At 42.5% G+C, this 288,358-nt stretch overlaps 3 protein-coding genes across 4 annotated transcripts in view; all 3 read left to right on the top strand.

The window, feature by feature from the left end:
- Nucleotides 1-23,134, top strand: part of LOC135234856 (kinesin-like protein KIF21B) — a 99,883-nt gene extending 76,749 nt beyond the window's left edge. The window contains 5 exon segments of the mRNA XM_064299850.1: nucleotides 761-925; nucleotides 1,790-1,907; nucleotides 2,135-2,305; nucleotides 13,728-13,927; nucleotides 16,941-23,134. Coding sequence (XP_064155920.1) covers nucleotides 761-925; nucleotides 1,790-1,907; nucleotides 2,135-2,305; nucleotides 13,728-13,927; nucleotides 16,941-16,989 — 703 coding nt within the window. The 3' untranslated portion in view covers nucleotides 16,990-23,134.
- Nucleotides 23,135-46,619: 23,485 nt separating this feature from the next.
- Nucleotides 46,620-271,687, top strand: LOC135235089 (copine-5-like). The gene is made up of 22 exons (XM_064300284.1): nucleotides 46,620-46,768; nucleotides 46,922-47,095; nucleotides 112,284-112,324; nucleotides 113,480-113,526; nucleotides 128,471-128,574; nucleotides 130,273-130,312; nucleotides 131,258-131,272; nucleotides 131,496-131,572; nucleotides 178,609-178,672; nucleotides 199,731-199,834; nucleotides 205,591-205,659; nucleotides 212,516-212,557; nucleotides 213,000-213,075; nucleotides 229,231-229,284; nucleotides 230,426-230,487; nucleotides 246,612-246,658; nucleotides 247,342-247,523; nucleotides 248,637-248,764; nucleotides 250,116-250,218; nucleotides 260,925-260,982; nucleotides 264,194-264,267; nucleotides 266,551-271,687. Exons 2-22 carry the CDS (start codon nucleotides 46,986-46,988, stop codon nucleotides 266,737-266,739), a joined length of 1,686 nt encoding a protein of 561 aa, XP_064156354.1. The 5' UTR covers nucleotides 46,620-46,768; nucleotides 46,922-46,985; the 3' UTR covers nucleotides 266,740-271,687.
- Nucleotides 271,688-275,260: 3,573 nt separating this feature from the next.
- On the top strand, nucleotides 275,261-287,482 carry LOC135234855 (transmembrane protein 263-like). 2 transcript variants are annotated; one of them, XM_064299848.1, is made up of 3 exons: nucleotides 275,261-275,401; nucleotides 283,631-283,706; nucleotides 285,564-287,482. In XM_064299848.1, exons 1-3 carry the CDS (start codon nucleotides 275,378-275,380, stop codon nucleotides 285,848-285,850), a joined length of 387 nt encoding a protein of 128 aa, XP_064155918.1. In that variant the 5' UTR covers nucleotides 275,261-275,377; the 3' UTR covers nucleotides 285,851-287,482. The 2 variants fall into 2 exon arrangements, with proteins under 2 accessions (XP_064155918.1, XP_064155919.1); XM_064299849.1 differs by lacking the exon at nucleotides 275,261-275,401 and adding an exon at nucleotides 280,167-280,442.
- Nucleotides 287,483-288,358: the final 876 nt, after the last annotated feature.

Raw genomic sequence — 288,358 nt, 5'->3', positions numbered from 1 at the left:
AACCTTTATTTGACCAGGTTAGTCTCATTGAGATTAGAAATCTCTTTTTCAAGAGAGACCTGGCCAAGAAAGCAGCAGTCGATTACAGACACAACAAAATTTCATCATTTAACATACTGTAAAACCAGACAAACAGCAATGTTCAAAGTTTCACAATCTGGTTACACATGAGTAGTCTGTAGTGCAACTAAGGGTCAAAGCAATTACAAATTTCACTTTCCTCCATAACATTAAGCCTTTTTTAAAAATAATTTAATGGTACAAGCTCTTGTAAATTAATATCTTTCTGGAGCTCATTCCACGCTGAAGGAACGCTTTTTTTGCCAGCCTCAGTACGAGCCTTGGCACAGATGGTAAATGGTAAATGGACTGCATTTATATAGCGCTTTTATCCAAAGCGCTTTACAATTGATGCCTCGCATTCACCAGAGCAATTAGGGGTTAGGTGTCTTGCTCAGGGACACTTCGACATGCCCAGGGCGGGGGATCGAACCGGCAACCCTCCGACTGCCAGACAACCGCTCTTACCTCCTGAGCTATGTCGCCCCTTATTTTTAAATGTGTCCAAAATTTGATGGCTCTTTTCTGAATTTTAATTAGTTGTGGATATTGACCCAATTGACCCAGATTGGATGTTTGTCCCATTTTGCACATTTGCGTTGTGCTAGTGGAGCCCACACCTCACTGCCATTAGGTGCAGTTGGTTCAAGTACTGATTTAAAGATTTGATTTCTTTTACCTTTTCCCCTCGCCTCTGCAGTTCCTCCGGTCAGGTGATATCTGGCGATGCCTGCGCCGGCACGGCCTCCCGCAGCGTCACCGCCACGCAGGGCGAGCTCCAGATCAACCAGATCGCCCTCAATCCAGCCGGCTCTGCCATGTACGCTGCGGCAGGAAACACTGTGAGGACCTGGGACCTCTGCAGGTGAGCAGGAGAGACCTGCCCTAAACACACACTGCGCTCAGTGTCAGCCCCATAGTCAGATGGGTTGAGTCAGTGGTGTCAATGATGCAGTCTGATGGGTTGAGTCAGTGTTCCAGTCTGATGGGTTGAGTCAGTGGTGTCAGTGTTGTAATCAGATGGGTTGAGTATCTTGTGCTAGCGCTGTACTCAGCTGTTGAGTCTCAGGTATTAGTGCTCTACTCAGAGAGGGTTTAGTCTCTGGTGTTAGTGCTGTACTCAGATGGGTTGAGTCTGGTGTTAGCGCTCTACTCAGAGAGGGTTGAGTCTCTGGTGTTAGCTCTGTACTCAGATGGGTTGAGTCTCGGTGTAGTCTGTATCAGTGGTTGAGTCTCTGGTGTTAGCGCTGTACTCGATGGGTTGAGTCTGGTGTTAGTGCTGTACTCAGATGGGTTGAGTATCTTGTGCTAGCGCTGTACTCAGATGGGTTGAGTCTGGTGTTAGTGCTCTACTCAGAGAGGGTTGAGTCTCTGGTGTTAGCTCTGTACTCAGATGGGTTGAGTCTCTGGTGTTAGCTCTGTACTCAGCTGGGTTGAGTCTCTGGTGTTAGCGCTGTACTCAGATGGGTTGAGTCTGGTGTTAGTGCTGTACTCAGATGGGTTGAGTATCTTGTGCTAGCGCTGTACTCAGCTGTGTTGAGTCTCAGGTATTAGTGCTCTACTCAGAGAGGGTTGAGTCTCTGGTGTTAGGGCTGTACTCAGATGGGTTGAGTCTCTGGTGTTAGCGCTGTACTCAGCTGGGTTGAGTCTCTGGTATTAGCGCTGTACTCAGATTGTAGGCTCATGTCCTCTCTGTGTGCGATGTTGAATCTGCTGGTGTGTGGTACAGGATGCAGGCCATCGGGAAGCTTACTGGGCACATTGGACCGGTGATGTGCCTGACAGTGGGCCGCTCCACGGACAGAAGAGACCAGGTTATCACTGGGTCTAAGGACCACTACATCAAGGTAGGGGGACATAACAGATGGAATATCTTTGTGTTTATGGTCCGTGTTATTGTTTATGTTTGAATGTGTGTGAATGTGCATGTGCGAGCGAGTGTTTGTGTGCGTGTGCAAGTGCAAGTGTCTGTCTGTGTGTGTGTGTGCATGCAGAAATGCTTGGTGTTGGGGGTTTTTTTCCCTTCTAAAGCTTTAGTGCTGACTGTGCTTCTCTGGCTTTTGCTCTGCTCAAGGTCTTTGATGCGGCAGAAGGCATGCTGGGAAATGTAGTCCCCGCTCATAACTTTGAGCCTCCACACTACGACGGAATCGAGTGCCTGGCTATCCAGGGGGATGTGCTCTTCAGTGGCTCCCGGGACAATGGGATTAAGAAATGGGATCTGGAGCAACAGGAACTGATCCAGGTACAGTGACTGTCGCCACCTTAGGTCTAACCTCTGTCATGAACTGATCCTGAGGCATTGACTTAGCACTTTAGACCTCTGCTCAGGCAAGACAGTACTTCACTGTACGGTAACATCAGGGACCATGGCTATGGGGGGAAACCACAGTGTGTTCTGCCTCAGGTCTCATGTTTGGTGTTATAATCATCCTGTGTCTCACTTACTGTGAGCTCTTCCCCTGGACTCTTAAACTTGAACCTGTATGCTGAGAGGCAGTAATGGATAAGAGACGCTGAGTGTGAGTGTGTGAATGTATGATAATGTGAGTGTGTATGTGCATGTTTGTGTGTGTGTGTGTTCACCTGTGCCTGTGAGTATGAGTGAGTGAGAGATTGAGAGAGAGAGAGTGTGTGTGAGTGAGTGAGTGAGTTCACCTGTGCGTGTGTGTGTGAATTTGAGAGAGTGAGAGAGTGTGTAAGGTATAGAGCCCGACCGATATATCGGCCAGGCCGTGTTATGGTGTTAATATATATATTTAATTTAATATCATCTTTTACTTATTTTTATTTTTATTTGTTTGCTTGTAAGTTAAATGTTCTTAAATATAGAAACTTTAATAAAATATGTTTTTCAAATTGATTTGAAAATGTTGCACTTTTTGACAAAATATCGGTCAAAACATTGGTAATTGGTGGGCTAGGACTCTCCAAAATCGGGATCGGACCCAAAAATCTGGCATTGGTCGGGCTCTAGTACAGTATGTGCATGTTTGCATGTGTATGTGTGTGAGTGTGCGTGCACGCACATGTGCCTGTGTGTGTACTTGAGCCTGTGTGGTTATTTACAGCGTATCATAGAAACAATGATCCATGATGCACTAAAGTGCAGTGGACCTGATGCCTGCAGACACTGGCTTTTAGCAGAGACTCTTATCCAGTTGTATTCATTCATATAGCTGGATATGTACTGAAGTACCTGGCTCAAGGGTACAGTCATGGTGCCCTGCCTGGGAATCAAACATGCGATGTCAGAGCTCCATCCCAGGTTCTCTAACATTACACTGCTCAGCCACCACTGAACCGTGAGAGTAAAACAGAGTAGCACACACCGCCTTACACCAGACCTGCTGACTTCAGATGTTCTACCATCAATTACACTCCCTGTTCTCCCTCTATCTTCACCACTGACAATAAGAAAGAGCAATACATTACGTGTGGCACTCCCCGGTAGATATTGGAGAGTACATCGAAAGAAGTGACAGTTTAGTGCACAATTATTGTTTCTTTGGCATTTTACAGCCCTGTATGTCAAGACCCCATAAGCAATTTTCATTTGTGCTCAGTGACAGAGGCCTGTATTTGGGCAGGCAGGAAACTGCATCCATCTTCTGAAATGAGGTTTGGGGGTTTATCGATGGTGGCCAACAGGGTAAGAAAAACACTTAGGTCATTGCTGTTCTGTATTTTTTGCACTGAAGCTGCAATGGCACTACAAAATATTTCCCCCTTAAGGTTATTCTGTAATTCTGTATTCTGGGTAAATAAGATCAGGAGTAATGAGTTTTTAATCATGTAAAAGATATAAAACCCAGTGCGATTTATAGACATTTATAAGTTGTAATAAATTTATATTCTTAAGTTCTGAATATCACTGGCAGAACGTTTCTCTACAGTTGTGAAATTACTGTGTCCTCAGTAGATTGAAATATGATTAATTGTAATTAGTTGTAATATATTTCCATATGTATACATATGTGAGAAAAAATGTACTGTAATTGCTGGCTGGGGATTTAAAGAATTAAAATGTTCATTTTGAATGGAAATTACTGTTCTATATACCATAAATAGTGCAATAACCTCTCTCTGAAATCTGTGATTGTGTGTTTGTGAAGCAGTTTCATAGAACCCAATATTTACGACTGAATTATTTGCTGAATGCATTTAATAAAATCTTTCATAGAAATACCATTATGGTAAATTAAAAAAGCAATTTCACATTCGCATGAACGAGCTGTCGAGTTCCCTGGTGTTTTCTGTTGATAGAATACCTTGCTTTCTAACTTTGCAGTAAAAGAGGTTGTGAAACTGTTGTATGTTCCAGGTTAACAGTTTTTCTGAGGAAGTTCGTTCTAAGAGACCTACATCATTTATGCTTTGGAATTGTAGTGAGAGCCCCCTGATTTTCTGTATGGCTGCCGTGGAGCAGTGTTGCATTGCTAGTATAGTCAACACTCTTTCCTCTTTTCTAGGCTTCTCTTAATTTGATTTTTGTACTGGTGGACCTTTTTTAAGTATTCAGATTGCCTGCCTTGCTACCTTGTGGGAAATGGTGACGTAGTTACTAATCAGCACATGAGTTTGTTAAATATTTTACAACGAAAGTAAAGTTAGACAGGAGAGAGCAACTTCACTTAATAGAGGCACATAAAGGCACAGAGCTTCTCTTCAACACTCGAAACTACCTTTTCTACAGAAGACTGGTACACCTGTACTCGAGGCATTCCTGAGGCATTGTGGGTAATATGAGAATGAAAACGCCCTCTGGCCAGCAGGCACAACTAACTAAAAACAAATCCAATTGTGGGACGCCTTGCCGAAATCCAAGAATGCCTACATCGTTTGAGCGCATGTTTGAAAATATGTAAGCAGTTGAAATATTATACAGGGATTATAGAGAATAACAAAGTGCTCAAGCTAAGAATGCATGATTAAAATATTTCCCTTCTGATGTGTAATGGTACAGTATTGTGCAGTATTGTACATAAGATCAAGAAGCTAACATATAAGCTTTAGAGTATCAGGGGGAAAGAAGACCAAAATACAGGCTGCCTTAGGGATGTCATTACAGAAAGCAGAGTAAACCCAGGTCCTCATTAAGACCTACCAGATCCCTGGTGCCCAATCCAAGTGTTGATGTGGCAGGCCACTGAAGCGATGCTTGATCATAATTATCTGCCTCCACGGTGCTTTTAGCTGCTTTCCGGTTGGCACAGAAGCATGTAGCATCGGCCGCTGTGTGTGGAACCAGCAGCTTGGGGGCCTTTTGTTCTGATGGTTGTTTCTTTAAAGTGGGAGGGAGCCATACAGCATGAGAGAGTGCATGGAGAAGGAATGCCAGGAACCCCTGCCTCGCCTGTTATGTTTTCTGATGTTTGTGAGGTTTTAATTGTGTACCTTCAGAAAGCTTTCACCCCGCTTTTGTTGCACTGTGAAGTCTGTAATGTCAAAATGAAATTCAGTGTTTAGATGTATTCAGAATTATTAAAAAGTACATCATTTTGGCCAACACCCCAAATAGTTTTGGCCAAATAGTTCAATTTTTGTTTCATCTGACCAGAGAACACTCCTCCAAATGGCTAGGTCTTCACCCTGGTGATCACCTGCAAACTTCATTCTGGCTTTTTAATTCCGAGTAGAGGCTTCTTCCTTGCGCGACAGCCTTTCAGGCCATGGCGATGTAGGATTCTCTTAATGGTGGATATAGATACTTTAGTACCTGATGCCTCCAACTAGTTCACCAGTTCTTTTGATGTTGTCTTGGGGTTCATTTTAACCTTTCGGACCAAAGTTCGTTCAGCTGTGGGAGTTAATTTGTGCCTCCTTCCTGAACGATGCTGTGTTTGTGTGGTCCCAAGATTTTTATATTTGCATACAGTTGTTTGTAAAGATGCTCGTGGTATGTTCAGTTGTTTGGAAATTGCTCCTAAGGAGGAACCGGACTTGTGGAGGTCCACAGTTTTCTTTCCGAGGTCTTGGCTGAGTTGCTTGGATTTTCCCATGGTATCAAGGGCAAAAAGGTAGGCTCTTAAACACAGTCACAGGTGCCAATTAACTCCTAATTACGATAATTGGCCAATAAGAAGCTTCTAAAAAGTCTTTACATAAATTTCTGGAATCTTCCAGACTGTTTAAAGAGACAGTCAACTTGGTGTATGTAAACTTTTGACCCACTGGAATTCTGATATAGTGAATTAAAGCTGAAATAAATTTGTCTCTAATCGATTGTTTTAAAATGACCTCTGATGTGAACAAAGTACATGCCCTTATTGACTTGCCAAAAGAAATGTAGGGTTACATGAAATGTCCGGGGTTGTGAATAACTGAGTTTGAATATCTTTAGCCTAGGTGTATGTAAAATTTTGGCCTCAACTGTATTCAACCCTATGTATTAGCAACCTAAATGTGTATTCCATTTTTATTGAGAGATCACATTAAATAGGTTACTGAGGTCTACCTATGTTAAATGTAGTATCTTGTGTTCAATTGTGTGATTAAATTTCACCAACTTTGTGAGGTTTCACTCACAATTTGATCTGATCAATCACGCTGTCATAAAGAATAAAGAAATGCCTGTGGACCCTTGAGATGGAGTTTTTTAGGAGGCAAAATGCAGGAAAATGATATTAAAACACTAGAAAAGCCCTGAACCTACCTAAGAGCACTGGTAAGTCTGAGAAATTAAGAAAAGACCGAATGCAGCACTGACAGAGTTCATAGGATCAAATGGGAGAAAGTGTAAAGAGATCAACAGTCTGTTCAGCACTTCAGAAAGTCAGGCCTTGAGTTCACCAGAAGCTGTGTGACAGTCCCTCTGAAAGATGGCTCTGTGGTCTGATGAGGCTGAAGTTGAGCTCTTTAGCCTCAAAGCAAAATGCTTCGGTTGTACGTTGTTAAGAAAAGAGGTGCAAGAGGGCATTTAATGGCAGATGTGTTCCCATCCAAAGTGCTGCAGGGGAGTCTGAGGGTTGTGATATGACAGGTTTTCTTTGGTTTTAGACCTTGCGGGGGAAGAAATGGATTTAATTAGCCTGACTCAGCAAAATGTTCAGTTTAACAAAATCTATTTTGAGAGAGTATTTTAATGTAATGGAGTATATAACATTTTAACTAGGATTATATACACTTTGTTAAAGTTTATTTAGCACAGAAATCTGCTGAGTAATTTAAAAACATTTCATCTTTGCTTAAGAAAATACTGTAGCCTCTAAATAGATCTAAATAATGATTTTAAAAAATGCAGTTAACGATGTTGCACCAATGAATGAGACCATTTTAGAGGAATCTGGAGATGGTTGGGGTACTGGGTGACATCATAGCCCATAAAATGTAATTTGCTATATCTAAAAAGCCATAGCAGCACAAACAATGTATGGCGCAAGCGTAGTGCAAACAAACAGGGATATCGGTTTGATCTTTTTAAACACTTGGGATGCCAGCTTCGCATACATGTCTGCCCCTGTTACCTTTGGTGAGAATTTGCTTAATCAAGCATCGTCTCCGGTAGTGTGCTAATCGAGCTTATTTAGAGTGTGCTAGTGGTACGTTCTTCAGAACAGTGCCTTCTCCAGTGCCGCGAAACTTTGCCCCAGTGGGATATTAATATAAACTGACCATGTCCAGCGAGACCAGAACTGTATCTCATAAGCTAGGAAGATATTAATAGAGTTTTAGGATAAGATCTGACAAATCCCTTCTGGCACGGTGTAGAAATCCACCAGTGAATTATTACAAGTGGCAGCAGGGTGAATAGTACATGGATTTCTGTTCTTGAGAACCTTGGGCAATGGCAGAACTCATGTTACTGTCCTTTCCCTGATCTTCTCTCCTCTGTTTTTGATTAAGGCCTTTACACAGGTGATGGCTGGCTTCTGATTTCATTCAGACTTTAATCCACTTTCCAGAATTGATGGCAAATTAAATAAAAAAAATTGTGTATGTGGGAAGAACCTTTCCATTGTGAATTCAGTTTTTCTCTTTTGTAGGAAACATAGATCTGGTCTGTGACAGGATCTCTGGGGATTTTGGGGGTTTGACAGGAATAGATGTGCCATGCTGTAATTAATTTTGAGCCTTTTTCTCTGTTTTTTTCCAATGAGAGAGATATTGCCTTCAGGTTCACTTATATGTCGATATGCAAATTTGATATACAGTAGGCATCAATATCTCTGTAGAGGTTGTATGTATTATGTCCAAGCTTTGGCTGCTTTAAAAATATATTTTAAGCTGTGTACTGTTGTGGAAAAACATTCCATCTAATTTTGGTTGGCACTTCAAAAAGCGATGTGTTGTTTATTCATGCAGCTTGGAGAGAGTACACAGGAACAGAGTCTGCGATTCTCTGACTAACAAAGGTTTTCTGCCTCCCTTCATAGCTCTAGATTAGGTCACACTACAGGCTAGAATTTCCTACAGCTGTTATGTAAAGCACAACGTGCTTATGAAAGACCTTTATTTTTTGCCCTGGAACACAGGTACATTCATAATTTCATCATCTGAGCAACCTACTTCTGCATATTTAGCTATCTGTCCCTCACCTGGCCTCCACACTCCCCCCTTTTGTGCTTTTAAGCACACCTTCGTCGTTCTCTCTTCTTTCTGAGCACACCACTTCCTCCATCTCACCATTGCCATGTTTGAGCAGTATAGGGGAAGCCACCTGTATTTTGCTGTATAATGACCACGATGTTCAACATTCACAACTACCCTAGAGATCTTAGAGGTGGGTGCTAGTTTAGAAACAATAACAAAAAACAGCACATGATTTGAAGGGTGGTCATATTTCATCTCCTTTTGAAAATGAACCTCTACTTTGGATCAGCGGTGGTTCTGGTTCTCGTCCTTGAATGTACGCTTGTCAGTGTAAGTGTCAGAGAGAAAAGGTTACTCACTCTCTGAGTGTGGGGGTTCTATGTATGCTTTGTGCGCGTCATCATCTACTCCCTCTCGTCCTGGTCTTTATTCCCTGGCCCTGGCACCTTCTCTCAGTGTGAGGTGTGGTCCCTGGTGTCACATCCTTCACATTCTACTGCAGTGTGAGGTAGACCCAGGTGTCACGTCCTTTACCTTCCACTGCAGTGTGAGGTATGCCCAGGTGTCACATCCTTCACATTCTACTGCAGTATGAGGTAGACCCAGGTGTCACATCCTTCACATTCCACTGCAGTGTGAGGTGGATCCAGGTGTCACATCCTTCACCTTCCACTGCAGTGTGAGGTGTGGTCCCTGGTGTCACGTCCTTTACCTACGCTTCAAAGTTTACAATTCAGGTCACAGTAATCCAGTCCAGAAATATCTATCCACTGAAAAAGAAAATAAGAAAGTATGACAGTGAAATGTGTATAAATGCATTAGCGAGAGGCTGCATGGGCATGTCTTGGCCAGGTAGAAGATACTATAGCTGTTGGCTACCAGTTGACAGTAGGTTGGGAGATCCCAGATGTCTGGTTTACAACCGGAATGTATGGTTTTTAAATAATCCGTACAGGTCCTGTATGTTCCTGACTGGACAATGCAATGTTCGTGTTGTAGAAAATTAGAAACAAATTGTTATTGATAGGCTTCTTGTCTCGCAATATTGTGCAAGGGTATGTGTTCATATGCCCCATACTGTAGCTGCTGGGATTCCGATGATTCCTGTGCCATTTAGGGAGATGTCCAGTCTGAGTAATTGATGTGAGAGATTCTGTGGTAGTGTGTAATGAATATGCGTGTCAGTGACTCCCCGGTCCGAAAGAATGGCTCCCCTGTGAGCCGCTGGTTCGTTCGATGCCGGAGCTGGCCTTGTTCCCGATTACACCCCCAGCTGTGTATATTGTCTGGTTTTGACTATTTTTAGATCTGGCAACCCTAGTTTGTGAGGAGGCTGGCCGTAGGGAGTCCTGGAGAAGGGGAGGGGGCATGCTGCTTTTGAAAGAGGATCACAGGAGGATCCTGAGCATCACAGGGACGGGGAGCCTGTGTACAGGAGCAGCAGTGGCACTGCCCTCCCTGGCCCCAGGGCTCGCAGCAGCGTGTGAGCCACACTTCCTGTGGAGATGGCCCCCGCCGGGGCTCTGCAGATGCACATTAACCGCCAGAGCAGCACTATGCAGAGGCAGGGGGGGCAGTCACACCCCCACGCACACTGGGCCTGATCTGCCCTCCAGACAGCAGCACCTCAAACACTGTAACCCTTTAACTGGCAGGACAATTCCTGACAGTGTTTAAAGAGGAAGCTTCTCCATCAATTCATTCAAAACAAAATGCATTTCTTTTTATTGTGGCGTTTCAGTTAATGACTCACGTTGAAAAATCTCAGGGGTCTGCGGAAATGTTTTTTTCCACGTTTGTGGGGTGGTGAAAGAGTTAAAGCGTTTCACACACGTGTTTAATGTGCTTTATGGGCATGCATGCAAGTGCCGCCTCGCTGAGTACCAGAGACTGGAGGCAAGTTTATGCGACTGCCTCCTCTGGAGCCGGAATGGCGTGCTACAAGCCCATTAGCTCTGCATAATGTAAGTAAATGCTTTGACTTGACACCCCTGAGGCCTGTGAGGGGGGGTGGGGGGGTATGGAACATGGATGCAGAGCTCCATTTTTGGACTGTATGCTGGGTCTTGGTGTGTGTCAGCACTACAGACTTAATTTATGTTAATTAATTCGCTAGAGTCTGCACACATGGAAATAGGTCTGTGCAGTTTTTGACATTCACAACATTGAAATTATCGTTGTTCCTTCTTAAATAGATCATTTTTAAGTATTTTATTTTACTCAATTCTGCATGGAGAAATATAAATGTAAAATGTAATTTACAGCACTCTACAGACCTTAAAATAGTATTCCTGTAACTTGGATATTTTAGAGGCAGTTACTTGCTCTTTAATTTGTTAGGGTTCTTTGAACTGACCGAGTAATAGCCCGAAAATTATCCCTGCAATTTTGCATCATTTTTTGAAATGAGGAGAACATTGTCATCCGTAAAACACAATCCATTGAAGTCGGCAACAGGCGAGGCAGCAGGTTAGTCACATCCATTAAAATGTGCTGTCACTTGCATTACTACAAGCAAACAGGGGTGTGATATTATAAATCAAACGGGAAAAGTGCATTCATTCTAAAATAAAGATAATACTTTGCTTGTGTGATTTAAAAATTTTTATTTTTAAAGTCCCTGTGCAGCCTCCCTTTTATTACATTTAAATTGTTCATTTAGTTACTAAATTACAATATACATGTATTTTTTCTACTTATTAGACTTTGAAAAGATAAAAAACCTGCTTTGATGTAAAACCTGAATTTCTTAATACAGCAGATTCAAGACTGACTGGGCGTGTCAGTTCTGTCCTAATTATTTATGCATTCACTTTTGATTGACAGCCCGGGTGTCACGGTTTCTGTGCAGGGTAGATCATTTTTCTGTGCCTGCACCGGCTCAGTGGTTAGCATTCCGATTAGCCACTCGGCTAATCGTTATTTTGGTGTGTGGGGACGATTAGTTCGAGCTTGCAGATTAGCCACTCGGCTAATCGTTATTTTTGGTTCCTGTGGGAGGATTGTTCCTGCTTGAACATTCCGTGCATTCCTGCAGGGTTACCTCTGATCTGTTTCACCTGTGGGTTGCTCACATCTTCCGCTGATTACCAGCCACACCTGTGGCTGGGTATTTAAAGCGTCAGTAGGCAGTGGAACGGTGCTTGAGTGTAACGTGTTTTGCTCTAGCCAGTTCCCTGTCGTATTTCTGAGCAAGGTGTAAGGAATTTAAGAACAAAGAAATTTACAAAGAATTCTGACTTCAGTTTGTTTGTTTTTTGGGAAAAAGGTATTAGGACGGTATATGTCCAGATTCTGAGGCTGGCGGTTTTAAGGGGTTATTGTGTCACCGTTGGGGCACAAACATTTCTACCCCTTACTAACCAGTTTCCCCCCTGGTTTTAGTTGGCCTCAGTACGTCTTCTGTTTGTTTTTGAAAAGACATTTTCTTTTTCTCTGCTTCGGGTCAAAGTCGTTTTTTCATCTTTTCTTTTCCCTGTTCCTTTATTTTCCTTATATACTCCTTCTTCCTCAGTTACCCGTTTAGGGGTTTATTCATTTTTTGGGATATGTCCCTTAGGAGTATAGCACCCCCTTCTCATTTCGTCTCTCACGAGACTCAGTGGTTACTGGAGTGCCCCTTTGGTAACTTATAGATCCCCTGTCTGATCGCGTCTGGTCTTCACACTTCCCCTCCCTCACACCGGGCCGCTCACTCCCACTGACCTGGATCAGCACTCACTCCACGTAACGTCAGTTTTTAAAGCTAGTTATCATACGACCGTAATAATGGATAACGAGTACAGCAATAACAGCATTAGATATATTGAGCTGTATATGTATGAGCCCATCGCTTACAGCCTACAATATAGGACCCTAACGTTATAGGATAACCTACGTTAGCACATAACATTATTTTTTGCTGCAGTAACGTTATAACAGTCTGGCGAATATAGTAACGTTACACTCGCTAGCTAACGTTAGCTATATTTAAACAAGATAAGTAAGCTCATTGCTACATTAGCAAAATTATCGACAGCCAGACAGCAAGTAAATTGGGGAGATGAGGTTAACGGTAACGTTATAGTTTGCAGGCTTGATTAGATTAATAGCAGAACGTCATCTAGCCCGAATGGATGCTTACCGGAACCGGTCCGTTCAACCAGTAAGCGTCCGTTCGGGCTAGACATTATCGACAGCGAAGTAAAGTGAGGTTAGGACGGCTAACATTATGATTTGTAATATAATCTATGTCAACGTTAAGTAACTTTAACATTAACTGATCGTATTAAGCAAAGGCTTAATTAGATTATCGATAGCATCAAAGCTATCTAGGATTCCCTGGTTGGGTTAGTTAGCTGCGTTGGGTTTCATGCACATTGAGCTAGGTAGCATATGCGTAAAACACCTAAAGTAAAAAGACAAACAGACCTTATCTTGATTGATAGTTGGCACAGCATCTGGCTTTAGAAACGTTGTCTTGGCAAAACCCATCCTCTTCTGTTCATAATTGTAAAATGTGTACTGCACAATCTTGTCACCTTTGATATTTCTAATTGTGCACCGTTTTGTTTTTCTATATAATCGCTCCAAACCTTTCGGAGACTTGGATCTTTTTGGCAAGGCGTGAAAAGATGCATTCCTATCTCTGCAATCTTTAATCACACAATAAGGCATTATTGAACTGGATAGTTAATGTTAGCAGCAGACCCGCACAACATGTATTTGAGAATTTGATCATGGCTTTGAGCGCACACTACTTAAATATTCATACTGGGTGAGTGTTTTGGCCACCCCACATTGGTCAATGCGAATTAGAAACATTCGTAACGTCACAAATTTGGTCTGAAAACCACCAATACCAAATACTCCACCAGGCAGCAATGTCGAGCATTGTATAGTTTTCAGGAAAAAATATCTAATACATTACATACATGTATGAAATACTTTTAACATCAATGTGTAAGTAACCTTATAGTCTTTGGTCATAAGCATTTCAAAATCATAATTTTGACTGCACAGGGTCTTTAAGATCTGAAAGATTCGAAGAGGTTCGTTCAGCAGAGAGGAAAAGAGAATTGGGATTCTGGGTTTTGGGGGAAGTGATCCCCGACCCTGTTTGACAGAGCTCTTCCTTCTTCCCTCTCTTCTTCCAGCAAATCCCCAACGCGCACAAGGACTGGGTGTGTGCCCTGGCCCACGTGCCGAACCGTCCCATGCTGCTCAGCGGCTGCCGGGGGGGCACGCTGAAGGTCTGGAACGTGGACAACTTCACCCCTATTGGAGAGGTCAAAGGTCACGACAGCCCAATCAATGCCATCTGCACCAACTCCAGACAGATCTTCACTGCCTCAAGGTAAGGGGGGGGGGGGGGGCAGAGGGTCACTTAGGCTGGGATTGAGGGTTTTCCTGGAATGCCGTGGCAACCTGCAGTAAGCAGAGTTCGTCTCTTTAGACCCTGGAGGTTAAACAAAAACGCTTTAGACCCCTGTGAGTGCTGTACAGTACAGGAGTGGGGTTAAAGCCATTACATAACAATCACCGGCCTCTCAGTGATGTCATAATGGGGGTCAACTGAAAAGTGAGGGTTGCCGAGTTTTAGCAGGATTCCTCTGAAATGATTCACTTAGGAGGTGTGAAGCGTCATCTGAGCTGGCAGGCCAGTCATGGAGGTCCTATGACACGTCAATGTGAAACACTGCGGTTTTGGCCTGATTAGATTTCAGATAAAGCGGATGTGCAGTTGCTACTGGGGACTAGAAGAATCCGCATGATTGGCTGAAGAGGAGCAGGGTTTTTCATGACAGAAATAAAATTGAATTAATGTTTGTGTTAATATGGCAGCGATTGATGGGGAAAAAAATTAAAACATCATCCATGCAAGGAAGACCTGTCGTGTAAGGTGTTAGATGATCTTAGCGTAAATATTAGAATGTTTCATTTGAGATAATTCTGCCGTGAGTAGGTGCCGCCTACTGTAAGGTCCTCAGAGTCATGTCACCTTGGTTACTAGTCTGTATCTCAGACTAGTGACAAATTAAAGGAAAATCTGAATAAACGAATGGAGAAATGTAACAAATGCAGATGCTTCCATACAGGTTTACTGCATGATACAATTAAACAATTAACATCCTATCACGCTCTGTGGCTTGTATAAAAATGCTGAGCCGGCCCAGTTGACCTCAATTTTGCATAAAAATGGCAAGAGGAAAAGATCTAATTGACTTTGAAAGAGGGTTAATTATTGGGGCAGGGATGGCAGGAGCTTCAGTCTCAAAGGCTGTTCAACTGGCTAGTGTTTCAATAGGAACACAATAACTAAAGTGACAATGACTGCGTTTAGATATATGGGATAAACATCAGTAAATAGGGTCGGAAAATTTGGTTGAAAGTACACATTCGATAGCCATGATGCTCGTGCATTAGTGAGATGCAAGGAAAAACAGAAGAGCAACTCTGCCTCAGATGACTGAGAATGTCAAGGAGTGATATCAGACTTTGTCAGAAAGACCAGTCCGTCGACAACGACATAGGGATATCATAGTAAAGTCCTAAGGCTCTCGGACTCTCAGACCATGAGAAACAAGATTCTCTGGTCTGATGGAACCAAGATTGAGTGTGGAGAAAACCAGGCACTGCTCACCACCTGGCCAATACCATCCCTACGGTGAAGCATGGTGGTGGCAGCATCATGCTGTGGGGATGTTTTTCAGCGGCAGGAACTGGGAGACTAGTTAGGATTGAGGGAAAGATGAACGGAGCAAAGCACAGAGAGATCCTTGATGAAAACCTGCGCCAAAGCGCTCAGGACCTCAGACTGGGGCAAAGGTTCACCTTCCAACAGGACAACGACCCTAAGCACACAGCCAAGACAACACAGGAGTGGCTTCAGGACAAGTCTGTGAATGTCCTTGAGTGGCCCAGCCAGAGCCCGGACTTGAACCCGATCAAACATCTCTGGAGAGACATGAAAATAGCTATGCAGCAACGCTCCCCATCCAACCTGACAGAGCTTGAGAGGATCTGAAGAAAAGAATGGGAGAAATACCCCAAATACAGGTGTGCCAAGCTTGTAGCATCATACCCAAGACTTGAGACTGTAATCGCTGCCAAAGGTGCTTCAACAAAGTACTGAGTAAAGGGTCTGAATACTTATGTAAATGAGATTTCAGTCATTTATTTTTAATAAATTTGCTAAAATTAAAAAAAACTTTGTCATTATGGAGTATTGTATGTGGATTGATGAGTCTAAAAACGTAAGGCTGTAACGTAACAAAATGTGTGTGTGTGTATGTCTGTGTATGTGTGTGTGTGTATGTCTGTGTATGTGTGTGTGTGTCTGTGTTTGTGTGTGTGTGTGTATATCTGTGTATGTGTGTGTGTGTATGTCTGTGTATGTGTGTGTGTGTGTGTCTGTGTTTGTGTGTGTGTGTGTGTGTATATCTGTGTATGTGTGTGTGTGTATGTCTGTGTATGTGTGTATGTATGTTTGTATATGTATGTGTGTGTGTGTGTGCGTGTGTGTGTGTGTGTGTGTGTGTGTGTGTGTGTGTGTGTGTGTGTGCTGGGCCCTGTTTCTGCAGTGACTGCAGTCAATTGCCCCTTCCCTTCTCTTCTCCTGTCTTCTTCTTTTCCTCTTACCTTCCTGCCCACCCTCAACACCCCTCCCCATCCTGGTTGAGTATGTGTAGAATCTTCTGTTGCACAAACACGGTCTGTTTCTAATTGGTTTGTATGCCCCAGCGACATAAATCCTCGTATTTGAAGTTGAGTGAGCAGCAGCCGTTGTCTGCGGCACTCGCTGCGTCGCGCTGTCAGTCAGTTTATCCAAAAGGTAACGGGATTAGTGCCTGCTGCTCCCATTGCACAAACTCACTGTGCTGCAAAGGAAGATTAACCTGACAGCTGCAATTCTTTGGAGGAACAGTGAATGAAGTTTCTGGGAAGTTGAAATGTTTGCCAGTGTTATAATCTCCTTAATTTTGTCATTTTGCTCTGTGTGCGGAGTGGGACTTTTGTCCTGTTTTGATGGGAAAAGAGAAATATGGCTCCGTGATGTAGTTTCACACTTGGGCTGCATTATTCTGGTGTTGGTTTTGGATCCAGGCCCAGATTGCTAATTGGGGAGGGAAATGTCACAGTTCCTTGTATTGACGGTGTTTGTGTTTGGTGTCTGACTCCCAAGGTTCTTTATTGCTGTGTGGAAACGACAGTGATGCTTTACAACTGCTGGCAATTGTGTAATCTGCTTTCCTTTCTCTCTCTCTCTGTCTCTCTCTCTCTCTGTCTTTTTGTTTTTCTTTCTCTGTCTGTTTCTGTCACTCTGCCTCCCTCTTTCTTTCAATCTCTTTCTCTCCCTCCCTCTACAGTGACATGTCTGTGAAGATCTGGCTAGCCAAAGTGGGGAGGAAAAGGTGATGCTCTGGCTGAACAGCATCGTCCCAGCGACCCCCAGGGGGCGCTCTTCGCTACAGGAGAGCCTTTGGAACTGGCTCCAGATGAGAGATGGCCTGATTTAATTCCCATGGGGAGCAGGGAGGCCTGCATGTGCTGGGGAGAGCCTGCACGGATTCGATGGGCTTTCCAGATACTCTCCAGTCCTAACGGGAGGAGGTTCTTCTTGGAAACGAGAGCTTGCAGCATAGGACTGTTATATCACAAGATATAAAACTGCTATATTAAAGTACACAGCATCCCTTTCCACTGTACTGCACTTAGCCAAGCCCCTTCAGGAATACTCCTAAGATTAACAATATTTCTACATCAATGGCAGAGAGACAGAATTTACAATGTTAACAGTACTGAGATTAGTATCTTGTCCAACTGTATAATCTTTCACTGAAACCTTTTCTCCAGCCATTTGTTTTTCTATGAACAGTTGTTTTTTTATCGCTGCCTATGCTATGACTCACCAAGGTTGTGGCAACCTGTGGCAAGCAATTGTCTCCAAAGACAATGCGAGTGAGAGAGTGCAGATGTAGGATGTCTTTGCTCCCCGTTGCCTTCAAACGATTTTAAAGCATCTCTCGGTGTGACTCTGCTCAGACCTGAAAATCCACCCACTCGTTCTGTGTTTGTGCTTGTGGCAGTGTCACAGGTGGTGTTTTTCCTCCTTTAAGACATCTCTGGACTAGACGGCGCAATTGATCCCAACTCCCTCACCTTTTAACCGCCTTTGGGGATTTGAGGGTCATTTGTAGGTTCCACAGGTTGGGATTAACTTCAGGGAACAAGCGGTGTGGCAACCAGTAACTGCTATAACTATCTATTCACTATCTAAGTGCTATTAACGGTCTCTCTGCCGATATATAAATTATAACTGTGAGAGCAGGCAGGGTTTCTCCGATGTGGTGTGTGATACCTGCTGTCCAGGTGTACTCCTGGCATGCCAATGCTGGAATGCACATAATGCACTTTAAATGCTCTTCGTGTCACACGCAGACCTGCTGTAGAGCTCACGCTCCTCATGTAATTACCCGCCTCTCTCTGGGAGGACTGACTGTGGACTCTTTCCGTAAGTCCGCAGTCAGCATCCAAATCCACCCTCTTCCTGCCAGTTTTATGTTCGCTACCTCAGCTGAGAACAGGTCGTTGAAACTAACGCTCTTTGGGATTGGATGGGGGTGTCAGTCATCATGCTCCAGCGGGGGCAGAGATCAGAGCCAGTTTCCTGTGTTAGTGACTCCATTACCCCTCCCCCACATCCCTAGTATGCTTAGTGACAGGACTCCCCAACCCCCCCACATCCCCAGTTTGCTTAGTGACAGGACTCCCTCTCCCCCCACATCCCCAGTTTGCTTGGTGACAGGACTCCCTCCCCCCACATCCCCAGTTTGCTAAGTGACAGGACTCCCCCGCCCCCCACATCCCCAGTTTGCTAGTGACAGGACTCCTCTCCCCCACATCCCCAGTTTGCTAAGTGACAGGACTCCCTCTCCCCCACATCCCCAGTTTGCTTGGTGACAGGACTCCCTCCCCCCACATCCCCAGTTTGCTTAGTGACAGGACTCCCTCTCCCCCACATCCCCAGTTTGCTAAGTGACAGGACTCCCTCTCCCCCCACATCCCCAGTTTGCTTAGTGACAGGACTCCCTCTCCCCTCACATCCCCAGTTTGCTAAGTGACAGGACTCCCTCTCCCCCACATCCCCAGTTTGCTTAGTGACAGGACTCCCTCTCCCCCACATCCCCAGTTTGCTAAGTGACAGGACTCCCTCTCCCCCCACATCCCCAGTTTGCTTAGTGACAGGACTCCCTCTCCCCCCACATCCCCAGTTTGCTAAGTGACAGGACTCCTTGCTGATGCATCTGAGTCCTCTCCTTCCTTTGGCAGCCAGTGAAATGTGCTGGGTGTGTTGCACATTAGTGGCGGTGGCTGGACACAGTGCTGGGTAACAGCTAGTCTGTGTCTGGGGAAAAGTGGGGTCCAGTAGTAGGTTGTTATGGCTCATTGCTGCCTGGTGATTAAGGACTGGTGAATATATATATTTGCAGTGGCGATGGTGGTTGGAATTGGCTCAGGTGGGCGTTGGATGCTAAGCTCCTTGTTAACTGAAGCAGAGCTCTGTCAGAACACAGATTGGAGTGAAGATAACCCAGCCCACCATACCCGGGCCTGCCTGGGCTTCCCATGGCATCGTGGGACAGCACATCCGTGGATTTATGGCTGCCTGCTCACCTGGCTAATGTGAGCAGCTTCCTCTCAGTGCCCAGATTTACAGCCCTTTATGGCATGAGAGGGAGGCTGCACTGCTGCAGGAAAACCCAATCTAACTTCCACATAAAGACTGGGTCTGAATGCAGTAAAGCATGCTGGGATAGGCCGGCTGGTCTCTGACCAGTTTTGCCTTTCGCTAATGATAGATGAGGTTAGGATACGGGAAATCTGTCCTAGATCAGCAGTCCTACTCTTACAGATGCTTTTATTTTATTTCATTTAAAAATATGTTTTAAACACATATTCATCTCTACATCTGGCTCTATGTGCTTTCAGAGTTTCCTAACTCAAGGACTAGTAAAGTTCTATGAAACACTATGCTCATGGTAGATGGAAAGTATGAGTATGAGTTTGGTCTTGCTGAGAATTGCATTTTTCTGGACGTAAGAGATTTATTATATTTATTATTATTATAGTCAAACATAAAACTGGTGCCATGGAAAAACCTTATCACTAAATATATCAAAAAAATGCTTCTGTTCCATTGACCAACATAGCAGTATACTTCAGTCATGTGGTGTTTAAAACCAACTTTATTAGTTATTGAGTTATGAAACACTGAGGGCACATAGAGCTCGATAAGGTCTTTCCATATGTGTTATTTTAAAAATGACAAAAAGGGATATGGAAGGCTGTTTAATGATATTGACTGTATTCTGTATTTGTACTATATGTCTTCTGCTGGGTGGGCCTGCTGTGAGATGTGTGAATGACTGTGTGCCCTTCCCATAATATTTCTGTCTTAAATCGGGAGGCTTGGCATGACTAACGAACAGGTGAGATGTGTGCATCTCATTGAAATGTACAGCACAGAAAGCAGCTCCTGCATGCTGTACTCTTCTGAAATTTACAACACAGAAAGCAGCTCCTGCATGCTGTACTCTTCTTAAATGACTCTCTTGGCCCTTTCCTTAGAGCATATGGTTAATGAGGCGATGTCTCTGTGATCGAACACTCCGGCACATTTTAATTCCAGTTTATACCTGGACTCTTTTCCTTTCACCTTGGAGTTGTCAGAGGCATCTCTGGGCTTTTACAGTTCCGAGGAACGGGAGGGTATTGTAAACATGGGTTGAGGAGTTATTGCAACCAGGAGAGGCCACATTAATCACAGCTCTATTGATATGTCAGGTGTAACTGGTGGATTTTATATTGTGCTAGTTCCTTTGAGTGAAATTGCAAGACTTATGAAATCTGTCAGTTCCTTTTGTGCTTGCTGATATCCGAGATTATGTTACTAGGAGTGCACACAAACACACACACACACACACACACACACACACACAAACACACAAACACACACACACACCAGACCTGGGTCAAATGCCTTATGTGACATACTAGAACCTTGGTCAAGCTTCTGTTGATCACTGACCCTTTTAAAACATCTATTTTTACCAATACTGAGAAACAAAATTCTTCTTTCGTGATTTGTTTTTGATCTGTGTTGTGTTTTGTTCAAAATATTTGGGGATCCTTAGGAGTGTTTTCAGATTTTACCAATACCAAGTATTTAAAATGTAGGGGGCACAAACATGCTTGGGGTGGGGGGGTGCCATGGAACCCACTCTTGACAGCTTCGCTCAAACAACTCATTTATCTCGAAGGTGGCACTGTGGATAGAGGCAGTTTGATCCATGCTAACAGACAAGTCTCATAACAGGGGGTTTGGATTGAGCTTTCTGTAACCCCAGTGACTGTTATCATGGCCTTGCCAATAAATCTTATCTTTAGATGCTTTAGAAAGGCAGTCTTTGGCTACATTTAAGCCCTCTATTTGCCTGCTCGGTGTGTTCTTTTCCAGTTACTCAGAGCTGTTGGGAAGGTTGGCCATAGTTTTAACTCCTCTCAGTATTAGCTAGTGGCATAATGGTAACTGTATATATAGGGAACATTTCTGACTGTGTCAAGTATATGTGTATATATAGCCATGTGTGGGCATGTGTATACATGCATTGAGTTTCTACCAGACCTGGGTCACAGAAGTATTTGAAATTATTTAACACTTTAGATGCCAGTAAAACTTGAAAATGCTCCTGCAAATCCCTTCAAATTTCTAGGTTCAATAAAACATGAAAGTAATATTGTACTGAATATTACTGCAAATAGATGTTTCTTTTTTAATTGTCAGTAATCTGCAGTTACCTTCCTGGTATCTGAAGTGTTAACATATTTGAAGTAATGCTTTTTCCAGGCCTGGCCTCTCCTTTGGTCAGACAGGAGGGTGTGTGGGGCTGTGTGTGAAGGGGAGACAATACTCAGGGAATAAACAGTCAGTGGTTGACTGACGGTACTATAATCTGTCTCCCCTCTCCTACAGGGCCCCAGTAATGATATTATAATCATTGTTATTTTATGATGCATTGCTTGTGCTAAGTCTCTGTAAGCACAGTGGGATAAGAGGCTGTGTAACTGTGTCTGAAAAGCAGCCCCTCCTCTCACCTTAGCAAAGCTCTCTCTCTCCGAGGCTCATCCTTGTCTTTGTGTTGGTGACCCCTGACCTCTTGGGAGCACTCCTGTGCCTTACCTGGCCTCTCCTGGGCATGAGTGGGAACAGGAGAGGCCTGGTTTTCTGCATGGAGGGATGAGGTAATACCTTTTCTCCACATCCTGAGAATGTGCGCACTGTGAACACTGATCTGCAGAGAGAAAAGGGGAAGTAATGAAAAATCTGGCGCAGGAACTTCTGGGCTTCCAAAATGTGCAACCGTCCACTGGTTATGAAAGCTTTTACTTGAGGTCTGAGGATAAATATTCTCGAGAATCGACTGCTTCATAATCGTTTTACTAAATTAAAAAAAAAGACTATTTAAAGTTGCATTTTATGTGTACGTTCAGGTATATTCTTAACAATGGGTTTAGTTTTGAAATGGGCACAAACCCTTTAAAAAAAAAAAAAAAAACTTTCTTGAAAACAAAGCTTCTCACTTCATACTGTATGATGTAAGTCTTATGTTAGCATGCACTTTAGTGACACATCTGTAAAAAATGCAGCCCTCGAATTTCGTTGCCCAAACTGACCAGATTTTAAGGTATTACAGCTTTGCAGAGGATTTACTTTCAAAAATATCATTATTTTCTTTACCTCAAAGAAACATTTTTTCATCAGACAATTCCTTGGTGATGCTCAGCAGAAGTGTCATCCAACTAAGGAACTGGAAGTCCCTCTAGATGTGTGTACAGAACTGTACTGGACTTTATGACTTTTGCTGCCTAAGTGCCTTTCTGGAGCATCTCAGGTGCGCTGGCCACACACTGGCGTCTCTTCTTCACAGAAGAGCTGAGCAGAACAGCCGTAGTGCTGTGCACTGGGGGGCCCCACTGCTGGGTTCCGCTGGTGGGCCCCACTGCTGTAGCCCCACTGCTGCAGCCCTACTGGTGGCCCCACTACTACAGCCCCACTGCCGGCCCTCGCTGCTGCAGCCCCACTGGTGGGCAGCACTGCTGCAGCCCCAATGGTGGGCCCCACTGCTGCAGCCCCGCTGCTGTGGCCCCACTGGTGGGCCCCACTGCCGGCCCTCGCTGCTGCAGCCCCACTGGTGGGAAGCACTGCTGCAGCCCCACTGCTGGCCTTCACTGGTAAGCCCCACTGGTGGGCCCCACTGCTGCAGCCCCACTGGTGGGCCCCACTGCTACAGCCCCACTGGTGAGCCCCACTGCTGGAGTTCACTGGGTCAGATGTGCCTTTTCACACACAGGTGTATTTCAGTAGTAGAGTGTAAATATCAGTTATTTTTTTAAATGTACATGTGACCAAACCTGTGTAAAATACTTCATTGTAAAAAGCTGCTTTATTTAAGGAGGGATTCACTGTCTCCTGCAAATTAAAATCATAAATCAAAAAGAATGTGAGACTCTTTGTGTGATTTCCCCCTCTCCGTCTTCAGATATAGTTTTTCATTGTTTGTGTGTGCTTGCGCACGGTTGTGTGGGTGTGCGCTTATCTTGTGTGTGTGGGGCAGGTAGGTGGGGGGGGGGGTGTAAATGTTCGGTAGATTTAGAGAGAGTGATATACATGCCCTGGAGCCTTTCATGTCTTGGCAGCGATGGTAATATGAGAAGTAATTTGCAGTAAAATATGCGATTACAGTGAAGAGGCGTGCCTGTCAAAAGTCCTTTCAGACCTGTAGAACACTTTTTTTGTTTCCTGATGACATTACCAATGGCTAAATCAACACTCATTCATGTAACCTTTACAAAAGCGATTTAGCTAAAGCACTTCCGGATTTGTGCCTGCGGCCTTGCTCTGTTATTAAGGAATATTTTACGTGTGTATCTGCAAATAACTCAATTAAAGGAGCAGGAGAGTAATTATTGAAAATGCTTGTGCTGGCTGTACCAGGCAGAGCAAAGAGGGTGTCTGTATTCGGGCTGGTGATGGACATGGGCTGACGCGCAGAGAAAACGCCTGCAGTTACAGACCTTAATCATCCGTCATCACTGCCGGTCTGGAGCACAGCTGAGTCCCTCGGTTCTGTCGTGTGCTGGTAACCACAGTATCTATCAAAGAAAATGAGGAATGCCACCCAGCTCTGTTTCCCTTCATGAACCACGTCCTGCCGTATGTGAACCCGACGTTGTTCAACTTTTTGGAATTAGAAAATAAGTTCCAGCGTTTGGCTCAGCCCTGAGCGGTTGAGTCTGCCGTGACAGGGTTCGACTTCAGCTGCGGTGGTTGTAAATGAACGCGGAACTTCAGGGTAGGGTCTGTCGGCTTTATTTCTCCCTCTGATCACTAGAGTGCCTTCGAGCAAACAAGGGAGCGCTTATCTGCTCTCATGCAGTAGTGTCCATGTTTTAGAGAAACACGCTGGTCTTTTGGACAGGGTTGCACTTTAAATATGATTGAAACCGACATCTCGATCCAGATCTACATTGTGTTCGCTCAAAAAAAAACCCATCGTTACAAAGATAAGGTCAATTTCCGCTATTTGCAAGATCACCGGGACACACAATAAATTGTACATTAGCTTAGAGAAAACAAATGAGGTTGTAAATGTAGCTCTTCCTGCCTGCACAATGTGCAACGATAGATCTCGCCGTCTTCGTTTGCCCTAGCTCAACCGCAAACTCGCTTTCCGGCTGTAATAGATTCACATAAATGTGTGGCATCCAATTCAATTCTGCTGCTTCTCTTGAGGATTTGCTTGGCAGCATTCTTTGCACCTAGAAAGCATATTATACTGTATATGCTGAATATAATTTGTCTTCTGTTTTCTTTGCTGTTACCCTCACCTCCATTATAATAATAAACTTTATTTATATAGCACTTATCAAAGCATAGTTACAAAGTGACTCACAAAAGTTTAAAACAAGGAGTTAAAACATATAGATTAAAAAACAGACAATAATAAAATCATAAAACTGAAGCGAGATAAGAACACGGAAATTGAAAGTGAAAAAAAAACTTGGATACAATACAGCAAAAAAAAAAAAACAGAACAAAATCTAAAAAACAAATTGAGAAAGTAATAATGAAGGAAAGGCTAGCCTATAAAAATGAGTGAAAATGAGTTTTTAAAAGTGATTTAAAGGAAGACAGACTAGGCAGGTTGTTCCAGAGCCTCGGGCCTCTGAAGAGGCTCGATTCCCCTCGGCTTTCAGTGTAGCCTGAGGAGCAGCCTGAGAGCCCGAGAGCCAGAGGAACAGCCAGAGAGCCCGAGAGCCCAAGGACCAGCCAGAGAGCCTGAGGAGCAGCCAGAGAGCCTGAGAGCCCAAGGAACAGCCAGAGAGCCTGAGGAGCAGCCAGAGAGCCTGAGAGCCCAAGGAACAGCCAGAGAGCCTGAGGAGCAGCCAGAGAGCCTGAGAGCCCAAGGAACAGCCAGAGAGCCTGAGGAGCAGCCAGAGAGCCTGAGAGCCCGAGGAACAGCCAGAGAGCCTGAGGAGCAGCCTGAGAGCCCGAGGAACAGCCAGAGAGCCTGAGGAGCAGCCTGAGAGCCTGAGGAGCAGCCAGAGAGCCTGAGAGCCCGAGGAACAGCCAGAGAGCCCGAGGAGCAGCCAGAGAGCCTTGAGAGCCCGAGGAGCAGCCAGAGAGCATGAGATCCCGAGGAACAACCAGAGAGCCTGAGGAGCAGCCAGAGAGCCTGAGAGCCCGAGGGACAGCCAGAGAGCCTGAGGAGCAGCCAGAGAGCCTGAGAGCCCAAGGAGCAGCAAGAGAGCCTGAGGAGCAGCCAGAGAGACAGTGGAGCAGCCAGAGAGACTGAGCAGCAGCCAGAGAGACAGTGGAACAGCCAGAGAGCCTGAGGAGCAGCCAGAGAGACTGAGGAGCAGCAGGAGAGACAGAGGAGCAGCCAGAGAGCCTTGAGAGCCCGAGGAGCAGCCAGAGAGCATGAGATCCCGAGGAGCAGCCAGAGAGCCTGAGAGCCCGAGGAGCAGCCAGAGAGCCTGAGGAGCAGCTTGAGAGCCTGAGGAGCAGCCAGAGAGCCTGAAGAGCAGCCAAAGAGCCTGAGGAGCAGCCAGAAAGCTTGAAGAACTGCCAGAGAGCCTGAGGAACAGCCTGAGAGCCTGAGAGCCAGAGGAGCAGCCAGAGAGCCTGAGGAAGAGCCAGAGAGTCTGAGGAACAGCCAGAGAGCCCGAGGAGAAGCAACAGAGCTTGAGGAACAGCCAGAGAGCCTGAGGAACAGCCAGAGAGCCTGAGGAGCAGCCAGAGAGCCTGAGGACCAGTCAGAGAGACAGAGGAACAGCCAGAGAGTCTGAGGAGCAGCCAGAGACAGAGGAACAGCCAGAGAGCCCGATGAGCAACCAGAGAGCCCGATGAGCAGCCAGAGAGCCTGAGGAGCAGCCAGAGAACCTGAGAGCCCAGGGAGCAGCAAGAGAGCCTGATGAGCAGCCAGAGAGACAGTGGAACAGCCAGAGAGACTGAGGAGCAGTCAGAGAGCCTGAGGAGGCTCCAGAGAGCCTGAGGAACAGCCAGAGAGCCTGAGAGCCAGAGGAGCAGCCAGAGAGCCTAAGGAACAGCCAGGGAGCCTGAGGAGAAGCAAGAGAGCCCGAGGAACAGCCAGAGAGCCCAAAGAGTAGCCAGAGATCCTGAGGAGCAGCCAGAGAGACAGAGGAGCAGCCAGAGAGACAGAGGAACAGCCAGAGAGCCTGAGGACCAGTCAGAGAGACAGAGGAACAGCCAGAGAGTCCGAGGAGCAGCCAGAGACAGAGGAACAGCCAGAGAGCCTGAGGAGCAGCCAGAGAGACAGAGCAACAGCCAGAGAGCCTGATGAGCAGCCAGAGAGCCTGAGGAGCAGCCAGAGAGCCTGAGAGCCCAAGGAGCAGCAAGAGAGCCTGAGGAGCAGCCAGAGAGCCCGAGAGCCAGAGGAACAGCCAGAGAGACTGAGGAGCAGTCAGAGAGCCTGAGGAACAGCCAGAGAGCCTGAGGAGGCTCCAGAGAGCCTGAGGAACAGCCAGAGAGCTTGAGAGCCAGAGGAGCAGCCAGAGAGCCTGAGGAACAGCCAGAGACCCTGAGGAGAAGCAAGAAAGCCTGAGGAACAGCCAGAGTGCCCGAAGAGTAGCCAGAGAGCCTGGGGAACAGCCAGAGAACTTGAGGAGCAGCCAGAGAGACAGAGGAACAGCCAGAGAGGCTATGGACCAGTCAGAGAGACAGAGGAACAGCCATAGAGTCTGAGGAGCAACCAGAGACTGAGGAGCAGCCAGAGAGACAGAGGAACAGCCAGAGAGCCTGAGGAGCAGCCAGAGAGATTGAGGAGCAGCAGGAGAGACAGAGGATCAGCCAGAGAGCCTGAGCAACAACCAGAGAGCCTGAGGAGCAGCCAGAGAGCCTGAGGAACAACCAGAGAGCATGAAGAGCAGGCAGAGAGCTTGAGGAGCTGCCAGAGACCCTGAGGAGCAGCCAGAGAGGCATAACTCGAGGATCTCTGGCTCTATGAAGGCTCGTAGAGGTTTAAAAGCTCAGAGATACAGATGGGAGCTGGACATGAGAACGCTTCAAAGATAATCAATAAAACTTTTAAATCAATCCTGGATTTTACAGGCCGCCAAAGGAGAAAAGCTAAAATGGGTGCAGTATGTTCTGCCCTTATCAAGAGTCTGTCTGCAGCGTTTTGAACTGTCTGTAATCTATCCATACTTTTTTGGCTTAGATTGTAAAGCGAATTGTGATACTCAAGACATGATATCATGAACTCAAATACAGTTTCCAGTTGATAAAAACGATTACATTTCGGAAAGCCTCCTGAGTTGGAGGAAACATCAATGTGCTACTGACTTGAAATGTTTGTTCAAGTTTAGATTACAGTCAAATATGATTCCCAGATTTCTGCAGCTGGGCATCATATTTTGAATAACAGTTCAAGAGGTGAGGGGCCAATTAGAATTACTTCAGATTTACTCGTGCTGTAGGTAATTTGAAGACATCCAGTTTTGAATATCGAAAATGCAGTTTTAAAGAATGGATAGTCAAATTGAGACTGGTTCATCAGCATTACAGTGGAAGTTAACATTATGTTTTCTGATCATATGACCCAGCCAGCTCATCTATGCTTTGGCTTTCTGAACACTGGGATCATATCATTTACTTTCACTGCCACATAATTAATCGACTCAACCAACTCATGAGAAGGTGGCTGTACAATATGTATAGAAAGTGTATTTGAGGCTTCTGTAACACATCTACAGGTTACGCCTATAGGCTATGAAACTCTAACGTATGAGCATGCATGCCTAGCCCATCTTCTTTCACTGTACTTCAGTCGTCCCTTAATTGTTTGCACAATTTGGTGTTCAGAGCTTTACTGAAATTGTCAAATTCACCGAATCTAATGCACTTTGAATTACCAGTGTAGGTCAAATGGAAAGCTGTGATAAGCTGCTCTGAAGCTAGCTTGGTGCAGCTGCAGTACAATAGCGGAGAGCTCCAGCCCTCATGATGCGTGAGAATCGTGCCTGAAGCACCAATCTCACGCTCACACGCACAGCTCCGGGAATCATACGTTTCGTTCCAGTCAACTGTGCTGGCTTTTCCATGGCTCTGATGGATAATTCCACTCATTCTTAAATGTGGGTGCCTTGAAAATATGGACGCCCCCACCCACCCGTCCACACTTTGTGCGTTGGATTTTTGAGTCGTGGGATCAATGCATGGTCTCGACAGTAATATTTTCCACTGCTTCTTCAAAGGCTGCCAGATCACTGAATCCCAACTTCCTAAACTTACCTGCTCCCCAACACACAGCATATGGTGTTTTCATGAACATATATCTCAAAATGGCATTTCCACCAGTATCTGTAAAAAATATGCAAACTGCTTTATGATGTAAGTATACAGGAGTACTCGAGTCTCAGTTTTAATTTAGGTGAAGAGGGAATTAAACAATAATTATTACTACCTACTGTAAAAATCCACCCATTTTGTTTTCCCATTCTTAGACTCAGGACATAAAATAGACTTGAAATTGCATTTGCTTTCTCCAAACACATTTAAATTAGCATCTTATATTTTTTCATGAGGGAAATATTGATTTATTGCTTGTAATAAGCAGAGCATTTGCTGTTTGGATAACGGTGAAGGATATTCCTTGCAGGTTTGGCCCTAATGAATAAAACAAGATGTGAAATTAGCATATGGTTCTAAGCAGTAAAATTAAACATGGGTGCAGCTCCCAAGTGGTGTGTTCCTTCATGGTAGTGAAGGGAGAGTGAGGCTTCATGACCTTGTAATGGGTTTGGCCTTAATGAGCTGTGAGTCAGTGACTTGCTTGAACCAATAGAAACACTATGAATCAAATTAGTGAGTGACCGAGCATAGCTTGTCTTATTTGTAGTTTCTTGAAACCTTTTTATCCCATATGGTGTTAAGCAGGTGCCGGTTAGCTGGCCACTTTCTCTGTGCCGGTGAAATGACTCAAATTCTGGGCCTAACCGCCTGTTCTCCCTTCACTGCCTCAAGCCACTACTGGCCCTGCAGCTGACCTTGGCCAGACGTCCTGTGAGAGGAAAGGCTCACTTTTGCACTAACCTGGGATGGAGGGCTTTCTGCTGAGAGGGGAGCAGTGATTCCTCTGGTCCACAGGCCTGATCTTGGAAAGCCACTGGATCTGCTGCTTTTTCTTGGTTCTCAGCCTGTTTTTGATCAGCTGGAGCAGCTGAGTCCATATTTCACTCACCTCACTTCGGTTTTATGAGACTGAATTGGTTGCTGATCTAAAGCTTGGCAGATCTCTGGCTCTCCAGGTCTGGATTTCAGGCCCCCCGCCTTGGTCAGTGCCGATGCTGTGAAGTCCTCCAGCTGAACCTGTGCAGCTCAGGGCTTTCGGCTGATACAGGTGCGCAGATGTCATGTACCCACTTCAGAGTCCCATCATCACTTCTCCCCATGCCTGCGGACCAGCCTGCGTCAGCTGCGCAGTAGCTGCAGCTGCAGCTGCCCTGCTACCTGACTGCAGGGCGGAAAAAGGCGGTTTGCCAGCCGCGTGTATTTCAGAAGATGGAGGTGGATGTGAGTGAACCCTCCTGGGCGGGCAGAAAATACGGCAATGGGGAGGGCCGCAGTTGTGATCGGGTTGCTCTAACCTGAGGGTAAACTGTGGAAAAGCCATCAGGCATTCTGAATTGGGGTGAAAAAATGGAACGTAAAAGCAATTATGCTTTCAAAATTGGGGTGAAAAATGGGAAATAAAGGGGTGAACAATGTGTCTGGTTAAAAGTAGTGTGCATGAGAGCGAAAACCTAAAAATAAGAATGGAACAAGCTGTGGAACAGCCAGGAGCTCAGGTGCATAATTGACTGATGGGAATGGCCAACATTCGTTTACAGCTGGCAGTAGGCGGACCTCTCTGCACCCCACGAACTCTACACCCCCGAGTCTGACTGCCTGGGTGCCCTGGGAGCCGTAGAGCCAGGCCTCTGTGCTGATTGGCCTGTACATGGGAGCTGGGGCTATTTCCTGCCAGTCGGAAATCCCCAAGGGTCATCAGGAAAACACTGGCAGTCCTGGCGGCCTTTGTGATTGGTTTGATCTCTGTGGTCTGCAGTGAAATTGGGAGGGAAAGCAGTGGAGAGTTCAGTGGTGGGAGGGACCTCTCCCTGTCAAACCCGCTGAATCCACCGCTATCTTCATTTTGGCTCTGAAACTCCAAACGTGCACTTGCTGCGCTCGTGTTCCATGCCATTTTTGGTATTTCATGTAATGCATGTGTATCAAAGAGCGATGATACTGTACACAAATGTAGCTACTATGAGTCTTTGTTTCTGTGTTTCTTACCCCAGTTTGGAATCCCTTCTGGCAGGGGTCTATAACCTGGCTTCATGGAGGTCTATAAATTTTGTTATTACTCAGCACTTAAGTGATCAATAAAGCAGCTGATTGCACAATTAACTTACTTTAACTACTTTCTTAGGTCTGATTTGGTTGTTGAGTAAAAACAAAAACCTGCAGACCCTGTGTATCTCAAGGACCAGTGTTACAGACCCCTGTCATAGGGCATTTAAAATGTACTTATTTATTTATTATAACCTTTATTTATACAGGGTAGGTTGACTGAGCACACATGTGCTTTTACAGCGACACCCTGGTAATGTCCCCTCAAGCTGTACCGAGAGGAAACCCATGCAAAATGATAACAACAAAGCCGGAAAAACCATTTTCCAGTTGATTCGTTGAATTTCAATACCTTCCCTGAATTGTCTGAACTGAAATGGAATGGACCTTACTTGCCAGTTTGGCCAAGGGAGAGTATCTGTACCTCCTCTCAGTCAATATATAATGTTGTCCTTTTGTACTGACTTCACTCTACACGGGGAACAAAATTTCTCACTTCCTGTCGCTATACATCACCAGAAGGTATTAAAACATTATGCTTCAATTATCTACATATGTAGTGTACTGTTGTGTGCCATTGTTGTCAATCATTGTTAACAGTTAGTCTAAGTGTTGCTGTGCAACTATTTGTACACTTCCTGTTTGGCAGTGCTTGGGACATACCCAATCTGACCCAATGTTACTGAGCTAATAGGCTCATTGCCCAATAAAGTCACAGCGTGCCTTCACGCCCCATAGGGTTCTGATCTAGATGCAGATCTTCAGCCCCAAAGGTCATAATTACACAAAGTCTGAATCGGCTCCATAAAAGCGTGCACATACAGCTCTGTAGTGTTTGTAATCACTGACCCGACTTTGGTGGTCACAGATGCAGTGGACTCTAATTAAATTATTGATTGCCAGAGGCACAATCACATCGGAGTCCTGTGCAAGTGCAATGAGCCAGGCCTGCTCTCTCTATAAATCAAAATCATGAAATAAATGTTATTTTATTATAATTTTTTTTTTTTTTTTTAATCGGGGTACATTAATCACTTTTGTAGCCTTCCCCAAAAAATGAGGTCTGAAAGTAAGGCAGAATGGCTTCTGATCATTTATGAACATTCAGGTGAGTACAGTCACAGCACAGCTTCAAATACTTCAGGGACCACGCTTGGAAATTGTATCATATGAGGATGCAGAATAAATCAGAGTGAATGTAACCGCCATCAAACAAATTTAACTGGGATACTCGGGTTCCTGGGATACTAATCATCTTCCCATCAACAAAATGAGATATCTGCAAATTCGAATAGACCCTGGAGAGGTAGTTCTGATTAAATTATGTCCCCTTATTTTTGAGGACCTGGAGAATAGAAATCAATATTTCCCCTCAAAGGAAAGACTAGAACAGTTCAGATATTGACGCTTCCCAAACTGTCATATTTTACCTCCACACGACTCCCCAGATAAATGACTCTGTGTTCTTAACCAGGCTGTCGCTATATGTCACCAGAAGGTATTAAAACATTATGCTTCAATTATCTACATATGCAAAGTTTGAATGCAGCTGATTCCTGCTGATGCCAAGAACAACCATTCAGGTCAACTCAAATGAGAAAATAGGTGGCAGAAGTAAAATTTTTTTAAAAAAAAGCATCTTATCCTTGTCTTGTTGAAAGCCTGGTCAAATGCTCATAAAGTAACTCAGAGTGACCTTTTAGAATGCCCTGTGTTCAGCTGAAATTCCTACCTGTCTCCTGTCTAGTTTCTCCTCGTACTTCATAAGGGAACTTGTAGGTTGATGAGGAAATGATAGGGAACTGAAGTGGTTCTATTTATAAACTGTCCAATACGTATTGGCAATAGTTTAACGCTTCAGATTCAGGTTAAAATCTGAATACACTTGAATGCCTTGTGGAAGTATCTGACACCCTAGACCTGGGCTTTATTGTAGACAGGGGGGTTGAGGTGTACACAGCTGGGTGAGTTATGGAGGCACCAGGCCAGCGTCAAACAAACATTCTTTACATGATTGAGCATTTTTAGCTCCCATGGATCCACAGGAGTGTTTTCAAATGTTACTGGTATATGAAGAGTAAAACCAAAGTACCATATTTCAAAGGAATATTTCACCAAAGTCAGGTAAGTACTGTCAGGAACCAATAGCTACACCCACTCATTTTCATGCAATGGTTGCATCACTGGACACCGGGTCCTCACCTCCTTTTAGTTACTTCCAAACTAAACATCATTCAGACCCTGATCATTTTCAAGGTTTTTTTTTCATGGACTTTCCCAAACCTTACAGTAGTCAAAAAAACTATTTTAATAAGTAAATAAATACAAACATTTCATTCTCTCTATCAGTTATGTTTAGATCTGATCAAATACATGTGTTAAGACTCTGACAGCACTGATGTAGACGGTAGTATAGGAAATGTAATAAAACATTGGAGTCACTCCTCTTGCCTCAAGAGGTTTGAAATCAATCTACTTTTTTCTTGTCGACATTCTCCCTCTGTGTGTTCTATCAAATCCTTCATTTTTATCACTGCTGTCACTATCTGCCGATAGCCAGGTAAACCTGTCCTTCCTCCAAAACGAGAACCAGCACACTGCTCATTTGGGGGCAGTTATTTAAAAGACAAACAAACGCAAGCACTTCCACAGAGCCACTGAATGATCCTGCATGTATTAAGTATCTATGTATTTGTATATGAAATGGAGAGAGAGAGAGAGAGAGACATATCTTATTGTTTATTTATTTTTTATTTATGTGTAGGTTAAGTGTAACTATTAAGGGATATTGAATTAAATGAAGAAAATCCCTGAAGAAGGCCTTTTTCAGCCATATATGTTCTCTTTGGTGAGATACAATTTGTATTTTATTATCTGTTTCTTTTGCCTCCACTGCCCAAAAACAACACTTACACCCACAGAGCAAAAAGAAACAAGAAGAAAAACAACAAGTACAAACAAATTCATCATCCGTACACCCCTATATATGCAGCAAGAATACAGAATTACGACCATAACTGCACAAATATCATATGTCGATTCATGTACATATTGCACCTTATTTGTCCAATACACATATTGCACATTATCGCATATACTGTACATATTACCAAAAATACATCAAGTACTGTATAATTGCATTAAGTGAGTTCCATTTTCCAATTCATACAGTTCTCAATTTACCTTGGAAATCCCCACCCCAGAACTGGGGGTGCGTATATGTATGTATGTACGTACGCACGTACGTACAGACTGATGGATGGGTGTATGCATGGACGTATGTACGTACGGATTGATGGATGGGTGCATGTATGTGTGTACCAATGGATGGATGGGTGTATGCATGTATATATGTATGTACATACGTGTATGGATGGATGGATGGAAGGATGGATGGGTGTATGCATGTGTGTATGGGTCATCGGTCTGAACCCCAGTGCTGGTTAAGCGTTCTCAGACAGAGTGGGACAGAAGAGTTTTTTCTCTTCTCTTTTCTCTTATTTGTCTCTCTTTATTTTCTCTTATTACAGTTCAGAACCCTAAAACACCTTCCTGTAGACGAGAGTTCACATCTCCTGTGAAGGACATGAGTGGGGTCAGGGGCAATACTTCCTGCCAGTCTAATAATTATTTTATTGCAGGTATTAGAGAAAGCCATAGCCAACTATAAGCCATCTATAAACCACACTGTATACCCACACAGGAAATTAAACCACACTGTACACCCACACAGAGAGTTAAACCACACTGTACACCCACACAGAGAGTTAAACCACACTGTACACCCACACAGAGAGTTAAACCACACTGTACACCCACACAGAGAGTTAAACCACACTGTACACCCACACAGAGAGTTAAATCACACTGTACACCCACATAGAGAGTTAAACCACACTGTACACCCACACAAGAAGTTAAACCACACTCTACACCCACTCATAGAGTTAAACAACACTGTACACCCACTCAGAGAGTTAAACCACACTGTACACCCACTCAGAGAGTTAAACAACACTGTACACCCACATAGAGAGTTAAACCACACTGTACACCCACACAAGAAGTTAAACCACACTGTACACCCACTCATAGAGTTAAACAACACTGTACACCCACACAGAGAGTTAAACCACACTGTACACCCACACAGGAAGTTAAACCACACTGTACACCCACACAGAGAGTTAAACCACACTGTACACCCACACAGAGAGTTAAACCACACTGTACACCCACACAGAGAGTTAAACCACACTGTACACCCACACAGAGAGTTAAACCACACTGTACACCCACACAGAGAGTTAAACCACACTGTACACCCACACAGAGAGTTAAACCACACTGTACACCCACATAGAGAGTTAAACCACACTGTACACCCACACAGGAAGTTAAACCACACTGTACACCCACACAGAGAGTTAAACCACACTGTACACCCACACAGAGAGTTAAACCACACTGTACACCCACACAGAGAGTTAAACCACACTGTACACCCACACAGCGAGTTAAAACCACACTGTACACCCACACAAAGAGTTAAACCACACTGTACACCCACACAGAAAGTTAAACCACACTGTACACCCACACAGAGAGTTAAACCACACTGTACACCCTAAACGCCTCAACTTGCATCAGGCTCGCTGGGCCCTGTTTTTTGCCTGTTTTAATTTCACATTGTCTTACAGACCAGGCTCCAAGAACACCAAACCCGATGCCCTCTCCCGCCAGTTCTGCACCTCTGAGGAGAGCCCCAAACATGAGACCATCTTACCAGCTAAATGTTTAGCGGCCGCAGTGGTGTGGGACGTTGAAAGCGCAGTGTGTAATGCCCAGCAGAAAGAACCCTCTCCTAATAACTGTCGGGCTAACTTGTTGTTTGTCTCCAGATCTGTACATTCTCAGGTTCTCCAGTGGGGGCACTCTTCCCAGTTTACCTGCAACCCAGGAGCTAGAACAACACTGGCCTTCATTCGACAGCGGTTCTGGTGGCCCGCAATAGCTGAGCAAATGAACAGCTTCGTAGCTGCCTGCTCTGTGCCCGTAACAAGTCCTCCAACCAGCCCCCTGCTGGTCTGCTTCAACCCCTGCCGGTGCCTAGACGCCCATGGTCCCACCTAGCCCTGGACTTTGTGACTGGTCTTCCCCCATCCGAAGGTAACACCACCATCCTTACAGTAATTGATCGTTTTTCTAAGTCAGTTCACTTTATTCCACTGGTCAAACTCCCATCTGCTAAAGAGACTGCTGAACTTCTGGTCATTCACGTCTTTAAAATTCACGGCTTACCTATAGACATCGTTTCTGACAGAGGCCCTCAGTTTGTTTATAACTTTTGGAGAGAGTTTTGCAGACTCATTGGAGCTTCCGTCAGCCTGTCCTCTGGTTTTCACCCCCAAACCAATGGCCAGACGGAGCGGGCCAATCAAGACCTGGAGCGCATGCTGCGCTGCCTAGCCTCCCTGAACCCATCCTCCTGGAGTCAGCACTTGGCCTGGGCAGAATATGCTCACAACTCCCTTATTGTGGCTTCCACTGGTTTGTCCCCGTTCCAATGTTGTCTTGGTTATCAGCCCCCTCTGTTCCCCTCTCAGGAGGAGGAGGCCAGTGTTCCTTCTGTCCAGGCGTTTATCCGGCGGTGTCGGCGTACCTGGAGGCAAGCTCGGGAGGTCTTGCTTCGGTCCGGTGAACGGGTGAGAGGGCAAGACGTTATGGACAAGGTTCCGTTACCGTCTGGGCAGAGGTATGGTTGCCACAGGGACCTTCCTGAGGAGGCTCCGTAAACTAGCATCCCGGTTCATCGGCCCTTACCTCATTTCCAAAGTCACCAGCCCATCAGTAGCCCGCCCTCAAGCTGCCAAGTTCCCTCTGCCGAGTACACCCTTCCTTCCACGTCTCCCGGATGAAGCCCATACGTCAAGATCCTCATTCGCCCCCTACCCCAGCTCCACCCCCCCCCCCCCACGACTCATCGATGGCACGCCCGCCTATACAGGTACGTTTCCAGTACCTCGTTGATTGGGAGGGTTATGGTCCGGAGGAGAGAAGCTGGGTCCCTGCCCGTGACATCCAGGACCAGTCACTCATCTGGGATTTCTACCCGCGCCTCATTCTGAACACAGAGGTGTCCATGGTGGGCTGTACTCTGGTTTCAATTTGCCTGCTTAGACTACAAATTAGCCTGCCTGCTCGTATTATTGCTTCTGGTTTTGGATTATTGCCTGTTTAACTGACCTGGTCTCAGATCCCATTTTTGTACCTTTACCTGTTTGGATTTTGGGATTGTTTCGGATTATCGACCTTCACCTGGATTGTGATTTACAAGACTTTTGTTTTGCTGGTTCTGTTACTCTGTTTTGTGATAATAAATCGCCAAGTATTTCTCATATTTTTTGGGTCTGCTTCTGAGTCCTACCCCGGGAACCTGACACTACGATCTGGCCAATATGGACTCAGCAGACCTACGTCAGCTGCAATCAGCCCTGGGACGGCAGGGAGCCCTGCTGGGCGAACACCAGCACCAGCTGGAGTCGGTAAAGCAAGCACTGGAGTCCTTCACCGGTACTATGACGGAGGTCACCGCTCAGCTACAGCGGCTCCAGCGGTATTTCTCGGATTTTTCAGGTCTGTTTCTGAGTCCTACCCCGGAACCTGACAGGAACACAGGAAAACCAAAAAGCGACAGGCGTAGCTTTGATTCAGTATGGAACACAGGAAATATTTTAACTGCATATGGTGGAATGCCTGGCACACACCGACCGGTTTCTGTTTTCGGCTAAACATTACAACAAAGGAAAAAAGAATAATAATTTGGTAAAATGCTGCTAACTTGCAATTAGTGTTGAGTTGCAATTGCCTTGCAGCGTAATTGTGTGTGAACCGTTGTGCAGAAGCAAAGGCACAGGTTTATCCAGCATTTAATGCTAGTGCTGGTTTTTGTCACCAAGACTGTCTGACGAGTTTAGACATTACAAAAATGAATCTGGCAGGAAAGCTGAATGGCCTCTTCATCATTTATTATGCTTATGCTCTTGTTGTTAAGTTAAAATTAAGTTAGTGAAGTCAGTCTTTTAACAGATTTAGTTTTATACCAAATTCCAACACCATTTTTGAGAGATTGTGGTTTGTTAGAAGAAATAACTGCTCACTTACAGTACTTAGAAGCAAGTAACTTTTCTGGGAGTTTGGGCAGATAACCCAGGAAAACCGAGCCAGACTTGTTCCTGCTGTGGTTGCAGTGGGAAAGCAGGGGGTTCTGTTCCAGAAGGCGCTCTTGGGGAGGGATCTCCCCAGCACCCAGCTACCATCCTGCATTGAGATGATTCACCAGCCAAAGCCTGCTGATGGAGAAAGAGTGACAAGCACAGTGGGGGCTCACAGGGTGGTGCTGAGAGATTGTGTGTGTGTGTGTGTGTGTGTGTGCGTGTGCGTACGTGTGTGTGTGTATTTGTGTTCACTGTGTGTGTGTGTGTGTGTGTGTGTGTGTGCGCGTACGTACGTGTGTGTGTGTGTGTTTAGCGTGTGTGTGTGTGTCTGCATGCTACGGGCAAAGCAGCTGGCAAGATGCTGTTCCATGTCAGTAATAATAGGTATTACTGCTATCTGATTTGACTATATTGTATTTTCTTGGCCCTGTACCTTTAAGTATCTGGTGATTGGTAACCCTGCCCCTTATAAATAGGACTCAGGTGTGTGCCCTGCCTTCTTTATGGCAGACTGAAGAAGGTATCATACCAAAATTTTTCTTTCTTTCTTTTCTCACCCTACACCTTCTTGATGGCACATTTGTTTTGTACAGTACTATGGACCATTAAATATTTGAGAAAAATTTTGCATCCTTGAACCTCAGTGTGGACATTCCTTTTGTTTAATATCAGTGTGCGAGCATTTTTTATATCTCATCAGTAATAATAGGTAGCCACCATATTTGGTGGTGATGCTGCTACAAATGCTGTCCCTAATTAACCTGCAAGTTCCCGTGTCATTGTAATGTACTGTGTCTCTATTGTTTATGTTCTGTGATGTTACTTTGGTATGTGGACATGAATCAAAGTGTGTGTGCGTGTCAGTGCATGTGCGCATGTGTGTGAATGTGTGTGTATACTGTGTGTGTGTGCACGTGAATGTGTATGTGTGTGTGAGGTGTGTGTGTGCGTGCGTGCGTGCGTGTACGTGTGGACTTGTATGTATGTGTGTGGTGTGTGTGTGCATGTGTGTACGTGTATGTGTGGTGTGTGTGTGTGCGTGCGTGTGGTGTGTGTGTGCGTGTGTGCGTGGGGCGTGTGTGTGTGATGTGTGTGTGGTACGTGTACGTGTATGTGTACGTCTGTGTGGTGTGCGTGCGTGTACGTGTGTGTGTGTGTAGTGCGTGTACGTGTATGTGTGTGTGGTGCGCGTGCGTGTATGTGTGTGTGTGTGTGGTGTGTGTGTGCATGCGTGTATGTGTGTGTGTGGAGTGCATGCGTGTGCATGCGTGTATGTGTGTGTGTGGAGTGCATGCGTGTACGTGTATGTGTGTGGTCTGTGTGTGTGCATGCGTGTGCGTGTGTGTACAGCTACAGCTACTAGTCTTAAACTCGTTCCAGATCCGGACCCTGAACCAAGGAATCAGGATGTCCAGTTCCTTCTCGAATTAGGTCTTCAACGACAGGTCCAGTTCCTTCCTGGATTTTGTCCTCAACGTTTTAAGTTCAGGAACCAAACTGCAGTTGTTTCGGTCAGCAAAGCACGCCCTGCTCAAGCGGATCAGTGCTGTCATTGGCTAATGGCTACTAGAAACAACTGAAAACAATGGTGGAAATGGTTAAATAGGAGGAGTAGCTGCAGCTCCAGCGAATGGCAAGTTCCCAATTTAACTTACTGAGAGCTGAACGAAAGGAACAAATCCTTACATGGAGTTGAGTCAGTTCTTTTCATTCACCAAAAAGATTTGTTCAAAAGGAACACAGTTTTTGCTCATGTGTTGTTTTTTCCCCCTTCAATGGCAATTCTCACTGCCTTTGAAGTGTGGCTTTTTTCCAGAAGCCCCTTATGTATACTGAACAAAAATACAAATGCAACACTTAACAATTTCAAATATTTTATTGAGTTCAAAGGTAATAAACGTAAATCAGTCAACTGAAATAGATTCATTAAGCACTTATCTATAGATTTCATGTGATTGGGGATACAGATATGCATTTGTTAGTCACAGATTTCCCAAAAAAGAAGATACCATGAAATTAACAGAATACCAATCAGTATCTTGTGTGACCACCATTTGCCTCATGCAAAGCAACACATCTCCTTCACATTGAATTGATCAAGCTGCTGATTGTAGCCTGTGGAATATTGTCCCACTGATCTACAAACTTGTTGGATATTGGTGGGAACTGGAACACGCTGTCATATGCACCGATCCAGAGCATCCCAAACATGCTGAATGGGCTACAATGTCTGGTGAGTATGCAGGCCATGGAAGAACTGGGAGAACATGGAAGAGGTGGCCATCGAAGGTGAGCTCTTGCCCACTCACGTCGATTGTGACACCGAACTGCAGACAAATCATGACCCCGGTAAGGACGTCGAGCATGCAGATGAGCTTCCCTGAATCGATTTCTTACAGTTTGTGCTGAAATGTGTGGCTGGCTTCAGACTATCCCGCAGGGGAAGAAGCTGGATGTGGCGGTCCTGGGCTGGCGTGGTTACACGTGGTCTGCGGTTGTGAGGCCTGTTGGACGAACTTCCAAAATCTCTGAAACAACGCTGGAGGCGGCTTATGGTGGATAAATGAACACCCATTAATCTGGCAACAGCTCTACAGGACATTCCTTCAGTCAGCATGCCAATTGCATGATCTCTTAACTCTTGAGGCATCAGTGACATGGTGTTAAACAACAAAAAACTCAGGGTGGTCTTTTATTGACCCCATCATAAGGAACACCTGTGTGGTGATCATGGCTTTTAATCAGCATCTTGATATTCCACACCTGTGCAGGAGATGGATTATCTTGACAAAGGAGAAATGCTAGCTAACAGTGATATAAACACATCTGCGGGCAAAATTTGAGGTAAATAAAATCTTTGTGCACATAGAACAAATATTTGAGGTATTATTTAAATGCATTAAAAATGGCTGCAAAAATAAAAGTGTTGCATTTATATTTTTGTTCAGTGTACATCAGTATGTATGGTTGTACACCACAAAAAATAAAACTCAGAAACAATACAGTTAACAAGTTATATGAAATGTTTCCATTTAGGGCACTGTATAAACAATTAAACAATGCAATTGCAATTAATACATTCACCTTCCTCCCCTCCTAAATATCTTCACTCGGCTTAACCGTTGTGAAGCCCCTCTTTTTATGTCGTTTGGCTTCGCCCGCGCTTCTTTTAAAAACAAAAAACAAAACAAACAGATCAGGTGAGTACAACTTTTCTCTTTCTATCCCCACATTTATCGAACAATAAAATAATATACGTGGCAGTGATTAAATAACGATCCACTTCCAACACACCACAGTTCAAATTCGTAGCGATTAAGATGCATTTTCAAGATATTATAGGCAATTTCGCAAGTTTAGATAAGCCGGTAGGCCTTGCGTCTCTCACCCTGTGTGAATTTAATGCCCCGTTGCGCAATATTAATTTCGGTCTCTTTCCAACTTCATCTCCCCGAAAATCGATGCTCTTGAACAACAACAACAAGAACAACAACTACTACAACACACGCACACACACACACACACACACACACACACACACACACACACACACACACACACACACACACACACACACACACACACACACACACTTCATGATGAAACCCAAGTATGGAGATGCTGCCTAGCACGTTATAGCCTACAGCCGGTGACTGCAATGTATATTCTATCCTGTATCCTACACAGCCAGGTCATCCTCTGAAAATCCAGAACATGGAAATAAAATGTAAAAACGGTTTAAAAACTGAAACAAAAACTAAAAAAGTTTTTGCTAATATTGATAATAAATTAAAATTCAATTTAATTTTAACAGAATGTATGAGTCCAGTAGGGATTACATGTACTGTATTGGAAGGAAATGTGCTCTGTGAGAGTTGATTTGACACCGAACATTTTACTGTGTATTATAGGTTTGGGATTTCAATATACAATGGATTAGAATAGCTTTGTGGCAAATATTCTTTATGTTATTAATTTATACTGAACCATGAGTGTTTTTATTACTGTATTTCCTTCTCTGCATTTTTGTCAGGTTTTCTTTATGTGAGAATCAAGCTGCTATTCAACTAAAGTCTGGACTAATAGGCTTTTTAAAATGCTGATCTTCTGGGAAAAAAATAAAATAAATAACATATCACCTGACTGGGCGGCTATCATGCAGAATGTAGCGCAAGCAGGTGCATAACAGTGTTCAGAGTTGACACCTGCTACCAGGGCCGTGCAGTCATTGTAACCAGGGGGTGGTGTTGCTCCCCCACGAATATCTAGCTGTATAAATTTTATGTAACTGCTAAGTAAAAAGTTGCTAAGTCGCTCTGGATAAGCTCTGCTAAATGCCTACAATGTAATGTAGGCTAATGAATCGCAATCTCCCTATGTTATTTAGTTATGTATTCGTTTTACCCTGAAATAATTAATTAGATTCTTTTAAAAAGATGCTTTATGCTTCTATGACTTTTCTCTACAAAACAGACGTTTTTATTTCATTTTGGCGGAATTTCACGCATTGTAATGTCAGCAGAGCGTGTCAGGGGTTAGCCTACTTTCCTTTCTACAAGTGGGGGCACTAGTGATTGAAGGGATTGTCTTGTGAACGTCGTTCACTGTAATTCTCGGCTGATATTTCCGACATCTAGTGAAATCGCCATCGAAGCAGTAGCTGTCGCTGCTAGCCTGAAGTAAACAGGCTGGCCCGGCTCGCTAATAGACCTACTTCATGTTTGTAAACAGAAGAGCATGCTCCCGCAACATCGGGGCAAACAGTAGGCTATATTACCGTGGTTGGCTATCACAATGCGGCGGACTTGATCATCAACAATAACTTAGGAAGTGCATTTTGCATTTGTTTTTTTTCTTTATATCACTTTCATCTTTGCTGAGTTATAGGCAATATAGCATACAGCGTTAGACGTCGTTGTGACTTTTGATAACTTAAAATTGGGCAAATATGATAGCCTACAACACATTAACAAAGATGGAGCTGCTGACGATGAGAATTTCGATCGTCTGTTTGAAATTGTTTGAGCTAACTTTTGTTAACGGATTTGGCCAGAGTCCACATTCGTAGTTCGCCTGCTTATAGGCTACTTAACACACAAACAAAGGTTCAGCAGCTGAAAACAGTCGTTTCAGATGTCTGTTTAAAATGAAGCGTTGATAATATAATGCTTACGTTAATCATGCAGCGTACTTTTCACTTTAGCCAGAGTAGAAAAGGCATCAGCAACGGCTTTCGTTGAAAGTGGATAGCGGTTTGAGCCTCTGAATTCATTCAGATGGATGTAATTTATTTCACTTAAACCACTGTTCCCCTTGTCTAGATTCCCAGACAGGTGTTCTGGTGAATTTATCCCAACATTAACCGTATGGTCCGTATCTGTCGAGAAGTAATCGTATTAACGATACATAAACAGCAAGAGTTGGCTACTTAAATTTCGGCAAAGTTTAGAGATAATTCCAATTGCATTGCCACACGAAGTCTTCAGAATGAGAGGCATCGTTCTTATTCATTGTGCTCATCCTTGCGTCATTATTTACCGATTTACATTCTCTGCTGTACCATAGCTGGTTGATCATTAAAATTCTTTATTAGAAATACCGACCGTATTTTAAAACCATACAACTATAAAAAGCAGTAAGACATGCAAACGTTCGTTTGATATCGGCAGTCTACATGCGAAGTACCGGGGGAACGTGCAGGGGAAATTGAATTCAGCAGCACACCAGGACCTGGGTAAGTCAAGAATAATTTTTTTTATTGCTATGTCCGATCATAAATTCCCCCCTCCCCGCGCCCCGACGGTCGCTAATCTCTTTTCTTCGGCAGCCCCATGACAGGCAGATTTTAAAATCCTGCGCACGCCCATGTCTGCTACCGACTGCGATGTCACCCACAGAGACGTAATAAGGGTGTGATTAGTTCCCTTTGCTCGAGGACCTCGCTGTTCACCACAGCGGGCTAATCATGCTTCTTGCTTTAAGGAAAGGCATGCAAGGGCCCTGGTTCCATACTCCAGTAAATCTAGTAGATCCAAAACCCCTCTCTTATCGATGAAAAACGTTAGAAAAATAATGAGACTATTACTGATGCAGAATTGTGCGGAGCCAATATCAGTCATAGCAGCTTTGCAAGGCAGACGTACTGTCCTTTCTCGAGTGATATTCAAGTTTACAGTTTAACAATAGTTAATAAGTTTTAGCCAAAACAACTGGGCATATTTTAAATATCAATTCTGCTTTTAACCTGTCGATGCCAGGGTTTGTATGGTGTGATTCAAATGGAAGTATTCTGGGTTTCTTTAACAACATAAAATAAATAAATATAAAATGAAAATGGCAGAGAAGAGATGTACATCCAAAGGCATGCCACATCTACATAATTTATCCTCGTAACAGTATTTCATAGAGGTTAGGACTTTATTTAAATTTTTATTTAAATAATTTGTCTTGCATCATTATCATGATGCTCAACTGTCCCCCGATGCATGCATGAAAACAATCACATTTTTCACACTGCAACTCAGTTGTAGCTTATGTTTCATGTTCATCTTTATTATAGAAGTTTAAGAAGTTCCCGGCAGATACATAGATAATGTGAGCAATGATTCACAGCATATTTCAGCAGTTGCACTGTCTGAAAACCTCAAGAAATAATTCGGCAGTCATACAAGGTTATGCACGCGCATCTTGGAGAACTGAAAGAATGAATGGCAATCAAGGAATCATCTGTGGTCCTCACGGTGTTCTTGATAAGTAAACCTGTGCATGCATCAACCCGTTTGCGGGTGTGACATCAATAAATATGTCATCATCCTACCCTCCCCGCACACACATACAATAACAACAAATGTATACAATACATTTTCATAGTCGTTAGCTTGGAGAGAAAACACAAATGTATGTATGTATGTATGCATGTATATATCTATATACATGGCTGCACTGGCCATCAAGAACAGCAGCTATGACGCTTTGTGTAATTGACCAGGCATCCGCATTTTTAAATGAGACTGCTCTCTTTTTTGTATATTGGCGTGCCTTTTATAGATTAGAAATAAAAGAAATAAAAGCGTCTGTTGCAGCCCCGAAAGACTTCTACATAGAAAAGTAATACGTTTCCATTCCTGAAGAATGACGGTCACGGCCATAAACATGTCGCTGAAACACGACGGTTGCTTACTCTCGAGCCGGCCGAGGTTGGAAGGAATGCAAGAGGCAAACGGGAGAGACGTCAATAACGCGGCATCAAGGGGAATAAATGATCTTGTTGCCTCGCACCAGCGCGAACACCGCCTGGGGTACAGCAGGGAGGAATATTGCCTGCTGTATAAATTCAGGACCACAGCATGGTTTATCATCTACTACCTCCTCCTACCGCCCTCTGTCCGCCGCAAGATCAGTTCCAGCATATGGCTAGGAAAACGAGGGCGACGCACACAAGAATTTAAGTATAGGATTAATTAGTACAATTACAGCGGTTTGATCAGATTAAAATAATAAAAAATACACACATTAGCTTTGCCAGCTTCATAAATCACGAACGCCCTGACGAGTTAAATTCGGGTTATGTCTTCCTGACCGGGGAAGAATGGGTGGGGTATAATTATCACGAATCTTTGGGCGCGTGAGATAAATTTAAATTTCACAGGTCAGACAAGGAGCTGTTCATTAAAATCACTGAACCGAAGACATGGAGTAAATAGTCCAGATCGATGTCTTTTAATAAAATAGATGCATACGAAGGCTGTAGCCGAATGTACATTATTGGACAACACGTCTAGCGACCTATCTTTAGTTCACCCTTGTGTCTTCTGCTACTTCTACCTTTTTATACAGGCCATAAAACGTGTCGTGGAAGTACTATAAATTGTTTGGAAGCGTGTGAATTAACTTCCACAAATTAAAATATAATTTATATAACAGACACCATACATTCCCATCGGAAAAATGAAGACGCTTCACTCAAATATTGGAGTTAAACCTACGTTTTTGAAAAGGTTGTAGTAGCCTACTGCAGTATGTCATAATAAACGTTAAAATACGTAGCCTATCTCATTTTCAGTAAAGCTGAAAGCATTATGTTGCCCGGAATGTAAAGGGCACCCATATATTCCTCCGTTTCTTCCCTTGAACCACATGAAAGTAGAGCATAACAGCTGTGAATTCATGAAACCGATTCGGGGGAGCTGTCCAGCAAGTAGGTTCTGAAAAGTCCTTCATCATTTTCGATCTGGAGAACTAAGCGCTCGGTCGCGCGCCGCTGCACTGCGCGTGCTGCTGCTCTTTACATCGCTTACGGGGAAGAGGCTCCACACATCATTAAGACATTAGCTAAGTCTTTATGTTCATGAAGACTGTCCCGACCATGCTTGACAGGAACCTATTGTAATCAAATATGGAATTTCTTAAATGTTTCTCTTTTTATGCAATTTATTCACCTTTTTGTGAATTATTATAGTTACAGTTATCATTTTCTTCCACAACACTGTAGAAACATATGGAAACATAAGGAAAACAAAGACCAGACCTGACCTGTTTGATGGAAATCATTTGAAAATATAGGTCTACCCTTTCCCCAATTTTGGATTAAAAAAGACAAAACCTACGAAGTTGGCAACTAAATCAAATTCACGTAGGCCATATTTCATTGGCAGTAATTACGCTTTGTCTGTGAAACGATTGCAGGGGGAATTAATGTGTCCTGTAAAATAAATAAAAAACACGTACAATTGTTTGAAGAATTATTGCTCCGGTTATCACTCGAAAATCACATGGAAATGGAGCGGAAACGAGCTGCGATCATTCTTGAATAACCAACGGAGACACAAGCGGCAAGCGGAAGCAGCCAGCATGTAAAAGAATGCAAAGGGGGCGGAGTTCGCAGCTCCCTCACGGCTCATTGCGAGAGGAGATCGCTTTCTGTGCAGAAGACGCTCAAGTACTTGGCGCGAGAGCAGGCTACGACCTCGCCCCCATGTCTTGAATTACTGTCCTTTTGCAGGTTCCTATCAAAAGAGCCCTGAGTTTCTGATTGACAGTTCTAAATGATCTCTGCTTCCTGTGAGCACTTTTTGTGAGGTCCAGTCGTACAACTTAACACTTTGCCTTTGCCGGTTTTTTCTTCGCACGCTCGTCTTGGGGCTCTTTGGATCAGCTTGGGAGACACACGCGGAGCCAGGCTGTGCGAATCAGGGGGTTGCCCCGACTCTCGGGCGCTCATGGAGGGAGACGTTATGGACAAACTGGAGGACATGGCTTCAGTCTGCGAGTTCGACCCAGTTTCGGGCAGCATCCCTGCCACGAAAGTGGAGATCACCGTGTCTTGCAGGCAAGTCTGATGTGGTCATTCCGGTAGTCAAACAACGATGTCTTCTCCAAATCTTTTGATATAGGAACAGTGGTTACTTCAGATCATGGCCACAACTGCAACACAGTTTCGCGAAGGAAGTTTATCTCCACTGCGTTTTTCTGTGATTTGTACGTTAATAGTTGTGTATTGTACGTATTCGCGTCAACTGTAGCATACTGCAAGTGCAAGAATGGGGTTTTCCGTGTAAACACAACCTGTATACCCAATGCGCGGTTGTGTGTTGGCAACATTGCTGTAAAATTTCTGAAAACCACTTTTTATTGACTTTTGTTTGAAATTGAAATTATGAGTTAAAAGTTACCCTCACATTAAATAGAGTGCACGTGTAATGCTTTGATTGAGAAACAGATTGTGAAGTTCAACACAAACCGAACATGCGTGGAGACACAACGCGTGCAGTCTGATCTTCATTTATTTATTTATTATTTTTTTACTGTGCTACATTTGTTTAAGTACACAAATAAGCAGTTATATTATGTTTCGTTTTAAGTGCAGTGGTATGGCTTTGGGAGGGACAATATCTCCGACAGTTTCACTTGCCTCCTCAATGTATATTCGAAAAACCGTCGGTTTTAATAGTCCTCTCATTAGTTTACAAGCGACATTAGGCGACGTTTTATGGAATGCACGTGGAGCAAGTTGAAACCGTCATTATTCAGTAAAATGCTGTTGATTATAATGGTTCTTGCGTTCTTAGGTATTCTTGTGCTGTATTAATGAAGTCGATCAGTGGGTAGTATTCTACACGCGAGTCAGACGCTGTGTGCACACCTAAGCGAGTAGTGAGCTGGCCTCGCCTATCCCTTGCCACTTTTAACAGTTCGGAAAACGTGTGTGTCGGTGTGGTTTGTGTGCATTAATGTAATTCCGACTATTGCTGCTCAAGATCGAAGTGTCTAATAGTCAGAACGTATTTCCTTTCTGCTATTGCGCAGGTGTAGTCTCCACCATAATGACACGTTTGATAGACGCACGGACCATTTTCGTCACTGGATATCTTAAAGCAAGTCTACAGAGCAGGGAGCCGGGCAATACTCGACGTACGAGTGCGCTCCTTAGTACCCCGCACGGGCGAACTTTCGTGTTGGTTTTCTTTCCAAAGGACCCCACATGGATTTTGCTGGGCTGGATGTGTGACGTTTTTATTCATCAGTTATTCAGTTATAATTGATTTATCAGACACACATATTATTAGAAGTGCTCTATGCAACGTAAAATATCCGACGTAACGGACTTGTTTATTCAGTCGTTGCGTTTATTCCTCCCCTTTTTAAATTAATAGAATAGATTGATAATCCGTATTTTTTCCAGCAGCTGTCAATATGATCTCGAACCAATTGAGCTTAACCAACCAAACTCCGCCTGCCCTTTTTTCACGAAAGACGAAAGCCGAGCCAGTTCCTTTTTGTGTTTATTTTCTCATCATTAGTGTGGCTTTGGTCGTCTTGAAATTGATGAATGAACAAAGAGGTAAGACAGATTCAAAACGCCATTATCGGTGTGCCACGTGCACATTGGTCTGACATTTTTAGTTATTGAAATGACCACAGAGGAATTGCACTGTGAGGACTTTTGTTTCTCTGGTATTTTGGAATTAATCCACCTAGGTGCAAAGGCTAGCATACACTGCAATGACTTCCCCTCACCCTCAAACATAAATTGGCAGGCATGGTATTGATCTTCAACACAACAGTCTTAAAGGAATCCATTAATTTTGCCTTCTTTAAAAGACCTTATTTCAGGGAGAGACCAGATATCTCACCCCCCCCCCCCCCTTTTTTTTTAAAAATGTATTTTTATTTTTATGTTCAAGCAAAGGAAATGCATTTGGTCATGAAGAAAATAATATAAATTAGATGCCAGATTACATTTCTTCAGTGAAAGAAAAACATGAAATGATAATTAATCTGTGACATTATTCCAAAAGTGGAAGAGATAGATCCCGAGTATAGACTGAATGACCCTCTGGATGGTTCTCTTGGATAAGTGCTTCTGAATGAGAAAAAGGGGTGATTAGCTCAGAATGGGCAGCATTGTCCCCACCCTTTAGAAAACAGAACTTATAATGTTCTTTAAGGACGGTTAGAAATGGCTGCAGATTGCCCTTGTTTGTGGTCTTATCCCTGTGTGCTGTCTGAAGCAACTTGTGCTGTAGGGCTGCCCCCTGCTGTGTAAGGCTGCTTCATGCTGCATGGCTGCTTCATTCTGTATGGCTGATTGCTGCTGTAGGGTTGCTTCCTACTGTATGGCTGCTTCATTCTGTATGGCTGATTCCTGCTGTAGGGCTGCTTCATTCTGCATGGCTGATTCATGCTCTATGGCTGCTTCGTTCTGTACAGCTGATTCGTTCCGTACGGCTGATTCCTGCTGTAGGGCTGCTTCCTGCTGTGTAAGGCTGCTTCCTGCTGTGTACAGCTGCTTCATTCTATAAGGCTGATTCTGCTGTACGGCTGCTTCATTCTGTAAGGCTGATTCTGCTGTTGGGCTGCTTCTGCTGTATGGCTGATTCTCGCTGTACAGCTGCTTCCTACTGTGTAAGGCTGCTTCATTCTGTAGGGCTTATTCTGCTGTACAGCTGCTTCCTGCTGTATGGCTAATTCCTGCTGTAGGGCTGCTTCCTGCTGTATGCCTGCTTCCTGCTATTGGGCTTATTCCTGCTGTAAGGCTGCTTCCTGTTGTAGGGCTGCTTCCCGCTGTGTAAACCTGATTTGTTCTGTATGGCTGATTCTTGCTGTATAGCTGCTTCCTGCAGGTGGGCTGCTTCTGTTGTACAGCTGATTCTTCTGTACAGCTGCTTCCTGCTGTAGGGCTGCTTTCTGCTGTGTAAGGCTGATTTGTTCTGTATGGCTGCTTCCTGCTGTAAGGTTGCTTCTGCTGTACAGTTGCTTCCTGCTGTGTAAGGCTGATTTGTTCTGTATGGCTGCTTCCTGCTGTACGGCTGCTTCTGCTGTACAGTTGCTTCCTGCTGTACGGCTGCTTCCTGCTGTAGAGCTGATTCCTGCTATAGGGCTGATTCCTGCTGTACAGCTGCTTTTGCTGTAGGGCTGATTCCTGCTTTGTGCTGTATAGCTGCTTCCTCCTTTGTGCTGTATAGCTGCTTCCTGCTGTAGGGCTGATTCCTGCTTTGTGCTGTATAGCTGCTTCCTCCTTTGTGCTGTATAGCTGCTTCCTGCTGTAGGGCTGATTCCTGCTTTGTGCTGTATAGCTGCTTCCTGCTGTATGGCTGCTTTCTGCTGTAGGGCTGATTCCTGCTTTGTGCTGTACAGCTGCTTCCTGCTGTATGGCTGCTTCCTGCTGTAGGGCTGCTGCTGCTGAGATTCATTAGAGGCTGTGTGAGGGGCATTCTTCCTTCGGTATCAGTGACATGGTTACCAGCACTGTTACTGAAGGGGGTCATGTGTTACGTTTCAGTTTTGTGTATGTGTGTGTGGTTGTGCCAGTGTGTGTGTCTGCGGTTGCAGTTGTGCCTGTGTGTGTGTGTGTGTGTGTGTGTGAGAGAGAGAGCTTCAAAACAGCCTTGTTTGATGAGCCATGTCATTTACTGCAGGAGGTTGGGTCTTTCATCATGTTGTTTGTAGATCATAATTTTCCTGGCGCTGCTGTCAATAGACCTCTCCTTTCAGGGCTGGCTGGCTGAATACTGTGTGTGATATCATGCCTTTCTTTGTGTCTGTAGCTTTTATTTTCCTACTCTCCCCACACTACTAGCTGTGGCCTACCAGTCATAAAAACAGGCAAAAAAAATCTGTTCTTCCTGCGCTATGTGATTATATTGGACTTCAGACATATTCACCAGGCTGTTTTGCATCTTCAGATAGCCAATGTGTTCCTTCTGTCTTCTAAGCTTACTAACTGCAGGAGATTTTGGTTGATATAGACAGTTTATGGTGCTCTATTATAATACAGGACATCCATTTCCAGAGTGTTGTTCTTGGTCACAGTACTGTCAAATATTTGGCTTCAGACAGTCAGACAGCATGCAGCATTAAGACTTACAGAGCTGAGTGACCGAAGAATCCGTGTGCATATAATACACATACCCATTGAGAGAACCTTCTCCGTTCCTTTCTCTGTCAGTAGTAGGATGTATCCGAATCCGAATACTGTTTTCGGGAAAGCAAGAATAATGCGATGGAAACGGATATTTCTTCTACCTGAAGTTGCTCGTTATTATTCGGATTCAGGGAAAAAAAAAGAGGTCAGTTCCATGTCGAGTTCTCATAGCCTCTATCAAACGTTACACGCGCAGAGAGAGAGAGAGAGAGAGAGATTACACAAAAAGGACCATGATGAATTGTCAATTCAAAATGGAGACATTTGGCAAAACCACTTTGAAAATTTATACCAGAAAAAGACACTAAGCCCAGACCAAAAGCGAATATGTAAAGAATTGGAAAAGCTTGAACAGACTATAAAAGATTACCAAAACCCTTTAGAGTCCCCAATAACTGAAAAAGAGCTATTCGAAAAACTGAAGGACCTACAACCCTGAAAAGCCCACGGTGCAGATGGCATCCTAAACGAGATGCTAAAACACACCGACCATAAATTGAAATTGGAGAAGATAATCCTAACACCACTAATAATAGTCAGTCCCAGGACATCCTCCTAGCTCAGATAATTCGACCAAACACATTTATAATGAAACAAAAAGAAAAATATTTGATCTATTGGAAAGAAATGACAAAAACTCAAAATAAACTTAATTGCTATTTGGCCCTAAACAGGCTGTACACCATGGCTGACTATCTAACCACGGTGACAGATAGCAAACAGAGAAAAACCTTGACAATGTACAGACTCAGTGAGCACAGCCTGGCCATCCAAAAAGCCCGACACAGGCAGACCTGGCTGTCCAGAGTGGACAGACTGTGCTCACACTGCAGTCAAGGAGTGGTGGAGACAGAGCTACACTTTCTCACAACATGTGGAAAATACCTGGACATAAGGGAAAATTTCTACCAGAATTTCACAAAAAAATGCCCTGAATTTGAACACACACACACACCAACAAACTTTGAGCCACTGCGCTGCAAAACGTTTAATAAATTAGTTCTGTGTGTCAGCCATTATGTTTCTTCAAATTGATTCATATCATTGTGGATGGCCATAAGATAAAAATGCACATTCTGTTTGCAACGTAGGACTTTGATTTCACTAACTAGTTGTTTCGTTTACTACACATTATTGAAAAGTGATCGCTATATTCTGTAGTCGCCCCCACCGAGGCAGCGCACAGCGGGCTGAGAGCTGACCGTTCCACGGCTATCAGTCAGGGAAACTCCCGCATCGAGGAGGAGGAGGCGTCAGGTGCGGGAGCTAGCGAGACAAAAGCCTGGTGTGGCAGCTGGATTTCTTTCAAACCCCCACAACCAAGTGGGCGTGGTATAAACCACGTACAATCGTGTGAAAGTTAAATTTTGCTCTGATCATGATGAAAATAGGTTTCTTTTAAAATGGCCAGTCTTCTGAAATAATTGTATTGCTGTCTTTAGGTATTTGAGTGGATTAAAAGATTGTAAGTTAAACTAAATGATCCATTGAGTAGTGATTCACAGCAAAGAATACTGTATTACTAAGCACTTTTAGATCGGGTCAAGGCTGCCACATGGAAAAAAATATGTAATGTCATAGTATGCTCACAAATGCTTACCACAATTGTAGCTTGTACTGTCTTCACTCACGGTGAGTCTCTCTCCCCTCTTCACCTCTCTCACCACCTAAATATCTTATTTTAAGAAAAAGCAGAGGATCAATGCATTTTCCTTTACTTTCAACCGTCCCCTGTAGGGTTAAGCTCTTTCTGCAGTTCCTTTCCACAGGCAGATTTTAAAATAATACATTATTTATATTAACCCCTATGTGCAATCCCCCTATTGGTCGGCACGCCGGCGTGCCTAGATTGCTAAACTCAGACATTCATTGCTCCTGTGACCAAACTATGTGTTGAAAACACAAACTCTGTGTTCTCTCTTTATTAGTAGACGATACATGACAACTATGCTGAATACGGAGCTTCGAAGCATAAACGTTGTTGCACAGGTCGTCCATTTAACAAGCACCCCCTCCCTGCAGTCCCATCTGCAACTACACCCCCACCAATGACACTGGACAGTAGTGTCTGTCTGGGCATTCATAAAAATATTCTTTCATGAGCAAAAATTTGTATTTTGTCATAGAAACAAAATAAACCCAACAACAGCCCTAAGATATGCCAATACAGTAGTGAAAACACTGCTCGAAATAACGAAATAAACAAGACAAATTTTTCAAAAATGATACCATGTCATTTTACTGTCAGTATCTGCAACTAAATATGGACTAAATATAGAACCGTACCATTGGTTTTACACGTAAAAATATTCCTTTCAAGACTAAGTGGTCATATATTGTCTTGGACAATCCATTTGTGAAATATGCACTCATTTGTGATGCCTGGGTACCTTCCAAAATAGCTGTGCGTAATACCACACGTTCTGTTTACAGCATTGTCGCCAGGGGTTAAATTGGGATTTTGGAGGTGGGTGGACCCTGAGATCCGGTGGGAGGTGGGTGAAAAAAGGTACAAACCAATGAATGTCTCAGCTCAAAATAGTTGTATGTTTAATGTATTGTGCACATAATTGTAATGAATGAAAACAATGTTTTAAAAAGAATGTATACTATTGATGCAAGCTTTTACATAATATATTTCAAGTTTATTGAGTGTCATTAATGCTGAGAATTTCTTTTCCCTCGAAAATGATCAGTCATCCTCCTCTTTTGTCCTCCCTTTCTTCCTCCTTTATCCATCTTTCTTAGCGGCGACTGGTGGGGCTCAAAACTTCCTTTAAACTAATCATTGATCTCAAACTGTTTTAATTAATTTTCTGTGATTAACAAGCATGCAAACGATGTGACTAAGCAATTGGAAAGGGACGCACAGCTTCTTTGCATTGTGTTAGGGAGATTAAATGACAAATGTGATTTAGAAAAATCAGTTTTAATCACTAAGCAGTGGCGGAATCTTCCCCTGATTTTCCTTGAGTATCAATACAATTAATCCACAAAATAGGCTACTCAATACTATCATATATAGCCAGCTCTCCCCAAATAGGCAGTTTTAGCGAGTAGCCTAGGCCTTATAGCCTACATTTATTTTCATTTGCAGTACGAAATTGTGCACATTTAAAATCAACATTATTTGCGGATACATGCACTTCTTTCTCCGCACTCGTATTCATGGCAAATATCTGCAATGCGTAGATTGTAAACAAAATTGAAGTGCAGGTTTTTTGTTTTTGCTGGTTATTCTGAAAGCTAACACGGTAGATAACAGACTGGTGTATCTTGTTTGTTAAGTGTAGACTACTTGGTGATTAAAACGGATTTTTAAGGGATAAATTGAATTTAATCCCCCTAACACGGTATGAAGACGCTGTGTGTTAGGCTACTTGCCATAATAGCCGGCGTTCGTGGGGGCTGTTTATTCATCTCTCTTTAAAATGTTGCATAGATGAAATTACATATTAATGAAATTACCTACCGCGTCCGCTTCCAAACAATCAAGACAATCAACGATATTTTTCTCCCTGTGCCTGTCTATATAAACGACTGTTCTTCCTGAGTTTTTTTCCTTCGGATATTTGATTGGTTGAGCGAGTTCTGGCTAGAGGGAACACATGGACTGGAACACACGAAAAATGGACTGGATTGTCATAGTTATTTGTAAAACTGCCGGTCAAAATTATTTATTTATTTACGAAAGGTGGGTGGACGCTGTCCACCCATGTTCACCCCCAATTTAACCCCTGATTGTCGCCCCTTTCTAGTACATTCTGGCTTTACTGACAATTATTCTATCCAGTAGGTGACAGTATAAGCTCTCTAACGATGTATAACATGTCTAATTTTACTTTTGGAATAGGTTTTGTCTCGTGATTGTTGCCTTACATATTCACCCTGTGATCGCAGTAAAAGACACTGCACCTGGTGAAATGTAATCATTAAGTTCTATCATTCTTTGGAAAATATTATTATTATTGAGAATTCTGAGCATAGCTAAGCCATATGTTTGCTGATAGACCTAGCTTATATTGTTTTCAGGAGTAATTCAGAACACAGATAAGATTTCATCCTCAATATGCAAGTATTTCTGCTCAAAATAATTTGGTTATGTATGTTGGACAGTGGAATATTGTTTTAATGTCATCCCATCCCCATGCAAAAAAATGTTACATACTGTAGAGTACAGAAAAACGTACGACAGTTAATGATTACACATTTAGGTATGTGTACCTCATTGTGTCACAATGTTTTATCTTTAATATGATACCAACCATTCATCTTAAACCATCATAAGGGGCACATGTGATGTGATTTATAATGGACAAAAAGCATATTGTTCATTTTTGGAGAGATTTTGGATATGTTTCTGGACCCCTAGATATTTTAGACTGTTGTGCTGATGGGAAGCTTGTAATTCCCACATTCAGGAAATGTGCAATAAATTTCACCCCAGAGAAATGGTCTATTCATCTTTTCAAATATATAAAACTATTTTCAAAATGAAAGGTACATGAAATTCTCAATTCTGTTGTTCATTTAGAAGTCCTCCACAGCCTCAGAAAGAATTTGTTCTACATGCACGCATGGATGCACACACAGTATACATATATATGTCTGTGTTTTTTTTACATACTGTATATACATTATTTGCCTGGGCGGGTAAGGTATCACCACCCCGTCCCCTCACCACCGGAGTTCCCCAGGGCTCAGTCCTTGGTCCCCTTCTCTTCTCCATGTACACCAGATCCCTTGGCCCTGTAATATCTGCCCATGGCTTGTCCTATCATTCCTATGCCGACGACACGCAACTCTTTCTCTCCTTCTCCCCATCGGACACACAGGTCCCCGCCCGCATCTCCGCTTGCCTGAGGGACATACAGAGCTGGATGGACAATCACCACCTGAAGCTCAACCCGGGAAAGACGGAGCTAATCTTTATTCCTGCTCTATCCTCTCCCCTCCTCGACTTTTCCATTTCCTTAGGGGACACCGTAGTGACATCATCACCCTGCGCCAAGAATCTCGGAGTGATGATGGACAACAGGCTGTCCCTCTCCAACAACATTGCAGCAGTAACCCGGGCATGCAGATTTTTCCTATACAACATCCGCAGAATCCGCCCCTTTCTCACCACCTACTCAACCCAGCTCCTGGTCCAAGCAATGGTTCTATCCCGCCTGGACTACTGCAACTCTCTTCTGGCTGGACTACCGGCATCTGCCACCAGACCCCTGCAGCTCATTCAGAATGCTGCGGCTCGTCTGGTCTTCAACCTACCCAGACACTCCCACGTAACTCCCCTGCTCACTACCCTCCACTGGCTGCCTGTTATAGCTCGCATCAAATTCAAAACATTGGTTCTAGCATACCAGGCAGTCAAGGGATCAGCCCCAGCATACCTTCAAAAGATATTCAAACCCTACATGCCAGCCAGATCCCTCCGTTCTGCTACCTCAGGACGCCTAGCACCTCCCCTCTTCGCACCTGCACTTCCAGAACACGTCTCCTCTCTGTTCTGGCCCCACGATGGTGGAATGACCTCCCTGTGGAGGTCAGAACAGCTGAGACTGTGACCCATTTCAAACGACGACTGAAGACCCACCTCTTCAGGCTGCACCTCTCCCCATCCCTTCCCCCCTGTAAATGACTAAACTTAGGGTTGTAACTAGGCAGCTGTTTAATAGGTGACTTAGTTGATGCGCCAGTCTTAACGACTACTTGTATCTTTATTTATTTTTATTTTTCCATAGATTGCGTTGTTGCCGTTCTCGTTGTTAGTGTTAATCAGTTTAACCACCAGGGTCCAGGTTGAACTATGCGGTTGTTCCCTGTACTTGGACCGGTACTTCTCTCTAGGGGTTTCGTCATACTTGTTCCTGGTTATGGTTATACACTTTGTTGTACGTCGCTCTGGATAAGAGCGTCTGCCAAATGCCTGTAATGTAATGTAATGTAACATTGTTGTACACGGATCTGTATATGTACGGTTCTTTAAGTCTTAGGAACCTGAAACATTTGAGAGAGGGGTTCTTCAGTACCCCTTTGAAAATCACCTTTTTAATAATAGTATGCATCAGGACTATAAGCAATGCCACGGCCATATCCCAAGCAGAAAAGAATGTGTTTTTCCAGGGTTTGCCATGTGAGATTAAAATCACCTTTTGGAGGATTTTATTTTCCTACCAGGTTGTAGAACAGCATCAGTATAAAAACATTGCTTGGACTGAGCAAAATCGTGAGCTTTCCCCAGGCTTTTGGAGGCCTCCGTGAATCTAAAGTTTGCATTCGGTTCTTTATTTGGATCCCCGGTGACACATCACTGTTAGGAGGGCGCATTAAAAATTTCTAACCCCAGATCCTTGCCCCATCAGTCTTGGTAGAATAATACTGTCCTTTTCATACACAATTCATTTTTCAATTGCCGGAGCTTTTGTAAGGAATTTCCCAAATGTGCTAGTGGGATTAAGTCTGAACGCGCATCCTGTCCTGATCCACACCGGCGCATCCGCACTCACACACGGGCAATTCGCACACAGCGCATCGACATCTGTTTGTTGAGGTCACTCACTCTGGGAAATGGGTGAGAGGGGGCACAGCTGCAGTAGAATACCATCTTCTGATCTGTCACCAGAGCACAGAAAACTCACGCCCATGACTAATTTACCTCTTACCACTTTCTGTTCTGTAGATGTTAGAATTATTCATATGGTGAGATCACGTGCCCACACTCCACGCTCGACTCTCGCTGTAGCAGGAGAAACTCTGCTGTTGTGCGATAATGCTGTCCAAAGTAGCACTGCATCGGGAGCATTTATCTTGGGTTGGATTTAATCATTTCTTCTTTCTGTGACCTGTCTTTGAATTGGAAAGGGTAGAAGTGTGACTGCATTGTGCCCGTGTGCGGCCGGTTGGATGGGGTAGAAGTGTGACTGCATTGTACTCGCATGCGGCCGGCTGGCTGGGGTAGAAGTGTGACTGCATTGTGCCCGTGTGCGGCCGGTTGGATGGGGTAGAAGTGTGACTGCATTGTACTCGCGTGCGGCCGGCTGGCTGGGGTAGAAGTGTGACTGCATTGTGCCCGTGTGCGGGTGGTTGGATGGGGTAGAAGTGTGACTGCATTGTACTCGTGTGCGGCCGATTGGCTGGGGTTGAAGTGTGACTGCATTGTGCCCGTGTGCGGGCGGTTGGATGGGGTAGAAGTCTGACTGCATTGTGCCCGTGTGCGGGCGGTTGGCTGGGGTGTGTCTGCATTGTGCCCGTGTGCGGGCGGTTGGCTGGGGTGTGACTGCATTGTGCCCATGTGCGGGTGGTTGGCTGGGGTGTGACTGCATTGTGCCCGTGTGCGGGTGGTTGGCTGGGGTGTGACTGCATTGTGCCCGTGTGCGGGTGGTTGGCTGGGGTGTGACTGCATTGTGCCCGTGTGCGGGTGGTTGGCTGGGGTGTGACTGCATTGTGCCCGTGTGCGGTTGGTTGGCTGGGGTGTGACTGCATTGTGCCCGTGTGCGGGTGGTTGGCTGGGGTGTGACTGCATTGTGCCCGTGTGCGGGCGGTTGGCTGGGGTAGAAGTCTGACTGCATTGTGCCCGTGTGCGGGCAGTTGGATGGGGTAGAAGTCTGACTGCATTGTGCCCGTGTGCGGCCGATTGGCTGGCAGAAATCTGGGTTTGGAAAGGGCACCGGAGGCAGGTCCTGGCCTTAAACAGCCTAATCGAAGCTGCGCAGAGAAGCTGGCTGATATGTTTATCACTGTATTCCGGAGTGGCTGTATTCAGGCGAGGGCGGGGGCGGGGGGGGGGGGGGATAGCGTGTTGTTCTCTGTGGCACTGACCCAGATTCATGGATAACAGAGGATTTCGGCTGGGGCCTCTCGTGCCTGTCAGCTCTCGGCGCTGCGTGTCTGACTGCTTCCCGAAGGCGAACTCTGACACCCTTCCCTCGCCCTGGTCCGCACACCTGTCAGCGTGGAGCGTCAGCCGGTGTGAAGCCGCGTCTCCCCAGGTCTGTGTCGAAGCGCTGCCTTTAAGGAACACAAATAACAGTGAAAGATTCCTGAAATGCTTTCACACCTTGTGTGCAGGACGGGGTTGCCCCTGACATTGCCCGCCTCCCTCGGTCATAGTTGATGCTAATGTGACAAAATGGGCCTTCAAACGGAGCCTCCGGGGGTAGACGATTCAAACAACCGCTGGGCCCTGCTCTGCCGGATCGGTATACATTCACCAGATGCCTTCGAGCCCTTATGTTGGCTGTTTCTGCAGTTATTTTCAACCCTCTTTACACCAATTATTATCCGAGAATAATAACAGTGAAATACTGTAGCTGCATGGGCTGCAGTGCGCCGAGTTCTACTGCAATATTGAGAACGGCTGAAATCGTGAAAAAAAAGAATGTGTGGAACCTATTTGTCCTCGTGGAAAATTCTTAACCATAATGATATTGAAACAACCTGTTCTCCTATTGTGGTTCAAATGGAGAGACAAGGGTGATTGTTCAACATTTATGCCATTATATAGCAGTGGTTCCCAACCTGGGGTTTGGGACCATTTCAATAATGAATGCATTAATATTTCTTTATGATTTCAGCCATTTTCTGTTCGTTTCACGCACAAAGTTAAGGTCCATCTATTGACACGCACTGAACTTGCTGTCATTTGCACATATGCGGTTCAAGATGAGGTTTTTGAAGGTATTTCTAAATGTAGCTTGTGGGAATGCGTGTTAATCAGTTTAGAAGTAACATAATTTGAGGTAAATATAACGTGTTGGCCTAATTTTAATTATTATGTTGCAAGCAAGCTATCTTCCACACAAAACCAAGATGGTGACCACAATGACTATGTTTACATGCACACAATATTCTGGTTTTTGCCCTTATTCCGAAAAAGACAATATTCCTACTAAGCTGTTTACATGGCTAATGAAAATGAATATTCCACTAATATTCCCGTTTACATGCAGCCGTGCATACTCCGATTAGCGTAATGACGTATGTCCTACGGCTGGAGCCGCTTGAGCCATTTTGCTTCTTTGCGTCAAAATAGGATTTTTTCTAAGTTTTCCACCGGAGGCGGACTTGTTCGACCGTGCGAACACAGCCTCCCTCTTTCATTCGTTCAACCACCTTCTTGAAAAGGTTGTCGTTGCGATATTTGCGCATATCCAAAAACCTGTTGATATCCTTTTATAATGTTTAAAAGTAGGTGTTTCTCCTTCCGACCAGAAATGTGTACTTTTATTTTGTGCATGCATCTCTACCCCAGCCTTGCAAACTGTTGGCTAGTTGGTTGTTTACAACGCACAGAGTTGACTGTAAACAGGCGAGAGGCTGTGTGCAAACTGCAGTAAAAACCCCAATAGAGACGCATATTCCGAATGCGCTGTATACATGTCCCAAGAATGCTCCTAAAACCCGAATAATATCGGCATATCCCACGTCTTAATCCGAAAATGCTACATTCGGAATAAGGCCTAATTTGGAATATCCAAACGGAATATGCTGTTTACATGACCTGTATCAAATTCAGAATATTGTCATATTCCGAATAATAGTGTAAAATTAGTGTGCATGTAAACGTAGTCAATGTTTTTATGGCATCCTTTTGCCTGTGTATCGAGTGTAATTGGCTACTTGCCAAAAAAAAATGATTAATGTTGCTTTTACAGCAGTATAAGCTTTTTGGGAAGCTCATGCATATTTCTTTAAATGCATTCTCTATCATTTCACATGCTAACCCCTCATAGTATTGTTTCATGACTCTACATGATTATAAGGTAGGCCTTAAAACCTGCTGTAGCCAGCTATATAGTCGTGTTTGTTTTCATTCATACAGCTGGCTGGCTACTTTGCTACACAGATTTGTGAAACTAGCTGCATGGCTGGCTAGCTTGCTTGCTAAGTTCAGCCCTCTATTGAGTATACAAATTGTGTGCAATCTCGATCACCATCTTGGATCTCATATGTATAAGTAAAAAATAAAAATTAAAAAAAACAACCTGCAGTATCGTGAGATTCTATTTGGCCAATTCTAAACATTTTCCATGTTCATATTACATTCAGAATTACAACTCTTATTCTATAAATGTCCCGTGCATGTACTTGAACTAACCCCCTGCGTGTGATCTGTGCTTCTCTCTCTACCTGTGCTCCACCTTAATGAGCTGCTAATTGCCTGATTGGCTTCACCTGCCTGTGGCTCTACATAAGCCTGCTGCAGCTTAAGAATGGAAGAGGCTTTTGTGGAGCAGTTTTGTGGCTGGACTTTGACGCAGACTTTTTTTTTTTTGGCATTTTGTTTTTGTTTTGTTTTAGGTCAGAATAGGACACCTGCAGAAAAATCACCATTTCTTTTCATAGGGAGAGAGATGACTTTGTTGCAGACTTGGGTTAGTAGTTTTCTGTAGGCCCTGCTTTGGCCTTAGCTGTTTTGTCCAGCACATACAACTGCACATTATAGTTTTTTTTGTGTGTGTGTGTTTTATAATAAACGTGTATGTTTATAGTATGTTGGGGGAAATTTGTTTTGCGTTCAAATTTGTGTTGTCCTTGTTATTGTGCTGTGGGCAGATTTGAGACATAACAGTACTACAATGCATTTACAAACATGAGAGCTTTACCAATGTACACTCCATATTTTTTTACAGTCACACCTCATCTAGCTAAAAGCACAGGCTTGATAAATGTACAAGCATGATGAATGCACAGGCTTTCTGGCTGGCTAGCTTGCTAGCTTGCTAGCTATACCTAGGATTGTAACACCGTAATTCACTTCACTCGTTGATATGGCCGCTATAATAGCAGCAACACTATGCAACATTACCAATCTCAGTTCACAAAGCTCCTATCTCCTAAAAATATGTTTTTAAAATTTTTTTAGATAACATCAGTGAACAAATTTTTTCATTACATGCGAACAGTACACTTTCACAGAGATGCTAGATTGTGAGTTTCCCAAATCTGGCTTCATCCGTATATATGCTAGCTAGCTGTACGGCATGGTGAAAGGAAACTTAACTCACTGAAGTTTTCAAACTCAATAAAACTCATTTTGACGAAGATTTGGTCTCAAAGAAATCTCAGGCTTGCATCAGCTACATATCTGCAATAGTTCAATAGCCGTTTGGCACCGAGAATGATTCAAGAATTATGTTCAAACACTTAATTTGTTCAGAGTGTAATATTTTGTGGATGGTATGCTCAGTCTTTGCAGGGAAAGGGAATGACTATTAGCAGCACAAATGCACCGAGCAAAATATTATTAACCCTCGTCTTGTATGCAATTTTGCAGTGGGTTACACAAAAATGCATAATGGAAACAAAATATTTTAGGCAGAGTTTATGGGTACTTTGGGGAAAAAATGTCCAGTGTAAACCAAGTGGGACAAATTCAGGACAAACAATGGGGAGGCTCTGAGGGGGATCATTTTGTGAACTAAGTAAAGATGCCAGCCTCAAATTGAAATGGCTGCCATTTTATAATTCTTGATGTCGCCAACTTCTAACTTCTTAGGACACCAATTGGTTATAATATGGATGAATATAATAATAATAATAATCATATCATCATCATCATCATCATCAACATTTTACATACACCTAGGCTAAAGATATTCAAACTCAGTTTTGCACAACTCCGCACATTTCATGTTGCCATTCGTATTTTTTGGCAAGTCAATTAGGGCATCTGCTTTGTTCACATCAGAGGTAATTTTAAAACAATCGATTAGAGACAGATTTATTTCAGCTTTAATTCACTATATCAGAATTCTGGTGGGTGAAATGTTTACATACATAAAGGTGACTGTCTCTTTAAACAGTCTGGAAGATTCTAGAAATTGATGTAATGACTTTTTAGAAGCTTCTGATTGGCCAATTGTCACAATTAGGAGTTAACTGGCACCTGTGGCTGTATTTAAGGGCCTACCTTTAGAGCCACTGCCTTTTTGCCCTTGATACCATGGGAAAATCCAAGTAACTCAGCCAAGACCTCAGAAAACATATTGTGGACCTCCACAAGTTCGGTTCCTCCTTAGGAGCAATTTCCAAACAACTGAAGATACCACAAGCATCTGTACAAACAATTGTGTGCAAATATATAAATCTTGGGACCACACTGACACTACATAGTTCAGGAAGGAGGCGCAAATTAACTCCCAGGACTAAATGAACTTTGGTCTGAAAGGTTCAACTGAGCCCCACGACAACAACAAAGGAACTGGTGAAGGAGTTGGAGGCATCAGGTACCAAAGTATCTACATCTACCATACCATTAAAAGAATGCTACATCGTCATGGCCTGGAAGGGTGTCGCGCAAGGAAGAAGCCCCTACTCCAAGACCGGCATAAAAAGGCCAGAATGAAGTTTGCAGGTGATCACCAGGATGAAGACCTAGCCTTTTGGAGTGTTGGTCAGATGAAACAGAAATTGTACTTTTTGGCCATAATGATCAGCGCTATGTATGGAAGAAAAGGGGTGAGGCTTTTAACCCGAAGAACACCATCCCAACTGCGAAGCATCGGGGTGGCAGTATCATGTTGTTTGGCTGTTCTTCTGGAAAGGGACTGGTGCACTTCAGAAAATAGATGGCATCATGAGGAAGGAGGATTATCTAGAAATACTGAAGCAACACCTCAAGACATCAGCTAGAAAGGTAAAACTTGGTCGTAACTGGGCCTTCCAACAGGACCATGATCCTAAGCATATCTCCAAAGTTGTAACAAAATGGCTTAAAGACATTCAAGTTAAGCAATTAAAAGGCAATGCCACCAAATACTAACATAGTGTATGTAAACTCTTGACCCACTGAAAATATGATATAGTAGGTAAAAGCTTAAATTAACTTATCTCTTAGCTATTATTTTGAAATGGCCTCTTATGGAAATAAAGTAGATGCCCTAATTGAGTTAACATAGGAAATGTATGGTAACATGAAATGTGTGGAGTTGTGAAAAATTTAGTTTTTAGCCTAGGCCTCAACTGTGTGTCATAGCCTGGATGGGAGTGTGAGTGTGAGTACTGGATGGGTGCTCTCATTGATGCTGGATGATTGTGGTTTGGTGCTTCTTAACACAGGAAGTCAGGTTCGTTTGGGGCATCTTATTTCACACACTCGCAACTTACCTCACCCTACAAAAACACCTCCCTCACACCTTCCTGCTAAACTTAAACTGTTTTTGTTAAGAAAAAACTGCCATAGGAATTTAACTGCTATTTAAGTAATGTTGATGGGATCTCCTCAGCTTTGGAGGTCATGCCTTCATGGTCACCAGTATTTAATAATAGTATAACATATTGTGGCATGCTTTGTCACTAAAGGATCAATTCACAAACATAGATAAAGCTAAAGCACATCCCCAGTTCCCAAATATGGCGAGGTATAGAAGTACACTCACAATATCAGTAACACACTAGCAACTAGACAAAACGAATCTGTACCTTATAATATGTGCTTAGATCCCTGAGAATCCCTCACCTTTTTACTCTGGATGCTCGTCTGCTTTGAACTGGATGCAAGCAGGTAAAACGGTGAGAGAAAAAATTCACATTTTTCACACGGACACATTCTTGCTGCAGTGCAAAAGATCAGCTGTTTGCAGAGGAGATGAAGGAAAGGGAGTCTACAGCAGTGCTGTGCTCCTCCTCTCGACCTTTGACCCTGCGGTCCAGGCGGAGCTCTCAGGGTGTGCTCTCCCCCTCCATAAGGTTTTTAATTATGGCTTCAGGATGTGGAGGGATGACCTGCACAGAGACACACAATTGTATATGTCAGATGAGGCTAGAGGGCGTGGCCTGGTTCTGGAAGTGCCTGGCCAATTAGGCAGGATGGGAACAGGAATACCAATGAAATGGAGCTCCCTTCTCCGCCCCCCACGGCTTAGAATGTGTGAGTGACAGTTGCCGGGGGTAACCTCTGACTGGCTGCCCATCCCCTGTGGGACATTAAGCGTTATTTTTTCTCTTTGTCCCACGGAGTCAGCCAACGATACGGATAATGCAGAAATATCCAGGGCAGCTATGCAGTTCTGACAGATTTTTAGAATTGCTTTATTAAAATACTGTAACCCAGTTGTATGAGTTTTACAACTAGAGCAGTAGCTAACTCTGGGGTGTTGGGTGCTTGTAGGAGTGTAGTGTGCCAGGTCCCAGCTCCTGTGTGGAAACTCAGAAGAATGTCATTAAGGCAACGCTGTCAGGCGTTATCCATCACTTTAATTGTGTGCCGTCAGCACCTGGGATTGTTTCTCTTCTTACTGCTGAGCTGATTCCGGAACGGCTTGTGGTCCTGTACTTACGCGACTCCAAATCCCATCTCACCCCTGGCCTTCTCCTTCAATTATCTGGATCTAGATAGAACAGAAAATTGAACTGCATTACATTACATTTCCCTTAAGTTTGATTTACAAATTCTCCTACCATTTTGGGCCAGCCCAAATTTTGTCCTGGTACACCTGCTCTGGTGAGTAGGATATTCATGTGTAAAATCTGGAAGGGACGTTGGACAGGTGGGCCGTATGACCTGATGTAATGCCAACACTATGTCATACAGGGAGTGCCATAACTGCACTGAGCTTTAGTGAACCAGTCACTGCACAAACCTCACTAAAAACCTCCGCCTGCTATCGGAGAGCTAGTGCTGACCTGAGGGGAGGGGGAATCTGTCGCCGTGGCAACTGGTAACCTGTAAGCACCTTGTGAGTGCCTGGGGGTCCCATATCAGATCTGAGTAAAATCGACATTTTTAAATAGAATTTTTAACACAATCTAAAGTGTTCTGTGTAAATCCCAGGATTTTGCAGAAAGTAGATTTTGAACCGAAAGGAGAAATCATTAAAGAATAATGTTGGCATGACTATTAATGGAAGTTGTTTTCTTTTTAAAATGGTCAGTAATCTGCAGGAGCCTGACTGGTGTCTAAAGGATTAGTGTGAGGTAGCATCATTTGGCACACAGGAGAGAAGTGTTGAGTGATAATAGAAAAAGAACCAAACACAAGAAATGCAGGTAAAACCAGAAATGGAGCTGGTGTATCATCAATCCAAACAAAACTTTACTTGTATTCAAGGCCAAAATAAACGTCATGGCTTAACTGCAGTATGCTTAGCTGCAGTTTAAACCTCTGGTGACTACAATCATTCTTAAGCTGTAGTTTAAAAACAACACTGATAAAGTAGGTCATAGATTTGATTATAGGAGGAAGTTTTTGAATGAGTCTCTAAAAAGGATACTTCTGAACTTTGATTTAAAGACAAAATGGTTTGCTCCCCATGTGGTCTGGAAAAGGTCATTCCAAATCCTGAGATGTCACTGCATTTCAAATCCTACAGGGGGCTCTTTTTTTCTGCTTTCTCCTCTCCACCAAAAAAGGGCCACTGATACAGGACATAAGTTTGAGAGTTTGACCTCTAATTTGGAAGATTTGGTCAGGGTCAATTCTTTCATCAAGTAATCTGATCGGGATGAGACAAATATTTTGAAGATATTGAATTTGGTTGTTTTAGTCAGGGTGAGATCAAGGCATTTATCCTCTAATTTATATGTTTCATCAAGGTGATGCCAGTGATTTTAATCTGTAATGTGGTAGTTTAGTTCAGGGTGAGACTGAATTCACCTCTAATTTTGTAGCTTTGGCTTGAGCAGGACTAGTGATTTTACTCTGATCTGGTAGTTAAGGTCACAGTCAAACCAATGCTTTTACTTCTAATTTGGTAGTTTTGGTCAGAGTGATGTTTAATCGTTTCATATTTAAATCTGCTACTTTTTTATCTGGATGTGATCAATGCTTTTATTTTGAATCTGGTTATTTTGGGCAGGGAAAGACCAATAATTTTACCCTCTAATTCAGATGTTTTGGTCAGGGTGAGACCAGAGATCTTGCCTCATATTTGGATGTTTTAGACAGGGTGAGACCAGTGATTTAATTCTCTAATCTGGTAGCTTTGCTCATGGCAAAACCAATTTTTTACCTATGATTTTGGTCAGGGTGTGGCCCTTGCTTTTACTTATAATTTGGTAGTTTTGGTCAAAATGAGACCAATACTTTAATTGTCTAATTTAGTTGTCTTATGGGTTTCTTTCCCTTTCCCTGAGTCTTTCTGACTCAGACTCCATTGGCAGGCACTGTACAGCTTGGTTTTAGGAGCCAGCTTATGGCAAAGGATGGACTGACATATTGAATAGAAGGAATGGGTGGAGGCTTGAAGGTGAAACAGTTTGGCAGTCACTGAGGAGTTGCTAATGCAACGTATTTTAATTTGAAGAAGAAAAACTGAAGTTCACATAATTTCAGTTAGGTTCTTTAGCAATGGTGTTAGTTTGGTGCGTTCATCAAGCGCCAGTTGCAAAAGAATGTAAGTGTGAATGGAGGACCACTGCTTAACTGATTCTCCTGCCCCAGGGGGAGTCTAGCCACCTGGGCATAAGGTGGAACATGCTTGCCCCACCTTGTGGTCTTCTTGATGACAAAACCCCAGTTTTCGAGACTCAAAGTCTTGTGGAGCAGAGAGTTCTCAGCTGGCTGTGGAAGTCCTGACAAGTCCACAGCCTAATCTGCAATGTGGATCTGGGCCAGGAGACACGCAAACATCACCACGGTCTCTCAACATCACCATAAATTCAGACTGCCACTCCAGTGCTTCTCCCCTGGTAATTACAGACAGTTATTTAGCTTCTTTTCCCCTTTCCCCAGAGCAAAACACCAAAATTAATTGACAATTATGTATAATTACATTAATGTGGTGGTAATTACCACACCATTAATGCCTTCTTCAGTTCTGAGAGGGAGGGGAAGATTGGTATTCAGTCAATACCCATCCATTAAAAGCATGGCTATCCCACTGAAGAAACGCATCCTTTCTAAGCACATGGCTATCCTACTGAAGAAACACATCCTTTCTAAGCACATGGCTATCATACTGAGGTTGGGGAAATAACAGGGGAATTAAGGATGAGCCACAGAAGGGAGAGGAAGGACAAGGCTGAAAAACAAGACTGACTGCACGCAGTGAATTTCCCTATGGGGTAGCGTCGAACAGGGGGACAGCTGAGCTCACCTTTCAGATGGTGAAACGGCACGAAACGTTGTCTCGCAAAAGCTGGCAAGTTTAGCTTTCAGCTGAGTTTGCTCGCATGACAATGTTGAAACAAAAACATGAAGCGCATGCACAGGGCTGGACTGAGAAATGTGTTGGTTTCTGGACTGGAGCAGATGGACTGTGCCTTCAGACTAATTTGGAACGGTATGTATGTTGTTGGAACATTGAAAATAAACACAGGTGCATGGCAAATGCAGAATGAGCAATGAGGGGAAATGGTACCAGCTCACTGCAGTTGCTCTTGAGTGTGAAAGTCTATTTAACAGCCTTTCAACCACACTGTTCTTTGCTGGATAACTCCTGTGTGAATATGTTGCCCTTATGATTGCATAATTAAAATAGCATAATTGGGAGCAAAGGCAATGTGCCTTTTATCTGATCATGGGACCTCTTTACCCTGAGACACAGTGTTGAACTAAGGCTTTGAAAATTATATATATATATATATGTGTGTGTGTGTGTGTGTGTGTGTGTTTTTACATACACCATAATAATTTGACGAAAAGGGATGAACAAGACTTTGTATGTGGAGTTTCAAAGTGAGAGGTTGAAGTGTCATGGAACATATTTGGATAAATGGTGAACTGTACTTGGGCTGCTTGTGTGATGTAAATAATCTAGTAAGGCTTCAGAATTTAAGGCTGAAGCGAAAAGGTGGACCTCTGTCTAGGCCCAGACCTCCCTCAGTCCAGACTCAAAGCTACATAGACCTCTCTCAGCCCAGACTCAGAGCTATAGTAGAACAGACCTCCCTCAGCCCAGACTCAGAGCTACAGCAGCATAGACCTCCCTCAGGCCAGACTCAGAGCTACAGTAGCATAGACCTCCCTCAGCCCAGACTCAGAGCTACAGTAGCATAGACCTCCCTCAGCCCAGACTCAGAGCTACAGTAGCATAGACCTCCCTCAGCCCAGACTCAGAGCTACAGTAGCATAGACCTCCCTCAGCCCAGACTCAGAGCTACAGTAGCACAGACCTCCCTCAGTCCAGACTCAGAGCTACAGTAGCATAGACCTCCCTCAGCCCAGACTCAGAGCTACAGTAGCATAGACCTCCCTCAGTCCAGACTCAGAGCTACAGTAGCATAGACCTCCCTCAGCCCAGACTCAGAGCTACAGTAGCACAACCTCCCTCAGCCAGACTCAGAGCTACAGTAGCACATCCTCACCAGACTCAGCTATAGTAGAACAGACCTCCCTCAGGCCAGACTCAGAGCTACAGTAGCATAGACCTCCCTCAGCCCAGACTCAGAGCTACAGTAGCATAGACCTCCCTCAGTCCAGACTCAGAGCTACAGTAGCATAGACCTCCCTCAGCCCAGTCTCAGAGCTACAGTAGCACAGACCTCCCTCAGCCAGCATTCTGAGGGAATTGGACCGATAGCAGAACTCCTACATAAACCTGCAACAAAATGCTACACACCACAGTAGGGTTGCCGGATTTAGAATTTGTCAAAACTGGACAATATGTACGGCTGTAAGCTTAATTGCAAAGTGGGGAACGCTGAGATGCCACATAAATGTATTTATTTATTTTTACAGTAAGTGCTTTATGCATAATTGATGGCTACTATGCCACGTTCTGTCATGTCTTTCAGGCGATCTCATAATAGAGTGCTGCCTGTGGCTGAACTATTAAAATCCTTTCGAGTGAAATGTGGAAACATTCAAGATGGCCTTACCAATGATGATTGTATATCTGCATAATAAGTCTAAAAAATATTATTGATGAGTGAGGAATAGCATGTGTGCCCAAACAGGCTGCTTTATTGTGCTTCTGGTGACTGAAGCGATGTGTAATTAGCAGCCTCTTTTCAGGATTCACAGATTGATTTGATCGCCAGTAGCATGAGTCAGTCCAAGAAGCTTGGATCGCATTTGCTGTCCACGACAGTTCTATTTACTACCATTCACTATTGCTGTTTCCAGCAGAATATTTGATAGTGGGTAAACTCTGCTTTTGTCAGCTGCTGTCAGCTCAGGGCCACTGGTGTGCATGCACATTAACCCAAACACATAGCAGTCAGGGTAAGTAATGTCAGTGGTATCAAACATATATTTACATAAATAAATACCTATAAGAGCATACATAATACAAGATGCCTTATATCATTGATGGATGTATGTGCACAAATATGCTCACTGCTTGAAGCACAGATTCCTAAACTAGGATATTAATAAGGCTTGGATATAGCAGGGTTCCTAAGGTATACATTACCTTAATGTATACCTTATGTATATGTATATACATTACATATAATGTATACCTTACCTCCTGAGCTATATCGAGGGCGATATAGCTCAGGAGGTAAGACCGATTGTCTGGCAGTCGGAGGGTTGCCGGTTCAAACCCCGCCCTGGGCATGTCGAAGTGTCCTTGAGCAAGACACCTAACCCCTAACCTCTAACTGCTCTGGCGAATGAGAGGCATCAATTGTAAAGTGCTTTGGATAAAAGCGCTATATAAATGCAGTCCATTTACCATTTACATTACTAGTGGAATGCAGAGGAGCTCGGAACACTACATTACCCACAATGCCCACCGATTGCAAGGAATCCTGGGATTTTCCTGACAATACTGCTCTGCCTTTAGGGAGCAGGGGGCCAGAATGTCTCTCTTAGCATGTACCAGCATGAGTAAGGATTTTTGGCCTTCTTGGCGCAAATAATGCTGTCATAAGCCTGCAGCCTCGAAGGACAGCACTCTAATGTTTGAAGAAAAAGCTCTCTAAAAATCCTGAAACTCTGATAAAGGTTTGGTGTATGGAAAGTGAGAAACGATCATCCACACTAGGTTTAATAGTGAGTAGTTTTCAGAATATGAGGAATAATTTCATACATCAAATGATTTGTGGATCGTGCTAAACTCGATGCTAAACTCAATGCTGTAATCTAATTCTGCAGAACAGCTATACAAGGAGTGCATATTTATCATCACATGCTGGAGACGCCTGCGCAGTCTTGTGTCCACCGCACGAGAGGCCGATCAGGAAGTGATACGATTGGCCGCTCATCTCGCCCATTGAAAATAGCGGCGTCCTGTCGTCTGTGTGTTTACTGTTAATGCTAGGGAGTCTTCACGCGCTTGTCAGCTGCCACAGTCGAGCACAGTGGCAGACTGTAGACAGGAAAGGGTGTTAATGCGAATAGGACTGGGATGAACCATGCAACTGCTTATTTCAGAGAACTGCTGTTTTGGCGATGGGACAGCTTTGCTTTTTTGGAGCTGTTTGAATTTCACAGTTTCTGCTTCGATGAGCCGGTTTTGGAATTTCCCTGGCCCCCAGAACCAGCTCTCAATTGTTCAAAATCATGAAGTCTGTCTGACTCATGCTCTACTTCAGAGATTGAAGCTTTGAAAGCCATTTTTTGTTCATGAAACTGCCCAAAAGCCTTAGAAACCCCCACTGGTGATCGTGTGTGTGTGTGCGACTGAAAAATGTTGCCACTTCTTAACTGAACTTTGGAAATTGAAGGCTGGAGTTGTTTTGCATGAGTTCAATTATTCAGAGTGTGGCTCCGCTCCCATTTGAGTTTGTCACCTTTACACTGAAAGCTGCAGCTTTAGACATCCTGCAAATGCCGAGGATGTCTGGGTCATGAAGCTGCGAGCTCCAGAGCTGAAAATAAAGAATGGCTAATTATGCATACTCTTTCCAATCAGTCATCATTGTGCTGTAAACAACTTTGCGGGCCTGTGGAAATGTCATCAACGTGCAGCTTGTTCTCATCCACAACAGCCAGCAGTAGATATAGAGCAGTCTGCTAATCAGTTAAGTTCAGAGTAATGATGAAAACCACCTGTCTCTGTGGGCTTGTGAATCCCGTTTGAGAGTTTCTGGAAAGGTAAGTTAAAGACTGTGAGATTAATTTCCTGTGAACAGATTGGTTCTTGTACATTTTAGCAAATATAACTCAATTTAACCTGGCCAAAATCATGGTGCCGTAAGGATATGAGCTTGCAGAATGCCTGCCCACTTGTGAGTAGGGTGGGGGTATCCAGATGTGCCCCTGTCTCAGCCAGCTCCCGCACTAGAGTCCCTCCCTCCCAAGCCCCCACCTCTCCACCCTCATTCTTCAAATTTCTGTTGTCCTAATCTGGCCCATTCACACTATTTAAATGGAATTGACACGCTTCCATTGTTCGAACCCAACAATATCTAAATTCCTGGCGCCTGTTTGTTTATTCCACTAAACCCTTGAAAATGGTTATTTCTCTGTTGAAAATAGCATTGGGACTGTGCATGTGCGAATGCATTTTAGAGACAAGTTGTTTTTTTTTGGAGGGGGTGTCTGGCTTTTCCGGATTACATTAAAGTAAGTTCATGGCAAAGATTCCTTCCTGAAGATTTTACCTCTTAAAGCACATAATTAATTTTTTAGTCTGAATCTCCTCTTGGCCTTGTTGTATTTGATGTGTCAGGATGGATGTGGAGTTTTGCCTTGATGTTTTTGTGCTGGTGAAAAGCTGGCTGTGTCGACATCATTAATGGAAAGGATTGTGACTGAGCGAATTGTGGTTTCTAATGGTGCCATACATCATGGGCAACATATGTTCACAGGAAGGAGTAGGATATGCAAACTGTCCTTCTCATTTTTCTGCTCATAGAGACAGATTAGAGCCATTAGATTTGGCATTATGGGAAGGAGTCTCGTCCTCTGTCCTCAGCGTGGTTAATAACTGCTGGACTGCTGTAGATAGGGATGAAAATAGGAATAATGGCTGTGGATACTGTCTATTCCACCCTGGCCTGCTCCCTGCAGAACAGAAACTGTATCCTTCTTACCCTGTTTTCTGCAGTTGGAGGTTTGGGATGTATGCTCACGAGGACTAGGATGTGGGTTATTCAAGGTTTTGATGAATTCAGCAAATTGGAGTTTTCAGCAAAGACCCGGAAATTAAGTTTTTGCAGAAAACCACCCCTGATACTGTTCACTCTACCTAATAAAGTTTGCTGTAGTATAAATATACTACACAGGTTCAGCGTTTCACACCAGCTGTTTCTGGCATAACTCATGTCTGCCTTTTATCGTCTAGCTTTCCCTGGGCTTGTTTGTTATTTCAGGATGTGGTGCTTATGACCAGGTGCCGAACCACCCCGAACTCCAGTGCCGATATCAAATGCTAAATATGTTTTGTCTGTGAAGCTAATTTAAAAGCATTTCTTTTGTATGGAAACTTCTTTAGCGAAACTGTTATTTGCGAAGTGATTGGGTGAGAATTGGGAAGGGTGCTGATTACGAGCACCCTGACCAGGAAGGGAAGGAGAGGAGTGGTTCAGTGGCCAGTTATGGAGACAGACCTCTGAGGTGTGCATATTGCCCTCTCTGGGCCCTTTAACCCCAGAGGGCAGGTGCTGCTCCTGTACCGGTCCATCACTGCCATTATTATGAATCAACCTGCTGCACTTCAAACTGGACCAGCCAAGTCTACCTGCTTCCTTCCACCCTTAATCAGGCCTAGCTCAACCTGTCAAACCTATTTTCTCTCAGCATAGTCAGTGTTTTTTCTGAAGAAAAACACGTGTTTAACATGCAAAACAGTTAAAGTTAGCCACGCATACAAAGCACGGTCTATAAGTCATTAATACAATATCGGCTATTTTAGCTCACACAATTTAAACAAGCATTTATATTCCAAAGCAATGGTGCTACCCAGTGTTTCCTAAATTATTTCAAGTAACTTGGCCATGTGTTTTTTCATCTTACCATCTGAAGAGAATGTGGTCATTCAAAGTTTATGTGTTTCCAATATTGTTTCTTTTTTTATTGTTACCTAATTTTGGTATCAGTACTTTTAATGGCAGGCTTAAATTTTGCAGCACTTTGTATGTGTAACTTGCCATTTTTGTATGTTGAAAATGTGTTTTTCTTCAGGTATCATTTCTTTTTGTACTGTGAGTAACTTTTATGAGTAACTGATAATAGTAATGCTTATAAATGCAGGCTATGAGAGATATGCATACACATACATACATGTAAACACACATTCATTCTAGCTGAAAGAAACACACAGGCATGGATTCAGTCATTTTCCTTCACCATTTATGACAAATAAATGAAAGTGTTTCTCATATTTTTAAATGGAAGTGTTTTAATGGGGTATTGTGTACACAACAGACCTACTAATTGTTTGTATGTCGGTAGAGGTTAGGGCTAGCAAACATTAATTTAGAAATGTGGGGTTTGCAGGTAGTTACAGTGGCCTAGTTAAAAAACAGTAGAGATGCCACCGGGGTCAATTTGGCCATTGTCACTTTCAGAAAATTTATAAATCTGCCGTCATTAAATGCATATGGCTCCCCCTTTGTAGGGAACACTGAAAAGTGGCCGACTCGGTGCTGTATGGGTATGGGGCATGCCACCCCGCCAAGGCGTAACTTGGCGGAATGGCACACCTGCCATCCCAATCATAGACCTGTTTTAAAACCTGACATTTTAATATCCTGTGACTGCAGTAGGCACTGTAATATATGTCCTCTGTATACCTCATTATGCTTAGTAACATTATCCATTTATGTGATTGTATCTTGTTTTTGTTATTTTCTATTATCCTTTTATCTCTTGAAATTTTACTGTGCATTTATGAAGTGAGTGAGAAAAAAATAGTACTGGCATACCATTTTGGACAATATCTCAACCATGAGCTATCCGTGGTCAATTGGAAGACTGATGGGCACACCCCTTTACCTCTATAGGCTAATGTTCATTTAGTATTCAGAGTTTAGACCGATTGGGTTAAAAACTCCTTCCACTGTGCCACTTTGTTAGTCCTTACTACTTGCATGTGTTTCTGTGTATATATGTTGGCGTTTCTTCTTTCACACCTGTTCGCTCTGACGGAGGTCTCTGACTGGCACGTCAGTAATGAAGTTTCTGTGTTGCAGGCAACCAGTGTTACAGCTTTTCTCGCTAGATTCTTGCCTTTCATGCTCCATTTATTAGCACCTGCAAATATGCTTCTCGGGCGTGCGGCTACCGCTTTTAAACCAGGCATTTATTAAAAATTCTCCATTGCAAAAACTCCTGTGTTATAAGTGCTATATGAACAAATGCAAAACATACAGTAAGTGCCATTGCGAATGAGATTTTAACAAATTTTCAGGGTTATTTTTTTCTTATTTCCTAGTCATTGTGCATTTTCTGTTTTGTTAAAAGTGCCCTATTAACATTTAAAAGCATACAGTAAGTGTCAATCCTGCGAAAAGCCCTTTTGCTCAGGAGTTGTAGGGAGTGCCTGATTGTGAGTGCGAGTAATTTTAAAACGAAAGGGTTTGACGGCACACTGGAAAAGGCAAAAAATGAAAGGGGCAGGCAAATATGTCAGTCAGTACTTCTAATTCCAATTATTCAATTAACACATATGACTTAAACAAACTGACCATTGTTTGCACTGGCTCTTTAAAGCTGTTGAATTGAGGAAAGGACAGGTTAAACACAAACAGGGAAAGGAAAGAGAACAGAATGCAGTCTTACTGTGGCCATATGCATTCAGCTCTAGTAGCTCAAAGCTGGGGATATGGGTGTGCGTTTTGTTTGTTTTTATGTGCTTTTCTACAGATGTCTCCTCTGGTTGACATCTTACCCATGCTGCACCCTCAGAGGAGTGAGAGATTGAGGGGTCAGTGTTTTAACCTGAGATGTTTCAGTTCCCATTTCTGCTTTTGTCTTTTACGTGTGCCCTGCTCGGTGCGGTTTGTGAATTCTGACCTATTTAGATCCATTTATACTGCATTGCAGTTTGTGAAACCACATTTTTATGTGTTAGCTCATTTTGCAGTTGTTGGTGTTCCAGCAGTGTGGGGAGAGTGGCCATTTTAATTCCCCCTCAGGGAGGACCCCCTTACCGCATACATTTGAAGTGAACAAATCCACTGGTTTATCTTTTAGATTGCTTTCCAGGCTAAAAAAAAAAATCTCTTTTTGCCCCTTTCTGTCTTTGAATGGAGCGTCACCCTGTAACATGTACCAGTACTTCGGCACAATCGTTTTATAAGTAATTGAAGTCAGCTGACAAAAATAGGGGTTTTGTGGTTTATATGCTCTAGACTTCTTGAGCAGAACTGACTGATAGCCATTTTGCCAGCAATACATTTTTGGTACTAGAATCAAATGTCTGTCTCCGGAAGCGTACCTGCCCACAGGTCCATTCTGCCCTCATAGCTGTTCTGTACCTTTTTGTTGTGAGTAGCTTTGGCTGTAGTTTGAGCTAAAAGAGATCTGCAGACTTTCCACAATAAATTAAGCTGCAGGAAGACTGAAGAATCAACACTGGTCCACAAATAGGATTTTAATGCCTCTAGAGTTCACACAGGTAGGAAGTTAGAGAAACTATTATTACTCGGCTTTGTTCAGGCGTTCTGGAGTCAGATATTCGTGTATAATGACTGCTTGGGTAATGGACCGCTTTAACTTTAAAACTCTTCCCTCGGCAGAAAGGTGCCGCAGCAGCAAATTTGATCGTTGCCATTTTAAGAAAATCACTAAATCTGCCCTCATACACGCTGATGTTGCCTGGTACATTTAAACGTTATTACAGTTATTACTGTATGACATATGCTAGCTACGCAGTATATTCGGTTAGTTAATGTTACCGACAACCCAGTCTATAAAGTTGACAGTCATACAAAGATTTGCAATGACCTGGTGTTAGCGATGTCACAAGAGGCGTGAGGCTGGATGAGACACTGGGGAGGAAGTGAATGTCAATGACACTGACAGTGTGAGGAGAGTGACAGCGAGCCAAAAGTACAAAGGCAGAGCAACAAATCATCATTTTTTGGCTATCGATACCGCTTTTCTCATTTTCTGCATTCGCCTCCTATAATTGGTGCAAACCCAAAAGGTGCCTTCAGGCTTACTAGCCAATAAACACGGAGGAACACCAAGAACTAAAACTTGGCTCAGCAATGTTATATTGTAGCATACAGTATAGGCAACCTCTCTGCAGTAGCGAGCCTTTCTCTGGATGAACCCTATAGGCATGTTGTTTAATTGGCTGAGAATTATCCACATCAGTGGATAGAGGATGGGAGATGGGGGGGGGGGGAAGAGAACAGAACACGGAAGGGCAGGAGAGTGTAACGCCCCCACCCTAAAACAATGAATAAATAAACTTTTAATCATACATTCTCATTTTAAGGTAATGTTTTTGATTCTTACCATTACAAGCGGGTCATGAAAGCAGACTTGGATGAAGAAAACAAATGATTTATTCATTGATATGCCCGTGAGAGGGTATCCGCTATTACACTGTCTTTGCCACGAATGTGTTTAAGAACCAAATTAAAAGCCTGCAAAATCAAACTCCACCGCGTAAGTTTTCGATTGTTATTCCTCATGCGATTTAGAAAACTCAACTGATCTGTGATCTGTATGTGGGTGAGATGACGAGCTTATGTACACTTCAGAATGCTGTAGCGAAAGTATCAGAGCCAGTGGTAGACGCTCTGGTGTCGGTTGAATTTCCGAGCGAGATGAGAAACAGGAGGGTCGACACCAAGAGAGTCTTCTTGGTTTCCTACTCTGACCTAAAACCAAAAACAAAAACAAAAACATTCCCTGTCCAACATAACACAAAAAGTCAAAGAAATAACCGACCAAACCACAAGTCTGCATCATGGTGCAGGGCCCAGCCACAAAACTGCTCAGCAGAAGCACCTCCTCTTCACCTGTAAGCAGGCTTATGTAGAGCCACAGGCAGGGGAAGCTGCAGCAGGCTTATGTAGAGCCACAGGCAGGTGAAGCTGCAGCAGGCTTATGTAGAGCCACATGCAGGTGAAGCTGCAGCAGGCTTATGTAGAGCCACAGGCAGGGGAAGCTGCAGCAGGCTTATGTAGAGCCACATGCAGGTGAAGCTGCAGCAGGCTTATGTAGAGCCACAGGCAGGTGAAGCTGCAGCAGGCTTATGTAGGGCCACATGCAGGTAAAGCTGCAGCAGGCTTATGTAGAGCCACAGACAGGTGAGGCCAATCAGGCGATCAGTAGCAGGTAAAGGAGGAGCACAGAGGCACAGGTAGAGAGAGAGAAGCACAGATCACCTGCAGGGGTTTAGTTAGTCACCAGCACGTAACATCATGTATCTCACTACAATGCCTCCATTAGCCAATACTACCAAGGCCTATAGTATCTATGAGAACACGATTACGTTTATTTGAATGAACAAAATCACTTTAAATCATTTGATTTGTTTAGTAAGGTAATTAGCCGCATAATAGGTGGGATAATCTACTCCGTGGCGGACTGCAATCGGGGAATAATGACCTTCGCCAAGGTTCTCCATTTCTGCGTCAGTCATTATTTCCCGATAACTGAGCACCTCATCGTGGATTATCCCTTACTCACTGTCTGGATGATTGTCATTTATTGTCAAACTGCTGATGCAGTTTAGTTGATTACTGCGGCAATGATAAAGTAATGCCAGGATTGTGGACATCATTACATTTTGGAATTCCAGGGTGTACTTTCTGATTCTTAGGAATTGTGATTGTGGGGGTGCCACAGAATAGTGCTCAAACTACAGCTAAGGACCCAGTAGTGAGAGGGGTTTTTGTATTGTGAGAGATGTGGGGAGAAAATAACCAGATGTATGTTATACACATTCCAGTAAGTTCATATGAGTCTAATTAAACACTACTGCAGTGCAATGTGTTGCTCTAGGTATGGTGCACATGTAGCTGTTTGCTCTGCCATATATTTAAAACCTGTCCATTTGGACTTATCTTTGGCTGCATTTCAAGAGGCTATATTATATCTTGAATATTGGATGGGGATGGGGATGGGGGTGGTGGGGGTGGGCGGGGGTGTTTAGGATGATTCAAAGAGTCCTGACTGGCCTAGGACTATTTTAAAAAAGGAAAATTGAATGGACTATATATTATGTTATAATGCAGTTTACAAACTAGGCTAAGGATCAAAGACATAGAAGACCAGCCTTGTTTCTCTCTTGCAGTGTTGTGACCGTGAATTTTATGACCTTCAGTATTCAGTTTAAGGCTGTGATGTTATTGTCTGGCAAAACAACCAGTTAAAGAATTATTACCATAAGAAAGCTCTTACTGGCAATAACTCTCCCTTAAGAAATATGATTCAGTTTTGGCGGAATGTGCCGTTATTGTTTTAATGAGACAGCTTTCGAAGGCGCAGTGTTTAATAATTAGCCGTTGAGGAAGCGTTTCTCCCCGCCGTAGACAATTACGCTTTCTTGGCGAGAGTAATTAGTGTGAATTTTGTGCATGTTGGAGTATGTCTGTAGTAGAGAGATCACCTGACCATCTGGAAGGCAGAGAGACATCTGCTGCTTTGTTTTGCATGCAGAAATAAAGCACTCAGTATTGCATCTGGCAGGAATCCTAACCGTAACGCGGTTGGTTTGTTTGTGTATCGTTGTGCAGCACTGTGTATTCCCAGTTTAAGTCTTGCCCAAGGCTTGTTTTTCCAGGCTGAATCCTTTGTTTGATTCCCGTATCACTTGCTGCTGTGTTTATTTTTAATGTTCATTTAGATAATGAGATTCATTTAGATAACCGGTTCATTAGATAACTCAAGTCACCACTGGGTGACTTCCGTGAATAAAAATAATAACAAGTTCAGAGAACAGCGCAAGGTGAACTACCACAGTGTACAGCCCCATAAGGCAATAAAAAAAAGGCTCATACAATTACTGTTCATCAAAAGCTTGGTCGTGGTTTGAGTACAGAAGCACCTGACTTGTTTCTTAAGACTGAAGGACTTCGATGTATGTAGCTGAACAAAGATCAAAGGGATCATCAGAGACCAGATGAGTGTGCGTGTGCGTGCGGATTTGCAAGTGACAGGGGATTAGCAGGCCTTGAGCGATGTGTGTGCATGCTGCGTGGTCGTGCTGATGTGGCTGTGGTGCGTTGTCGTGCGATGTGGTGTGTGGTGGTGCGTGTTTGTGCGTGCCTGATTGTGTGTGTGTGTGTGTGTGTGTGTGCGTGTCTGTGCGTGCCTGATTGTGTGTGTGCGTGCGTGCGTGTGTGTGTGTACGCGCCTGATTTTGTGTGTGTCTGTGTGTGTGTGTGTATGTGTGTGTGTGTCCATGCTTAAAAAGCCCTGTACAGTATTTAACTTGGTGTGGAATAGTGATTGCTGAGGGAAGGAGTGAGGGGCTTACAGAGTTTGACAGCAGCTTGTTTTGTGGCTCTCGCTCCTGAAGTACGATTCAGTCCGACAGAGTTCTTTACCCTAGTGGGCCAGGCCATGCACCTGCCTGTGATTCCTGCAGCGCCCCCTGGAGGCTGAATAAAATGTTTGTATGTTCTGGGATGAGCTGTAATGTTGGGTCCAGATTACAGATGGGGTATAATGTGAGGGCGGAGGAAGGGATGGTGGGGTGGAGGAGTGTTTTATTAAGAAGTTAAAAAGGCACTTTGGCACCTGCGTTCTGCTTCTCCCCCCACCCCCTTTGGGATGCCATTGATCGAGCTGCTCGCTTTTGCTTATCGCACTCTCCCAGTGCATGGGAGAGCAGCTCGACACACCCTCGGCTGCTGCTTTGCCAAAACGGCCTGGCACCCCAATCTCCGCCATGATTCAGGTGCGCTTTGAGGATTAGACACTTTGAGGATTTTAACTCACACAAACATTTCCAAAAATTGTGACTCGAGAGATGGAGCAACCAATCAAAATGGGCAAGTGTTGCAGTACGTGATCAATTTCAGTTTAGTTTATGCTGTCCCTTTATCTTGTACTATTGTGTTTTTATTTTCACGTCTTGTTGGCAATTATCTTATTTTTTAAATAATTTTCTGGCACTTTGGCTACAAATGTTGTATGTTCTACAAATAAGGTTCATTATTAGAATGATAATACATTATTTATACAGTCCTACTTGGTACCCACCCACACTACGTCCAAGACGATCAACAGGGTAGTGCCAACTTGAGTTTGCTAATCAATTGTCTATTAAACAGATGATTGGTTTTAATTTGCGAGTAATTCTATCACCACTGTTTCACGTTCCTCTCCATATGGAGGTGGCATATGGTGTCGGGCCTCAATTTAATATGAATTTCATGCATAACAGTATTACAGTTGAACTAAAATGCTTTAAGATATTAGATGTGTTTGTGCGATCATAAATATTAATATGTGCTGGCATGCATTTATTTGTACAGCTGTGGGAGCGCACAGTATGTTTTTTTTTCCTGCTTGGAGGTGGATTGGTCACCCATAGCAACAGTAACAAAATCACTAGGCAGCATATGTTGAGTCTCCTATGTCAAAATGGTCTCATGCCAGGTTAATCATGATGGTTGGGTGCTTTCACAAGTGCAGAGAAGCCTGTTTCAGCTCAAATCATGATGAAAATGACATCTTTTTATCTATGAGTCATCTTTGTTTGAAGAATGTCAATATTACAGTTGTTCAGACCACTACTGCATAGAGAAAGAAACAGAACAGGCTCTTTGAACTCAAGTTTTAGAAATTAAAGAAAGGCTTTCCCAATTCCCAAATATGCACAGGTTTACATGTACGTGTTCAGCCAAATTCCAATTTTTTTTAAACAAAGAAGATTATTGTTGAAGTCATTATAGAGCTAGTTAATGTCAAAACCAATTGTTAAACTGTGATATCCATGGCAGTTTTTCTTTTAAGCCAACCTGATTAATAGTTAAGGCATTACGGATAGCCATGCGCACAAATCTCCTGTTTTGAGTTACACAAATATTTCCTCTGAAAGCATCCTTCTGAAGATGACATTTTTCAGACAATTTTGACAGGAAAATGTAAGGTGTGAATGTAAAGTATAAGTGGTAAGCTGTAAGTGCCATTTATTGTAAATTATGTCAGCTGTGTTTTATTGTGCCATGAGGTGTGACGGCTAGATAGAAAATCCACCTTTTTATCTGATAAATGGCAGTGTTTTTTTACGAGTAATCTGCTGTGATGCACAAATGTCAAGACAGAAATTTCACATTTATATCAGTACTTGCAAAGGAAAATGTCTGACAAATGGAATTTACTTTCCAGAAACATTGGTTTTCTGTTAGTACTTCAGCTAATGCTGCCCTGCTAGTTTGAATGATCGTCACATGACTACTGGAGACTGCCCCTCTGTCTCTACCAGGCAGCCCATTGGCCAGTGTGTTCTGGAGGTTGGCACTTGGCCACCCACTTCCCCCAAGTTAGTTTCCAATTCCCCCAACCTACCTCAAAGCCCCAGATTATTAGTTGCCACTTGTCTGTACTCCCCCGACTCCCCTAACCTTGAATGTTGGTGCCAGTCCAGGTGGTGGGAGACGTACAGGTTAGCATTCCTCAGAACAATTAGAATGTGGTTGTTTCCTGAGCACCCACATGGCCACTGAACTGGGGCTCAGGTGTTGTGCCCTAATATTGCTAATGCTCAGCTAATTGACTCGGTGCAGGAACTTACTTCACTTCTCTTTTAATAGGCTTTACTGCTACCTCAGTGCTTTTCTAATGGGCAGGTAACTGCCCTCCACGGGCCTACTCATTACGGGAAAAATTGAGGAGAATTAGAGCTGGCAGTTTACAATGCATCTCGGGCGCTGTGTGTTCTGCCCCGAGCACGTCAAACTGACATTTGGAAAGTTTGCCTGCGAGGACAGAGGGAGGAGAAGGCCCATCTGGTGGCTTCCCTGCCGGACGCCTTTGGATAATTACATCAAGGGCTAACGAGAAACCGGCAATGCTTGCATCACCTTGTGGAGCTCACCGAGGAGAGCTCGAGCTAAGAGTTAGTGTCTTTAATGGCTGATGAGTGTTGAGTGTAGCCCGTTGATGCTCCGCAGGTGATGAAGATGAAGATAAATTTAATTCTGTTACTGATTAATCTCAACGCATAAGGGGCTCATTTATATGTTTTACAATAGACAAAAGCATTATACTCCATTTTGGTGAGATTTTGGATATGTTTCTGGACCCCTAGTTATTTTATACCACTGTACTGATGGAAAGCCTGTAATTCCCACTTGAAAATGATGCAACAGTGAGTTTCTTGAGTAAAAACAGTTGATTTGTAGTGAAATACATGAATATGTTGTGATTTACAGCAATGCATACTTTACAGCAATGCACATTTTGGGTAGATATGGAGACACTGGGTACACTGCTTAGTTTTTGCTTCATGGATCTTAAGTAGTTCTACATATCCACCCTTAGATTTAATGAACTTGTGGTAAAGAAGTTTTTGATCCAGGACATATACTTTAATCTGCTGTATATATGCAATCTCTCAGTATTTCATTGCAAACTAAAAAAAAAGGGCAAATTCATTTTAGATTTTTTGCCCAGATTTTTTGCATTTGTGGCACTTTATTTCTTCCAACATAATTAATATAAACAAATCTAATATTGTATCTAATGTCTAATATCTAGTATTGTAAATGGGACAAATGTCTTGCTTCATTTAAGCCATTTTTAAAACTTTAAATAGGGTACCCCCTATAAATGGGCAAGGATTGGCCAGATTTGGCCTCATTTATTGACATTTATTTATTTGGAGCTGCTCCTAAATGAACACAAAAAAACCAGAATGCTCTCACTTGTATCAACGGTGTGTATGATTTACATCAAAGTTACACGATAATGTAATGTAATTTAATTTCAGTCAGGTGAATTATTGTGAACTAAGCCTTCATGCTTTCAAAATAAGGAGGAGTAAACGGTGGAAAAACATTCTTACATTGAAATATAAGGATATGGAAATGTTATTTTCTGAACGAACACTTATGGGTAAAATTTTAACCTAAGTTAAGTAAAAAATGTAACCTGCATGTTGGTTGCAAGACTACATTACATTACATTAAAGGCATTTAGCAGATGCTCTTATCCTGAGTGACTTACACAACTTTTACATTGCATCCATTTATACAGCTGGATATATACTAGAGCAATGCAGGTTAAGTACCTTGCTCAAGGGTACAATGGCAGTGGTCCTACCTGGGAACCAAAACAGTGACCTTTAGGTTAAAAGACCAGCTCCTTACTCATTATACTACACTGTTGTCCCTGTACCACGATTTATGTTTGTGGTGCAATTCGTTATATATTGGGATCTGAATGATGAAAATGATTTTATCAGTGCATACAGAACTTCGAATATCTAAAGAATCTCTTCGCTCTTTCCAGCTTTCTAGGATGCAAATAACTTGTTTTCATTGGCAGCTGACGAGACTGTGCCCCACTGTATATTGATTGAATGCACCAAACATTTTAAGCTGTGCTGTTAACGTAAGTCCAGTCCAGGTTGTTATATGGAGGCGGGTGTGACACGCAGGCAGGTAAAGTAAAGGTGAAGAGTTCAGTGAAGAGAGCTGCTCCAGCTCTAGCTTCAGCGTTCAGCGCCAGTCATCCCCCCTTGAAAAGCGTTCCCCGACCCTGTCCCCACAGACTCCGCGTGAAGGAGCAGGGATTCAGCTCTGGCCCGCCTCTGCATCCCTGGGCTCTCGGCCTCACGCGCGAACGCTGGGCGGGCAATGTGGAGGGCAGGGGTTTCCGTTTAATGAGGAGGCCTGGGAATGAGGTATCCCCCTGAGCCACAGCGGCTCGGCGATGGGGGGGGGCACATATCCGCTTTATACACAGAGACCACTCACAAGATCCAACTTAAACCTTCAAGTTCTTTCTCTCTCTCTTGTGTCTCACAAACCTAAAATGAGCAGCCCTTTGGTTTGATGTCCAAGAATGACATGCCTGTAAATCTGATGTTTGTTGCCTAACTTAGCCTTTAGCCTTAGCCTTGTTACTTTGAAGTCGAGATTAGAAATTAATTTACGTTTTATCAACCCCAGAACCCTTCTTTGAGTTGATTATCCCAGAATTACTCTATTTTGACTGCAATGCACTGCCATTATTATTATTTTTGTTGACATTTTTATGTTTTTCCTTTTCCCCCCCTTTTCTTTTGTATGCTTTACATTATGATAATATTTCTTCTTTTGATTGAATGAAAATGATATCAATTTTATGATTAATTATATTAATTTCATTTTTTTTAAAAAGCATTTAGAAGATTAATACCATTATAATATTTAGCCTATATAAATAATACTACAGCTAATAATTACTGTAATTATTAATAATACTTTCCTACCTTCAATAATGGAGTAAGTGAGCTACTGTGAGCACAGGTGCAGTTTCAGGGTTCAATAAGAGAAGTTCAGTAACCAAGGGTGCAGTTTCAGGGTTCAATAAGAGAGGTGCACTAACTAAGGGTGCAGTTTCAGGGTTCAATAAGAGAAGTTCAGTAACTAAGGGTGCAGTTTCAGGGTTTATTAAGAGAGGTTCAGTAACTAAGGGTGCAGTTTCATTTTTGCATTTTTGAAGCGAGAGTTCTTGTCTGGCAGTGCATTTTCTTTGCTGTCACTTGCCGGAGACAGCCTCCTTTGAATAATTAATGACCCTGCTGTTTGAAGCCACATCTGTTGCAGCAGTCTTTTCTGTCTGTTTTAAACCCCTCATTTATGCTGCTGTCTTTTTCCTAACAATGTTCAAATGTTTGCCTTGAAAATGAGTGTAGGTAAAGTTTGTTTAAAACAAAAACTAATTCAAACCATTAAAAAATGTTGGATATAAAAACAAAACAAAGCACAGCTTTTTAAAAACCAGTGAGCTCCATTGTTTTAGCATGGACAGCTGTTGAATTTCATGTTGAAAAATCTGGAAAGGGCAGTACAGCAGTGTGGTGGTATTTAACAGATTTTCTAAATTAATAGAGATGTATTGTGATAAGGAAGAGATAGTCAGCATTAAAAGGTTGGTTGTGGCATGGCCAGTTTGGTGGCATTATGGTGTAGAGCATCGGTTGGGCACAGAGGACTGTAACTATTTAATTAGGTCAGTCATTCGTATAATTGGATATTTTAGCAGCATTTATGGGAAAACTTACGAATGTTAGCTGAGCATTTTACTGTGGTCTAATGTGCGAATTAACTGGAGATGGTACATAGAGATAGTTTCCTAATTGTGTTTGGAAATTTCTGGAAGCAAAACCCTGCATGCACTTGCCCTCTAGGAAGAGAATTGCCCAGCCCAAGGGTTAACGTGTTGGAAACTTGTATCCAGAAGGCTCCGGGTTGGAATCCAGGGAGTGGCATTGATGTTCATATTCTTTTACCCTTTGGCAAGGTGCTTAATCTCAATGGTTTCCAAACATATGTAGACTGTGTTCCAACAGGCTCGGAGCCCAGCTGTGGGAAGAGGAACTGCAGGAGATGGAAGTCATAGTGGCTATGGTGCCGATAGAGACAGTCACATGGTTTGTGTGCATAGTTGCTTTGGGTTTGTGTGTGGTTGCCAGTGGAAATTGCCAATTGCCAACATCTAATTGTATACTGCTAATGTGACTACCTATTGCCCAAAATGCAATAAACTGATAATACAGGTGGCTCAAGAATAAATCAATGATACATGATAAATGCACTAGTGGATAAGATAATGATATTGCAGCAACCCTTGTTGGTTGGGTACAGATGTTGTTCAGTAAGTTCTGAATTCGCTGTTGGGAGTGGGAAGACTATGCCAAGCATAATCAGTGATTCCAGGTTCATGCCGGTTCCTGTATTGGCTAGGAGCTTTTGGAGACCAGAAGCTAAATGTGGATGTTTGTCTGTGTGTCTCAGTGAGTTGGGATGCAATAAACCAAAGTGCAAATTCCAAATGCATGCAGACTAGATCCATAGCATATTCATTGGCAGTTAGTTTGCCAGGTGGATGGGTATTTATAGTGACATTCCATATATTATTACTGCATTGTAGTATTGTGGAGCCATCAATGCCAGGGGAGTACACTAAATAGTTCAAAATGTACTCATATATCATTTCTGTTCATATGTTCAAATGATCCTTCCAATCCTGAATCTGGAGATTTTCCATCCATCTGATAAAATTTTCATGTAAGTCGCCAAGCAGACATTCATGTTGGCTAATTAGCCAATGTTAACAAAAGGAAAATCTGATTGGACTGGGAGTTTCTCCACAAAATACTCATAGCCAAGGTAAAGGTCAAGGGTCATGCATAAGGTGGCTAGGTTCTTGATTAATTCTGTTAAATTTTCTCAAAATTCACTTGTGAACTTGGATGCATGTGACACTTCACCTTTTAAATTTTAGTATATATTATGCATAGTTTTGAAACAGCTCTATAGTTATATGCACAATCATAAGAATCATTCATAGTTTCAATTGAAGTTCAATATTTTGTCTGAAATGGAAAGTGGAGGTGAGTAGTGTTTTTCACACAGAGAGTGGAGGTGAGTAGTGTTTTTCACAGAGAGAGTGGAGGTGGGTAGGGTTTGTCACAGAGGGAGTGGAGGTGAGTAGTGTTTTTCACACAGAGAGTGGAGGTGGGTAGGGTTTGTCACAGAGGGAGTGGAGGCTGCTAAAGTTTTTCACAGAGGGAGTGGAGACTGGTAGTGTTTGTCACAGAGGGAGTGGAGGCTGCTAAAGTTTTTCACAGAGGGAGTGGAGACTGGTAGTGTTTGTCACAGAGGGAGTGGAGGTGGGTAGTGGAGGTGGGTAGAGTTTGTCACAGAGGGAGTGGAGGCTGGTAGTGTTTTTCACACAGAGAGTGGAGGTGGGTAGAGTTTGTCACAGAGAGTGGAGGCTGCTAATGTTTTTCACAGAGAGAGTGGAGGCTGGTAGTGTTTTTCACAGAGAGAGTGGAGGCTGGTAGTGTTTTTCACAGAGAGAGTGGAGGCTGGTAGTGTTTTTCACAGATAGAGTGGACGCTGCTAATGTTTTTCACAGATAGAGTGGAGGCTGCTAATGTTTTTCACAGAGAGAGTGGAGGTGAGTAGTGTTTTTCACAGAGGGAGTGGAGGCTGCTAATTCTTTTCACAGAGCGAGTGGAGGTGGTTAGTGTTTTTCACTAGATTGAGAGGTGTAGTGATCTCAGCCAGTACTACTCCACAATAATGCACAGCCACAGTTCTGAAGAACAGTGTGGTCTCCACCTGAGGTAGTTTTTTCTGCTGTGTCTTCCCTCTGGTCTTAAAGAGTCTCTGAGTTCTGTTTTTTTTTTTTAATTCCAGTGCTTATTATCAGTAGATTAGGTTAAGTAAGGTTTCGTAAACCCAATGGATAGTGCTATCCTGTGTCATTTTTATATCCATTCTAATAATAAAGGGAATACATTTAATTTGTATGCTTTAATTGATAGGCTTTAAAGGCAACACTGAGGGAAAAAAATCCTTCATTGGATAAAGCAAAAATTTTACTTCAGCTTGTTACACCAACATATTTTGGGTTTTCTCAATTAAATTATTTTAGTTTCATTCCAACAAATCTACTAAAAATTCAATTATGAACTCAAAAAATAGGTGTAACAAATTGACATTGCAATTGAAATTATTCAATGAAACATTTTATTTTTTTTGTTTGGTTTTTTTTCAGTGAATGTAGCTAGTGACCATGAGCTGCACATAAATTTAGCTTCTTAAAGTATTGTTCTTCCCTCATTAATGACTATGGCATAATTGTCCATTGACTGGGAAAATTTAATTATGGGTAAATTAAGGGAAAATATATATAAAAACCAGCACTCCGATTAAGAAACACCATTTTAATTCACGCTTACAGTAATCAAGTCATCTTTGATAGTTTGGTAGGAATGCAATAATGTGTTGCAATTAATCAAAGCTAACCTGGCAGTACAGGAAACCAGAATTTCATATATTATTTGATTATCATGTTTTTAGACATAAACTGTTTACATATGCGAAACAATATTATTGTGGTTCAGTTCCCTGTTAGATGGTCTCTCATTAGCTACATGGCAAACAAGGCACAATGCAAAGTGCAAGTTATATACTTATATTAATATACTTAACTGTGTTTGAGCCACTGTCTTTGGTTAATGCAAAGTAAATTCCAGAAAAACAAAACAAATTAATTTGCCTGGCTATTGTAAATATTTTTCACTGGATGGGATGGTGCAGGGTGTTCTACCTGAATCAGTGGTTTTGCCTTCTGCACCCAAAACAAATTTCATACCAAAGGACTGGTCATATATCTCCTTATTAAGAATGCTAAAGTAATTAAATATTCCAATTACGTCCCTCTGCCCCAAGTGGGGGCACTGATTGCCTCCATCTGTATGGACCGGTCTGTTTGTAGGGTACTGCGCTCACCTGCGGGAGACCTATGCACGGAGCTCTGAGGTGATGCTTTCCCTATATAAGGACCTCTTCAGAAGGAGGACGCGGCTCTCTCGCTCTTCGATTGCTTCCTTTGCTTCACCCCCACTGGGGAGCACACAGGCCTTGTAGCTGGGGTATGCTCCTAGTTTTTTTGATGTAACCTTTTTCCTCTTTGTAAATAAAAAATTAGTCTTCGTACAAACAAGGTGTCGGCCTCTCTATGTTTACGGTGGTTGTACTGTATGCAGCCGTAACAGTTCCCTTATGAGACTTCTGTGTTGAGATTCTGTAGTGTCCAAACTGCTTTTCATCATCCACTACAGTCTTATAATATTAAAAAGGTAACCTGTGCATACTTGAAGGTCCCATACGTTAGAAATCAGGGTTTATTTAGTCTTGCCATTGGTGGTACTGTGTGGCATGATGCCTATCTGTTGGTAAAATATGAACTAGTTTTTACTTAACATTTCTTTTTTGTTTTATGAGAAAATAAATCACCAGGCTAAATGGTCCATTCAGAATTGGTTTTCTGCATCACAACTGGGCTCCTGTGAAAACAGCCAATAATTTTTAGTTTTGTCATTCTCATAAACCCGGCCTTGGTCAGCTTGTTCTAAGAATGAGATAACGTCCGCCTTTTTGTGATTTAGCATCTACAACCACAGAGTATAATTACAAACAAATAACAACATCTCTCACTCTCACGCACACACACACAACACACAAATACACACAGGCACACACACACACACATACACACAGACATACACATAGACACATACACAAGAACGCACACATACACACACACACACATACACACAGACAGATACACACACACACACATACACACTGCTTCCCCACCAAAGGAGAAACGGAGGACCGATGTCAGGAGTCCTGCAGTCGTTTGTAATTAAAAACAGCGCGGCAGCTCAGTCATGGGCACACGCCGTCGAAATGCTATTTTTCTCCAGTGCCTTTGCACTGTTTGTGATGGGGTCAGAATACACAGGGAAGCCACCAGATGTTCTGTAATAGCATTTGTCACTGAGCCACATTACCATACTCCAACCCCTTTGTTCATTAGGCACTGAATTATGAGACGTGACTGAAGAGCCTTCGGGATGTAATTGATCAGTGACGTGAGTCACGAGATACACAATTGCGACTGATCCCCTGCTCGCTCCAGATACTGTAGGTCAATCACATTATACGGGAGGGAGAAACGTCTCTATTTAAAGACTCTGGGTCGCCGGGTGCTCTTTCTGTACGACTTCACCAGAAAAGGATCCTCAGCCCACCATGATTTGCTGAATTACTATGAAACTGTGAAACTGAGTTTCAGAGCTGCAGTTAGGCTGTCTGAAGAATCCATCCAGGATTCTCATTCAAAATTGATACTTCAATAATAGAAATATTCTCTGCGACTGGCCATTTTTCTCTGAATGTACTTCCCCCCCCCTTTTAATTTTTGAGGTTTTTTGCTGCTGTCCTGGCTGAAAAAATAAACCCTTGTCGTCAAGGAATATTGGCAGGTGGTTAATCAAAAGTAAAAGTCAGGCTGAAATTGCAGGCTGACACTGTGGTCTCAGATAATTTCTTTAGTTTAAAGCAGAGTTGAAAATGACAGCAGACAAATAAACTAATAGAAAACAACAAGTTATTCAATCTGTTAAATGTTAAGAATTCAGCTGGACAGTAATAGTAGGAAGTGTTCCATTCCAACTGGACAGTAATGTTGGGAAGTTTTCCATTACAGTTGGCCGATAATGTTGGGAAATGTTTCATTACAGCGGACTGATAATGTTGGGAAGTGTTCCATTACAGCTGGACAGTGATGTTGGGAAGTGTTCCATTACACTGAATGGTAGTGTTGGGAAGTGTTCCATTACAGCTGAATGGTAGTGTTGGGACATGTTCTATTACAGCTGAAGGGTAGTGTTCGGAAGTGTTCCATTACAACTGAATGGTAGTGTTGGGAAGTGTTCCATTACAGCTGAATGGTAGTGTTGGGAAGTGTTTCATTACAGCTGAATGGTAGTCTTGGGAAGTTTTCCATTACAGCTGGAAGGCGGTGTTGAGAAGCGTTCCATTACAGCTGAATGGTAATGTTGGGATGTGTGTGTTTCTGAGCTGTGTCCCAGCAGGGAAAAGTTCTCAGCACACAGATCTTTTCTCCTGTCAGTCTGTCAGTGTCAGTCAGTGACAGATTGAATTTTGCATTTGGACGTTCGTTCATCACTCTGCCAAGCCTGCTTCCCCAGATCAGAGCACGGCGCACATCGGCTGACAGTGGGAAGGTTCTCCATGGTGCGGGGCCAGATTGATATGTTAAAATATTTAGATTCAACCTGGAAGATGAGGGGAGCGAGAACAACTTGAATGTTTTGGATGACATGATTTTAGACAACGGCAGTACCCTCCCATTCTGGAAAAGGAGAAATGGCCAGTGTGTGCATCCATCTCATTCCACAGCTGCCTCAGTGTGAACCTGCTTCAGTACGATTACTCCAACTCTCTGGGGATGAGCTGGTAATGCAGGTCTGGAGAGGCGTTCCCAGTCCTAAGAGCAGCCTGTCTGAGCCATTTCTGTCTAGGACTGTAATGAGAACATGAAGGTTGGAGGATTAGACATGGTTGTTACAATAAGACACCCTCCCCCCTCCCCCTGCTGGAACACATTTAAACTGTAATTTCTCATAGCTTTCTTAAGGGGGATAATAAATGCAGATTGTGAGGGAGAATTAGATGCAATAGTGATTGTCCAGGCTGTTCAGCAGCACCGTTTCAATTATTTCTATTTTTACACTGGCGTCGGCCTCTGAATGGATGCAATTAGGCCCCATTCTGATCCCTCCCCTTTCATACTTCTGATCCCAGGGCATGGCTCGGTCTGCTGGGTGCAGACCGAACTACCCATGCCCGTCTGTTTGATTTCCCATTTTATTCCACAGAATCTTTTCATTCACTCTTCAGAAGTAGAGCTCATTAAAATGCAGGGGCGTGTTATTTAATTTGACGTGATGAGCAAACGAATCAAAAGATTCAAGAGAGTAAAAAATGAGCACCCCTTCAATCCACAGGGCCAAACAGAGGTATGGTCATGATACATAAACCCAGGAGACTGATTTTGGTTATGTTGGTGAAGCGCATTGAATAATTGTATTCCGATTCATTAACAAAGAATAAACGACCATAATGTTGTTTGTGCTATTTAAACAAGGTATGTAATTATTTACTTAATCACTTGCTATTCACATTCACCTGGTGTGTATGGAAATTTTCATATGGTAGCCTGCACCTGCACCTATGTGAGACAGTGCACCCTGTTTTTCACACAAGGGAGAATGTTGAATTTATAAATAACTGAATTAGCTGTGTGTGAATATTGCCTAAACTCATTGCTTATTTACTGAGCTCACCATTGGACTAAGTGAATAATAAAACCATTAAGGGGAATCTTTAATTACTGGCGAATCCATCTCCAGGAACAATTTACGCATTTATGGTATCATATGTCAATTATCTTCCCCCTCTGAAGTATAAAACCAGATTTTGCTAACAGTGTATTAAAATTGAAAAAAAGAAGTGGGAAAGGTGGAGATAATCACAATCTGTATCAGGTTCAGCTGTGTTTATAGTACTCAAGCTGCAACCTTTATGAATGGTGTACAGTGCCAGTTAAGCCAATTCTGGACAGTTGAAAGGAGCCCAGAGAAACAGCGCTGTCCTTCGCCAAGATGATAAATGTCATTTTGTGTCTGCCATATTAGAAGAAAAATCTGTATTCACTCAATATTTTTCCTTAACTATTACTTTTTACTTTCTTTTTTTCAGACACAATTTGAGCAGTTTGGTGATCAACACACCATTAAATCACCATTGACCATTACATCACCTGCGCTTGTGACCAAAAGTGGTTTAAAATTTTAATTTAAAGCTTATGGACAAGTGTTGATTGAATCTGGGTTTTCTCAGTTTAGCCATACCCATAACTGCATTTCATGGTGCCCTCTTTGAGAATGCATCATGAAATGCATAGTGCTGTTAATACTTCTGACCAATAACCTTTTCTTAATAGGTGCCGGGTAATATTGTATGAGATGATCGTATCAGGGAATGATCTACATATTCTCTCAGCGAAGAACTGCTTGGATGCATTAATACAGTGTCCTCTTAATCCTCTCCTTTTCTATGGATCGTTGCCAGTTCTTGCACAAAGTTATCATGCTACAAAAATCAGTTCATATTTTATGAAGTAATAGATTCATTTAAGGAGGAAAACAATTTTCTAGAAAATGTCTAAATTGCTTTCAGCAATTTAGACATTTTCAGCAGGCTCATTTGGGGTATTTGTGTTCTTGTTGTTAATTGCAACATTGCTTGCTTAAAGAGTGGATGGTGACCTGGTCGCTGTTAAATCTGAACTCTCCTGGCCTCCACAGCAGTAGAGCTGCAGGATCGCAGACTCAAAGGGTGGTGCTTTACTCAGCAGAGAGGCCTGGTAGGTCAGAGAGGTGCTGTTGCAATTTCACACATGAACAGGCTTTAAGCATGATTATCAACTTCAACAAGGGGCCTTAGCCAATCAGTGGTGAGCGTGGAGTTTCTGTAGGAAAAAAAAAGCTTTTCTTTGTCTGCTTGAAGGTTTCTGTCTTGATTTTTTTATTTTGATGAGTTCACGGCTATTCAGTTTAGTTATGAAGTGATGAACTGTTGTTCTCCTCACATTTGAGGCATCTGTGAAAATTATTCTTAAAGATTTTCATTAAAATAAATGTCTGTTAAGTCACAATATATCACTGAATTAGGTAACACAATGGTGATTGTGCCTATTATTATATTAATTTATATTGTTATTATTATTATAATTTATGATAAAAAAACTGGGTGCCTGTGGCGACATTCCCGGGAAAAAAGCACAAGCGGCGCACAGTTAGTGACACGTTTTCCATCACCCATCAGTGGTTGGTCCGCCAGAGAGGGTAGGCGGTGTTTTTTTCCCGGTGTCTGCTAGCGTTATGGAACCCTAAAATGTTTTTGTGTAACATGAGAGGTCATATTATTTGTTGATGCAGATTTCGTATTACATTTGATGACAATGTAACGTTATTAAATTACATAGTTATTTGCACAGATAACGCTAGCTACTGGACCATGTCAGGAAAGGCAACATTAGTTTAGACAATGTTGTGCACAGTCAGTAGCCATCTCTCATATCAGGTAACGTTGCGTTAGCTAGCTAGCTAATGTAATTAACATAATCTAATGTTAGCTAACAATTAAAAAAACGCTAGCTAACGCTACGCTAACGCTGTAGGTTGGTGGAACAATAACCCTGAGACCCCACAAGATACATCCCTGGTCTTCAGACAGTTCATGTCCCCTCACTAAGTAAGGCTTCAGATTTTCTTCTTCCAGGTGACCAGGCCAACCATTCATCGTGTAGCTCCAGACTTTGCTCAGCACAGGATCCCTGCTTGTGCTTACCTTTATGTCATGGGCTGACACTGGTAAGGTTTCCACATTAGAGAAGCAAAATATGCTGGACTCCTGGGCTGTTTTATCTGTCTCCCCTAGAGGAAGTCTGGACATGACATCTGCACTGAAGTGATCTGCCGACTTCTTATATTCAATCTCAACTGTAGGCCATCAGAATCAACTCCCAGCGCTGCATCCGTAGGGCGGCTAGTGTGGGAACTGCTGCTTTTGGCCCCAGTATTGCCAGCAAGGGATCTGTGATCTGTGATAAGGGTAAACTTGCGTCCATATAAATATTTATGGAATTTTCTCACTCCATAAATGATTTCCAGCGCCTCTTTTTCTATCTGCGCATATTTTTTTTCGGCCTCTGTTAGAGTGCACGATGCAAATGTGCTAGGACGCTCCTCTCCATTGTTCATAACATGGGAAGTAACTGTCCCCACCCCATATGGGGAGGCTTCACAAGCCAACCTCAGCGGTTTCTCAGTATCGTAACACACCAGGACTGTACTGTTCAGCAGCATCTCCTTTCCCTTCCTGAAAGCCTCATCACAGGCTGGTGTCCAACTCCACTTCTCTTCCTTTCTTAACAGTGCATGCAATGGCTGGAGCACGCTGGAAATATTCTTCAGGAACCGGCCGTAATAATTCAACAAGCCTAAATACGACTGCAACTCTGTGACATTTGAGGGCTTTGGGGCATTTGTGATCGCCTCCACCTTTTTCTGTGTGGGGTGCAGGCCATCTTGGTCTATCAGGTGCCCCAAATACTGCACGTTTCTCTGCAAAAATCTGTATCTTGCCAGCTTTGCCCTCACACCATATCATTCTAGACGGCTTAACACTGCATTCAGCCTTTTTAAGTGTTCCTCCTTCGTGCTAGCTGAAATCAAAATATCATCCAGAAAACAGGTGACCCCTTCTTGCCCCTGAGGAACCTGGTCCGTCACAGCTTGAAATATTGATGGTGCACTTGCAACGCCATAGCTGAGGCGATGGTAACGATATAGTCCCTTATGTGTATTTATGGTTAAATACTTTTCAGAGTCTTTGTCTAGTCTGAGTTGCTGGTAAGCATGAAAAAGGTCTAACTTGGTGAACCATTTCGCTCCCGCCAAGGTCGCAAATAAACCTTCCGTATTGGGCAGTGGGTACGTTACCTCTTCCAATTGGTTGTTTATTGTGACTTTGTAACCCCCGCAGATGCGGATGGACTTGTCAGCCTTCGGAACAATCACAGTCGGTGCCGCCCATTCACTTTGTTCCACCTTTGAAACTATCCCCTCTCTATCTAACCTATCCAGTTCTTTTTCCACCGCATACTTCAGGGAGTAAGGCACAGGGCGGGCTTTGGAAAATATTGGTTGTGCACCAAGCCACATTCGTATGGTTGCTTTGAAATGCTCAATTGCACCAACATTCTCAGAAAACACCAGTGAGTGGCGCTTCAGCACTGATTGCAACTCGGGATCACTGTGAGTTGTTTCTTTTTCTACTGCGAACATGCTCTTCCAATCTAGCTTAAATTTTTCCAGCCAGTTCCTCCCCATCTGGGCAGGCCTATTGCCTTGAACTATAACAAGAGGCAAAGTTGCCTTTTGGTCACCATATTGTACTGGTGCCAAGACATAACCGCGCAATGGAATGTTTTCTCCAGAGTAAGATTTCAGTTTAATGTTGGACCCTTTTATGGGTAAATGTGGGAATTTGCTTTGGTGCAAAACTTCAGACGCCAGGGACACTGCAGCACCTGTATCCAATTGCATGCTAATGTCTTTATCATCCACTTTCACATTCACTGTGATGCCTCCTTTACCACTGGACGCTGTATACACCGTGAACACTCCTTAGGTGTCCTCTTCTTTGTTTACTGTCTGATCCCCAGTTTTCACATACTGGGCTCTTGCTGTTTGTTTCTTCTTCTACATGCTCTTGCAATGTGTCCAGTTTTGAAGCAGGCATGACATTTCTCATTTTTAAATTTACACTCCCGTGGTGAATGTCTGATTTTCTCTGTTTGAGTTCTCACCTCCATATCTAAACTGCCTTTTCCCCTTGTTTGCACATTTTTTTAGAGACTTTATTTACAGCCGCATTTTGTGACTTCCCTAAGATTTCCAGAGAATTTTTTGACGCCATTTTCATTGACTGTGCTATCTCACACGCTCGTGTAAACGTAAGGTCTTTCTCCATCAACAGTTTATGCTGTATCGCCTTGGAGGCCAGCCCACTCACTAAGCGATCTCTCAAAGCTTCACTTAAATGTGTCACGGTTTCTGTGCAGGTAGATCATTTTTCTGTGCCTGCACCGGCTCAGTGGTTAGCATTCCGATTAGCCACTCGGCTAATCGTTATTTTGGGGTGTGGGGACGACTAGTTCGAGCTTGCAGATTAGCCACTCGGCTAATCGTTTGGTTCCTGTGGGAGGATTGTTCCTGCTTGAACATTCCATGCATTCCTGCAGGGTTACCTCTGATCGGTTTCACCTGTGGGTTGCTCACATCTTCCGCTGATTACCAGCCACACCTGTGGCTGGGTATTTAAAGCGTCAGTAGGCAGTGGAACGGTGCTTGAGTGTAACGTGTTTTGCTCTAGCCAGTTCCCTGTCGTATTCCTGAGAAAGGTATAAGGAATTTAAGAACAAAGAGATTTAAAAGAATTCTGACTTCAGTTTGTTTGTTTTTGGAAAGAGGTATTAGGACGGTATAGGTCCAGATTCTGAGGCCGGCGGTTTTAAGGGGTTATTGTGTCACCGTTGGGGCACAAACCTTTCTACCCTTTACTAACCAGTTTTTCCCCTGGTTTTAGTTGGCCTCAGAACTTCTTCTGTTTGTTTTTGAAAAGACATTTTCTTTTTCTCAGCTTCGGTTCGAAGTTGTTTATTTTTCATTTCTCTTTTCCCTATTCCTTTATTTTCCTTATATACTCCTTCTTCCTCAGTTACCTGTTTAGGGGTTTATTATTCATTATTTGGGATACGTCCCCTAGGAGTATAGCACCCCCTTATTTCGTCTCTCACGAGACTTAGTGGTTACTGGAGTGCCCTTTGGTAACTTATAGATCCCCTGTTTGGTCGCGTCTGGTCTTCACCCTTCCCCGCCCTCACAGAACACTCAAGCCAAATGGAAGTACCAGCGACCATCGGCCTGGATCAGGCTGTTACGGCTCAACAAGCCATCCTGACGGCCCATACAGAGGGGCTACAAATGTTGCACAGTCAACAAGTGAACACCACTACACAACAGGCAGAGCTGTGCGAGCGTTTGGCCCTACAAGAGGAGGCGTCACGCCGCCAGGAAGCTACACTGACCGGCCTGCTAGAGATTATGGGTCGCCAGCAGGTGGCTTCCGAGGAGTTTAGGCGAGGTTTTGAGGAACACCGGGTCCGGGTAGAGGAGGAGCAACGTCTTGAACGCGAGGAGACAAGGCGTTTCCAAACTGAGTTTTTTCGGAGACTCGATGCTCGCGCTCCCAGTACTCAAGCACAATCCTTTCCTCCCCAGACATACACACTAGCACTCTCGAGTAATCAGGAACCTAAACTTCAGCTCCCTGCTCCGTTCGAAGGTGAATCCGGCAAATGCCGGGGGTTCATAACACAATGTTTTATACAGTTTCGAGCTCACCCTTCACGATATGCTACGGACGAATCAAGAGTGGCGTTTATTGTTAGTCTCCTTAAGGGCCAAGCCCTGGCCTGGGCTGACCCACTTTTTCGTTCAAACTCGCCCATAATGACAAGTTCAGACCGCCTCATTGAGGAGATGGAAAGGGTGTTTGACCACGATGTTACGGGCAGCGAGGCGGCCACTAGGTTAACCCGTCTTCGGCAGGGAAGGAATAGTGTTGCAGAATTCTCTATAGCATTCCGATCGTTAGCCGGCGAATCAGGCTGGCCCGAACTACCGCTTATGACACTATTCACCAACGCCCTGTCGGATCCGGTCAGGGATGCACTGGCTGCGAGTGAGCCACCCGCTACTTTCGAGGCATTGGTTGCGAGAGCGATCCGCATTGATCACCGGGTTAGGGAACGAGAGAGAGAGAAGGATGAAAGGAGAGGTCGAACGACCCCTTACATCGCACCTCTCTTGGGTACGCCCATCTTCTCCACTCGTTCCCAAGACACTGGAATTAGGTCAGAACCTATGCAGGTGGACAGTGTGGACGTTCGCAGGGATTCGGATTTCCGATCAAGAACCAAGAGGTGCCACTATTGCAAACAGATAGGGCACCGCATAAAGAGTTGTCCAGTGCTAGCAAAAAAGATCAGTCTCGTCGGTGAAGCGTAAGCCACCGGCGAGACGTGAGTTATCAGCCTTTCGCACCTGTATCCCCGTCGAACTCTCCTGGAATAAACAGATCATTAACACTAATGCATTTTTAGATTCAGGCGCAGTGGATTGTTTTATTGACATTAAATGGGCAAAGAAACGCGGATTACCTGTGCGTCTCTTGCCACAGCCTCGGGTGATTACTGCGCTTGATGGCCGTCCCTTAGGCACAGGCCTAGTGGAAAGAACCACCGCTTTTATTCAGATGCGCGTTCCTTTTGGTGAACATGTGGAGCGTATCAGATTTTTTTGGTGGAATCGCCGACCTTTCCCCTTGTGTTGGGGCATTCCTGGTTGGTTAGGCATAAACCGTACATCAACTGGGGCGGGACTGGGGAGGCCATCCTTCAGTGGGGTTTGGAATGCGTGTCTCACTGTCAGCAGGAGACTACGCAGGCTCCTGGGGTTGGTTCTAGTTCCCAGCCCAGTTTTGAGTACTGTGATGAGGAGACCGTTACTCCCATCAATCAGTTTGCGACATCGCCTCCTTCAGGTAGGGAGGAGAGCCTAGTCTGGGATCCGTGTTTTGACACATTCTCTCCTTGCGATTATGCCACAGAGGAATTCTCGGGTGAGGGGTGTTCTTTTAAAAGCCATAGCGAACAAGATACGGCAGATGAAATGGAATACCCTTATTCCGCCAGCATGGAGGATCTGGTTACAGTGGGTACGGTCACTATTCCATTACCAGTCAATGTCCCCAACGATTATGCAGATCTTGCGCAGGTATTTAGTAAGCAAGAGGCCACTACTTTACCTCCGCACAGAACATATGATTGCGCTATCGAATTATTTCCTGGTTCGGTCCCACCAAGGGGTTCCTTATATTCGTTATCTATTCCCGAGAGCGAGGCTATGAGGGAATATATTCAAGAGTCCCTGGCCAATGGTTTTATTCGACCCTCCACTTCGCCGGCGGGGGCAGGGTTTTTCTTTGTTAAGAAAAAGGACGGCGGTCTGCGACCCTGTATAGATTACAGAGGTCTTAATAATATCACGGTCAAGAACCGCTACCCCTTACCCCTTATGAATTCGGCTTTTGAACGTCTCCAGGGGGCGACTATATTCACCAAACTTGACCTTCGGAATGCCTATAATTTAGTGCGAATAAGAGAAGGAGACGAGTGGAAAACGGCATTTAACACGCATAACGGGCATTTCGAATATTTAGTCATGCCATTCGGTCTCACGAACGCCCCGGCGGTATTTCAGGCCTTAGTCAATGACGTTCTTAGGGAGATGTTGGAGAGATTTGTGTTCGTCTATTTAGATGACATTTTAATCTTTTCCAACACTCCTGCTGAGCATGTCAGTCATGTCAGGCAGGTTTTGAAATGCCTTTTGGAGGCTAAACTGTTCGTGAAGGCCGAGAAATGCCTATTCCATGCCAAATCTGTCTCTTTTTTGGGGTTTATCATCTCTGAGGGAACTATTAAAATGGACCCTGATAAAGTCTCCGCAGTTAAGAATTGGCCCCCACCCACATCAGTTAAACAGGTGCAGCGGTTTTTGGGATTCGCCAACTTTTACAGGCGTTTCATTCGCAATTTTAGTGCAGTAGCCGCACCGATCACTGTGCTGACCAAAAAGGAGGCCAGTGTTCATTTTGCTTGGACATCCAAAGCCGATGCGGCTTTCCGGGTTTTAAAGTCTATGTTCTGTTCTGAGCCCATTCTCATCACGCCTAACCCGGCACTTCCATTTGTGGTGGAGGTGGATGCCTCTGAGCTTGGCGCGGGAGCCATTTTATCTCAACGGTCCCCTGTAGATAACAAGGTGCACCCGTGTGCATATTTCTCGCGGTCCCTTTCCCCAGCGGAGAGGAATTATGACGTCGGGGATCGTGAACTTTTGGCAGTCAAGCTGGCTCTGGAGGAGTGGCGGCATTGGCTGGAGGGGGCGGAACATCCTTTCACGGTCTGGACAGATCATAAAAACCTGGAGTTCATTCAGAGCGCTAAGAGACGGAATTCGCGGCAGGGTCGCTGGTCTTTGTTTTTTGCCCGATTTAATTTTATCCTTACTTATCGTCCGGGTTCAAAAAATATCAAACCTGACGCCCTGTCTAGAATCTATGACCAATCAGACGACAACCGCTCCCCAGAGCCCATTGTTCCCCCCACTTTGATTGTAGCTCCTGCTATGTGGAGGATTGAGTCAGTGGTCCGGAAGGCTCAAAGGTCTGAGCCGGATCCGGTGGAGGTCCACCTAACTGTCTCTTTGTCCCTGCTAGGGTACGCGCCCAGGTGTTGCGTTGGGGACATTCCACGCATCTGACTTGTCATCCGGGTGTCCACAGATTTAAGGATTTTTTATCCCGGCGATTTTGGTGGCCTGGCATGGAGAGGGATGTGCGGGAGTATGTTTCGGCCTGCTCGGTTTGCGCTCGGAACAAGGGTTCTCGCATTCCACCGTCGGGTCTTTTACGTCCCTTGCCCGTTCCTAGTCGCCCTTGGAGTCACATAGCACTGGACTTTATCACTGGGCTGCCACCCTCTGATGGCAACACGGCCATCTTAGTCGTCGTGGATAGATTCTCGAAGGCGGCTCATTTTATAGCGTTGCCTAAACTTCCGTCGGCTTTGGAGACCGCCCGGTTAGTTATTAACCACGTCTTCCGAATACACGGGTTACCTCAAGACGTAGTATCGGATCGTGGCCCGCAGTTCACCGCGCGTTTTTGGCGAGCATTCTGTTCGCTTCTGGGGGCGTCTGTCAGTCTCTCATCAGGGTTTCACCCAGAGACCAATGGACAGACGGAACGCACAAATCAGACGTTGGAAAACACTCTCCGCTGTCTGGTCTCTTCCAATCCCACCTCCTGGAGCCGTCAACTCGTGTGGGCAGAGTACGCGCACAATACGCTACGTAACGCGTCGACGGGACCTCACCATTTGAGGCCCAATGTGGTTATCAACCTCCACTCTTCCCAGAATTGGAGAAGAACATCGAGGTGCCCTCCGCAGAGACATTTGTCAAGCGGTGTCGGTCCACCTGGAGGAGAGTTCGTACATCACTGCTACGCTCGTCAGCCAGTCAAAAGAGGCTTGCCGACAGACACCGCAGACCTGCGCCCTCCTATCGGGTGGGTCAGCGTGTCTGGCTTTCTACTCGCGACCTCCCTCTACGAGTGGAGTCTCGTAAACTCGCTCCTCGTTTCATTGGTCCATTTAAGATTCTTCGGAGAATTAACCCAGTCACGGTTCGCCTACAGCTGCCCCGGTCCATGAGAATTCATCCTACCTTTCATGTCTCTCGTCTTAAGCCAGTTCTAATAAGCGCGTTGGCCCCTGTGGACAAACCCCCACCTCCGCCTAGACTCGTGGATGGGGAACCAGTTTATACTGTGCGTCGCATTCTGGCCGAGAGGCGTGTGGGCCGTAGGGTACAATTTCTCATTGACTGGGAGGGTTATGGTCCGGAGGAGCGTTGTTGGGTTCCCTCTAGGGACATATTGGATCCTGAACTGATCCGGGATTTCCGCTCTCGTGGGTCCGAGGGCCCGTCTGGGGCCGGTCCTTAGAGGGGGGGTACTGTCACGGTTTCTGTGCAGGTAGATCATTTTTCTGTGCCTGCACCGGCTCAGTGGTTAGCATTCCGATTAGCCACTCGGCTAATCGTTATTTTGGGGTGTGGGGACGACTAGTTCGAGCTTGCAGATTAGCCACTCGGCTAATCGTTTGGTTCCTGTGGGAGGATTGTTCCTGCTTGAACATTCCATGCATTCCTGCAGGGTTACCTCTGATCGGTTTCACCTGTGGGTTGCTCACATCTTCCGCTGATTACCAGCCACACCTGTGGCTGGGTATTTAAAGCGTCAGTAGGCAGTGGAACGGTGCTTGAGTGTAACGTGTTTTGCTCTAGCCAGTTCCCTGTCGTATTCCTGAGAAAGGTATAAGGAATTTAAGAACAAAGAGATTTAAAAAAGAATTCTGACTTCAGTTTGTTTGTTTTTTGGAAAGAGGTATTAGGACGGTATAGGTCCAGATTCTGAGGCCGGCGGTTTTAAGGGGTTATTGTGTCACCGTTGGGGCACAAACCTTTCTACCCTTTACTAACCAGTTTTTCCCCCTGGTTTTAGTTGGCCTCAGAACTTCTTCTGTTTGTTTTTGAAAAGACATTTTCTTTTTCTCAGCTTCGGTTCGAAGTTGTTTATTTTTCATTTCTCTTTTCCCTATTCCTTTATTTTCCTTATATACTCCTTCTTCCTCAGTTACCTGTTTAGGGGTTTATTATTCATTATTTGGGATACGTCCCCTAGGAGTATAGCACCCCCTTATTTCGTCTCTCACGAGACTTAGTGGTTACTGGAGTGCCCTTTGGTAACTTATAGATCCCCTGTTTGGTCGCGTCTGGTCTTCACCCTTCCCCGCCCTCACAAAATGTGCCCCAAACTCACAATGCGTTGACAATTGTCTTAATGCCACTATATAATCTGCCACTGACTCTCCTTCCCTTTGATTGCGCTTCTGAAAACGGAATCTCTCCGCAATTACCAAGGGCTTCGGTTGGTAATGAGATTGCAACGCCGCTGTTAACTGTGCATAAGTCATGGCCACCGGCTTTTGTGGCGTGACTAAATTCTTCAGAAGTCTGTATGCTTCGGGACCAATGACTGCTATAAAAACACTGACCGTTTTTTCCTCCGCCACCAGCCACAGTTCAAACCTTTCCAGGTAGGACACAAAGTCCTCCCGCGACTCTTTGATCTCCTCCCCTCGTCCAATAAGCGCCACGCTCAGCCTGTTCCGCAGCTAGGGAAATTCGGGCCTTTCTTTCACAGCTCTGCTCCGTCGCTTCCTCTCACTGCAGACGGGTCATCGTCGTCGCCAATTTGTGATATCTTGCGGGCTTTTTAAATGAGGCACTCCAGACAGCAGGCGGGTTATAAGTAAACGTACTTTACTGCAAAACTTTTAGCCGGTACAGCACAAGACTCTCTTACGTGCTAGGCTCGTCTTCCACTGAACTTCTCCAAAACAACATGTGACCAGACTAACCAATCACAACGGTCTGTGTTAAGCTAGAACATTAACCCCTTAAGCTCAATCTATTACAATAGTGATCATAAAAATGCATGAAAAATATATTGTGCTTGTACTAAAAAAAGTTCTATTCACATTTAATGAAGACTCATTGGGATTCAATGAAGCGGACAGCTTCAGTGAATTGAATCTCTGGTATAGTTAGGTTATTCAATTAGGGGGTCCACCCTTCTTCAAAAACCACAATTTCCCAGTGGAACTCAAGGAAGAATCTTTGCGTTAAATCACCAGTTCCTCGTCAAGTAATATTGCTGTAACTTTCAAGAAGTCAACTTTCTTCCTTGCTTGTGTTAGGTGAGCGATAATTTAGCTTGAAGGTTCCTGCCTTTCGGAAGCTGCTGGATTCATATGAAAGAAAACAGAATAAACTGCCCTTTGGAACGACAGCGTTTGTAAACATTTGGTTTTAGCACTGACAGGGATTCAATCATCTTTTGACACTGACTGAAAATGATTTGCCATCCACCATTCACATCTGGACTCGGAAAGATGAGAGAACGCTGGCGTAATGTCTCCAGGGGAGAGTGTGGTAAAATATGAGCTAATTGCAAGTGCATACTAAGCAGGAGACATTAATTGGCAGATGAACAGCTGCAAGAGTGCAGCATTTTCAGATCATGCCAAGATGAAGGATTCCAGTTTTCCATGTTAAAAATGAGAAAAATCTTTGAGTAGTGTAACACGCTCAAATGTACTTAGTTTTAATCCCAATGAGGTGCAAATGGTAATTGCTTGCAGTTTTCGTGCTCTACACTGAACCGGAAAACCTTCTTTGTGAATGCTTTAGAAAGTAAGAATGTGAAGCATTAGAATACATTAAGTACAAAAACCAGGACAAATGACTGCAGCCATGCTGCCATAAGTGAACTGCATCTGAGCTCTCCATTTCCCTGAGGTAAAGCAGTCAGTGGTTTGTCTCCACAATTCACACCCAGTGGTCTGTTCACACCTGCAGTCTTCATATCTCCCAACAATTACGTGTGATGCAAATACTGATGGATTTCCAATTTGGCCATTTACTCGCTTTTCACTCGCTTTTTTTAAATGGATCACATGAGTATTTTGGGGGGAATTACAAAAAAAATCACAAGTCTAAGGCACTAGGGAAGAGGTGTTCAGTTGTAGGTGCAGTCACACATTAGCAGAGTATTGGCAGGAAGTTAGTTGAATGGGGTCTGACGCATATCTGAGCAGGGGGAGTGCTATTCCTGCCTCCTCTGAACATTGCTGGTGTTGGCATCTCTGTATGCTCTGCCTCTGGTTTGACTGAGCTGTCACCCTCACAGGCCACTCAGTAAAGGGGAATGAAGGCCAGAGGTTCTGCTTCCAGACCTGCACACACAAGGGCCGTGTCCAAAGTGTATTCTTATCTAAAAGCACAAACCATGGTGAACCGCCTTTTATAAATGCTTAAGTTTAAGTTTAAAATAACAGGTTGTACCCCATCCATATGCTTATAGATCCTTGTTGGCTCTGTTCCATAACAAAATCCAGAGGAATGCATTTTCCTTGTTTCGGGTTTAAGGGTGTGATTTCACATCTGGCTGTCTGCAGCTCTTTCAGAGACAGTGCCAGAGCCATTTTATAGAAAGTAATATGCTGGAGCATGGGCACTGAGGGCTCTTCCCCATTGGCTGTTTTTCCTGAAGCAGAATACCAGCACATTTACTGCGTATGAGGATAACTGGAGGAAATCTAAAAATGAGTAAATTGCTTTCTTGAAATTGAAAAATAAACAAATCAGTGTGAAATTTATGAAGTCATGGCTTGTGATTCTGGTTCCATTTTCTTCTGAACGACCCTTTCCTTTGGGGTCTTAATATGATGAAAAGTGATGAAAAATGGGATTTTGTAAGGAGGATATGATGATATTAAATGGAAGTGTAATTGCAAAGTTAGAATACAAAATTCCCAAATTGACCTTTAATGCACATTGATTTAGCAATTGCCCAGATTAATCCCAAAGCACAAAGGAAGCATTTCTGATGTATAACTATACAGACCAGTAATGTAACCATTGCAACAAACTACTTTTCATTATTAAAAAAAACAAGCTATTAATGAAAAGCATATTCTCTTATTCTTAAAATTCTTATTCCAGTTACAACAAAACTCTCCTAAAAAACTGTTGGGATGAACTCTACTCTGTTTTCATGGGTTATGCCCCATCAACAAGAAACTTGGCTGAAAATATGCCATTCCAATTAATATGCTATTCCACAGAATTTATGTGTCTTATGACATGTAGATGCATGAATTAAACACAAAGGAGTGAAACACAGACAATTGTTTATAGGTGCATAAAACTGAATACCTGGGCTTAATCTTTGATTTGAAGACAAAATTAAATTTATTTTTCCTGATTTGCATGCCATTATAACAGTCGTTCATTGAAGTTGAACATATTGGTCATCTGGTCATGTGTGGTCTTGAGTAGATGAAGATGAAAAATTGGATTTTCAGGGAGATATAAGAATTATTTTAATTTCATTGTCTGAATGTAATCAAGATGACTAATCATGTTATATAGTGCCAGGTGAAAAACAAAAATGGATTAAGATTATGGTTTTGTTGGGACAACATGGTGGATTAATGAGCAGTGCTGCCTCACAGCGAGAAGGGGCCGAAGGTGCCGATCCAGGTCGAGGGCCTTTCTGTGTAGGGTTGCATGGTCTTCCTTTGACCACGTTGATTTCTTCCAGGTGCTGCATGTGAGTAAATTGTGTGTAGGCCCTGTGATGGATTGGTGACCTGTCCAGGGTGCATTCCTGCCTTTCCCCCAATGTCTGCTAAGATTGGCTTCAGCCCCCCCATGACCCTGATGATGGTATTATTGTGTACTCTCAGGATAAGTTGCATTTTTGTAACAGTGAACCAGCTGAGAGGACAACTGAGTCACTGTCTAGCTTGACTTGAGACACAACTGTTTACACTGCATCTTTTCTCAATTAACCCCTTTGCACAAGCCCACTAGTGGCCAGGACACTGGTGTACCGAGATTGCTTGACTCAGACATTCGGTGCCCCTGCAACCGAATTATGAGTGTCAACAACAAACTCTGTGTTCTAGCATTAGTAGATGATACAAAACAATTGTGCCAAATATGGAATTTCTAAGTGTCACCATTGTCACGTAGGTCGTCTTTGTAACAAGCACCACTCCCTGCTGTCTTATCTGCAACTATACCCCCCATGCATGACACACTGAACACTAGCATCCATGTGAGATTTCGTAAAAATATTATTTCAACAAAAATTAGCAACAAGATAAAGCCAACAATAACCTGAAGGTATGCCGACACAATAGTGAAAAACTCACTGAATAGCAAAATAAACTAGAGGAATTCTTGTGTTATTATACCATGTCATTCGACTATCGAAATCTGTGACTTAATATGGAATAAATATACAGTCTTACCATTGGTTTTATATGTAAAGATGTCCCTTTCAATATTCAGTTGTCATTTATTGTTTTGAATATTAGTATCTCCATGGGCTAAACTTAGGGCATGGAAAATACTCATTCAAATTTACTGCGTTCTGATATGTGCTAGATGAATGAAACATTTCACTTCGAGTGATCATAAATAGTAACATTTGTAAAATGTCATCCCATCCCCATGCAAACAAACATTACATAGCGTGCAAAAATACATAAAAGACTGAATGATTACATATTTAGATATGTGTACCACAGTGCGTCGCAATATTTTTGTATTAGGGCAACTTCATATGCTTTATTATGGACAAAAAGCATTTTATTCATTTTTGGAGAGGTTTTGGATATGGTTTTTGCCTCAATGCCCTATATTGTTGGAAGGATAGCACTTGAAAATGATGCAAAGGTGAGTTTAATGAGTCAAAACAGTTTATTTATAGTGAAATATGACTATAGTAAGATTTACAGTGATGCACAATTTTGTCTAACTTTAGTATTTCCACATATCACCCTCTTTGCGCTTGTCATCAAGGAGTTTATGATCCTGGACATGTATACGTTCACCTATTTTATATGTAATCTCTCTGTGTTTAATTTCAAACTAAAGGGCTTCACTTTTGCATTTTTGCTAATTGCATTTGTGGCTTTTTATTTCTACCTAAATTATGAATATAAACTAATATAGTTTTAGTAATTGCATTGCAAATGGTACAAGGGTCTTGCTTCATTTGAGCCATTTTCCAAGTCACTGTGATGCTCAAACCTGGAGTTATAAAGCTTTAAATATTGCACCTCCTAAATGAGTGACTATTGGCCACGTTTGACATCTGTACGCAGGGGTTAACTGAGCGAATATCATTTTACCAGCTCTACCTACAACTACCACAGTGCCCTCAAACCCATTTGCTACTTTAAAGTACTTGCAGGTTTATGTGCTGACTACTGCTATCTATTATAACATCGATTGCTTGGCATTCTCTCTTTTCCTTGTTTAAACCTCTAGGAATGCACTTTTTAAGTGGCTCTAGAAAAGAGCATCTTTTCAATTTAATGCAAAGGTGAGTCAGATTATTTATTTGTGAACAGAACACTCCCCCATGGGGCTATCTGAGCATCATTATTAAAGACCCTGTGCAGTCAAAATCATGATTTAAAAATACTTATATTATGACCAAAGATTATAAGGTTACTAACACATTATGTGCTAATATTTTCCATTTTACTTGTTATATCATTAATATAACCTTGGACTGCATACTGGAGTCTCTGGTGTCTGTGGTGTCAAATAGTGACATTGGGAGAAAAGTAGCCTGCATACATAGGTAAGGGTAGGTTTGATGTTCTGCAGGAGAAATTAGTTGAGCTGTCAGAAAATATTAGGAGCAGAACCTCCACGGTAGTATTTTCTGGTATACTACTGGTACCACGTGCAAGCAACGTTTTATGTGGTGATGAACCAAGTGTAAAAAAGAGGGGTACAGGTTTATGGGGGACTGGGACTCCTTTTGGGAGAGAGGTGACCTGTGCAAGCGTGATGGGCTGCACCTGAACCAGAGGGGTACTGCTGCACTGGGCCAGCATATACTTAAAGTAGCACAGGATTATTTAAACTAGGGACTGGTGGGGCAGGAAGGTCAGAGAGTGAAATGGGTGGGGAGGTGCAGACTGCCCAGATGGAAGCTGTCAAGACTTCTTATTATATTGCGACCGCCAATTAAATCTTTTTAACACAAAATTTTTGTAAGGGTGGCTTTGGATGACTGGGGGTGAGGGAATGGAAGAGGATGTGTAGAAATAATAATCTGAAATGTCTGTGATTAATTGCTAGAAGTATAAAAAAAATTTGGATTGTGCATAAAATTTAGCATTCATCATCTCATATACCTGGGATATATGCACAAAAACAAAGGTCTGCACATGTGTCATGAATCTCATATAGGTTTTTCATAGAAACATTTTTAAGAACAAAAGTAAGAATAATTTAAGAAATGTTTTGTGAACATGGCTGAATGTGTGGAATAGCCTGCCGAGTCATGTAGAAGAGGCAGAAACCCTGGGAGTTTTGAAGACCAGGCTTGATACAGTGTTAGATACTCTCTAGTCTGTAGTTAATCAGTGCACTCTGTACAATTTAGTCAGTAAAATGGTGAGCATTGTTGGGCTGAATGGCCTGTTCTCGTCATTATGTTATGTTATCTTACAGTGAAAAATCCACTCCAAACATTTATTGTGGCGTTGTACACATCCTGGGGTATAATTGGAAAAATAAATTTGGTTTCGTCCAGTATCAGAAGTACATATAATCACTATAGAGGAAAGAAAATACAGAAACTATTTTTGTATTTCTTTTTTGTGTTTCAGAATAAATATTTCCTGTATTTTACAGAGTGAGACTCCTATAGCAGGGGTGTCAAACTCAATTGCACAGGGGGCCAAAACTCAAAGCACACTTTAGGTCGCGGGCCAAACAGGATAAACATTTATTGAACACGCTAAAACTAAATGTTTTTTGAACATAAATATGAATAAAAACAGACAGGAATATTATTCTAGAATAAATTAACTTAAACTTTATGCAACTTAAAATACTTTGCTCTCCATAAAAATATCTCTTGTCAAAATTATACAAATTCAAAATATGAGCATGGTCCAAAAAACTCTGGAAATATAAATAAAATTTGTGCTTTTCAGCAAAAAATAAAAATAACAAATCAAAACATTCAGTTTTCTTTGCTCTTATGCTGTTTTGTCAGAGCTGGATGCTTGGCATCTTTTCTTGGCAACAAGTTCGTTTACGTTTTCAAAAATGTCTTTTCCTGTCGTTGTACCGTGAATCGATTTCTAATATTTCCTCTGTAACGCACAAACTGGAGTCCACTCCACGGATGAAGATGGCTAGCTGTGCAGTGTCCGTCATGTCAGTACTGTCATTCACAGCAAGACAGTATGCAATAAAGTCTTTGCTTCTTTCCATCAACTGTGTTCTTAAATCAGTGGCCATCTCACAAACCCGATCAGCAACCGTATTTCTACTCAGGCTTACATTTGCCAATATCTGCCTGTTGTCTGGACACAAGACATCGCACACCTTCATCATGCAGCTCTTCAGAAACTCTCCCTCGGTAAATGGCCGGCCTGATTTGGCGATCTCTTCTGCCACAATAAAGCTTGCTTTCACAGCAGCTTCACTCTGTGATTTCGCTCTGGTGAAAAACGTCTGCTGAGATTTCAGATTCTTCTTTAACTCTTCTACTTTCTGTAGCTTCTGCTCTGCACTCAGGTTTTTCAGCTTATCCTGGTGTTTTGTCTCGAGGTGCCGTCTTAGATTAAATTCCTTAATTACAGCCACATTTCCTCCACAAATAAGGCACACGGGTTTACCAGCAATGTCAATAAACATATACTCAGCCTCCCATCGGTTTTGAAAGGCTCTGTTTTCAGAATCAACCTTTCTTTTCGCCATTGTTAGGGGCTAGCTTTGACTTTACAGTAGGGTTGTAAACAGCAACAGACGCTTGAGTTGATTGACGCGGGAATGTTCCCGTGTAACCTATCGTTGGGCAAGAGAGCTGTTGCGCTGCATTATGGGATCTGTAGTTTGTGTGTTATCAGCGCTTCATATCGCTGGTCGATTAATAACAATAATAATAGATCTATATAAAATGATCTCGCGGGCCGAATATAATTGTATGCCGGGCCGGATGTGGCCCGCGGGCCTTGAGTTTGACACATATGTCCTATAGGATCAGGGGATTTGCTCTTCATTTCAAGCCTTGAACCATGTCTGTACTGCATATAATTTTGGAGATAATGGGGTTTATTTAAGATGACAAAAAGCCTTGGGTTTTAAGTGGGATTTACAAGGTTAACATTAGCTAGCTTGCTAACGATACCTGCTGTTAGTCGACAGAGTGAGTATAACGTTAGTGAAGAAAAAGACAGCACTGAAATGAAGTACCAAAATCTGTGTTGTGATTCAGTCCAGTAGGTAGGGGAAATAACCAACAGTTTCTGTATTTGGCTCACTTCTAAGTATATTATTAGAGCTAGATTCACTAGCAATTTGACTGAAAGTATGGAGTGAAATGTTACATTTAACCCCGTGGGTGGGGAAAAAACGAACACGATGGGGGTAGGCTATGTAAACATGAACAGTCTTTTAGTGGCTAACAGATTGCATAGTTTTAATGTAGCATGCTAGCTTGCTGGGATTGCTACTGTATGAAGTGCAGATGCACCCCAAGTGGGTTAAACCTAATTTACGCCCCCAGTGATAGAAAGTAGTACTAGTAGTAGCAGTGTGCGATTACTTGTATGCCGCCAATGACAGAATAGAGTAGGCCTAAGCTAGACTGGTGAGTGACCATCCTTGTGGACGGCTAATACTTTGTTAATTCTCGAGTTGAATCCAATCAGTGCCTTGATTTTTTTTTTTTTTCCGAAGGAAAATTTTTTTTTGCTCATGATTAATCTGTATTTATGATGTATGTATTTATAAAAGCCTTATTGGTTTATATCAAAATGTAACTATGCACAATCAATAATAATCGTGTACTTTTTGTACTGATTGACATCTTTTTTTTCCAGGAATCTTTTGGACAAAGACACATTCTCCAAATCAGACCCATGTGAGTACAGACTTTGCAGTGTACTGCTCTTTTGTGCCTTTGTGGTAAAATGTGGCCTCATCCTGATACAGTGGTTGCAGTCATGTTTGATTCTTTTTGAACTTATTGCCTATGAAAACATGAATGTGGATGAATCCCTGTTGATGAAATTCTGCCTATATGGTGGAACACGATGTACAGTTCTTAAGCCTGTATTAAACCTTCCCACAGGCGTTTTCTACATTGCTTCAAAAGTTTTTTGCTCTGCTATATTACTCTCATTTCTTGCACCTTCCTAACTTTTCCCCACTTCTGCCAAACTTGGTTGTGATTTTGATTATGCTGCTATTTCCGAGCGTCCTGCAAAACCGGCATCTCATTTGCAAAATGAAGCAGCGCCTCTTCCCGTGCGTCTGCGGCAGCTCCCACAATGCATGCGCAGCTCCCGTGTGGCCCACCGAATGCTAATGGCCTCGCTGGGGTGTTGGAAGCCTCGCTCGAGAGGAGAGAAACGACTCTGAAGTGCTGAGAGATTGCCAAAGTTGCCAAGCCCAAGCATTATAACTGTGGACTCTGTATCGATAGGCCTGTTCACCCCTTAAGCCCCTCCCCCCCGCTGAGCCCACTGCTTTTAAATTAACTGCTCAAATAGGTCCCCCGCCCCGAGTCAGGAAGAGTGCTGGTTATTTACAGGCATCTCAGGTGTCCCCCGCCCTGTGGCCCCCAGGGCAGGTATCTGGCTCTTACATTGCCCAGGGCCCTCGATTAAATCAGCAGCGCGACCTGCCTGCCAACTCTCCGTCAATGGCTACAGCTTCCCATGATGCACCATTCCGCCGCAGTCAGGAACTCCCATCCATGCCAAGTCTATAATTCACCAGTGCCGGGGTCAGGCCTGGGTCGCTCAGGGTGAGAGACCCCCTGTTCCCACTGTTCCATTTGAGAAATCTGCGCTAATGAAAGAATATTCACGAACAGCATAAGGGGCTTCAAGAAAGAAGTCAAGCCCTGGTTCTTGAGCAAAGTCATAGATTTTATTATCTTGTTTCTGTTTAATACCCCACTGAGAAAAAGTATGCTGTGCTGTGTGTGGCATTTTGGCTGTGTCTTTACTGCCTCTGTGCATATGGCCTGGCTAATGAGTCTGTTCTCCATCTGCTCTCTCTCTTCTTCTAGTGTGTGTCTTGTACACCCAGGGAGTGGAAACCAAACAGTGGAGAGAGGTAAGGCACCCTCAGCTTATTCTATGGTACTCCCTGTCCCAGCTGAAAAATTCCACACGATGCTAAAAAGTTTGGCCGATGACCGTCATTGCTGATTGCTCTGTCATTATACCTATGAATATGTATAGGATGCAAGCTTGGTGTGCATTTTTAGTGTGGGGGACTGGCTGTTTGAGGGATTTTGTCCATATTGATAATGATCCGAAAAAGTCAAGGTCTTGCTGGCAATATATTAATGCTTATCCATATATTATCAGTGGATCCTTTGGGTTTCGGGGACTTCTCCCTGTTGACATATAGTCGATGGATGGGGAAAAATGTTTTGTTCCTTCAACTTCGTTGGTGAGGGTAGTCATATCTGAACTGCAATTGATTGAGGCATTTAATCAGTGAGCTTGCTATGGGAAAATAAATAAAATGGTTCTGTATGCCGACGTCTATGCTGACAGCACCCTACGTGCTCGAGAGCCCACTGATGTTGGACAGTTTTTCAGTGGTTGCACAATCAATGGGGATGTACAAAATAAACATAAATAAGGCATAAACTCTTGTTAACTCACTAACTCTAGCTTGCTCGCTAGCTAGCTAGTTTGGCAGAACAAATGGAATTTGCTGGCATTGTATAGCAACCACCTGGTACTATGTGCATACAGCAGAATAATACTTTCAGGTAATTTATTCTTGTAATGAAATTGTTATTAACCTCTTAGCACAAAGCCCCTAGTGGTCAGCATGCCAGCATGCCTAGATTACTGAACTCAGACATTCAGTGCTACTGCAGCCAAAAAAGAGTTAAAAATAGAAACGCTCTGTTTTAGTTTCATTAGTAGACGATACACGACGACTATGCTGAATACTCAGTTTTGCAGCGCCACCATTGTCGCTCTGGTCCTTCATTTAACACGCACCCCCTCCCTGCAGTCTCATCTGCAACTACACCCCCCACCCATGACATAATGGACAATATTTTCTATGTGGGCATTCATAAAAATATTCTTTCACCACTCAAAAATCGTATTCCGTCATAGCAACAAGATAAACCCAACAATAGCCCTAAAATATGCCAATACAGCAGTGAAAACGCTGCTCACTGAATAACGAAGTAAACGAGACAAAGTTTAAAAAAATGATACCATGTCATTCTACAGTCTGGGACTAAATATTGAATAAATATACAACCTTACCATTGGTTTTACGCATAGAGATGTCCCTTTTGAGACTGAGTAGTCATATAGTGTCTTGGACAATCTGTTTGTGAAATATACGTGCATTTGTGATGCCTGGGTACCTTCCAAAATATCTGTGCGTAATACCACACGTGTTGTTTACGCCATTTTCGCCCTTTTTAGTACAGTCTGGCTTGATTGACAATTCATTTATTCAGTAGGTGAGAGTATAAGATTTCTAACAATGTATAACATGTCTAATTTTGCTTTTGGGATAGCGTTGTATAGGTCAGCGTAACCAAAGGTTTTCTTATCATCGCTTTCACTTACACATTCACTCTGTGGTAGCAGTAAAAGATGCTGCGCATAACGAAACATTGTCAATGTTTTTTCGTAATTTCTTAGAAAATACTATTATTTTTGAGAACTTCTGGGCATAGCTAAGCCATATGTGTTTGCTGATAGACCTAGCTGACATCGTTTTCTGGAGTAAGATAGAAGCGGATAGAACTGTATCATTGATTTACTGTCTCTGTGTCTATCTACGGAAAACATAAGATTTCATCATTGCTATGTATGTATTACTGCTCATAATATTTCAGTTATATACGTTCTTTTTGAAATTGAGTGTCTATTGGTATTTTATAATGAGGATATTTCACAATGTAATGTAAGCGTTTGTTGGTAGTCTAGTAGTTTTTGTGATGCATGCAACAGTGATGAGGAAAGTGTTAGAACATTGCCAAAATGTGGTGGACGGTTGAAAATTGTTTTCATGTCGTCCCATACAAGAAAACATACGAGAGTACAGAGTATAGAAATACATACAAGAGTTCATTATTACACATTTAGGTACTGTACAGCATTGTGTGACAATATTTTTGCTTTATGTTTTAATCTGATATCAATGTTTCATCTTAACCCTCCTGTTCTGTTCATTTTTTAGGTACAGCAAAAATGTTCCCGGGTCAATCCCCATACAGGGGGGGTTTGCAAATACATGAAATGAACCATTTTCATTTTAAATGTTGATTACACTAATTAAGGCCAGTAGAAGAAGTTTCATACTGAAAAAATAATTTTAAGTATTTTTCCTAGATTTTCAAACTTTAAAAAGGGTCAATTTGACCCGCAACATAACAGGAGGGTTAAACCTTCATAAGGGGCTTATTTAAATGCTTTACAATAGACAAACAGCATTATATTCCTTTTTGGAGAGATTTTGAATATGTTTCTGGACCCCTAGTCATTTTATACCACTGTACTGATGGAAAGCTTGTAATTCCCACTTGAAAATGATGCAACTGTGAGTTGTTGTGATTTACAGCAATGCACATTTTGGGTAGATTTGGAGACGCTGGGTACACAGTTTTTGATCCAGGACATGTATACTTTAACCTGCTGTATATATGCAATCTCTCAGTATTTCATTGCGAACTAAAAAAAAGAGCAAATTAATTTTAGATTTTTTGCCCAAAATTATGAATATAAACTAATCTAAGCTAGTATTGTAAATTTTACAAATGTCTTGCTTCATTTATGTCATTTCTCAAGTCTCTGTGGTGTTCACATCTGGAGTTATAAAGCTTTAAATAGGGTACCCCCTAAATGGGCAAGGATTGGCAAGATTTGGCATGTGCGCTAAGGGGTTAAAAGTTGTTTTAAGTGGATTGTGTCTATATTATCATATGTGGTAACTGTTTGATAAAAGCAATTACTCACCCCAGGCTGTGGTATATTGGGATTATATCACAGCTAAGGGGTGTCGGGGGGAGTGAGGATTAAGTCAAATATGTCTCATTTTCAGAATCCAGTAGCTTTAGTCCCTAACATCCTTGTTTGACGTCCGGCACTCTGAATACCAAACACGAATGCATCAACAATAAAAAACCTTCACTTATCCAACATTTTAAATAAATTTAGTCAATTTAATTTGTTCATTATTATCAAAGATATCAATTATTAATTAAATTGCTGATTTGTTGATGACCTGCTTGTCTAAAAAGATGTGTATCTGCAAAAAAGCCCTGCTGTTAACAAGAAGAAAAGATTCCAGTAGGCCAAGTGCCATCAACACTGGACCGAGAAATGGCAGATACACATCCTTTTAGATAAGATAAAATTTCAGTCAAATTAATTGCCCTTCCACCTCCCACCCACCACTCCATCTGCCACTGCAAAATTATCGGATAGACTTTCAATAATTCATTTAATTGTAATTAATGCCAAAGGAGGCTATCTTGAGTAAGGTAATGTCTAAGATTATTTTTAAGTAAAACTCATATTTTTGTGTTATTGTAGGTAGATATTGAACTGGTACTTTGGTTTGTTATTCAATAAATACTCATAGATTAACTGAAATCTTCAATACCTAAAATTTTATTTATTTATTTTTTACCCAGGTGGCCTAATTCTTCTGGCCTGTACTGTATATGTATATATAATCTTATTTGTGGGCCTGAAAATTTGGTTAGATTTTAAGTAGGCAGGGTGCCTACTGTGTTTTCCTATGGGGGTACCTGTGTTAGCGTCCCCTAGGACTGCTGTGCATTAGAATGTAGTTCTGCTTCCTGCAGAAACACAAGGGACATTATTTCTCTTATATTATCCCCAGTGTTCTCCCTTTCAACTGAAACCCCTGCCAGCCCCGTCCTGGTCTCCTGCCACCTCCCTCCCTCTCATGTCCTTGAGAAGTGCACTCATTTCATGCTGGGAGTGCTGCTGGGCCTTGAGCAGTGCACTCATTTCAGGCTGGGAGTGCTTCGGGGCCTTGAGAAGTGCACTCATTTCAGTCTGGGAGTGCTGCTGGGCCTTGAGCAGTGCACTCATTTCAGGCTGGGAGTGCTGCGGGGCCTTGAGAAGTGCACTCATTTCAGGCTGGGAGTGCTGCTGGGCCTTGAGAAGTGCACTCATTTCAGGCTGGGAGTGCTGCGGGGCCTTGAGAAGTGCACTCATTTCAGGCTGGGAGTGCTGCTGGGCCTTGAGAAGTGCACTCATTTCAGGCTGGGAGTGCTGCGGGGCCTTGAGAAGTGCACTCATTTCAGGCTGGGAGTGCTGCGGGGCCTTGAGAAGTGCACTCATTTCAGTCTGGGAGTGCTGCTGGGCCTTGAGCAGTGCACTCATTTCAGGCTGGGAGTGCTGCGGGGCCTTGAGAAGTGCACTCATTTCAGTCTGGGAGTGCTGCAGGGCCTTGAGAAGTGCACTCATTTCAGGCTGGGAGTGCTGCTGGGCCTTGAGAAGTGCACTCATTTCAGGCCGGGAGTGCTGCTGGGCCTTGAGAAGTGCACTCATTTCAGGCTGGGAGTGCTGCGGGGCCTTGAGAAGTGCACTCATTTCATGCTGGGAGTGCTGCTGGGCCTTGAGAAGTGCACTCATTTCAGTCTGGGAGTGCTGCTGGGCCTCTTCTCCTGACACTCGCCTGCTCTCCACTCAACCGTCTCTGGCTTGTAATTCTGATGTAATCTGAGCCAGTGCAGTAATTACATTTAAGCTAATGGAATCTTAGCTGCTTCTTATTGGTGATTAGAGAGTGCCCCGCCACCCCATCAATCCCAAAATGGGTTGAGATGTACTGTGCGTCGACAATGACTTCCTGACTTCTGCTGACATGTGGAAAGAAAAAATATTTAGATTCATTCAGTTTTTGATTGACTAATGGTAGCTCCATCCACTGTTGGGTTCATGCTAATGCATATACAAAATTTGTGCATGTGTAAGAACTATTTCGGTAAAAATGAACAAAAGCAACATTTTACAAATGCAAAAACCACACGTGGGGAATGAGACTTGGGAACATAAAATAATGGATATAATGTTTCTATTGCAATGTAAAGTGATACACATAATTCAATACAAAATTTTGTAATAGAATGCAAATGTTTCAATCTGCATACATTCATATGACTTTCCTGTCTTAATTTCCTAAATGGCAGAATCTGTATTTAAAAAAACGCACGTTTTGCATGATCTGATCTAGGCAGCCTAAAATTGTATCCGGTTATTTTCTGTCATGTGTGGGTTGTGGAAAGAGAGATTGAATGTTATATTTTTCATTTTTGAATGAGGAGCCATAACCTGTTGGATTTTTTACATAGGAAGGACATCACTCACACACATGGATTTTTTTGGTTTCTTGTTAGCTTGAAGGACAAAGTCCTGCAAATTCTGCTGTGGTTGTTTTTGAAGGCATCCCAACAGAGCAGTGGTGATAAAGATACTCAGTGTTGCTGAATGGCACTGGAATTGATGTTGCTGTACAATGCAAATTATGTACAGGTGTAGCATTGTACTGTAAACTTTAATAATATGCAGACCTGGGGCAAATACGTATTTGTTTTGGATTCAAATACTTTTTATGCTTTACTGATCTTGTCTGGTGTATTGGAACCAATGAAATACTCTCAAAAAGTGCAAACCTGCCTGCTGGTCATATTGGCAGGCTCAATTACACCAGGCAAAATCAATAAAGCACAGAAAAGTATTTGAATCCAAAACAAAAACATACTTGACCCAGCTCTGATACTATGTATGAAATACATTTAGTGTCTAAAGGGTTAACCCTTTATGCACCAGGTGCATTTCTGTAGATTACTGACAGTGTGCGTGAAACATGTTTTCACCAATATTCACAACAATATTTTTTTTTCATGTAGTTTGGGTTAGTGACATTACCAAACACATTGTTGATTTGTTTTAATGAAAATTCTAAGGGAGTTGCTGGAGTGTTTTAAATTTTAAAATTATTTTTTACTAGCATCTAAAGAGTTAAATTGTTTCAAATAATTACTTGACCCAGGTCCGTACAAAAACCAAAGGCAAGTAAATGGTAAATGGACTGCTTCCAAGTGCTGGAAGCCATGATGCCATAACCAGAGTCCACATTCAGACTGCTCAAATGGTTGGATTTGGCTGGCAAAGACACTTTTGTGCATGTACAGGGAAGATAGGCACTTTCTTGGCTGTAGGTATTGTTTGTGCACATAACATTGACCAAGGAAATATACTCTGCATTTGCATCCAATGCTCTCCAATGCTACTAGCTTCAGTTCCCATCCAAACTGACTGCCCAGCTGATGACATTAATGCAATGTTCTGCACTGCAGTCCTAGATTCGGCTTTCAGGTTGAATTTTTTTGAGCTGTGTCATGCAAATTCAATACCAAATCTTATATTCATAAAACATCTCAAAGTAAGAGTGATAATCCAGCAATAATACCTTGGTGTAGACAGGGAAGACCTGATCCTAAATCATCATCTTCTGGGACACCAGTAATATGAAGCTTATTTTTCTCCAATGCTAATTCTAAAGTATACAGTGTTGCAAGCTGGGAAAACCCTTTATCATCTTCTGTTTCATTAAATACGCTTCAATATTTTTAAATATGTAAATGAGTAGAATCTGTTTGGGACAGAAGAAATTAGTAAATTGCTAAAGCAGTGTGGTATTGTTGGCATTGTTGTGCACATGCTGTTGTACATTAAAATTCAAACACTTCTGTATGAAATCGATGAACAAGTAATTATAAGCTACGCTACTTGCCCTGGGTAAAAACCAGTAACATGTTTTGTGACTAGTCCAGTGGTTCCCAGCCCTGTAGATCTACCTTCCTGTAGATCTTTGCTCCAACCCTAACAAAACACATCTTGTTCAGCTGCGAGAGATCTTGTTGAGCTGCTGATTAGTAGAATCAGGTGTGCCAAATTAAGGTTGAAAATAAAGCCTATAGGAAGGTAGCTCTCCAAGAACATGGTTTGGAACCACTGGAGTAGTCCTTCATATAAGTCCTACATGAGAAGTACATTAAATACATATAGCCTATACGATTTGTAACCACATATAGGCATGTACTGTGTGATATCACCAGTGCTACAGCACGTGACATTACCATGGCATATAAACCTTCATACCTTCATAAACTCTACAAAGACAGTTATAAAAGCTTATATCAGCAACCTTGATATGTGAAGTGACATTACCCATGCTACAACAAGTGACACTACCATGGCATATAAAGTTATAGACACCATGTGCTTTTTTGGAGCTACTGGCATACAGTGAGCTTTTATAATTGTCTAGGTAATGTTTATGAAGATCCAAGATAGTGCTTATAAGGGAGTTATAAAGCTCTTATGAAAAACCAGTCTCAGAAAGTGCTATTTTATGCCAGCTTCTGCAGTTAATGAATTAGCCCAGTCGTATGTGATCTGACATTTTAGCTGCACTGATAAGTGTGTGAATCACAATGGCAGTCTTTGAACACTGTTCTTGTGTCCCTATATAGACGGTAGTGAACCAGTATTGGTGTATACAGCTAATTAGATAACTGATTCAGAGTAATTAGTAGAAAAACAAGGCTCCATACATGCTAGCCCAACAGGAACAGGATGCACTTCTGTGTTAAGTAAAGAAACAGATACATAACAGGCATACACATGCTAACAGTGGTGGCTAACTATTTCACAGAGAATGTGCTTTTAAAGCCAAAAGAACCTTCAGCTTAATGTACAGTAGGCAATTGATGCCTATATTCTCATATTGCATTTAGATGCAAATCCTGTGCTACAATGAACCCCTTAGCGCACATGCCAAATCTGGCCAATCCTTGGTAGGATTAAATAGGGGTACCCTACTTAAAGCTTTATAACTCCAGATGTGAACACCACAGAGACTTAAGAAATGACTTAACCCTCCTGTTCTGTTCATTTTTTAGGTACAGCAAAAATGTTCCCGGGTCAATCCCCATACAGGGGGGGTTTGCAAATACATGAAATGAACCATTTTCATTTAAAATGTTGATTACACTAATTAAGGCCAGTAGAAGAAGTTTCATACTGAAAAAATAATTTTAAGTATTTTTCCTAGATTTTCAAACTTTAAAAAGGGTCAATTTGACCCGCAACGTAACAGGAGGGTTAAATGATGCAAGACATTTATATAATTTACGATGCTAACTTAGAGTAGTTTAAATTCATAATTTTGGAAGAACAAAGGTGCCACAAATGCAATTGTCTAGGCAAAAAATCAAAAATGAATTTGCTCTTTTTTAGTTTGCAATAAAATACTGAGAGAGATTGCATGTATATAACAGGTTAAACTATACATGTCCTCAATCAAAAACTTCTTGACCACAAGTTCATAAAATCTAAGGGTGGGTATGTAGAACTACAAAAGATCCATGAAGCAAAAACTAAGCTGTGTACCCAGTGTCTCCAAATCTATCCAAAATTTCTAAATTATTCATTGCTGTAAATTACAACATATTTACGTATTTCACTAAAAATCAACTGTTTTGACTCAGTAACCTCACTGTTGCATCATTTTCAAGTAGGAATTATAGACTTTCCGTCAGTACAGTGGTCTAAAATATCTAGGGGTCCAGAAACATATCCAAAATCTCTCCAAAAATGAATAAAATGCTTTTTGCCCATTATAAAGCATATAAATGAGCTCCTTATGAAGGTTTAAGATGAAACATTGATATCAGATTAAAAAATAATGCATATATTCTCCTTATAAAATACCAATAAGCTATTTAAAGACACTCAATTTCAAAAATAACGTATATAACCAAAATATTTTGAGCAATAATACTTACGTAGAAATGTTGAAATGTTACTACTCTATTGAGTAGATGGAGACAGAGACAGTAAATCAGTCCAGTCGTTCTCTCCTGTTCTGTCTTACTCCAGAAAACGATGTCAGCTAGGACTATCAGCAAACATATGGCTTAGCTATGCACAGAAGTCCTCAATAATAATAATATTTTCCAAGAAATTACAAAAATCATTGATAAAGTTTCGTCAGGTGCCGTGTTTTTTACTGCTACCACAGAGTGAATGCAATTATGCGAAAACTTGCGGTTACGTTGAGCTATAAAACGCTATTCCAAAATACATATATACATATACATTGTTAGAAAGCTTATTCTGTCACCTATTCGATCGATTAATTGTCGATCAAGCCAGACTGTACCAGAAAGAGCGACAACACCGTAAACAGCTTGTGCTGTAGCCTATTATGCACAGATTTGGAAGGTACCCAGGCATCACAAATGCACGTATATTACACAAACGGATTATCCAAGACAATATGTGACCACTCAGCCTCAAAAGGGACATCTCTACGGGTAAAACCAATGGTAAGGTTGTATATTTATTCAATATTTAGTCCCAAATATTGACTGTAGAATGGCATGGTATAATTTTTTTTTAAATTGTCTTGTTTATTTTGTTAATCAATGAGCAGCATTTTCATTGCTGTATTGGTATACTGCATCTTAGGGCTATTGTTGGATGATGTTGCTATGACTGAATACAATTTTTGAGTGGTGAAAGAATATTTTTATGAATGCCCAGATAGGCAACATTGTCTATTATGTCATGGGTGAGGGGTGTAGTTGCAGATGGGACTGCAGGGAGGGGGGCGTGTTAAATGAACAGCCTGCGCGACAATGGTGCTGCTGCGAGATTCCGCATTCGGCATAGTTGCCGTGTATCATCTACTAATGAAACCAGAACACAGAGTTTCTGTTTTAAAGTCATACTTTAGTAGCAGGAGCAATGAATGTCTGAGTTGAGCAATCTAGGCACGCCGGCGTGCCAACCACTAGGGGGATTTCTCTAAGAGGTTAATATGAAACAGTTACTCTCAGCTCTCACAAAATAGTCAAGAACAGGTTCTTATTTTCTTATTGGGACACCTGAAATCTGAGCTGAATGCAGGTGAATGTGCATATATACACTTATTACTGTTAATTAGCAATAAAAGGAGATCAAAAATGTTGTTTCCCCAAGGGATGTTATTTAACAAAATCGGTCGTTAAATGAGGTTAAGTTTAGCCTGTCTCAGTCTAGGGATTCACTCATTTAATCTTCTTATTCAGACACTTCCCTCGGAGACTTTAATTGCCGTAATAATATGGTAGATTCCTGATTCTTGGATCTGTGGCCAATAAGCTCCAATGATTTTTCAAGCCTTTTAATCAAGTAGTGCATCCAGTATCTGTTCCCACATACCATTTTATATGCTTTTGTACACACACCTATTTCCATTTTTGTCGAAAACTATAATTAGCTATATTGGGAAAATGAAAAAATCAACCATGGTGATGCATTCGACCAGGGCGCAATCAGAATATGCAATTGTAAGTAGAACAGTGCTAGATGAGGAGAGGGAGAGAAAAAATCCTCCCGTTTGACAGATTCTGACAGCGTCTGCTTGCAAGCAATCAGGTGCAATGGCAATCAAAAAATGAATATGCAAGTAACTGGAGACTTGAGTTTTGATTTACAAAGCTATACTAATGAGAGCTCAGAAAAGGTCCATCAGAAAAGATTAATGACTGTCTGCTGTCCGGGATGAACAGGATTTCAAATGCAAGTATTTGAAATATGCATTTGCATTTACTAGCCTCTTTTTTGTGATCAAATAGCACTTCATATGATCCTCAGTTTATATCGTCATTTTGGTTATAGTTTATATACATATTTTTGAGAGCTATTTCTATTTTGTAACAATATATTTTTGCACAACTTTGCCCATCCCTCTTTGTTGTGTTTTACAGCATGTTCACCTAAAACTCTGGTTCTCTGTGGAGTAAAATGGACTGTACTGTATGTTCGGGCTCCATTAAGGGGTCATTTTCATGGTCAGGTGTGAATGAAACGCTGATAGTCCAACCCTTCACTTGCGGGAGAATACATTTTCCACAACGATAATCAAGTTGGCGATTACAGTTTCTGCCAGGAGACCTGAAAGAGAAACCAGGCCAACTTTCTGATGGCAGTACAGCTGGCAGGCCCATTGCTTAGGATGTGTGGAATGCAAACTGACACGATCTGAGTATAAACACTTCCCAGAATGCACTTGTGAGCTGTAGTTAGCTCAGAGTGTGTGAGGTCACCGTACTCGGGCAGCGTCTGCAGGGCACGCATGGCGGCTGTGGCGGCTGTGGCGGGTGTGGCGGCTGTGGCATCCAAGCTGCTCACAAAGCAGCACAGCTTGTTGCCCCATGGGTACACCTGTGCCGTTTTTTTGGCCTTCCTATGTGTTCTTTCTCCACTGGGTTAACCCAATACGCTGCATTTGTGACACTCAATCATGAGTAAGACACAAGTCGTGTACATAAATTCCGTGGCAATTTATTGATTTTTTTATTATATATACATTTTTTCCTACTATTGGAATGCAACTACCATTTAAAAAGTGTGGATGTTAGGGAATCTTAATCTCCATCATATATCATCCTCCTAGTTAGGTGGTAGTCAGCCTATTTTCACATTAAATTGTGTTGTCCAAAAGCCTTTGTTTCAAACAATGAGAGCGAATACTTCTGAGAAATGAAACGAGCTGTGAACTGAAGTTTAAAGTTTCAGTTCAGCTTTCTACTGTCATGGTTTCGGGTGTTATCATCATTTCTTTTCCATCCTGCGTCATTTCTTCAGTTATTACAGCCTTTTTCCTTGATTGAATTATGGGCGTGCAAATCTGTGTTTACGATTTGCACCTGTTGGCGCTCTATTTAAACCCCAAGCAAACCATTAAGCCTTGCTTTAGTGTCACTTGCTTTACACGAAAGTCGGTAACTTGGTCTGGTTGGTAAGAGATTCTGTGTTTGTTCAGTACTAGATCAGTTCCTCTTTTGCGTCCTTTGTTCACGCAAAGAGTTACTGCGGAACTGAACTTGGTAGTGATTGGATTGTGGGCTACAAAGTTAGCACCACTGTCCTTGCCCCTTTGTACTACTCTCTAGTGAATTCTTTTGACAGTTCTCTGGGCGAGGGCTGTCTTAATTTTCACGTTCTCCTTTATTTCAGAATGTTGTTTTTGTTTTACTCAATACTCCTTAAGCCTTAGTTTTTTTTCACCCTGTTCTCGGGCCCCTACAGCTTTTTCTTTGGGATAGTCTCCCCTAGGAGTATTGTTCTTTTAGTTTATTTTTTTCCACTATTCTTTTGTCTCTTCGAGACTTAGTGGTTATTCCGGTCAGGTGGATAGCTTAGAGAATCCCTGCTCAGTCGCGTTTGGTCTCCGAGATTCCTCACTCCTTCACAAATACATGTCCACTTCACTGACCTCTGCCTGCTTCTGCCCTTCAGTTCTTGTATACATCATTTGATCAGCATTTTTGTTGTGTATTTTCAAATACACTCCACCCCAAAATGTAATGGTCACTCCTCTGCATTTTTTCCTTGGTGCTCGGGCCTCAGCCCCTGTTGCCCCACATGCCCCTTCGATTTCATAAAAACAATAAAAGTTTGTTATTACTAGTGCTTTGGTTAACTTTCATTCATTCATATTTGGTAAAAATGGATTTTGCAGAATAACTGGGTGTGGCCTTTTCCTCACTTTGAACACCTGCCCCTTGAATGGTCACTGCACAAGCCCCGTTCCTGAGAATTTTGTCACGTGTGTATTGTGACAGGACAACACCGAAATATAAAGGCTTCTCCTTCAGTATTTGACCTGCTTATTAAAATACCTGCCATTCTCTACTGCTGCATAGAGGCAAAAGGGACAGACCTGTAGTAATATGATGGTGCACATTAGTTCATATGTATCCAGCATGTGTAGCAAATGTATAAAGCAATGTTTGCTTTATACATGTAAAATATGTAAGCAGTATAAGTTTATAAAGTATAAAATGGATAAAGAAAGTATATGAACACTTAGCTGTGTGGCCTCGCAAGATGACAATATGAAGGTGACGTGTTCTGCAAATGTGCCGTGGCAGGTCTGCACTGGTTTAGATCACCTGGACCATTACTTTGGGTACGCTTCACTGACCCATGTTGTAGGCCTGACTTCCAGAGCTTTCAAAACGCACTGTGATCCTGCAGTTCCTTTTCGTCGTTATAAATGAATGTCACATTTCTTTACTCGCAGTGTCAGTTTAAGGTAACGTTTCCACATGGGACGGGATCACTTATTCATGCGCTTTCCAATCATCTTCTGTCCCTGTATTATTAATTGTAATCTTAATGAGTAAAGTGCACATTCTGTAGAGTTGAAGTAGCTTGGAGTGTCTTCATACTGTGAGCTTCCCATTCAAGATGTACTCTCTGCATAGAAGATCTTCTACCAAGCGGAAATGTGCCTAATGTTCAAAATGGTGTTTACACACATTTTCAGGTGAAATAGCCGCATTAAAAGGGCCTCTCATCTTGCAGAATTTGTTTTGGGCTATGTGGTGCTCCCCTGGTTGCATCCTGTAGAACTACATTAGAATTCCCAAGGTGCAAAAATGGAATCCAAAAATTATTCTTCACTGCTCCCTTCTTATCAGATTAACCCTATAAAATGCACAATCCCAAATATGTGATTAGAATTCTCTTAACTGTACATTCTAATGCTGACGTTAGTCACTGCTACTAATTGAAAGCAATGGAGTTCTGGGACATTGACTTAGAATTTTTAAATTAAAAAAAAAAAACATTCCAAAAAACATACTCTTCGGTTCGGTTGGTTAATGCCAGTATTTGAATGATTTTGGTGTAATGGCAAATGCCTTCTTTCTTCATATGTATGACTTGGGGGATGTCTTTAACCGGTGAATGTGATTACATAACGCTGAATTTGCTCTCATGTACCCTGTGTTTAATAATATGTAATTGTTCTGTATTGCCAGGATGGGTCTTTGTGCATTTATGCTCCTGGATTATTCAAAGATGTGTCAAACCACCAACTTTGGTGACTTCTGTTATGCGATTTCCTCTGTATGACCTATAGTAGTACACTTTAGATACAGATGACTGGACTTGCCATAGAAAATATTCAGTGCTCAGCGTTGTTTTTTTGTGGTGGACCACCCCCATAAAGTTGGTATTTATTCCAAGATAGACCCTCTACCTAGTGAAAATCATGGTAGCATCTTCCTTAACAAACAAAGTGGTGCATACTTGGCATGCCTTAGACTGAGACATGATAAAAGAAAATCCTGTTAATTAACTGAATCTAATTACTAGCGATGGTACTCATCTTTTCTGCACTTGTGCATAACGAGTGGTGCTGCTCACACTAGTGATAAGGAGAGGAGAACTCATTGGTCCCTTCCAGTGCTCTCTGTTCCAGTGCTCTCAGGGATGTGTCTAGCTGTGTGTATCTCTAGTGGGAAGGAGAGGCGGGAGAGAGCAGACTTGGGTTACACACACCCGTACGCACGCACACACGCATGCGCGCACACATGCACGCTCACACACCAGTATGCGCACACACATGCACGTTCACACACACGCACGCATACCAGTTATACAATTCTATATAATTCTATATTTATATACAATTATATATTTTTATATGCTATACTGTGTATTTGTATAAATAGTGTTAAATAATATTTAAATTCACTCCTGGCAGATCCCTGAGAATTTTCTGAGAAACAAGCGAAAATGTACAGTAATGTTTAAATAAGCATTTCTTCTAAAATTTGGGCATGGAGAGGAGTGTTCTTTAGCTGCTTTGGTCATGTGACTCTGTCTCCTCCTTTTCTCCCTGTCTCTTCTCCTTTTCACCCTGCATTTCTTCCTTTTCTCCCCCACATCTCCTTCTTTTCTCCCTGTGTCTCCTCCTTTTCTCCCCGCGTCTCCTCCTTTTCTCCCTACATCTCCTCCTTTTCTCCCTGTCTCTTCTCCTTTTCACCCTGCATTTCTTCATTTTCTCCCCCACATCTCCTCCTTTTCTCCCCATGTCTCCTTCTTTTCTCCCTACGTCTCCTCCTTTTCTCCCTGCGTCTCCTCCTTTTCTCCCTGCGTCTCCTCCTTTTATCCCTCTCCACTTCTAGTTTGGAAGAACTGAGGTGATTGACAACACCCTAAACCCGGACTTTGTCAGAAAGTACATACTGGACTACTTCTTTGAGGAGAAACAGAATCTTCGCTTTGACTTGTGAGTTATTCCCTTTGATGTCTGTCCTGAGGATTCTGTGGGTGTAAGATTTTGGAGTCTGGCACTTCTTCTTCTGCATCCATCCCTCAGCTGTGAAGACTTCCTGGGAGGGGAATTGCTGTTTTAAACATAATAAACAATTCATACGCGTCATCTCAGTTGACAGTTTTATTTTGTACCCATGCAAAGCGAGCATCTGAAGTACAGGCCTGCAGTGTATAAATTAGCCAGGCTGCTGTCTCCATCAATCTGTTCCTGTCTTTGTTTCACACTCGTTCTCACCATGAAAGGGGATCTAGTGAATGGGGGAGGTGTGAGAGTTAATTATGGTCCCTTTAAAGCTGGAGGCCAGCCACCATCTCCACCATCACTCTGCACTTTAATAAGAAGATAAGAAGAGAGAACGAGAGAGAGAGTGTCGCCCTGATTTTCACTTCAATGGACGGCGGAAACAAGACACCTCATCATAAGACGCGTTCTCCGGATTCGGCCGGCCCTTCGCTTAGATCTGTTATTGGCCAACCTTGCCTTGTCGGTTGTGCTGTGAATTACGCCCGTGCCGGGGGATGAAAGGAGAGGAGAAATTGTGTTTTTCAAGATGATTCTTTCCTTCCACCCGGGTTTAATTACTTGTGAGGACACTTGAATAGCTGCAGCCTGGCAGGACCTCAGGTGCCGCTCCATCACGGACCACTTTGTCAGAGCCACTTCGTGTACGGCTGCAGGTTAGCACTGACACACATTGAGCTGCCTCTCCTGTGGCTTCTAACTGCCGCTGGAATCGTTTTTTTTTTGGAACACAGGCAGTTAAATGTGACAAAAGAAGAGAAAACAAGCTGTTTTAATGGGCCTCAGGATCAAGTGATGTAAATTAACTGGAAGAGGAAAGAAATATTGGCAAATTCTTTTGTTTAAACCTCTCTGATAATGGAGCATTATGCATTAATGAAATTTTAAAATTAATTTTCTATTTTTGGTTATTTACTATTTAGTAATTTAGTAAAAGTCTTCTTTTTGAGTTTGCTTTGGGTAGCCAAACGTGCTCATGGTGGTCCCCATGAGCCTGAACTGGGTTCAAAGGGGAAGCTGGAGGTCTCTGGATGGCTTGTCCTGTGAAGGTTCTGTTCCGGGGTGTGGAGGCCCTCCAGGTTCTGTGCCAACTTTGCCTGGCAGCCCTTAATTGGCCTTAGGTTGTCTGCATCTCCGCACTCACCAGCACCTCCCTCTGGCCACAATCAGCCAGTACAAGCTACACATACAGTGTTCTCCTCTAACACAATGTCTGTGCAAGCTTAACTGTTGCTCTGCTACATGGATACTCAAATCTGGATCTCAAATCCAAATCCAGCCCTGGTTTTCTTTTACCCTAGGTAATTAACTGAACAATTAGTGCTACTGATTGGCCAGACTGTATTCACAACTGACTTCCAGGTAAAGGGAGGGTGGAAAACCAGCAGTTATTTGACCTGGAGGGCTGTGATTTCAGTTACAGCAGTCTACAGGGTTAAAGAAATGTGTTTTGGAGGAGAGTGTGTGGTTGTCTGTGCTTTTCCAAATTGACAGAGGAGGTTGTTGTGATGACCAGAGATACATACAGATTGGACTCTCCAAATAGAGAAATATGGGAAAAATAAAAAAGGAAGCTTGGACCCCATTACCTTTTTAACACTTGTGAAATTGTTTTCCCTGTGATTTCAGATATGATGTCGATTCCAAAAGCCCTGATCTGTCAAAGCATGTGAGTGATACTCAGATTGTGGGCCTGGCCCGTTTAACATTGCCTGATTTTTGCCTGTTGCATGCTTTGGAATGGAATCATTCATTTCATGATATGCATGGTACCTTATTTTGGTTCTCTGCAAATCAAATTTAGTCCAAATTTCTCCATCCAAATATATTTTTGAATGTAAATACATACAGTTTTTTAAAAGGATTTTAGTCCCTCCTTTTCAGTTCTATCATTCTGTATTTTGTTTTGAGCCTACAGTATCATTGCACAGTAACTTGTGTTGTGTGTACACATTCAATAAAGAAGTGATACCACCTTTCATGTCATTATCACAGTTTTTCAATCCTTTGTTCAGTATTCCCTATTTTACATTAATACATGTGTAGAATTAAAATAGAAATGTTATAGTATAATTAATGTGTAGTTTGGTATATTGTGGTCATGTGTTTAGCTAAAGAAAACCTTTAAGCCAGTTAATCCGTGTAATCCACCCATAGGTTACTGAAATATATTTGGGTGCGGTCAATGGACTGCATATTTCCAACAAGTGCGTATGTGTATTGAATGATTTCTCATGTTTGAATGATTTCACATTGGTGTTACTAATAGCTGCCACGCAAAGCACATCTAGTTCTTTCTCTTTCTTTCTCTCCCTCTGCCTTACATCTCTCTCCCTCCTTCCCCCGCGTTTCTTTCACTCCCTCTTTCCTTCCTCTTCACCCTCTTTCCACCCCCCCTTCCCTCCCTCCCTCTTGGCCTCTAACCCCTCCCTCTCCCTCCTCTCCGCTTCTATCCCCTCCCTCTCCCTCTCTTTTTGCTTCCCTCTCTTTTTTCTCTCTCCCCATTTCTCCTTGCACTTTGTTTGATGCCCGTCTGGTACCTGTGTCCTGTGATTTCTGTTCCATGATGTGCTCTGTTGCGTTAACGCTGCTGCCTGCTCCGCTCACCTGGAAGCCCTCCGAACTCAGCGTACGTCTCTGCCTCCGTAATCCTTCAATACTGTACCACAGACTGATCACGCCCTGCATCCATCTGAAATGCCTTGTCTTCCCTCCCCCCCACTCCCATCTCCTTCTGAAATCCCTCTCATTCTCCACTCCCACCTCCTTCTGAAATCCCTCTCGTTCCCCACTCCCATCTCCTTCTGAAATCCCTCTCATTCCCCTTCCCTTTCTCCCCACCCTCCCTGTAGGACTTCCTGGGCCAGGTGTTCTGCACCCTGGGGGAGATTGTGGGGTCCCCAGGGAGCCGTTTGGAGAAGCCGCTTGGGTGAGTGCGGAGCGATGCATGTTGTGTAGCGACCCTGGTGGAAGCTCTCCTGGAGTCAAAAAGATGTGCTCATGTTTTAGCAGTAACAGGTGTGTGATATCTGTCACAGTAGTTGCGGGTCAATTTCAGTTCAAATTGTAAATGAAAAATATCATACGGTAATATTGTTTCTGAGGAAAATTCTCAGGGATCTGCAGGAGCATGTTTACATTTTGCCAACATCTGAAGAGGTAAAGTGCTCAAGCTAAACATTTGCAGCAGCCTGGCTCTACTCGTGTGGCATTTTGTTCGAAAGGCCCTCGCTCTCGTGTCTGTCGAGGGGCGGGTGATCTCCCTCCTCCGTCCCCGTTCCAGTCGCGGCCCTCATTGACCTCACAGATGTCCCCATCAGCATGGAGCCCGAGTCAGTGTCTCTCTGCTGAGTGCGCCGTCCCACGTGCCAGACCGCCCAAATGAAAGGGTCTGCCCCTCTCCATCCTCCATGTTGTGTACAGTTCAAAGACAGGAAAACAACTGCGCTTGCTCTGTTTCTAAACGGCATATTCTGACCTGACGGGAACTGAAATCAGGGGAGAATAAACAACTATCTTGTTTAATTAGAGACTTAATGGCCAATGTTAAAGCCTATCTCATAGACACAACACGAATAGCCCCTTGATTATGTTTTTGAATAATTTCATTACATAATAAGGGCAACTACCTTCGCTTGGGACCTTTTTTCTACAGTGGATTTCATTTTAAATGGGTCAGTTCTGCAATATCTCGCACACATACACCACCGGTCAAAAGTTTTAAAACACCTCCATTTTTCCAGTTTTTATTGAAATTTACGCAGTTGTCTCAATGAACTCTGAAATTAAAGCATATAACAAATAAACAATTGAAGATAAAAAAACAAATCATGGAATCGTTCTGTTTAACACAATTTATTCTAATTTTTTGGCTCATCATCATCATGTGAGAACAGATCATAGACCGTATAAAAATATCGACAAAGCTACTGTTATGTCACCCATTGACTCTCCGTGGGTCTGGAAAAACGTTTTGACGCCTGTTTGTGGGCGCCGCCATTGTCGTCTATTTGGAGCCAAAACCATAGAGTTCATGGTCCGAACCATAGACCGGCCCAACACAGTGTGATTGACAGTCCAGAGTGGAAAAGCCATTGACCTTCAGGCTTACTTCACTTCCCCATCTTCTAAATTGATTTCTGAACGAACTCGAGGTAAGCTGGCTGTCTGCCGCTATGTTTTATAATTATTTATCAAATATTTACAGAGCTTAATTTCCATCTGTGACTGTACTGTGTTATTTCATCGCATTATATGTGTGAAATTAATAATATAATTATGTTCAATTATTTTCGATTTATGTTTCTCAGCTAAACATCAGCAAATATGCTAGCTAGCATACCAGCTTGCCAGAGCTAGGTAGGCTAGCCATGGTTAGCTCACGCATTAGCAATAAATGTCCCGTAGAACTGCTGTTAACCTAGCAAGTTTTCACCAAAGGTTTTCGCCACAATCAGTTAGTAATGAACCAATACCTGTTACACCACCGTTTGTGGTGTTCACTCGCTGGGTGATGCTAGCTAACCTTTCGCAAGTCACGTTAAACAAGTAGAAATTAACGCCATGAGCTTGGTTTTGGGTAAGGCCTAGTTATGGCATTTTGATCACTTTAAAACAAGTAAAAGGATTCTTTTTGGCTAGTTTTTTATATCACTGCTCATATAGTTCAGGCAGTCTCTCTGTTTGCTTTGCTGGACTGCTTGAACTATTGGGATTAAGACAGACAAAGGCCCAATGGATTCTGAAGAATTTTTTTTTTTGCTGTCATGGATTACTGGAGTTTATGAACTGAAATGATGGACTTCCATACAACAGAGTGGTGAGATCTATCCTTTTTCTTTTTTTGTTCCTCACATTTTGGATTTTTATCATCATTTTGTTTTTTTTTGTGAACTTTTTCAGCTGTGGAGATCTGTGACTTTATCAGTAGAGCAGACAAAGACTTTTAGCCTTTAACATCTTGTATTGATTCTATCTATCCTGAGTTGCATATATTAATACAACTATCTTTTTGAGCATGACCTACATTCCTCCTTCTTCTTCTTCTTCTTCTTCTTCTTCTAATTAACGGTCTTGGTCACTGTACAAAGCAACCGTTATAGATTGGTGGCCCGTGTGGGGGGACTTGTCATTGTATTACAGATAGTTGCTGTGCATGCTCATGAAATGGCTACTGAGCCCACATCTGAGGCAGTGGATGGTGATGACCTGCTCCTGGGCTTTACCGCTGCTCCTTTTGTGACCCGTAGAGATCCAGTTAGAGAAGTTATAGATAGCCTCGGTTCACTCTATATCAGCGATACTGAACATATACCACCCAATGACCATGATGATGAGGAAACTCCTGATCCTGACCCTGATTTGCCTCCTCCCGCTCCTGACACTGAGTTGCTGCCCCTCATAGCAGCACTTTATGATCTCTATGACAACCTTGATGCACAGGTCCTTTCTGTAGAAAATGGTCTAAAATCATGTGTCAGTGTTACTGAGTTAACTAACCTTGTGGCTACCATAGAAGAGAATCTACAGTCTAATGTTGCCTCTGTGGATCAGAATATGAAGAGATTGGAAGAGATGCCACGTTACCACATAGAAAGAGAATGTTTCAAAGTAAAGCAAACATTGGAGCTCTCTGTACAAGATCTTGGAAAAACCATGGTAGATTGTCTTCAACGAAGGGATGTAAAGCTTGAGTTGATGATAAATGCTTGTAAGCCTCCCATCACCTCCACACCTTTGGCTGCTCTCTCCCAGGAAGCCCATGTCAACTTTCTGCAATTTTCCTCGAGAGAAACTTCCAAAGACGGTCTTAATAGCAGCAGCTGCCCTGTGTATCATTTCAAACCACCAGTAAAGATTGAATTCCCATGTTTTGGTGACAAAAACAGTGAAGCAGACCCAATCTCTTACACAGAAAAATGTGAGGAATTCCTTGCATTGCGCCCCCTGGTGGATGCTGAAATCCTAGCAGCACTGAACTCTGTCTTGAAAGGCACAGCCAAGGATTGGTGGAAAGCTGAGCCGAGCAAGGTGAAAAATTGGACTCAGTTTAAAGCTGCATTCCTGAAGTCTTTCCTCTGAAGATTATGAGGCTGAAGCAGAGAAACGTATTAGAGATCAGAGACAAGCACCTCAAGAAAGCACCAGAGATTTTGCTTTTCAGTTTAGAGCATTATGTCTGAGGTGGCGTTCTGATATCTCTGAAAAGGACATACTTCAACACATTCTGTGAAACTGCAACCCAAGGCTGGCAAGCCTCCTTCGGGGGACAGTGCATACTGTTGATGATTTGGTGAGAATTGAAACACTCATTGAAAAATATTTACAGGAATCAAAGACATACTGGGCTCAAGCCAACAAGGCAGAAGGGAAGCATCCCCTCGCCAGTCCTCAAGGGGGAAAGAAAACCAGATAGCGTCAGCATGTGCCAATCTCCACAGGGACAGAGTCATAACTCCAACCAACTCACACTGCCTCTGTTGCTGCGTTCATATCATTGTCACGCATTACTGGATACAGGCAGCACCTACACCCTAATACAGGAGTCTTTGTGGCATCGGGTGAAAAGGCCAAAAGAAGAACCGAATCCAAGTCAAGACTGTTTGTTATTTCTGGCTAATGGGCAGGCCAATCATGCCGTAGGGTATGCAGAGATGGAGATTTCCCTGCAAAGCCAAAAGTGGAATATTGATGTGTATGTCATGAAAGACAGTCACATGGCCTTTTCTGTGATAATTGGGCTTGATCTTTTGTCTCTGTCAGGTCTCACCATTGACTTCATGCGAGACTGTTATGCCTTACCATGTGAAGATGAGGTGGTTTTTTTCCCTTTCACCCACCAAGGGAATGTCACTAACAGTAAAGTGCATATGCAAATGTATTTGGCAATGCCTACAACACCACCACCCCCTCCTGCTACTGAGGACCTCGTGGCCAATTTGGTTGAAAGGGCTGCCACCTCTGAGCCAGTCCGGAAGCAGGTTAGATGACCTGTTGCATGAGTGGCCTTCGGTGTGCACAGATTCTTTGGGGCACACTACAGTGGTCACTCACCGCATCATCACAACAGATGAGGTCCCCATAAGAAAGAAAGCATATCGGGTGTCAAGGGAGAAGCAAGACTTTCTGGGTGCTGAAATAAAAGACATGCTGAGCAAAGGTGTCATTCAACCTTCCACCTCGCCCTGGGCTTCGCCAGTAGTTCTGGTGAAGAAGAAAGATGGAGGTACACGGTTCTGCCTTGACTATTGCAGCGTTAATGCAAAAACTCATCTGGATGCTTATCCAATGCCACAGGTGCATGATATATTGTAGTCGCTTAATGGTGCTACAGTGTTCAGCACAATCAACCTTAAAAGAGGCTGCTGGCAAGTTGGCATGGACCCTGACAGTATCCAGAAAACAGATTTTGTAACCTGCCATGGGTTTTTTGAATTTGTGTCTCTCCCTTTTGGTCTCAAGAACGCTGCTGCTTCGTTTAAACAGCTCATGGAGACTGTTCTGGAAGACATCAAGGGGAAATTCTGCTTTGTGTATATTGATGACATTGTGGTATACTCTCAATCAGAACAGCAACACCTGGAGCATCTTAGAGCTGTGTTCGCCGGACTACACAAAGCTGGGCTAACTGTGAACCTAAAAAAATGCAACCTCCTCCATCCATCAGTCTCATTTCTGGGGCACATGGTCTCCTCGGAAGGCATAGTGACAGACGCCAAGAAGGTTGAAGCTGTTATATCCTTTCCTACGCCACAAACAGTCAAAGACGTTCAACTATTCTTGGGAATGACAGGGTGGTATCATCATTTCATACCACAATTTGCTGAACACTCTGCTCCACTTAACGCATTGAAGAGAAAGAAAACTCCTTGGGTTTGGACAACAGAGTGCCAGGAGGGTTTTGCTGGTCTTAAGAGTGAACTGGCAAATGCACCTGTGCTGCTAGCCCCCAATTTCCAGCTACCCTTTAAAGTGCAAACCGATGCCAGTGATGTTGGTCTTGGCGCTGTTTTGACTCAAGAGGTGGATGGCAACGAGCGTGTCATTGCTTATGCATCCCGTCTCCTCAACCCAGCAGAAAAAAACTACTCTGAACGAGAGTGTCTTGCCGTTGTTTGGTCTGTAGGGAAGTGGCGTCAGTTCCTTGACTGTAAACATTTTGAAGTGGTCTCTGACCACTCTGCACTTGCCTGGGTGTTTAATCACCCGAAGCCTAACTCCAGGTTGGCGAGATGCACAATCAGACTGCAAGAATTTGACTTCCATGTGACCTATTGAAAAGGTTAATGCAATATGGTGCCAGATGCTTTGTCACGTGCCCCAGTGGAACTTACACCACAACTTATGGTGTATCAAGTGGCCAAGGAACATAAATGTACACTTCCTGTTGATTGGGCAGACATTGCTGTAGCGCAAGAGTATGACCCTAAAACCCAGGCTATCATGAAAGACATGCAAAGTGGAATCCAGAAACAAGGCCACATTGCCTATGTGATGGAGAATGGGTTCCTCTTTCAAGCAGTGCCTCAAAAGCAAGGAGGTCAGAAACTGCAATTGTTCATTCCATTAAAAATGAGGGACCAGTTTCTGCGGTACTTTCATGACAGTCCACTTAGCAGTCATCTAGGGAGACTAAAAACTCTCCTGAAACTCCTAGAGGTAACTTATAGGCCTGAAGTGAGGAAGAATGTGTGGGAGTACACCAAGCACTGTGTTACTTGCCAAAAGTATAAGCCTCAAATGACCAAACTGTCTGGTCATCTACAGTCCACTGCCATCCAGGAGCCAGGGTACATGCTAGGTGTTGACTATATGGGACCATTTACCAAGAGCAAGAGGCAAAACCAATACCTATTAGTTGTGGTGGATTACTGCAGCAAATGGGTCAAGCTATTTCCACTACGACAAGCAAAGACCCCAAAGCTCGCTTCAATTCTCATAGATGAAATCTTCACAAGATGGGGTACACCTGCCTACTTAGTTCCAGATAGAGGCTCCCAGTTCACCAGGTCATTAAAGGGGGTGTAGAACAAAAACTCACCACTGCTTAGCACCCTCAGACAAACCTGACTGAACGCACTAATCGTACCCTAAAAACCATGATTGCTTCCTACGTCAAAGACAAACACAACACCTGGGATCAATGGTTGCCTGAGTTTCGATATGCCATCAATTTGACCTGGCAAGAATCAATCAATTTTTCAATCAATCAATTTTATTTGTATAGCGCTTTTAACAAAGGGGCTTTGTCACAAAGCAGCTTTACAGAGAACCGGCCCCTAAAGACAGTGACAAGGAAAAACTCCCTGACTGATAGCAGAAAGAAACCTTGAGCAGAACCGGACTCAGAGGGGGAACCCATCTGCCGTGTGCAGAATCCACTGGCAGAGATTAAAGGGTCCCTTGGAAAGACTCATCAGCAATTCACCTGACCCTGACCAAAGTGCCTACTCCCTCCTTGAAAGACAACAGAGTAGAGCAAGTTAAACGCAATGTGTTGAAGGCACAGGAAAAGCAAGGGCATTACTATAATCTCAAGCGCCAGCAGGTGTCCTTTCAATGCGATGATCTGGGGTGGGTCGGAGACCATCCACTGTCTAGGGGGGAAGCAGGCTACATGGCCAAACTGGCACCAAAATGGAAAGGTCCTGCACGAGTTTGAAAAAACTTGGTCCAGTTAATTACAAAGTAGCCTTTACTGACCAGCCAGATAACAGTGATGTTTACCATGTACAGAATACGAAACTTTATTTCGGCCCATCTGAGCCTCGCCTTGAAGGGGGCTGGAGGGTAAATGTAACCCCCAAAATGAACAGGGTTCCATCAATTAACAGGGCCTGTAAACTCTCCCCTATCTCTTGATTGCGATACCTTTTGACACCACCAGGAGACAGGAAGTGGGTGTGCTAGAGAGAGGACAAAGGAAAAAATGTTTGGTGGAGTAAGGAAGAAAACTAGGAGCATGGTTTTGGCTAAGGCCTAGTTATGGCATTTTGATCACTTTAAAACAAGTAAAATTATTCTTTTTGGCTTGTTTTCTATATCACTGCTCATATAGTTCAGGCAATCTCTCTGTTTGCTTTGCTGAACTGCTTGAACCATTGGGATTAAGAAAGACAAAGGCCCAATGGATTCCGAAGACCTTTTTTTCTTTTGCTCTCATGGATTACTGGAGTTTATGAACTGAAATGGTGGACTTCCATACAACAGAGTGGTGAGATCTATCCTTTTTCTTTTTTTGTTCCTCATATTTTGGATTTTTTAATCTTTTTGGTTTTTTTTTGTGAACTTTTTCAGCTGTGGAGTGAGATCTGTGACTTTATCAGTAGAGCAGACAAAGACTTTTAGCCTTTAACATCTTGTATTGATTCTATCTATCCTGAGTTGCATATATTAATACAACTATCTTTTTGAGTATGACCCACGTTCCTCCTCCTTCTTCTTATTATTATTCATGTCATTAACATTAATAATAATATTTATAATAATAATAATAATCTCTCTCTCTCTCTACCAATTGTTGTGCATATTGTGTTTTTGTTTTGTTTGAACTTTATTGTATAGTGGATGCAATGCACTTTAATACAATTTTGGATCCGGCTCTGCGCTCTCTTGCTGGTTTTTTTTTTGTTTTGCCCTGAACTGATGTCCCCCTTATGTTACTTTTGTAGCAGTAAGATTACATTAATTCTAGGGTGAGTTTTTCCCTATATCCTCATGCTAAAATCGACTGTAGATCCACATTTTAAAGCTTAAACCCTTCAGTCTTCCTGAGGGGGCATGCCCCGGGACCCCTCTAGGGGGTTCACATCTTTGTCACCTTTTTCACCCCTGATGAGTTTGCATTCCTGAAAAGGGAAGACCTACACTTTAAAGGGTTATAATGGTCTGCCTGTCTTCCTTTGTTAATTGCCCTTTTCTCGCCATTATGACAGCAATATACTACTTCCTGCAGTGCAATATTGCCCAAATAATGCTTCAGAGGGTGTAGTAATACAGTCTGTTCCAACACTGATTTTATACAGACAGAGGGTTTGTAAGAAATCAGCAAAAGTTGGGACACCTGTAGGAATTATTTGCATCAACTTTCAAGACTTAATTTACTTCCATTGCTGCAGAAAAGCTGTAAGTTGTTAACCCATTACATGTTAGCTGAGGAAGACCTTTTTTATAACTTTCTTTATAACAGTGAAATTTTTTTTTTCAGTTTTTGGTAACCTAAACTTTTTTATTTTATTTTTATTTTTTACCTCTGGCAGTTTACCACTTACCTTTGTACCATTTCAGGTCATTCACTGGACTCGAACTGCTTAAATTTCAGTAAAACTGGAAAAATGTGAGTGTTCTAAAACTTTTGACTGGTAGTGTAGTCATCTTGCTTGTTTTACAGAATGTCTAGCCTGTTCTCTTCTAGTTCTTGCTCGTCTTTTTTTTTTTTTGCACATTCAGCTTTTTTTTTTACCTGTGAGTTTAGCAGCATCAGTTCTCTTGTGTCCATAAATACAAACTTTGACCATTCAGTCTATTTGAGAACCTGAAGTGTGTCTGCTGTTTTATGCTAGAACACAAGACCACTTGTGCCAAAAAATTGAAAAATGACTGTGTGTCTACACAGCTTGTGATAATGGTAGGAGCTGGCTTACAATGCCAGTGGCTGTTTTACTGGCAGTATTCTCAGAGATTCTGTGCTTGTTCGTCTGGGAGAAAAAAACACAGATTCTGAAAATGACAAAAAAAAAATGCAGACAAATACAAGAGCGGCTCAATAGTGCAGCAGTTGAAATTTGAACCTGCAGCCTCCTTACAAGTGCAGTTTCCCTCCAGTTAATCACACCCTGCTCAGGAGAGATAAGGTTCAAGTGTACATCTGTCCCAGAGCGATGGACTGGTCTGCCCCTAAAGTGGAGATTCTGTTCTCGCCCCTCCTGTTTGAATGGGATCAGAATTGTGTTGACTGAGAGCATCTGCCAATGATTTATAAACCTGTGTAAATGTGTACCTGGGCCGGGGACGCAGGCACATGCTGAATCAGACGCCCCAGAGTCTCCCACGGGGCCGCCCTGTCAACCACCTGCTTATCATATTTATCCCCATCTCTGTCAGATCCGTGCACATATCCCTGTGGTACTGAAAGCAAGTGCTGTCCTGGCCCTTGTGTTTGTATTGCCCTGATTGTGCCTCTCGGGTGTCAGGCCTGTATAGTCTCTCATGACACCGATGGCAGCGACTCCGGCCCTGAAGTGACTCTGCTCCATGTGCTCAGTCAATGTCAAACCAACCCCCTTCGCCAGATCAGTGGCTCCTGTGGGTCCTGAGATTGGTAAATCAGCTGCAGATTTACAGTGCACGTGCAGTTGTTTTGACACATTAAAAAAAACAAAGCAAAACAAACAAAACATTTTAAAACATGAATTAAAATTATGAATAGCATTCATGAACATCCGGTAGGCTATATTTTAAGACGAGGATGGTCACATTAAAACTTATTCAGTCATGAAGTGAATCTTGAGCTCTATAAGTTTGGGAACCCCAGACCAGCTAAACGGACCCTCCTGCAATGTCTCTAATTACATACACTGCCTGGCCAAAAAAAAGTCGCCGTTTGGATTTTTTTGGACAGTGCCCACTGTACAAGCCTCTGGAGGCAGTGTTATGATCTGGGGTTGCTTCAGTTGGTCAGGTCTAGGCTCAGAAACGTTATGCAGCAATAAAATGAAGTCAGCTGAGTACCTGAATGTACTGAATGACCAGGTTATCCCATCAGTGGATTTTTTCTTCCCTGATGGCACGTGCATGCTCCCAGAACCACTCTTTCACAATTTGAGCCCGATGAATCTTGGCCAGGGGTGGCCAACCCTGGTCCTGGGGAGCCGCAGGGTCTGCTGGCTTTTGTTTTCACTCGGCACTTCATTGATCAATTGAAGCAGTTGATTACACAGTTAACTCACCTCACCTGGTTTCTTTTGTCTAAGCGGTTGTTGTATTTAAGGTGAAAACAAAAACCAGCAGACCCTGCGGCTCCTCAGGACCAGGGTTGGCCACCCCTGGCCAAGATTCATCGGGCTCAAATTGTGAGAGTGGTTCTGGGAGCAATCATTTTCACACATGAATTGGCCACCAGAGTCCTGACCTTAACCCCATTGAAAGTCTTTGGGATGTGCTGGAGAAGACTTTACAGAGTGGTTCGACTCTCCCGTCGTCAACACAAGATCTCGGCCAAAAGTTAATGCTATTCTGGACGGAAATAAATGTTGTGACGTTGCATAAGGTTGTCGAAACAATGCCGCGACGAATGTGCGCCGTAATGAAAGCTAAAGGCGGTCCAATTAAATATTAGAGTGTGCGACTATTTTTTTTGGCCAGGCAGCGTATGGCAGTGTGTGTTCAGTTGTCAGGACGTCTAATAATGACCATGATGGAGCTGGGGCAGAAGTGGAATTAAGGGGGTGGCGTAACCGTATGAGCAGCCAGGGGGACCCCCTGAGTACCCAAACATAGACATCAACTTAGGCTTAATTCATGAAATACCTTGTTCAGTTTTGTGTTTTGTTTGCATTAAAAAAACAAACATGTACATTATGATGTTGAAATGTATTATATTTTTTAAGTGCTCATCATGCCTTGCACCCAAAAGGTTTGGTGCTTTTGGCACAGGCTTTTCCCCTCCATCATACGTATGTACAATACGCCTGGCCTTGGAGAGCACATGCTCACCGGTAATCTGTTTGCTACACTTTAAAAGGCTTTGCCAAGCCAGAGTGCATTGACTGATCCACTTACGTGCAATCACTCAGACACTACACTCTCCCTTATCTCTCTGTGTCTCTCCCTATCTTTCACACTCTCTCTCTTAGACTTGTCCTAACAACACTTTACAGTGCTCTCGCTCTCTTTCTCTGTCAGTCTCTTTCCCCTTCAGGTTCAAGTTCAAATGTGCTTTACCGGCATGGCAAGTATTCACTTTCGTGCCAAAGCAGAAATGTGGCAGAAAAAAGGCACTTAAATAGATTCTTTTCTTCTTTTGTTCCCCTGTTCTCACAGTCACAACTCTCATCTCTGTCCTCTGTTTTACTTCCCTCTGTCTCTCTCCCTTTCACTCACTTTCCCTCAGTTTCTCCCTCTGTCTCTCTCCCTTTCTCTCTCTTTCCCTCAGTTTCTCCCTCTGTCTCTCTCCCTTTCTCTCTCTTTCTGCCCCATCTTCCTCAGTTTCTCCCTGTTTCTTTCCCTTTCTCTCTTTCCCTCAGTTTCTCCCTCTGTCTCTCTCTTTCTATCTCTTTCTGTTCCATCTTCCTCGGTTTCTCCCTTTGTCTCTCTCCCTTTCTCTCTCTTTCCCTCAGTTTCTCCCTCTGTCTCTCTCCCTTTCTCTCTCTTTCTGCCCCATCTTCCTCAGTTTCTCCCTCTGTTTCTTTCCCTTTCTCTCTTTCCCTCAGTTTCTCCCTCTGTCTCTCTCTTTCTATCTCTTTCTGTTCCATCTTCCTCGGTTTCTCCCTTTGTCTCTCTCCCTTTCTCTCTCTTTCCCTCAGTTTCTCCCTCTGTCTCTCTCCCTTTCTCTCTCTTTCTGCCCCATCTTCCTCAGTTTCTCCCTCTGTTTCTTTCCCTTTCTCTCTTTCCCTCAGTTTCTCCCTCTGTCTCTCTCTTTCTATCTCTTTCTGTTCCATCTTCCTCAGTTTCTCCCTTTGTCTCTCTCCCTTTCTCTCTCTTTCCCTCAGTTTCTCCCTCTGTCTCTCTCCCTTTATCTGTTTTCTCTCTTTTTCCTTCCCATTGATCTTCTTTTTTTTCTCTCTCTCCATTTATGTTTTGGTTTTATTCCCCTTTCTCCCCTTTCTTTCCTTCTATCTCTCTCTGTTTCTCCTTCTCTTCTTCCCTCTCAGCTTAATAATTCAGTAGCACCCTGTCCCTCTGCCTTTTCCATTGCATAGATCAGGAAAAGCATTTTTGTTTTGTTTCATTTCCTCCGTTTCAAAGCATCTCATTGCATTTCCCTTTAATCTTGTGGAAATGAGAGTTCTCCATTATTAGCCTGTGGGTTTGATCTTGAAAGAGTGAAGAGAAAAAGAGGGGGAAAGAGGGAGTGAGAGAGAGAAAATTTGTGTTGTGTTCACAGATCCTCTGCGTTATTCACAGATCCTCTGCGTTATTCACATATCCACAGTGTTATTGTCAGATCATCTGTGTATTCAGATCCAATGTGTTATTCACAGATCCACTGTTATTCACAGATCCTCTGTGTTATTCAGATTCGGTGTGTTATTCACAGATCCACTGCCTTATTCACAGATCCACTGCGTTATTCAGATCCACTGCGTTATTCAGATCCACTGCGTTATTCAGATCCACTGTGTTATTCACAGATCCTCTGCATTATTCACAGATCCACTGCGTTATTCAGATCCACTGTGTTATTCACAGATCCTCTGCATTATTCACAGATCCACTGTGTTATTCAGATCCACTACGTTATTCACAGATCCACTGCCTTATTCACAGATCCACTGCGTTATTCAGATCCACTGCGTTATTCAGATCCACTGTGTTATTCACAGATCCTCTGCATTATTCACAGATCCACTGTGTTATTCACAGATCCACTGCGTTATTCAGATCCACTGTGTTATTCACAGATCCTCTGCATTATTCACAGATCCACTGTGTTATTCAGATCCACTACGTTATTCACAGATCCACCGTGAAAGTGCTTTATCCCAGACTAGCTGCTGCAGCCAGTCTTTGCTCTATTGGCCTTGCATTTCCTGTGAGTGTTTATTGAATCCTTTGCTGGGGGTGCCAGGGAATTACTGTGGGTTGGTTTTTTTTCCCTTTCATTATTTCATCATTCGTTTTCTTCCTTTCCCTCCAAAAAACTCTGCTTTGTTCAGCTGCATGGTGATAATTTCTTTGCATGACTACACAATAAAAATACCCCCTGATTGATTGATTTTTGTAAAAAAAAAAAAAAACCTTCTCAATTTCATAGCTGATGCACAACTGGGTGAGCAGCAAGTGTTGGCGGCCATCTCACCCATGTCCAATGAGAGTGCGAGGTTCATAGCTTCTACTGCGCGGTTCATAGCTTCTACTACCACCAGACGCAAACCCACTAATGGTGCTTATTGGAGCAGATTAGCCTTCCCCCACAGGAACCCGACTGTGTGACCTGAAGGCAGTTGAGCGGTGGCCTGCCAGACACCCTCCTTCTCCATACCCTCTGCAATAAGTCATTCCTCTCTACAGATAGAGCCAATGCGACAACTTGACACCATCAATGGAGTGAAAGACAGCTGTATTGATTTCTCTTTCAGCTAAAATGAATAATCGGCCACCACAAGGTCCAGGTTCCACATGGCCAGGATGCTAGTGCACATTTTTAGGAACAGATGGTGTCATAACTTCTGTGATGAACACAAATGCAGTGACAGGACTGGCGCAGGAAGCACAGTTTTGAAATAAGTGAAGGACACAATGCTGTGACAGGTTATTTATGCTTCTTTACATCAGAAGCTCCAAACTCTTTCACGGTCATGGGATTAGGACAATTGGGTTGTCTGACTCAAGGCTATTTGTGACTTTTTTATCATTGAGACATTAATAAGTGGTTTCAGTATTTAAATTATGACTGAGAGATTCAGGAAGTCATTATCTGTCAAGTGTGTGCGATTTGCCAGGAGGAATAGCCAAACGATGGAGTGCCTCCTTGCGAAAAGTTTTCAGAACTCTGAATATGGCGTAGCTTTCCTGGAGACACTCCAGTGTTCATTACCAAGCAGTGGATAATTACGAAGCAAAGCTGTAATTATTCATTTAGTTATTGGGCAGTTTTAATTAAGCCGTATTGTGACGGGAAGGAAGCCTGCCAGCCGCTGCTGCTCGCGTTGGGCGAAGACGGCGGCGTTTTCCATGAAGCGCACCGGTCTGACGATCGTTATCGCTGGCCGCCTGACACAATCTTTAATGGAGTGGAGGCGAAGAAGTAGAGATTCCTTGTTCTGTGCATGTGCTTTGACATGCCACATTAGCAAAGCCTCATTAACGTGTGCATGCGCACTGGTCCTTGTGCTCAATATCCACGCTGTAAATGCGCGTAACGTGGTAACAATGTGATTTCAAAGTCACAAACAGTTCTGTTAGGATAACCTATGGCTTCAAAGATGTAGGTAAACACGTTCGCTGCAATTTAGTCGCTACAGAGTTATTGCAGAAACAGCGTGCACTCTAGTGCAATGCAATAAGTGTAGCAACCATTAGGAGCACGCTATTATAATAACATTACACCAAAGTTATGTTACACTCATTATAGCATGGATAATAATAGTCAATCTAATATAAAATCTGTACCCCCTATCTATCTATATCAAAGACTCAGTTAGTGTGAACTTATTGGAAACTGGTGTTATGTAGCATCCATTTGACTCGGAGTGTACTTGGTGTGTATTGTGGTTTATTTGTATATGAATTATAGAATTGATTTTGTCCATTATTTTGACCCATGTGTATCAGTATCAGTATTATTACTGAAGACTGATTATTATTGAACCAGACACTTGGGTAGTTGCTTCAGAAGTTTTCGACCTTGTGATAACTGCATAATAGCGCTCCTGTAATTGGCAGTGTGTGCTTAATGACAGATGAGTCAATCTGTACTGAGCCTCCAACTCACAGGTCTGTGCCTACTTGGAAAATAAAGATTTTGTATTAAGATCAGAGCAAGAAACATTAAAATGGGTTTGAGAACGTTTCACCTTCTGCTATCCTGCCTTCTGTGAGTGCTCGATGGAATTCTTTTTTAATGCAGAGAATCAGAAGCCTTCGCAAATGGAACACTCTGATTAGTTTACAGCAGAACTCAGCAAGGGAAGTGAACCCATCTTTAATTATGGATATGTCAGAGACTTAAATTACCTGGGAGAATTTGAGAGGTGCTAAGGTAATGCAAGGTCAAAGTTCCTCTGCTTTTCCTGCGATGGGAATACTTAACATTTCCACCTGAATGCATACCTGCTTCAACTGACAGCCATTTTATCACATGCTTTGAGCCACACATTAGCTTATGGCTGTTTAGTTGCCCACCCTGACCATGAGAGCATGGATTACATCACTTACAAAATATTTTGGTATCTCCATAAAATAGGGACCATAGTTTTGCAAATTACCATCTCACTATTGCCACAGATGTGAGAATATAAACATCATTTGGCTCAGCAGAGCATGCGTGCGTGCGGGCTGTGGAATGCGCGTTAGCAGACTTATTTGGCAGAGCATGCGTGCGTGCGGGCTGTGGAATGTGCGTTAGCAGACTTATTTGGCAGAGCGTGCGTGCGTGCGGGCTGTGGAATGCACGTTAGCAGACTTATTTGGCAGAGCGTGCGTGCGTGCGGGCTGTGGAATGCACGTTAGCAGACTTATTTGGCAGAGCATGCGTGCGTGTGGGCTGTAGAATGTGCGTTAGCAGTCTTATTTGGCAGAGCGTGCGTGCGTGTGGGCTGTGGAATGCACGTTAGCAGTCTTATTTGGCAGAGCATGCGTGCGTGCGGGCTGTGGAATGCACGTTAGCAGACTTATTTGGCAGAGCATGCGTGCGTGTGGGCTGTAGAATGTGCGTTAGCAGTCTTATTTGGCAGAGCATGCGTGCGTGTGGGCTGTAGAATGTGCGTTAGCAGACTTATTTGGCAGAGCGTGCGTGCGTGCGTGTGGGCTGTGGAATGTGCGTTAGCAGACTTATTTGGCAGAGCATGCGTGCGTGTGGGCTGTGGAATGTGCGTTAGCAGACTTATTTGGCAGAGCGTGCGTGCGTGCGGGCTGTGGAATGTGCGTTAGCAGTCTTATTTGGCAGAGCGTGCGTGTGTGTGGGCTGTGGAATGCACGTTAGCAGACTTATTTGGCAGAGCATGCGTGCGTGTGGGCTGTGGAATGTGCGTTAGCAGACTTATTTGGCAGAGCATGCGTGCGTGTGGGCTGTGGAATGTGCGTTAGCAGACTTATTTGGCAGAGCATGCGTGCGTGTGGGCTGTGGAATGCACGTTAGCAGACTTATTTGGCAGAGCGTGCGTGCGTGCGGGCTGTGGAATGCACGTTAGCAGACTTATTTGGCAGAGCGTGCGTGCGTGTGGGCTGTGGAATGTGCGTTAGCAGACTTATTTGGCAGAGCATGCGTGCGTGTGGGCTGTGGAATGTGCGTTAGCAGTCTTATTTGGCAGAGCATGCGTGCGTGTGGGCTGTGGAATGCACGTTAGCAGACTTATTTGGCAGAGCATGCGTGCGTGTGGGCTGTGGAATGTGCGTTAGCAGACTTATTTGGCAGAGCATGCGTGCGTGTGGGCTGTGGAATGTGCGTTAGCAGACTTATTTGGCAGAGCATGCGTGCGTGTGGGCTGTGGAATGTGCGTTAGCAGTCTTATTTGGCAGAGCGTGCGTGTGGGCTGTGGCATGGGAATGCATGTTAGCTAAAGATGTTTGACAGCAGACTCAGTTGCTGAACTTATTACTTACAGTTTTTCTAACATCTTTCATTGACAGAAGCAAATCTAAAACTGTTCTCAGCAGAAGATATTTAAATATAATTGCAGGGTAATGAAGTTAATTGACTGTGATAGTGGCATGAAGGCTTGTTTATTGCATTTGCATCTACTGGGTTGAACGACTGAGTGTAAGGTGGGGAGGCAGAGATAAAAACTCCTGGATCATCCCATTTGAACACATTCTCCATGTGGCTCCCTTGCCTTCAAATGTACTCACTGTCGAATCAAAGAAAACAAAGATTCATTATCACCGTCCGTTAGCCCTAGATGTGTCCTTTGGGAAATCTGGCAGTGAGGTTAATCTCCAGTAAAACCCCGAGTACATTGCTATCTCTTAACAAGTTTCTCCCTCAGTCTTGTATTCTACCTTTTTTCTTATTATTTTTAATGCTGAACCACAGCCTATTTAGAGCTGCTAAGTGACAGTGCTTGGGAAAATATATATTGTTTTAAATATGAGACTATTTACAGTTTACTTTGTTTTTTTATTTTTTATTTTTTGCATGTTTTCAGTTGGCCCAGACAGTTTTGTGCTGTGCTTTTGGGCAAGCTGCTTTGGAGTTACTTGAAGTGTATTTTCTTACTTTTGACCACAAATAAATGCTGTACAGTCACTGGTTTCAGATGATGCTTCTGCCGCGAGAGATCTTCCCGGCAGCGGCAAATTTGTATATATTTTATTTTTATTTCTACAGGAACTACTTTTGTTTGCAAAACCACCACCGGGCGGCGAATATGAGCACTCAAAACCATATCTGGCTGTTAAAACTTCAACTGTGGCACTCACAAGCAAAGTAGAACAGTGTTATCGCCACTCTTATTTTAACAGGAAAGGAAAATACATTTTAAAGATAAGCTGAAAATAGGGACATGCTTGTTACCCATAACATTTTTGTGTGTATTTGAGTGACATTTACGTCTATAAACGGTTATTCAACGAACTTCGTGGTCAGACTGTGAAACTTAATAGTCATATCATTTTAAGCACAGTCTAAAGTCATCCATGTTAGTTTCACTTAGGATATAGGGTAGAGTTTGTATAAATGTGATGCATCATAAATGTAACACGATAAATAACTAATTTGTTCACTGCTGCTAGTTGTCATTTGAAAATTGTATATGCACAATTCGGTCCTGTACCAAATGATTAATGGAAAAGAAACAGCGTTTATCACACACATTTATTATAATCACACACCAGATTGGTCTGCTTTAGCTATTTGGTTTTGTGTGAATTGTTTTAAATTGGAATGTATTCAAGGCACATATCCCGTAGTCATTTCTCTCCTGCCAGCGTCTAGTTCCTCGTTTACTGAATAGGGGAATGGACAATTATTGAAATTACTGAATCATTTAAATAAACCATCGTTGTTTAACATTTGAGTATTTGCTCATGATTAAAGGTGGAAATGAAGGAAGCGAGCGTAGATAATGTCGGTTCATCACCGCTGTCTCTACCTCGGCATTCCCGTGATTTGTTTTGTCTGGTGTTTTTATTTTTTTTTTTTGAGGCACTTTTGAGAGAGACCGGCAAAGATGTGCGCAGACCATATTGCGTACATAAGGACTGGAGATGGTAGGAGGGGCCAGGCGTTGAAGCCTAGGGAGTAACGGGGAAACCGTCTCTACTGCGCATACTTCAGGGCAAAAGCGCTTGCTGCTCATTGAAGTTAATGTAGAAATCCAAGGTGATTTAACAACCAAGGAAAACCTCATCTGTCCATTTTTTTGTGATTATAAATTTCATTATGCGCAGCAGTTTCTGAAACAATGGTTGTTGTGGTCCAGAAGTCTTGGGAAAATGTATCGTTGATTTATCCTCAGTAGCACTGTAGCTTACATTGTGAATATAGTTTATTCCACTGATAATGTTTGATGTTGGATCGTTCAGACACACTCGCACATCCGCATTCCGTATCAACACACAGAGCTCTGCAACAGATACATTGATCATCTGAATAAAGTGTTGCGCCGAGTTGTGGAATTGCAAGGTGGACCAACTGGAATGTAGCCTTTGTAATTTCATTGGAGCAAATTTCATCCCACTATCTGTGGTCTGGTGTTGCTGTTTCAATATCATTAAAATCCTTTTTCCTCAGATTATTATTTTCCTTTATTCATACAGGGAAGACCCTCTGAGACCCTTCTGTTTCGCAAATGAGTAATTAGAGGCATAAATCGGACAGTTTGTCATCAAAGTTGACGAAGAGTTTTACATTAGGCCATCTATCGGTCATGGTCATGTAGGCTTAAGATCATGTCTGCAGTGTGGTATAAAGCATTTTAGTTTTACAAATGGGTGTTTTTTATTTTTATTTTTTAATTACAGTGAAAAGGAGATGTGTTTTTTCTATTCCCAGTTCCCAACCTGCTGCCAGTGTGTGATGATGCATACCTCTAGGGCGGTCAAACCGATTTTTCAGAAAACAGTTTTGACAGTTTATTTTTAATCCATTTAAAAATCATATTCCGTCATAGCAACAAGATAAACCCGACAATAGCCCTAAGATATGCCAATCCAGCAGTGAAAATGCTACTCACTGAATAATGAAACTAACAAAAATGATACCATGTCATTCTACAGTCAATATCTGGGAATAAATATTGAATAAATATACAACCTTACCATTGGTTTTATGCGTAGATATGTCCCATTCCAGACAGAGTGGTCATACATTGTCTTGGACGATCCATTTGTGAAATATACGCTCATTTGTGATGCCTGGGTACCTTCCAAAATAACTGTGCGTAATACCACATACGTTGTTTTCGGTGTTGTCGTCCTATGTAGTACAATCTGGCTTGATCGATAGTTAGTCGATCCAATAGGTGACAGAATAAGCTTTCTAACAATGTATAATATGTCTAATTTTACTTTTGTAATAGCGTTTTTTAGATTAGCGTAACCAAAATTGTTGTCATTATAGATGCATTACGCTTTCAGTCTGTGGTAGCAGTCGAAGACACTGCACCTGGCAAAATTTTATCAATGACTTTAGACGTTTCTTGAAAAATGTTATTATTCTTGAGAAATTCTAAGCATGGCTAAAGCATATGTTTGTGATAGACCCTGACATCATTTTCTGGAGTAAGACAGAAGCGGGGAGAACTGTATCATTGATTTACTGTCTCTATCTCTATCTACTGAACACAGATTTCATAATTGCTATGCAATTATTACTTCTCAAAATATTTCGGCTATATACGTTATTTTTTAAATTGAGTGTACCACATTGTGTGACAATGTTTTTGCATTATTTTTCAATCTGATATCAATGTTTCATCTTAAACCTTCATAAGGGGTTCATTTATATGCTTTGTAATGGACAAAAAGCATTTAAATCATTTTTGGAGAGATTTTGTATCTGTTTATGGACCCCTAGATATTTTAAACCACTGTACTGATGGAAAGCTTGTAATTCCCACTTGAAAATGATGCAACAATGAGTTTCTTGAGTCAAAACAGTTGATTTGTAGTGAAATACAGTACGTGAATATGTTGTGATTTACAGCAATGCATAATTCAGACATTTTTGATAGAATTGGAGACGTTGGGTACGCTGCTTAGTTTTTGCTTCAGTAGTTCTACATATCCACCCTTAGATTTTATGAACTTGTGGTCAAGGAGTTTTCGATCCAGGAAATGTATAGTTGCTGTATATATGCAATCTCTCAGTATTACATTGCAAACTAAAAAAGAGCAAATTCATTTTTGATTTTTTGTCTAGACAATTGCATTTGTGGCACTTTATTTCTTCCAAAATTATGAATATAAACTAATCTAACTTAGCATTGTAAATGGTACAAATGTCTTGCTTCATTTAAGCCATTTTTCCAAGTCTCTGTGGTGTTCACATCTGGAGTTATAAAGCTTTAAATAGGGTACCCCCTAAATGGGCACGGTTTGGCCAGATTTGGCATCAGCGCTATGGGGTTAACTGCCACAGGGAGACAGGAACAAGCTTTCGCATCTCACCTCAACAACTGCTCCTCCCACACAGTGTCCCCATAACTCTGCTGGGATGTTCTCTTTGAGGCAGAGAGACCAGTCCAACTGGGTACCTCATCCAACAGCCACGTTAGTTTTTCCAGGATGTCCTTGGTCCTTGACCGAGACCAAGTTTGGCATTAGAAGGATCCAGGATGGTGTGGCTGCAGGCTTTCTTCCTTTGGCCTTCAAAACCTCTCAGTAGATCACAGCTGTAAACACTTTTCAAGCTTCGGCTTTAACCATGGTCAGCTGCCATGTGTCAGGGTTGAGTGCACAAATTTTAGGCATACAAAGAGCCACCTGTTCAGCCTCTGTCATTTTTGGAGAGTTTAAGTGTACTGATACGGCACTATTTGTGACATACTGGCTCTGGAAAGCAGCCTTTCTTCATTCCCAATTTAACAGTGCATTAGAGAAAATCCCTCTGAATACAAGAGTTCCATTCTTCTTACGTGTTCTAAGGGACCATGAAGCATCAATGTATTAGTGTGTGTTTATAGGCTTGTGTACAAGTAGAGAAACTAAACGATGCATGTGGGATTTATGTATGGCAATAAATAACCGTTGTAGCTTTCTTTATGAAGTGTGCCACACATTATTGCATTATTTTGGCTTTATTGAATGTTCCGCTAGTGACTAATGACCTAGTGTACTCTATTGCAAGCTCTCACAATTCAGTATCTATAGATTGCAAAATCTGATCTGAGGTCATATTTTGTCATTCTTCCACCTCCTCTTAAAACACCTGCTGTGCACAGCCCCCCTCATCCCCTTGCGTGGCTGTGGGGAAAAAACCCTCCGAGTTGACTGATCTTTGTGATATTGATCCAAACTCTTAATGATCAAATCCCCACTTCAAGGATAATGAAAGCCATTTCACAACCAGGGCCAGGACTCCTCAGACTGTCCCCTGAGCCTCTGGATGTGCTGCTCCACAGTTTCTCTTTTCCCCTGGCCTTGCTTTACATTTCCTCAGCTGCGTCTTTTGACTGTCGCAGATGAAATGCATACTGATGAAGTCTCTGCTGCAGAACAGGGAGATGGATATACAGATACTTAATTTATTTATGCTATTTTTTCTCAGAGACGGTGCACTGTGCACATAGATTAACATTTGAGTTTCCACATTGGTGTATTCGGGGCGGAGTTGACAAGCTAGTCCCAGTGAAGGTTAAAACCGCAAACAAGACATCACATCATAAGAATAATAGAACAATACATAACATCAATAAAATGTTATTAAGAGCTGTTCATAAAACTATAAACTTGAGAAGTGTATTAAAACTGTGAAAAATGACTCACTTCAAGTAATCTTGATCAAAACCTCTGATTTGTGTTGTTATATAATGAAAAGATAATGCAGGGAGGTCATATGTTGTTTGTTGAGGGCACTTGTAGTAATTGGAATGTGTACTGTTTTGACAATTTGAAGACTTAAGGGGGGTTTCAGGCCTTGAATTTTGATTTGTCCGTGGCACTCACCCAGCTTTGCAAGGTGCAATTAACGATTCTTATTGGCAGCATCACAGAAGGGAGCATAAGGGACACCAGGGTTCACATTGTCTTGCATTTCTGGATAGGAATGCTGGCATCTCTCCACAGTGTTGAAGTTTTGTATAGATGTAGGCTGTTTTTTTTAACCCAGCATTAAATTCCTTAATTTATTGAATCAGATGTTTTTAAGTGCTGGGTTAGAACGAAAACCTGCCCCCTCGCCAGCCCTTCTTGGATAAGACTGGACACCCCTGTGCAAAAAATATACTGTAAAATTGTAACTTCATCCCAGCCAGGACGTCAGTGTTGGGGGAGACGTGATTGTGCAAGAAATTCCAGAAATTGACCAGCTCATGCCTAGTGAGGATATTTGGATTAAACTCATAGGGGAACATGAGAAGGGGCTTAACATAGGAGTGTGTTACCGACTGCCAGCTTCAGACAGTAGTGTGAATACAGTGCTCTTTGAAAATATAAAACAAGCTTGCAGAGGAGGTGAGACTATTATCATGGGCGACTTCAATTACCCCAGTATTAATTGGGAATTGGTGACTGGACAAGGAAAAAGAGAGGAGGAATTTTTATATGTTATAATATAAATGACATTTTTTAGCACAATATGTCAGACAGCCTACAAGAGGGAAATCAATTCTAGATCTGGTGCTATGTAATGACTGACAGAATATGTAGTATAGAGGTAATGGAACCACTTGGGACAAGTGATCATTCCACAATTAGGTTTGATGTATTTTGGCAAACTAAGAGGGCCCCATCTAACTCCACGATTTTGGGCCAACTTTAAAAAGATGTGATCAGAACTAAGTAAGGTAGACTGGGTGCAACTTCTTGATTGCAGGACTGTGACTGAAAAGTGGGGCAGGTTCAAAAGGGTTATACTTGATGCTCAGTGTAAATTCATTCCAAAGGTGCAGAAAAGTAAGTTGAAAAAGCAGTCTCCACAGTGGATGAATATAGCTATATGGAAGAGTTTGAGGGAAAAGAATAAACTGTTTATGATATATAAAAATGACAGTACTGAGAGTAATAAGGCTGAATATTGTAATATATGCGCTAAGGTTAAAAAAGAGCTAAGGGTAGCCAAAAGGCACTATGAAAAGTAATCTTAAGCGTTTCTTTCAATACTGTAGTAGGAAAAGGAAAGTTAAAGAGGAAGTTAAGGGCATTAAAAATAATGACGGAGCACTGCTTTATAATAATAAGGATATTGATGATGCCCTAAATGGCTACTTTGTTGAGAGTTTTACCAGAGAAGACGTTACTAATAGGCCTAATACTCAGAATGTCTTGGCAGATATTGAGATAGGGGATATATAAGTATTAGATAAATTACATAAACTAAAAACAAATAAAGCAGCAGGCCCTGATGGCATATACCCAAGGGTACTAAAGGAGTTAAAGGGGAATTGCACTTTATAACACTTCTGCTTCTCATGACTGATATTGTCCTTCTAATGAATGTGCCGCCCTTCATTTGTCAATTAGTTATTTCATTTTAAATGTCTAATATTAGAAACAAAGACCTATTTAGCGCAAGTCCACATAGTAGTACATAGTTGACACTAAACTGCGTGGGTCTACTTCCTGCATTTGTAAAGGAAAGCAACAAAACAGCGTAAAATATAAACATAATGAAAGAACTAATCGAAAAATGAAGGGTGACATTCATTAGAAGGACAATATCAGTCATGAGAAGCAGAAGTGTTATAAAGTGCAATTCTCCTTTAAGTGCGATCATTTTTAAACCACTGGCAAGTTAGACAGTCTTTAGAAACTGGATAAATACCGAATGACTGGAAACAGGGTATTGTAATACCAATATATAAGAAAGGGGACCGTACTGATCCAGGAAACTACAGGCCTGTCAGTTTAACTTGCATCACATGTAAAATACTTGAATCTATCATTAGAGACAAACTAGAAATATTTCTTGAAAATGATAACATCCTAAGGGATAGCCAACATGGTTTCTGCAAAGGAAGGTCATGCCTGACAAACCTTTTGATAAGGTGCCACATGACAAACTCATTATCACAATGAGGACAGTAGGAATTACAGGAGGCATTTCAGAGTGGGTTCGGAACTGGTTACGGGATAGAACACAAAGGGTAGTAGTAGGAGGGATATTATCTGAGCAGGGTATTGTGGGAAGTGGAGTTCCACAGGGATCGGTGCTGGGTCCACTGCTCTTCCTCATTTACATAAATGACCTTGACACGGACATTGAAAGTACACTAGTTAAATTTTCAGATGATACAAAACTGGGAGGTTTAGCCAACAGTTTGGAATCTACTAAAGTAATCCAATAAGATTTAAACAGAATCCAGAAGTGGGCAGAAACCTGGCAAATGAAATTCAATATAACTAGATGTAAAGTTCTACATGTGGGGAATAAAAACATAGGGCAGGATTACTTTATGGGTGGTACAAAATTAGAATGTGCACATGTAGAAAAAGAGTAATAGTTGATCAAAGCCTATCGGGGTCTGGTCAATGTGCTGTAGCAGTAAAAAAAAAAAAACCAACAGGATACTGGGATACATAGCCAGGAGTATTGAGTATAAATCTAAGGAGATCATACTCACCCTATACAATACCCTTGTCAGACCACACTTAAAGTATTGTGTGCAGTTCTGGGAACCGTACTACAAGAAAGATATAGAGGCGCTGGAAAAGGTCCAAAGACGGGCAATCAGATTGATTCCGGGTATAAAAGATAAGTGTTATGAGGAAAGGCTTGAGATGCTTGGACTTTTCTAGCTTAGTAAAAGGAGACTTAGGGGAGATTTGAGTGAGACTTTGAAATTTATTAAAGGGATTAACAAAGTGAACTACAGGAAATTATTCAAGTTGAGTTCAGTTAGCAGAACGAGGGGGCATAAATGGAAACTGGCAACAGGTAAATTTCACACAGACATTAGGAAATATTTTTTCACACAGAGTGGTCAATGTGTGGAATAGCTTGCCTGGACATGTAGTGGAGGCAGAAACACTAGGGGTATTCAAGACCCGGCTTGATACAGTGTTAGATACTATTTAGCTTTTAGGTAAACTAAGCATTAAGTACAGTTTAGTGGAGGAATAGACAAGCAGTGTTGGGCTGAATGGCCTATTCTCGTCTTATGTTATGTTATCTTATTGGCTGTGCCTCTACGTTGCATAGCCATGCAGTACCGCTGTATGTCCACCGGGAGCTTAGCCCCTCTCACCACCCCCTCTTGTCCCGACTCATCTGCACACTCGGTGTAAGGCAGAATGAGTGTCTGTAAGATATACACCTCCTCAGGCACCAGGGCCCACAGTCTCTGCAGTAGCCAGGGGGTCACTCAGAGGTGGGACATAGCAGAGCAGAGTCACCAAGCCCATTCCTGGCTCTTTGAGCTAATTTTGCAAGTAATTGCTTCCAGAGGGACATACTTCCCCTTTCTCTCTCCTTTTATTTCTCTCCCTCCTTCTCTTTTCTGGGCTTTGTTTCTCTAGTGGGCTGTATGACGGACAATTGATACATGAATCTGTCTAAACAATTATGACTCATTTTGGATTTTGTAGCACAAAATCATCAACATCAAGTAAATTGGCTAGCATTTAAACTTTTGCCTTTGCATCTGTCAAATCTTTGGGTGAAACTAATTTATATTTATAAAATCCAAATAAAATACACCCACACCTTAGACAGTTCTGGTCTAGCCATTTTGACCGAGTTTAACATTAGCTACCTTGCTTATGAGATGACAGACCAAGTGTACAACGTTATTACAGACGGCTCTGAAATTAAGCACTAATATCAGCTTTGCACTTTGGTCCGGTAGGCGACGTTACTGGTCGTAGAGAAACTGGCGCAAGATAATGACTTCCTTACGGCAAGTACATATAGATTCTTTAAGTCAAAACGATCACATTGTACCTGTACTGAAAACTACTTTTTAACTAGGCTACTGTAGCTACCTTGCAACGCCACATTTCTAAATTAAAATTAGCTAGCCCTATATATCCTCTACTGACATACAGACAATTAGTAGGTCTGTCATGTACAATAGCCCATTAAAAGCACTTCCATTTAGAAATATGACATACACTTTCATTTATTCGTCATTCATGGTAAACAAAAAATGACTGAATCCATGCCAGTGTGTTTCTTTCAGCTACAGTGTGCGTTGGCGTGAATTTATGTGTATGCATGTTTCTCATAGCCTACATTTATATGCATTACTATTATCACTTGCTCATAACAAACATAGCACAAAAAGACATGACATCTGATGAAAAACATGTTTTCAATGCACAAAAATGCCAAGTTATCCACACATACAAAACACTGTCTACAATTCATGAATTCAAATCTTGGCCTGCCATTAAAAGTATTGATATTAAAATTATGCCATGTTACTGTACAAGAAACAATATTAAACCCTGGGTAGCATTGCTTTGGAATGCAGCTTGTTTAATTTCTGTGAGAGCCAATATTGTTTCACGTAACCTGGCACAATTTGTATCAGTATAACAATTTGATATCAATACTTTTAATGACTTACAGTCAGGTCTTTGTATATGTGAGTAACTAGCCATTTTTTTATGTTGAAAACATATTTTTATCAGATTGATTTTACAATATTGAGGTTTTTTAAATATTTGCTAAATATGATGTACAAGCTGTAACTATTTCTCACAGGGTTTGTTTGCTTTTCAAGAACTAAAAAAAAGTGGGTATTATGTGTAACTGCCCATTTGCAGTATAAAGACATGCTGAGTCAGTTTATTTTCATCATATCAAAGAAATGTAATGGAAAACAGGTTTTGTCCTCTTCCAGTTGCTCTGTCATCACCCTGAATGTCATCACTCCCTCTATGGGGTACAGCACATCCTGCATTAATATTTCTGCATGGGAACATATTCCTTTTTTGTATTTTCCTTCAGTTCAGTCTGAGGACAGTGCACAGCTCTCCATTTCCCCAAATGCTATCTGTTCAGAATAAAATACATCTAAAAGACTAGCTTGCAATAAGAATAGTCTCCAGTTTGAGCACAAACCGATTCATAACCTGCACCCCAGACTGGTTTGTCTGTTTCACAGCCTGGAAGGTGACCAGTTCTCCCTACACATGGCCCATATTGGGCCCGCAGTGGTGGGGAGAGCTTTCCAAAGTAAATCAACAGCAGCATTACTGGCCATCTTCTGACAAGCAGGTGGAAAGTCCAAGGGTCAGAAAGTAAAAGACCTGTCGTGTTTCCTCCACCCATGAACTCACTGATTTCACTAATTAGTTCTACCTCCTGGCTGAAGAATTTAGCTAATTAGCCAATCCCGGAGATTAGAACAAAATACTGGGGAGGTCTCTCTGAACATGTATTTTCTACCTCTGATGACACCAGAAGACTCACGTCTCCAGACTGTTCCCCTCCCAGCCCCAGCCCTGTAGCACTCAGGCTTTCTGTACTAATTCGGGTTCAGGTATTTATTGTATTATTTTCTTAAGGCTTGTTTTGTACATAATCTATATGTATTTAAAATGCGTACTTCTCTTGGTTGGTATAGTTATCTTGCAGTTAATAATGGTGTATACATTGTCACTGGACTTTGTTCAAAGAATTGTCTCAAATTAATTTTATGTAATTAATTTCATGATTCAGCCATACTGCATATCACAAGCTGTTCCAGAGCTGTGCTTAAAGGTTTAATTTACTTATTCTTTGGAAACAGTGTGCGCCTCACAAGGCCTGTTCATCATGCTTTGTTTCTGGCTTGGTGTCCTCTGTATCACAACAGCACACACTGATTGTATTTCTTCCTTTTTATGTTGCAGCAGTTTGGCTGAGTCAGATTTACAGTGTGTTTTTTATAGGGGTGTCATGCCTGATTTTGTGGACTCAAAGGACTGTCTGAAAACCAAACACACTGGAGGATTAAGACCCCTGTTGTTGTTCTTTGTGAAAGCAGTGGGATATCTCTTGCTGTGGGGGGGGGTTTGATACGATCCTCATGTTGATCAGGCTGCTGCACACAGGTAGTGGGAAAGAAGAGCTGCGGGGCGGATTCAGTGCCAAACAATCCTGGGAAATTAAAGTGATAAACCTCATGACACACCTATCAAACCCAGCACCGAGCCAAACCCTACCAAACCCAGCACAGAGCCAAACCTTATCAAACCCAGCACAGAGCCAAACCTTATCAAACCCAGCACTGAGCCAAACCTTATCAAACCCAGCACTGAGCCAAACCCTACCAAACCCAGCACTGAGCCAAACCCTACCAAACCCAGCACAGAGCCAAACCCTATCAAACTCAGCACCGAGCCAAACCCTATCAAACCCAGCACTGAGCCAAACCTTATCAAACCCAGCACTGAGCCAAACCCTACCAAACCCAGCACTGAGCCAAACCTTATCAAACCCAGCACTGAGCCAAACCCTACCAAACCCAGCACAGAGCCAAACCCTATCAAACTCAGCACCGAGCCAAACCCTATCAAACCCAGCACTGAGCCAAACTTAATCAAACCCAGCACTGAGCCAAACTTTATCAAACCCATTCAAACCCAGCACTGAGCCAAACCCTATAAAACCCAGCACTGAGCCAAACCCCATCAAACCCAGCACTAAGCCAAACTTTATCAAACCCATTCAAACCCAGCACTGAGCCAAACCCTATAAAACCCAGCACTGAGCCAAACCCCATCAAACCCAGCACTAAGCCAAACTTTATCAAACCCAGCACTGAGCCAAACTTTATCAACCCCAGCACTGAGCCAAACCCCATCAAACCCAACACTTACCCAAACCCTTTCAAACCCAGCACTGAGCCAAACTCTATAAAACCCATCACTGAGCCAAACCCCATCAAACCCAGCACTAAGCCAAACCCTATCAAACCCAGCATTCACTCAAACCCTATCAATCCAGCATTTACTCAAACCCTATCAAACCCAGCATTCACTCAAACCCTATCAAATCCAGCACTGAGCCAAACCCTATCAAACTCAGCACTGAGCCAAACTCTATCAATCCCAGCACTGAGCTAAACCTTATCAAACCCAGCACTGAGCCAAACCCTATCAAATCCAGCACTGAGCCAAACCCTATCAAACTCAGCACTGAGCCAAACTCTATCAATCCCAGCACTGAGCCAAACCCTATCAAACCCAGCACTAAGCCAAACCCTATCAAACCCAGCATTTATTCAAACCCTATCAAACCCAGCACTGAGCCAAACCCTATCAAACTCAGCACTGAGCCAAACCCTGTCAAACCCAGCATTCACTCAAACTCTATCAAACCCAGCACTGAGCCAAACCATATCAAACCCAGCACTGAGATAAAAACCCTATCAAACCCAACATTGAACCAAACCCAGCACTGAGTCAAACCCTATCAAACCCAGCACTGAGATAAACTCTAAGAAAACTCCAACGCTGAGCAAAACCCTGATAAAAGCACTAAACTGAAACCTATCAGTCAGATCACTGAGCCAAGGTCATTTTACCCTACAGAGTTTTCCCACCTCTAGTTTAATTGTTTACAGCAAGTAAATGCTTTGAAGTGAAAATAAAATTAAACTCTTAAAAACCCACTGCCGAAGGAAGTGAAAGGAATTGGGTAACTGCCCAAGTCTCACTGTGAGCTTCAAATATTTGGCAGGATGGCTAACGTTAATGAAAGCACCTTTTTTATTTTTCGGGGATCTTCAAGGGGTGGGTAGGATGAACTAAAAACTGAAAATGAAACGGTGTAATGCTTATCTTATGGTTTCAAAAAACAAGCTTGCCTCCGCACCAGGTTTGTATATCTTCTTGTATCATTTTACAGATAACATTTGTAACATTTATAATATTCTCATACACCTTCTGCAGAATTGAGGATATGTGATTGTATTATACAGAGGGAGTGAGAGAAGGGGAAAAAGAAAGGCTTTCTCCTATATGCCCTCTTGATGTGCAGTACAACCCCTTGAATTTACCATTTATTTTGATGTTTTGATTACAACTGCTCCTTTTTCAAATCAAACACAATGATTTCAGTTCAGTAATGTGGTGATCATTGACTGATTGTCAGTGGTGGTAAAAGTACTCAAATATCATACTTGAGTTAAAGTAAAGATACAACCATAAAATAATTACTCAAGTAGAAGTGCAAGTCACCTATTTAAAATAAAACTTGAGTAAACGTCTCCAAGTATCAATTTGAAAAAAACCAACCATTTTATACAACGTCTCTGATCTAACATCTCTGTATAGTGTAAAGACATAAGGTGCCACATTGCCAGTTGAAAAAGGGGGCAGGCACGTTTGAATACTCTAGTGCCTTCTTTGTTTACCCCGAGATGGGAGCTACAGTTGGGGCCAAAAGTTTACGTACACCTAGGCCAGGGGTGGGAAATGAGGGCTGTATCTGTTTCTGGTTTTCAGGTCAACTTCTGGCTTTAATTGCTTAATTACCCCTAACATTTACCCCATCTGGCATTTTAGCCACATTTGTTTATAAGTGCATGAATGACAGCCGAAGATTGCTGCTGTGTCTGTATACAAGACATTTTACTGTGATCTAATCCACGAGTGAACCAGTGTTGGTGTGTACAGCCAGTTAGCTCATTTAGCCAGAGTAATTGGTGGGGGGAAAAAAACCTGCAAACACACCAGCCCTCCAGGACTGGGATTGCCCACCCCTGGCCTAGGCTAAAGACATTCAAACTCAATTTTTCACTCAACCATACATTTCCTGTGTTAAGTCAATTAGGGTATCTACTTTATTTCCATAAGAGGTCATTTCAAAATGATAGCTAAGAGAAATATTTATTTCAGCTTTAATTAACTATATCAGAATTCCAGTGGGTGAAAAGTTTACATACACTAAGTTGACTCTCTCTTTAAACAGTCTGGAAAATTCCTGAAATTGATGTAATAACTTTTTAGAAGTTTCTGATTGGCTAATTGTCATAATTAGGAGTTAATTGGGAGTTAATTGGCACCTGTGGCTGTATTTAAGGGCCTACCTTTAGAGCCACTTCCTTTTTGCCCTTGCTAAATGAATTGGTATCACAGTCATACGCGTGCCCGACCCAAGCCACTGACTGCACATTCACTCTTCATGTGCCCTCCAACAAGGTAAGGCAGGTTGTGGCAAGATTATGATTAATTTCTTTATTGAGTCCACGCAAACGTAATGTTAACCTAATGTTAGCTAGCTAATAGTTGAGAGAGCCTGGTGTTGTCTCAACCTTTAGCTAGTTAATGTTTGCGCTACTGTAAGTTAAAAAATGGATCGTCATCAATGAATGTGCTGTATGTTAAGGACAATCACTAAACTTAAATTCTAATTAACTTAATGTTTTGTAGCAAATCCCATGGGAATCTCCATTCCAAAAAATCTTCATGGTTACAGACAGCAGCAGCAAACACTTGGCTAATCCTGCTAATGTTAACTAACTAGCTAGCTAGCTTAGTTCATCTTGGGTTAAGCATGATAAGTATGCCAACATTATTTAGCTTACCTGGATGTGCGTCCTCAAATTTGATGCCACTTATTTCCCTGAGTGTTGGCAAACAAAGTAGACACGTCATCTTGTTTGAGTCGTTTTGTATGCTAACATTTCATTTAAATAAGTCCATGGGTGGTCGTCAGTGCACTGGCACTGGAAATGGTGGGTTCGTCGTCGCTCTCTGCAGCCATCCCTGCTTCTGCCCTTTCGAAGTCTCTGGCTACCGACTAGCATATAGCTACAATCAGAGAGTTTTAGCTGCTATACAGGCACAGAATGATATTTGCTAGCCAATGCACTAATGTTGGCGCTGTGCAGCGTAGATGCGAGGGCAAGTCAAGAAGTGTACATCATACATAGTTGGTGTACATGATGGCACACAATCTCTATTAAGTCCTACCTGTACTACTTCTCACCTAATAATACAATGCCCTATAGATGGCGGAATCACCCTTCATCAGCCAGCAAAATAATTTTGAAAGTGAATGTGGCTAATATTGTTTATACTCAGCAAAAGTACAAAGTCGCCAATATCCTACTTAAGTACAGTAACAAAGTACATGTATTTTGTTACTTACCACCACTGCCAATTGTGAAGAAAAAACCTGATCAGTCAATCGCTCGTAAGTCCATGTCTCATCATTCAGGCACAGTATTGTACTGCCAGGAGATCCCTTTTCCAGGGGAGGGTCCAGAGTGACTTCTCGGAATGTATTTTTGCCTCAAGCTCCTGAAACTGTGGGTGTAAATGCATTGGATGCTGGGATTGGGCGCATGAATGTAGGGCACCTGGACAGAATCCTCTTGGTTAATCTACGGCTTTTTTGTCAGATGGTTAAATTAGTAAAGGTGATTTACGAGGCAGAAATTCTGTCAGATCTGGGCATTGTTGGGGTCCCATGATTGGTGGTCGTAGGAGACCCATTTCTCATTTCCTGAGGGGAGACTACATAGGATCTAAATTTTCTGTACCTGGAAAAACAGAGAAGTTGCTTGATCAGCTGTGGCAGTCAGGGACATTTATCACACCATATAGCAAGTAACTGCCTCTGCCTAATACCCTGTGCTTACTTCCGGCACATTCTTCATTCACTCCATGTCAGGATTGCAAAAGACTGGCCAGATCGATATCGATCTCTCTCTCTCCCTCTCTCTCTCCTCCCCTCCCCCACCCCCTCACCCTCTGCAGGGAGCCTTCCATGGTTCACAGTCCTGTTATAGTATATGGGTGAGCAGTGTGTTTGTGTATGTGTGGTCACTCTCCATAGAAATTCTGGGTAGCGGTCATTGCTTTATTGCTGCCATCGGCAGTTCTGTTCCTGGCGGGCCGGTGTGTATGCGGGGTTTTGTTTCTGTCAATTACTTTTGTTCAATTCACTAATATGCTAGACCAATGCTGGTCCACTCAGAAAAGAGGTCACGGTTTATTAAGAAAACAAGCCGTCATGTCAGACACTGTAAGAGCAGAATTTGACATGAAATCCAGAAATACCTATGGCCCTCTTTTTTCATACCTGTTTTACTGGATCAAAGCCATATTGCGTGGACGGCCGTGGAGACTTCTACCAAATGGCTGAGTTCCCTTTGATAAGTTCTGAGCTCACTCCTTCATCCAAAGGGAGGTGTCTGTTGTGCCTGGCTCTTTCCAGGATTCGGCCTGTGTTTAAAGCTGCTTGTTTGAAGCGCACCACTGATGGAAAGCTTGGAAAGCTGTTCATTTTTCTGCCTGTCTGTCTGTGTCTGTCACACATTGGAAAGAACTAAGTTTTCCTGTTATTCCCATTTGTTGAAATGCTGAATAAATGGATATTTGCTTCTGAAGACTAATGGCAGACAGAGTTTTAGTTATGGGCCTGCATATTGAGTGCAGTGTTTGCGTTTCCCTTCATAAGCCACCCGCTAGGGCCTGGTTATGAGGAATGTCTTGCATCTCCGCTCAGTGATCCCAGCTTTTCTATGAAAGTGTACCTAAGAGGTAACATTATAATATTTTAAAAACTGCTCCAAAGCACCTGTTAAAGTAATTGGTTGCAATAGTAATAATAAGCCTCTTTAAAATAATGGCCGTAGGCTTTCAAAGGGTGAATGCGTCATCACAGCAGACGTGACGGTGCCCATGTCAGTTGCGTGCGGCTGTTATTTTTAAGAGTTCCTATTTCTCAGCATGAGCCCACAGACGTGCTCCACGTCCAGGTCACTGCCCTTCGAAGTACACCCTTGAACGTTTCGTAACTGCTCAGCAAAAACGGAATCCCTGCCACCCCCCCCCCCCCCAAAGCTCCCCACCGCTCCGCAGTAGGATGAATATGCTCTTTTATTTGATTAGTGGTGCAGTCTCACCAGATCTGGGTAATAAAAGCAGACTGGGTCTCTGCTGCCACCGGCTCCACAGTGCCAGCTTGGCATAACTGAAGTGTTCCAATTTCTTCATGTTGTGATGTTACTGTCAGATGGTATTTATTTATTTTATTTCATTTTTTATTTTACTTTGGCTGGCATAATTCATGTTTTCTGACAGCTCCTGCGTAGTCCTGGAGTAATACCGAACCTGTTCTGTTTGTGATCCATCCAGTCAGGAATTTTCAGTTTTAAAGGTTATGTGATGCTGAACCACATGTATGCTTGTGTTGGTGTGAGTTCGGTAAGGAGGGGAGAATGATAATCACAGGGGTCCTGAAATATCACGCTCATTAAACCTGTGCCTTTTGGGTAGAGTCCATCGGACTGTCCAGGATTCAAGCATAAAGACAGCTCTAACCGAGACCAGAATGTTGCCTTTTTATAAGAGATCATTGCCAATCTGCCAGTTAAAGGTGTGGGAGTCAGACGACAACTTAAGAGAAACCAGTGAGCACTAAACCCAGGCGAATATACAGGTTCTGCGTGACGTATCCTGATTGGTTCTTCCTCAGCTCTCTTTTGTTTTCAGATCACTCGGAGTACAGACTTAATCAATTTGTTTTTCTGTTCACTTGAGAGTTGCAATTAGTTCAATAACAGCACAAGGTAACACACCTCCTGTGCTCTGTCTTTGGCAGAATCCATTTCTATTTAAAATGTATAGTTTATTTGCTGCCACAAGTTAAGTACTTGCTAATAGCTTAGCTGAAAATATTGACTCTGATTGGTAGTTTTCCTCTTGTTAGCTTGTAGATCTGTAATGACACTAAAAGAGTTAGCTATATAAACAACACCATTTCACTTATACAAAATACTGTAATATTTGAATCTTTTAGTTCATCTTAAAAAAAAATGTGTGGATCTATTCTTAATCTAACAGTAGTTAATGAAATGATTATAGGCAAAGTCACTAGCTTCCCAGAATCCTTTGCAGATGGTGGCACAGGACTGTTTGTGTAGTGATGGAGGTTTGGGTATTTTAGTTTCACTACCCTGAGGGGAAAATGGCCTTTGACTCAAATGTATTGGAGTTAATGGCCATTCCTAGGCATCTTATTAGGCTGCTGAGCACTTCTATCATGGCAGCATGAACACATCCATTCAAGTCATGCAGCAAATGTCTGTGAAATTAGATGCTCACTAATGGCTTTCTGCATGGCCACATTCAGCAGGGCCTGTTGATAATTTGATGTTTTGGTGTCTCTTTCCAGTCTGACACCTTCCCCCTCTGTCACATAACATATCATCATCATTTTGGGAGATTTTCCTTAAATGAATGTGTAAATGTTGCATTAATATCTCATTACTGCACACTAATAATGCATTATTGATACATTAAAATCCCCAGGGAAAAATCGTGTAATTGCTAAACTGCTTGCTTTGGTTTTGTAACCACCCACGTACATATTATCGCCCTTTACATGTTACAAGTACACATTAAGGGGGAAAATTACTGTGTTTTTGTGACAATTTGCTTGCTCGTTTTCTAAATTTAGCTGGGTATTTATTTAAAGTAATTATTCAAATGAAGACTACCAAGAACTTACCAATTTAAATATCGCAAGCAGCTATACGTCAGAATGCCTTGTATAAGAGTGGATATGAGGCACACACACATAATGGCTGAATTAATAATGCCTTATGATGTACTTTAATACATTATCCTGAAGCAAGAATGCACTGGTGAGCTCAGCAATAGCAAACAATCTGGTCGACCACAGAAGACCACTGTACTGGATGACCAAAAAAATACTTTCAATTGTGAAGAAAACCCCCTTTGCCGAACAGATGAAGAACATTCTAAAGGATGTAGGCATGCAGTAGATCTGTCAAAGACTACCATAAAGAGAAGACTACACTAGCATTGCTTCAGAGGGTTCACTGCAAGATGCATACTACTGGTAAACCCCTAGAACAGAATGGCCATGTTAGAGTTTGCTAAGAAGTACAAGAAAAAGTACTAGTGTTCTGGAACAAAGCACTAATGTGATGGAAAAAGAAAAGTGTGGAGAAAGAAAAGAACTGCTCATGATCCAAAGCACCCCCCCCCCCCTCCTTAATCTGTGAAACATGGCTTGGGCATGTATGGTTGTCACTGGGACTGTGACAGGTCTCTGTAAAAAGTGGCATACAAGTGCTATTGAATTGAATTGACTCTGTGGGGCACATACTGCAAGCAGTCATCAATGCAAGGGATTTGTGACTAAGTGCCAAATATCACATTTAAGATTATGTTAATTTGGTCCAATTACTTTTACTCTTTTAAAATGGGTTGGCTGTGTATTAAAAGGGCTGTAATTCCTGCACGGATTACCCAATATTGACATAAATACCCTTTGATTAAAGCTGAGAGTCTGCACTTTAACCTCGTATTCATTGTTTCATTTCAAATCCAATGTATTGTAGTACAGAGTCAAAACAACAAAAATTGTGTCTCTGTCCAAATATGCACTTCACTGTATTCTATAAATACATATTGCCTAAATAGAGCCTCATAAACAGACATGTTATTATGCATTTCACCAATAACATACAAGCATGCTATTTAAACAAGCATGCTACAATATTTTATACCCTTTGGTTTTGTAATCCATCATAGTGATGATTTGTATTATATTGTATTGTATTGTCTGTACTCATATTCATCTTTTGAGTTCAGATCCAAATGCCTGAAGTCTATAGCAAAAATAAACTTCACTTTGCCATTACCATATTTTGCAGGGTACTGTGCATGGCTTTATTTCATACAAAATGTGATCATCACCCGGAAGGTTGGGTTACAATGGAGTTTAGAATGTTAGAATGTTTAGGCTCAAAAAGCCTAAAATGTCTTAAGATTTGTGTTGGGTCTACTGTTGGTGCGGTACTGCATTTGCACCATTATAGATTTGACTGAGAAAATGGATTATATGAGTTTCTTTTTTATGCATTATACATTATACTTTTTTCCCTTCTGGGTAATATTGGCATGTGCAGAGACCACTGGTTGTTCAGTGTCCATTTCCCTCATACATGTGCTCCTGAACGTCCCGTCGACTGTCACCCTGGTTGAACACGCACATCCATCAATTCTAGAAGCTTCTGAAGGGGGCTTGCGTGATCTGATAAATCGATGTGCCTGTGCTCTTGCATAAATTAAAACTGCATGACCTGTATGGTCCAAAGTCAAATTGCCTTGAGCCAGGAAAGCTAGGGTTGAGTTCTTTTCCCCTTCCCCCATCACCCCTCCCTTCTCACATTCATTTCTGCGTGATTAGAATGTAAAAATATTCCTTATTCATTAGCCATTTTTTGTTTTCTCAGTTTTTCTCTGAGGGTTGGTTAATTATCCAGGCTTTCTTGGCAGAGAGAACCATGTTGGGGTTAATCAAGCTGTGGGAGGAACGCACTTGTGGTCTGAAGGAACAGCAGTTTGGATTCTGGTTTTAATTAGTATCAGTCCTACTGAGAAACATCACTTCTGCTGGCCTGGAAAACACCAGGAGTGAGTGTGTGCATTGTGGTTTTTGTGTAAATTTTGCGTGCAGCTCTGAAATTAAAGTTATTGTAAAGTTTTAAACATCCTTAAGCAGTTTCTAGCCGATTGAGCCCTTGTGTTGTTTAACATTTTAATAATACAGTCTGCATAACATTGTAGTTTAAAATAATCTTCCCTGGCAGCAACTGAGTCTCCATACAAATTGATTTGAATAATTCCTGAACAGTGGTGGACTGGGGGATGTATGGAGGCTTTTGTTTTCACCAATCACTCAGACTCAGCTGATCAGCTGTACACACCAACACAGGGTCACCTGCGACAGCGCTGCGCTAGGTTACAGTTATCTTTTATGGCCTTATCAATAAATCAACTGCTTAAAAATTCAACGCTTAAGAGCAGAAAATGCCCTGAAAGCCAGAAAGAGATGCAGCCCTCCTTGCCCACCTCTGGCCTAGAAGCCGACAGTCCTTCCTGCCCACACAGGGTGCTGTAGTATTGTGTCCATCAGTTCCTGCCTTTTTTTTTTGGCTCGCCATTCCACAGGGCCTCTGGATGTACAATTAATTTGGCGCTGTGGCTGCGTGCAAGCCTAACTGCACCACTGAGATTCTCAACAGCGCTAATATAGTGTGAAGCAGAGAGCTGAATTTTCATGACTTTCACTGATATACAAGCTGCAGACATTAGTACCTTCATTTAGTTGTTTATTTATCAATTTTTAAACTGGGGGCATGGAGGCTCAGTCAATCTGCATTAGTGATGGCCATATTGATAGTAAATAAATCGGGGCTGCACTTGAAGGAGCACCATCGGTTGCTTTGGCATGCCGGACAGCTAATTTCAAGAGGTTTCATCACTGTAGTTGAGTGTTCCCTGTCTGCCTCTATGGGGATCACACTGCTGACTGAAGACATGTTTGAATGAGTTGAATTCAAGAGGTTACATAACATTGGTTTTTCATATACCACAACTGAATCTCAACACAAAAAGGAGGACGGTGTCCCATTGCATTATTTCAGGGAGGGCAGGGGGCTGAAATATCAGAGCTTAGATGACCGTTTTTCTACCCATCTGTGACTTAGTGGTAAAAAGGTGGGTAAAAGATCCTGTAAAAATGGTGTGGATAGATGTGAGCTCAGTGCTGCTGTGTGGTGTAGAGAGAGCTCAGAGGTGAAATGGTGTAAAGATGGGGTGATAGATGTGAGCTCAATGCTGCTATGTGGTGTAGAGAGAGCTCAGAGGTGAAATGGTGTAAAGATGGGGTGGACAGATGTGAGCTCAGTGCTGCTGTGTGCTGTAGAGAGAGCGCAGAGGTGAAATGGTGTAAAGATGGAGTGATAGATGTGAGCTCAGTGCTGCTGTGTGGTGTAGAGAGAGCGCAGAGGTGAAATGCTGTAAAGATGGGGTGATAGATGTGAGCTCAGTGCTGCTGTGTGGTGTAGAGAGAGCTCGGAGGTGAAATGGTGTAAAGATGGGGTGGATAGATGTGAGCTCAGTGCTGCTGTGTGATGTAGAGAGAGCTCGGAGGTGAAAAGGTGTAAAGATGGGGTGGATAGATGTGATCTCAGCGCTGCTGTGTACTGTAGAGAGAGTGCAGAGGTGAAATGGTGTAAAGATGGTGTGGATAAATGTGAGCTCAGTGCTGCTGTGTGGTGTAAAGAGGGCGCAGAGGTGAAATGTTGTAAAGATGGGGTGATAGATGTGAGCTCAGTGCTGCTGTGTGGAGTAGAGAGAGCGCAGAGGTGAAATGGTGTAAAGATGGGGTGGATAGATGTGAGCTCAGTGCTGCTGTGTACTGTAGAGAGAGTGCAGAGGTGAAATGGTGTAAAGATGGGGTGGATAGATGTGAGCTCAGTGCTGCTGTGTGGTGTAGAGAGTGTAAAGATGAGGTTGGGAAGGGACAGAATGTCTCAGCATTTTCTGAGCACAGAGAGGGATCAGCCAGGTCAAAGGCAGGGAGTCCAGACTGGCAGCAACTCTGCCCCTACACAGGCGAACACGCACACCCACACACACAGGCGCGCACACACACAGCCACACATAGGCACACACATACACAGGTGCACGCACACACACACACACAGGCGCGCACACACACACAGGCACACACACACACACAGGCACACACGCACACACACCCACACAGGCACACACACACACACACGCATTTGCGTACACACACGCACAAACACATGCACATGCGTGCACACACACACACATACACACACACACAAATACTCCCCATACCTTGTTCAACATAATTTAACATTATATGATGTTAAAAGTTTGAAAACAACCTTACAGTGCCTGTGGATTCTATCATAATTCTGGTTAAAAAAATATATCTTCCTTTCAAAATTTTCAGCAGGAATCAAAAATTCTGCAGGATTTTTTCTTGTGTCTAAAGGGTTAAAGATTATTGCAGATTGAGTATTTGTTGCAGATATGGCCCAGCGCGAGATGTGATCGGAGGAGACTCGGGCTGCATAATTGCTCTTTATTGACAGATAGACGTGCAGAGAGATATTGGAGGTGATGGACTGTCTCTTTGCTGTGCAGTGACCCATGTGAGTAGGGAAGGTGTAGAAAATCACAGTCAGCTGCCTTCTGACTTCCCCTGAGAGCGAGGTACCAGGGTCAGCAACGTAGATGTTATTAGAGCAGACATTAAATGATGCCTCTTTCAGGCTTAACGGCATATATTAAAGGGATAGATATATGGCCACTATAGGTCTCAGGGTGCGTGTATGGTGAAGGTTAAAACAGGGGGCAGGAATGAGGCTTTTACAGGGCGTTTGAGTTATGGTGCTATAGCTGCCAGTGATTTGGGACAGAAAGTGGGAAGTGTCTGTATGTCCAGTTCAATGCCTCCTCAGGTGAGCGTTTGTGCAAAGCTACTGTACATCTCCACCTTTTCAACCTGCAACTTACTCATACCTACTCCCTGTGCACCTATTCAACAATGGCTCCCTTTTAAGGAGACAAAAGCGTCTTCAGAGTGAAATGTCACGTTGGATCGATCGCTATAGACTGAGGACCTGCTGCAGGAGTCTTTTTCTATAGGCCTGACCTTTTCATGATAGAATTGGCAGGCGTGAGAGGAGTCTCACGTTTAACACCCCCTATTAAATACCAAGAATGGGGGAAAGCTCTCGTCAGCTCGACATGGTGAGATTTATCGTCTCTCTTTTTTCTTTTGGTAGAGCTTTTGTTCGAGAAAATGGCGCCCCACAGTGCGGCAGAGGAATGACTCACTCTCCTCTCACCTCTGGCCACGGGGGTCAGCAGCACTGCTGGGGTGCAGGGCATGTCCTGACTGACAGCTGATGGGGAGGGTCTGTTCTGTTCAGATGCTGCATAGTTGGAGCATAGAGCTGTCTGATTGGACTCTGCGTAGCTGGAGCTTAAAGCATGTTCCGACTGGACTCTGCATAGCTGGAGTGCAGAGCCTGTTCTGATTGGACACTGCATAGCTGGAGGAAGGGGTTGCTCTGATTGGACACTGCATAGCTGGAGCATAGAGCATGTTCTGATTGGACACTGCATAGCTGGAGCATAGAGCATGTTCTGATTGGACACTGCATAGCTGGAGCACAGAGCCTGCTCTGATTGGACACTGCATAGCTGGAGGTGGGGCCTGCTCGAATTAGACACTGTATTGCTAGAAGCAGGACCTGTTCTGACAGAACACTGCACATCTGGAGTGTAGAGCCTGCTCTGATCGGACACTGCATAGCTGGAGTGTAGAGCCTGCACTGATTGGACACTGCATAGCTGGAGTGTTGAGCCTGCTCTGATTGCACACTGCATAGCTGGAAGCACGGCTGGCTACAGCATTTGTACCCCATTTTTCCGGGAAGGGGGAGGCGGTATGAGAGATAGATAGTGATCACAAACTGGAGGAGTGGAGGAAGGTTAGATAGCAGTTGTGGGGTGGGGGGTAGTGGTTGCAGAGCGGGTTTGAGGGGGGTTCCCAGACTATACTTATTTTAGTCTAAAATACAAAATGCGCAATACATTTCACTCACTTTTGTATATCTGAACAGGTTGTACATACTGTACATAACCAGCAACTATATGTATATAAAGTCAAAACGTCATTTTTCTTTTTTGTTACCATTTAATATTTTTCTCTTCACTCCTTGCACTCTTCACTTCTTTTCACTATTTGTATCCTGTTTACAGCTCATAGGAATGGTTTCACCTGTATATAGTCATTCCTTGTGTATGTCTCTGAAGATTGTTGTGTTCTTACTCTCTTTCTTTTGTGTAAGGACATTGAGAGCCACTAAACCGGAGTCAAATTCCTCGCATGTGTAAAAATACTTGGCAAATTAAGAAGATTCTATCATGAACGCAACATGTTCCGTTTCCACATTTTTTCCATTCATTTGCTGCCCCCCAGATGGTTGGTGCCCCTCCCCCTCTTACAGATGGTGCCCTAGGCAACCGCCTGTATCAACTCAGCCTAGAACCGGCCCTGGCAGGAGGATGGGGCCCGCTTTGTTTATATGCTGCACAGCTGGTGGGTGGGGCCTGCGCAGTTTTTCTCATTTCATGGTGAAGGAGAAGCTTGTGTCTAGATGGGTGGGAGGAAGCGCAGCAGGACCCCCCAAACATTTGCCGGTAATGCCACCACAGTCTCCCACAAGTAGCAACTCGGCGAACCCGCTGCAAGCTGTTCCTCCAGAGCAGCCGGAGGGGTGGGGGGATTGTGTCTCCAGTTGCTGCTCCCCTCTGACCTTTATAAACCATCGGCTTCTTCTGGGACACAGAAGGGAAGCGGAATAACAATACTAATGATAATAAGAGCTTTATTCTGGGCATCTTTTCAGGTTCACACAATGTGCTCAGACAACTTTAAAAATAATTTATTCATTGTTAAACCAAAAGCCAGCAATAGAGGAAATGATTTAAATAATTTAAAATTGAAAATAAAAGACTGAAATTGTGACAAAGTGTGAAAGATATATATTTTAATGGGGGAACAAGGGAACTCCCTTTTGAGCTGCACCATCAATGCCAAGTCAGAGAGCTATGACCATATTTAAAGTATACAGGTTTAATAATCTGTATTAAAACATTAAAACCAAATGCCTCCCCATTTTGAATAATGTATTGTGACACCTGAAAAATACATTTATTGAGTTTCAGTGACAAAGAGATCTATGCATAAAACTGTTAAATGTGCATGTAATGGAGGGATTCTGCCTGGATAACAGGAAGTATGTTTCATTCACTGAATTGTCAGCCTTGACCAACTGATCAGGTCAAGTAATACAGCCTTTTGGGATGTTCAAGTCCAAGCTTAAGGCAGCGCTGGGCTTTTTCTGCACTATAGGTAAACAGCAAGGCTAGATGGGTTGAACTGCTTGTTCTCATTATGAATTTTTATGTTCGAAAAAACCAAATCGAACAAGGCTGGCAAATCCAAACGAAATGGTAAAGCCAAAAAATAAATAAAATAAAATCTGTGGCACACACACTGTGATTCTGTTGTGACCAGCTGACGCGGGCTCAGGTGCAGTACGATCACTGACAACAAGCAAGTGTTGTGACCACCACTTTCACTGCTGTTCCAGAAAGTGCTATGGAGCAAAGTCTGGTTGTTCCTCTCTCCACAAACCAGGTAGTTCTCAGTTTTAGACGCACACAGGCTTTACTGAGCGTTCATTAGTGACGTACTTACAAACAAACAAACAACACACTATAGGCAAAGGGAATACGCGATATAGCTCCTGTGTGCATCTCATTCCAGCTTCCCGGTCTCCCTGCTAACAAAAGCAGAAAAAGGGTTAGCAATCAAGAACATTGTCAACAGCTGTGATTGCAAACTAGCTAAACCCCTCCATCTCCGCCTGCAGATGGCACCCTAACCACACCACCGCTCCACATACCCCCACTGCCCGACTTAGGCCAGGGAGCCGTCCGGCCACCAACCACCCCCCCCCCCCCACCCACCAAGCGGGAGAGGAAGTCAGCCACCCCCATATGAGCCCTCGGGCTATGGATCACCTTGAACTTATATGGTTGTGATGCCAGATACCAACGAGTGATCCGCGAGTTGGTATCTTTCATGCGGTGGTGCCACTGAAGGGGCGCGTGGTCCGAACAGAGGGTGAAAGGGCATCCCAGGAGATAATAGCGGAGAGCGCCGACCGCCCACTTGATGGCCAGACACTCCTTAGCCACAGTGCTGTACATTAGCCTCCCGCTGTGACAGCTTCCGGCTAATGTACAGCACAGGGCGGTTGACCCCCTCAACCTCCTGGGACAAAATGGCCCCCAGCCCGCTGCTCGATGCGTCCGTCTGCAGACAAAATGGGAGAGCAAAGTTAGGCGTATAGAGGAGCGGTTCACCACAGAGAGCCTGTTTTACTCTCTCAAATGCCTGCTGGCACCGCTAACCGCAACCGTCTAACCTCTTTTTTTGTCTTGGGTCGTGGGCAGGCCTCAATAGCTGCTGTCTTATCAACCTGGGGACGCACCTGCCCACCTGCCAGACAATCAAACTCTCTCTCACATACTAGTATTCTCTTGCATACTGACAATCATACTCTCTCACACGTACTACTATAGTCTCGCACATATAATCATTCTGTCTCACACACTACTGTTCTCTATGGTGGTGTGTTCTGAGAGAGTATAATGGTATGTGTAAGAGAGTATAATGGTGTGTGTGAGAGAGTTTAATGGTGTGTGTGAGAGAGTATGATGGTGTGTGTGAGAGAGTATGATGGTGTATGTGAGAGGGTATAGTGGTGTGTGTGAGAGTATGATGGTGTATGTGAGAGGGTATAGTGGAGTGTGTGAGAGAGTATGATGGTGTATGTGAGAGGATATAGTGGTGTGTGTGAGAGAGTATGATGGTGTATGTGAGAGGGTATAGTGGTGTGTGTGAGAGAGTATGATGGTGTATGTGAGAGGGTATAGTGGTGTGTGTGAGAGAGTATGATGGTGTATGTGAGAGGGTATAGTGGTGTGTGTGAGAGAGTATGATGGTGTATGTGAGAGGGTATAGTGGTGTGTGTGAGAGAGTATGATGGTGTTTGTGAGAGGAAGTATGATTTATTTATTTATGCTTGGCGTAAAGTACTGAAGTTCTGTCATATGGAGTACCTGGCATAAAGTACTGAAGCTTTTCGTATTGAGTACTGAGCGTACAGCACTGAAGCTCGGTCATATTGAGTACTTTGCATCAAGTACTGCAGCTTGACCATGTTTAATACTTCGCATAAATTAAGGGTGCTTGGTCATATTTAATACTTAGCATAAAGCGCTGAAGCTCAACCATATTGGATACTTGACATCAAGTACTGAAGTTTGGTCTTATTGAGTACCTACATAAAGTACTATTATGTCCACCAATACCTGCCCATATTTAGAGACTTGGGGCCTCATTTATCAAACAGACTAAGTATGACTTACGCAGAAAACCACATAAGTAGTTATTTATGAAACTTTACTTTGGCGTGGAAATGATCTTATCTCTACGCAAAGTCTAGACTTGACGCAAGTGATTTTCCTGCTGGTCATGTAGGGGTATTGCAATTTGGGACGCATATGCGTCCAAGCCTGTGGTGAACTTTGCATTAGCTTTTTGCTGCCCCACCTCGTTCACTGCAGCAGCGACACACTCCCAAGCTACCTGTTTGGCTTTGTTTGTCAACCCACTATTTAGTCCACCAAATAATACGTGTTGCCTGTCTTCAATCTCCTGTACCATCGCCGTGATCTCGTCTTCCAAAAAGTTTGCTTTTCTCTTTTGGTCCATGGTTATTCCTAACTAAACCCTCATTTGTGCTAGCATTATATAAGGGGAAATCGTTGATTGTAAGGCACGCTCAGGTGCCGTCAATTTTAAGTTAATTTGAGATTTATAGATCGCAGGTGCGTATGTTACAAATGGGCTTCTTAGAACCTGCGTAAGTAAGGTTTTTTATGCTAGTATCTTTTATGAATTGAACGTAAGCACACCGTCGGAAATGATCTTAAAAAAAATTTTTTTTTATAAATGAGGCCCTTGGAATTGGGTAATTGGGTAGTCCTTTAGTTGATTTTTTTCCCAATTACAACTGCTATTACTGGGTAAACAACAGGTCTGATTCAACTGAACATATTGGATTCTATCATTTAAATGAAATACAGATCCATATTGTGTGAATACACAGACCTGAGGTGTGAGCTGTCACTTTCACAGTCTTCCTCATTAATTTCAGCACATTATGCACTGTTCTGGCATGCCCACAATACCAATTTTCTCTCTAGGTTTGTTGGTAGTTGGCATCATTTTATTCTAGTTTCTGACAGCATTCACGCCCCTATCGTTCAGATGGTTAGAAATATATCTTATATTTACCACTGTGATGCAAAACTCAAGTCCTGGAAAGTCACAGTGTCTGCTGGGTTTTGATGTGTTTTGGCACTTAAGTGTTTAATTAAAATTTGATTGGCTCAGGAGTCCACACACCTGGTATCTGCAGCTTAAAATGGATGCCAATTAAAAGGAAACCACAAAAACCTGCAGGTACTGCAGTCCTTCATGACTCCAGTTGTTTCATAACAAAAATATGTGGATGTGGCGCTTTAGCATTTATTTGTTCTCTATGCACAATTACTGCAATAACTTGTGCTGCACTTTGTTCCATTATCCCAAAAATAAGAAAATAAATATTTTTCCACTCAGAACTGAAGTGAGATTTTGACGTCTGTCACAGTACTGGGGAACTCTGAATCAGAGCAACTAGCACCTGTTATCTCTTAATCTCAAGAATATTCTCCATTATTCTCTTGTCAGCCCTAACAATAAGTGTCATCTGAGCTGTCTCTTCCAGAGAGCCTATGGCATTGTGATCTGAAAATAGCAAAACAAGTTTTTTTTTTTTTTTTTTTTTTTGCAAGTTTATAAAAAGTGTAACAAAACCCAGTCAGAGTTTCAATTACAAGAAGGTACCTTTTTGAAGACCTGTGAACATCTAGCTCAAAATATAAACATGTTTGTGTAACTGTCCTAGAAAAATGACTGTGTGGTAGGGTAGCAAGGAGCTTATGACCAGGAGGATGTTGGTTTGATTCCCAAGTGGAGCATTGTTGGATTACGCTTGACTGATGTAGTTAGCATTGCTCGTCATGATCCAACAGTTCCGTATACAACAGAAGGAGCCAGCCCTGGTCCTAGGGAGCCACAGGGTCTGTCACCTCTGATGTCCACAGATAGCACATGAAAATGCTGCAGATATAGATCAGTCTGACTGAGGGTTTCCACCACATACATGATAAATTATGCATTTAATACACCTACTTTTATGATATATATTGTTCCATTTGTCATTTAAAATAATGCTTTTGTGTGTAGTGCAAGCCTTTTGTCAGTAAAACTGTTCATTTGAATCATATAGTCATTTTTTAAATCTTTTAATATTTAGGCATAGAAGGTTGCCTCACCAATGGGTGAATGTTGTAGCTTTAATAATGAATGTACCAGTTATTATTCATGATGAGAAACTTTTGGGTATTGTCTCTGACGGCTGCAGTGTTGGCACATCGCCTTGCCTTCGGTGATCTTAATACTCCTGTGTGCTGCTTTTCCTGTATTTTTCCCAGTGGGATTCCGGGGAAGAAATGTGGCTCCATCATTCTGTCTGCTGAAGAGCTGGGGAACTGCAGGGTGAGTACTGCTTCCCTAGCTTGGCAGAGCATGACTGACAGTCTGTCCAAATCGCACTGTTCTCACTCGACTGGCTCATCAGATTCAGGGTGCCAGCTTTCCAGCACGGTAACTGTAAATCTCTTATACTGTGCTGTAACCTGGATGACCCATTTTAATTGATTTTTCTCGTCACGTTTGTTCATTACTGTTTCTCTGTCCTGCTGATTTGCGAGGCTGATGGCTGGTGCCAGTACAGCACATACAAAATAAGGCCTCGGGAAAGAGGTGCTGGCCGTTTATTTTTCTGTAAGACTAGGCTGTTAGTGTCAAAGCTCAGGAAATTCCATTAGCATAGACACGTGACATAGACATGATAAACATGTGAAAGTGGTGTGATAGATGTGTGATAGAGGTGTTATAAACGTGATAGGGGTGTGATAGATGTGTGATGGGGTGTGATAGAAGTGTGATAGGGGTGTGATAAACACGTGATAGGCGTGTGATAAACGTGATGGGGTGTGATAGACGTGTGATGGGGTATTATAAACATGTGATAGGGGTGTGATAGACGTGTGATAGGGGTGTGATAGATTTGTGATGGGGTGTGAAACATGTGATAGTCGTGTGATAAACATGTGATGAGGTGTGATAGACATGTGATAGGGGTATTATAAATATGTGGTAGGGGTGTGATAAACATGTGATAGGCGTGTGATAAACGTGATGGGGTGTGATAGACATGTGATAGGGGTGTTATAAATATGTGGTAGGGGTGTGATAGATGTGTGATAGACATGTGATAGGGGTGTGATAGATTTGTGATAGGGGTGTGATAAACATGTGATAGGTGTGTGATAAACACGTGATGGGGTGTCATAGACGTGTTAAGGGTGTGATACGCATGTGATAGGGGTGTGATAGACGTGTGATAGGGGTGTGATAAACACATGATGGGGTGTCATAGGCATGTAATAAACATGTGATGGGGTGTGATAGATGTGTGATGGGGTGTGATACATATGTGATAGGGATGTGATAGCTGTGTGGTGTGATAGGGGTGTGATAGACATGTGGTGTGATAGGGGTGTGATACACGTGATAGGGGTGTGATAGACGTGTGGTGTGATAAGGGTGCGATACACGTGATAGGGGCGTGATAGACGTGTGGTGTGATAGGGGTGTGATAGATGTGTGATGGGTGTGATACACATGTGATAGGGGTGTGATAGACGTGTGGTGTGATAGGGGTGTTGTACACATGTGATAGAGGGTGACAGATGTGTGATAGGGGTGTGATACACATAATAGGGGTGTGGTAAACGTGTGTTGTGATAGGAGCGTGATACACATGTGATAGGGGTGTGATAGATGTGTGATAGGGGTGTGATACACATGTGGTGTGATAGGGGTGTGAAAGACATGTGGTGTGATAGGGGTGTGATACACGTGATAGGGGTGTGATAGACATGTGGTGTGATAGACATGTGATAAGGGTGTGATACACATGTGATGGGGTGTCATAGACATGTCATAGGGGTGTCATAGATATGTGATAGGGGTGTGATAGACCTGTGATAGGGGTGTGATAGATTTGTGATAGACACGTAATTAGGGTGTGATAAACATGTGATAGGGGTGTGATAGATGTGTGATAGGGGTGTTATACACATGTGATGGGGGTGTTATAAACATGTGATAGGGGTGTGATAGACCTGTGATAGGGGTGTGAAACACATGTGATGGGGTGTTACAGAGGTGTGATACACATGTGATGGGGTATGATAGAAGTGTGATAGACGTGTGATGGGAGTGTGGCTTCTTCACTGTAGTGCAGTGCATTTTGACGATTTAAATGACCATTGAGAGGGGTAAGAGCAGTGTAGTATTTGTACATTAACCATGCTCCATTTCATATTTCCCTGAAAAGATCAAACAACATTTGGGCTTTTCAATTTTAGTATCAATATTGTTTTACTGCATTTTTTTTCCACTGTTGCAAATGCATTTGAGCTGTCAAACTAAATGCTCTGTTGAAGATTATTCAGTTAGAAGCTTTTATCTCAAATCAATTGTGAATTTTATGTTTTGAATTCCAAAAAATGAAATTCTGCCGTCATCGCAGTCATTTATCTGACTGAAGAGAGCACAGGAGGGCGATGGGAGGCTAGAGGATCATAGGATCTCAGCGATCACCTGCAGCAGTGAGCCCAAGTGGGAGCATGTCTGCACTTTTTATTCAGCCATTCTTTCTTTTACTGGGAAAAGCACACTGAGATATGAAATCTCTCAAATATGATATATGAAATCTCACTGGAGGCAGTATCAGATAAAAAGGCATTCCACAGAGGATTTAGCAGTTATTAAATATAATAACAATGTTCTGTACATACTTGGATATCATTCATGACTATAGAAATGTGACAGGGATGCTTCTCAGAATAAAACAAGCCTGCAATTTCAGCTAAGGTCACAGGCACCACCATTTTCAAGTTTTTGTGACAAGTTTCAAGACCAGGGTGGATTTTAATGAAATAATCTTTCCAAATTATGAGCATGTCCAGGGCTTCTTAAAAAGTAGCACTAAAGCTTGAAAAGTGATGAAGTATGGCTGTGTCCCAATATGTAGGCAGCTGCCTCGCTGCCTCACTGCTTGCATCCTTAGAAGCCTGCTGCCTCGCTGCCTCACTGCTTGCATCCTTAGAAGGCTGCTCCCTCTAAAGGCAGCGTCTTAACGGTAAAGGAACCTCAAAAGGAAACAAATTTTGGACGCACTTTGAAGACAAAAAGGCGTCACAGAGAGTTCACATACCCACACGAGATCGGTGTTTACCGTTACAGCTGACGGCTTTAACTTTCCAACAGAAAGACTAAACGCAAATAAAGACGGATTCTGTCGCTGTCGCTTGTTCTGATTCAGGGAAAACAAAATTAGTTTGACATTCAGTTAACTACATAACTAGCCACTAGTTCAGCTACTTAAAGAACATTAAATACATTATTCCAGTGTAATAAATAATTAAAATGTACAACAAATTATCGATTTCACTATATATTTACATTTCCACCACTTCACTGGTTTCAGGCGCCATTCATTTAATGGAAGTGAGAAGTCAGAGGAAATCGCAAAGACCTATGGGATAGCCTTCCAGCTAAAGGATGCATCAGACGTTGTCTTCAAATTTAACCAAAATAAGGCACCTTAGAAGGACGCATTTTTTGATGGCTTCAGTTTGGGACATGTCTACGAAGGACAAGTGTGAAAAATACTCAGGCAGGGTACTTTATATTGGGACACAGTGTTCTTAAGACCCAGCTGAAAAAAAGTGCATTTACGTGTTTTATGAGTGTCATGGCTGACAAAAACATGTGGTAGTCAAAATATTTTCAAAAATATTGTTTTAGTTTTATTGACCATGTAGGTTTCAGTATAGTGGTAATAAATGAAGACCATTTGGGCATATTGGGCATAAGTTAATTGCTGGGTCAGTTTCTGAGTATATGTATGAGTACCTTCTATAGTGTTCATTTGGATCCATCATCCAACTTGCCATTTTCCCCCGTCACGTGTTGATGTTGTTAGTTGAAGGAATGCGTAAATAACCCATGCAGCAGCACGCATACCGGGCCGTGCTCGTTACAGCTCGAAACGCTGCGCTCAGCCCCCCCGCCACCCAACCCCCCGCCCCCAACCCCCAGATCAATGGCGGATCTTATCAGTGGCTTCGCTGCTGCACTGTGTGTTTTACACGCAAGGGTGTCCCGCAGGCTTTCAGCAGCTCACAGGGACGTATCGAGCACCGACTTGAACGTCAATTGAATGATAAACTGCTCGTCGCTACCCCTGACTCTGCCCCCCTACACGACCCCTCTAATTGCCTGGATGCACGTTCTCTCCATCCCGGACCATTAATCTTCCTCTTCTTCTTCTTTTTCTTTCGCACATTAAAAAAGCAGGTGCAGGTGCTGGTGCAATGCTTCTTTCATAATTCGGACATCTATTATGGCTTATCAAGGTCTATACTTAGACATTCATCCATTGCCATTGGTTTGTCATCTCTGAATTTCTCAGCCTGCCCCTCTACAGACTTCTTTCCCTGTGAATTAATCTTCCAGACTACTGTGGGCTTCATGAATATATGTTGAAAATGACAGTACCAGGTTCACAGACGCAAAGGGCTCATTCCAATTATTTATTTTGTCCGTCCTCATCTCCTTGGTCTTTGCCTGACCTGGAAAATCGATTGAGGTTTGCCATCTTTAAGGACATTCTGTTACGTGCTCCTTGGAGGAGCGAGGAGGCTCCCAGTGGATGCTTCAGCTAGGATACTACTATTGTTCTGAATTGAAAGAACAAATATTTTTGAATGATTCATTTTTAACTGTGTACATACCGAACTATCAATGGTATGTACTGAATGTAGCTTTCAGCTCCTGTACTGATTCAATTCGCCAAATGACGTGAACTCCCCATCATCGTCCCTATTGGTTTGTGTGCTGCCCTGAGTAACTCACATTTTCCCTATGCTCTGTACTACCAGCGACATAATGACCAGGCATTTCACAAAATGAGCAAAGCATCAGGCATACTGCAATCACTGTACAAATGTTTTTTTTCCTTCATATTTGCACTGTAGGCGTTGCGAATACTATGTCATTAAATCGTCAATACAAAATCAGTCGTGTAGACTGTGCTGGAGTGCAAGCGCGTTTGACTAGTCTTTTGTTTGTTTCATTCTATTCATCTACTGAAAGTTCAAACGGAATACTCGTACAAAATGTACTGATCGTACTGAATGTACTAAAAGACTCAATGAGTACAAAAACTTTTAAAAAGTAGCCTACTGAAAGTGGAAAGATTCACAGAGTGTATATAATGTACTAATGCCCTCTGCAAATAGCAGTGAGACAAACAGAAACAGGAAATGGTATGTTTGGTAAAAGAAGGTTTTTGGAAAAATAATATTGTGTGGATCTTTATAATGACGTTAATGACAATGTTGGTGATAACTGAACTTTTTAAACAGTGCTGAGGGCTATTAAATTTGACTTAATTGATATTAAACAATTAAATGATGTTCACTGACTTCACTGCAAGTCTTTATGTCAAGTACAACTATATAAATGCAGTCCATTTACCATTCTGTGTAAATATTTATTGAACTGGGGTGAATTCACACCGTGTGAGAGTTTGCTTTGTGGGGGAAAGAAGCCGTTGAATTGTGCTGAATAAAGAGCATACATCTTTTAGCAGCGAGACATTTGAAATGCAGAACCTAAAACATTAGAAAGAGGAAAGCAGTGTTTTCCAACTGTTACAATACAATACAACTGAGTGGCTCAAGCGCAAGCCAGGCAGGCAGAAATAAAAAGTAAATACTGTAGTATATTCGGCCAAGTGTGCGTGTGTGTGTGTGTTTACGGTTAATTCTGAGAAAGTAACTCGAATCACTCAAAAACTCTGTACTGACTTGAACACACTTTGATTCCTCCGACCGTGAGTCCTTTCCTTGCCTCCTTTCCTCGCCTCTGTTCCATTGTGTGGATGGGCTCCATGGTCTGGTATCTGTTAAGGCTCTGTTTTGGGGTGTGGATGGGCTCCATGGTCTGGTATCTGTTAAGGCTCTGTTTTGGGGTGTGGATGGGCTCCATGGTCTGGTATCTGTTAAGGCTGTGTTTTGGGGTGTGGATGGGCTCCGTGGTCTGGTATCTGTTAAGGCTCTGTTCCAGTGTGTGGATGGGCTCCATGGTCTGGTATCTGTTAAGGCTCTGTTCCAGTGTGTGGATGGGCGCCATGGTCTGATATCTGTTAAGGCTCTGTTCCAGTGTCTGGATGGGCCCCATGGTCTGGTATCTGTTAAGGCTTTGTTCCAGTGTGTGGATAGGCCCCATGGTCTGGTATCTGTTAAGGCTCTGTTTCAGGGTGTGGATGGGCTCCATGGTCTGGTATCTGTTAAGGCTCTGTTTCAGTGTGTGGTTGGGCTCCATGGTCTGGTATCTGTTAAGGCTCTGTTTCAAGGTGTGGATGGGCCCCATAGTCTGGTATCTGTTAAGGATCTGTTTCATGGTGTGGATAGGTCCCATTGTCTGATATCTGTTAAGACTCTGTTCCAGTGAGTGGATGGGACCCAGGGTCTGTTATCTGTTAAGGTTCTGATTCAGGGTGTGGATAGGCTCCATAGTCTGGTATCTGTTAAGGCTCTGGTATGGATAGGCTCTGCAGGATGGCCTTCCCTGCTGATTAGCTTGAGCTGCCTCCAATTAAGCTGAATGATATACATTCTATCCCTTTTAGACTTCTAAGCATTCTGATAAAGGCCTGACAGTAAGGCCAGAACATTTGAATAAATGGTTTTATAAAATTTTATAAATAAAAGGAGTGCTGTCTTTCCTCTTTCATCCAATCCAGAAGTTTGCCAGGGCTGACTGCATCCAGCAGCCTCATGGGATGGGGTATTGCCCAGCTGGGATTGTGAACTGGTTTAAGCCAGAGTTTTCCGCAGGCTGCACAAGCCGCACATGCAGGGTCCTCCTCCAGCTGTGTGCCTGTGGATGCACCGCTGGGGCCAGTGCACTGCAGAATGATGAGAAGCTGCCGGGTGAACTGCAGGCTTCAGAAGAGCACAAACTCCTCAAAACAAATTGACAGAGGCTCAGAGGTTGCAGATCAGCTTGAAACAAAATTAGAACAGAGGGGCTGAGTCATTTCTGAGGTGTGTCTAGATGTGACTGAGAGTTCTGTAAATGAGAATTCTGTAAATGTCTCAGAGTTCTGTAAATATAATAAATGAGGATTAGTCATGGTTTTAGTCAATCTAAGTCTGGTCTCCCAGCCTGCACTCTGGTCATTTTCACCTTCTTTTTTTTAGCAAACTCAATCAGTGGACTTTTTGGATCGAATGTAAGAATTAAATATTTTTAATTGAAAAGCAGTGAAGTTGAATGATCAACATTACTGGCATGGACAATCTCATTTAAACGATATTGATAGGTAATTAACCTTTTGAGCTCACTGTAAACATGCTTTGTTATGGTATCCAAGGTGGAATACATGTTCAGTATACTGTAAAGTAACTGTGGCAGCCTTTGGAAGCATTTTAACATTTCAAAAGAATAATATCTCTCCTAAACCGACTTGTGTATGTACATAATTAGGGCAATGGGTGACGTAGGGCTTATGCCTTTTGAACTTGATTAGAAAGAATATAAAGCCCTTGTCAGTTCATGAGAGAGCCTCACATATATGCCGTATATCTTGATAATGCTTTTGGACAACAAAAGGCTACTTAAAAATTCTGAAATGAACAAAGATGTAACAAAGAATAAGAGTTATGACAAATTTATGAATGATTTTTTCTCTTGAATAAACATTTCAGTTATATCAGTGATCATTCATCAGAAGAGCTGGAAAGTAATTATGATCCCTGCATTTTAATTGGAGGCCATTTCTCACATCTCTGGAAGTGGCTATGTATTGACAGCTATTACTCTTAGTTTCATTTTCAATTTGTTGAGGCAGAGGGAACATTTTTAATACTCTCAGCAATCAAAGCAAGCTGAGAATGCAAGGGAAGCAGGGCAGTATTAAAATGTTTTACAGGGACACAGTTATCAGAATTTCAGAGAGCAGTATTAGATTTAAACACCCTCTGGGTCGAGTAAAAATCAACCTGGTAAATCATGTGTGTGGCTGAAGGCTTTCAGAAAGAGATGCCCGAATCTAAAGTATTAAAAAAAACAGCTTATGCTGGTCATAAACAAACCTGCTTATAAACACAGTCTACCTTACCACTTGAGATAACACCGGAGTGCAGAAATGCAGTTTATTTATTTTAATTAAAGTTTTAATTTCCATTTCTTTGTAGCCAAATGATGATGTTAATTTTTTAATGTTTAAATGATATCAATAGAAATGTGTTCTGCTCCTTTATCGAGTTAGTCAGAGTGTTAAAACTATTAAATTATCATGACATACACCATGCATCTGGTTACTTTTCTCTGCTTCATGAATAAAACTGGAATGGAAGCAGTGAGACTCCCCGGAGGGTGGAACATAGCCAGCGTGCCCGTGGGAATCCAGGCCTCGCTAAACCACTCCGGCATCAGAACTATCTGTGCTTCACTGCATGTTGGTAAACATGATAAACATGAATAATGTTTGCATGTGTAATAACTCACTGAAGGCACTGGCCCTGTGTAATTGCAGTTTGACTTATTTGTTTGCGTGAGCAGCCTGTGATGTTTTCCTACCGTGGCTATGGCTTTTCTACGGCCGCAGGCTGTGTGTAGGTCCTGTGGATTGGGTTACTTTTCTATGGCTGCAGGCTGTGTGTAGATCCTGTGGATGGGGTTACCTTTTGTGTGTGTGTGTGTGTGTATGTCTGTCTGTGAGCCTGAGTGTGTGTGTGTGTGTGCGCATGTGCATGCATGTGTGTGTGCATGGGTGTGCTTGTACTTAACTGTGTGTGCATTCACATCTGTATATACTGTACAATATTTAGCATTTGTGTGTGACTGTGCGTGTACAAATTTCTGTAGTATGTGCTTAAAATGAGCACAGTGAGAAAGCTATTTTTGCCTAATAATAAGAATAAGAATTCTTTATTCTTTTATTATTGTTATTGCTGTTGTTGTAGTCAAAGTTATGTAGAACGTTTACTTATTAATCTGCAAAAATATTCAAATGTATTTCTGTATGTAATTATTCATAAATTATTTCCTGCCAGTAAAGTATGTCAAATTTTAGAATGACTTCGTAGTCCTGTACTGAACATTAAAATCAATTCGCATCTATAGGTCATACATTTCAATGAAGCTGCAATTTCACAAGAGACTAAACACAGAGGGTAAAAGAAAATTTGTGTCTGAGAAAAAGGGGGAGGGATTGGGGGAAGTGAGGAGAGAGAAAGTGTGTGAGAGAGAAGGAGGGAGTAGTCAGGGAGCAGAATTTAAATAAGGCTTACAGTAGGTGCTGACTTTGTGTGACAGCAGCTGCAGTCGGTCCGGCACTGGCACCGTCACTGGCACTGTCACCGGCACCATCACTGGCACTGGCACCGTCACCATCACTGGCACCATCAGTGCCACTGGCACCGTCACTGGCATTGTCACTGGCACCGTTACTGGCACTGTCACTGGCAACGTCACCAGCACTGTCACTGGCACCGTCAGCTCAGAGTCATCTCACTTTATTTAGCTACAATTACAATGTAAAGTTCTGGTCTTCAGGAGGGTTTAAAAAATTAAACGTGACAAAATTTAAAAATTGTACAATATTAATTAATCTTTTAAATTAATGAATCCACACAAATGCCAGTTACCTGTATTTAAATAATTTTATACATTAGCTCAAAAATGCTTGCACCATCCTTTTAGTCATTGGTGTTAATTGTACCCTACACAACATTAAAGGCTTTCCAGAATGTAATTTCTCAATTCAGTCTGCACAGATATGCAAAGGCAGCGCGGGTTAATACAGTGTAATCCACTTAATTGCATTATGGGTTATCGCATATTTTGGGTGTTTGCATAAAATAGTCAAATCCTGAACCATTTCCCATTCATTCCATCTTGAAAAGATTGCCTATTTGCATAACCCATTAGTACATATTTCAGACATTTTCATGGAATTATGTCCAATTACATTACATAATGATCTATAGATATAGGGGAGAGCAGGGGGCCATTGTGACATATTTTGCTTTTACTGGATTGCTAAGAGACAGCTTGAATAACAATGACAAGATTTTGAACTGAATATCTTATGCCTCTTCGTAAACTATTGATGATGTTTATTAAACTTGATTGGAAATGTGAAAGGTCCAGTTTGACTTCAAACTAAACACTTACATCATAACAACAGACCCCACTGGCGAGGTCATTTGTTATGATGGGCGGGGTCAGTTGTACAATGTTTGGTAACACTTTTCAATAAGGTCACATACATTGGCATTAGCTAATATAGTTGTTAACTACTTACTACTGGAAAATTAATCTGTACAGCTTTGTTGTATTTGTACATCATTAATTCATGTTAACATAACTATATTAGTTAAAAACATGTGACCTTATTGTAAAGTGTTACCACATTTTTCAAATGAAAAAAGGTTTAGTGATCATGGTTCATGTTTCCTCACTGTGCTGGTAAAGATGAGGATAATGCAAGGTCCAGCCCTGTTATTTTTATTCAAATCACACTGGAGTTACCTCATACAGTACGTGAGATTAGGCTACTTACAGTAGGCTAATTATATGGTTTTAATTGCATGTGTGTTTTCAGTTGATTACGGCTACATGTGAAGTATATATAATACATGAAGAAACTGAGCCCCCAGCTCACTCAGCCATGCTTTACTGGGTCATGTTCGCTTCACACAACAACTTTGACAGTCAGTACTAATATCTACTGATAGCTCACAGATTGTAGTTTAAAATTATACACATTAAGATTTGTTTACAAACACATGACAGTAGCTGAAAAATAACCGTGACATAAACATTTTTCACCTTCTTAAATAAGTAAGAAATTCACTAGAAGCCGGTCTGTTGAAATCCAAGGTGAAAGAGGGTCTTTATGGGGGGTGTCCAACATGATTGACAGCATGCTAGCTTTCTGATTGGGCAAAATGCGTAAATATGGACAGCATGTCACAACAGACCATGCTATTCTGTATGTTAAAAGCCAGATGTGGCATAAATAAATCAACAATTATCTTATTGGGGCCTCTAGTGGCACAGCCCGTAGAGCTCTATCAACATGCTCAATGTGAGCAGCGACGTTGGTGGTTCGAATCCGATCGCCGACCTTTGTTGCACGTCTCTCCCTCTCTCTACTCCTAATTCTTCCTGCCTCTCTACACTGTTCTATCAAATAAAGCTGAAAAAGCCCAAGAAATATATTTTAAAAACACAATTACCTTATTAAGACAATAAATTCATGTGCCATTTCTAATCGATTTGCAGGTTTTTTTTTGCGTGATTTCTCCTATAGTCTTCTTAGGCGGCTTGAAACACTTTCAATTTCAATGCAGGAAAAACCATGTGGAGAGAGATGGGAGATGAAGGGAAAGAGAGCATGGAAGGGGATAGAGTGAGAGATTCTTTAATTTAATTATCCACTGATCTCATTCCTTTAAATAACTATTGAAGTGAATTAATTTCATTAATGCAGTAGAGCATTTCATTGAAGGTGTGATATGAAAGGTTATGTGCCTCAGTTTCTGATATAGACTAGTCTTATGGTATATTTTTTTCAAGAGCCAGCCTGCCCTTGTGGGGACAGACTGCAGCCCAGAATATGCAACAAAAGTCCATGTAACTGAACACAGTGGGTTTTTAATTGAATCAAATTATCATGAATCATAAATATGAGCATTGTGGATTTAGTTGAGTTTCTTTATAGGTTTATCAGGTAATTATCTGGAAGGTCTTTCTGTACACAGTAAACTCCCCCTACCTCCCTCGTCCCCAACACTGTGCGTGCAGGGGAGGGCTGATAACTGCATTTTGAAGCCCCATTATATAGGAATAATCAGATATTTTCTGCCCGGATCGCATATGAGATAAGAATGTTCTTAACTGACCATTCTAATGCTGATATAACAATCACTACAGCTAATCAAAAGAAATGGCATTCTAGAACACTGACTTATAATTTTGAAAAACATTCCAATAAACCAACTCTTCAAAGGGTTAAGATGCCCGGCTGGGGGCAAGGTGGTGGACGATGGTGTCTGCATCACCAAGAACCCTGTGTTGACATAGCCCAGCGATGCTAATGGAAAACAAGTTAAATTGACATATGATGCTTGACTAATTCGCTCGCTAGAGGTGGATTAGAGTAGATCAGGTAGCAGCTAAGCTAACTAGTGCTGTCCATCTGCAGCTATTGATAGAGCTAACACTGTTACCATGCAGCCCATACAGCTGTATGATCTTTATAATCTTTTTGGGAAGGTCATTTGTATTTCATTTAAATGCATTCTCTAATATTTCACATGCAAACCCAACATAATATTGTTTCATTGTTGACAGCTACATGATTACAAGGCCATAAAACATTAACATAACTCTTTTACCAACATGGTGTAGCCAGCAACATAGCCACATTAGTTTCATTCATATTAGTTTCATTCATACAGCTGGCTGGCTACTTAGTCCAAGTTGCATAAAATAATTTAGGAAGCATAAAATAATTTTTTATTCCAAGCTTTTGTTTTCCAGTTTTAATTTAGTTGGGAAAATTGGTGAGCATTGTCTGTTCTCAGCATTATGTTAGGTTATGTTATGTTGTTTCATTTGTGTGAGCTATGATAGCCAATATTGTTTGTTGTGTAGAACAAACAGGATTCCATTTACAGACAGGACGCCATTCACAAACAGGACTCCATTTTCAAGCCCACGGTGGTGGCGGGGGCAGGTCTGTCAGAGGGTACAGGAATGGCCCCTCAGCAGTGGTAGAGTTGTACTGCTCCCACATGTTGGCCTAGGTTGCCCCATTGCAGTAGAGTGTAGTGGGTGGTAAACAACAGCTATGGGACAGATAAAGTTTTCCTGGGGTGGGGGGTGAGGGGTGGGGGGGTGGTGGTTTGGCCTTGTGATGAATCATCTGCAAAATGCCCATCTGCTATGGGGTGATAAACAGACTCGTATTTCTTATGAATTCCTGATTTAAAGTACTATTAGCGTGTTATTACCCATTGGAAGTGGTGATAACAGGCTGATTACCCTGCTTTACATGGGCAGCTGACTGAGGGTCTCAAACTCAGGCTGTCTGAAGGGCAGAGTGCACTGGGCTTTGAGCTCCCGGTTAAACAATCTCCCGGGTCCTTCTGTCTCTTTCTGGCCTGTCAGAGGCCAATATCTGCCCTGCCATCTGTATGTGCTCTTCACTGAATACGAAACTGTCCTTCAATCCACTTTTGCTTTGCGCTGCGCCTAACAACGCCCTTTAGCCGTGACTGTGTCCACCATACAGCACGGCCTGTCGTGCCTTATTGCTCAACTATACTGCAGGTCATTTATCTTTCCAGTGGTCAGTCTGGGCTTCTGACACTCAGTGTGCCCAGATGGCCGTAAAATCATTCTGTAATGAATTTATAAGTGCAGGTTTTTGTTTGGATATTTATCATTCTTTTTAATTCACCTACTTTGTAGTCTCTGGTGAGTCACTAGATTGTGAGTGTTTGATCTCTGGCAAACGGAACTGTGCTAGTTTTGGATAATATAATATCCTGTAATTTATGATCTGTTTTTGATTGTTTACTGTGCTTTTATCTTGTGAAGAGCACCCCTAAAATGAAGGGACTATATATAAAAATGGTTTCCTACACCTATGACCTGTTATTTATGTGAATACCCTCAAATTAAAGCTGATAGTCTGTACTTTATTCATATTCATTGTCTTATTTCAAATCGAACGTGTTAGTGTACGGAGCCAAAACAACAAAATTGTCACTGACCCAATACTTTTGAATGTATAGAGTTCAATAATACCATAGTCTACATGGAGGGTAGCTTACATCTGTTCTTTCAAAAAGGAGACCAGTCATTTGTGACCATGCCCATTTTCCAATGTCTGTCAGGGAATATCCTGGATATTTTATTCGAATCCTTTGATGAAGATCTCAGCCACACCAGGTTAGCTGAAGTGTTGGAGTTTGCTGTTTTGAAGTATGCAATGTCAGTGGGGAGGACTGAAACCTCGATTTTAGTTCATAGTGACATGCTACAAGTTATAACTGTGATCTAGCTAGTATAGCTATTCAGAAAAAGGGAAGACAGGTGCCTGGTTCGTCAAGCTGGTAGTTAAGTCTAGATTCAAATGAGTGATTATTCTCTACACATAGCGTTTTGTAGAGAGAGGAATTGGGGCAAGTGGAGCATATATTTTAACTGAATAGGTGCAGGTGAAGTGTAACCATCTGAGTTTAAAATGGCAGGTGTCTCAGGAGTCCATATTTAATCTGTTAGCTCATTTCACCACTTGGAAATATCTGCAGTGAAATAACATTGACATTAATCAGCACAGAGCAAGCCATGCGGTTGCCCTAATATAGTTAGTTCAGTGAATTTAAGAATAGGGTTATGGGGAACACATTGTGCTGTAATCTTTATATTTATTTTTGGTAATATCTACCTACTTCATAATCTAGATTCGGTTTTATGCAAAAAGGTTTCTACAGTTGAGGCCAAACGTTTACATGCACCTAGGCTAAAGACATTCAAACTCAGTTTTTCAGAACTCCACACATTTCATGTTGCCATACATTTCCTGTGTTAAGTAAATTAGGGCATCTACTTCATTTCCATAAGAGGTATTTTCATTTATTTATTTTATTTATTCAAAGCTTTATTTAAGCTTTTATTTACTATATCAGACTTTCAGTGGGTCAAACGTTTGCATACACTTTCTTAGTATTTTGTGGCATTGCCTTTTTATTGCTTAACTTGAATCAAACGCTTGGGGTAGCCTTCCACAAGCTTCTCACAATACTTTTCCGGAATTTTTGCCCATTCCTCCTGACAGAACTGGTGTACCTCTGTCAGGTTTGTTGGCTTCCTTGCTCGGACACACTTTTTCTGTTCAGTCCACAAATGTTTTATGGGATTCAGGTCAGGGCTTCGTTATGGCCACTCCAATACTTTCACTCTGTTGTCTTTTTTTGTCACAACTTTGGAGGTCATTTTGTTACAACTTTGGAGGTCTGCTTAGGATCATTGTCCTGCTGGAAGACCCAGTTGCGACCAAGTTTTAACTTTCTAGCGGGTGTCTTGAGGTGTTGCTTCAGTATTTTTAGATAATCATCTGTCCACATGATGCCATCTATTTTCTGAAGTGCCCCAGTCCCTTTTCTAGCAAAGCACCCCAACAACATGATTCTGCCACCCCCATGCTTCACAGTTGAGATGGTGTTCTTTAAAGCCTCCCCCTCTTTCCTCCATACATAACACTGATAATTATGGCCAAACAGCTCACATTTTAGTTTCATCTGACCTGAGAACACTCCTCCAAAAGGCTCGGTCTTCATCCTGGTGATCACCTGTAAACTTCATTCTGGCTTTTTATGCTGATCTTGGATATGGGACTTTTTCCTTGCGCGACAGCCTTTCAGGCCATGGCGATGTAGGATTCTGTTAATGGTGGATGTAGATACTGATGCCTTCAACTCCTTCACCAGTTCCTTTGTTGTTGTCTTGGGGTTCAGTTGAACCTTTCGGACCAAAGTTCGTTCAGCCCTGAGTTAATTTGTGCCTCCTTCCTGAACGATGCGGTGTCTGTATGGTCCCAAAATTTTTATATTTGCATACAATTGATGGTCATGGTACCACAGGTGCCAATTAACTGCCAATTTACTCCTAATTTTGACAATTCACCAATCAGAAGCTTCTAAAAAGTCATTACAATATTTTCTGGAATATTCCAGGATGTTTAAAAAGACAATCAGACAGATAACAAAATTCAAACTGAACAGGTTAAATACAAGCAACAGTGTGATAAACAAAGCTAGGCTGGGTGCAAATGTTTTCTCATCCATTCAGGAAATGCAGATGTTAAGAGTCTGATCAGCCTGTGCCTGTTGATTATTCTAACCCCACTTAACAGGGACTGTTGAGAAATCTGACTTTTTCTGACTGGTTTCCATCCACAGCAGAACTCACACTCTGGTCTTTAAAGGATTTCAACATCAATTCTATTTTTATTCTAGAGAAAGGGGGAGGTGGGCGGGAAATTTTTCCTTTACAGTCACTTCTCTTTCAGATACAAAACACTGAAATATTTGAAAAAAAAACAATTATAAAGATAATGGAGCACTGCACACTGCATGAGCAAATATAGAAATGACATAAATATAAAAATTAGTGCCTCTTTCAGACATTGCAGCAGAGGTGGAACCTCCTGGGGTCAGAAAATAAAAGTCCTGTTATGCCTTTCCTTGTGAACTGGCTGATTTCACTGATTAGTTCTACCTCCTGGCTGAACATTGTGCAGATACAGACCTGGAAGTTGCTCGATTTTTTGAACAACACTTTTCTTAGTGCTAAAAAAAGGCTATGAATACAGTGGGCCAGGTTTGACCCCCATGGTGCTATCTGAATGGCCTTCTATGCTAGTGAGGGAGGGTGGGAACACATGTTCAGGAACAAAAGGGGAAAAGCTCCAGTGGCGATGGATCCGTGAGTGAGACCAGCAAGTGTGGCATAGAGCTATTTCAGGCCCAGGAGCCGAGGTTTCCAGCATTATGTGTTTTTTCAGATAAGGGCCAGGCTGACACTGCCAAATAACAGCTTTGCTCCGGGTGAGATTAAGGAAGGAAAACAGTGGCAGGGACAAGGGAAATGCTGAGCACCACACAACTTTCATACACCAGATTTATCACCACTGCTGCTTCTGGGATTTGGACTATACCTAATAAAGATTTGTGGGGAGCATGTGTATCAATCTACCTCAAGGAGGTTATTGGTTTGGTTTTACATGAAGAATTATTGTTGCAGGCTTATTGTGGGCACCAGCTGTTCAATAGTAGTACTTAAGAGAATTACAGGACTCGACTACAATGCCCCTGGAGTATAATTGTCAGGAAATATAGGTGGTTGTATTGCATATTCCCAAAGACCATTGTACAGCTGGATTGTAGAGTGTGAATGATGGCGGTTTTCCTGTAATCCTCTTTCATGTGCATTTGTTCTTTGTGATCAACTGCTGCACATTTCATGTGTATATTTATCTGTGGCATTCAGTGGGGGGTTAAAACCCCCAGCATCTCTGCACATTGGTCTGAACACTTTGCAGCATGGCATGCTAAGTGCAGCTACCTAAAGAGGCAGCTGTGTGTTACCCTTCAGTGCTGCCGGCATTGGCATGGCCCTGAGTCCATACCAGACCATGGGGCACAGAACAGTGCCTTACCAGCCAGCATTGGCATGGCCCAGAGTCAATACCAGACCGTCGGGCACAGAACTGTGCCTTACCAGGATGGGCCACCCAGCAGCAGTGCCTTGCTTGCCTCATTTGTATGGCTTGGCACCTGCTTAGATTCCCAGACTGTCCAGCTTGTCCATTGGGGGGTGGTGAAGTGGATAGCACCGTCACCTCACGTCAGGAGGTCCCAGGTTCACGTTCAATCTGTGTGGAGTTAGCATGTTCTCCACATACCTGCATGGGTATGGACAAGTCGTGTGTGAGTGGAAGGAATGCACAGTCTAGGTTCTCCCTGCTTGACTAACCAAGATATAGTGGCGTTTTACAGGGTTTGGAAATTCGTGTTTGTCATCCCCTTCACAGACATCACTTTTCCTGATCTAAATTCTCAAGAAGGTGTTCTTACGTCTCCTTGGTAGCCCTAAGCGAAGGGTAATACTTGTACACTACAGTGGGATTGATGAATGTGTATTGGTGAGAGTAGGCCCATCACCAGACACCAGAGCGGCCATGTTTTGGGAATTTAATAGCTTTTCATTTCATCTGCATTCCCCATTTAGATGGATATAAATTCATTTCCCCACACAGCTGCTCTTCCCCACAGCTGCTTGCCCGGTTTTCAGTTTTGTGAGGGGATAGCTTTCAGTCGTGGGGTTTTCATATCTTTTAAAATGGACTCGTGGGATCCTATTTAGATTTTGTCCCCACAGAGTTTAGTTTTTGTTTACCACTGCTTGCATGTTTTTTTTCTCACCACTGGGGAGTTTTACCTCACTTTCTATTTTTAGAGGATCAGGCTGGGTCTTTCCTAATTTTTTTGTTTTTCTGTTTTCCTGTAAAGCATTTTTGTGATAGTGTTTCTGTAAAAAGTGTTATTAGCATATGTCACTGGCAATAAAATCAAATTTATTTGAATGCAAGATTTATTTTCCGCTCAAAAGAGATATTTTGTTGTGAGCTGGGCTCCTGCCTGAAACCTGTGTGGCATGCCACAGTGCGGGTCCATGTGGGTCAGAGGCAATGGCTGGCCCCATTGCTCCGCCCCTTCATTAGCAGTCTGCCCATCATTGGCTGCTTGCTGAAGTTTCTGGGCCACCTGCAGTGTTGGATTCAATTATCCATTTTTGGTGTCAGAGGAAAATTTTGATGTTGATCCTGAAAATCATAAAATCCATAACAGATCATCATGGTTGTGGAGATGTGGGCTCAAATTCAAGCACGACGAGACGTTTAAAAACTCGTAAAAAAACCTTTTTTTTGTTACTTTTTTGAGAGAGATGGAAAGAGAGCGAGTAAAAGAGAAAAAGTGACCAAGAAAGATATACAGAGAGAATGTGAGAGAGATAAAAATAGAGATGATTGAGAGATAAAGAGAATTGGAGAGAGCTCTTTGTTGCTTAAGATAGAAAGTGCTGCATTGCCTGTTTATCTTCACTGCTGATGTGTTTGCAGAATGGATGGTGTGCCTGGCGTGAGTATAAGCCCCAGTGTTATTTATCAGCAGTGCTGCACTGACAGACACTGCTCTCACACTCCCATAGCTTCCTGTACCACCAGTACCCTGATGGCTGGGGGTACAGGATCAGGAGGCCATCTCCGTGTCTGCGCAATCATCCATTTCATCTGCAAAACCAGCCATCTAAACACCTCATAATGACTGCACTTCCTTCACTGCGCATCCTCTAAGTAAAACTGTCAGCGTTAGTGTCCCATCTCCCTGCCCCCAGTCTCATAATAATATGCAGGATATTATGCATTTAAATCATATGCGTGTCTCACGGAATCCAAGGCTGTCTGTGCCCTTATGTCCCTCTGAAGATCTGATCTGTCTGTGCCCTTATGTACGTCTGAAGATCTGATCTGTCTGTGCCTTTATGTGAATCCAAGGCTGTCTGTGCCCTTGTGTGTCTGAAGATCTGATCTGGCTGTGCCCTTATGTGCATCTGAAGATCTGATCTGTCTGTGCCCTTATGTGCGTCTGAAGATCTGATCTGTCTGTGCCTTTATGTGCGTCTGAAGATCCCCTGCTTCTGCGCTGCTGTACGCACTTAATGAGAATGACCTGCTGCTGGCTGCTTGGCGTAATGAGAAGAGCTGGGACCAGTTTACTGTACGCACTCATTCACATGCAGAACGTGTTTCATTCCGTGAACCCGCTGCTGTTTTATATCTAATCACAGACAACGTTAGCAGGGAAATCCTGATGAAAATGATAATGGACTGCATTTATATAGCTCCCTTCATCTCCTGATCTGAAAGTATCTCAAACATGAACCACCGCCATTTTGTACCGGGACACTCGCCACACACAACATTAGGTGGTGAGGGAGGGAATTCAACCAAACAAACTTCATTTAAAGCCAATTTGTAAATTTTACCAATACACTGAGATTAGAGCTGAAGTAGAGCCTGCATACCAGAACTTCATATAAAATCTGATTTTGGCATCAAACATCAAACAACATTCTGAGCCATGGTTGATCTTTGTCAACTCTCACTAACTCAGGTCTAAGTACCCTAGTCCCCACCGATATATTTAGACTAGTAGGTCACCTGGTATAGGTCACCTGATATCTGATCAATCCAGGCATATGACATAACATATGGAGGCAAACTGGTATAGGTTAAAGTAGTTAAACAGTATCCCTCCATAGAATTCTATAATAATAATGTGCAAGATAATCACAGGTAACACCAATCATCAATATACATTGATGATTGTACCTGTTTTTGATCTTATCTGTTCTTTATTTTATTTTTTAATTATATTTTATTTTATTTTATTCTAGTTATTATTATTATATACTATGTTGGTTTTACTGTTGCTATATTCTGTGATCTTTTATTATACCTATTGTGTCTTAAATGTTTTTGTAATCTTGGCTACATTGAAAATGAGGGCCTGGCCCTCAATTGTACCTCTGAGAATTAAATAAAGGTTATGATGACATAGGCACGTGCAGTAAACCATATACAGTGCACTAAACATTTTAATTATTACATTAAAAATGAAAGCATACGTTTTCCCACCATCTGCGAAAAAGATATATGTTCATTTTCTTGGTTCAATCCCTTAGGGTGCGGTGTCTGCAAGGTGTAAATGTAGTAAATTTCCCTCCTTAGATGTTGGTTCTCTTTACCTTTACCTGTTCTATGCATGGGCATCTTGAGGAGGAAATATCTTCACCTGAAGGGTAATGCACCTGGATTGTGCATAACGTCCATTCTCATGGCACTTCTGTCTTCTGCTGCCCATGTTTAGTGCTCTCCTTGTTTTGCCCACATAAACCAGGCCACGTGGATGAGTGATCAAATAAATGACATTATTTTGTGTACTTGTGATGGTCCCTTTCAATTTTTCAATTTTTCCTGTATGTGGGTGATTGCAGGCAGTACATCTGATATATATATATATATATATATATATATAAAACTCTAGCGGGTTCTTGAAAATATTGTGAAGTTGTGTGTCTGTGCTGATCACATGCCGGTACTGTCTCAAGATTTTCTCAAAATTCTTTTCTTAGAGGTGAATATTGTAGGAAGCAGTTAGTGGAAGGTGGCTTTTGAGGGGGTTTTGGGCTTTTGAAAGAGACTTCCTGTGTTTCGTACTTATTTCTGGTGGTGCTAATTCCCTTTTCAGGGTTCCCTTTCTGCCTAAATCTGTTTTCAAGTTAATTTGTTCTTTTCTCACGATCTGTTGGGTTGCTGCATATTCTGTGGGTGCAGGTATGCTGACCCATGGCCAGGCTTTTTTTTAAATGTGTGGGATGGCATGAGAAAAAATGTAAAAATTAACACCTGTCAGTCAGCTTTCTTTATAGATCAGCAGCCTTGCCTTCTCTTTTTATGAGAATGTCTAGAAAATGTATTGTAATACTAATAGTGAAGATAATGACATTCATTTGGATATGCAGGAAATTCCATTAACAGACCTTTAGGGGCCTGGAAAATCCAGAGAATATCATCCACAAATCTTTGCCCCAATCTGAGATATTTAAAGAAAGGAGGACAATGAGGTTAACTCCGTCCCCTGCCGGCTGACCAACATCACTGCCAGTGATGAGATTTGGTTGGTGAATCTGGTCTCTCTGCGATTTGATTGGTGAATCTGGTCTCTCTGCGATTTGATTTGTGACTCTGGTCTCTCTCCTCCAGGATAGTGCCACCATGCAGTTCTGCGCCAACAAGTTGGACAAGAAGGACTTCTTCGGGAAGTCAGACCCGTTTATGGTGTTTTACAGGAGCAACGAGGATGGAACGTGAGTTTCTTCTGCTTTTCCTCTTAGCCTGGCCAAAGATCAGAGACGCCACTAAAATATAGTTTTAACTGCACAGCCTTTGCTTGTATGGAGCGAGTGCAATAAAAATAAGGAACACCTATAGGCCAGCATATGGAATTACACTTCAGTGGATTTTATCAGTGGATGACATGAGTTTGCATGTAATACTGATTTTTTCAAACCAATGTCAGTTTATGGCAATTTTGGTTCTTTACGTTCAGTGAATAATACAAAGCCAAATTAAAATAGTGTGTTTTAATAAATGTTTTGACTTCAGCACATGTGGTAGCCCATTACTGTTCAGTGGTAAATATTATACACTTCTGTCATTTAAACCTAGAATCTAATCAGCACATTCGTAGTTCTCTAAATGGGTATGACCCAAAACGTGCGGTGTTGCTACTGTTCACGCCAGCACTAAGAGCTCTTCTGTGCTTCTGTCTCATTTCCTTCTTTGTCATCGTTATTTGGCTTACAACAGAATTAACCAAGCGTGTATATTTATATGGATATATAGCACTGAGTAGTGGTGCCATTGATAGCCTAATTTGGCCAGCTTCTAAAGTGAATGCTATTAAACCCAACACTTTTAAAATATTTATGATATATGCAAAAATAACCGCAAAGACTCAATGTTCTCTGCATGTTTGTGTTTCATTTACTTGATCAACAAATATAACAGTTGAGTAAAACCAGTGTGATCATTGCAAAGACAACACATTTTCACTCTGGAAATAAATTACACAATTATTCCCATTAACTGTATATGTCTATTTCCAGTGAACAGGGCTTATTTTTGTTTCCTTTTCGTATCCTAAATGCCCAAATTAAATAGTGGCTTGTAAGATGCGTGCTTCAGCTTTTGCCTGGGCCCATTGTTTCTTCTGAGCCACATTTTCATTTGGCAATTTAGATCATTTCAGAGTCAAACGATTGTATCTGAAGTGAAGGTGCGCATACCCCAGGTGCACATACAGTATCTCAGGTGCACATTCAGTATCTCAGGTGCATATACCCCAGGTGCACAAACAGTATCTCAGGTGCATATACCCCAGGTGCACTTTCAGTATCTCAGGTGCATATACCCCAGGTGCACATTCAGTATCTCAGGTGCATATACCCCAGGTGCACTTTCAGTACCTCAGGTACATATACCCCAGGTGCACAAACAGTATCTCAGGTGCATATACCCCAGGTGCACATTCAGTATCTCAGGTGCACATTCGGTATCTCAGGTGCACATTCAGTATCTCAGGCGCATATACCTCAGGTGCACAAACAGTATCGCAGGTGCATATACCCCAGGTGCACATTCAGTATCTCAGGTGCATATACCCCAGATGCACATTCGGTATCTCCGGTGCACATTCAGTATCTCAGGTGCATATACCTCAGGTGCACAAACAGTATCTCAGGTGCATATACCTCAGGTGCACATTCAGTATCTCAGGTGCATATACCCCAGGTGCACATTCAGTATCTCAGGTGCACATTCAGTATCTCAGGTGCATATACCCCAGGTGCACATTCAGTATCTCAGGTGCACATTCAGTATCTCAGGTGCATATACAGTAGCTCACACTACCACCACCATGTTGGACTGCTGGTATGCTGTTCTCACTGTGAAATGCTGTATTTGCATTACAGAAGACATAATGGGACCAGTGTCATCTGAAAAGTTTCTCTTTTGACTCATCTGTCCATTATCCCAAAGACTTGGGGATCAGCCAGGTTATTTTTGGCAACTATGAGACTAGCATTGATGTTTCACTTGGTTAGCACTGGATTCCTGCCTTGCTACTCTCCCATGAATCCAATTTTTGCCCCAATCTCTTTCTTATTGTGGAGTCATGAACACTGACTTCAGCTGCGGCTAGAGAGGCCTGCAGTTCTTTCTGAGATCTTTTGTGACTTCCTGGATGAGTTGATGCTGTGCCCTTGGAGAAATTTTGGCAGGCTGCTCCAAGTGTTCTTCATTTTGAGATAATGGCCCTCACTGTAGTTCACTAAAGTCACAGAGCCTTAGAAATGGCTTTGTAACCCATTTCAGACTGATATTTTATTTCAACAACTTTTTTTTCAAATTTTTTCTGGAAGTTCCTTTGATTGTGGCTTAGTGTGCTTATAGAAACTTTGTGGTGACTACTTGACTGTAATGGCATGGTTCAGTAGGAGTGAGTTTCAAAACGGCTGGCTGCAATCAAGCCTGGCTGTGTTCAGTCAGCTGAATACAATTATCAATTAAATTTGGTTAATTGGTTAATGGGTGTTTGATAACTTTTTTCATTAAATAAATGAAATAAAATGTGTTTTGTGTTTACTCAGTTTTATTGCAGTCTTCCAACTTTTGTACAGTCAAGCTTTGGGCGGTTCATTGGTCTTAATATAGTGGATTTTTCCTTTTCCTTTCATTTCCCACACAGGCCATATTTAGAATGAAATTCTAGACAGTCATTATATGTCAGGTGTGACAACCACACCAGATTAGATGAATGAAACGGTAAATTAATTTTAGCACGGAAAGGTCAGTTATTAGTCATTTGTTTGAATTCTGCAATAGCAATCCTCTGATTGTATCATAGCAGCCCGCTGACTGTATCACAGCAACCTACTGACTGTATCTTAGAAACCTGCTGACTGTATCACAGCAACCTACTGACTGTATCTTAGCAACCCTGCTGACTGTGTCATAGCAACCCGCTGATTGTATCATAGCACTCCACCAGCTGTATCACAGCAACCAGCCCACTGCCGGGGAATGAATGAGCAGGCCTAATCAACCCCATGACTAGCTCTCCTTCCCAGACACGGTCCAACAAAATATAATAGCAAATGAGCAGCAGTTTTGCAGCGGTATCTCGATGCCCCCGTCCTCACCTGTTTCCCTGTAGGAGACTGTAGTGAGGCCTGATGTAAAGATATCACCTTTCACCCTGTTTGTGTGTGCCGTGGTGTATACACAGCATGTGTGCTAATATGCTTGGCTGGGCTCAGCCCACATTAGCCATACGTCTTCTCTCCTGTGTAATTTGGCAGAGGCTCAGTTCAGTGTTCATGTTTTGGCTGATTTATTTCTCATGTTCTGTCACCTCTCTCTCTCTCTCTCTGCCCTGTTGACACTGTGACACCATTATGAATATTTGATGTTGCCTGCAGTTAGCCGTGTATGATCTGTCCTTTGTAACTCTGTGTGGACGGCATGGAGATTCAACTCACTTCACGGCCCTGAGGTCTGCAGCCGCCTCCCAGCGATCGGGAGGGCTTTGTTAATTTGCATCCTTACTGATTTGGCCCCGGTGAAAGGGTGAGAGGAACACAGGCCTCACTGCTGCACGGGAGGGAGAGAGCACAGACAGGGCTCCCTCTCGCTGAGACGAAGGTGCAGAGGGCTGCGGTGTGCTGTGCGTGCGCGTCAGACCTGCATCGAATCATTTCTGCTTCGGAAACGCTGCAACCCTTTAGACACCTTAAAAACGCCTGCCGATAGTGGGGGGGTGTGCGATGTTATATCGTTAATGGAAATACCGGTAAGACTGCTTTTGACGCAATGTAGGTTAAAAATAAACCGTTAAATAAATTCTGTGCCTGGTTGCGTAAAACAACTTGTGATTCAAACTGAAGTTAGTCACTCATGTCAAATATCCTATTTCCCTAAGGTGAGGGAGATCTTTAGGAGAGATGCATAAAGCCTCTCAGATGGATATTGTGGTTACATATCACCTGCAGAAAAATATCCACTCTCATACGATATTAGGCTATATATTTTAGACACAAAGCAGCAAAGAAGTATGCGTTTTAGCCCTTGGTGTACGATTTATTTGCTGCTGTGCTATTTAAGACTGTCTTATATACAGTCTATTTTGAGTCAAGCACGTCTGTCCTCTATATTTTACATATCAACAATCTCTAAATCCCCTTGATATAGTCTAGCTTTTGCAAAGTAGGCCAATCGCATTTTAAAAATTGAGAAAAACGATAATAACAAAAGAAAAAAGGAAACACTTTGGTTTCTGGATGGAGGACAGGAATACTCTTAGGAGTAGGCCAGAAAACAAAAAAAAATTCATCAGCCATAGAAATGGCTTAAAATAACCAATAAAAATCTACCCAAGAAATGCTGTAGAATGCTTGGAGCTTGTCAAAATATGAAAATATTACTGTTAAATTTTACTAAATGACATAGGTTGGCAACCTTAAAATGGGGGAGTGTTTCGCCAGGCATAACAACACTTGGGAATAGGGAATAAGGGCCTGATGTTAAAGGCAGAAAAAAGGTCTTTCTGTGATGGCCAAAAGAAATTAAATCCACCAGCCTATCAATGCATTCACTCTTTTTTTTTTTTTACTTGCAGAAACTGCCCACTGATTTTTTGAAACTTCAGGCACTTCTTAGTGTTGCTACAGTTACATATGTTATTTCAATACCTCCTCCTCCTGCATAAGCATTAAGGAGAGAAGTGCACCTTGGGGTGACTCATGCAGATGATGCACATACTGTGCTCCCAGCTCCATGCGCCTGCATGAGACATGATTCTGGTGTCATATCTGCACACGAAACCAGCTGCAAAAGGCTTAGTAGATCTGACCTTAAAGGTTCCTTACAATCATGTTATGGAAACACTTCGGCTGATTATACGCAACTCATTTTTTTCTCAGGGGTTACTTAAATTGAAGGGAAAACATAGCCTTAGTAGCTTGAAAGCAGGCAGTTGTTCTATTTTTATATTTTACTGTATATAAAACAACCCCCTGCAGTCGTGAATAAAACTTCTTGAAGTAGTAATATTTTTGAGCATTTTTTCATATTGTCATGCATATCCTTATGGGAAAAACATTTTAGATATTGTGATATTATTTTTAGGCCATGTCGCCCACCCTTAGCGGGTAGGTAATTTTCTACATTTTTGATTAAACATTTTGATTAGACATGATTAGACATGGCAACATGATTTGTTGAAAATTCTTAAGTCTTGTTTTCCAATTGCTACTGGCAGAGAAGAGTTACATATAGCATAATGTGTGTGTGCGTTCATGTGTGTGTCTGTATTTGAATGTGTGCGTGCATGTGTGTGTGTGTGTATGTGCTGCGTGTGTGCAGATAGTGAACCTGCTCACAGAGAGGGAAACACACTGCATATGTGTGTGTTTGTGCGCATGTGTGTGTATGTGTGTGTGTGCATGCGCGCGCGCGCGTGTGTGTGTGTTTGCATGTGTGCATGTGTGTGAATGTGTGTGTGCATGTGTTTGTGTGTATAAGATTGTATGTGTGTGCGTGTGTGTATGTATGTGCGCGCATGTGTGTGTGTTTGCATGTGTGTGTGTAGGTGCACGTGTGTGTAGGTAGGCGTGCGTGTGTGTATATGAGTGTGTGTGTGCACTTGCTTGTGTGCGTGCATGCGTGTGTGTAGGTGTGTGTGTGCATGATTTCTGTGCGTGTGTGTAAGCGTATGTGTGCGCCTGTATGTGCATGTGTGTGTATGAGTGTATGTGTGTGCGTGTGTGTGTGTGTGTATGAGTGTATGTGCGTGTGTGTGTGTGTGTGTATGTGTGTATGTGTGTGTGTGTGTGTGTACGAGTGTGTGTGTGTGTGTGTGTGTGTGTGTGTGTGTGTGTTTGTGTGTGTATGAGTGTATGTGCTGTTGTGTATGAGGTGTGTGTGTGGTCTGCAGCGTGTGGTATGTGTTTCTATATCTTGTCTCTGTGAGTAGGTTATTGATAGACAGAGTGTGGTGAAGACACGTGAACCCTGTGTGGCAGGCTTTCTCCATCCCCGTCCGGGCGCTCTGCAATGGAGACTTCGACAGGTAAGCTTCACCTCTCCACCTGCTGACACGGCATTCACCCCAGTACCCCAGCCGAACAGACTGACTCCCTCACCGCCGTACACCACCCCACTAAACTGCACCACCATTCACCCCATACCCCCCCCCCCTGCACACACATTCACCCAGAACCCACCCCCACCAAACTGCACACCATTCACCCCAGTACCCCACCCCCAACAGACTGCACCGCACGCTCACCCCAGTACCCCACCCCCACCAAACTGCACCACACATTCACCCCAGTACCCCACCCCCACCCTGCACCACACATTCACCCCAGTACCCCACCCCCACCTGCACCACACATTCACCCCAGAACCCCACCCCCACCAAACTGCACCTCTCGTTCACCCCAGAAACTCACCCCACCTACACCACACATTCACCCGACAGCCCCTTCCCACTCCCCAGTGGGAATGAGAAACACACTCAAACAGTGGTGCGAAGAACCTTACACAGCCGTCTACCCTAGGCACATGTCCCCTTCGAGTGTGCAGTAATGGTTAGTGACAGGGACAGCCTGGCTTAATTGGGTCACTATTGATTGGTCACAGTGCAACCTCTGAGTGAGCTGATGGTGGAGGCCCCTGCCTTGCCATCGATTTGTGTGGCGAACAAGAGCGTCCCTGATAAAATGCTGATTTGCCACCTGTATGGAGTATCTAATCCCTGGTACTGGAAGACGTGTTATCTGAGTTGTGTCCTCGGTGGGAACCAGGTGGAAAACAATTAGGCTGTGCGATAAATTGCATCCTGCATCGAGTTTGAAATCTTGGTATTGGCCTTCAGTTAATGGAACTCCTTCAACCGAACTTCAAATCCTACACCTCAGCCAGACCTCTCCGTTCCGCAGCCTGGGGGGGACCGGCTTTCACATACCTGTGTGCTCGCTTTTCCGGGTCAGGATGCCGGGCTCTCCTGGCCTCACGGTGACTGAACAAACTTCCCAAAGTGGTCCGACAGCACTCATTGGCCACGTTCCAACTGAAGACCCACCTCCTCAGACTGCTTCTCCTGCCCATAGCACTCCCTCCTTTTGTACCAGTACCAGTTTTGTGCTGGCATTTCTATGGTTTTAGGCTTCATTGTTCATGGTTTTGTGTTTCTCTTCTTAGGGCTTGCCATGCAGTCTGTGTGAATTTAGAATTTCTACTTTGGTCCTCATTTAGTGTATTTAACAGTTGCATCTTTACTCGCTGTTCTGGTAATGTTGTTAGCAAAATAGAAAGATGAGAGCAATTCAGTTTCTCTTGTCTTTTCAGATGCTCTTGATAAGAGCATCTGATAAATTAAGGGAATGCAAAGTAATGTAATGGAGAGCCACAGCATTATATTGTGATGCCATGTTAAATGTAATATTGTTCACAACAAAGTAACTCAGACCTGAGGTTACAACAGCAGTTTCTCACCTGGGCTTTGAACCTCTGACTTACAGGTCCAGGGTGATGATTATGATTATAATGACTATGATGGTTATGGTTATAGAAATGGACCTTCCACCTCCCACGTCTGATGTTTGCCCTGAGCATGTTAATGTTATGCTCACATTTATCAGATGCTTTTCTCCAATGATTTCTCCTATGTGCCATCAATTTATACCGCAGGATGAACCAAGCCAGTGTAGGTGAAGTACCTTGTTGCAGGTACAAAACCTGTGCCCCCTTGGGCAATCTCTGAACCCATGGGCTAAATGGAGATTGCAACTTTTCCACAGAATTATTTCACCAATTAGCAGTATAGGTTGTATTCAAAGTTGCAAACCACTGAGCAATGAGGGGCCCCCATAAAATGATAAACCCTCTGTAGGGAGCAATGAGGAGCCCCTCCCCCATATGGGGATAAACCCTCTGTAGGGAGCAATGAGGAGCCCCTCCCCCATATGGGGATAAACCCTCTGTAGGGAGCAATGAGGGGCCCCTCCCCCATCTGGGGATAAACCCTCTGTAGGGAGCGATGTGGAGCCCCTCCCCCATATGGGGATAAACCCTCTGTAGGGAGTAATGAGGAGCCCCAGGGTCTTCACAGAGAAGACGTGGGCAATGGCGGTCCAGACTGTGCACAAGTCCTCTTCCTGTCAGGTCCAATCAGGGCTGAGGGTTTGTGTCCGCCCCGGTGCGATGTCCTGCCGCTCCCCTCAAACAGGGTAACGTGATGTGGCAGGCGCAGGATTCGGAGCGCGCTCACGGGCACTGCGCTATACAAATGCGCCGTAGTGGAGAACGGGCTCGGAACAAGCCGGGGAAATCCTTCCCAGGGCTCTTTCCCTCTGCGGCGTTAACCAATCAGCACGCGGTCTCAGCTCGTCCTGGACCCATTCACCTGGTGGTGACCTGCATTTTCCATGTTCTGAAATTAGGATCTGCCAACACTGTTAATGCATCAAGCGATCTTCGCTTTCGCCAGTCGGTCATTTCACGTTAATCTGAAGACCAGACCTGTTTATTCCCTTCTCCCACACTGCTGGTCTTATCTCCGAGTTCGCTGCCTAGCCTGGGGAATTTAGCAGGGCGCTACCGTGGCCGCAGACTGAGCAGGAGAACAAGAAGGGAAAACACCCACAAACGTCCTGGTGAAAGAAGGCTTCTCTCTCTGCGTATCCTCTTTTCTGTCCATTCCTCTTTCCCTGTCTCTCTCCATCTCTTTTCATTTCCTCTCTTCCTCTCTGTCTTCCTTTCAATATCTATTTCTCTTTTTCTCTTCCTTTCTTTCAATCTCTATTTTCTGTTTTTCCCCTTTGCGCTCTTCCTCTCTCTATCACTGACACCCCACCCCCCATCTGTCTCTCTGTCTCTCTTCACGTACTACACAGCTGTGGTGGCTTGTGTCTGGTTGACGGCTAAATAGCTGCAGCTAAATCCAGCCTTTCCTGAGAGGGTGTCTGAAGGCGGTTGCCAGTTCCCTGCACCCCATTGACTCTGGCAGTGTGGAATTATGGGTCAGCACCCTGGCGTTCCATTAACACGCCAGTCAGAGCGCCTTGTGTTCTATTTTGGGTTGGGAACACACACCACAGATGAGCTTCGGTTTGATTAAGGTTGCAGCCACTCCTCCTTTCCCTTTTATCTTTGTGTCTGTTTCAATATTTTCTGGCCTTACGTTCACCCCATCCCATTGCACCCTTCCCCCCTCCTCCCCTCCCCCCTCTTCATCATGCTGTTTTCCTGCTGTGCTTGGTTGCCTTGGTTACAGACAGCTATGGAAAAGTGGTTGTTTTTTTACTTTTGTCAGTACAACATGGGCAGGGTTGAAGGATATGATGCTGCTTTTAAATTCTGAATCATCTTTAGAAAGAGGCCTAATGTCCATACTATATGTCCATTGATAAAGTACTTAAAATAAATATTGCTGCAGTTAAGTGGATGTTTGTATGGTCTGTGTAAATGTAGTCTTGCATCACACAGTGTGGGTGTGAAAAATTGCTTCTGACACACCTGTTAGCTCAGAAGCTTTGAAAAGATTGATGCAATTTCCTTCTTTGATGCAGGCACACATACCAGGGTTGCCAGATGCCTGGTCTTGGTCTGGACTGTCTGGTTTTCTAATTATTTGTACAGTACCTGTTTGTGGTACTGATTGGACTCACCTGTGCATGTGCGTGCATGCATGTGCATATGTGTACACATGCGTGCATGCTTGCTTGTATATGTTTGTGTATGTGTGTGGGTGTGAGTGTGTATGTTTTTGTGAGTGTGTATCTGTGTGTTTGCATACGTTTGTTAGTGTGTGTGTATGTTTGTGACTGTGTGTGTGTGTGTGCACATGTATGTTTGTGTGCGTGTGTTTGTGACTTTGTGTGTGCGTGCAAATGTATGTTTGTGAGTGTGTTTGTGTGTGTGCATGTTTGTGAGTGTGTGTGTGTGTGTGTGTGTGTGTGTGCGCATGTTTGTGAGTGTGAGTCTGTGTGTACATGTTTGTGGGAGTGAGTGTGTGTGTGCATGTTTGTGAGTGTATGTGTGTGTGTGCATGTTTGTGAGTGTGTGTGTGTGTGTGTGCATGTTTGTGAGTGTGTGTGTGTGTGTGTGTGTGTGTGTGTGTGTGTGTGTGTGTGTGTGCATGTTTTGAGTGTGTGTGTATGTGTGTGTGTGTGCATGTTTTGGTGTGTGTGTGTGTGTGCATGTTTGTGAGTGTGTGTGTGTGTGTGTGTGTGTGCATGTTTGTGAGTGTGTGTGTGTGTGCATGTTTGTGAGTGTGTGTGTGTGTGTGTGCATGTTTGTGAGTGTGTGTGTGTGTGTGCATGTTTGTGAGTGTGTGTGTGTGTGTGTGCATGTTTGTGAGTGTGTGTGTGTGTGTGTGTGTGTGGTGGGCATGTTTGTGAGTGTGTGTGTGTGTGTGCGATGTGTTGTGTGTGTGTGTGTGGCATGTTTGTGAGTGTGTGTCTGTGTGTGTGTGTGCATGTTTGTGAGTGGTGTGTGTGTGTGCATGTTTGTGAGTGTGTGTGTGTGTGTGTGTTGTGAGTGGTGTGTGTGTGTGTGTGTGTGCATGTTTGTGTGTATGTGTGTGTGCATGTGTGTGTGTGTGTGTGTGTGCATGTTTGTGTGTATGTGTGTGTGTGTGTGTGTGTGTGTGTGCATGTTTGTGAGTCTAACACCGCGCTCAGTGCGGGGGATGCCAGCTCCTGGCTTTGAAGGAAAATGTCTGAAGATTTCTGATGATAACACGCCTCAGAGCTAAGCAAACTTTTTTGACTTCCTTCCATTAGAGTTTGTAGTTTTTGACACATCTGACCCAGTTTTCCCTTAAATTATAAACTATAGGGCTGTCTGGGTAGTGTAGAAGTATAAGCACTCACCTACCACAGCAGAGACCCGGGTTCGATCCCCGGCAGCGGTACTCCCGGCTTGGTCAGACATTTCTACTAACACAATTGGCAGTGTTTGCAGGTGGGAAGCCGGTGAGGGTATTAGTGCTGATCGTTGCATTAGCAACACATACTGGTTGGTCGGGGCGCCTGTTCAGCAGGGAGGGGATCTGGGAGAGATAGCGTGAACTTCCTCATGCGTTACGCTCTCCCAGTGAAACTCCTCACTGTCAGGTGAAAAAGAAGCGGCTGGCGACTCCACATGTATAGGAGGAGGCATGTGGTAGTCTACACCCTCCCCAGACCGACAGAGGATAGCGCATCGACCAGGACTGTGATACACACGGGGAATTGGTATAAGGACTAAATTGGGGAGAAAATGGGAGAAAAATGCCAACAAAAAAATTATAAACTATGCTCGTAACATAAGCTCTGTCATCTGGTAGTGAAAGGTTTCATTTCAGCATGCATAATTTCTTCATTATGTTATGCAAATCTTCAATATATGCCAGACTGTCTGGTGCTTCATGATTTACACCGTAGTTTGACTTTGGCTGCCTTTTGAGCACACATTCACCAAAAAGTAACAAATGGAATTTGTGCTAGATGATTAATGATGTACAGTGTGAGACAGAAAGCAAAATTTTGACAAATTATGTTTGATGACACGGTTAAAAACCCCTCCTGTTTAATATGTGTTTCCACATTGGAATTAATGGTCTTGCCGATTTTTCATAATCTTTGTGGTTTTAAAATCAGTCATTGCGCTGTGTAGTGGGCGGAAGCTCCACAGGTCCTGCAGTTTATTATGCCTGACTCTCTCATTACATCATCTGGCTCTTTCAGTGCTTCCAAATCCTGGTCCTAGGAGCGCACAGTTTTCCCTCAGCTGAGGTCTCAGTTATTTATGTAAATGAAGTGTTACAGAGCTGTTAATTGGATACTCGTTTGGATTTGGCACCGCTTAAAGTAACGGAGGTCCAATTTTAGTTCATTATTGCAGGTACCAGTGGCTGGGATTTAGGTCAAAATCAATAAAAAGTAAAGTTGTTTGTGTGAATTACTTGCATACATGTAAGATCCTTTATTTAAATTGCATTAATTAATTTATAGCAATTTGTTGTTCAGTGAGGCCATGTATATTGTTTGATTAATTTATGCGATCCCAGATTTATTGAAGGGACAGATTTTCTTATTTTAGAAAAGAAATTAGCATGACAGATGTCCCCCCAAAAATATGTTATTAAACATGTTTTGACTAGTATTTACTGAAAGCAGTCCGATTTCATGTGATTTCAAGTGTTTGGTTTCATTTCTCGTTCGCTTTTAGTGACCCATGAATTCAATGAGACGTTGAGCGGAAGTCCTGACTCACTGTGGTCATTAAAGATTCCCTAAGAAATTTATGAAAGAGCTGTTCTACTCAAATTCCATACCCAGCTCTCTTAATCAAGCTACCTAATTATCCTCTACCATGGTTAATCACACAATTCCAGACATATCCTACATGTTTTGATCTGGTCATCCCTGGAAATGAGATCTGAGTTCTGTTTTGATCTCCCGGGTAAATTGAGATTAGTAAATTATTCATGTAAATAAATCAATATATCTTTCAATGATGATTAATTCCCTCACTTTTCAAACATCTATCTGTAAATGTATTTGTTTTCACTGCGCAACTTGTCTCGATGAAGTGCAATGCTGAAGTGGTCAGTGACTCTACTGTTATAAGTCATTGGCTGCTCTGTTCCGGTGGAGGTTTTTAATGTCCTCTAATGTCCTGTGATGGGCTTTAATGGACGTTTCATGCTTCAGGTTCCGTTGAGCAGTTGAGACGCGTCTCCTCTTTCCACGAATGATAGTGGATCTGTCCGGAATAACGGCTAATTGCAAATAATTAAAACGCTTCTGACTGAATCGAGCCCAAAGGAATGCAGAGTGTTAAGTTAGTCGACTGGCGGGCCGCCCAGCGCGCCACGACGAAGCGGTTAATCTCAGGTCAGGTTTTGACGCTTACTCTGTCCATCTCTCTTGCAGGACGATCAAGGTGGAGGTGTATGACTGGGACCGTGATGGCAGGTGAGGGGTGTGAATGTGAAGATGGAGGTGTGACTGAGTTAAGCCATTGTGGTTGGGTTTAGTAAAACCCAGCAGTCTATTCTTGTTTTTAAACAACCTTTTGGATCCCCCCTTTGTTTTTTATTCTATTTGGAATATGTGAACCGCATCTCATCCTTAGTGCTGTGCTCCACTCAGGGATGGGTTCAGGCGCATCCTCAAACAGTGTCTGGCCAGAATCTGCTATTTTTGCTCTGCAGTCCTACAGCTGAGCTGATCAGTCACTTTGACTGGATCCTGCTGGCAGACCAAATATGTATCACCCCATTGGCCTGGTCTGGATTTGCTTCTGGCCAATGGGGCCTGTCACTACAGATTATTCTTGAGACTGTTATTTAGTGCAGTCATATCTGGCTGTGGACATTCTGTATTGTGATGTGTGTGTAATTTTGCGTGTTTTCAGCCACGATTTCATCGGGGAGTTCACCACCAGCTACCGAGAGCTGGCACGGGGGCAGAGTCAGTTCAATGTATACGAGGTGAGTGTTCACTAGGAGGTGAGTGCCCACTAGGGTTAGGGGGCGGAGTCAGTTCAGTGTGTGTGAGGTGAGTGTCCACTAGTGTTAGAGGGAGTCACTTCAGTGTGTGTGAGGTGAGTGTTCACTAGGGTTAGGGGGTGGAGTCAGTTCAGTGTGTGTGAGGTGAATATCCACTAGTGTTAGAGGGAGTCAATTCAGTGTGTGTGAGTGAGTGTCCTAGGTTAGGGGCAGAGTCAGTTCAGTGTGTGTGAGTGAGTGTCCATAGTGTTAGAGGAGTCACTCAGTGTGTGTGAGGTGAGTTCCTAGGTTAGGGTGGAGTCAGTTCAGTGTGTGTGAGGTGAGTATCCACTAGTGTTAGAGGGAGTCAGTTCAGTGTGTGTGAGGTGAGTTCACTAGAGTTAGGGGGTGGAGTCAGTTCAGTGTGTGTGAGGTGAGTGTTCACCAGGGTTGGAGGGAGTCACTTCAGTGTGTGTGAGGTGAGTAGGCCTACCCACTAGGGTTAGTGGGCAGAGTCAGTTCAGTGTGTACCAGGTGTGTATCAGATTGTACATTGTGTGTCAAATCTCAATTCCAGTTTTCCATTCCTCATGCATTCTGCCCCAACTCCCATTGGTGATTCTCCATTCCTCATGCCTGTTCCCCATTTCCGCCATCAATCCCACCATAATAGGGATTGATAAAGATGGTGGTTATTTACTACATATCCTGATCATACCTAGGATAAATGTGTATTTAAAATACTGCCAGTAAATTCTGAACAGTCAAGCAGATCCCTGAAAACTGCCAGTATACAAACCCTCTCCCCTTTGGGACAGTCAGCCTACAAGAGGGAAATCAGTTCTGGATCTGGTGCTATGTAATGACCCAAACAGAATTTGTAGCATAGAGATAATTGAGCCACTTTGGACTAGTGATCATGCTGCAGTTAGTTGTGATGTATTGTGGCAAATTAACAATGCCTCCTCTATGGCCAGAATTTTTCATTTTGGACGAGCCAATTTCAACAAGATGCGGGGAAATGTAAGTAATATTAACTAGGTGCAACTTCTGAACTGCAAGTCTGTCAATGAAAAGTCAGACAGGTTCAAAAGGGTTATTCTTGAGTCACAATGTAAATTTATTTCAAAGGGTAGGAAAAGTAAGTTGAAGAAGCGGTCTCCCCAGTGGATGAAAAAGCCATACCTGAGACTTGATAAGCAAACTGTATAAGATATATCAAAATGAGTAATAAGGCTGAATATTATGCGTGCTACGGTTAAAAAAAGAACTACGGGAAGCCAAGTTGCTGTATGAAAGGTAAATTTGCCAAAGTTGCAAAAAGTAAGCTTAAACGTTTCTTTCAATACAACAGTAAGAAAATAAAAGTCAAAGAGGATATCAGGTGCAGCAGGAATGAAGAAGGAGCCTTGCTTTCTGAGAATAAAGATATTGCTGATTTCTTAGTGATTTTGTGGAGAGTTTTACTCAAGAATGGGTTACTAATAGACTGGAAGGCATATTCAGTACTCAGAATGTCTTATCAGATATTGAGGTAGAAGATAAAGAAATACTGGATGAATTACATAAACTGAAGACAAATAAGGCAACAGGCCCTGATGGTATATACTCAAGAGTACTGGTCTTCAACCTCCCCAGACACTCCCTGCTCACTACCCTCCACTGGCTGCCTGTTATAGCTCGCATCAAATTTAAAACATTGGTCTTAGCATACCAGTCAGTCAAGGGATCAGCCCAGCATACCTCCACAAGATATTCAAACCCTAAATGCCAGCCAGACCCCTCCGTTCTGCTACCTCAGGACGCCTGGAACCTCCCCCTCTTCGCACCTGCGCTTCCCGAACACGTCTCCTGTCTGTTCTGGCCCCACGATGGCGGAATGACCTCCCCGTGGAGGTCAGAACAGCTGAGACACTGACCTACTTCAAGCGACGACTGAAGACTCACCTCTTCAGGCTGCACCTCTCCCCATCCCCCCCTACCTCCCTGTAATCTCTTAATTGACTCAGCTTAGGGTTGTAACTAGGTAGCTGTTTCGTAGGTGACTTAGTTAACGCACTTGTCTTAACTACTGCTTGTATTTTTGCATAGACTGCGTTGTTACTGTTCTCGTTTGTGTTAGTGTTAATCAGTTTAACCTTCAGGGTCCAAGTTGAACTATGCAGTTGTTCCCTGCACTTGGACCGGTACTTCTCTCTAGGGTTATCGTCATACTTGTTCCTGGTTATGGTTATACACTTTGTTGTACATCGCTCTGGATAAGAGCGTCTGCCAAATGCCTGTAATTTAATGTAATGTACTCAAAGAGGTAGGTGTAATCATCTTTACTCATCTTTATCATCACTGGCAGGTATAAAAGGAGACTCAGGGGTGATTTGACTGAGGCCTTTAAATTCATAAAGGGGATCAACAAAGTGAACTACAAGAGATTCTTCAGGTTAAGTTCTGTTAGCAGAACAAGGGAAATTAGCAAAAGGTAAATTCCATACAGTCATTATGAAGAATTTTTTCACGCAGAGTAGTCAATGTGTGGAATAGCCCGCCAATTCACATAGTAGAGACGGGGAATTTTAAAGACTAGACTTGTGTTATACGGTGTTAGATACTATCTAGTCTGTAGGTAATCAGAGCAGTGATTTAGTCAGGAAAATGGCAAGTGCTGTTAGGCAGACAAAATTTTTGTGAAAAGCTTTTTTTATTATCTGAAATCAATAAGCACTAGTACTGATATTCACTTAAATTTCACAAAGTTATCTGTTTTATTATTTTAATTTTAGTGTATGTTTTACACTGGCTCACGCTGTTTTTTTAGTAGATAATATATATACTGTATTTACAGAAGTTTCTGATGACATGTTGACATCACAATGGCTGGCGTCAGAGCATTTGGGTGACTGTGGCATAAAGCGAGAAAAAACACACTTCGGGAAACTCCAAAGAAGCTTGTGCAGCAATTTTCTGCCTCCGGGGGCTGTGGTTTAATCTTATTTTCTGTTGGAAATTGCGGCTCATACGACTTGAGAGTGCTGTACAGAAGAAAAGTGTAGCACGGCTTCCTGTTTCAGCACTGCAGCACGGCTCTCTGGGAGTGAAGAGCCCGCGCTGCTTGCCAGCTGAGAATGAAGGAACTTTACATCCATGACGTGATATAAAAACAGATACCTGTAATTGTGAACAAACACTGTTAGGAGCGGTCAGCAAATCAACGCGCATTCTCATGTTTTCGATGTCACGATTCGGCCTTTTATTGGAGGACGAACCGAAAATAAACAAATAAGTTCAACTTCGAACAAAAGGATTCGTTTCGTACCCTGTGTAACAAATGATTCGTAGTTGTGCGCTTGAATTGTTTGCCCTTGTGAAAATTGTGAACACCGGTTCACCTGTCCTAAATCAAAGGGCACAGCACGCCTGCAGATCACGTCACCCTATCAGACATCACATCATCATAATTATCACAATATATAGCAACAACAAACAAAAGAACAAAACCTCAACACAGGACATTCCAACACATGATCAGCGTAATTCACACCCGGAAATGCATGATTTCTCAACATAATTATGAATCAATAAGGCAAATCTGCAATATGGCTTCAGCAAACACTGCTAAATGTATCTGTTGGTATATACAGCCTCGTGGTAAATAACATCGCTGTCCAAGCTCCTTTGAGTTGCCTGAAGTCTATTTTCTAGCTTTAAGCCGACAGACACTCGATAGTCTGCCAACAACAGCCGGCAGTGGGGGGGTCCCATCAGCACTGATCAGGAGTGATCTTTCCCAACTCTCTGAAGGACTGTATTCACACTGCATACTGTATTCACTCTGCATTCACACTGCATTCACTCTGCATTCACACTGTACACTGTATTCACTCTGCATTCACACTGCATACTGTATTCACTCTGCATTCACACTGCACACTGTATTCACTCTGTATTCACTCTGCATTCACACTGTACACTGTATTCACTCTGCATTCACATTGCACACTGTATTCACTCTGCATTCACACTGCACACTGTATTCACTCTGCATTCACACTGTACACTGTATTCACTCTGCACACTGTATTCACTCTGCATTCACACTGCATTCACTCTGTATTCACACTGTACACTGTATTCACTCTGCACACTGTATTCACTCTGCATTCACACTGCACACTGTATTCACTCTGCATTCACACTGCACACTGTATTCACTCTGCATTCACACTGCATTCACTCTGTATTCACACTGCATACTGCATTCACACTTGTAGGCTCTCGAAACTACACCAAGGAGGGAAATAGTTCGGAGTGAAGGTTTATGCAGAATGTCTTCCTCTGTTGCTGTTGGAAAAGGTTATTCTTTAAGCAGCCTGTGAATACTGTATCTATGTTCTACTGTCCCCGCTGATCTTACTCGTTATATCTGACTCCATATTAATTAATAAGTTATGTTCCAAATTAGAATTTAGGCTTGATTTAGAATGAAACTCAGTTCGTCTGATGTTCTACACCGAGGGTCAACGCAGTTTCACCCGGTACGCACCGCGGATACGCCCGTAACGACAATTTAACTAGCTGTTTGCAGACGACACAGCGGTTGTGAGATTTCCCTCATGGGGAGTATAACCTAATTAAGGTTCAGGGACTCCGAAAGGGCCAATATTGGTCATCCCAGGATCAACTTGGTTCTGCTGACGGTCCCGCCTTAACTGAAAACTTGGTAATCAAACAAGTCCAACGGGCAGTTCCCTAGTCATAATTGGGGGAAACCGACTTAGAGGGCTGTTACAAGAACAAAACATTGACCAAGACCACACAAATCAAGTCATTAACAGTTTTAATGTCAGGTAGGTTATACAATTAAAATAGTCAATTTGTAGTTACAGAATTTAGAAAATAGTCTAACAATCAAAGATAAAGATGAGCATACCTGACAGCAGTCTACACACAGAAAGAGTCTTGTGTGGGAAGTCTGATTGCAGATTCCAAGAGGGCCCTGTTCCTCTCCTATAAGAACCCAGCGCAGGCAGGTGGATGTCGCCACAAAAGGCTCATAAAACCATAAATTTACTTGGAGGGGGGAAGATTGGAATTTGGTTCAGACAGGATCAGACAGATGGATTTACCAGGAGGAGTGTCCAAAAAATACAGTTTACTTCAAAATTTATTAAAATAGATTTTCTCTAGGTTTGCTGGTTTTAAAACCTAAACTAGAGCATCACTCGCACAGAGACCATAAAAACCATACCAAATATAAATATTTGTTCTTGTGTTTGTCATGAAAACTCTGAAAAACATGAAATAACTGTACAATCACTTACATGAACCAACTGCCAACTCTCAATGTCTTTCCACAGTGTATTAAGATTGCATAGTGTCGTGTAGCAATGTATTCAACCCCAATCTGGCATTATTTCCTAACAAAAAGTGTGCTTGAGTAAATTTCTTTCCTTATGAAGGTAGGGAGACAAGTTACCCAGTGACACCAGGTGAGGGCACTTTGGCTGTCCCTCAACTGTCCTGAGCAATTTGCCCCATTTCTATCATGTGATTTTATTACTTGCAATCTGAAACCTCCAGGACGTTGGGATAATTTTAGAATTGCTTTCCCGTAGAAAAGAGGTGTCACCTGTTAACTGTCGCAAAACCAGATGCCAAGGTCTTACGGGCCACTCTGTCCCGACAATATCAGACTCTGCACCTGGCGAACTGCTTTACGACAGTCAGAGAGGAAATTCCACTCTATGCCTGTTCCCGTGGGCCTTACACACTGTATTCACTCTGCATTCACACTGCATTCACTCTGTAGTCACACTGTACACTGTATTCACTCTGCACACTGTATTCACTCTGCATTCACACTGCATTCACTCTGTAGTCACACTGTACACTGTATTCACTCTGCACACTGTATTCACTCTGCATTCACACTGCACACTGTATTCACTCTGCATTCACACTGCATCCACACTGCACACTGCATTCACTAATAGTCTACGAAATAGTCTTAAAACTATAGCATGATATTTCATGGTATTTTTTGCGGTAACGATATAAATGGCGATATGAAAATAGTACCATTCAACACTATCTTTTTGGCCACAAATCACATCAGAATACAGTCTTGAGAGCTGTGCAAGCACAAACATTGATCCAAAAAAGCAAAACTTAATCCTGACCACTATCAAATACTAAACTATACCAATTAAGTAGGCTAAAAAACAGAATATGAAAATTAAAATTCCAGTGAAAACACCAATACTCGCAGGATTCATAATCTAACCCTGGAAAAACAAATGGAAATGTTGTAAAAATACTTTTCTTCTGTAAAAGTGCAAATAATGTTTAAATAGTGCAAACTTAACAAGTCTTAAACTATGCTGCAAAACATCAAAACAGTATATAAACACAATAATGATTTAAATCAAGTACAAGTTTGAAATGTAAACACCGATTCTGACTTTATCCATAAACTACGTACAACAAATGAAAACGTAAACACTTCTGGGAAAGTGTCTGGGAGAAAACTTGTCTCGAGGCAAGAGCTGTTCAAACTCCAGTCGCTGGTTATGTAGTGGAACGTGAGGCTAATGTATGACTCCATCACTCGGCTACTCCACATGCCTGTGGTTGAGGCATAAAACTCCACTGTAGACAGCGTTGTTTGTAACCTACTGCGACCCTCTGTCTTCGTACATAACTGGCAGGGCTGTTTCTTGAAAAATATTTCCTTGACGGCATGTTGTATCTACTAGTGATGCGCCGATCGGCTCTGACATCATCCGAATCCGCATGTACGCATAAACCGTCCACCCACCGCCCACCCGAACAAATTATTTTCTCCGAATTAGAGACCCACACCCGATCACACATTACCGTTATTTCGCAGCTGTTGCATATGACATACCCAGCACTTGACTCGTCATGGTTAAGTATTTCACTGAATCGTTCCCACATGGAACTTTTCTGCCCTTCCTTTTTTGTTGTTTGTTTTTAATTCTTCTTTTTAAATTTTCTCTCGGATCTTTTTTGCCTCTATTGCTGCTTAAGACAAATGGACGCCACAATTGGCGCAACGAGTGTCTAGTCTGCAAATTCACGCCTGACGAAAAATGAAGCTTAAAATATGTTCACATTTTAGTGAATGTATTTAATATTTTCCTCATTAATTATGTATTATTTCACCCACCCGCAACCCGTCCTCTATTATTCAAAATGTTAATTGTTATGACCGGCCAGATCCTCGGATTAACCGCGGTGCCCGCAGATTTAACTGCGATGTGCGCATCACTAGTAACTACGGTCCATTTTCTGGATCATTAGCCTGAATCCCTCCTTGTCAACAGTTCGGATTGGCAACATGTCTTTGGCTAAGAAAAATGCCACCGCCTCCGTCAGTTCGTTCCAGCGTTTACTTTTTTTATCATAGAGAGTGCCACTGGCAAACGCGCTGACAATACCCTTCTGAATTAAAAAAGTTTGCTTAACGTTACTAGATGGTGAGATGCCCAAACACGTCATCAACTATATCGTCAATATCGCAGGATGACAAATTCTTATCATGGTGAGGAATTGTACCGGTATATCATGGACGATATGATATGGCACAGCCCTAGCATTTACTCTCCATTCACACTGTATTCACTCTGCATTCACTCTGCATTCACACTGTATTCACTCTGCATTCACACTGCATTCACTCTGCATTCACTCTGCATTCACTCTGCATTCACACTGCATTCACTCTGCATTCACACTGTATTCACTCTGCATTCACGCTGCATTCACTCTGCATTCACACTGCATTCACTCTGCATTCACGCTGCATTCACGCTGCATTCACTCTGCATTCACTCTGCATTCACGCTGCATTCACGCTGCATTCACTCTGCATTCACGCTGCATTCACGCTGCATTCACGCTGCATTCACTCTGCATTCACTCTGCATTCACACTGCATTCACTCTGCATTCACGCTGCATCACTCTGCATTCACATTGTATTCACTCTGCATTCACGCTGCATTCACTCTGCATTCACACTGCATTCACTCTGCATTCACACTATATTCACGCTGCATTCACTCTGCATTCACACTGCATTCACTCTGCATTCACGCTGCATTCACTCTGCATTCACACTGCATTCACTCTGCATTCACGCTGCATCACTCTGCATTCACTCTGCATTCAGACTCTATTCACACTGCATTCACTCTGCATTCACGCTGCATCACTCTGCATTCACTCTGCATTCACATTGTATTCACACTGCATTCACTCTGCATTCAGACTGTATTCACACTGCACTCTGCATTCACACTGCATTCAGACTCTATTCACACTGCATTCACTCTGCATTCGCTCTGCAGTCACACTGAATTCACTCTGCATTCACACTCTATTCACACTGCATTCACTCTGCAGTCACACTGAATTCACTCTGCAGTCACACTGAATTCACTCTGCATTCACACTGTATTCACACTGCATTCACGCGGCATTCACACTGCATTCACTCTGCATTCACACTGTATTCACCCACTACACCTGTTTGCATTCTTTGCTCAAGGTTACATTACAAGCAATTCATGTGGAGGTGGACACATCCCATTATCACCAGAAAACACCAGGATTAGGGTCCACCCGAACATCCAAGAGCCTCCTCTGTTTCTTGCCACAGCCTGGATCGAATCGTCTTATCGCTGTTGGCCTTGTCTTTAATATTATGCAATGGTGTCCTGTCCTCGATCAGAGACACCAACCTGTCTTCTCTGTCCTCAGTCCAAAATGCCATGGCAACAGGGGACAACACGGCACCACCCAGTCAGATCACTGTGTGTTTTGAAAGTTCCGCTGCAGAGACACCAGCCTTTTTGTTGCTGTTTGACACTTCTGCCCCACGCCCCCCACTCTGCACGCTGATTGGTTTGAGAATTGTCCCCCAACCACACACACACACCAGGCAAACTGTACCCCGACACCCACACACGCACACCAGGCAGACTGTATTCCGACACACACACACCAGGCAGACTGTACCCCGACACACACACGCACACCAAGCAGACTGTCCTCCGACTGTCCCTGGTGTGTGTGTGTGTGTGTCGGGATACAGTCTGCCTGGTGTGTGTGTGTGTGTGTGTCCCTGCCTGGGCACAGAAGAGATGTTCACTCTGTTTAATTCCACCTGTGCTGATATTTTAAACTGTGTTGCTCCGCTAAAAACTAGGAGACCTGAAGTTAGAGCTCAGCCCTGGCTAAATAATGCCACTCGTGCCGGAAATCTGAACGTAAATGGATAAAAAGACAAGCTGCAAGTGTCCTATGAAATTCTAAGTGACTGATTAGCTAAATACCAGCACTCTGTCAAAACAGCGAGGGCCATATATTTTCAATATTTTCAAAATTCCTAGTCCAGAGTTCTTTTAGCATAATCAACAAAGCTATTAACCCTGTTGTCACTGCCTGTCCTGATCCAACTCCAGAGGTGTGTGAAGTCTTTTTGAACTTCTTTGCTGATAAGATTGACAGTATAAGATCTCACATCACACCTCCTACTTATGATCCGTCTGATTTAATAATTTCTCCTCATTTTAAAAGAGGAAATCAATTGAAATAAAGTATTAGAGCCAAGTCTGCCCCTAATGGGGTCAGAGGAATGGTGTTTCTTTCAACGAAAGCTGTGCTTCACTTTACTCTGCAGCACGTACCATGTTAGATTAAGGGTGTCACCTCCCTGGCATTAGAAAGTGGGGTTGAGATCTCTTGTGGAATAGAGTGGGACAGGTGATATTTCTTCCCTTTTGTGTCACTGACTTTAAAGAATGAAGTATGTTAGCTGTCCATCTGATGGCTGGAGAGTTTTTTAATCGTATTTTCAATGTGTGCCGAATCCTCCGGAACAAGTGCTCTCATCAACACATGATTGGTCCTCATTGCTTTTTGATAAGCCTCACTCTAAAAACATATTGTGCCTTGAACTGGATTGCCTTTTTATACCATTAAAATAACTCCAACATGTGGGATTTATTTAAAAGGGAAAATCATGACCAGGATGTACAAGCACACCATTCTGTGTGTGTGTGTGTGTGTGTGTTCATGCGTCTGCATGTGTGTGTGTGTGTGTGTGTGTGTGTGCGCCTGTGAGTATGTGTGTGCGTGCGTGTTTGTGCATGTGCACTTGCGTGCGTGTGTGCTTGCGTGTATGCGTGCATGTGTGTGTGTGCCTGTGTGTGCATCTCTGTGTGTTTGTGCGTGTGCCTGTGTGTGTGTGTCTTTGTGCACGTGTTCATGTGTGTGTGAGTGAGAGAGAGGTGTTGCACCAATTTAATGGGCAAGCATTTCAGCAGGGTGGATTGAACGCCGCCTTTAGCAGCTGTGACTGACGCTCAGAATGGAATATTGCATGAATGTGAAAAACGTGACAGTTCTGAGAAATCAATAAACACACTCTCCACTCTCCCATGTATTTTCTACAGAATTGTCATATTCCTTTTGCTCTGAAAATGAATGCCATTTTACCTGTCTAGCTATTAGCCTGCAGAACCATCCCTCAGTACCCCCAGTTGTAATGTAAGCTGCACCTCTTTATTCTCATCATTCTCATAATACCCTTCTTCTGACTGGAATTTCCTTTTCATTGCATCTGTGTTTTCCCCCAAGAGCCAGATTTTGGTGTAGGTAAGGCTGCTAGTTAATTCCGTTATTCAGAGGTGTTAACCCATTAGAGACTCTGAGAGAGATTAGTGTGGTAATTTTGCCAGTCACATGACAGGTGAAATAACATGTCACTACAAAAAGACCTGGGGCATACTGGTCTGAAATTTACCGCGAGGGACCTTGGGATTTGTCTGCACATTATTACACGGGTTGAGTACATTATTGTACAGCTCTGTAAAGAGAGAAATGCATGCTGCTGCTGCTGCTGCTGTGTTTTTCCCCCTTTTCTTCTGACTCTTCACGCACGCTCACACTGTAGCCAACCAGGCCGTGTACTCTGTGAATGTGAGCCTTTTGGGTGGCGCCGAGTTCTCTTGCTGTGGATGAGGAAATAGTTTTCTCTCCATGTTTATTCGCTTTGTGCATCAGGGCTGGTAACTAATGGGCTTTCTGGAAATAAATTGGAATGGGAAGCACCATTGGCAGTCGGAGGAAGTCTCTAGGAATATACATGAACAAGAACGCTGTGCAAATGCTAATTTGAAATTTTAATGTTTGTTATGGTAGAGTATAATGCAATAAGCCTCTGGCAACATATGTCATGTGATATCCTCGTAGAAAACATATCGTTTTGTTTCGTTTTGTTCCTTAATTCTAATAGGTCTGCTGATTTCAGAATGCTCAAGAATAGGCTTCAACAGTCAGGTGAATTCTCTTTTCTCAACCATGGTCCCAGAAGCACTCATGGGGTGCATAAATTGCTGGAGAAACTGACTGGTAAACAACCTGGCATGCAACTTAATAAGATTAATTTGTGGTTTCATAAACTGGTCTCGAGCCAAGAGAAATTGAGCTTTAAAATTAAAAAATATCTTGACTAAGCTTGTATGGTACCCATGATGTCTATAAATGGACCAGCAAAAACACATCTTAAATCTATTTTACCCATGGGACTTGAAGCTGATGAACTGTCAAGATTTAAATACAGATCAGTATTCAATTAGTAGCAAAGTCAAACGTGATTAATTAAAAGCATTTGGGATTGCATGTGGAATCCACAGTAGGTCCACAGGACAGGGCTGAGTGGGCCTTCTACGGGCTCAGATAAGCTGACGTCTGATTCTTTCAGACTATCAGGTCTTTCTTCTCCATGAATATGAGGATGAGCCATTCTTTAGTTTTCCATACATTGCTTCTGTCTGGCCTACAGGTTCTATACCTGTTTTATATGTGCCACTGGTGTCAAACTGCTTTACTTGGGGCTTCGGGATCCATGCCTACTATATATGGGGCTAAAGATGTCAAACTGCTTTATTTGGGGCCACAGGTGCATGTCTGCTGTATTTGGGGCTACAGGTGCATAGCTGCTTTATTTGGGGCTACAGGTGCATGTCTACTGTATTTGGGGCTACAGGTGCATAGCTGCTTTATTTGGGGCGTGCATGTTGCTTATTTGGGGCTACAGGTGCTGCCTTATTGGGTACAGGCTGCTCTGTATTTGGGGCTACAGGTGCATGCCTGCTGTATTTGGGGCTACAGGTGCATGCCTGCTGTATTTGGGGCTACAGGTGCATGCCTGCTGTATTTGGGGCTACAGGTGCATGCCTGGCTACAGGTGCATGCCTGCTGTATTTGGGGCTACAGGTGCATGCCTGCTGTATTGGACTACAGTGCATGCTGCTGTATTAGGGCTACAGGTGCATGCTGCGATTGGGATAAGTGCATGCTGCTTATTTGGGGCTACAGGTGCATGTCTGCTTTATTTGGGGTAAGGGCATGCTGCGTATTGGTACAGGGCATGCTGCTGTTTGGATACAGGTGCATGTTGCTGTATTGGGTACAGGTGCATGTGCTTATTGGCAGGTGATAGCTGCTTATTGGGCTATATTGTTAGGGATTGTGTTGTGTGTGTGTGTGTGTGTGTGTGTATGCAGTTCTGTGTGTGTGTGTGTGCATGCGGGCATGGGGGTGGGGTGGGGGTGGGCATAAAATCAGGCATGATTGCAATACTTTTGAGATTAAATTGAGCACAGAACTTTACGAGGCTCATTAATTTTAGTAAATCTCTTTGAAGGAATGGACAATAAGCCCTTCTGGATCCATTGTAATGTTTTTACATGCTGTATGCAGATCTAGAGGCCTCCCATGAAAGGATTATTTCTCTGGCTAGAGACATAAATGTGTTAATTTTCCTGACAAATGGAGCATGCCATGTTACACGGTCCACCACTGAATGTATAATTAATCACAAAAAACTAAATTTTAAGTGAAATGTTTTGCATTTGCTGAAAGGTCTCAAAAGAAAGGTGAATAAACTGATCAGGCCTAACGATAACATCAGCTCGCTCTCCATCAAGGTGTATCAGCACAGATCTTTGACAAAAGAGCTGGGAAGCTAATCTAGGCTGAAAAAAAAAGATAATATTAGTTCACCATGCTGAAGGGGGTACACTCAACACCAGGAGACGCATTTGGCCATTTGTTCGTTCGTTTGCATGTAAAAGTCTGTATAGGCAACAGGCAGGACCTGGCAGGATGGCATATACCCAAGGGTACTAAATGAGTTAAGTGAGATCATTTTTAAACCACTGGCAGATATTTTCAGACAATCCTTAGAAACTGGAGAAATACCTGAGGACTGGAAGCAAGTTAATATAATAGCAATATATAAGAAAGGGGGCTGTGATGATCCAAGAAAACAACAGGCCTGTCAGTTTAACATCTTGAAAATAGCGACATCCAGCATGGGTTTCTCAAGGGAAGGTCATGCCTGACACACCTTCTGGTATTTTTTAAAGAAGCTACCAAGTGTTTTGATTATATCAAGGCTTATGATATTATATACTTAGATTTAGTAACACATGAGAGATTTGTTAGCAAAATGAAGACAGTAGGAATTAGAGGAGCTATTTCAGAATGGATTGGTAACTGGCTACAGGATAGAACACAAAGAGTAGTGGGAGGTATATTTTCTGAGAAGGGAACTGTTGGAAGTGGAGTCCTAAAAGGATTGGTGCTGGGACCACTGTTCTTACTCATATATATGAACAACCTTGACAGGGACGTGGGAAGTACATTAATCAAATTTGCAGATGATACAGAACTGGGAGGCCCAGCTAATAGTTTGGAAGCTACTAAATAAAATCCAGAAGTGGGCGGAAACCTGGCAGATGAAATTTTATATAGCCAAATGTAAGGTTCTGCATGTGGAAAATAAAAACAGGATTACTTTATGGCAGGGATGGGAATCGAGAACCGGTTCCCGTTGAGAACTGGTTCCAAGTTGTCTTATTCATTGGAATCGTATGTCTCCAAGCTTATCGATTCCGCTTATCGATGCCAGCATGTTTTTATGATAGCTGCGCATTGCAAAACAATGACATAACGCCTTGGGGGAGGCACGCACGCTGCCTCTCTCAGGTGTTTGTTTTGGACGGCAGCTGTCACAACAAATTTGATTCGGGCTGCAAAAATGGTCCAGGTGACATTGACATTCTAAAACAGCTGCTATACCCATTGTGACGTACTTAAAGTGTCATTACAGCGTCCGTTGCTATGCGGACACTGCCAGCCTTGATACATTCTGTTGCGATAAAGATTCTAAGACAACTCAGCAATTTCTCTGGATTAACAGGTTATTTTCTTGCCTGAAATGCGATTGTATTACTAAATGGTTACACATGTCATGTAACATGCAAGTAGTTGGCTATCTCCCTGGATATAAAGTAAATGTTTTTACCGATAAATTATAATAATAAATGCGATTTTATCCATGGAAATAGCTATACAAAAAGGCAAAATAAATGTCGTAGTTGTGATTGCCGTCGTAGATGTCAGAAGGAAATGTCACTGACAAAAAAAAAAGTTTGCTCTCTTTGCAGTGGTTTGGGCTGGAAACGATCTGTAAGAGCGGGATATGCACAACACTGCCTACTGATTGTAGATAAGATCGCTGTGAGGATGCTTTCCATAGAGGATTTCAGCTGCATGCTCCCATATTACGGAAAATGCTGTAGCGGTGGCTAGCTATAAGTGCATATCAGTGTATGACGAGTGCTGTGTGCGTTGTGTTGATAGAAGTGTACCGCTGGCTAGTGCTAGACTAGCTAATTGTTAAATAGTCTGCTTATATCGCCACTATATCACCGGGGTTCAGAAAATGTAAGCCTGTGTTTGGTTAATTTTATTATGCAAATTCATTTGACTGAAGGTTTCTACGACGGCGATCGTGACCACAACATTTATTTTGCCTTTTTGTATAGCTATTTTTGTGGATAAAATCACAGTCATTTTATTTTCTGTTAAAAACATTTCATTCATATCCATGGACAACTACTTGCACGTTACATGACACGATCGCATTTCAGGCTGGAAAATAAAGTAAGTTGATGCTGAAAACAATGTAGGCCTACTCTTTTTACACCCAGAAAATGTATCAGGCATCGATAAAGGAATTGATAAAGAATCGGATCAATAAGCAGAATCGGTAATGGAATCGGTATCAATAAAATCTTATCAATTCCCATCCCTATTTGGAATGTTGAAAAAGACTTGGGAGTAATGGTTGGTCAAAGCCGTTCAGGTTCTGTAGCAGTAAAAAAGGCCAACAGGATGCTGGGTATACTGTATAGCCAAAAGTACTCAGTAGAAATCTAAGGAAGTTATACTTATCTGGTACAATACATTTGGTAGACCACACTGAGACTATTGTGTGCAGTTCTGGGGACCATACTACAAGAAATATCTAGGGGCTCTAGAAAAGGTTCAAAGAAGAGCAACCAAATTGATTCCTGGTATGAAGATAAACACTATGAGGAAAGACCTAAGGTGTTAATCTCTTCAAGCTTAGTAAAAGGAGAGTCAGGGGTGAATTGATTGAGGCTTTTAAATTCATAAAGGGCATCAACAAGTGAACTTCAAGAGATTGTTCAGATTGAGTTCTGTTAGTAGAATGAGGGGACATTAATGGAAATTAGCAAAAGGTAAATTCTGTACAGACATTAGGGAGAATTTTTCACGCAGAGAGTAGGCAGTGAATGAAATAGCCTGCTAGGTAATGTAGTAGAGGCAGAAACTCAGGGGATTTTCAAAACTAGGCTTGATATGGTGATAGATACTGTCTAGTTTGTAGGTAATCAAAGCAGTAATTTAGTCAGGAAAATGGCAAGCATTGTTGGGCTGACTGGCTTGTTCCCATCATTATGTTCTGTTATGTTATGTTATGTGAAATATCAAGGTTCACGTTGGAGGGCTTACAAATGCAAAGATACCCTGAGCCAGTACCACGCTCAGTGTAATAACCACATTCCACCATTTCCACCATTTAATTCATGTAAAACATGCTCTGGTCCCTTTGTCTTGTGCCTCTGCTGCATCTCCCAAGGCAAACATGCTCCACCACCATGTTTTGAAATTCCAGTTTGCTTGTTCCTCTCTTTCAAGGTTTGGACTGAGGAGTTTGAGTTTCATTGACTTGCTTTTCTATCTCTGTTTTTGGATTTAGGTGGTGAATCCTAAAAAGAAAATGAAGAAAAAGAAGTATGTCAATTCTGGAACGGTAAGTGACCATCAGCACAGATTAATCATAATGCTTTCAGTGGCACCGATTTTGACAAATCAAGGAATCATGCTGTTGAATTCAATGCATTTTATTGGTTAGCGCATTATAGCTCCACCTCTTAGTGGGGTTCATAAACAAGGCTATGATCCTATCATGAAGGTCATAGATCTTGTAGTCTCGCTTTCTCTCTGCATCTGGAAAGGAGAGCTACAGTTTCCAAAATGAGTATCTTGCATTGGATGGTATCTACCAGGATTGGACCAGTGTTAGGTAATAGGTCTACCAGGATTGGACCAGTGTTAGGTAATAGGTCTACCAGGATTGGACCAGTGTTAGGTAATAGGTGATGGATTGAGTTGGCTTGCATTGATGCTTAATAGGAGCTGCACCTGCTCAAAATTTGCCTGAAGAATTAACTGGTCATTGATTTTTTAGTAAAGCACACCCCCTGAATTGCAAGATGACTTATCTCACATCAGAGCCTAGTGTGCTCTATGTGCACCATGCACCAAATTCAGCATCTGAGTTTTGAAATAATGCATTTAAAAACAAGCAAATTTTGTCAAATTTTCATAGGCTTTTTGATCGAGAAATGGTTTTTCAAAACACTTTGATTTAGTGGAGAGGCTCAGCATTCCTCTTGAGTAGTGGATTCTCTGTGAGCTACTGTATGTCTAGCCTCTGCCATCTATTCCCTATTCTCCCTTAGATGCAAATAATATCAGAGCACAAACTACACCCAACCTGAAAAAGCAGTTCACTTTCTCACGAGAAAACAAAAGTTTGGCTTTTTTGGTGCTACGAGTAGGTGAGATTCTATTGTCCTCCAGATACTCCCAGAGAAAGCAGAGAAAATGCTCTGTTATATTGTACATGATTAAAATTCTGCTGCAGAAATCAATCATCCTTCTTTATCAGTGCACAGAGTGAGATGTTCAATATGTGATGGAGATGTTAATGAACAAGTCTGTATTTGTCCTTTGGCTGTGGGTAAAAATGATCCTGTACAGTATTTGAATGAGCTGTTCTATATTGAAATTAAAGCAGACTCATAATGCATGTTTTGGCCTGTGCGCTGTGTCCAAATTGCTGTTTGCTGCCTGTTTGGTTCGTAACCAGTTATTTATTTATTCCCAAGGTGACTCTATTGTCATTTACTGTGGAATCTGAATATACCTTCCTCGACTACATCAAAGGAGGGTGAGTAGGCAAAGGCTCGTACAATTACAGCTGTGAAACACACACACAGGCGTGCACACGCAGTACTATTCATGAACTACTCAACAGCTCAATCAAATGTGCCTGTCTGATCTGTAAACACCAGCATGGACTTAATGCTTTTAATCGGCTAAGCGTTTTGCCATCTGTGTTCTGAATTACAATGAATTGTTCTTCTTATATAAATAAGCAAATAGACACTGAATTTTCATTCCTCAGGAGGGATCAGATCTCCCCGCAGTTCCTTTATAAACCTCCAATTAAAGATCCAATTGTATGTGTGTTTGCATATGCGTGTGTAAAAGAGGGGGTGAGGCTTTGTGTTTGTGTGTAGAGGTGTGCATGGGGTTGGCTGAAATAACAAGCCAAACACACTATACAGCACAATAGCAAATGATGCAGTGTTTCCTGCAGGAATTCTGTTAGTGAAGGTGCTGACGATCGCGCGCGCGGGGGGGGGGGGGGGGGGCAACACTTCTGGCAGCACAAACCAAAGCTTCCAGTTTTTTTTAGTTTACCGTTATGCTCACCTAGAAACTTAAAACAGCCATAAAACAGTTTTCACACATAATTTCTCTTCTGTTTACTTGAAGTTAAGTGTGTGGCTTGCACTAACAAATGACACAGGAGCAACTTTCTCTTTCAGAACGTGCTTGCACAACATATGTTCGTAAAATGGTGTAATAATTAATCATTTATAATTAGAACAGGTTAGCTAGATATATGTATTGCCGTTTATTCTTTTTTAAAATGTGACATTAATACCTTTGCCACTCTTGTGCAGTCAAATACAGCAGTTTTTATCTGCAAGTTGAGCATTATGGTGCACTACAAAAACTGGAAGAATTGTGCCATTGTTGCCAATCATTGTTAAGAGCTGGTTGAAGTGTTGCTACACGACTATTTGTGAACTTCCAGGATGGCAGCCGGCCTGTGCTCGATTTGACCCGATGTCACTGAGCCAAAAATAGGCCTGATACCTGAAAACATCACAGCATACCTTCAGGCCCGTTGGGTTCAGCTCAGGATGCAGACCTCTATGCACCATTGAAACATTCCCTTCTCTGTGAGTCACATTCTAATCCCTAAGGAGTTTATTGTGAATTTAGGTCCCTTATCATTCCAGTTCTCTTGTGGCTGCAATTAAGTTGGGAAACCCATGACTGCAAAGGGTTTAAATGAAGTGCAGGAACAGAAAAGATGAGGACACTTCCAAGAACATACTACTCATTCGAGGTCAACATTATGTTCATTATCAGAGTTGGCTGGGTAAGACTTCATAATCTGTGACCTTGCTGCACAGGTAAAATAGAAATGGATATCACTCAGAAGAGGAGGAAGGGGGCAGGCTTTACCCCTCTCTGAACTCTTCAGGAGTTGATTGCAATGACTGGGTGGGCAGTGGGTACAGTGTAATCTAGTGAGTCACATGCTTGCTCACCATACTGGAAATGATTTAGGGCTGTTGAATTTTGACATCAGCCATGAGTACAATACTTTTGAGATGAAATACGTTTGAGCGCATAAATTTACTATGTTCATTAATGCTGCAGTAGGTAATGGTAACAGTGTTGAGGGAATATTTTTTAAATCATAACACCCGTTGGCCCTGCCCACAGAGAAAGAGATATTCTCTCACCCCCTGTGCTTCTTCTCACACCGCATTTTGAAGGCGCAATAAACATTTCTGCAAGGAGGATTACAGGACTGACTGGCATGATGTCGGCTGCACTAAACACTAAAAATGTCTGGTACAAGAGTCCAGATAAAACTAGTGGAATCTTTTTTGTTATTTCACAGCCTACCGGTAACACAATAAAACATTTTCCATTTAGTCACTGAGTTTGTTGGCTAATGAAGTGATGGTATCAGTAAGTTCACTTGCTTGTCTAAAGCTGCTTTATAGCCCCAGATACTCTTAGCCCCAGTTTAGTACTCATAGACCCAGATACTCCTAGCCCCAGTGTGGTACTCATAGCCCCAGATACTCCTAGCCCCAGTGTGGTACTCCTAGCCCCAGATACTCCTAGCCCCAGTTTAGTACTCATAGCCCCAGATACTCCTAGCCCCAGTGTGGTACTCATAGCCCCAGATACTCCTAGCCCCAGTGTGGCACTCATAGCCCCAGATACTCCTAGCCCCAGTGTGGTACTCATAGCCCCAGATACTCCTAGCCCCAGTTTGGTACTCATAGCCCCAGATACTCCTAGCCCCAGTGTGGTACTCATAGCCCCAGATACTCCTAGCCCCAGTTTGGTACTCATAGCCCCAGATACTCCTAGCCCCAGTTTGGTACTCATAGCCCCAGATACTCCTAGCCCCAGTGTGGTACTCATAGCCCCAGATACTCCTAGCCCCAGTTTGGTACTCATAGCCCCAGATACTCCTAGCCCCAGTGTGGTACTCATAGCCCCAGATACTCCTAGCCCCAGTTTGGTACTCATAGCCCCAGATACTCCTAGCCCCAGTTTGGTACTCTGCTGGACAATTTACACTAGGACCTCTCTGACAGCAGGCGACTGCTGGCGAAGGTTCTCTCAGGAGGGTCCTATTGTAAAGCGTCCGGCAGACCGCTGAATTGGGCCTACAGTATACTCAGGACTTCCTGACACTGCACAGTGTTTCTGTAGGTTACCAGCTACAGTGGCTACTTACTCTATGTTTCAAACTTCATATGCTATTGTAATTTTATAATCGGCTTTCAAGTCAGACAGTTTTGTGGCGGAGCATGTGTTGCAACAGCCAATGTTCTGATGTGTATTCTTGTTTTAGAGCGAGTTCTGTGCAATTTTCTTTTTTCTTTTTGCCATTAGATAGCTATGACAATGCAGGAGTAGGTGGTTTGCCCGCAATGAAACTTTCTCAAGACATCTAGCTTTGTGAACGCACTAGGTAAATCTCATTGTTGATTGGTTCACGTAGTAAACCACGTTATTTTGAAAACAAGTACTCGGGCCAAATCCCTGGTTTTGGAATGCAAAATTTTAGGGTTCAAACATAGTGTATGGTGCTGGATTTCTCTCACAGGAGCTCTTTCTATGATTGCTAAAAATTAAGCATGACCGTTACTGATATCTTCATTATTATTATTTTTTCACCTACAGCAGCTTTAATTTTAGTAAACCAGTAACCCCTCTGGAGAGCTGCATTGATCTAGAAAAACAGTTGAGGCCCTGGTAAAAAAAAAAAAAAAAACAATGTTACCCGTAACATTTAAATGAGTGTACCTGTATTACTGTTCCACGCTCATTGGTGCTTCAGTGAGCTATTGTTAGCAGTAAATAATTTGGGATTGAACATTTTGTACAGCGTTGCTTACTGGACTGAATATTCTCATTTTTTTACTATGTGACCAGTTGACACTGTTTTTATTATGTGACCTGTTGACTTAGTGTGAGGATGGTTTTTGATGAGTAGGGAATTAAATCACAATATGGTTATCAGCATTACCTTCCACAGACAAATTGCAGAACTAATCGCAACCACAGGTACAGATACTGAGCACTGGACAGGTCGAACACTGTGGCTCTGCTGTAAGAACGCCCATTTGAACACTGTATTATTTTTTATGCTATTTACTTGCATTCTGGATACAGTATGTGATGAGGGCAGTTATCTTACACTCCCTCTGGTATTTATACGCTGTGCATGTGAATATGCCTTTGCACCTGAAGAGTCTTGTTAGAGTGACAGGAACAGCAGAAAGACAGCCATACTGTCTCTTTATGGTGCACTGTTATTACACCTCTGTTCTGGAACCTAGCAAAGCTAACAAACAGCACCTTAAGCTATGGTGGGGGGAACAGAGCCCCTGGCCTTGCTGCTATTAATTTTTCATGAAACACGACAGAGTTGACCTTTAAGTCCTCTGTACTATTGGTCTCATGTGTCATTACAATAGTGTTCAGGAGCGAGGCTCTTCCTCAAAACGGTAGCCTGTCCCCCCCCCCACCTATACACACCACAGAGGATGGTGGGGGGGGCAGGCCACCATAGCTTAAGGTCTGTTGTGAGAGCAGGGTGCCAGTGTGGTCACAGAGGGAGGCTGTGCTGTTTTAAGGTGCACTCAGTTGGGTACTTCTGTTGGTTTCCCCCGGAGAGACCGTTGCCACCCTTGGGGCAACCGTGGGGTAACATGCAGGCAGGCCGGGGTGAGAGAAGGGCGAGTGTGGGGCAGGGAGAGGACAATGCAGGGTGATATGGTGGGGGAGGTGGGGGGTGTTATTGGGGAATAGAACTTCGGTATTCAGCTACAGGGCAGGAGACAGAATAGCCCCACCATGCCTCTATATACCCGTAAACCTTGCAAGCCAGCCAGATCTTCCTGTATTCCAAGCTCAGGGTGACTGGCCATCCCCTCCCTGCATGGCTGCTTCCCCCATATATAATATCTGTCTGTGCTGGCCCCACAGTAGTGGAAAGGACTTCCCATGTAGGTCAGGACAACAGAATCACTAGCCATCTTCAAACATAGACTGAAAACCCACCTTGTCAGACTGGATTTCCACTCCCCTCCCTTACCCTCCCTCCCCCTTTTTTTAAATTTGTGACTTGTGTTATGGTCCTAGGTTGGCTTAAGTTAGCTTAGTGATGCTGTACATACAATGTGAATGTTGATGGCCACTGTTCTGGCACTGTTGAGAAAGTACTTGAATTCATTGCATCCACTTATGGTCTCTTACACTTGTAATTCTCACTGGATAAGTCTGAATGTGTGTAATGCGCGGTAGTGATGTGGGGACTCAGTGCTCTGAAGGAAGTTGTTTGACTGAAACATTTGTACACTTGGCACTTTTCTAAAAATCGGAATGAAGGAATAATCTCTAATGCATTGTTTTGAACCTTCATTCTGTTCTATTTTGTGCTTTAGTGAAACATAAATCTTTAAAATGCAGAATTTTCCTCAGCAGGAAGTTGTTCCCTGTATATTGGAATATTACATATTGCAGTTCTGCATTGTATCTTGACTGAAATTATAATGCGTTTGCTACTGCTGTCTTGGCCAAAATATCAATAATAATAATGGTTTCAATGGGATTTCCTTGTTCTGTAATAGATAAGTAATCCGTTGTTTTGTTTTATCCAGCAGGCCTGATTGAGCACTCGCACCACAGTGCTGCCTCTGGGCCTAGTCTGTGCATTAGCCCCTCTCCTCTCCAACAACCGCTCTTGTTGAGGGCATTTGTTTTGTTCTTATCCTGCTGAAAAGTAATCGCTACCCTAGTTTGTCTTTGCCTGCCTTTGCCTTTGACATTCATTATGATTGTTTTTCATTTTCATTTTGCTTTTAATTTTTTTTTATTTAATTTTTATTTTTTTTTGGGGGGGGGGGGCAAGTTGGGTGATGATTCTGTCTCTTTGCTTTTTGCTAATTACAAGGGGCCACTAGGATAAAATCATGAGCTAAGAGCAAGCACAAACACATCATCACTTGCTCAGTGAGTTAATGCTCAGTGAGATTGCTGTTGGCTAATTGCAGTTTCCTCATTTGCATGAGGCTTGTACAGAGATTTGCATAGATTCTAAAATTCATCTTAGATGCCATGGTTAACCATCTGTAATAATGATAAATAACGAAGTACAGTGTGTACTCATTTTTAGGGGTCCAAGCAGCGAAGCTGTGGGAACCCTATTGTTATTGTTCCGATTATTCTTATTTATTTTTCTCCCCTAAAAGTGTTTGTGCAGAAAAAACCGTGAGACCTATGAACATGAAACTTCACAACATGGTCCCAAATTCCCCCCACTACTCAGGCCCCAAAACCTGAGCTACTGTGCCCATAGGTGGCGCTGTAATAATCAAGTTTGCGTTTTGGCTCATATCTCAAGAACAGTGTGGCCTAAAGTCAAATTCTTTCTTCATGTCAATCTCTCAAGTCATGTGCATCTTTGCTCCACTGGTCTTCTTCTCTAAAAATTTTCTCAAAAACCTATTTTCAACATCTCGTCAGAAACCATTGGCCCAATCGTCCCAAAACATAGTCAGGATCATCTACAGATTTCACTGATCTTAAGTTGTTAAAGAAATTTCGATACGTCATTCCGTTTCCAATATACGAGCCAATCAATTTTTATCAAAATGCCAAAGTGCAGTAGATGTCTTTCGTATCGTCAACGCATTGTCTAATTTTCACAAAACTTCACACGTACGATCTTCACTACATTCTGTGGACGATCCCCAAATTTCGTACAAACAGACCACTAGGAGGTGCTATAACTAAAAACTGCTTTTTTTTCGGTGACAAATTTTCTGAAAAAGTTCAAATTTGGTACAGTGGCTCATGGTAACATTTTTGTCAATCAAAATTCAGCAGCTTCTAATTTCCATTGTGAACGTCCAAACGACATGAAAATTGGTACAGACGTTTATGATATCATGAAGAAGGGGTGTACAAAACCATGGAGCAAACAGCCAAAAGGTGGCGCTACAGCAAGGATGTTTACCTTTTAGCCTGTATCTCAGGAATTACTTGACCTAAATTCAAAATTCCTTTTTATTCTGTTTCCTACAATGGACTTTTATCAATTTGCATCATAAATTTGACTTTTTACAAGTTAGTCTTCCTGCCTATTCACACTGTCTGAAATACCTACTTTTATCATCTCATCTGTCAGATTCTTTTGAAATTCAGTGTGAAACATCTACAGACCACGCTTACCAAAAGTTATCAAAGAAAGTTGGATATGTCAAACCATTTGACTTATTTTTTCAGATTCAATTTTGTCATGAGGCAATTAATTTTCAGTAGGCTAAATAAGCCACTCTGAATATGTAATCAACATGTTATTTAATATACAGGTGTAGGACATCATAATTGTTAGATGTTTGTTAATAGTTATCATCCATTGCCTTTATTATTCATATTTTTTCTTAAGAAATGTTTACGTTGCTTGGAGCCTTGACAATTCAACAGTTTGAGTGTGTGAATGCGTAAACTAAACATATTTTCACAGTGATCGTTTTGCTGTGATTAAAGAGCAGTAATAGCTTACTGAATGTGGAAATGGTCCTTTGGAGTATTTTTGTCTTGGTAAAATAAATAAATGGACATACATGTACATACATATCATTTAATTTGTTAAATATTTAAGACCTTTCCAATGAACACATGAATGAATACAGACAATTTAAGAAATGGTCCATTCATCTCTATTTTAAAATAATTGCATCAAATTGTGCTAAAAGTATACAATTAACCTAAGTATCTAAACTGTAAAATTCATTCAATTCATAATGTATCTTGTGTGTTTCAAAAACTTTGCGGAATTATACACTTTCATATTTTTGTTCATGCATACATGCACTCAACACTGACTTTGCCAGTAACTCAGTGAAAAGGACTTTGTTTCCCAATCCGAAGGTTGAGGGTTCAAACCCTGCCTTTGCCTTACTTCACCTGGTCTTAATGCTAAATCTTCAAGTTCTTGGGCTGACTGTGTCTCGTCATTTCAGCTTGCATTCATGAAAACCACATTTCATTAACAATTAAATAACAAACAAGTATCCAAATGCTCCCAATCTGCTTGGACCCTGATCATCGCCGCTTGCGGCTATATTTGTCATTGCTCCAGAGGGTGACAAGGGAGTTTAGTTAAGGTTATATTTCTGCTCCTGATTTTGTGCCTACACGTTTAACACCAAAGACTCAGACTGCTGGGCCAGTGGCTTGTTCATTGTTGTGCCTCGGTGCTGCAGTCACTGTGAATCCCATCCGTAGAGTGCCTGCTTAGTTGCATTGAAACATGGCCGCAAACATCCATTGATCGTTCCATGCTGAAGGCAAGAGGCGTCTGAACGCACTATATTACCCCACATTAGTAATCAGAAATGAGTAAACACAGCTAGTGCCTGGGACCTTTCCGTGTGGAGTTTGCATGTTCTCCCTGTGTCCACATGCGTTTCCTCCCACAGTCCAAAGACATGCTTGTTGGTTTAATAGGAGAATGTACATGTGTGAGCAAATGTTGCATGGGCCCTTTGATGGATTGGTGACCTGTCCAGGGCCTTTCATCCAATGTCTGCTGGGACGGGCTCCAGATCCCCCCCTCCCCCCTCCTCCTCGTGCCCCGGACTAGGGATAAGAGGTTCATAAAAGGGATGCTTGGATGAATGGCTAGTGGCTGTTGTAGAATCAGTACTGTAGTGCTGGGCACATGAGTTGTCACATGAGTTGTATGCTTATTTTTAATCCTTGAGAGGAACGTATCGGCACAAAAAAGGCTGGAAAATGTTTTGTAGTTTTGGTTATTTTGTCTTTGTTATTTTAGTTTGTTGTGTTGCTTCATTATATTTTAACCGGATCCCATGAGGGTGAAGGGCAAAGTTGTTTTGTTTGTTTTGTAGAGACTGGAGTCTCTCTCTCTCTAAATGGTCCCAGTCTTCATAACTGCCTCAAACTTCATAACTTTCCCAGCCTTCAATAACTGTCCCAGGCTTTATAACTGCCTCAAACTTCATAACTGTCCCAGACTTTACAACTGCCTTGAACTTCATAACTGTCCCAGACTTTATAACTGCCTCGAACTTCATAACTGTCCCAGACTTTATAACTGCCTCAAACTTCATTACTGTCCCAGACTTTATAACTGCCTCAAACTTCATTACTGTCCCAGACTTTATAACTGCCTCAAACTTCATAACTGCCCCTGCCTTCATTACTGAGATACAATCCATAATTATATACAATGCATCAATTATTTGATCCCAGCTTCCTTGAATATGACTAAACAAAATGTATGAAGCAAAACACATTATATTGTCATGCATTAAATAATTCAGTATCAATATTTAAATTATAATAGTATAATAGTACTATTGCAGTATCAATATTTAAATATATGGAAATCAGTACAAAAAGTGAATGCACTTTTTCATTTTTGTGGACATTATTGGAATTATTTAGCAGTTTTTTGTCTGAATCTAACCTCTCACCATTTTTTTTAATGTTTAATTTTGATAGACCTAAAGAATGAGAGAAAAAAAAGGTTTGCAATCACAAACCCAGGAGCGAGGGCACTGATGCTAATTCAGAAAGACGGATTCACAGCCTGGCTCATTATACAATCTGTGTGATTTCCCGGCTCTGGACAATGAGACAATAATGTTAATTTTTTGTGTGAGGGGGTCTTAATACATTACAGGCCATGTGTGGTCCTTTCACATTCGGCCTGATGAATGAGAGCTAGATTGTTTGTGGCAGCTACTTCCTTTGACAATCATTGGCTGGCCTGGGCTCTACCCGTACTCTTATCGGACAAGGCTGAGCCCTGCCCCCCAGTCCATATCCTGGAAGCTGAGGTGCTTTGCCATCTCTCTGAGGAGTGCAAATGTGAGTGACAACATCACGGTGGTCCCCGGACGATGCAGTTTCCTGTGCTTCCTTAGAAACAGTGGACCTGGGTCGAGTACACATTGAAATGCATTACGTCCATAAAAAAATGAAAACAGTCTTACTTCTCACAGAGCAGTGAAACATTTTGCTAACTAGAATGCACAAAAATAGAAAATATATATTTATGTATTTTATACTGTATATATTATATATATATATAAATATATATATATATATATAATTTTTTTCTGAGTATTGTTGGAAATAGATCTTTTAAAATGTTTGGAAATGGAAATGGAATTCACACTGAGATAAAACCAGAATAAGATACTGTATCTTCAGATAAAAAGTGTTTGTGTGCGTGTGCGTGTGTAATATGTGAAATATTTTTTTCTATATAACACATTTTCAAAAAAAGTCCATGTATACATGTTATATTACATTTCCGTAAGGGTGTCTTATGGATTGTTATTTCACTCAGGTCTGAAAGGCATGGTGCCAGAGAGTCTGACTCGTTGTTACTTGAAGGTTTTTAGGATTCATTTTGCATACCATACTTATTTCCTAACAGGATTGAATCTTTGCCACACAGTCAGAAATATAATGAAAGTAACATGAACCTTTTTTATGATTTCCTGAATTGTGATTAAATAGGATTTTTCTGTGAATTAATTGGCGCATCCTTATAGGGTTCTGAGTGAATTGCTTTTCATGGATTTTTACAGGATGTGTTTAGGGGGGTAATGGAAACCAGGTCAGCGAAGGGCAGAAGTCACGAAGACTTCCACAATTTGAAAGGTTAATGCAAAATTTATCACCTTTTCATTAAGGTATATCAAATATTTTTTTAATGAAATCTCAGATGAATGTGCCCCAGGCCCTGGTTCTTTCAAAGCTGCAGTAGGCGTGCTATTAATGATTCATGGATCAAGAAATGGATGTTTTCCAATTGAGAAAATGAGATTATCATTCACTTTAAAGGCTTCAGCATTAATTAAGAACATTCTCATTACTCATAATTAGCCCTGCCTGCATTCTTTACGTGCATATCTATTGAGACCCCCACCCCCCATCCCCCGTACTCCGTCCCCCTCCCCCAACTCTCCATCCTTTTGGGCCCGGTCAGTCAGCAGGGCCTGGAGATTGAGGGGGATGGCTGGAGTGTATGCATAGATCTGGCATTGGCGTTTATTATGAGTGGTGCACGACAGCGGGCTTTGATATAAATGGGTCATTAACCTCAGCAGAAAATGTCATTATTGTTTTTTAAATGCTAAAGTTAATTCGCAGATAATGGCAGTCTTCTCCCTTGTGGCTGGAAATGAATCTTTTATAAATTGTGCGACACTGCAGTGTATCAGAGAGAGAGAGGGGCGAGCAGAGTTGACATATCATACTTTTCTGGAATGTAAACATGAGGAGGAACTGCTCAGATAGTCTGTGGAGAAAAAGATCATTACTGGTGATTTCACACTAATGGGGCAGAGAGAACATGCTCCTGATATAATAGGCTGCTTTAATAATGTCGGCTTGGGTCAGTCACTGCAAGCATATAACAGGTCTGTAGCTTTCATTTTTAACAAGACTAAGAGGTGCCAGCCCTACTCTGCACTGACATCCTTTCCTTTATTAATGCATGTGCTTCGGTGACAGGGTTTCATAAGTAGTTTTTCAGGAAGCGTCTGCCATGCAAACAATTAAAGCAAAGTGGTGCAGGCTGTTTCATTGTTAATAAATGATACGGTGCTGCATCTGCGTAGTAGCTCCACTAGGAATACTAATTGTGAAATAGGCTGCATCACTGTAGCAAATAAGACCTCTCATCAGTACAGTGTGTATGACCAGGAGGTTATGTGAGTGTATCGATGTCTAAAGCCAGCATCAGGATGAAATTCACAGGGTGGGGAGGTTAAAAGAGCTCTTATGTATTCTGGTTCTAGTTTAGAATTGGTGTGTTTGTGTGCATGTGTGTATGTGTAAATACAGATGTGTTTGTTTTTCGATGTGTGCATGCTTGTTTGTCTTGGCCTCTGTGTTTGTGTGTTTGTTGCATGTTATATTGAATGCCTGTGAGTACATGAATGTACGTGTCTGTGTTTATGTGTGTGTGTGTGTGTTTTTGTGTATGTGTGTGTGTATACATGTATATATGTGTGTGTGTATGAGTGTGTGTGATTGTGTGCACATGCGTGTATCTGTAGGAGTGTGTGTTCATGTGTGTGTGGGTGTGTGTGATTGTACGTGTGGGAGTGTGTGTGTGTGAGCGTGTGTGTGTGTAGGAGTGTGTTTATCTGTGGGTGTGTGTGTGTGATTGTACGTGTGGGGGTGTATGTGTGTGTGTGTTCGTGTGTGTGTATGTGTGTGTGTGTGTGTAAGATTGTGTGTTTGTGTGTGTGTGTGTATGTGTGGGTGTGTGTGTGATTGTACGTGTGGGTGTGTGTGTGTGTGTGTAAGAGTGTGTGTTTGTGTGTGTGTGTGTGTGTGTGTGTGTGTGTGTGTGGATGTGGGTGTGTGCGTGATTGTACGTGTGGGGGTGTATGTGTGGTGTGTGATTGTACGTGTGGGGTGTGTGTGTGTGCGGGTGTGTGTGCACTGTGTTTGTGTGTAGGAGTGTGTGGGTGTGGGTGTGATTGTACGTGTGGGGGTGTATGTGTGTACATATGTGCATGTGATCATGCCTGCATGGCTACACTGGGAGGTCCAAAGAGAATGAGAGTACTGATCTGTCATTGGCAGGTATTATTGTTTTTGAGCAGGCTCTGTGCTGCTGTTATTCTATAATATGGGGCTGACATAAGCACCTTGCCTTGTAGTACTATTCAAAGGTAGCCCAAAATAGCCATGCTCAACTGGTAATCCACAGTGAAATATTGATCCCTGGAACTAGGCAAGTATACTACACATTAAGATACATATTATTCACCTGTATTCAAACTGCAGCTGAATTTGTAGACTCAGAACTTCAGGGTATTGAAATATCAATCCTTCACCTCTATTCATTTTAACCAAAGCACAGATAGATTGTTCTATCTATGTCTTAAACTATATATTGCTACAGCGCATATTCCTGGCTGTGCTGAGAGACACACGCACACACACACTCAGATATCCACAGGCGCACACACACACACACATATGCTCAGACATACTCATGTACACGTGCACATGCACGCCTGCAGCAGCTTGTGCACACACACACACACACTTTTTTTTGAAGGGGGTGAAAGTCTTCATTCTGCTGTGCCTCGAGGTCTTCTGGTTTTGGTTCTTTAAATTCTCATGAATAAAATATGGCCGGAGGTTTTCTTTGGCGAGGCGTGATGCTATTTACTGATTATGGATATCCGGAATGGAAACTCATGACAATGAAGGAAAGACAAAATACTGAGGGGTACAAATAATTTTGACTTGACTCACAGCACAATTATTTGGGCTGAACTGAAATGGCGAACAGACATTGCTGCTGATGCTGTATTCCTCACTGCCTTATTCATTAACATGGAGATTTTCTCCTTATCTCCTTAAAAAAAACCGCCATCAACGCTTCTGATAAGCCAGGCAGGCGCAGCATTTTACTGCTCTCAGTGCTGTCTTTGTGTGGTGCCTTTATGTGCTTGTGCGGGAAATACAGGCTGAGCTTATTACATTCACATACTTTTAGCTATTTGGCAGGCATCTTTCTCCAGAGTGAAAAACTGCTGCAGTTTTTTATAGTCTATTCATAGTTTCCTCATGGGTATTTCAGCTATGCCCCATCTGGGAAGCAAACCACTGAGGTACAAGCCCAGTTCCGTCACTTTCCAAATAGGAATTCATCGGTTTTACCCGGTCTCAGACCTGTGGTCCTTTTAGTTAAACTGCTGGCAATAATCTCCACTTTGCAACTTCACATTAATATTTTCTCTTCCTCTAAGCTGTCAAGCTCGATGAATTTCATCCCTCACTCACTCATGTCTTTCATTTCCCCCATTAAAACCCATTTTAGCCTTCAGGGATCAAATCAATTTTTTAGTATCTTGACCTAGATGTTAAATACAATAGATCTAATTTGGTAAAGACCTCATTTCAGCGATGCATTCTAGAAGTTTCTATAATCGTAATAGTTAGTTATTGTAAGGACCTATCATTTTATTTTAGTTTTGGTGTTCTGTTGCAGTTACAGTTTGATGATACACAGTAAAATGTTTAGTGATAAATACATTCTTGACAGAGAACATTTGACTTTGACCGAATGCATTTGAGGCCCCTCTGACTCATATAAACTCAGTTACGTAAGAGTTAAATTCAAATGACACATTTTAGTTTTGGGAACAAAGCATGGTGCATTTGTCTGAAGTATCTGTTAGCCTTTGAGCTGGTAGGAGCTCTGCACTGTCTCTTTGCCTGCCTTAAGGCCTTTCCCTGTCCTGCAGCTAACCCTGACTGAGCTCCGCTGAGCAGAGTGGCATGTTTCTGTTTCTTTCCTTTCCAGCCTCATCTGGCACCATCATAGGCACCACTTAGGGTTAGGGTTAGGGCCTGGGGCCCCATCGTGGTTAAGAGGCTCCTGTGGTGTTTTTTTATTTAACATTTTGGGGCCCATTTTCAAGATTTCACCTAGGGGCTCGCAAACACACGGGCCGGCTCTCCTACTAGGTATCTTTCAGTCTGTGGGAAAACTCATCTGAGTGAAAATGTCAGTAAAGGTCACTATGGCCAGTGAAGATATCGAAATATAAAACAACCTGGACACTGAGAAAAAAGAAGAAACCTAAAAAAGACAATATGGAAACAAGACCAATAAAAAGTGAAAGGGGAGTTTGATGCGTGTGTACCACCTTTTCTCAAAAAGAAAGATGGCAGCTGAAAGTAGTCCAAGGATATCAACAGCAAATTTGGTCATTGGGAACTTCCAGAACACTGTCCTCCTCAGAAAAAAATTACTCACAGAAGTGATTTCTTCCAAGGCCTCATAATAGTTAGCTCCAAATTTTTCGTCTTCTCTCTAGACTTGTTATAAAACAACAACCTTTTTAGGCATAAAGCCTCAAGAATCTTTCTGTACATAACATTTTCAGCTTGCATACTCAAAACCTTATGTTTTGTTTACATAGGAGAAACAATACGTGTCCTTCCATGCAAGGCTAACAAACTATACACCGTTTGACATGTAATTTCATTAGCCAACATGCTTTTCATTTGGCACTAGATCTCGCTGCTGGCTGGCTATGTACTGGACAGAAATTACACTGTCCAGCTTGAGTCATTGCTGGTGCATGGTGGATCCCATCGGCTATACTGAGAAACTGCATGGCCAGTACTCAATCAGAGAAGCTTGTAGGTGCACTCATCTTGTTTCAGGGTCTATCTGAACCAGAGAAAATAACACTCATATGTACACAATACTTTTGGCGTGTTTATAATGGTGAAATGGACAACAACGATAATTCCTTAGGAGAATTGCTAGGTAAACAATGAACATTCTATCATTGCTTCTCCAATAAAAAATTGCTGTGGATTTTGTTTTCTGGATTCTTGCTGTGATAAAAACACTGACTTTGCAGTTATTCATGTCCGTGGATTTCCAAAATGAATAGAAGGTGAGGACCCCAAGCATGTTTTGCCACCCCATGTTACAAAATATGGAACCTTGTCTCTAAAACAGTAAAATTGTGACCTTTAACACTTGTAAAGGTATATTGTGTGACCAGACTGATTGAAAATTTCTCCATAAAAAAACTGAATGAATGCAAATAAAGCCACTCAGGTCAATGCAGCTTTAGGGTTAAAGAAAGACCATGTTTTTGTTTTGCACATTATTCTCTTCACTGTCTCAAAACTATTCCTGCAGTGATAGCCATTGTGTTTTTTTTTTCTTCTTTATGTGTTTGTGTGCTTTTATGTGTATTTTTTTTTCTCTTTTGTACCAAGTTTCTTCGTGAAAAATATCTTGCACTCTTTTGCCAGAATGAACTTTGTGTGATTTACAAATGTATATGATGGAGTTTAATGTACATCTTCATAAGCTCAGTAAATGCATTGCATCAGCACTAAACAAACTGCATTTTGTATAACTGCACAACTTGCAAAAGTGCCCCATCTGTTCCCCCTGGATCTATAAAAGCCTCTTTTCCATAAAAAGTGTAATTAGCTTTTAGCATATTTAGCTTTTAATATTCAACACAACTTTCACCCATATTATTTCTTCCCTGGTGTTTGGAAAGTTTTGCAGTGGAGGAGAGAAGGCAGAGTGCGACGTGATTGACGGGCAGATTGTGCGCTGTGGAGCTGGGGGATTCTGGCGCTTTCTGCCTGTAGGGGATGGCGAGGTTTGTGGAGTAGCTGGATGGTTTGGCCGGTTTGGGGTTCTCTGTGGAGCTGTTGGGCTGGTTTGGGGTTCTCTGTGGATGGAGCTGTTTGGCCGGTTTGGGGTTCTCTGTGGATGGAGCTGTTGGGCTGGTTTGGGGTTCTCTGTGGAGCTGTGGGGCTGGTTTGGGGTTCTCTGTGGAGCTGTGGGGCTGGTTTGGGGTTCTCTGTGGAGCTGTTTGGCTGGTTTGGGGTTCTCGGCTGGGCTAATGTTACAGCACCCTAATCACAGAAGGAGTTGGGTTCTCTTGGCAGCTTGTTGGCCCTCTGCTCCCTGTGCAGTGCTGATGCAGCTGTGCCAGTTGCAAGCTCTCCTGGAGCACACCCTCCTTGCCCACTCTCCTCCAAGACCTTCCTCTGAATGGGTACACACACACACATACGCACAAACAAACTCTCCCTCTCTGTCGCCTCTCTCCTCTCTTCCAGGACCCAGATCCACTTCACGGTGGCTATTGATTTCACCGCCTCTAACGGTGAGTGCTCTCTCGTGTGCACTGTTAGAATAAAAGCATCACAATGGCTCTTGACTCTCACACAAGTGCGCTTGAGGGAGAGACACCTCTGTCTCCCAATCTCTCCCCTCACTGTTTCAGTGGGCTCTTGTGCTACCAGCACAGGCACTCTTGGATACTTCAAATTGTTTGTTTGCTTTAGCAGCTGGCCTTAACAAGGGTGACATTCATTAGCGAGCGTCCATATTGCTGGGTATGGAAATAGGGCTGCTTAAGTACCGGGCTCATGTCCTGCTACGGGAATGAAACCAGTGACCTTTCGGTTCCGGGAAAGGAAATGAGACAACTAAACCCTTTTGCCATTCCAGTGGTTTGAAAGGTTACACATAATAATAATTACCTCCCGCAATACTGATATGGGTGATCATACCTGGAAGGGCTTTGTGCCTATCAGATCCACCATGAAGCCCAGAGAAACACACACAAGGGTAGTTCATGAATCATTTGTACCCGTGCTGGAATTTCTGAACTATTATTGGTTATTGATTCTGTAGCATTTACTCTCACACCCCTGAGGACTCCATGCCGTGTAGATGACCCTGATCAGGTAGCCTGGCTTAGTGCTTTCAAGCCGGCATCTGTATCTTGACTCCAATCAGACCCTAGCTGTTGACCCCTGACACCTGACCTTTGCCCTCCCACAGGTAATCCATCCCAGTCCACGTCGCTGCACTATATGAACCCGTACCAGATGAACGCCTATGCCATGGCGCTGAAGGCAGTAGGCGAGATCATCCAGGACTACGACAGCGACAAGATGTTCCCCGCGCTCGGCTTTGGTGCAAAGCTACCGCCCGACGGGCGTGTTTCACACGAATTCCCCCTGGTAACGCTCTACTGTGTACACATGCACACTCACTCACACGCACACATGCGTGCACACGAGCACACGCACACACGCATATTCACACAAGTGCACACCCATGAACACATACATATGCACACGCACTCGCATACGCACACGTGCACAAATGCATACACCTACGCACATGCACGCACACATGCGCGTGTATGCACACACATACGCACACACAAATGCACATGCATGTACACGTAGACACACCCACACACAGACAAACACAGGCATCCACACACACACAAACAAGCACACACACACACACACCCCACCCCCCTCAAAATGCCAGAGATACAGGAAAAATATGCACCATCTGATTGGGAAGAACAGGAATTCTCTCACACCAAAATTCAAATACTGTACATGTTGAAGATCCTGACAAGAAAACAGGAGGAAAAGTTGTCTATTACGGGTGTTTGTTTGACCCATTCACATGAATCAGCGTGAATGTTTGCGCGTTGGCTTTTGTGTTTCTGGTTATAAATCAGGGGCTAAATCCTGCTGAAACTTATTTCACATTTTATTTTTGAAGTGTAAATTGGATGCCCTAAGCCTCACAGCCTTTTCAGTTTGTTGTGCTAAAGCCCAATTCGTGCTGCCTTTCCCAGGAGCGCACGGTTCTTCTAAGCTCTCAATCTGATTATTCTCAGTCAGCAGAATGTTTGCTGGCCACTGTACAGAACTAATAAGCTGTTAAACTGCCAGTTATAGTCTGCACCCTGTATCTTCATATTGATATTTTCACAGCCTCCAAGCTGCCTGACTTCCCATTGCGCTTCATTGCAATCACTCATTTGCCGCTTGCATTTCTCACAGTAAAACCCCTTTGGGCCTGCGGGAATCCAGTCATCATTTCCACATCTCTGCCTGACCTAGATTTTAATGCAGCAAATCTCAGCCTTGTTCCAGGTGTTGGATTCTACAGTAAGAGGTGCAATAGTTTTAATTGGAAAAGGCTTTTCATAAAGAAGCTCGTTCTAATTGAAAGCTGAGATAAAACGTTACTCGTTATTAAGGAAAGGCAGAGTGTACTGAAGTGATGGATTGTTACAGGCGTCATTTTACTTTTCTTTTTTTTTTCAGAATGGCAATATTGAAAACCCGTACTGCAATGGGATGGAGGGGATTCTCGAGGCCTACCACCAGAGCCTGAAGACTGTCCAGCTTTACGGCCCGACCAATTTCGCCCCAGTCGTCAATCACGTGGCCAGGTACAATCACCAGACCACCAATGCTGTGCCTTTTCCCATAATTCCCTTCAACCACAAGAGATCATAGTTTGTACCAAAGCGCAATAACTACCAAATGTGGGGCAAACATGTATTTTGGAATGCAGCTATTTAGATATTGATAAAAACGCGAAAACAACCTTTATTATTAGAGTAAGGTTGCTTCACACTGGTAGCCTGAGGTATTTGTGTGTGTTTGTGTGGGAGGCACAGCGTGTGTGTGAAGTGTGGGTTTGTGTGTCAGATGTGCATTTTTAAAATACTTTTTAAATAACTCTTTAGATGCTGGTAAAATGAAAAATTTGAAAATATTCCAGAATGCCATAATATACAATCACTACGGAAGATTATTATTATGAATATGAAAATGGATGTTCCGTGGTAGCTAAAATTGTTAGTAATAAACATGAATATATCTGATCTCTGATAATGTCCTCATATTGCTTTGACCATAGAACAGCCCCATCACATTATAACTTACTCCCAATAACTTTATAATGCATGTGTGTGTGTGTGTGTCTGTGTGTGTGCGTGTGTGTGTGGTCTGTGTGTGTGTGTATGTTGAATGCATGCATATGTGACTGTTATGTCGGTGTGTGTGTGTGTGTGTGTGTGTGTATGTGTGTTATGTCTGTGTGTGTGTGTGTGTGTGTGTACATGTGTGTGTGTGTATGTGTACATACTTGTTAACTCCTAAGTGCATGGTCTATGTTTGCATGAAGAAGAGGGCACCTCTTTAGTGCAAACTGCAGTGAATCTCTCTCCATCTGATCACTCTGTCATTCTCCAGGGTAATTAGGAGTTCCATTTTGACATGGTTAGACTTGCTAAGCATGAGCGTAATTTGCTTCCCAAGCCACCAGGTGGCAGGGAGGAGCACAAGCAGCTTGAGCCCTTAGAAAGGGGGAAAGGATCATCCTCACCCTGCGCAATGTGTGAATGTGAACACCTGTAATGAAGAGATGGATTGGTCTTTCTGAAGTTTGCCTGGTGCCTCTTATTCCGGTAGTGGCAAGACTTCAACGAGGATTCAGTTGATCAGCATTGCTCTATACCCCGAGTTTACCCCCAGTGCCCCAACAGAGTGAATGGGGACAATGTTGTAGACCGAGTTTTTCTTCGGATGAGATTTTAATACCTAGGACCTGACTCTCTGTAGTCATTAATAATCTCAGAACATGTCCATTGAGTTCCCCAGTGGACTACTCCAGACTTCAGCATGCCATTGTTTTGCCTCACATGCCTATCTTGTCATTTCCTCCACCATCTTTGATGTCCACCGTGTCTGATTGAATCCCAAATGTCACTCCCCCGACGTTCTCCTTTCTCCCAGGTACGCGGCTGCTGTGCAGGACGGCTCACAATACTTCGTCCTCCTCATCATCACCGATGGAGTCATATCAGACATGGCCCAGACCAAGGAGGCCATCGTGAATGTGAGTGTTGGGGAAACAGGACAATGCAAAGTGGGAAAACAAAAATGATCATTCTTGGTGTACCTCTTCTCCCTCTCCGCATAGAAAGAACAGCCATTTAAAATCACTAGTTAACTGCTACACATCATAATACAGTTAGTCTTGAGTGTCAACTGTCTTTACACAGCTGCTTTACAGTTGACTCTTTTTTTTTAATGTGACTCATAATAGATTCTGTTTTTTTAAAGATCTAATAAATGCTTGATCTTCTAACAAGAAGTACAATGCAGAATGACTCATGTTTCCCCGTTTGAAAAAAAAATGTTCAATTGAATTTTTTAATTGCAGTTCTTTATTGAGTTTTAACTGCGGGCGTTACGCTGAAACCTCCTTCCTTATCGCATATAAAAGCACATCCACCGAAGACAACGATGTCTCTCTTTACCAGCGTGCAGCCAGTGAGCTGGGAGTCCTGCTGACTCCCTGATGACAGTGAGCTCGTCTGCGCGCTTTGTATTTCCAGAGTCTTTGTGAGCGTGTGTGGGCCGCTTGCCCCGAGCCGGCGTACGGCCCACCCGCAGCTTCTCTCCCTGCCCTTCTCTCCCTTCCGGAGGTCTCCGGCACTCTGCCAGCGTTGCGTCTCCACCAGCCACAGGCCGCGACCACACAGCAGACTGGATTTAAAGGGAATTTGCGACTGTTAGTCAAACTGTTAGAACAGCCACACCTTCCTTTTAAGATCTTGTCTGCTGCTCTATCTCCCCCTGGTCAGGCTCCACAGACGGTTAACAATGTTAAATGTACTCTACTGTTTGTCTGTCTTCTATTTGTAGCTGCTTTTGTGAGTGTGCAAGATTATATATATATATACATAGATATATATATGTACAGTTCCCTCCAAAAGTATTGGAACAGCAAGGCCAATTCCTTTGTTTTTGCAATACACTGAATACATTTGGGGTTGAGATAAAAAGATGAACATGAGACAAGAGTTCTTAGAACATAGCACCTTTGGTATCAGACCACCCAATTTTTAGGTGAGCAAAAGTATTGGAACAGAGAGTATTTAAGTAAATGAAAGCAAATAACACTTAATATTTGGTAGCATATCTCTTGCTTGCAATAACTGCATCAAGCCTGCGACCCATTGACATCACCAAACTGTTGCATTCTTCTTTTGTGATGCTTTTCCAGGCTTTTACTGCAACCTCTTTCAGTTGTCGTTTGTTTCGGGGGGGTTTTCCCTTCAATCTCCTCTTCAGGAGGTGAAATGCATGCTCAGTTGGGTTAAGGTCTGGTGATTGACTTGGCCAGTCTAAAACCTTCCACTTTTTCTCCCTAATGAAATCCTTTGTTGTGTTGGCAGTGTGTTTTGGGTCATTGTCTTGCTGCATGATGAAGTTCCTCCCAATTAGTTTGGACGCATTTCTCCGTAAATTGGCAGACAGAATGTTTTTGTAGACTTCTGAATTCATCCTGTTGCTACCATCATGAGTTACATCATCAATAAAGATTAGTGAGCCCACTCCAGAAGCAGCCATGCAAGCCCAAGCCATGACACTTCCTCCACCGTGCTTCACAGATGAGCTTATATGTTTTGGATCATGAGCAGATCCCTTCTTTCTCCACACTTGGCCTTTCCATCACTTTGGTAGAGGTTAATCTTGGTCTCATCAGTCCATAAAACTTTGTTCCAGAACTTTTGTGGCTCATCTCTGTACTTCTTTGCAAATTGTAATCTCGTCTTCCGATTCTTCCGATGGTCTGCATCTTGTGGTGTATCCTCTATATTGCTGTTCTCTAAGTCTTCTTTGAACAGTTGATTGAGATACCTTCACCCCTGTCCTGTGGAGATTGTTTGTGATGTCACTGACTGATGTTTTGAGGTTTTTCTTCACAGCTTTCACATTGTTTGTCATCAACTGCTGTTGTTTTCCTTGGTCGACCTGTTCGATATCTGTTGCTCAGTACGCCAGCGGTTTTTTCTTTTTCAGGACATTCCAAGTTGTCGTACAAGCTATCCCCAATGCTTGTGCAATGGCTCTGATCAATTTCCCCTCTTTTCTAAGCTTGCTTTTCTCCCAAAGACAGCTCTCTAGTCCTCATGTTAGTTTATCTTTTATAACACAAATGCAGTTTTCACAGGCAAAACCCAAGGCAAAAACCAAGAGCAGACATTCAGAACTATTTATTGTTTAATCAATCAATCTAACAGGACACATCTGGGCAACAAGAAACACCTGCCACTCACCTAAAAATTGTGTTGTCTGATACAAAAGGTGATATGTTCTAAGTTGTTTAACAAATCTAGATAAAAAAATACCAGGAAATAAAAGCTGAAATTCGGATCTGTCATCTCATGTACATCTTTTGATCTCAAATTCAATTGTCTTCAGTGTATAGCAAAAACAAAGGAATTGACCTTGCTGTTCCAATACTTTTGGAGGGGACTGTATACACTCTCTGGCCACTTCATTAGGTACACTTGTTCAACTGCAAACTGCACCCATTAACGCAAATATCTAATCAGCCAATCACGTGGCAGCAACTCAATGCATTTAGGCATGTAGACATGGTCAAGACGATCTGCTGAAATTCAAACCAAGCATCAGAATGGGGAAGAAAGGTGATTTAAGTGACTTTGAACGTGCCATGGTTGTTGGTGCCAGACAGGCTGGTTTGAGTATTTCAGAAACTGCTGATATACTGCTGGGATTTTCACGCACAACCATCTCTAGGGTTTACAGAGAATGGGCCGAAAAAGAGAAAATATCCAGCGAGTTCTCTGGGCAAAAATGCCTTGTTGATGGCAGAGGTCAGAGGAGAATGGCCAGACTAGTTCGAGCTGATAGAAAGGCAACAGTAACTCAAATAACCACACGTTACAACCGAGGTATGCAGAAGAGCATCTCTGAACGCACACCACGTCAAACCTTGAAGCAGATGGGCTACAGCAGCAGAGGACCACACTGGGTGCCACTCCTGTCACCTAATATATATATACACTCCTGGGGAAAAAAATGGGCCAAGCCCAAAATGGCTTTCTGTGCCACCATTTGCTCATTTACTTTTGCTGCAGTGGACTGTTCGGGGAAAAGCTAGAAACAGGGAAATTCACTTATGCAGTAGACAAATTAACATAATGTCAAATAAAAGACTTATGTTTTGTATTTGGTTGCATATCATTTGCATGCAATCACTTCCTGATGTCTGTGACCTATTAACATCATCAGAGTCTGGATATCCTATTTTCAGGTTGTCCTACAAGCAATACAAAAACTCTTTGCATTTGAATGGATCTCTATGGGAATTGGGGGGTGGGACTAGATTCAGCTGTAAATTATGCTGATACAGTATGGAACAGTTTTGTTGGCTAAATGTCTTTAAGTCATCAAGGGTCCAAGGTATCAAGTGAGCCTCAAACCACCGTGCTGCTGCCAGCTATGCAGTAGATATTACAAGCATTGTGTCTCCTGAATATTTTTTCCATTGAGTTCAACAGGAAAATGAATCAGGACAAACGATGCTTGTAGTATCTACTGCATATCTGGCAGCACGGTGGTTTGCGGCTTTGAGTTTTTATTTGACGAATAGGTTGCTTCTGGCTGGAAGTGACATAAGAAGGTGACAAAAGACGGTAAGACATTGTGTTAGAGATATTAATTAAATATATTACATATTTTTATGTTTTTTTTTTTAACATTATAACAAAACATTCCATGTCCAAAATTATTCCAAGCGGTTCTTATAATTGCCAACAAGCTTTTTGCACTTTTGTGTGCCTGTCTTGGAGAAGTGGAGTTCTCCTTGGTTGGCGTCCATGGAGGCCAGCCTAGTGCAGTGTCCACAGGAGTGTCTGCCTTGAGATGTTGGTACCAGAATTGCTCAGATTCTTCAGGATGGCCTTGGTGGTGATCCTTGGATTCGTCTTGGCCTCTCGCACTACCATTCTTGCCAGCGCAGGGGTCACTTTTGGCTTCCTGCCACGCCCAGATTTTTCACAGCGTGGAACTCCTTGTATTTTTTGATGATGCGTTGCACTGTGGCCACTGGCACTTGAAAACACTTGGATACGGCTTTGTAGCAGTTCCCCTTCTTGTGAGCAGCCTCAATGTGCAACCGGAGGTCCTCACTAAGCTCTTTGGTTTTAGCCATGACTTGCAATTGACTAGAAACTGACTAGAGAACAACTGCATTACCTGTTCTCAATTTATAGTTGATTCGAATGCTCTAGAACATGGTAGAAATTACCAGGACAGTGCTCAAGCTGTCAGTGCCTGCCTGGGGGTTCCCTGCATCCAGCCACCAGCTGTACCTGCCACTGACGAGCAGTAGCACACTAGCGGTGGCACACTAACAGTAGCACACTAACGGTAGCACACTAGCGGTGGCACACTAACAGTAGCACACTAATGGTAGCACACAAGCAGTGGCACACTGACAGTGGCACACTAATGGTAGCACACTAGCGGTAGCACACTAACGGTAGCACACTAGCGGTGGCACACTAGCGGTAGCGCACTAATGGTAGCACACTAACGGTAGCACACTAACGGTAGCACACTAGCGGTGGCACACTAACGGTAGCACACTAGTGGTGGCACACTAACAGTAGATGACGAGTTCGAAAAGATTTGGCATGCACCCTCATCATCTCAGGGTAATTATTTGGTCATGCCTCCTTGATACAGATCAGTTTGATTTTATTCACTGACATTCACACAAGCGAGCTCATAGTGCTATGGACAAGACTGTGTAAAGAGTACTCACGAGTAATTAATTGAACAACCAGTTAAGAGTTAAGCGCAGCACTGGCCCAATTCTCCTCCCCTCCAGTGACCCTGAATTTAAAGTGTAATTTGCATTTTTTTTTAAAGAGTAGGAGCAAATGGCAGCATTTTCCTTGCACTGTAGAATTCCATAGCTCCTGATGGTTCACTTTCATCAAAAGAAGTCTATGATTTGGACCTGTGTGTTCAGAATGTGAGGCTTATTTCAATCCCCAGTGGGTCAGACCAAGTGTGCGCTAAGTGGGTAGTCACTATGCATGCGTTGAATTTCTGATCAAAGGGTCTCCCTCTTTGATATTTTTGTGAGAACGGAGTGCTCGACTCTTGAATTCTCCTCACGTACTGTGGGAGCGGTCCCCTTAAAAACCGTGCACTCACACCTATAAATTATGGAGCCAGATTTCCCCAGAGACCAAACGCTTGGACAGGCAGAATGGCTTTCTGTAATTCCTATGTGTAATGAAAATTCAACTGTTGACCAGAGCTTTCTTTCATTTCAGGGTAATGTTTGCAGTCCCTGTAGGGAAACACAGTATACTACCTCATATACTCACTCTTGCCAAACATGCACACAAACTTTCAATAAAAAGGGGATCTATACATATTTATTTGGAGGAGTCCCCTCTACTGTGTAGATTTACAGAGCAGGGAACGACCTAGTCTATCTTTTTTACACACATTGGCTTATGTGGAACATATCGTAAGATATCCTATTTTAATAGGATAAATATTACGTATTTTTTACGTAAGGTGGCTTAACTCAGTTGTCCTTGTGTAAGCATCTGAACAGTATATATATATATATTTTAAATTATTATTCTTCTTCATTTATTACTATTTTTATTTTATTTTTTCTAATGTTACTGTTTCGTATTATTCTGTCTGTTTGTTTGATTTTATGTCTCACTATATAATCTTGTATGTATTGTAGGTATTTTATGTTCGGACCCCAGGAAGATTAGCTGCACACTGTGTATTGCTAATGGGGATCCTAAATAAATAAATAAATTCTATCGTTAATGCTGAAAAGCTTTATACTGGGCAATGCCTTGTAATGTATAACTAATCCTTGGTAATTATGTTGACTGTATGTGACTGCAGTCTACTACAGAGTTTCAATTACTGAACACAGCATAGTAATTGATAATTTTATTTGCTTTCAGTTTCATGTTATGTAACCCAATACAGGTTTTATCCTCTCTGGGGGATTGTCACTATCAATGGCTCTCAATAAATACTTTGTTGTAGGTATCAGGCACAGAATAATTGCACATGAGCATGACTGAAACTAGAGTTTAGCAATGCAGCCTGTTATATTATTAGAGGGGTAGCCCAAGCATGGCTGCATTTCTTCTCTCCGTGATTATTTACTGTACATATCCACACTTAACACACACTGATGTGACTATGAATTAATGAGATATTGGGCTTTGTGTGATAAAATGTGAAAACTCTCGTATAAATCCCTGAGAGTTTTAAAGACGATATATTACAGACACAAATTGCACAACGGAGAATTTTGTTCAGAATTTTTGTGAAAATAGGTGACACTGTTAAAATTAGTATTTAGTTAGTAACTAGTAATTAGTCAATAAATAGTGGGGAAAGTATTTAAAGCATTTTATTTGGCTCAGGTCTGATGTTTGTCCTAGGTGTGTTTGTGTGTGTGAGTGTGCACGTGTGAGTGTGTGTGGCCTTGTGTGTATGTTTGCATGTGCAGTGAACGCGTGTGTGTTTTCCGCCTCTCCTAGTGTTTGCCTTTTCAGGAACGCTGACCTGCTTTCCCCCATCCTGGCACATTTCGGCCCGCCGCACACTTCTCTCCCTGCCTGCCGTTAGAAAACCCCCAGCCGCCGTTAGCCAGCCTGGCCCCCTTCTCCTGGCCTCACTTGCCCCAGCCCTGCATCGGCTCGTCTGCTTATTTCAGCCAGTGTGACACTGACCATGGGCCATCCCCACTCCCACTACCGCCAGGGGCACGGACCGCTTGCTTTCCCACAGGCACTCAGTGTACTGGTTTTAGTCCAGTTTGACCAGTCCCCATCTCCTCTTCATGTCTGCTCACACTGCACAACAATAGTCAATCTTAATAAGTATTTTAGCCTTATATTAAGACTCTATTATTTTTTGCATAATAAGTCAAAACGTTTGCCAATGAGGTGAGACAGTTCTACGCATTTCAAGATTTGCCAATGGGGTAAGACAATTTCACTTGACAAGAAAAAGTAACTTAAAACAAGCTAATATTTTCTACTTGTGAGACAAGAATAAGATCTGATTACAAGGCAAGCACAAGCTGAATTTTCTGCAGTGCAAGACCCCACTGTTCATCTCAGAGGGCTCCTCAGTAGTCTCCACACTGTGGCCTCATTGTGCCCTCACACCCCTCCAGTGTGCCCTGGTCCTTGTGTCTGGAGCAGGTCAGCAGCATTCTGACTGTCCCTGATCTTCACCAGTGTTGATCAAGAGTGGTTTATCTCATGAACCCAAACGCACCTGAGCTCCCTGACCTGGCTGGTGCAGTACCTCTGCATTTTGATATCATTTAGAGCAGGGAATGAGTTTAGGTTTTGGAAGCAGGCTGTGTGGACTCGAAAGATTCCAAAGCTTATTTAAGCTTTGAAGAGGTTTTTTTTCAAAATCCTAGTCAGTATTCTAGAACTCAGTTGCTCCCAATTACCATCAGCATCAGAATGTTCAGTTAAGAACATTCTAATGACATATTTATGATCTTACTGTCATGGTTCTGGGTGGTAGTGGCTATCCTTGGCCACTGGAGGGCATCCTTGTCACTTCTTCCCCCTGATTTGGCTAATTGGGTCCACCTGCTGTAGTTCCCCTGTTTGGGCTAATTGGGTTCACCTGCTGTAGTGCCTATTCAAGCTCTTGCTGGCCTGAGAGTTAGTGCTTTTGTGTCAACTTTTGTTACACGTAAGCCGGTATTCTGTCAGTGTGTTTGTAACGTTTCAGTGCTGTAACAGTCTCTCTTCTTATTTTGAAGAGATCTCTGTTGTATTGAATGCTCAGACTTGAGGGATTATTTGCTATTTGCACAGTAATCTCTTACTTGGCGTTACATTTTGGGTGCTTTTCTATCAATCCTCGTTTCGAGGGCTGTTTTCTTTAGTTTTCACCTTCTTTACACTCTCAGTTCTGTTTATGAGACAGTTTTATTATGCTCCTTTTTTCTGTTCAGTTTTGCCCTTTCCGCTGGGTAGTTTTTTGTTAGTATTTAACAGCAGGATTTACCACCCAGAGGAGTACATTATTCTGTCCTGTCCAGTTTGAATACTCCTTGTCCTTAAGCACCCTTTCACGGGTAGTCTACTTAGTCCTGTATACCTGGGATATTCTCCCTTAGGAGTATTTATTTTTATGTTTGTTTTCTTTGTCCCCTTCCTCTAGTCTTTCGAGAGCTTGTGGTTACTCCACCCCATGTGGATAGCTTTCAGATCCCCCTCCCCCTAACACACTTACACCTTAAAGGGTTAAATGAATCTCTTAGGTGCTGAAACACATAGAGTCTGGCCCCTGACCCCTGAACCTTCACCCCTGCTCTTGAGAAGCTGGCTGTGGCTCTCTTACACGGGGGGGGGGCTACTCCACCCTCCACCGGAACACCATCCCAATGCCCGCCAGTCCCATTTGTTTCCCACCAAAAGGATTATCCGCCATGGCCCATTAGTTCAGTGGCTGAAACAAATGTCACCTGCCGTGATTATGGGCTTAGCTCCCTGCTCACCCCTCCTCAGTGTCCTCATCCACACCAGGTATACAAACGCGCACTCTTCATTTACAGTATCAGTGCATTTTTGGAGCCCCCATCCTTTAATGAAAGAATCCTGTCAGACAAGCTCATTTGCTCATTTGGGGGGGGCGGGGTGGTTTAGGAGTGAAACTGACAGGGCAGACCAAAGGAAGGTGTTCTGCCTGTAATCCGTTTGATGCAGCTTCATGCAGTAGATCAGCAAACGGACTGGCGGATTGAGTCTTCGGCTTGAAGATCTATGCACAAACCTGGTTGAGCTTTTGACTCAAACTGGCAGGCCTGTCTGTGGAAACGTGGCTGAGGGTTGCTCAAATGAATGAATCATAAGAAATGTCTTCAAGGTACATCGCGTCAGTTGACCTTTGAAAGCTCAGGTGGTCGTCCCCAGGACGGTGTGCCTAAGCTAACGCTGTGAGCGTGTGCCAGTTCAGAGTAACGTCTGGAGCCGGCGCGGATGCCCCAGCTCGTCGCCTTACTGCAGTATTCCACAGAGAAAGGCATGTCTTTTTTTCATTTCCTAATTATCCACTGGAAATCTGGGCTGCCAGTCACAGTGGGAGACGGGCATGCAAATGGCAGGGTGGTTGAATAATTAATTACTGCATGGGGTTTGTGGAATGGCTCTTCTGCGGAGGTGCTGGGAGGTGCTGGGCGGTGCTGGGAGGTGTGGTCACTTTTGGCTCATTGGAGGCGAGACAGGTGGCTTTCTCCCCCCTTGCAGAGCTGCCCCCCCCCCCCAGCTCTGAGAAAGCCTGGAGCAGAAGAGGGAAGACGCAGAGGATTTTAAAAGCCAGATCTGAACAGATGTGCAAATTGCATTACATTCATTTAGGAGATGGTACTTTTATCCAGAGAAAATAAGAGCGTCCATCTGAGCAACGACCTAGCCAACAGCCCTCCCTCCCTCAAGTGTAATTATTAGATGTTCAACACAGACCTCCCCCAGTCTGCAGTAGAGTGTTACAGCGATGATGTATTTTTGTAGGCCAACTTGGAAGTTTCTTCCGCCATGGGTTCCTTCTGCAGATTCCAATGCTTTTTTCCCATCGGAATTGCATTCCCCAGTCCTGAACTTCCCCAGTCCTGAAGTGAAGGAGGGTGTGGGAGTGTCTGGCGAGCCCCATCATTGGCTTGCCACTCCCACTCCGAATCAGCTTTATAAATTTAGCCTTTTGACCCTGTTATGGCTGCCTTGGAGGGAGAGCAGTGCCTCCACCTGGACCTGTTACAGCAATGCTTCCACTGCAGCTCAGCAACCAAAGCCAGTCATCCACAGAGCTGGAAGAAGAACGCATTCAGTAAATGAAACAAAATCCAGCCCAAAGCCACACCCCACGCCCCGTCCTCAGCACTCATACTGCAGCCCTGGATTTGTCCCTATCCAGAATTCTGAATGAAGTGCAATGTGAAAGTCTTGTCAGTCTAAACTGGGTTTTTAAACTTTTAAAGTGTTAAAGGCCTCAGATTCAATAGATTTACCTTAGCTCATAAGTTCCTTCCATGTTCTCTGCTTCGTAACTATAGGAGGTTCTAGATTCATAACATGAGTCTTCAGTGCTGTATTACATCTTGGAACATCCATTGCCCTAGTGCCATCCTACCCTTTAAAGAATTTCGTAAAGATGCAACAGAGCTGTGTATCTCGTGAGTCTGCATGTCTGTCTGTCTGTCTGTCTGCCTGTTGAGTCCTGCACACAAACACTGTAGATAGAACAGTCGCTCTCTATCCAGGGATTACTGATTCATCTCTGTGCCTGCTTATCCCCGTCATGTGACACTGGAATATAAATTCTTCATAGCTTCATTACACACTAAAATGTGACAGTAGCCAAATGCAGTATATAATGTGCAGCATGGAGGATGGAAGCTTGTCTCTACAGCGTGTCAGGGCATACTCAGTTTAGTATGCAAGTGTGCATTTGTGTCCTTGGTGATAAATTGAATATATGGATCAGCGATTGGTTAAAGCATTTGTGGTTTTGTGGTTTCAGAGCTGGCAACAGCACCATCATGGGACCACAGCTCTCTCCTGATTGTCCATGTCAGAACACTTGGGGCGCGCAGCCAGAATAGAGACATGTTCCTTCCTTTTTACAAGGCTGACACGAGCTGTCTCAACTTTTTTTTTCTCCTGCACTTAATGGACGTTGTTCTTCTCTTTCCTTCAGGCAGCTAAGCTTCCGATGTCGATCATCATTGTTGGAGTTGGCCAGGCTGAGTTTGATGGTAAGAGACGATCCTCTAAATCGTCTTGACACAGTTTGCTTCAGCCTGACTTAATGCACTATATACATGTGGGCCTTTAGTAGACACTCTTATCCAGGGCCACTCACGCAAGGCATTTATGCAGCTGAATGTCTAACTGAAGCAATTCTGTATGTACTTTGCTCGAGGCTACAGTGACAGTTAAGGACAACCTCTGAGTTCCAAGCCATTGTACCGCACCAGTGCTCTCGCTGTGTGGGTGGTGTCCTTGGCCTTTGCCCTGTGTGGATATTTTTGTATTCTGCTTTATGAAAAGTATGATGACCCCAGGTTGAGTTCATGCTCACAAAAAAGGCTTTGTTTTGTTAATGGGGACCCCTGAGTCATGTTCGCCATTGTAACGTCTGTTAATGGAGTTGATAGAACCCTCTACGAGAGAGCTTTTCCTTTTCAAATTACCCAGAGTACATATTTGCATTAAAGCTCTCCCTGCAGGCTATCAGACAGATGACTAAGTAGCTAAATTCTTTCACTGTGTACCCAACTTCCTTGGGTACTTATTGTTTATTGATAGCATTGAACAGCGAACAACAATTTTGTATTTCATCTTCCGTCACCACAGACCTTTGTTCAACAGTTGCTTCCCCTTGTAAATGATCACAGAATACATTCTATACATTGTAACATCGCATGGTCACATAGGGGTGGTCACTGTCATGTGATGAATGGAAAATACTACCTCCAGGAAGAGACTTAGCTGGTGGTTTTATTAGCCCCTTTCAGGGAAACCAAGGGAAGGTATTTACAAAATGACAACAGGCCCTGCTTACATAAAGGCATTACAAAAATAATTCAGACAGATACGACCCAGGGCATATGGTGGCAAAACGGAAAAAGGTCTCCCCCCTTCAGACTTGAAAACAAGGTCTTATATAGAGGCCCCTGTCCTGGTATAATGGGTATCTGCTGGGTGATTAGGGAAGAGCTACAGTAGCTGCAGAGAGTGGCGGTGTCGCTGTCCATGGTCCTGCATCTCTTCTGTCTGTCAGGAATGCTTGTGGTGCTGAACGGACAGTGCCCCTCCAGCACACAGCGTCTGCTCCCGTCTCATCCCTTCTGGACCCAACATATCCATACCATAACAAACACCTTCATATATGCCTTATATCACAAAATACACCCCATGTATGTACATTATATCACAACATATCCATACCATAACAAACACCTCTAATATGTGCCTTATATGACAAAATACACCCCATGTGTCTACATTATATCACAACATATCCATACCATAACAAACAGCTCCAATATATGCCTTATATCACAAAATACACCCTATGTATGTACATTATATCACAACATATCCATACCATAACAAACAGCTCCAATATATGCCTTATATCACAAAATACACCCCATGTATGTACATTATATCACAACATATCCATACCATAACAAACAGCTCTGATATATGCCTTATATCACAAAATACACCCTATGTATGTACATTATATCACAACATATCCATACCATAACGAACACCTTCATATATGCCTTATATCACAAATTGCATCCCATGTGTGTACGTTATATCACAACATATCCATACCATAACAAACACCTCTAATATATTCCTTATATCACAAAATACACCCCATGTATGTACATTATATCACAACATATCCATACCATAACAAACACCTCTAATATATTCCTTATATCACAAAATACACCCCATGTATGTACATTATATCACAACATATCCATACCATAGCAAACACCTCTAATATATGCCTTATATCACAAAATACACCCCATGTATGTACATTATATCACAACATATCCATACCATAAGAAACAGCTCTAATATGTGCCTTGTATCACAAAATACCCCATGCATGTACATTATATCACAACATATCCATACCATAGCAAACACCTCTAATATGTGCCTTATATCACAAAATACCCCATGTATGTACATTATATCACAACATATTCATACCATAGCAAACACCTCTAATATATTCCTTATATCACAAAATACACCCCATGTATGTACATTATATCACAACATATCCATACCATAAGAAACAGCTCTAATATGTGCCTTGTATCACAAAATACCCCATGTATGTACATTATATCACAACATATTCATACCATAGCAAACACCTCTAATATATTCCTTATATCACAAAATACACCCCATGTATGTACATTATATCACAACATATCCATACCATAACAGGCACCTCTAATATGTGCCTTATATCACAAAATACACCCCATGTATTTACCATATATCAAAACATATGCATCACACATTGTCACAACATATAGCATTTTTATCACAATTTGTGCTGCACACATATTTTATTGCAAAATATTCCTCACATATCATAACATCTTCATCACATATATATTCTTACAACTTCATCATTATCACAAAATACAACTTTAATGCTGTGAAATACATATTCATGCCAGAACAAACATTCCACACTCCACTCTGGTGTTGAACACTCCTCTTTTTCAGGGTTTGAACCAGATCAACACATTGTTGTAATTATACCCTCAGCTGATGCATGGGGACCCGGAGGGGGGGGGTCTGGAGTTGGGAGATTTTGGTGAGAGTGGCTGGGGTTAATTGGCGGGTGCAGAGTAATTATCAGTGCCAAACTGTCTGGATAATAAACGGATGTCATCCCACCAGTGATGCGCCTCGAACACGTTTCGTGACGTGAATTTAGACCAACTGTTCGCAGCTGCTGTTGAGAGTCTGTGGGTGTGCCCAAGTCTTTATCTCAGTCCTTCTGCTTGCTTTGATTTTACACAGGTGTTTTCTTGCATGTTTTCAAAGATGAGGTGCAGACATGGCACAGACATGATGCTTTCCAGACAGGCTGTGTATTTGAAATACTTCAACTCTTGGTAAATACTGAGATGTCAGCAAAATTTGAAACCACTGCCACAGATCACTGAGAATGTTCAATAAAACCAATCAAAAGGCACAGTTACATGAAATACAAATTTTATTCTGAATATTTAAAAAAAATACAGTATGTTACTTTTAGAGCTGTTAGTAGTCTGCAGAAATTTTACTGCTATCTCAGTATTTGAAATTATTGTTTGACCAAAGTCTGTCTGTTTCTGAGGCAGAAGTCACGGTAGTGGCACCTGCCCTTAAGGTGGCTAATATACATGGTGTCTTGTGTCTTTTCAGCCATGGTGGAGCTGGATGGCGATGATGTGAGGATCTCCTCTCGAGGGAAGCTGGCGGAGCGAGACATCGTCCAGGTGAATTTTCAGAGTGTCCACTGGGTTAGCCGACATGAGCATGTGGCCGGTACAAATCTATGGACCACTACCACTGGCTGACTAGGAATGACTCTTAAATGAATGTGGTTGTAAAAATGAGGCATTGCAATCGTACCATGCGAGGGCCTCATTGGGGCATGGTAAATGGTAAATGGACTGCATTTATATAGCGCTTTCAACCAAAGCGCTTTACAATTGATGCCTCTCATTCACCCATTCACACACATACTCACACACCAATGGTGAAAGGCTGCCATGCAAGGTACCAGTCAGCTCGTTGGGAGCAATTAGGGGTTAGGTGTCTTGCTCAGGGATACTTTGACATGCCCAGGGCGGGGGATCGAACCCTCCGACTGCCAGACAACCGCTCTTATTTCCTGAGCTATGTCGCCCCGGCATGATTATATATGATACTTATTTTGTGTTTGCAGGTGCATGTTTCTGTGCATCACCTTAAGTGTAACTTTATGTTTAGTTTACAAAATATCTTACAGATTGTTCATAGCAAAATGTCATGGCACCTGTAAAATGTGCAGTATTGGCTGTCCAGTTATCACAAGCATTATTTGAACAACAATATTCAATCTTACTCTAAGGCATGACGTCGGTTAGCCGAACTGTGCTGTATTGACTTATTTAAAGCTCCCTCTTGGGCTCAGCAAATGTCAAGCAGATGAGCTCATGAAGGACATGAGATCATCAGATTTGTTACAAAACCAACATATTTCAGGCTGGTTTAAAACAAAATGCTACTGTTCAGTTTTTAAGCCATGTGAGAGTTAATGTTAATAAATAACTCTCTTGTTACACTGTATTTTTTTTCCAAAGATGTATGCAAGACATGGGACATATATTTATCTTAAAAATATACAGAACATGAACATTTGCCGATTTCATGCGGTACTTTTTCTAATTGTTTTCTCATCCCACTTCACAAATAGTATTAAAACCTTGAAATTATAAACCTGTTACTAAGGGGAGTTCCCGGCTGGGAGCTCTTAAGCTCTTAGATAAATGAGCCAGCCTATCTCAGCTTTGAAATGTACCTTCAGTAACCGGGTCAAACTTTTTACCAGCGGATTTTGGAGCAGTCATTTCACGAATAATGCTTCCATTTCCCCAGGGCAATAGCATTGTGTCATGTTTTCTTGGTTGCCTAGGCGGTGGGGTGGGGGGGGGGGGGGGGACAGAACATCTCTGTGAAAGAATGGTAGAACGGCTCATTTGTGGTATCCCTGGGGTACCCAGTCTTATCTGAGAAGGGCTGGTATGCATGCAGGCTTTTTATCTTTCCCAGCTAGAGCAAAAAAAAAAAGAAAATGGTTAGTCATTTTGGATGTTTTAGTGGCAGGCTGGAACGGTAGCTTGCACCCTTCTTGGGTAAGGCTTGTTCTCCTCTTCTGTGCACTCCAGTCCTGTCTAAATTACCCTCCCCCCCGCACCCCCCGCACCCCCACACCCCCACACCCCCGCACCCCCCACACCCCCACACCCCCACAGTGTGAGCTGACACCTCACAGCCTGGATTTTCCAGATTAACTCATGCAAATTGACTGTGTGATTCAACATGGACGTCGATAGTGTACAAGCATCAAGAGTCAAGAAACGAACAACAGGAACTCATTCAGTATTGATGAGAAATGGATCCATGCGGTGTGCGAGCAGTGTCACTAGGAACCAGGGTTGCAGGGACGTGCAGTGCTTTATGGATTTGAGTTCATTAGCTCCACAACAAGCATCATTTCACTACTTAAAAACAATGCGATTGTGTCCTCCAGTGTCCTTGGTTTATTGGTCTTTAATTATCTAACATTTATCACCTTCACTAAACTCCAAAGGGACAGCAAAACTCCACTTTATATCGCTGATGGTCACATGACCTTGTTACCATATTCGTATCGTGTTACTTATGTTGTCAACTTGTTCTTATATTGTTAACTGACACTTTTACCTTGTTTGTATCTTGTTGCCTTGTGTGGTGACATTGGTTTTTGTTACATTGTGTTTTCATATTGTTATATTGTTTATATTGTTGATACCTTGTGTTGTTACATTGTTCTTGCTTGGTTACCTTATCTCATTTCCTTTTTCTTATTTGTTACCTTGTTATTAACTTGATCACATTGTGTTACCTAATATACTTACCTTGTGCCTATTGTGTTATGGTGTTGTTCATTTGTTTGTGTATTTATATCTTGTTACTTTGTTCGTCTGTTTTTAAGCTTGTTGATGCCTTGACTGCTCTCCTTGCTGTCCCTGTAGTTTGTTCCATTTCGGGATTACATGGACCGGACAGGTAACCACGTGCTGAGCATGGCCCGACTGGCCAAGGATGTCCTTGCTGAGATTCCGGATCAGTTCATCTCCTACATGAAGTCACGCGGCATCAAGCCCAACCCAGCCCCACCCCCCTACACACCCCCAGGACACACCATGCACACACAGATTTAAGCCCACCTATCGGGACTGGCAATAGGGAGGTCCCAGGGCTGCAATGGGGGGTGGAAACTACTTTTGAACTTACTGCAGAATTTGAAAACAAGTTCCTGCCTTCTTGAACTCTGGCCTGACCTAAACATCCAAAGGCACGGTTTTCTGTTTCTAACAAGCATTTTGTTTTTCTCGGTTGAAAGAAACAAAAAAGAGGTTTGATGTGCAGCTGAGAGATGCCAGGACCGTGGAGAGGTTCCTTTAGTATTCTTTCCTGGGTGAAGTGCATGCAGAGAAGAGGAACACCAGAACGGAATGAAAAAGAAGAACGGTATTAGCGATTTAGAGTTGTGGCGTCTGTGGTCGTCTAAATGTCCTGGGTGGCGCATCCCTGCTTGACTCCTCCAAGCAGATTCATTGTATTAGAGCGTGTGCGTTTGGGTGATGTTTCTAGATAACTTTCTGAATGGTAATTTATGAAGCGTCCACATTATGACTTTACAAATTTATAAACTATTTATTATGGGGGTGGGGGAAGTGCAGGTCTGTTTTTCATCATAGCTTTTGGTCTTTGCTCTTTCTTTTTTGTCAGTGAGCTATCTTTATTTCCATATATAACATGGATATAACAGCATGAGGGTGTGGGTAGAATCAAAATTCCTACTTTTGTATACAGTACATATTTGCCTTTGTCTTTAGATTCCATGGACAAAAGGCGAAGTCCACAGCACAGGGAATTGTTCTGGTGGAAACCAGCTGTGAATATTTTTACTGTCCACCTCAGTGAATTTTGCCCTTTTGAAGATGATTTAAAAGAACACACTGACTGAGATGAGAAGCACAAACCTAACCTTACATGCATTATAATGGGAATATTCCAAACCAGCAGCTGGCACAATGATGATTTAGATTAATGATAGTGTGTATCCATCTTTGCAAGCTGAGGTACAATTTAGAAGCATGGAAATTAGTTGTGCTGTTTTTTCCTTTTAGTCCATTGAGGGCAAGCCTTGTAGTGGCCCAACCCCTCCATTTGAAAGCATGAAAAGCTCTGCCACATTTTGGACCCACAATACCTGCATTGCTGGACAGAGACCCAGGCTTGTGCCCTGTGGGCAGTCGTTTCCCCAGCCCTTAGCACAAACAGGAGATGCCATAAGTTGTGTTAGCTTTCATGCTGGGGAATGGCTAGCCTGAGTGGCTAAGTAATTACATAAAGCTAAGAGGCCAAACTAGGCTAAGACGCCAGGCAAACCAAAATAGCCAGGCTGAGCTGGGTAGCTGCACTCGGCTACGTGGCCATGCAAATTGCTCTGCCACGCTTTTATGGGTTTTATCCTGAGAACATTAGACATGTGTCTGTTCTGCGTCATGGCTACCACTTTTCCATTTCACAAATGAAATGAATCCAAATTAATTTTGATGTCCTCTTTCTGAGATATACCAAACCAGTTTACATGGGGCTCGACAATGACAACATTGTAGGGGAACCAAAATTGGCTTCATCTAATACTGACCACACTTCATTTAAAAATGCCCCCTCCCCATCTCACTTTCTGATAGAAACCTCACTACTTGCTGCTCTGTATTTTCATATTTAAGAAAATCTGGGAGTTTTAACTAAAGGTGTTCTGTGTTAGAGAATGCAGACTATATCGACTCTCTTTTATTTGTTTGTTTATCACACCCATCAGACATTGATAAATTCCCCACGGAGTGTGGACGTTTTTAACAATACTTTGAACAGAATTCTTCTTTTGTATGATTGTTACAATCTGGTGAATAATGTTTCATGAACAATTCAAATGGACTTTCAATAGCGTCTTAGTTGAAATAGTTGGCCCACATCTGGTTTGGAATCGTAGTGGCTGGAATAGTTAGTCAGAAGACGATTGGAAGAGAAAAAAATTGCAGTGTCCTTCAACTAGTCCCATTGTTGCTGAAGCTGTGAAAATTTAACTGACTTAAACTTCTTGCTGTTCCTTGGGGGCTTGATTTAAACTGCATTACCAAGCATGTTTGTCTGTACAGCCCCCCCCCCCTCCCCAAAGAGAAACTATAACTAGAAGAAAGTTGAAGAGGAACAAATGGTGATGGTTACTTGCTGGAGCATTTTATATGCATTGTGTATTAGTACAAACCCATGTATTCTTCTGTGTAGACTTGATGAGCATGTTAGTCCCTTTGCACAGATTGCCAAATCTGGACAATCTTCATCCATTTAGGGGGTGTTCTCTTTAAGGCTTTTTAAATCCAGATGTGAACATCACAGAGAATTTTAAAATGGCTCAAATGAAGCAAGACATATGTACTATTTACAATACTAACTACTACTAATCAAACCAACTATCTAGATTGGATTATATTCCTGATATAGGTATATATAAAGCGTCACAAATGCACATACATGTATCTTGGTGAAAAAGTTCTCTTCACTTTGAAATGAAATACTGAAATCACATATATAGTATAACTGATAAAACTATACATTCTATAGATTTTGGATCATAAACTCCTTGACCACAAGTGTACAAAATCTGAGGGTGATATGCTCAGATCTACTAAAGATCTATGAAACAATAAGCGATCAGCATACTCTGGTGTCCCTTAGTGTCTCCAAATCTATCCAAAATGTCTAAATTGAGCATTGCTGTAAATCATAACATAACAATATATTTCACTACAAATCAACTGTTTTGATTCATGAAACTCATGCCGGCATTCTGGCCACTAGGGGGCTTGTGCAAAGGGGTTAATGGTGTTTTCAAATCTTTGAAGGGAACTAACAGGCAATCATTTTCAATGAGGTTGAGCTCACACACACTGCAATCTTCTTTCATCCAATATGCAGAGGGATATGCCCAGTTTCCAAGGTGGGCCTGTTTCTATCGGAGCATTTATTTCTAAATGTATTAAATCTTTAATGAAACAAATAATTGTGAACAAACTAATGGTATTTAGCCAGAAAACTGGGCACAATGCCCCCCCCCCCTTTTCTATTTTTATTAGCATATTTGTTCTTTCCTGTGTTTTCAAGCGATGGTGCGATTTTTACGGACTTGATTTAAATGAATCTTTCTACTGGTGCATTTTGGGTTACAGGAGTGGTGACCTAGCCCGCTGAAGCCACAGAAGAGGGAAAGGGGGCTGACAAGCAGTTGACAGGAATAGCTCTCAAGCTTCCTTTTCTCGTTGAGTAGGGGAACTGATCTGTTTGAATGGTTTTAAAGATGATGAAACAGCAAGCTTTTCAAATGTTGCTTTGATAATTATTAAATAATTAATAATTATTAAAGCAACACTTTGAAAAGCTTGCTGATTTAGCATGACTCCTCAGTTCAGGAATAATTTGTCAGGAATAAATAATCTGGGTTTTTGCCAAAATGAAAATTAACTGCAATGATTTATTCATGCCTTGTCTATTTGGCATCTTAAAGAGTACATTTTAATGAAAGATGGTATCAACTGGTCATTCACTTCCTTGATCTATTGGGCACTTTGATCAGTCTTGATCAACTGATTCTTTCTTATAGTTTCTGGAAAGTCATTATCCATGTAACTCTGTCAGGTTATTTCAGGGTATAATTTCAAAAGGGTAACAGCAAAAAGTGATAATGGTTGCTGGCTAAAGAAATGCACTCAAAAATCTTTGCTAATGTACTCTCTTTAACCATTTGAAGAGTAGGTATTTTGGAATGTTCTTTTCTAAAGTCATTGTTCTATAACTGCATTGTTTATACCAGTGGTGATGGTGACATCAGCATTATAATGTTGTTGTTCTATTCACATATTTGTGATTTCTTGTGACCTTAAAGGGATATCCACTTTGATATAACACAAGTCATTTTGTGGCACTTGTCCCATTGTTGCGGCAAGTACTCTTATCAATCTGTTATCCTCCATAGTTAGTTTGTGCTTTAAAACTATGAATTTTGGTGAGGTCCTGAAAATGAATGGGAGAGAATTGGGAACCTGAAAACCGAGAGGAACAGCAATGTCATTAATAATATGCATGCTATGCAAATACAATAGGGTAACCACCACAGAATTACTTGTTATACCAAAGTGAACTATCCCCTTAAAGGGTTAAGGGATCTGGACTCAAGAGCACACAACCTTCCCCAGATTGAGGTACTGCTAGTAACACCCTATACAAGAAACAAATGTGAATCCATCGAGAGATTTAATTTTTCAGGAATGTTTTTAACCTGCTGATCAATAGAGGATGTCATTAAGTTGCACCTGTCCTACTTGTTCTAATATCTATAGTACTTGAAAATTTTCACAGCTGTTTTGAACCTGCTTTTATGCTGTGCACCATTTTCCATGTGCATTCTACTCTGTTGCCATAGTAACCGCTTAAAACAGAGCAATCGTTTGTTTATAAGTGAAGCATCTGCTGGTTGTACTAGTTAATAGTTGAATTTTTTAGGCAGATTTTTTTTTCTTTTTGGAACTGTATGCGAAAAGTATAGTAGACAGTGTCACCCCTAAAGGCTCTTGCTGAGCTCTGTACATGGTGTACATGGAGCCATATGTGAAGAGTACGCTCAGTATCCAGTGCCAGCATCTGTAACATATAAACATCCTCCCATCTGGACAGTGTGCATGTTAGTGCCAAAAAGGCAGGAAGTTCAGTGGACTGTGTAATTTCTCTTTACTTATGCCCTACGATACGCTGAGTAATTGGTTTGTTTATGACAAAGATTATTCTATTTGAAACCTGTAGCCACCCAGCATGTCTAAGTTACCATTTATTGTTTTCCTTGTTATTATCTAATAGTTTTTTCCTTTCCTTTTCATCTTGCTCATTTACCTCTCTCAGTCTATTTTGCATGGTGAATTTTTTCAAACCAAACTTTGTTGTACATTATTGTCGTCATATGGTGGGTTGTGAAATGCTTTGTATTGGATTGCCTTAAATTAAATTAATAAAATTAATAAAAAGAAATGGCTACTTTTACAGAAAGCTACATGTGCAGTTTTATTGTGAAGAACCCCATTTGCTGAATCTGGCCTTTCTGCCTTAATTCTAGACAAAGTCAATATTTCATTGTATAAAATGTGCAGAACTCTGTTTAAACACAAAAAATCAAGTTGCTCTGTGTGAAATGTTGAAACCGTCATGTAAATTCAGCTGTGTTGTGTAAGACCACATTGCCACTGTAATGCCAAACACAGCCTATTCTAACAAATGCTCTTGCACAAAGAATAGGCTGGCGTGGTTGGGCTGTTGCCAACCCAATGGACCCTCATTAGATGAGTAGTCTTCAGTGCCCTCATCTGGTCTGACTGCAGCACAACAGCACAGCCTTCAGTGAACCCAGACAGTGCCCATCTGCAACCCACACTCTAGAGCAGCGGGCACATTTCTTTTGCCTGAATGGCAGACTGTTGATGGCCTCTGCCCAGAATGCAGATTTTCTGAGGTAAGTGGGATTGTATTCTCTTTTTTTTAATTTTTGTAAAGTTAATATTAAACTATCTGTCATTTTCGCATGCAGATGTGCTACTAGATCCGCACTGTAGTACAACTGTCAATTTGAAAAGCAAAATGTTGGCATAAAAAGGCTAAAACTGTGGCAGGATGAGCGGAGCGCATCACTAAGGGACAGCTTACGAGTGCCTCAGACCACCCTTTTAATGGTATACCTTTCATATAAGGTATACCTTAGCTAAGGAGACGCTGGGAAACAGCTTGAGACCTAAAGGAAGACCTTAAGGTATACCTTACAACGCACGTAGCACTAAGGAGACTCTGGGAAATGCTGCCCTGTCCAATAAAGCTGAAAAAGCTCATACATTTTTTTTAATTTAAAAAAAGATTATTGCCACTGCCTTCACATCATTGAGGCCACCATGCAGCCAAGGGACAAAAAGGGGTCCTCACCCCTTTTTGTCCCTTTTGCTCATCTCCATCATTTTTTTCCGATCTACATCGCTTATAAATATTCTCTATGTATCATAGCCTTTTCATGCCGATGCCAAATCTGGCCAACCCTCACCCATGTTTACTAAAGGCTGCAGAAGGCAACATGTGGTGTCACTGAGACTTGGAAGATGGCTTAAATGATGCAGGACACTTTACGCATTGTTTATAAACGTACTTTAGTTCATTTTCATAATTCAGGTGCAAACAAGGGCCACAAAACAAAGAAATCTAGGTGAAAATGCAAAAATGAAGTTGTTCTTTAGTTTACAATGACATGACAAGAGTCACAAATATAAAACAGTTTAAACTATATATTTCCCAGGTCATAAACCACAAGTGTTCAAGAACTGAGGGTAATATGCATAATATTTACTATGAAGCACAGTGTCCTATGTAAGCAGTGTCCTGATGTCCCTTGGTGTCTGCAAATGTATCAAAAATGACTAAATTGTGTATTGCTGTAACCCATAAAATAATCACATATTTCACCAAGAATCTACAGTTTTGATTCATGATACTCACTTTTACATCCTTATCATGAGGAAACTACTATCTTTTCATCAGTACACTCATGTACTCTTTTGTTGCATGCCCAAGGATGACATTTCTCTGTAGTGTGTTTCACAAATGTTGCTATTTATAATCAGTCAAAGGGAAATTTTATATTCATCTAGCGCTTATCAGCACACAGTAAATTTTAATAAGTACTTTCCACGCCCATGGAGATTCTAATACCACATAGTCTACCTTATGTACGATAAAAAGATAATATTCCACCATCAGGAAAATGCTGCCAATGTTCTAACTTCACAGAAAATCAGTTCATCTAACATAACATGAGCTACAGAAACAGTGATTAGCCATTAGCTGAGATGATCCCAATACAAATATGCTGAGAATTAGCAAAGGCTAACAGTTGTCGATTATGACCAATGTGAATATAACAAAATAAAAAATATGGCACAGGCAAAGGTGGAGTGGAAAGAAATGATATATATATAATATATACATATCAAGGAGGACATCTTTGCCATTTTGGCTGCCTTTGTCTGCTAAATGAGCTGTTTAAACAGCAGGATGCTAACTAACAGCCAGCCAATCAGGCCACCACTCACCTCCCATCCTGAATGCGTGAGTTACCACATAGGGGCGACATAGCTCAGGAGGTAAGAGCGGTTGTCCGGCAGTTGGAGGGTTGCCAGTTCGATCCCCGCCCTGGGCGTGTCAAAGTGTCCCTGAGCAAGACACCTAACCCCTAACTGCTCTGGTGAATGAGAGGCATCAATTGTAAAGCGCTTTGGATAAAAGCGCTATATAAATGCAGTCCATTTACCAGTCCATGAAGCTGCCAGAGGATCGCTGAATTGGAAATTCAAATATCCATCCTCCATCAGATGAGGCAGGATGAGCAGGTCCTTGACTTCTTTACTGCCACTGCTTCCGATGCCACTGGTCTCTGAGCTTGCCTCGTCTCTAGCAGCCGCCTCCTGGCTTGACTGTGGTGGCACAGTCCCTAGCACGTTCCAGCTCTCCTGGCCTGAAGCCATGGTCCATAGCTCTTGGTGGGAAGCGTGGCAAATGGCGCTCCAGTAGGCCCCCTTCTCCTCAGAATATCCAGCTAAGGAACAGATTTTGTGTTCTGGATGAGCGTGAATGTTTTGCTATTGCTGTTGCTACTGTGGGCTCCTCTCTGCCTCCATTGCCCCTGAGTGCTGCCCAGCTGCTCCCCCCACTCATCCCCGGAGGTGTCCTTGGCTTCCTTACCGCCTCTGGATAGGCAGAGCAATTGCAAAACATCCCCCCGCTCCCACCTGTCACAGTCACTTTCAGCTGTGATCATCGCTGTTACAGTCACTCTCAGCTGAGATCATCACTGGCACAGTCTCTCTCAGCTGTGATCTTTGCTGGCACAGTCTCTCTCAGCTGTGATCATCACAGTCGCTCTCAGCTGTGATCATCGCTGGCACAGTATCTCTCAGCTGTGATCATCACAGTCACTCTCAGCTGTGATCTTTGCTGGCACAGTCTCTCTCAGCTGTGATCATCACAGTCGCTCTCAGCTGTGATCTTTGCTGGCACAGTATCTCTCAGCTGTGATCATCACAGTCACTCTCAGCTGTGATCTTTGCTGGCACAGTCTCTCTCAGCTGTGATCATCACAGTCGCTCTCAGCTGTGATCTTTGCTGGCACAGTCTCTCAGCTGTGATCATCACAGTCACTCTCAGCTGTGATCATCGCTGTTACAGTCACTCTCAGCTGTGATCATCGCTGTTACAGTCTCTCTCAGCTGTGATAATCGCTGTTACAGTCTCTTTTAGAGCAGTTGCAAGGCATGCTGGGAAACCAAACCCGGAAGTACACGCAGCATCGCTGACGCTACATTATTATACAAAAAAGCACCCTGTGTTGTCTTATCCCAAAACGTAAGGACAAAGTAGTTTGTATTAACACAAATCATTGCAACAAAATCATGTACACAATTCAATTGAATGTATTTTACATATTTTATATTTTTGTAAAATCTACATGACCACGGAATCATTTTTTACAGTGTAGGTCCTATTGTGTTGCCTTTAAGGCATTTGTTTAACTTTCCCTCATCACTGGAATGGTGATGGTGTCACTTCCTATTTAGTCACTTCCTGTATAGTGACTTCCTGTTTAGCAACCAGAAGAAAGAGACAGACGTGCGGCGCATGCTCTGAAAGCAATCCACTCCATCCACTATGAAGCATCATAGAGGCAATACTGTAAGTTGATTTATTTGACATTAGACATGTTAAAGATAATATATTAGAATGTAGTTTGTTAAAAAATGATGCTTGATTAGTTATTTAAAAAACGGTTTTGTGTATCGTGTACAAGCTAACAGCAATGCCATTGTAAAAATGCACAAAACATAGGCTCTGCATCCTGTGGCCATTGTTTGTGAACAATATAAAAATGGTTTGAAGGTCCTTTTCTCTAGGAGCTATTGAAATTGAAAGCATTTGTCATCTGTAATTTCTTCAAAAATCTATTGAAATACCTCACTGGAAATATTCGTATAAAATTGCATGAAGTAAATATTCACAAAGCAAATGCTGTGAATCCTGTGGCCATTGTTTGTGAACAATATAAAAATAGATTTAAGGTTCTAGGTCCTTTTCTCTAGGAGCTATTGAACTTCAAAGCATTTGTCATCTGTAATATCTTCAAAAATCTATTAAAATACCAAATTGGAAATATTCGTATAAAGTTGCATGAGGTAAAAATGCACAACTCAAAGGCTGTGCATCCTGTGTCCTTCCTTTTTTTTTTTTTTTTGAACAATTTTAAAGTGGTTTGAAGGTCCAAGGTCCTATTCTCTAGGACCTATTGAATTTGAAATAATTTGTCATCTATAATTTCTTCAAAAATCTATTGAAATACCTAATTGGATATATTTGTGTAAAATTGTATAAGGTAAAAATGCACAAAGCAAAGGCTGTGCATCCTGTGGCCATTGTTTGTGAAGAATTTAAAAGTGGTTTGAAGGTCCTAGGCCCTATTCTCTAGGTGCTATTGAACTTGAAAGCATTCGTCATCTGTAATTAACTCAAATATCTATTGAATTACCAAATTGGAAATATTTGTATAAAATTTCATGAAGTATAAATGCACAAAGCAAAGGCTGTGCATCATATGGCCATTGTTTGCGAAGAATTTGAAAGTGGTTTGAAGGTCCAAGGTCCTATTCTCTAGGTGCTATTGAACTTGAAAGCATTTGTCATCTGTAATATCTTCAAAAATCTATTGAAATATCTCATTGGAAATATTCGTGTAAATTTGCATGAGGTAAAAATGCACAAAGCAAAGGCTGTGCATCCTGTGGTCATTGTTTGTGAACAATTCAAAAAGTGGTTTGAAGGTCCTAGGCCCTATTCTCTAGGAGCTACTGAACATGAAAGGAATTGTAATCTGTATTTTCTTCAAAAATCTATTGAAATATCTAATTGGAAATATCCATATAAAATTTCATGAGGTAAAAATGCACAAAGCAAAGGCTGTGCTTCCTGTGTACATTGTTTATGAACAATTTAAAAGTTGTTGAAGGTCCTAGGTCCTTTTCTCTAGGAGCTATTGAACTTGAAAGAATTGGTCTTCTGTAATTTTTTCAAAATGATATTGAAATTCCTAATTTGAAATATTCATATAAAATTGCATGAGATAAAAATGATACAACTCAAAGGCTGTGCATCCTGTGTCCGTTTTTTATTTTATTTTTTTTTAACAATTTTAAAGTGGTTTGAAGGTCCAAGGTCCTATTCTCTAGGAGCTATTGAATTTGAAACCATTTGTCATCTGTAATTTATTCAAAAATATATTGAAGTCCCTATTTGGAAATATTCATATTAAATTGCATGAGGTACCAATGCACAAAGCAAAGGCTGTGCAACCTGTGTTCATTGTGTGTGAACAATTTAAAAATGGTTTGACGTTCCTAGGTCATTTTATCTGGGAGCTATTGAAATTGAAAGTATTTGTTATCTGTAATTTGTTCAAAAAGCTATTGAAATTCCTCATTCCTCAAGCTATTGAAATATTAACATAAAATCTCTTTTTCCACTTCATTCAACAGATTGCCATTCTCCATTAAGCTCATAGACTCCAGTGGTTACTCGGGGTATTGCAGTTTATTAAGCGTCTTGTGTCGAACAGCAAATTTCCCCATTGAATTAATTTAAAATTACGAATTCACACTGGCCAAATTAAATCATTTTATTTGGTACTTTTAAAGTTTTATTTACAGTTTTTTCACACTGAACGAATCACTCTCCAGGCACCACAGAAGAAAATATAACATTTATTTAATTCCACTTTAGTCTGCATGGTTTTAGATGACAGTATGCGCAACTGCTTACATGCGCACACCTGCGCATGAACGAGTATGAGGCTCTGATTTGTTCATCCCTGTAGAAAATTGTTGAACTGAGAGTTGCCTGCACTAAACCGATGTATCAGAATATGTAGAGTATCAAACCACGACCTAGGATTACATGAATCCACCGTCCTTATTGTTTTGATTACATTATTATTTTAATTTTTACTATTAATATTTCTAAGAATAATGTTACTTGTCATTACTTTCTTGTGCCCATTGTTCATGGTGATGAATCATGACAGAGATATAATAAGTAATAAAGCTGGCATATGTAGCTCCTAAATTAAGGTGCTGTTATGCTGATTCCACCATGTTATTTTGACTACATTGTCATTTTGATATTTGCTACTAGTAGCCAACAGTCATAAAAATGTTATTAGTTACTGTATTTCTGTCTTTACATGATGATGGTGTTGATGATGACTGAGTAATTACCTAAGAAAACGAATAGACCTGTTGCTAGCCAGCAAAGTCACAGTTTCTTAACCCATCTGAAAGCTTTCGCTGAGCGTAACCCCGCGAGTTAACGTCATTGCCTTGCGTTTCCCATGATCCTTCATGTTTAGGTGCCCAGGTGTGCATGCTCTGGGGCTAAAAAACCCCACAGTCATGGTAGCCTCCATGAATTGGCTTCATGTGCCAAGGAGCAGCTCCCATAGGAATCCATGGAACCAGTAAGCAGAATTAGTCCCCGTCACCAAACAGAGCATGCCTAGCGAAAGCGGGAAAAAAGTTTTCACCTCTTTTTTGATACTTCAAACCATTTGTCCATGACATGTCAATTAATTGTTGTGGGTGTGGTCATTTTTACTAAAACAGTTGTAACCTGTGAACACTATGTCCAATCCTCACCAAATTTGGTGAACAATGGCGGTATTCATTTCTGAGAGCAAACATAAGTGTTGGCACCTCTCTTCCAATAGGTGGTGCTGTAACGAGTTTAAATGCCTATAACTCTTCAACTGTTTGACAAATCAGGTTGGAATTTAGTATACTACATCTCTGTGACATTACCCAATAGAGGGTCCCAAGATCAAAAGTTATCTTAAAATACATGGCCACCATAATCCAATCAGTTATCAGCAGCCATTTGATAGGCTTAGTAATGGCCACTCATCATGAAACTCGGTGAGGATAACACTTGTTGACTTGGTACCACCATGTAAAATTTGAGATCAGTCCGCCATTAGGAGGCACTATAGAAAATATGCAGGTCAAAGAGTTTTAGCAGAAACTGGTCCGGTGCTAGCATTAAACGTAACCAGGGCTTGACATTAATTATTTTTCTCACCAGCCATTGTGGCTAGTGGTTGGAGCTACCGGGTAGACGGGGATCATGGTGCGATAACCAATCAGATTAAAGATCCAATGTGTATACTGTCTCTGATTTACATTTGGAGGAGGGGGGGAGGGGGGGGGTGTAGGTGTTTTATAAGTATTTCCAAATGTCTGAATTCCCCTTTGGAGTTTTGGTGACTGCATGCTATTCACCATGCTTTAGTGCAATTTCCATGGTTGTCGTACTTGCAGCTTTTTTTACTAACTGCTCACTCGCCCCTGCTATAGGCTAAATATTGCCTGCTGCTGCACAAATTACTACAAGTCCCACAGGACCCACAGGTATCCCACCCCAATGTAGTCCTCTACTATGGGGTAGCGTTAACGTTAAGTTTGTGGGCCATTTAGTTCTGTTTTGGTTTGTTCCTTGGCAGTTAATTTCACTTGGCAGTTTGGTACTGCTTGACAATAGCAGATCCCAGCTGTAGTGCTTGGAGTTCATCCTCCCTACCAGTTGATAAATCTGATAGTCTGTACAGAAACTGAAACTACCATCAGAAGCGGAATGAAGTCACAAAACCTGACAGTTTTCCATTGACACACATCAATGATTGTGTTGATTGCATCGGATCTGCCGTGCTTGTGAGTAAGTTTGGCTTACTGAAAGGACATTGGCAGGTGCCATTAACTCCACGTGCAAAAGAAACCTCAGCATTTGTGACCCCAGAAAATTCCAGCAGTATCAAGTCATCGCTTTTGGAGTGCGTAACAGTCCTGCCACGTTTCAATGTTTAGTAATTATGGCTGAGTGCATGTGATGGAAAATCATGATTCCCCAAACTCTCAACATTATATGCAAATTAAAAAGCGGAAATGTCCATGTTTTCCCTGAACTGAGAGTTGCTTGTCATGCAAAATGTGCAAATATTGCAAGTTCCAGTTAGTTTAGCCCATGTCTGACAAATGCGCCAACTGTGAGACGACATCTACTATAATACCAGGAAAATCCAGAGTCATATTAAGAATTTTGCTCCCGCGTGTGGGTAATTGGCTGTGGACCCAGAACAAATGAACACAATGAAGCATGGTTACGTTTTAATCTTAAAATCGCACTCAGACCACATGAGGTGCAGATTGCCTGCGTGAATGATCAACATGAGTATGTCAATACTTGCGGTTAATTGGAGCGAGCGAAATACATGTTGAGTTCTAAAAGAAATAACCTAGGCCTATAAACTATAATAATAAACAGGGCAAATAAAACAAGAGCAAACGGACAGCCTGATGAAATTATACCTCGTTATTTACTGTGAGTTAGTTCAGTAGGCTACTCCCGTGTGACGCAAGATTGAACATAGACGAGAGCGTGGTAGCAATCTCCGGGACCCCTAGTTGCAGCGCCACGTCGGCAGAGTGGATAGTCAGCCTACTGTGATGATAAATAGAGACTCATTGAATGTTGACGTGTTGGGTTAGCTTAAAAAAAAACTAGCTTTCGATTGCAGCATTAAGTGTAGAGGTGCTGTCTTTATTTGGAACATTTGTGAGAGTTTGGTGTAGTTATCTGTCTCTACTGTTTGAGCTGGGATATTTCCTGAAAAATGGTGAAGGTAGGAGCTCGATACTAACGTTAATCATTCCTCTACTACTATATCGAAATTGTTTTGCTACCTTGTAGTTGTTCTAAAGTGTTCTTGCGGTGGCCTTAGGATATTCACCCGAAATAACCGAAATTATCTGCACTAGCATAGAATGTATTGATCTTCGAACTTGCATGTTCAATTTTACGAAATAAAGAAAAGTAGCCTAACGTCGAAAAGGCTGAAGTTGCGTGAAATACGTCGGTGTTCGGCTGTACAGAAATACCGAATTCTTAATTGTTTTAGAACCTCGTTTATTTGGCTCATTCTCGATATTAGCTGTTATTCACATTTTATGATCAGACCGTCCTGTTAATTCAATGTTAAAACGTCACACCATTATGAAGATAGATCAAAGAAAAAAGTTTGCCGATAATCTATATGGGCGTAATTGTACAAACTATTCATAATGGAGGTGGTTGTCTTTTCGTATTTTCAGATTTCAGTGTATAGTTGTGTGGTCGTATATTTTCATAGATGACCGAATTAACTGCTTCAGCAAGCAAACGAACATAGCCTATAGCTAACACTGCGGGATGAGATATCACGAGATGGTCTGTTTCTTTGGAGACCTAGCAACAGGAAAACTAACTGAACACTGAGGATAACTTTTCGAAAGCTTACAGAGGCTTAATAATGAAAATAGATGGTCCCATTAAGTAGTCTATCCCCCCGGACATGGGCTGCTTTTTAGAATAAATGCGATTTCACTGTGTGTAATTATTGCTAAGCTGGCTTCTCTTCCCCAGAAGTAGGCGATCTATTCTTTATAAACTGTGCATTACGTGGCGTGGGGGGACACGTTGAAGTCAGATTTCACTTCCAAATGTTGCCTAAGTTTTTCTTAAGTAGCATACTTCGTGTTTTTGTTCAGCCATTCCTGCTGAATACAGAACCAGTCGACTGGCGCAGATAAATCCTTCATTACTATCAAGAGGATCATAATGGTTTCGAGCAATTCATCAAATTATTCAGTGAAGTGAATGATTTTACATACCGACATGTGGAGGACACTCACAGAACAAAAAATGTGCAGGAAGTCCCAAAAAAGATAACATTTGTCATTGGGGTGGTACCCTGTAAGTACATAAAATAGTATCCCTGACCTGCAGTATGCTACTCAATTAATTTGTACCCTTTTCGCTTGTAAAAGGTACTTATTAGTACCCAAACGGAACATTATTGTAAATTAAGGGTACGTTTGGAAAATTTGTTCCTTAAAGAAGAAAAATGTACCCCAACTGTACCTTTATTTCTGAGAGTGTAGTACTGTGAGTCTGGTAGCCTACTGATGCTGGTTTGCCACAGAACAATGGGTTAACCAAACAGTAGTGCATCAGTTTAATTAATTGTGCAATTATGAAATAGGTTCTGAGGGATTCTGTTTCTGGAGGGATTTTAAGAACTGTAATCAACAGGAAAGCATGAATGTTTCAACAAGGGAGAACAAAAATAGCCTACCTATTGAGTTTTTTTTTTTTTTTTGACCGATTTAGAATATATTAAGTAGACTATTTCATTTAACAGTACTTTAATTATATAGTTATTCAAAGCATAATGTTCAAATATTTTATTCTTTCATTGGCCATTTTGATCTAGTATGTATTTTAACACCATGGATAAAACTGCAAGCAATCACAAATTTACAAACATTTAGTGAGCAGTGAACATATGTGACTTGATAAGATAGCTCTGTTGACATCTTGCTTTTTGAAGACAGAATTACAGGCTGATCAGGTTGTATGACACAGCTTTGATACATGCCAATAAAAAATATTTTTATATTAGAAATATTGTACCAAAAATATTTCAAATGTAAATAAAAATGTAGCAATTTAAGATGGCAGTTATTTATAGGGCCAGGAAAGAGTTTTAATTTGACTCCCAAGATGAAAGGAATCTTGGCAAATGGCTAAATACAACCATTTGTTTGAGAGAAGAAAAAAAAGACACTGAAATTTAGCCTCTGTTGGATTTAGGGTTGTCAGATTGGGACAAAAATTATGATTCAAGTATTGTATTAAGAAAAGAATGATTTGTTAATATTGAAATAGTTATTGCAGCGCATAAATATTTGCATTGTGTAAAATGTAGAGCAAGGATACTCAAATTTGGCCCTTGAAGCCAGTAGCACTGCTGGTTTCCATTCTTCCCCTCTCACGACTGGTTTAAACCTGAGGCACTAGGTGAGTTAAAGGCCCCCCACTTACTTGTTTCAGGTTTTATTAAATGCTTGGTTGTTACATTAGGTATCATAAAAAAACAATAAAACCCACCCACTTTTCCATACAATTTAGACATGGGGAGTTCATTATTGTGTTATCTTTAGGATAGAACGTCATCCAATGTATTGAACTATGAGAAATTCACCAAAAATGGAAAGTTTTACAAGAACTTCAAGAGTGTGTGATGAAAACTGCATATAATAATATGCTAATTAATCATATATATGTGATAAATATGACCATGCACAGAGCCTGTTTGTGGAACATTTGCCCGGACAATGTGGTTAACATGTCTCTGCATGTCATGGGATATTAGTGTGAGACAGGACCTTGGTTTAATGTTGCACAGGGTAATGCCTTCTACAGCACAGCTCACCAAGACCTGCTTTAGCAGTAGCTGCCCCAGGGATTACATGTCCAAATCAAGAGCCAGCTTGTTTAGCATGAGCAGTTTAAAACAGGTGAAGTGTACAGGGTGGAATGGCTGGTGGACCCGGTTAGAGGCTCTTGAATGGCATGGGTCCCCACTGGGATTGAGTCCTTATCATGCCAGTTCCAGCTGTTGCATGGGTCCCCACTGGGATTGAGTCCTTACCATGCCAGTTCCAGCTGTTGCATGGGTCCCCACTGGGATTGAGTCCTTACCATGCCAGTTCCAGCTGTGGCATGGGTCCCCACAGGGACTGAGTCCTTAGGTTGATTACATGGCTGGCCACAGTCACCCAGGGAGGAAGGGTTACTTTTCCATACCTCGTCATGCAATAGCGTCCCCCTATGGTCAACATACGGAAAACCTGTGCCAGCTAAAAACGAGTCATAGTGGGTGTATGAACCAAGAAGTTAGTAGCGCTGTTGAATTCTTCAGCTTCATATGCGGACATATTGTTGGAGAAAGTGTGTTGTGGAACATCCATGGTTTTTTTATTTTTTCAGAACGCCATCGCAGATACTCAGCACGGAAGCAGTAATACTCAAGTGGGGCCTGAGATGTCAGCTGGTGAAGCTACAGGTAATGTGTGCTTTATATGCTGGTGTAAATTTCAGAAGGGCAATCTGATTACAGCTGACTACTGAAAACATTCTCATCACATTTACCGTATCCAGTATTGCAGCTGGTATTCCAGGGCAAATGGCACTCCCTTCATATGTAACTGCAGTGTTTCTGTGAGCCCTTTATGGGAGCTATTTTTGACTTTGTGCATACATCTTTGCTACACTGGGTCAGTACAGAAAGCGAGTGAGCCCTTTAAGCCGTGTACAAATTAATTTGTCTCCAAATACATGGGCGCCATCTGGTGGTCAACATATGAAAGTGCAGTGACACTCCTGCAAAATGCTTTTTGGTTTTACTCAACCTGCTGTAGCCACAAATCAGAAATCACAGGAGTAAGTCTGTGCTGGATCTGTGTATGCTGAGGGCTGGCCAGGAGTGGAATTATGTCGCTAACAATTACAAAATGCAAAGTAATATAACATGTCTAATGATTCTCTACGCACTCTCGCCCAGATACAGACGTAGCAAGAAAATAATCCTGCAGGAACAAGTTTACAAATTAAAGTGATCTGGAAAATCAGTTTAGAACGTTTTCAAAAATTTATCTTTAACAGAGTGCTGTTTGTGTATTGCAGTAGATAGTCTTCCCTCCTTATATTTTTTTTCTCACTGTATTCAAAGGGAAGCAGAGAGGGTTACAGGTAGAGGTGGGATAGCCGTACAGAAAGTGTCATGGTAATTGTACACCTGGCCATATAAGAGATTCATGTATGAGAGCTGGCTGCTCCACGGACTTTGCCACACGGTCTTTCCAGACGGAGGGCGTTTACTGATTAGGTTGGGAAACCAGGGATACAGGGTCTGGCACAGCCGATGAGATTATCCTGTACAGTGGGGCAGTGCTGGGGTCCACCCCTCTGCCAGGCCTGCCTGTCCTCCTGCATCACCAGCCTTTCACCAGCTGAGCTGTGATGCTGGGTACAGTGGTGTGCACAGGTTCGGGCACCCCCTGGTCAAATGTCATGTTTTGTTGATTTTCAGAGTGAACATTTGCCAACTCCTCCACGCCAGTTTTTTTTTCTTTTTTTTGTGTGTGTGTGTGTGTGTGTGCAACACTGCACAGCGGACTGGTGCACCAGTGCAGTCAGGTCAGCTGACCTGTCTGCGGGGCCCGTGCAGGGATGTGTGGGTTTTTCTTTGCGCTACCTGGCCAGTCCACGAGCAGCTCTGTCTGTTTCTTGGTCTTCCACATTTTTCCTAGACTTCAACTGTTCCCCTTCACGTGAAATTTTTAATTTTCCACTGAATTTTCAGTCCGTGGAAATCCCGAGCTGGAAGAATTTACGCGTCGTCTTATAGCCTTCCCGTCCTTTGTCAGTTATCTTCATTTTCAAGCTTGCGGTCGGGTGCTTAGAGGAGCCCATGTTTGTTGTGAGTAAGGACAACACCAAGAGGCCAGAAGAGTCAGAGAATTTATTGAGTCTTCCCCTGGCTTAAGTTAACACCTAAACTGGAATCAATCAAGTTTTGAGGCCTTAAAAAAGGGCATTAATGGATCAACTGGAAGGGTGCTTAAACTGCACATTCCGCATTTTCTGTTTTTCTTTTTCCCAAAACTGCTGATCCGGCGAATAAACAGCAATTGTGCATTAAAATCTGTAGAAACATGTCATGTTTAGGTTTCTACTCTGCAGAGGTTCTGCTAACTTTTTTTTTTTTTTCACTCGGAGATTCGGCAAAACATGCAAATTTACTCAGGTGTGGCCCTAAGGATTAAAAGTTCCAAAATCGTTTTTTGAACGAGCTTTGCCACCATCGCCTGTCTGTAGCATTCAGTGCCCTTAGCCCTGGTGTCCGCTTGTCTGTGTGCAGATGACGGGAAGGAGCACCCTCAGACGCAGCCGGGCGTGGTCTGGAGAGTGACAGGCGGCCTCCTCAGCGCCACCAAGGGGGTGGTGGGCGCCACAGCGGGCGGCGTGGCCTGGCTGGGCGGGAAGGGCCTGGAGATCACCAGATCAGCCGTGACCTCCGCTCCGTCCGTGGGGATTGGCCTGGTGAAAGGGGGCGTGTCTGCGGTGGTAGGAGGCGTGTCCTCGGTGGGATCTACGGTGGCCAACAAGGTTCCGTTCACAAAAAAAGCAAAGGACAAAGCAGAGTGAGGATCTGCCCCATGCCCCAGCCCCCTGCCCCCTGCCTCAGCCTTCTGCCCCCAGTCCCCTGCCCCTGCCCCAGCACCCTGCCCCCTGCCCCCAGTCTCCTGTGCCTTAAGACTCATGGTCTCTCTGCTACCAATCAGAAGCGAAACAGAACTCTTCTGTTTGCGTGTGTGTGTGTGTTCGTGTCGGTGTGTGTGCGCTCATGCAGTCGCTCTCCCCTGCAGTTTGTGTGTCTGTGTGTTATTTTTTTCAAAGGCGGCTTTGACTGTTTTTGTGCAATATGGGAGTTATATGCATAATTCACTGCCATTCGTTCCCAGCAACAAACAAACACCTGTTAGCAACCGACAGAGGTGCAATCTGATTACTCATCTCCGAGATGTTTGAGCTCTGGGCTACGGATGTGAGTCACAGATGTGAGCTTCGGGCTATGGATGTGAGTCACAGATGTGAGCTCTGTGGTCTAATTGGACACTAATGGGGTTTCTGTGCGTTTGGGCCTGACCAGAGGTGAGGTTCAGTATGTCATAAAGTCATACCCAGTATTTTGTTCCAATCAACTGGATTAGCTCAATTCTTCAGCCAGGAGGTGGAACTAATTGGTTAAATCAGCTAAGTGAGTTCATGGGAGGAAGAAACGCACGGCAGGACTTTTACTTTCTGAACCCTGGACGCCTTTCTAGCTCTGACCTGACCTGGCCTGGTGCTGCTGGTGCTTCACATCATGGTACATGTTAAAATGAAAAGCCAAGTGATCTACATGTGACACTGCGTAGGGAGTGTTTTCTCTCATAAAGAAACCCATCAGTAAATAAATGAACAGACAGGACCACGTTTCCTTTATAGCAATGCCCTTTTCATCAGCAGTGGCCAAATGGAGAGAGCAGAGCTGAGGCCTTGCGTGGTGTGGCTGTTCCTGGATCAGCGGCTTATTTGCTGACTGCGTGAGCTTAGCATCTCGGATTGGCATACTATTATTCTCAAAGCGAAATAATTTCAGGCTTTTCTCGTGCAGATCTGCTCAGGGTAAACTGACATGTTTTCCATTATATTTGTATTTGAGATTTCCATACACAGTCTGCTTTTTCAGTGCAAATGTTGGGGTTTGTCTCCTCCAAGACCTGGGGAGTCAGTCCGCTGCAGGGGTGCTTAAGTTAACTCCGGTCCTGAAGGGCAGGTCTGCGTGCTGGTTTTTGTTCCAACCAATTACTTCTAGTTTCAGTGTTCTGACCGCTGTATAAACAGTGCTGGTACACTCCTGTTCTTGACCACAGTAAAAGCGTAAGGATACACCTTGCAGTCTGTGGCTGTAGCTGGCACTGATACGAATGTCAGATCAAGATACGATTGAGCCAATTAAATAATTGTGAGCAGAAGTTGGCACAAAATTCTGAAATTAATCAGTCCTTGTTGTGCAACCCTGATCAACAGTGCTGGACTGCTGCTGTGTCTGTGGGTTTAACTCCAGTTGTGGAGGGAAGCAGCGCCTGCAGATTTAACTCCAGTTCTGGAGGGTTGCTGTGTCTAGAGGTTTTTGTGTTTTCTTTTCAATCGGCAGCAAGTTTAGGTCTAGGAAACAAGGTGTATGGACTTTTGGCTGTCAATGTCGTGAATTATGTTCTTTATCACTGAAATGTACGGAAACCCGCAGACACTGTAGCCTTCCAGGGCTGGAGTTAAACCTGCTGACACTGTGGCCCTCCAGGGCTGGAGTTAAACCTGCTGACACTGTGGCCCTCCAGGGCTGGAGTTAAACCTGCAAACACTGTGGCCCTTGATAACCAGCGGACACTGTGGCACTCCAGTGGAGGGAACAGCAGCGCCTTTGGCCCTTCCAGGGTCTGGGTTAACTGCAGATGTTTCCATCGCAGGACAGTAGGGTTGAAACCAGTGAGGACTTGGCGCTCTGCTAGACACGAAGTGAAACCAGCAGACACTGTGGCCCTCCAGGCCTGGAGTTAAACCTGCTGACACTGTGGCCTTCCAGGACTGGAGTTAAATCAGCAGACACTGTGGCCTTCCAGGCCTGGAGTTAAACCTGCAGACACTGTGGCCCTCCAGGACTGGAGTTAAACCTGCAGACACTGTGGCCTTCCAGGACTGGAGTTAAATTAGCAGACACTGTGGCCCTCCAGGACTGGAGTTAAACCAGCAGACACTGTGGCCCTCCGGAGATGGAGTTAAACCAGCAGACACTGTGGCCCTCCAGGACTGGAGTTAAACCTGCAGACACTGTGGCCCTCCAGGACTGGAGTTAAACCAGCAGACACTGTGGCCCTCCAGGAGAGGAGTTAAACCAGCAGACACTGTGGCCCTCCAGGAGAGGAGTTAAATTAGCAGACACTGTGGCCTTCCAGGTCTGCTGTTTGAGATCCCTCATCTATATGCTCTTTCCTTGGGATACATGACATTTTACGGACATTTGTATTTTCAGTGTAATAAAAGTGATATTTTAAAATACTAACAGGGTCTGAAGGTGTTCAGCTGTTGTCCCTGTGGAGGTGATTGGGG

The sequence above is a fragment of the Anguilla rostrata genome, chromosome 11, assembly GCF_018555375.3.
Source record: "Anguilla rostrata isolate EN2019 chromosome 11, ASM1855537v3, whole genome shotgun sequence".
Taxonomy (NCBI): Eukaryota; Metazoa; Chordata; class Actinopteri; order Anguilliformes; family Anguillidae; genus Anguilla; species Anguilla rostrata.
Note: the sequence above shows the minus strand (reverse complement) of the source record. Positions and strands in the feature narration are given on the sequence as shown.

Bases quoted from the DNA above. Each gene is read 5' to 3' on its own strand.
- LOC135235089 (XM_064300284.1), top strand. From the start codon at position 46,986: ATGGAGGGAGACGTTATGGACAAACTGGAGGACATGGCTTCAGTCTGC. The intron at 246,659-247,341 runs GTGAGTGCTCTC...GCCCTCCCACAG, and splicing joins TGATTTCACCGCCTCTAACG to GTAATCCATCCCAGTCCACG. The intron at 248,765-250,115 runs GTACAATCACCA...CCTTTCTCCCAG, and splicing joins GTCGTCAATCACGTGGCCAG to GTACGCGGCTGCTGTGCAGG.
- LOC135234855 (XM_064299848.1), top strand. From the start codon at position 275,378: ATGAAGCATCATAGAGGCAATACT. The intron at 275,402-283,630 runs GTAAGTTGATTT...TTATTTTTTCAG, and splicing joins AGCATCATAGAGGCAATACT to AACGCCATCGCAGATACTCA. The intron at 283,707-285,563 runs GTAATGTGTGCT...GTCTGTGTGCAG, and splicing joins GTCAGCTGGTGAAGCTACAG to ATGACGGGAAGGAGCACCCT.